At 48.0% G+C, this 208,988-nt stretch overlaps 8 protein-coding genes, 1 long non-coding RNA gene and 1 other non-coding gene across 23 annotated transcripts; 4 read left to right on the top strand and 6 right to left on the bottom strand.

Moving 5' to 3' along the window:
• The first annotated feature begins 7,230 nt into the window (after positions 1 to 7,230).
• TGOLN2 (trans-golgi network protein 2) lies at positions 7,231 to 16,488 on the top strand. 2 transcript variants are annotated; one of them, XM_049695683.1, is made up of 4 exons: positions 7,231 to 7,314; positions 7,565 to 8,232; positions 9,954 to 10,037; positions 15,621 to 16,488. In XM_049695683.1, exons 1-4 carry the CDS (start codon positions 7,269 to 7,271, stop codon positions 15,654 to 15,656), a joined length of 834 nt encoding a protein of 277 aa, XP_049551640.1. In that variant the 5' UTR covers positions 7,231 to 7,268; the 3' UTR covers positions 15,657 to 16,488. The 2 variants fall into 2 exon arrangements, with proteins under 2 accessions (XP_049551640.1, XP_004271675.2); XM_004271627.4 differs by lacking the exon at positions 15,621 to 16,488 and adding an exon at positions 11,293 to 12,686.
• RETSAT (retinol saturase) lies at positions 16,007 to 29,539 on the bottom strand. The gene is made up of 11 exons (XM_004271615.4): positions 29,274 to 29,539; positions 27,056 to 27,238; positions 26,498 to 26,739; positions 25,442 to 25,643; positions 24,660 to 24,857; positions 22,780 to 22,899; positions 19,063 to 19,201; positions 18,718 to 18,827; positions 18,476 to 18,642; positions 18,121 to 18,280; positions 16,007 to 17,852 (listed from the first exon to the last, which is right to left on the bottom strand). The coding sequence occupies exons 1-11, from the start codon at positions 29,443 to 29,445 to the stop codon at positions 17,713 to 17,715; spliced, it is 1,833 nt and encodes a 610-aa protein (XP_004271663.1). The 5' UTR covers positions 29,446 to 29,539; the 3' UTR covers positions 16,007 to 17,712.
• Positions 29,540 to 30,925: 1,386 nt separating this feature from the next.
• Positions 30,926 to 58,217, top strand: ELMOD3 (ELMO domain containing 3). 4 transcript variants are annotated; one of them, XM_004271614.4, is made up of 12 exons: positions 30,926 to 31,065; positions 32,374 to 32,647; positions 36,466 to 36,543; positions 37,046 to 37,118; positions 40,742 to 40,810; positions 41,774 to 41,865; positions 43,235 to 43,358; positions 43,592 to 43,714; positions 46,385 to 46,515; positions 56,324 to 56,400; positions 56,670 to 56,797; positions 57,262 to 58,217. In XM_004271614.4, the coding sequence occupies exons 2-12, from the start codon at positions 32,594 to 32,596 to the stop codon at positions 57,462 to 57,464; spliced, it is 1,152 nt and encodes a 383-aa protein (XP_004271662.1). In that variant the 5' UTR covers positions 30,926 to 31,065; positions 32,374 to 32,593; the 3' UTR covers positions 57,465 to 58,217. The 4 variants fall into 4 exon arrangements, with proteins under 4 accessions (XP_004271662.1, XP_012389128.1, XP_033287283.1 ...); XM_012533674.3 differs by having other exon boundaries at positions 30,937 to 31,077; XM_033431392.2 differs by lacking the exon at positions 56,670 to 56,797 and having other exon boundaries at positions 30,937 to 31,077.
• Positions 58,218 to 60,348: 2,131 nt separating this feature from the next.
• On the bottom strand, positions 60,349 to 81,328 carry CAPG (capping actin protein, gelsolin like). Of its 8 annotated transcripts, XM_049696015.1 has the most exons (11): positions 75,285 to 75,341; positions 74,391 to 74,442; positions 67,300 to 67,335; positions 66,965 to 67,137; positions 66,703 to 66,857; positions 66,345 to 66,512; positions 64,225 to 64,374; positions 63,807 to 63,899; positions 63,222 to 63,354; positions 61,119 to 61,207; positions 60,349 to 60,532 (listed from the first exon to the last, which is right to left on the bottom strand). In XM_049696015.1, exons 3-11 carry the CDS (start codon positions 67,320 to 67,322, stop codon positions 60,467 to 60,469), a joined length of 1,050 nt encoding a protein of 349 aa, XP_049551972.1. In that variant the 5' UTR covers positions 67,323 to 67,335; positions 74,391 to 74,442; positions 75,285 to 75,341; the 3' UTR covers positions 60,349 to 60,466. The 8 variants fall into 8 exon arrangements, with proteins under 8 accessions (XP_049551972.1, XP_049551974.1, XP_012389130.1 ...); XM_049696017.1 differs by lacking the exons at positions 74,391 to 74,442; positions 75,285 to 75,341 and adding an exon at positions 81,311 to 81,328; XM_012533676.3 differs by lacking the exon at positions 74,391 to 74,442 and having other exon boundaries at positions 75,289 to 75,373.
• LOC117201981 (uncharacterized) lies at positions 76,220 to 80,931 on the bottom strand. The gene is made up of 2 exons (XM_033431394.2): positions 80,150 to 80,931; positions 76,220 to 78,441 (listed from the first exon to the last, which is right to left on the bottom strand). The coding sequence occupies exons 1-2, from the start codon at positions 80,929 to 80,931 to the stop codon at positions 78,384 to 78,386; spliced, it is 840 nt and encodes a 279-aa protein (XP_033287285.1). The 3' UTR covers positions 76,220 to 78,383.
• SH2D6 (SH2 domain containing 6) lies at positions 80,657 to 98,368 on the top strand. Its single transcript, XM_049695682.1, is given in 16 exon segments — positions 80,657 to 81,274; positions 83,316 to 83,489; positions 85,801 to 85,952; positions 90,318 to 92,154; positions 92,517 to 92,970; positions 93,059 to 93,191; positions 95,530 to 95,590; positions 95,979 to 96,057; positions 96,207 to 96,237; positions 96,371 to 96,395; positions 96,561 to 96,638; positions 96,811 to 96,866; positions 97,111 to 97,194; positions 97,343 to 97,501; positions 98,131 to 98,149; positions 98,152 to 98,368. Coding segments are annotated over 12 exon segments (870 nt in total). The 5' UTR covers positions 80,657 to 81,274; positions 83,316 to 83,489; positions 85,801 to 85,952; positions 90,318 to 92,154; positions 92,517 to 92,920; the 3' UTR covers positions 98,247 to 98,368.
• TRNAE-CUC (transfer RNA glutamic acid (anticodon CUC)) lies at positions 85,180 to 85,252 on the bottom strand. Its single transcript has one exon. It is a non-coding gene; the product is annotated as a tRNA-Glu (tRNA).
• Positions 98,369 to 110,977: 12,609 nt separating the features above from the next.
• LOC117201979 (uncharacterized) lies at positions 110,978 to 183,506 on the bottom strand. 2 transcript variants are annotated; one of them, XR_004484136.2, is made up of 4 exons: positions 183,371 to 183,506; positions 156,772 to 156,830; positions 137,463 to 137,583; positions 110,978 to 114,518 (listed from the first exon to the last, which is right to left on the bottom strand). It is a non-coding gene; the product is annotated as an uncharacterized LOC117201979 (long non-coding RNA). The 2 variants fall into 2 exon arrangements; XR_007470727.1 differs by lacking the exon at positions 137,463 to 137,583.
• MAT2A (methionine adenosyltransferase 2A) lies at positions 183,337 to 190,023 on the top strand. The gene is made up of 9 exons (XM_004271610.4): positions 183,337 to 183,471; positions 185,708 to 185,785; positions 185,881 to 186,003; positions 186,297 to 186,409; positions 186,497 to 186,640; positions 186,820 to 187,038; positions 187,253 to 187,435; positions 187,587 to 187,720; positions 188,392 to 190,023. The coding sequence occupies exons 1-9, from the start codon at positions 183,381 to 183,383 to the stop codon at positions 188,492 to 188,494; spliced, it is 1,188 nt and encodes a 395-aa protein (XP_004271658.1). The 5' UTR covers positions 183,337 to 183,380; the 3' UTR covers positions 188,495 to 190,023.
• Positions 189,667 to 203,293, bottom strand: GGCX (gamma-glutamyl carboxylase). Of its 2 annotated transcripts, XM_004271608.4 has the most exons (15): positions 203,136 to 203,293; positions 202,572 to 202,742; positions 201,291 to 201,449; positions 200,799 to 200,964; positions 199,044 to 199,122; positions 198,505 to 198,611; positions 197,470 to 197,633; positions 196,855 to 197,120; positions 196,575 to 196,706; positions 196,034 to 196,185; positions 195,424 to 195,593; positions 195,080 to 195,210; positions 194,315 to 194,462; positions 193,943 to 194,138; positions 189,667 to 193,508 (listed from the first exon to the last, which is right to left on the bottom strand). In XM_004271608.4, exons 1-15 carry the CDS (start codon positions 203,176 to 203,178, stop codon positions 193,316 to 193,318), a joined length of 2,277 nt encoding a protein of 758 aa, XP_004271656.1. In that variant the 5' UTR covers positions 203,179 to 203,293; the 3' UTR covers positions 189,667 to 193,315. The 2 variants fall into 2 exon arrangements, with proteins under 2 accessions (XP_004271656.1, XP_033287281.1); XM_033431390.2 differs by lacking the exons at positions 189,667 to 193,508; positions 193,943 to 194,138; positions 194,315 to 194,462; positions 195,080 to 195,210; positions 196,034 to 196,185 and having other exon boundaries at positions 195,454 to 195,593.
• Positions 203,294 to 208,988: the final 5,695 nt, after the last annotated feature.

Raw genomic sequence — 208,988 nt, 5'->3', positions numbered from 1 at the left:
CGTGCAGCAACGAAGACCTAGCGCAGACAAAAAAAAAAAAAAACAGCACAACACATGAAGTGTACAGTGGTTTTGACTGTGTTCAAAGTTGTGTACCCATCATCACACTGGACTTCAGAACATTTTCATTGCTTCAAAAAGAATCCCGGGGCTTCCCTGGTGGCGCAGTGGTTGAGAGTCCGCCTGCCGATGCAGGGGACGCGGGTTTATGCCCCGGTCCGGGAAGATCCCACATGCCGCGGAGCGGCTGCGCCCATGGCCCGCTGAGCCTGCGCGTCCGAAGCCTATGCTCCGCGGCAGGAGAGCCACTGCAGTGAGAGGCCTGCGTACCGCAAAAAAAAAAAAAAAAAAGAATCCCCGTACCCTTTAGAACTTACCCTCCACTTCCTCCTTCTCACACCCCCATCCCCACCTCCAGCCCTAAACAACCATGAAGCTACTTTTTTTTTTTTAACATCTTTATTGGAGTGTAATTGCTTTACAATGTTGCGTTAGTTTCTGCTGTATAACAAAGTGAATCAGCTATACATATACATATATCCCCATATCTCTTCCCTCTGGCGTCTCCACCCTCCCACCCTCCCTATCCCACCCCTCTAGGTGGTCACAAAGCACCCAGCTAATCTCCCTGTGCTATGCAGCTGCTTCCCACTAGCTATCTATTTTGGTAGTGTATATGTGTCAGTGCTACTCTCTCACTTCGTCCCAGCTTACCCTTCCCCCTCCCCGTGTCCTCAAGTCCATTTTCTACGTCCATGAATCTACTTTTTATCTCTGGCTTTGTCTGTTCTGGACATTTCGTTTCAATGGAATCATACACTATGTGGTCCTTTCTCACTGACTTCTTTCAGCAGAGTATTTTCAAGATTCATCCATGTTGTAACCTGTATCGGCACATCATTCCCTTTTTTTTATTTTTTATGATGGTAAAATAGATAAATAACAAAATTCACCACTTTAACCATTTTTAGGTGTACAATTCAGTGGCTTTAATTACCTTCACAGTGTTGTGCAACCATCACCACTGTTTCCAAAACGTTTCATCACCCCAGAGTCTCTATAACCATTAAGCAATAACTCCCTCATTCCCCTCCCCTCAGCTCCTAGTAACCTCTAATCTACTTTCTCTTTCAATGAATTTGCCTATTCTCAATATTCCATATAAATGGAATCATAAAACATTTGTCCTTTTGTGCCTGGCTTATTTAACTTAGCATGTTTTCAAGGTGCATTCATGTTGTATCAGAATTTCATTTTTTGCCCCGGACGCGCAGGCTCAGTGGCCATGGCTCACGGGCCCAGCCGCTCCGCGGCATATGGTATCTTCCTGGACCGTGGCATGAACCCGTGTCCCATGCATCGGCAGGCGGACTGTCAACCACTGCGCCACCAGGGAAGTCCCTAGGATTTCATTTTTTTTAAGCCTTGTCTTCCTTTACCTTTTTTTGAGTACTTGCCAGATTTTTTTACCCTACTCAGACATACAGCTTTTTAAATTGTGGTAAATATAAAAAATATATATATTATATATATTATATATATATATAATATAATATATATATAAGTGGACAATCTAGTGGCATTAAGTACATTCACAATGTTGTGCAACCGTAACCACTAACAACTTCCAGAACCATTTCATCATCCCAAACAGAAACTCCATACCTATTAAATATTAACTCCCCATTCCTCCCTCCCCCCAGACTTTAAGAACCTGCAATCTACTTTATAGCTTTATAAATGTGCCTATTTTAGGCACCTCATATAAGTAGAATACAATACTTGTCCCTTCATGTCTGGCTTATTTCACTTAGCATAATGTTTTCAAGGTTCATCCATATTGTAGCTTGTATTGATATCAGAACTTCATTCCTTTTTATGGCTCAATAATAGTCCATTGTATGTATAAACTACATTTTGTTTATTCATCTATTGATGAACACATGGGTTGTTTCCACACTTTGGCTATTGTGAATAATGTTGCTGTGAACTTTCACATACAAATATAACGTTTGGGGCTTCCCTGGTGGCGCAGTGGTTGAGAGTCCGCCTGCCGATGCAGGGGACGCGGGTTCGTGCCCCGGTCCGGGAAGATCCCACATGCCGCGGAGAGGCTGGGCCTGTGAGCCATGGCCGCTGAGCCTGCGCGTCCGGAGCCTGTGCTCTGCAACGGGAGAGGCCACAACAATGAGAGGCCCGCGTACAGGAAAAAAAAAAAAATATATATATATATATATAAAACGTTTGAGTCCCTGTTTTCAATTCTTCGGGATTTATATGTAGAAGTGGGATTGCTGGGTCATATTGGTAATTCTATGTTTAACATTTTGAGGAATTGCCAAACTCTTTTTCATAGCAGCTGCAACATTTTACATTCCAATCAGCAAAGTTTGAGGGCTCCAATTTCTCCACATCCTCACCAACATATTATTTTCTTTTTTTTAAATACAGTTTTTAAAGGTTACACTCTATTTACAGTTATTACAAAATACTGGCTATATTCCCCATGTTGTACATTATATCTTTTAGCCTATCTTACACCCAGTAGTTTGTATACACCACCCACTCTCCCACTGGTAACCACTAGTTTGTCCTCTATATCTGTGAGTCTGTTCCTTTTCTGCTATATTCACTAGTTTGCTGTATGTTTTGGATCCCACATGTAAGTGATGTTATACAGTGTTTGTCTTTCTCTGTCTGACTTATTTCACTTAGCATAATGCCCTCCAAGTCCATCCACGTTGCTGCAAAAGACAAAATTTTGTGGGTTTTTTTATGTCTGAGCAGTTTTCCACCGAATATATACACCACATCTTCTTTACCCACTCATCTGTTGATGGGCATTCAGGTTGCTTTCATATCTTGGTAATTGTAAATAATGCTGCTATGAACATTGGGGTGCATGTATCTTTTTGAATTAGCGTTTATGTTTTTTTTCAGATATATAGCCGGGAATGGAATTGCTGGGTCAATATGGTAGTTCTATTTTTAGTTTGTGTTTTTTTTTTTTTTTTTTTTTTTTTTTGCGGTATGTGGGCCTCTCACTGTTGTGGCCTCTCCCGTTGCGGAGCACAGGCTCGGACGTGCAGGCTCAACGGCCATGGCTCACGGGCCTAGCCGCTCTGCGGCATGTGGGATCTTCCCGGACCGGGGCACGAACCCGTGTCCCTTGCATCGGCAGGCGGACTCTCAACCACTGTGCCACCAGGGAAGCCCTATTTTTAGTTTTTTGAGAAGCCTCCATACTGTTTTCCACAGTGGCCGCACAGATTTACATTCCTACCAACAGTGTACAAGGGTTCCCTTTCCTCCACAGCCTCACCAACATTTGTTATTCGTGTGTTTTTTGATGATAGCCATTATGGCAGGTGTGAGGTGATATCTCATTGTGGTTTTGATTTGCACTTCCCTGATGCATTTTCCTATTTTCTGTTTTTTTTATCACAGCCATCCTAGTAGGTGTGGAGTGTGTCTCACTGTGATTTTGATTTGCATTTACCCAACTAATACTAATGATGCTGAACAACCATTCATATGTTTATTAGCCAGTTATCCCAGCACCATTTGTTGAAAAGACTAATCTTTCCCCCGTTGAACAGTCAGCACCCTTGTCAAAAATCAACTGACCATAAATATATAGGTTTATTTCCTGACCCTCAATTCTATTCCATTCATCCATATATCTTTATGCCTGTACCACACTGTCCTAATTACTGTAATTTTGTAATAAGTTTTAAAATTGGGAAATGAGAGTCGTCTGATTTTGTTCATCTTTTTCAAACCTGTATTGGCTATTCTGGGTCTCTTTCATTTTCGTATAAATTTTAGTATCAGCTTGTCGATTTCTGCAAAGATACCACCTGGGATTTTTATAGGGATTGTGTTGGTAGATCAATTTGGGGAGCATAGACATTCTAACAATTATGTCTTCCAATCCATGAATATGGGATGTATTTCCATTTATTTAGGGCTTCTTTAGTTTTTTTTTAAATAATACTTTATTGTTTCAGAGTGTACGTTTTGCATTTCTTTTGTTAAATTTATTCTTAAATTTTATTTTATTATTTTTGATACTACTGTAAACGGAATTTTTAATTTCATTTTTAGATTGTCTGTTGCAAGTGTATAGAAATATAATTGATTTTTATATATTGATCTCACATCTTACATCCTTGCTGAACTCATCCTAATAAATTTTTAGAAAATCCTCAGGATTATCTTTATACAAAATCATGTTATCTGAAAACAGAGATAGTTTTACTTCTTCCTTTTCAATCTGGATGCTTCTTATTTTGTTTTCTTGCTGAATTGTCTTGGCTACTTACAGTAAGAAGTTGAGTAGAAGTGGTGGGAGCAGACATGGTTCCTTATCTCAGGAGGAAAGCACCTAGTCTTTTACCATTAACTATAATGTTAGTTGTGAGGTCTCTGTACATGCCCCCTTCAGGTTGAGGAAGTTCCCTTCTTTTCCAAATTTGTTGAGTATTTTTATCACGAAGAAGTACAAGGAAATTTAAGATTTATTCAAGTTGCACCCTACCATTCCCTTAAACCAAAATTGGTGTGAGTTATGAGTTAGCGCTAAAATCTGCCTTCTCTACTCCTATTCTAGGTAGCAGCACTTCCTGGAGAAAAACCACACACCTGAAATAGGTGCCACAGTAGATTTGTGCCTCACATAAGCCAGGCCTGTAGCCTATATCCAGTCTGTTGGTATTACCTCTCAAATTTATCTTGAGTCCAACCACTTCCCTCCATTCTCACTGTCCCTATGCTAGTCCTACTAGGACTATTGCAACAGCCTCCTACCTGATTAACTTCTAAATCCACTCCTCTCCCCACCACCCCAAGAGTAGATTCTTCACCCTACGACCAGACTAATCTTCAAAAATTCCCAACTCTGGGGACTTCCCTGGTGGCACAGTGGTTAAGAATCTGCCTGCCAATGCAGGGGACACGGGTTTGAGCCCTGGTCTGGGAGTATCCCACATGCCGCAAAGCAACTAAGCCCCTGCGCCACAACTACTGAGCCTGTGCTCTAGAGCCCACGAGCCACAGCTACTGAAACCCACGTGCTCTAGGGCCCACCTGCCACAACTACTGAAGCCCGCGCGCCAAGAGCCCATGCTCCACAACAAGAGAAGCCACTGCAATGAGAAGCCCGCACACCGCGACGAAGAGTAGCCCCTGCTCGCCACAACTAGAGAAAGCCCGCAGCAACAAAGACCCAACGCAGTCAAAATAAATAAATAAATAATTCCCTACTCTATCTTTTCCCTACTTAAACAGCTTTAATGGATTCTCGTTAATGTTAAGGTAAAGTATAAAACCCTGGACATAGCCCACAAACTCTGCATGATTTGGACCCTTATTTTCTCTCCTGGCTAATAATATGGACACAAGATCAGGCTTAATAATTTGCCATTCCCCTACCTACATGCACAGACACAAGCGCACACAAACACGCACACGAGTGCACCAAGCCAATATCCTTTTTTTAAAATTGAAATATGGTTCATGGACAATATTGTTAGTTTCAGGTATACTACATAGTGATTTGACATTTGCATACATTACAAAATACATCACAATAAGTCTAGTAACCATTTGTCCTAAGCCAAATCCTTTAATGCTAGTCAAGTATTTATTTAGGGGAGGTGGAGAGAATTTTAGAAACATTCATTTACCAATTCACTTCCCTAAGCCAGAGTCACAGTTCTGAACTAACTTGTAAAAGATTTCTCACTTCTCTCTGATTCTTATTCTCTCCTTAGTAATGAGGGTGTGTGTGAGAGATTTTCTTACAACAGAGAAACATTGAGAAGCATATTAAAGGGTTTTTAAAAGATTATTTTTATTTATTTTAATTTTATTATTTTTAGTTTTGGCCACGCCCCTTGGCTTGTGGAATCTTAGTTCCCCAACCAGGGATCGAACCCCAGCCACGGTAGTGAAAGCACAGAGTCCTAACCACTGGACTAAAAGGTTTTAAAATAGCAAAACAAAGTATTTTTCCTGAAAACTATATTTACATCATATACTAGTCCTTAAAATTCTTCAGAAATTCACCTGACTAGAACTGCATGCCACATAACCCAAATATTGTACTCAGACTGCAGAAGAGTGTTATATCTCCTGGCAGCTGTAATCCTTTTTGGCAGGATTACATTTCAACCTGTGTTAATGGCAACCTAGATCATTTAATACTTAATCTGGCTGGAGGCTCTGCTCCAGTCTCATCCCCCGCCATTTTCTTTTTACTTTTTATAAATTAATTTACTATTTATTTATTTTTGGCTGTGTTGGGTCTTCGTTGCTGCGCACGGTCTTTCTCTAGTTGCGGCGGGTGGGGGCTACTCTTCGTTGCGGGGCACGGGCTTCTCACTGCCGTGGCTTCTCTTATTGTGGAGCATGGCCTCTAGCTGAGCAGGCTTTAGTAGTTGCGGAACGCGGGCTCAGTAGTTGTGGCGCACGGGCTTAGTTGCTCCGCGGCATGTGAGATCATCCTTGCCCAGGGCCCGAACCCGCGTCCCCTGCATTGGCAGGTGGATTCTTAACCACTGTACCACCAAGGAAGATCCATTTCTTTAAATTTTTATTGGGTGTAATTGAAATTGATTTACAATATTGTGCCAGTTTCAGGTGTACAGCAAAGTGAATCTGCCATACAAATACATATAAAGGATGGACTTTTTAGAAAAGATCTTTGGCTACCTCGGAGGGCAGTTTCCGTGGGGTCAGGAGAGAGGGGAGCAGGGTTGCAAAGGCTCCCGCTACAGAGGTGATGGGGTGGGTTTCCGTTTCCAGATTTCCACACATTTGTGTACGGCAGGGAAAGAACCACGAGAGAGGGAGAAGGTAGAAATGTAGGCAGAAGATGGGGCGAAGAGGCGCTGGGCCACAGCGATGTCACTCCCGTGGGATCGTCCGCGGGCCAGGGAGCTCCTGCTCTGCCTGTATTGTCTCATAAGTATGAGGGCAAAGAAGAAAAGGGGAAGTAACGGTCTGTAGCGGCTGCTATGTAGCAAAGAAACCAGAAAAAGGTGGATACGCCTTCCACAGGGGACAACACGGCGCCGACACCAAAAAAAGAAGTAACATCCCGGAGAAAACAGCTGAACCACACACAGCCAGGCCTTTTCCCAAGCCCCGCCCCTCGACCGGGTATGGCTGCGGGAGACGCACGCAGGAAGGGGTGGGGCATGAGCGCTGAGCCCGCGCGCTGATCTCGCGAGAGCAGTAGAGGGCGGAAGCGCAGTCTGTGCAGGATGAGTTTACGGGTTGTGTTCGTCTTGCTGAGCTTCGCAGCGGCGGGTAAGGCCCCCCCCCCCGCCCCCGCCTCCCACAACAACTCCTCGACCCACCTCCACTAATCCCAGTCTCGCCGCCAGGCCCACCAATACTCACCGTGGCCGGTCGCCACCTGACCTCACTTCTTCCCTGCCCGACCCTCGCCACCCCTCCGCTCGCCATCAGCCCCTTCCTCTGTTTGCCCGTTGCAACGTTCTGAGGATTCCTTCCTCTCCGCCTGCCTCTCTTCAGCCAGACGGTTTCTCTGTTTCAGGCTCCACGCAGCCCGCTTCTTTGCCAGTCTACTCAGCAGTCGCTCCGAGGACAAGTCCGGCTTCTACAAGAGACTCCAAGCTCACGTTGAGCCTGCAGCCTGAGCAACAACACAGTGACAGACCCCCTCTGAATCAGAGTACCACGAAAGCCGTCCCTGGCAGTTCGGAACCCGAGCTGCAGCACACGAATGACCGCCTTGGCAATTCCTCCAGAGACCAGTCCACCAAGTCGGTCTCCAGCCCCTCTTCTGATAACAAGGAGCCCACCAAGTCCGATTTAAACACAGTAACTGACAAAGCTCTGCAGCCTTCCAGAACTGAATCTGGGGGAAAAGTATTGCTAGACTCTGACCGCTCTTCTACCCAGCAGGAGGGAGGAGGTAAGTCTTTAGAACCACCTGAAGATGAGGAGCCCAAGGAGACTGAGGAAGGGGATACAGAGCCTGAAGAGGGTGCACCGCCCAAAGACGACAAAGAAATGCCTGGCCCTGCCTCCAGTGAGAACCGTGGAAGCACAGTTTTGAATTCCCGGAGTAGGGAGAAGGGTGACCGTTATAAGGATAATCTTGGAAGTTCCAGTGCAGAGAGCAGCCACTTCTTTGCATATCTGGTGACAGCAGCCATTCTCGTTGCTGTCCTCTATATTGCCTACCACAATAAGCGGAAGGTAAGTCGAGAGTTGCTTTAAGAGGAGGAATGGGGCTTCCCTGGTGGCGCAGTGGTTGAGAGTCCGCCTGCCTATGCAGGCGACGCGGGTTCGTGCCCCGGTCCGGAAAGATCCCACGTGCCGCGGAGCGGCTGGGCCCGTGAGCCATGGCCGCTGAGCCTGCGCGTCCGGAGCCTGTGCTCCGCAGCGGGAGAGGCCACAACAGTGAGAGGCCCGCGTACTGCAAAAAAAAAAGAAAAAAAAGAGGAGGGATGGGATTTCCTCCATCCTGAAAGCTTGGAGTGTGGGTATCCATCACTCATCTGCCTGTAAGCACTAGGAATTTAAAAACAAACTTCAGTTTTTTCTGTGACCCTGCTAGGGTTCTTTATTCTTCTTTCAGAAATCATATATTTTCATGTCTGTTTCCTCTGAGTGCCTTCTGTTGTTGCGTCAGGTGCCAAGTTTAGGACGTTATTATGCTCTGACCCAAATTAGGGTCTCCTCCCGTAATCTTGGAACTTACAATCTGTCACAGCCTGGGAGGACCTGAGTACCTGACAGTCTGTAAGTAGTTAGAGCCCTTATCTTCCTGTTTCCCCTCTCAAAAAGACAGTGTTTCCTGTCTTATTATTTCTAGCTTCCTTTACCAAGCTTTTGTTTTCCATGTGCAGTGGCAGAAAGAATGGTTACATAGTCTTCAACACCAACAGCAGAGAGCCCAGGGACTATATTCTGCAGTCAGTTGAGTTTCTGATTAGAGGAAAGGCCAGAAATTGCATGGATACACTCATCTTTTACTTCAGCAGGGTTTGTTGTGTTGCTTAGTAACCACTCTAAGGACGAAATGATTGCATTCCTTTTTTTTTTTTAATTGAAGTGTAGTTGATTTACAATGTCGTGCTAGTTTCAGGTGTACAGCACAGTGATTCAGTTATATGTATATATATTCATTTTCAGATTCTTTTCCCAAAATGATTTCATTTCTTATTCAGCCCTAAGAATTTAGTAGTTTCTGTAAGCTGGTTAAAATTGAAGGATCCAATTCATGATAGCCATAAGGCCTAGGGCTGTGAGAAATGAGGGAAGACATTTAGTAAAAGTGGTAATTCCTGGGAATTCCCTGGCAGTCCAGTGCTTAAGGCGCTGCACTTTCACTGCAGGGGGCATGGGTTTGATCCCTGGTCAGGGAACTAAGATCCTGCATGCCTCACAACACGGCCACACACACACAAAAAAGTGGTACGTTCCTTATTCTACATCCAAGTGCTCCTCATGGAGAGTAACCTTAGGTATGAAATGAGAGTGGTATGGTTAAGATGAAGCAAAGTGTGGGGTGAAAGAGTACATTTGCAGATAAGATAATTATCTTATCTGCAAATTAATTATTGCTTAATATTAAAATAAAAGGAGGGTGGATGGGTCAGCCTGGAGGAGGCTAAGTTGGGGAGGAGCTGGCGGTTCTTTTCACCAAGTGCTCTTGAGTAAATCATACAGACCACCACAAGCTAGAGCCCAGAAGAGCCCTCCTGCATCTCTCATTTCCTGTTTAGCAGTATAAAGGATTCTGATGTAACTAGGCCCTGTCCTCCTTACAATTGTTAATAGGGCCTTTCTGTGGATGTCCTGCTCTTTTTACTGTCAGGGTCATTAGGGCCACCGCGTGATTACCTCTGATTTCAGAGACTGAAATATGTCATTAGAGAGTCACTTGTTAATCTCTGACTTGTTCCTTTCCCCAGATTATTGCTTTCGTCCTGGAAGGAAAAAGGTCCAAAGTTACACGGCGGCCAAAGGCCAGTGACTACCAGCGTTTGGACCAAAAGGTAAGGAAGGAAGGAGGGATATGCAGTCTCACATGGGCCCAGCAGTGGGCTTGTGTTTGGCATGGCGGCAGCAGCAGCTGATTCTGGGGTGCTGTTGCCACTGCCCCACCCTTTTCAGACCACAACATATAGACATTCATGTGAACATGTCTGTGATGTTCGAGCTAGAAGAGATTCTCAAGGCCTCTGCAACAGCTTCTTCCTTCAACAGATGAGGAAGCTCAGGCCCAGAAACATTATGATTTTTTCCCCTAAGTTCCCACTACAAGTTCCTGTGAGAAATGAGGGAAGACCTGAGGGCAACTCCCTTGGCTCCCAGCCTGTACTTTTCACACTCCATCAGCACTTCGCAAATTTTCATAGGCATGTGACTCACCCTAGGAATTGTGATTAAAAAAAAAAGCAAACTCTGTATGGGGTGAGCCTATGCTTCTTCATTTCTAGGGAGTTTCCAGGTGACACCACAGGCTGCTGGATCCACACTCCGGGTCGTAAAGCACTAGGCCACACGCCCTGGAAGCAAACAAATCCAGAAATGTAGGATCTGGGAGCTTCCAGCTCCCTAGATCAGCCCTGCAAATAGACTTCCTGAGTGCGGCCAGCCCAGGCCTCTGCCAGAAAGCAAAGCCCTCCTTCCACCCCAGAGGCAGCCTGCCTGCGTGGGGACACACTGCCTTGCTGCCGGCATGCGCCCTCCCTCCCTCTGTGCAGCCACAGCCAGGACACTGGTAAAGAGTGGTTGGTGCCCGACTTCCCACAGGGAACACAGTCCGCATACCAGTTACAAAATAAGCCGCGCAGCTCAGAATCTCTTTGTTTGCTAGCCCAGTAGGTCAGCTGCACAATATAACTCTGGCCTAGAACCTTCTCAGATAATTGACTTCAAGGATTTCTTTTCCCCTTTGTTATAATTTTTTTCTGATTAAAAAAAAAGTGCATGTAAACAATTCAAAACAATATAGGATGGTGCACAGTAGACGCCCAAGATTCCCATATGCCCTCCACCAAGTATGTATCTTTCTAGTGTTTGTTTTATTTCAAACTGACTTTTAAAATAATTTTATGTGCTATTATTTTATCAGTTGCTGTTTGTATGGTGGAGGGTCAGTTTGTCTTAATTTTGAATTTTTCTCCTGAACTTCAACTCCTATAAGATCTTCCCCCCGCCACCTCCCACCCCAAGATCATAGCAGTGAGGTATATTCCTTTGGAAAAAGATGAATGTTACCAATAGATTGTATTGCTCTTGTTCCAGATTTGATTTTTCTGTTCTTGAGAACCTTGTCCTCCCTGCTGATTTGTTTCTAAATCAAGAAAAAGGAAGAGAAAACTACTGTGACCTAAGAGACACACCCCCTCCTCTAGGGTTTGGTGGCAAGTCGGGGCTGGCAGAGGCAGGGGGGATTGCTTTGGGTTTTGCACCTGCACTTTGGCGAACTTGTCCTCCTGTGTTCCCGTTATTTATGCTGGTGTCTTCCAGCCTGTCCCCCTGAGTGTGAGTAGGGAAGCATGTGGGCGTGCCCAGCTGTGACCAAAGGGAGACCTCAGCCCTGGGCAGGTGACTGCTGCTGACTGCCCTCCCTCGGGTCTTGGCCCTGTCGTAAAGTTAGCCCTTGAAAACAGCGTTGCACTCGCCACTACTTACCTTCGCGGACCTAGGAGAAAACTACAGGCTGTGGTCCGTTTCTACCAAGGCCTCTCCCTTTGCGGGGATGTGCCCTACAAAAGATGTAGACTGTAGTGAATGCTGATGGGCAAAGGGCTCCTTTGAACACGATTCTCTTCAAAGGCTTCAGCAGCAAACCAAAACTGCAGCTGAAAAACATGCTTTACTGCCTGCGAGTCCAGCCTGCCTAGTGCAAGCTCTTCATGTTCTTCTGACATTTTCATATTATTTAAGACGAAGTGAAGCCACTTCCATTTAGTTGTACTGAGCAGAAAACTGAACTTGGGGGTTCTGGGAGGAAAGCTGTAAAGCCACTACGCCCATCACAGATGTTTTAAAAATCACAGTTACGATTATTGAAACATTGTGTTCATCCCTACTCACCATCATTACAGAAACTTTTTGAAGGAGGGTGAGTTCATGCCTTGGGGAAGAAAGCAAGGACTGTTTGGTTTGGGTCTAAAAATTTCGAAGGGCTTTTATGAAACACGTTTCCCACAAACTCTATTTTGCCTTTGTTGCCTAAAATAGACTTACATTTACAAACTGACTATACTCCCTCCTTTACCTGAATCTAGTTAATGGTCCTCTTATCTGATAAAAAATGCCAAGGCTAATTAGTAAAAATTCTCCTTCTGTCCCATGTCAGGGGTTATTAAAATTTAAGAAACTCAGGGGACTTCTCTGGTGGTCCAGTGGTTAAGACTCCGTGCTCCCAATGCAGGGGGCCCGGGTTCGATCCCTGGTTGGGGAACTAGATCCCGCATTCTGCAACTAAGACCCAGTGCAGCCAAATAAATGAATAAATATTAAAAAAAAAAAAAAAAGAAACTCAGAGAGTTCCCCTGACATAACGGAGGGTAGTGTTTTGGATCAGCTTATTGTTTTATTTAAATCTGTTCTAGTTGTGCTACCCTATTATCAAGAGCCTAAAGAGAGTTGTTTCTGGGGGAAAAAAAAAAAAAAAACAAACTGAAAGAGAATAGCTGATCTCAGGGAAATGCAAAGAATGTGGGAAGTGAGAGGAACAGGATGAATTGTAGGCCATCGAAGAAGTCTGGCGGAAGAAGGGGCCATCCTGTTTGTCATGGTATCTTCCACCTCGCTTAAAACAGCCCGTGACTTTGAGTTGAGACTTTCATTCTCTGCAGGTAACATCTGTAGAGGTAAGGAATGAGGACTCTTCTTGGCATCATCCCCTAAGACCATGGTTATTTATTCCCTTTTCTGTCTCCCCTTTCCCTGCCTTTCTTCCTCCCCTCTAATGTTTTCTCTTTCTTCCTGTCTCCACTCACCCCTTTCCTTCCGTCTTCGTGCATGCCCAGATTCCCCGATCCCATCCATCCTATTTGTGGTCCAGCTTCCATTCCCTTGCCATGTATCTTCCTCATAACCTTTACAGAGTCACTTTGGTCCTTGTCTTCCTGCTAATAATGGTTTCCCAGAGGTTCAGATCCCCAGATCCAGTGGCTTGTTCTCAAAGCTCAGTCTTGTCCCTGATAGAATTGGACACTTAGACCATCAAATCAAACTTCCCCTCTTCTGGTCTCTCTGTCCTGGCTTCTGAGAACTCCTTTGTCTTACCCTGTGCTGGTGGAGGAGAAGGCCCTCCAAGACAGGTCTTTGTCTTTTCCTTTGTCTCCCTAGAAACTCATCCATTCTTTATCCTCTGAGTGAGTGACTCCCAAGTTTTTATCCTTGGCCTAGTTCCCAAAGAACCCAGTCCTGCCGTGTGCTGAATATTTCAGCTTGGTCATCCTATTGTCACTGAAACGGAATTTCTCTCTTCTGCCCATTAAGCTGCCCCTCTCAACTGCCCAATCTCTTTAATCACCTCAACTCCAAACTGCAGACTTGTGCCGTTTTTATGTCTTGTCACGAAAGTCCTATCCATTTTTAGAGAACCATCTCCAGCTACAGTCTCCATTTTCCTTGTTTCCCTGCCCCACCCACACTGCCACCCATTCCACTTCTCTCCTAGATTTTTTTTTTTTTCCCAAGAGCCACCTTAATTGGTCTTCTGTCCATTTTTTGTGTATGCGAAGAGAGCAGAGTGATCTTTCCAGAGTACTTGCCGTGATCTGAAGCGTGTCTCATGGCTTCGAGAATCAAGTTCGTGGACTCTGGTGTTCAGGGCTCCGCAGGCCGGCACTGTCCTGCCTGTCTTTCCCTGCATCCTCGCTGGGCCAAAGGTCCCTCTTGTCGGGCCCGTCCAGGCCTCTGTGCCTTTTCGTCCTTGCTGCGTCCTCCAGTCCCTGGCTTCCGGTGGCTGTTTTCCAGTTAGGGTGCGTCCCCCCACCTTCTCTTCTTTCCCTTGCCTCCCCGAAACCTGTTTCCTCAGGGCCCAGCTCACGTTTGCCCATGCACCTTCCTGACTCCCCTGCCCCGCGTGATTGGCTCTTTCCATTTTACTGTAATAGCTCCTGGTAATGCCACTCACACATTTTGGAACTTGAGCAAAACAGGGCAGCCGGTATCTGCCATCTCTGTCTGGTCTCCCCAAGAAAATGAAGCTCCTTCAGGAGCACCCAGGGCGCCATCTGCGTATCTGCCTAACACGGGACAGTCCCCGGGGACTTGAGTTCAGTTTCTTCTTGCAAAGGAGACATGTTCTTTGTTCAGGACATCTGGCTGTGACTTAGGTCTCACACGGCTCTTTCTGGCTACTGGTTGCTGTCCCTCACTGATGGACATTGATAGTAAGGAGGAGAGCAGAAAGCAAGGTTGGTTTCAGGCCCCAAGTCGGTTGGCACCAAGTGGACGCGTAAGTATTGTTGTAGCGTCTGCAAAGCTTCACTTCTTGAGCCTCTGAGAAGTAGGGTTTCTTGTGTGAAGGAGTACAAAAGATTTAAGTTTCTCTTTAGAAAGTGCACTGAAAGAAATCTCCCACAACAAAGGAAAAGTTGTTTTCTGGGTAGTTGTCTTTTTGAAGATAGACTCTTTGAAGCACGTTTTCCTAGAGATTGTGCAGATGAGGGTGGCCTGGTGGGGGAGGGGAGGATCTCTCCAGCTGTGGGGGGGGGGGGCGCGGGGAGGCGGGCATGAGAGGTGCCCTATCCAGATGGCTCTGTGCTTCCTTTCCTGGCCCCAGTTTTTGGTGGCAGGGTGGTTTCTATTTGGAGGAATCTGTGCTTCAGAATTATTTGAAGAGTCTACCTCTGGACTCTGTGGGAGTGGAAGGCTAGTCTACCTAGAAAGGCTAAGATAACTCAGAAAGACCTGACAACTAGCTATGTACACACTGACATTTCTTTTCACATAATGGCTTTCAATGAAACTTCTGGTGACAGAACTCTAAACCTCTAAAATTCCCGATAATGATTCTCATTTTCTTCTCCCATTTCATGACATTTAATTCAAAAGCCTGCCCCTCATTTTTGCAGGGTAACTTGTTATGTAATGCTGCATGTGTGATGAAAGCTAGCACGCTTTGCACATGTTCTGAATCATTTGAACAGGGAAGACGAGTATGCCATACACCAGACCCTGTACTTCTGCCAGCTGTTTTCTAAAAACTCTCGCTAGGACAGTTGCGTTTGGCATTGTCTTGCTTAAGAAAGAATCCTGAGAAGAGATTCTCAAGTTTAATTGAACCGTACATCCAGAACCAAGGCTGAATCTCACCTCAGTTTCTTAAGTCACGTGTGAATTTCCTAAATATCCCGATCTAGAAACTCCTCTGTAAAGGCATTGGGTCTGAGCTGTATAGTGTTTCAAGCTGCCAACAAAGTCAGCTTCCTCACACTTGTCGATATCCTTTTAATTCAGAAGTCTAACATGTTCAATAAATGGTTGATTGTTGAAATTGTTTCCCTTCTTTTTTTGTTTACCCAATTAGCAGGATACTACTGTTTTGCAATGTTTTGTATTTCCACCTTGTAACTTAATGATAATCACTTAATTTTATTTCTTTAAAGCTTATTTGGGGACTTCCCTGGTGGTCCAGTGGCTAAGGCTCCACGCTCCCAATGCAGGGGGCCTGGGTTCGATCCCTGGTTAGGGAACTAGATCCCACATGCCGCAACTAAGAGTTCGCATGCCGCAACTGAAGTTCCCACATGCCACAACTAAAAAGATCCAGCATGCCACAACAAAGATCCCATACGAGGCAGTGAAGGTCCTGCATGTTGCAACTAAGACCTGGCACAGCCAAATAAATAAATAAATATTTTTTTTTAAAAAAAAAGCCTATTTGGTCTAATGACAAGTATTTTTCCACATATAATGTTTTACCTAGCTTTTATGAATGCCGTCACCACGTAGTTATGTATCTCTGCACAGAAACCAAAATAAATTTCAAATGTTAAAGCTCTAAAATCATTAAATTTAATTTTTCTCCTTATTTTTTAAAAAGCAGTCGATATACGACATTATATTAGTTTCAGGTGTACAACATAGTGATTCGATATCTGTATACATTGCAAATTGAACACAGTAAGTCTAGTAACCATCTGTCACCATACAAAGTTATTTCAGTATCGATTATATTGTACCTCTTAATCCCCCTTAATAAATTTATTAGTACTGTATTGAAATTGATTAAAATAAGGCCTAACGTAAGTGGAAGGTCATTTTTTTTTTAAACCTTTAGCCTTCACTCACCTTCCCACCCAATCCCCACGTAAGAACCAATACACCGGAAACGCATTCCCAAGCTTTGCACGTGGTCTGTAATTTTCCATGTTCTGATTGACTGCCTGCCAACCTCCTCCTCCTCACCAGGCAGCCCTTGTCCTAGGTTGGGAGTAGCTGGGCTTCTTGTCATAATACACTCGTTACCTCTTAGGGCTCGTCCTTTGCTGTACCCTTGGCTTGAAAGCTCTCTCCACCTGCATCAACCCCAGGGAAGTTGTCTTTCCAGGCCTCTGCCCTGACGGCGAACGCCCCCGTCTCGCTGTGTATTTTAGGAAGCTAAGTCTCGAGGCTCAGGCCCTGAGGTCTGGGAGGGTATCTTGATGCTGGCATGGTGAGAACCCAATTTAACCCCCATCATAAGGAAGACGAGCCTAGGCCCTGGCTGCATGCGCATTGGATGTCCTTCTGTAACATACACCTCGCTAACTGATGCGTCCTGTCAGCCCCCTGCCCCCACGTCCACATGGACCCTATCACAGGCGTTTCCCCACCCGCTGAAAGCCAGTGGAACCAGAAAAATGGGCTCTGGAGCCTCAACCTATGGAACTACAACCCAAACCGTGCTCATCAGGCACCCTCTCTCCGCTGTGTAGAACTCCCGCGGAGAGGCACTAAGGGGGAGTGGGAAGAGAAGCCTCGGGCCAGTGGGACCACCCTGCTTCAGCCGACCCACACTCAAGGGTTCTGGCCACCTGACAAAAGAATATTTGGTTTGATGGCTCTGAGTTAGGAGGTGTGGGTGCGGGATGCAGAGCGCTGCCTGATGAACCATTAAAGTCACCCAAGTCAGTAACCCACGCTGGGCCTTTCGTAGAGACAGCATGTTATAAAAGGTATGAAAGGGGCTTCCCTGGTGGCGCAGTGGTTGAGAGTCCGCCTGCCGATGCAGGGGACACGGGTTCGTGCCCCGGTCCGGGAAGATCCCACATGCCGCGGAACGGCTGGGCCCGTGAGCCATGGCCGCTGAGCCTGCGCGTCCCGAGCCTGTGCTCCGCAATGGGAGAGGCCACAACAGTGAGAGGCCCGCGTACCGCAAAAAAAAAAAAAAAAAGGTATGAAGGATCACCACCTGCCTGGCTGGAAGAGCTTCAGTTTAAGAACCACCATCTAGGGACTTGCCTGACAGTCCAGTGGTTAAGAGTCTGCACTCCCACTGCAGAGGGCACGGACTTCAATCCCTGGTCGGGGTAAGATCCCACATGCCGTGCAGCACAACCGAAAAAAAAAAAAAAGCGCCATCTATGCTACACTTCTGCGTCGGACTCTTATTCAGAAATTAAAAACGAGTACTTTACGTGATCAGAAAGACATGGGTTAAGTCAGGGGCTGTGCCGGAGCACTGGCCAAATTTCCTCTGACTCATCCCTGACCAAACTAGTTCTTCTTCTTCTGTGCCTGGACCCTTGAGCCAAGCTTCTGAAGATCTGAGTACAGGTTCCGCTTCAGGATGGCACTGCTGCACAGCAGGGCCCCTTGCAGGGCTCCCATCAACCCACAGGTGAAGACATCCTGGCCTAGGAGACAAAAGCAGAGGCCCGTGTGCACTGCTGCCCCCCCCCACCCCAAGTGGGGGACAGGGATGGACAAGGGCCCCTGGGCCAGGGCCACCCAGAGATGGCTTCAGACCAGGACCAGGACCAGGGTCCACAGCTGCCAAGGCAGCCCAGCTCAGGGTGTGGGAGGCTGCAGGGGGCAGCAGGATCTGAGGACAAGAATGGAGGACTCTGGGTGACAGGGAAGCCCAGGGTCTCAGGTCCTGGCAAAATGCAGCAGTCAGTGTACCTGTCAGGTAGAGGTTGGGGATGGGGCTCTGGGCCCTCATGGAGGCCATCGCACCAGGATGCAGGCGGCCCAGGTCGTGGTCAGCCCCGTAGCAGGCCCCCCGGGGAGCTGCCAGGTAGAACTGATTTGTCAACGGGGACCCTCCAGTCACACTGTCCACCTGAGGAGGCAAAAGAGGCAGCCGAAGAGTGGGAGTGGGACCTTGTGAGACCCTCACCTCCTTTCCTGCCCCTGCACGAGCTGCCTGCCGGCACGGGCTCCCTATCCTTTCCTGGAGCTCAGTCAGCCCAGGCCTGGTTCCCCTGCCCCAAAGAAAGGGTAGAGATGCACCAGCCACAGAAGTCTGTCCTCCTACCTTCCCCTCCAGCTGTGGGAAGAGCTTCAGGACGACCGACAGAGCGGCTTCAACAAAGGAGCTCTTGAGGGTCTCGTAGCCGCTGCTCCGCTTTCCCTGGGGCTCGTCCCGCCACTCCTCGAACCACTCATAGGAGGTGGGCACCAGCACGACCCCTGTGGAGCGGCCTGGGGATGCAGGGCGGGGTCACTACTGCTGCCCCTGCCCCGCCCAAGCCCCCGCCCCAGAACCTCAAGCCCCACCTGAAAACCGGTCCTCCCACGACGGGTCCTTGGCTGACGGGAAAGTAATGAAGAGAACGGGCATGTGCTCTACAGCCTTGTCCGCAGGCAGAGAGAGGTAGTGCTCCATCCTGGGGGAGGAGAGGGGCTGTCGGTCCCGGCCTTGTTCCCTGCAGCCAACAGCACCACCCCAAGGGTAGGTCACCCCCAGGGACCCCCGAAGGGATGAGGCCAAGGCACAGCCTAGGTAGGGAAAAGCCCTTTGGGAGTAGATTCTTGCCCATTTCCTCCCATCCTGCATCCTGCTGCTTCTCCCCCAGCATCAGCGGAGGGCACCCTCCCCACACACGCACACCCACGCCTTACGCCATGTCCATGTCTGTATCAAAATAAACGTAGTAGTTGGTAGACGGCAGCCCCAGGTCCTTCTTGGTGCCTCGGAGGCAGATGAAGACAGAGAACATGCTCAAGCCGGGCCGCACCATCCCCAGCTGCCGCTTCACACCTGCAGAGGCGGCAGGGCCGCGTGAACAAGGCCACCAACTGCTGCCCCTGCCCCGGGAGCCTGCGGACGCCCGCTCACCTCATCTGCAGCCTCAGACGTTTGGACAACTCGACCTGGCAGGGGCCTGCTCTTTGGTCTCCTGCCTGTGGAGGCCACGGCCTCAGACTTCTGCTCTGAGCGCCTTGAGGAGCAGTGAGTGACGCCTGGCTCTCTGAGCCGCTCACTGCCTCCCATCGTCCCCTTAATGTCTCAGCTATGAGCGGATGACGGGCTCTGCACTACAAAGACCACGGCTAGGAACAGTATTTGGTTGTAAGCCTTGGCTTCGGTATTAAGTTGAATACAAACCATCTAATGACTGAATATGCATAATTCCTCCTGTGCTGAACAGTCAGCACAAGGCCTTAAAATGGTAAGTGATGCAGATGAACAGATGCAAATGGCATCACTGGCACTTGGCATTTCAGGGTTCATCTGGGGAGGAGGGAAGAACAGCACTGAGGAGGAAGGCAACAGGCACCGTGGGAGCCTCTGGTCCCCGGGACCGAAGCCACTGGGCATTCCCACCTCTCAACAGCTGAGCCCAGACCAGTTTTCTGGAAGTTGCTCCCACAGAGTCTTATCTTTTTTTTTTTTTTTTTTTTTTTTTGGCGGTACGCGGGCCTCTCACTGCTGTGGCCTCTCCCGTTGCGGAGCACAGGCTCCGGACGCGCAGGCTCAGCGGCCATGGCTCACGGGCCCAGCCACTCCGCGGCATGTGGGATCTTCCCGGACCGGGGCAGGAACCCGTGTCCCCTGCATCGGCAGGCAGACTCTCAACCACTGCACCACCAGGAAAGCCCCGGAGTCTTATCCTTTGTTCCCATTCCCAGGACCATTTCCAGCCTCTGCCTGAGGGATAAGTTGCCACTGGCTGCTCTGCTTAATTCATGTAACAAATATTTGTTGAGGACCTGAAATGCGCTGGATCCTCTGCGAGGCCTTGGGGACACTGCAAGGAATCGGATGTGATGCCTGTCCACTGTCCACTTTCCTGAAGAAGCTGGCTCTCCTATCAGAGGCTGCGAAGACCTGAGTGCTACGGGGAGGGTGACCATAAAACTTATCATCCAGAACAGGCCACTTCTGAGAGTCAAGGGGGCGTTGTAACAATTACAGTAGGACAACGGGCATAAGACTTCCAGACACCCAGCCGCCCAGCTGTGGGAGCGCCGAGGCGGGGCAGGGGATGTGGTGAGTAGTAGTAATTGCCCTGGAAAGTCAGGAGCACCTTCTCCCCTGGGTCCCAGCATCGTCGGGGAACCACAGCTGTGGGCACCCCCTTTCCAGGTGGGGCAGGGTGGGCACAGAGAGAACCAGGGGCCCAGGAGTGATACCCCCAGGTCTTCAGAAGCCCCTTAGCACAGCCATCACCTCCACCCAGCCCCTCCTGTCCCTTTCCCCAGCTAGAAGGAAGGGGTCCAGGAGCCACCCACCTGGCAGAAAAACAGAACCTTGGGTCTCAAATCAGGCACACGACGATGAGACCAAGCCCTGCTTCTCCACACCAGCCTTGGCTCCCCTACTGATTTTGTCAAACTAGTCTTCCCTACTCAAAACACCTCCTCTCCAAACTACCCTCCTCAAAGCCCAGCCGTGGAATTTAAGAAAGGCGCTCCTATTCACAAAGGCTCCCCCTGCCTGACCACCCCACCTCCCCCCCGACCCCAACTAGCACTGCCTGTCCCCAAGGCCACCAGATATCCCGTTCCCATCTCTGAGAGGGAGACAGAACTGTGAGAATCTCTACCCCCAAACAGCTGGAAACGTAGGAATCCCAGCACCTGGGGTCTCTGAGTTAAGCATCACTGCTGCCACTGTCTGAAATGCTCTCAAACTGGGATTCATGCAGCTCCCTCTCGAGAGAGGCAGCTGGTCCTTCAGGCAGGTAGGGGCTGGCACATGAGACTGTCTTCAGGGCTGGGATACGTAAGAGCAGTGGAAGCTGCTTCCGCCAGTGAAGGGAGGCAAGCTCGGCAGCTAAGTCTGTGGCATGGCTGCCTGGAGAGAAGGCGGGCCTGGGGGAACACTGGGCCCGTCAGGGGACAGTGTCAGGGTTCAGAGGTCCTGGGAGAGAGGGAGGCACGAAGTACCAAAGGCCACCGGGCGGTCTCTGCCCCACCCCACTCAGCTTACCCGGCCTGAGAGAGGGGAGGCCCCTGCTGGCAGCAGGTGTCGGCCGAGGCCCAGCTAAGTGAGGCAGAGGACTGAGGAGGCCAGTTCCCGGGAGCACATGGCCTGTACCTCAGAGACAATCATGACAGCCACCCACCCTCTCCCCCACCAGGAAATCCAAGGCCTCACTTTTCTACTGAACCCACATCCCTGGGCCCGCCCTCTGGGGCGGAGTGCTCTTTCCACAGCGCTCCTCCCCGGGCACCAGTGAAGTCCGGGGTTTCCACCCCAAACTCATCGTGAGTGGCTCCCTACTCCCCACCTCCCACCCCAGCCAGAGGCCTTTACACAGATGCCTCTCCCTCACCCTCCAGGATCGCCAGTCCCCTCCCAGCCAGCGGCCTCCTCCCCTCAATCACATGGGGAGCTGCCAGCTACATTTCCAAATGGTGACGTCCCAGCTAACCTTAGCTCAGCCACGCTGTTCCTTGTGGGCCGACCTGCTCTCCTGCCCCTTCAAGTGAGGCCTTCGCTCTGGAAGCCCCATGCTTCCCAGCCCAGAGCAGGCCAGCAGCCCAGGCTTAGGAGTCAGACACACCAGCCTTCTCCGCTCAGCTTGGCCACCTCCAGCTGGGTGGCCTTGGGCAGTTATTCACCTGTGTGCCTCTGTTTCCCCAGCCATCACCATTAGGATGACGAGCCCTCTACCCAGCGGCCGAGGATCAAGGCAAGAACAAAAACAGGCTTTTAGTTCTGGACGCGGCGTATCAGTGGAGATGACTAGACTGAGGCTTATTTTGAGTTCAGGGCTCACGGAGCAGAGGATACTCCTGCAGCCTCGGCACCAATACAGAGCTGCTTCCTGAAGAGGCAGGCCCACAACAATATTATCAAGGCCTTCTTCTCCACGCCAGCCTTGGCTCCCCTTACCAACAATGTCAGGTCAGGCTTCCCCACTCAAAATAAGTGAGAAATTAAGGAAGGAAGCAGGATTCATGGGGCAAACTCAGTGAAAATCCAAGAAACGTTCCTTTAGGGCCCAACCCACCGTCATGGACTAGCAGAGAGATGATCTAAGATCTAGGGAAACTGGAAATGGGCAACTAGGACTGGAGACTTGAAAGAGGAAAGGGAAACATGGTTGAGGTGATAAGGGGAAAGGGAGTAAATATGCCAAGAATGAAATGAGAGATAAGGACCAAAGGGTCTTTGGGGAGGATGTGATACAAAGGAAGTTGATGCCACCCCCTAAACAGAGGCCTTCTGGGAACGGATGTTAGAAACCGGTGTGCTCGCCTTTTCTGCCTATGGAGGGTCAAAGGGCAGTGCTAATGCTGGGGGAAGCATCAGCCAGGCTGAGCCAGCTGGTTGCAGAGGGCAGGCCTGGGGCACCTGGAGGACAGTGACGCAGCCCAGTCGTTTACCTGGCAGACAGCGGGCCTTCTCTGGCAACAGGTACTCATAGGTGTTGAATACTCCTGCGTTGGAGATCACGACGGGGCAATAGATGCTCACCAGCTCCTGACCCTTCTTCACAGTGACACCTGCAGGCAAAAGAGCTTGGCTGAGGTTCTGTAAGCTCCAGGAGGACGAGAAAGGTCCCTATTCCCCACCCCCAGATCTCTCCCACATTGACCCCGAGCGGGCAGGCCCCAGGCCAAACTGCAAAGTGAGGGAACCATCCTGAAGCGCTGCCCTCTTGGCTCACGGTCCCCGCCCTGGCTTCCTACCTCTCTCCCCACCCTGCGTGGGTGCGCTTCTCTTGAGCAACCCACCAACCTTCACACGAACCCTGAAAGAGCCCATGGGCTGAAGGCCTTCACTGGAATCCTAGACCCTTCTTCACAGCTGCCAGACTTCCCGTCCCAACTTGCTCTTTTCAAAATCCTCCAAAGACACCTCAACCTCTACTTAAACTCCAAGGTCTTGTCTCAGCCTTCCCTGATGTGGTCCCTTTCGTGCGTCCAGCCTCATCTCTGGCCATTCTCACTAAACTATTAGGTAGGACTGTATGAAATAGCTGACAGTCAACCGTTTTTTTAACCTATAAATGTGGCAGTCTCTTATGATTCAACCTAACATTTTCAGATGCCTAAAAATACTCAGCTCTTTCATACCTCTGTGCCTCTGCACATTCTGTTCCCCCTGCCTGGAATAACCACCCCTCCCCTCTGGCTAGCTTCCTCTCCCCCTTCATGACCTCCCTCTGAGGGCTTCCCTGTTCCACCACCCTCTGTGTCACCTCCATCCTTGGTGCCTGCCTCTATGTGGCACTTTAATTATAGCGCAGTCATCTTCCCTGTGAGACTGGAAACTTCTTGAGTTACAGATTAGGATTTACTTATCTGTTATCACCTAGCACGTGAAAAACACAAATAAATATATCCGCCACTGAATTTAATTGAACTGATAAACCCACCTTGGTCCACAGACCCCCTGACGGCTGGAAGCACTTGCTCATGAACATGAGAGAAAGTCTCACACATCGGACAGCCACCCCCCTCTCACCACCGGGAACTTCCCAGTCTCCTCTACACACATGCCCTTGGAGACCGCTGACGGCCTTTTCTCCCCTGATTTTTGCGTGCCCTGGGCTACCCACTCACCACCTCCTCCTTGAAAGGTTCCTCTGGTGAATTTACTGTCACACCAGCTCCGTTTTCCCCAGGCCTCTCTCTGCCCCCTTAGCTGATGCTTCTGAAGCACCCGCAGCCTGGATGGCCTGTTCTGTCTACCAGAGTCCTTCCTTGCATAGAGCCTCTCCTCACAGAGTTCATCCACGGTGGGATTTTGACGCTCTGTGCAGGTGATAGCAAACACCTGAGCCAGGGTAGAGTCTGGGTCCCACTCTGCCATTTACAGATTGAAGGCAGGGCATCCTGCCGGCCTCCACACCACCCTACAAGCACCCAGGTTACGTACTCACTCCATCAGTCACTGAACAAACAGTTACTGGGCTCTATTATGTGCTAAAGTCTATAGACATAAAGATTAAAAAGACACAGCCCCTACACTCAGGAGGTCCTAGATTACCAGATAACTATTTTTATCTATTGAATAAATGATGAAATACTGTTCTCTGGGAACCATGCCACCCTTTAACCTTCCCGTGTCCTTTTTGCTTCCAGGCCAATCGCTATCCCCGGGCAGCCCCAGACTGGGACAGATTCCAGGCTTTAACCCCCGACTTGGAGGTCAGTTCTTCTACACCTTCTGCCCTCAGTGCTTTCTTTGCTCTGCACCCAGAGACCCCAGGTCTCTCGCACCCCGGCCAGGGACTGTGAAGACAATGCAGGGCTCTTACCGCAGGCTTTCCCAGCTGAGTCCAGCAAGATGCTCTGCACAGGGGCCCTCGTCAAGACAGCACCCCCGGCCCGCTGAATCACAGGGATGGTGTGGAAAGCGATTTCACTGGAACCCCCTCGGGGATAAAAGGCCCCTTTTATGTAGTGGTCAACCAGCAGAGCATGCATGGCAAAGGTGGTGAGGCTGGCGGTCACGCCTACAGAAGGAAGGAAGGGGTGATGAGGCAGGAGGGGCAGCGGTACCTTCGTTCAGAAAGGAATATGGGTTCCCATCAGAAAACACGCAGCCTTTGGGAATTCCCTGGCGGTCCAGTGGATTAGGACTCGGTGCTTTCACTGCCAGGGGCCCGGGTTCAATCCCTGGTTGGGGAACTAGGATCCCGCAAGCCGTGAGGCATGGCCAAAAAAAAAAGGAAAACACGCAGTCTGAGGGTATGCGTCCCAGGATCCAAGTGATCCCCGGGGCTCAGGGCAGCCAGAGGGCCTGTTTCCATCCAAATGTGGGGAACGGGGAACCTTACAGGTCTTGGGGCCACTGGGAATGTCCTCCCTGCAAACTGTCATGCTGCCAGGGAGGACAGTTTTGGTTGGAAAGGAAAGTCATCCAGGGTGTGGGTGAAGGGAATTTTTATCAGTGTGTCCAGTAGGGAGGCGGACAGACATCTCCTCCATGAGCTCCAGAGGGCCTGGGGTGTGTGCTCTTCCATTTCAGTCAGCCAAGCAGGCTCAGGAAGAAAGACTGAGAGCCAGGAGCTGCCTGGGGCCCAAGGCCAGTACCCACCATAAGTGGGAAAGATGTAGCTGAGCACGGCCTGGAGCTCCGGGGAGGCTGGCAGCTCCCGCAGGACCTCGGCCAGGCTCTGGGTGGATGCATGGAGGAACGAAGAGAAATGGGTGAGCAGCCCATACTTGTTGAGGACCTGAACCATGAGCAGCGGGAGGATCTTCAACAAGATGGCATGACTGACTCCTCTGGATACCACCTGGGGAAGGGAATGAGCAGGGGGGAACAGATCTCATCTCCTGACTCGCCTTTCCAACAGCCTGCATAGCCCGAGGGCCAGCAACACTTAGCCCCCGCTGAACCTGGCTGAATTTGGATTTTAAAACTCTGTACTTGGGACTTCCCTGGTGGCAAAGTGGTTAAGAATCCACCTGCCAGTGCAGGGAACATGGGTTCGATCCCTGGTCCGGGAAGATCCCACATGCCACGGAGCAACTAAGCCCGGGAGCCACAACTACTGAGCCCGCATGCCACAACTACTGAAGCCCACTTGCGTAGAGCCCGTGCTCCGCAATGAGAGAAGCCACTGCAATGAGAAGCCCGCGCACCGCAATGAGTAGCCCCAACTCGCTGCAACTAGAGAAAGCCCGCGCGCAGCAATGAAGACCCAAAGCAGCCAAATATAAAAAAGTAAATAAATTTATAAACAAAAAAACAAAAAACCCCATACTCTGTGAATTTTTCCCATTCTACCCTCAGGTGAGTCCTTTTTTGCTTCTCCGTTTCCAGCCCAAATTCCTTTTGAATAATCCCAATCAGATGAAGTGAAAAAGTGGTGATACGACCACAGGGAGGCCAGCGTGGTCAGGGAGGCCAGCGTGGTCAGGGAGGAGAGCTGAGCGCCCCCCAGAGGCCAGAGTGAGAGTGGCAGCTGCGGAGCCCAGGCTCCAGAGACAGAGGGCCCCCGGGGCACAGAGGCCGACTCCAGCGGAGGCTGAGCTCCAGACAGACAGGCCTGTTCCTCCTTCCTGCCTCCCTTACCCATCACTCCGCTAATGAGGAAGGTCAGCCTTGCTGGGAATAAGCAGGGGGTCCTCAGCATGTCCGTATTACCTTAACCAGCCTTATATACTTGTCGATGGCAGCTTCCTCCTGGGGAAACTTCTCCTTGAGGCCCTGTACGTAGGCTTTCTCCCCACTGTACATGGGAAACTCCTTTTGGCCATTGGGCCCTTCTAGTACCATGATGTCAAAGGGAGAGGCCGTGGGAGCCCAGTCCAACTGCCCCTCAGTGATCTGGTCCAAGATAAAACGGCCAAAGCTGCCCTCCTGCATGCGCCCGATATAATGGATTCCTGTTGGGAGACAGAAAAACAAAGTGTCATAGGGATATGGGGATCGAGCCCTGGAAAAGCTCCAACAAGGAAGCAAGGTGAAAGAGGTTGTCCTGCAGGGCTGAGTCAGGGGTACCCACCCTTTCTGTAGAGGGGGGTTGCAGCAGAAACCACCAAATCCCTGCCCAGTTCGGCTGCCGGCGGGTACAGCTGTCAGACAAGGAAAGCGGTGCCCAGGGAGAAGACGGGGCCTCCAAAATCACAGAAATGCCCAGGATCGTCCCACCATGGCTGCTCCAAACCACCAGCTCCCAGCCCTTTTCCACAGAAGCCTTACCCGTGTCAAATTCAAGGCCATTCTGTCCGAACGTATGACAACAGCCTCCCGCCTTGGTATGTTGTTCCAGCACCAGAACTCGCTTGCCAGCTTTGGTTAGGATCGCCGCTGCCGCCAGGCCCCCAAAGCCACTGCCTATGACCACCACATCCAGCTTCTCTGGCACTCGGCTGGCTGAGAAAGCTGCAGCAGATGGAGGAGATGGAGGTGGGGGCTTCTTGGGGGGCAGTGAAAGAGCAGTGATGTGGAAACCAAGGCAGAATTCTCTAGCTTGTACAATGCCAGAAAACTCTAGAGCAGTTTGGCAAGGAGCTCCTGACTAAAATGTCTCAAACATTTTACCTGGGAAATATTCAGGACCAGCCAGGCGGGTTAAACAAAGTGATTTGGTTTGATCTGAACTGATTTAAGGAAAGCCACTATGTAGCTGGGGATTTTTCCTACTTGCAAAGAAAGTAAAAAATCCACAAACTATCATAGGAACAAAACAATGCTGCAATACAGGCTGAGAAACCTAAGTGCAGACAGAGAGCGAGCTAGGGAAGAAAGAAAACAAGGAGGGGGACGGGGGCCAGTGCAGGCTGCTGGCTCATGGACTGGTCCATTCACAAGCAGGTTATCTTTGGAAAATGCAGGGTCTGCAGTTAGCAGTGGAGCAGCCCAGTCGGATGATGGTTCTTCAACATCCTGATGCAGAGGCAGGACAGAGCTGCTCTGAGAAATCGTGGAGGTGGGGTTGAGGAGGAAGCACCTAAACAAGAAAAAACTGGACAGCCCATGGTGCTGTATGGGCACTTCCTACACAAGATCTGTTCTCTCAAGATCACTCCTAAAGGGACTTCCCTGGTGGCGCTAGGGGTTAAGAATCCACCTGCCAATTCAGGGGACACGGGTTCAAGCCCTGGTCCGGGAAGGTCCCACACGCTGCGGAGCAACCAAGCCTGTGCACCACAAGTACTGAGCCTGTGCTCTAGAGCCCACAAGCCACAACTACTGAGCCCACGTGCCACAACTACTGAAGCCCACACATCTAGAGGCTGTGCTCCACAAGAGAAGCCACCACAATGAGAAGCCCATGCACCACAACGAAGACCTAACATAGCCATAAATAAATAAATAAATATATTTTTAAAAAAAAGATCACTCCTGAAGAACTGAGATTTGGAATTTTTCAAGCTGCTAGGGAACTCAGTAAACTTTCAACTTTTCAAATGTTTTTTAAAAGACCTATAGTGAAAAATATATTTCATATTCACATCCCAGAACATATGTTAGTATATAATATAAATACCTGAAACAGAAGTTTCACAATACTTACCAGAACCATGTATTATGCACTCTGATATTTTCCATTCTACTGTCATTTAAAATGTTAGTTGCAACAGTTAAACTAGTCATCTCATTTTTAGACCAATCCAGATAAATGGAGTGACTTGCTAATGTTTTCGCAGCAAATTAGTGACAGAGTCCAATTAAAACTCTGATCTCAGAAGTTCAAACTAATAGCCCTTCCACTTAGAACAATACTGTCTCCAACTGTGTAGCAAGACTTGTTGCACAGAATACTAAAATTTACAAGTGAACAGGTGAGAGAGATCTCAGATATCAACATATTATTCTCTTTACAGGTTATTCTTTTTTCTTTTTTCTTTTTTAAGCAGTAGAACTCTTTCTTTAAAACCTTAGAGGAAATTCGCAAATACTTTTTAAAGATGACAGTGCAGGTCAATGGAAGAGCAGCTCTGAGCCTGAGTCACCCTGTTGAGTCTCGTTTCAACAAGAGATGGGAGCAGGCATAACCAGTCAAATCACTTGATGGGCCAAATGCAATTTCCTATAAAGGTTTCTGTGCAGCTCTCCCAAGTCCCTGAACCCATGGGGAAGATAAGTGAAAACGTTAAGGTCTTAAAGCAAAGTAGGGGAAGGGTCTCTTGTTTATCCGGTTAGCCACCTCTTGTTTATCCGGTTAGCCACCGCTATACTAAGTGGCAGGGCCTGAGCGTGGCTATGCCAAAAACTTGGCTCGCCGAGGACGATGCCCGCGCCCGTGTGGCCACGATTCCCCGGGCCTGCGGGGACCAAGGCTCTCGCCAGTGGCGGACTCTAAAGCGGGTGCCTCCACGTGCAAAGAAGCCCTCCCATCACTCTGCATCTGGGGAACGCTAACCCGCGAGGATGTCCAGGCGCAGCCTCAGACCCCGGGGTCCCTCCCGCTCACCTTGCTTGAGAACCTTCTTCCTGGCCTCGTTGTCGGTCACCAGGGGCGCGGGTGGCCGCTTGACATCCTCGGAGAAGGGGTTCGGGGAGCTGCTGGAGAACAACCCCTTGCAAACTTTGCCGAGGACGGCCAGCAGCAGCAGCGCAGCCAGCGGCAGCAGCAACAGCCACATCGCGCCGGCGTCGGAACCTGTCCGCTCCGACTGCGCCCGGGCTCTGCGGCCGCGGCTCCGCCCAGTTAGCTTATCCTCGCACCCGGAAGGCACTGCCAACTTTGGGCACTGCTCAGCCAGACCCTTTTTGGCCAGAAGCCAAGTCTCCGGCGGAGATTGACCATTGCGGCTCTTCGTACTCACGTCTCTGGAGGCGCGGAGGGCCGTGCGCATGCGCGGAGGAGGCCCGTGCGCATGCGCGGAGGAGGCCCGGAGGGGCTGAGGCACCCCAATCGCGAAAGCTCTGGGAACTCGGGGGCTCAGTGGGCGAGACCCGGGGGTCCAACGAGAAGGAATGTGGGGCGGAAATGGTCGCTCTGGGGCGAGACAAGGCTGAGAGTTGCAGAACAGAGAGAGACTCCTTACTGGCAGACCGGAGACATCGGTTTTGGTCTCGCTGGATGACCTGAGGCAAGTTGCTTTCCTGTTTTCCCCACCGAGAAAGTTGCTGTCCGGAGTCCCACCCTCTCTGGCTGGGTGTCTCGATGGACTGAGATCTCTGTTAACATACGCGTATCCCAGCCGGCGAGCACCGGGATTTGTGACCCCAAATTGGCCAGTAGTTTTGGCTGCGGCGCCCCCCTGGGATGGTGATGCCTGCGGCGGAGGCCTGGTCGGGGCTGGAAGGGCCGGGGAGGCCCCAGCGACAAGGCCGATGAAGGAAGTGGCACACCTGTGTGCGCATTTTTATTTAAGGTGTGGACCCAATTTCTAGATTAAATACCTATTCAGAGAGTTTAAGCTCCAGCAAGCTTAAACTTAAAATCATTGCCCTTAATGTAGCTCATTGCCTAAAGTGGGTGCACCATAAAAATAAACAAGGACCTACTGTATAGCACAGGGAACTATATTCAATATCTTGTAATAACCTATAATGGAAAGCTATTCGAAAAAGAATATCTGTATTCAGATATATATTATATATATAATTGAATCACTGTGCTGTACATCTGAAACTAACATGACATTGAAAATCAACTCTACTTCAATTTAAAAAAATTTTTTTTAATTAAAAAAGTAAAGTGGGTGGGCTTCCCTGGTGGCGCAATGGTTGAGAGTCCGCCTGTCGATGCAGGGGACACGGGTTCGTGCCCCGGTCCGGGAAGATCCCACATTCCGTGGAGCGGCTGGGCCCGTGAGCCATGGCCGCTGAGCCTGCCCGTCCGGAGCCTGTGCTCCGCAACGGGAGAGGCCACAGCGGTGAGGGCCGCGTACCGCAAAAAAAGAAAAAAAAAAAAAAAAGTAAAGTGGGTGCACCATGAATACTGAATTTGGAAAGGATCCATCTTTATAGGATGGCCATTTCTTCAGGCCCAGCCGTGAGGAACTCGCCTAATATTGGTAGGAGTGACTTTGTGATTTCCAGTACTTGCTTGTTTGACGGTTTCTGCTCTTTTCTTTCTCTCTTACAGAGAGTAACTGTCCCTATTGAAGCCCCCAGCAGGGCGGCAGCCAGAACTGAGGCGCCAGCAGGCGTGTAAAGTTGGTCATGCATCTCTGCTGCTTGATACATTTCGAGCCCAGTAACAGAAGAGCCTTCCTGAGATTGCCGTCACCATACTTGCCTGTCACCTTCGCAAGGTTGGCCAGTGTGTGAGTGTTTGGTCATATGCTGTCATGGAGGTCAAGGAGGAGGGAAAGGAAAGGGAGGCAGATGCTGAGACCCCAGAGAGAGCTAGTTCCTGAGGAGCACTGCCCTCCCCCTCAATTACAGTGAGCCAAATGTCTAGCCCTAGAGTCGGGAGGTGTTCCCGCTCTTGGTGTTAGGAATCAGTCAGTGCGTCCTGCCCCCTGACAAAGAGTCCATCTTGTTACTGGCAGCCAGTTTGTAGGGAACCCAGATCATATTCTCTGGAGGGCTGACCTCAGGGCAGTGCCACCCTCCGTCCTTAGTCAGCCAAGTCTGGGGAATTCCCTGGTGGTCCAGTGGTTAGGACTTCACGCTTTCACTGCCAAGGGCCTGGGTTCAACCCCTGGTCAGGGAACTAAGATCCTGCAAGCCGTGCAGCGTGCCAAAAAAAAAAAGTCAACCAAGTTTGTGAGGTACGACTGCCAGTCATCTGCATACTTATCCACATTCTTGTTGTGACAGACATCCATGGTGTCCACTTCCCCCATGATGAGGTGTGGGCCTGTCCAGCCCTCTTCCTAGGGTGGACTCATGGGAGGAAGGGCTTAGAGCTAGCCACACTGGCTAGGCAGCTGCCACATGTACAATGTTGGTGCTAACTGAGGAAGGGTAGGCACAGTGTTGCATTTTGAGTTTCTACCGTCGTAGGAACCGAATCTGGTATTAGGCCCAACCTGCGTCTGAGACCTAAGCAAAGCCTGAGCACTTAAGCTAAGACCATGCAGCCTCACCCCTTTGAGATGCTGCCCCAGATCTCAGTAACTTCATCGTCAGAAACAGATCCCCACCACTTACACTGGTGCTGCCTCCTGGGTACTGATGGTCCAGCTCTCGGACTCCTGCAGGGACCCCTTCTTTCCATCCAGTGACATGGATAGTAAGAGGCAGGCATTTGGCTAATGAAGCCTGTTTATTCAGAATATGTTTACAGCTGCTTGAAGATTTTTAAAGTCAGTTCTTTTTTTTTTTGTTTGTTTGTTTTGTTTTTGCGGTACGCGGGCCTCTCACTGTTGTGGCCTCTCCCGCTGCGGAGCACAGGCTCCGGACGCGCAGGCTCAGCGGCCATGGCTCACGGGCCCAGCCGCTCCGCGGCATGTGGGATCTTCCCGGACCGGGGCACGAACCCGTGTCCCCTGCATCGGCAGGCGGACTCTCAACCACTGCGCCACCAGGGAAGCCCTCAAGTCAGTTCTTAACAGAGGCATAATTGAATGATGAAACCAGTTTTATTCTTTAATTTTTTTTTTTTTTTTTTTCAGGGCTGATGCTCCGGAAACCTCAGGGACTCACAGAAACCTGCACCCTGGTGATGGCACACAGGGACTGTTTTCTTGTTCTTAGTCTAAGTGGTTGCCAAGAAGGAAGGCAAAGGTAGAACAGTCGGATCTAGGGCTCTCCCCAGAGCTTCTAATCTCAGACCTTATTAAACTCCTTTCTGAGCCCAAGGACAGAGTTCACTTGAACAAATGATTTTGAGTCATGAATGAAAACTCTTGCTCTTTCCATGATGAGAAAGAATTAAGAGAGGGACAGGTAAGCAAGCACCTCTGTTTGGGAAAGAAGGTGTTGGTTTGGGTTATGTTGTTAATAGTAATAAGATAGAGCATACATCAAGAGGATGTGGAGCTTTAGAAATGTGTAGGAAGAATCCTCACTCTAGTTCTCTTTGTTCTACTAGAAGAAGCTTCTAGTCACTTCTGGGTCAATTGCCTTTCCTGACAGCTTATTTTCTAAGTGGGCTATGGGATTTTGGTCTGGATTTGCTTGGGTGGGAAGAGAATTTCAGGCAGAATCCCCCAAGAAATGTGTATTTCATCAATTTGGGTTGTTTACCTTACTGGCCCTTTCTGTCTCCAGTGCGTGTTTTGGCCTGGTTATTGTCAGGACTCCTGAATCAATGTGCTATGTCTTTTTTTTTTTTCTTTTCGGCTGCACTGGGTCTTAGTTGCAGCATGCAGGATCTAGTTCCCTGACCAGGGATCGAACCCAGGCCCCCTGCATTGGGAGCACAGAGTCTTACCCACCAGACCACCAGGGAAGTCCCCCAATGTGCTATGTCTTCGTGTTAGCCTGGTGGCTTACCCTGCATTCCTTACCTTTTTCACTACCTTGCCCAGAAATAGTCTTAAATGGAGCCTGTGGGATTCAGTGGCCAGAATGGGAACAAAGCCTGTGCTTTGGGAGTCCAGGGAGGTTTTTGTCACTGTTCTAAGATAGATGAACTGTTCTTCCAGAGAACATCCATCTTTGGACACTAGAGAGGACTGAATCGGAGAGGGAAAGGAAGGATGCGATGAGTCCTGAGCACACAGACTTCTCCAGGGAGCTGTTCAGCACGATGAATTACCAGATATTTTTGAGAATGTATCTCGAGCCTAGTGCTGTGCAAATGGTCTAAGAAATATAAAACAAGTATACGAGAAGGTCCCTGCACTCAAAGCGGCAGTCTGACTGGGGAGACGGGTCTTTTGCAGAGGCCCTTGTGCCGCATACAGAGGGGCTATAGGACTTAGAGACGTGAGGGACCATTGTAGCCCCAGTTGGTAAGGTCGGCCTCCCCGAGGAGGTGGAACTGATCTTGAAGGGACCAGAAAACACTGAGAAGGTGGAGGTGGGGGCGGATTCTGGAGGAAAATCACATGACCCAGGGGTTGGAGGTGAGAGGAACTGCAGCACATATGTTCATTGGATCAAATTGGGAGACAATAGTGCTTAGGCATCGTGAGGCCAGTTATGGAGGAGTTAGCTCAGCTGTGGTGTGTTTAGTGTCCATTCTTGTGTTCCAGGCAAAAAGAAATCAAAAAAATCAAAGCTGTGTTTAAGGAGTGTTAGTTGGCAAAAATATGTGGAAGGGATTAGAGTAACAGGACAATCTGGGATTCTCGGGCCTTGACATAAGCAATAATTCCGTTAATTATTATTTTTTCTTTTATTTATTTTAGAGAAAATAATTCTGCAGATGGTTCAAAATCCAAAAGTACAGAGGATGTACATATAGTGAAAAAACTACCTTCCACCCTTGTCCCCCAGCTACCCAATTTTCCTGATGGAGGCAAAGTTACTACTTCCTTGGATATAATTCTGGAAATAGTCTCTGTAAAGACAAGCAAATATATTTATGTGTTTTTTAGAAATTCAAATGGCAAAATAGTGTATATACTCTGCCCTTTGTGTTTTCACTTAATATATCATGAAGATTGTTCCAAATTGTCCATAAAGTACTTTCTTACTCTTTTTTATGGCTGTATAGGATCTCATTGAGTGGATATGCTTTAATTTTTTTAAAATTAGTCCATTAGTGACAACTAGATTTATCATGGTGATCATTTTGAAATGTATAGAAATATCAAATCACTGTATTGTGCACCAGGAACTAACAATGTGTTGTAGGTCAATTATACTCCAAAAACAAACAAATAGGGACTTCTCTGGTGGCACAGTGGTTAAGAATCCGCCTGCCAATGCAGGCGACACGGGTTCAATCCCTGGCCCAGGAAGATCCCACATGCCGCGTGCACCACAACTACTGAGCCTGTGCTCTAGAGCCAGCGAGCCACAACTACCGAAGCCTGCGTGCCTAGAGACCGTGCTCTGCAGCGAGGAGCCACCACAGTGAGAAGCCCGCACACTGCAACGAAGAGCAGCCCTCGCTCGCCACAATTAGAGAAATACCACGTGCAGCAACAAAGACCAACGCAGCCAAAAATAAAAAAATCAAAAACAGACAAAGGAACTCATAGAAAAAGAGATCAGATTTGTGGCTACTAGAGGTGGGGGTGGAATTGGATGAAGGTGGTCAGAAGGTACAAACTTCCAGTTATAAGAAAATAAGTACTAGGAATGTAATGTACAACATGATAAAGGTAACACTGCTGTATATTATAAATGAAAGTTATTAAGAGTAAATCCTAAGAGTTCTCATCACAAGGAAAAAAAATTTTTTTCTATTTGTTGATGTATCTATAGGAGATGATGGATGTTCACTAAACCTATTGTAGTCATCATTTCATGATGTATATAAGTCAGATCGTTATGCTGTACACCTTAAACTCATACAGTGCTGTATGTCAGTTATATCTCAGTAAAACTGGGGGGAAAATATAAAGTATAATAAAATAAAATTAAAAGTCCATTAGTGGACAGTCAGGGTTTTTCTAGCTTTTTATAAACAGTACTACCATGAATGACACTGTCAGCATGTCATTTGTACATGGATGACTATATGTGTTAGATAAATTCCTAGAATGAAATTGCAGGCCCCAAATGTGCACAGCATATGTGATTTCGCCAGGTATTGTCAAGCCAGAGAGGTGGTGCCAATTCACTCTCCAGTGTCTTATAACTCTTGGTCGTCTAGCCAGCACAGTGTTAACACACTTCTTGATCTTTGATAATAGGATAAGTGAAAAACATTATCTCAGAGTAGTTTTATTTGACATTTCTCTTGTGATGAGTAAGGTTGAGCATTTCTTCACGTTTAAGAACTATTTGTGCTTCCTTTTATGTAAATCATATCCTTGCCAGTTTTTCTACTGGGTTGTTTCTTTTCCTTACTGATTTGTAGGATCTTTTTTTTTTTTTAACATATTAGGAAAATTAGCCCTGTATTGGTGATATGAGTTGCAAAAAGTTGGTCAGATGGTTTTTTAAGCTCCAGTAGGGGGAAGGTTTGGCTGAGCAGAAAGGCCAAAAGTGAGGAAAGTGCTACACTCAACTTCACTTACTCAGAGCCTTGGGACCTTGAACGGAGCAAGGAAATCTGTATAATATTATATTAACATTGGGCTTCCCTGGTGGCGCAGCGGTTAAGAATCCGCCTGCCAATGCAGGGGACACGGGTTCGATCCCTGGTCCTGGAAGACCCCACATGCTGCGGAGCAACTAAGCGCATGCGCCACAACTACTGAGCCTGCGCTCTAGAGCCCGTGAGCCACAACTGCTGAGCCCACGTGCCACAACTGCTGAAGCCTGCGCACCTAGAGCCCGTGCTCCGCAACAAGAGAAGCCACCGCAACGAGAAGCCCGCACAACACAACGAAGAGTAGACCCCGCTCGCCACAAGTAGAGAAAGCCCGCACACAGCAGTGAAGACCCAACACAGCCAAAAATAAATAAATAAAATATATTTAAAAAAAATTTTTTTAAAGATTATATTAACATTAAGCTTTTCGTGGTTTTTCTTAAGACCGATTAAACAGGAGTTTTCCCTTACAGTATTCCTTGTAGTTGACTTCTCAGGAGTTCATCCATTTTGTGTGTGTGTGTGTTATTGGAAAAAGGTGTGATGTTTAAGCTGTCATCTTTGAGGGACTACTACGTGCCCAGGAGACTGACTTTGGTTTGTCTTGCAGGTTGAAGGTGTGTCTGCTGGGTACCCTCCACCATGTGACAAGGAAAACAGTGCTCTTCTGGCTTTCAGGGGAATTCCTGTACGTATCACCCACACCTCAGTGCTTCCTGGCAGCAGAAGCTTGTGTTACTTGCTGCTATGTGGTGCCAGGCACCGGGACACAGGATGGCACAGACCCTGCCCTCCAGTAGCTCACACTTTGGATGGGGGTGTGGGGAGGGCACAGGCATGCAAAACAACCTCTATCTGATAAGATACTTGTTATAATGAGGCAGAACATAGAGTGCAGCGGGAATACCGCAAGCACACCTCTGTCTCAGTTGAGTTGAGTGGATTTTTGTCTGTTTGCTCTCCAAGGAGGGCATATATTCATACCTGTCCTCACGTCACTCAACTGCTCCGTCATAGTTGGCATTTTCCGGGTGCTTCTCTTTAAGATTGGTTTTAACCAACCCATGTGGGAAGACTAGATTCTTCTGGCCTCCAGTTTCGAGGACACTCAGTACAGCGGGTGGGACTTGTTTGTGTGGGTGGGGGGACGTGGACTCTGCCCTCGCACTAAGGGTCAGCTGCCCCTACAGATCTCAGAGTTGAAGAACCATGGCATCCTCCGGGCCCTGACGGCAGAAGCGAATAATGGCTGGGAGCCGGCTGGTAAGTCCCCCTCGGAGCCTGGGTGGGACTCAAGGCGGAGCTCCCTGTGGGTCTGCTTTTCCTCATTTGAATTTCTCTCACTACTTTTCCTGTAGAATTTTATATATATATATATATATATATGTACATTTATTTATTTATTTTTGGCTGCGTTGGGTCATCATTGCTGCGCGTGGGCTTTCTCTAGTAGCAGTGAGCGGGGTCCACTCTTCGTTGCGGTACGCGGGCTTCTCATTGCGGTGGCTTCTCTTGTTGCAGAGCACGGGCTCTAGGCGCGCGGGCTTCAGTAGTGGCATGCGGGCTCAGTAGTTGTGGCTCGCGGGCTCTAGAGTGCAGCCTCAGTAGTTGTGGCACACAGGCTCAGCTGCTCCGCGGCATGTGGGATCTTTCCGGACCAGGACTCGAACTCGTGTCCCCTGCATTGGCGGGCAGATTCTTAACCACTGTGCCACCAGGGACGCCCCTCCTGTAGCACTTCATAGAGTTATCATCCTTCAAGGGAAGTTAGAGACCTGAGTTCTAATTTGGCCCCACAAGCCCTGCTGGTAGCTTACTGTGCGCCTTTGGGCAAATTATATAATCTCTGTGTCTACAGTGGAAATATTAGTACCTCCTTTGTCCTCAAAGGGATGTTGTGATAATGAAATGAGACAGAGTGGGTGAAAAGCCTTTGAAAAGTTATCCTGTTTTATCTGCTTGACATGGCTCTTCCCATACTATATTTAAAGCTCATTCCACTTGCTAATTTATTACACAGAAAAGCACACTCACCAATTCAGAAGAACCAGTTCTGGAGCCAGATATCTCTGGCTTAAGTCCTGCCTCTTTCACCCATCAGCCCTATGACCTTGAGCAAGTAACTTAATCTTTCTGACTCTCACTTTCCTCATCTATAAAACAGGGATTATATCAGAACCTGTATGATAGGAGTTGTGTAAGGATTAAATGAGGTAGTGTAAAGTGCTTAGCACACAGAATGTAAATCATAGTGAGCGCTCATTGGTGTGCATTGTTGTCTTTAAATTCTGTAAACTGAAAATGTAATCTCTAAGAATATGGGGTCTGTTAAAAATATTCCAATGTAGAAAAACTATATGGAGGTCTGTAAAGTATCTTTTAATTGAATTTTGTCTTTACCATGTGGTGACAAACCTAACATTTATTAGAGATGTTGCCTTAAATGCTAAAGTATTTTCTATTTCAGTGCAACTGGCATTTATGTGCCAGATATTCCTTTTTTTTTTTGTGGTGCACGGGCCTCTCACTGTTGTGGCCTCTCCCATTGCGGAGCGCAGGCTCAGCAGTCACGGCTCACGGGCCCAGCCGCTCTGCGGCATGTGGGATCTTCCCGGACCGGGGCACGAACCCGTGTCCCCTGCATCGGCAGGCGGACTCTCAACCACTGCACCACCAGGGAAGCCCCAGATATTCTTAATCATACTAAATAACTACAATTTTTTCCCCAGATTGCTCTCAGCAAATTTAAACTAATAGGCCGACTAGATCAGCTGTGCCGTTTACTATGCGAATAAGTAGAAGAGGGCCTAAATAAAGGAGGCAGTTGACAAAAGGAAAAACGATAAAGAGCCGTACTAACGGGACCTGGGTTTGTTGTCCTGGAGATTCGTGCTGTGGCTCCTCGTTCTTCTGTCAGTTTAGGGGAAAACTAGTATTTATGTCAGGATCATCTTCAGAGGTGGGAGTCCTAAAGGAACCAGGAAAGGAGAGAGATGCTCTTACACGGGTTGGATGTTTGTCTCCAGTTTGGGCACCAGATTGCGTTGCTGCTTGAGACCTCGGACTTTCTCTTGACTACCTTGCTGTCACAGTAAGCTCCCACACCCTTGCCTGTGAGGTTTGTGCTCCTGGCTCACAACCTTTGATCAACCCGTTTTGCAGGTGAAGGTGTGGGGGGTGAAAGATGGATCGAGTTGCTCATAATGATCTGAAGTCATGAAGTCAGTGAAGCTGGATGTGGATGAGGGGTGAAGGGTGGGGAGCTTCTCAGCGTCGTGATGAGATCCATGGCTGCTCCACTCTTCTTGTTTAGCCACTTTGTCCCTCTTTTTCATCTCCCAAGGGTTCAGCATGCTGGAAGTAAGTTTTGTTTTCTTCACTGTCCCAGGTTGAGTGTTCTGTATTCTGTTGAAGTTACCTAGTTTGGAAGCCCTGGTGTAGTCTGCTACCCCGGGCTGGGGCTGGCAAGATTGAATGTCCTAGAAGTCCAGGATTCAGGACCCCGGACCCATCTCATCTGCTCCCACCGTCCACATCCCTGCCAGACCCGAGCCCACAACTGCGTCAGTGATACTAGCTGATGTTTATTGAGCGAGTGGCCTTTGGGCCACGCACTCCCCTAGAATCTGAAGAGTTACGTCCTCCTCACAATAGTTGGAAGAGTGATTACCAATGGTTAAGTGACCTGCCCGAAGAAGCGCAGCTCGTGAGGGACAGAGATGGAAAGTTGACAAGCTGTTTGGCTCTGCGCTGTGCTTTGCCAGCTGTGCCCTCCGGCTCCCCAGCAGCCTCCTTGTCCTCGTTATCCTTTAGTGTTTTGATTTTGGGGTAGCTTCTTCTTTAATTTGCAAGTATACTTACAAAACAGTTCACTGTCACGTGAACGTCCTCAGCCCGGATTGCCAGGCAGAGGGGAGCTGTCCTAACCTGCTCTCACCACCCAGGCCAGAAGGCTCACGAGTTTGGGTGTCAAACAGAGGTCTCTCCATCCTGCCCACTGTCGGCCAGTGTCCTCCGTAGCAAATGGGAAAAGCCAGTGATGGGCCATGCTGCCAGCAGTTTGGCCCAGAGAGTGGCAGCTGTGGTGTGGAGAAGAGGGCTGTGTGGTGGTTATAGAGCGCCTGTCCTGCTGCTTTTTTCTTCTGTTTCCCTCGCTTTTGTTGTGCTTTCATTCATTCATCACACATTCATTGTGGGGACTTCCCTGGCAGTCTAGTGATTAGGACTCTGCACTTCCACTGCAGGGGGCACGGGTTTGATCCCTGGTTGGGGAGCTAAGATCCTGCATGCTGCGAGGTACGGCCAGAAACAAAACAAACAAACAAACAACAACAAAAACATTCATTGTGCACCTGTCACGTGTCAGGCGCTCAGAACCCTACCTTCCTGTGGCGCCCAGTGCAGTGGGCAAGACAGTTTGCAACATGGTGGTAAGCATGGGGTGTCGGGGTCTCTCATGGAGCAGCTCCTAACGCAGATTACAGAGGCTAAAGAAGGCACCCAGGTGAGGGTGATACCGGAATTGGCTGAAGGATGAGATGGAACTGCGCTAGAAGGGGCTGGAACTGAAGGTGGGGGAGCGGGGTGTGCAGAGGCACCCAAGGGGGGTGTTGAGAGACTTCAGGTACTTCTGGATGCCCTAGGACAGAGCCAGAGAGGTAAGGAGTCTCCTGATTGTGAAGAGTTGGGGTTTCATCTTGAGAATTACGGAGACTCCCTGGAGGGTTCTGAGCAGCAGGCTGCCGTCAGATCTGCCTTTTTGAAAGCTCACTCTGGCATGTCAGAGGGTAGCAACAAGGCCCAAGGCAGGCAGGGAAGGCCAGGGGCTACGACAGCAATCCGGACACACCTAGATCTCAGAGGGTCTCCTTTTCTCACTACTGCAGTTATGAATACAGAGGTGCTCCGAGCCCAAGAAGAATGGGAAGCTGTGGACAGTATCCAGCCAGAGACAGGTAACTGCAGGGACGGTGCTGCCTCCTCACAGCCCGCTGCTGCTAAGCACACGAGCCACCCGTGCGGCTAATGTTCTGTGCCTCTGGGATCAGGATACAGAATTCCTGGGTCTTCTCGTTTTCAATACGTGACATAGGATAAAACCTCTTTTCCCAATTCAGAGGTGATGCCATCGACCTCTGGAGGGAATGGGGATGAATGCCTTGGGGAGAGGGCTGCCAGCCGTGAGAGAAGACAGGGAGGACCTTCGTCAGGGTCAACGTCTGCAGGGTGATGAGGTCAGGCAGAGGATGGAGGCAGGCAGCCAGGACCCCTGTGTCAGGTCGAGCAGGCTGTTCACTATACAAGGAAGTCCCTGGAACTGGGGGCTGAAGCCATCTGCTGGAAGCCTCTGTCTCTCGTGCCTTTCAGGAGGTTTGGATGGAGCTGCGGGAGGGGAGAACTGGGACCCAAATCTAGCCTGAACCCCACTTGAGCTCCTGAAGAGATGTTAGAGTGGACTGTATCAGCCATCACCTGTATTGCGGACTGATGAGTCAGTACCCTGTGACGAAGGCTGGATAGGGGATCATTCGTATCCAGGGCGTGAGAAGGGGCAAAGTAGAAGATAGGAAAGGCCCCTAAACAAACCTGTAGCATGCTCCTGCGTGGGTACCTCCTCCAGGCAGTGACTTGCCCCCGCTCACAGATGAGTGGACATTAGGGGCCCCTGCAGATCTATCTCCACTCACTTCAGGGCTTAGCCTAGTCAGCCTCTGCACAGCCGGGTCCGAAAGGGAGTCAGCCCAGCAGATAACGCCACCCCCTTGACAGAGGAGGCTTGGTTGTAACTGTAGGTGTCTGACGTTTACAGCTGAAAGTCAGCGCTGGGCTTAGAGGTGACAACCGGCGGCCCTCAGTAAATGTCTGCTGATAGAATGACTACTGTTACAAGTGCCAGAGTGTCTTCCCTTTTGCCACAGGGAGCCGGGCCAGCTCAGACCAGCCTGGGCAGCTAATCTCTTTCATTGAGGCCCTCCAGCATTTCCAGACCGTGGACCTCTCTTCCTTCAAGGTATGACAGTAGGGAGGTTTGGGGGTCTCAAGCAAAGCACTTTCTTCCCAGGAGCCAGGTTTCTTCCCCACCAGGATAGGGCACTGGGCAAGCAAGATGGAACTTTCCAGGCGAGGGCTCTGTCTCGACTAAGAAATCTCGGGGTGCAGGATCACAAGTGGCCAAGGACCCACATGTCATGTGGGCCCCGGCGGCCTTTCAGGGACTGTGCCCCCAGAACTCTAGTGGCCCTGTCTTATAGGGGCCCGTGGAGCTGCTCCCTGCTTTCCCCTCCTAGGGATGGGGAGGTCTGCAATCAGATGCTAGGGAGTTCCTTGGGGAAGCAGGGCAGCCTGTCCAGAGAGCTGAGTAATTCACTGCCACCGCAGGAAAATCTTCCATCCCCTAGAGGAACAAGAAGTTATTTGGGAATTTAAAAAATATGTGGGGTTGGAAAAAGAAAGAATATGAAGGAGAGTAAAAGCTGATAAGCTTTCTGGGGAATCTTGGTGACCAGTAGTAAGTTTAGAGAACTGTGATCTCAGATCTTCAACCTAAAGCCTGGCTCAAGGAGCGAGGCTAAAAAGATAGGAATCAGACTGGCTTGTAGGACCCAGAGATCCAGAGGCTGCCGAAATCAGAGTATCCTAAGCCCTGCGGCAATGGCTGTGAACAAGGAGAAGTCGGCAGGAGCTGGTTTAGGCACTGCTGCTGTGGTGTGGACAGAAGGCGCCAGCTCCCCTCAGGGGTATCCTGCTCCAAAAAAGTGCCCACTGCCTGTTTTTTTGTTTGTTGGTTTGGCCGTGCCACATGGCATGCGGGATCTTAGTTCCCTGACCAGGGATTGAACGAGCGCCCCTTGCATTGCAAGCGTGCAATCCTAACCACTGGACTGCCAGAGAAATCCCCCCCCCCCCACTGACTGTCTTATCTTGGAAGCTGAGAGAGCTGTTAGACTTTATATTTATGTCCTTTACAGAGAGAGACAGAGACAGACTTACAAAGGGTAGAAGCAGCCCTGCTGGGAAACTTGGCCTGGCATCTGTGAGATGCCAGCCCCCATAGCCAGCCACCTCTAGCTTCCTCGGTAGTCAGTGACATAGCTATTTCTGGAAAAGCCCAGAGGACCAAATGTAGACAACCGGATGATAACACCTATGCTTGGGGACATCTCTCTCTACTTACAAAGAGCCTACGAGCTGGAAGAGCCTGTCTCCAGAGATTCACAGATGCTTCACAGCTTCTGCCCCATTTCCCTGGCCCAGAGGCCAGCCAGTTAGTGGGAGAACCACTCCTTTCTGCAAGACCGGTCCTGTACTGAGCCTGATGGTAAGTTAATTAAAGCAAATGATCACAACACTCTGCCTATTGCCTGCACCTTCCTCCCCAGAAAAGAATCCAGCCCACGATCCGCAGGACCGGGCTTGCTGCCCTCCGGCACTGCCTCTTCGGGCCTCCCAAGCTCCACCAGGGCCTCCGTGAAGAAAGGGACTTGGTCCTGACCATCGCTCAGTGTGAGTGCACGGGTGCTGCCCCAAGGCAGGCGCCGCATGAGCGGTCCGGCAGAGAGCACAGTTTGCTACCCGGTTGCTGAGACTAAGCCCGGGCTCCTGCATTTACCACGTTGGGGGGAGAGCAGAGTGTCTGGAGCACCGGCCAGCTCTGTCTGGGCTGTACCGTTCTCTGGGAAGCACTCAGTCCTCCTGTGAGGGCCAATCCAACAGAGCATGGGTGTGTTTTGGGGCAGGTGGCCTGGACAGCCAAGACCCAATGCATGGCCGAGTCCTCCAGACCATCTATAAGAAGCTGACCGGCTCCAAGTTTGACTGTGCCCTCCACGGAGACCACTGGGAAGATCTGGGCTTTCAGGGTAAGAGAGAGGAATGGTTCATCTTCTCCCTGACTCCTTATTCCAGGACTAGCATGAGAACCCAGACAGTCCTCTTCCTGTCATGTCAGCACCATGAGACAGGATATCTGGGGCAGAGCATTTCAGGAAGAGGGTACAGCAAATGCAAAGGCCCTGAGGTGAAATGTGTGTACCTCTTTCTGAGAAATAGCAAGGAGTGTGGCTGAAGTGGAGAAGGAGAATAGTTCGCTCGGGGCCTTGCAGGCCAGTGTAAAATATTTCCTCTAAGTGAGATAGAAAGCATGGGAGTGATAGGATTTAGAATCCAGTGTTTTCTTTTTATTCTTTTCTTTTACTATCGATGACAATTTTTTTTTATATTATTTCATTTTTTTGAGTGAAACAAAATGATTTCACCTGTTTTGGGACTGTACTATTTTTTCAAAATCGTATCAAATTACATTTGTATAGAATAGGAAAATATCTTAATTTAAAAAGGAAACTTTATATACTCATAATTAATTGGTGCTCTGTTGGTACTGACAATGTGTTTAAGTCCCTTTACCTTCCTTCATCTATAATATAATTGTCCTAAATATTCCCTCTGTGTACATTGAGAATGACATCAGTGTTATGATTTTTGTTTCAACCATTAATTAAAATAACTTAAGAGGAGAAGCAAGGTCTGTTGTATTTACCCATATATTTACTCTCTCCATTGTTCTTTCTTCTGATATTCTAAGGTTCCTTCTTTTATCACTTCCTTTCTGTTTCAGGAACTTCCTTTAGCCATTTTCTAAAGTAGGTCTGCTGGCAATAGATTCTTTAGCTTTCCCTCATCTGAGAATGTCTTGATTTCCCCTTCACTCCTGAAGGATAATTTCTCTGAATGTAGAATTCCAGGTTGACAGGTCTTTTCTTTCAGCGCTTGAAAATAAATGTGCTACTTCCTTTTGGCCTCCATGGTTTCTGATGAGAAATCTGCTGTCACTTGAATTATTCCTCCTTGTTAGATAAGAAGTTGTTTCTCTCTCAGCTTTCAAGATCTCTTTTGTTTGTTTTTTTTCTTTTGTTTGCAGGAGTTTGACTCTGATATGTCTTAGTGGGGATTTCTTTGGGCTTATCTTATTAAGGGTTTGCTCAGCTTCTTGAATCTGTAGGTTTATGTCTTTGGCAAATTTGGTAAAATTTCACCCGTTATTACTTTGAGTACTTTTTTCAGCCCTGCTCTTTCTCCTCCCTTGTACAACTCTGATGACACAGATGCTAGATCTTCTGTTACTGTTCCACAGGTCCCAGAGGCTCTGTTCATTTTAGGGGGATCTCTGTATAGCTCAGAGGTCTTCAAGGCTCTGTTTATTTTGTTTTGTTTTTTCTCTCTATTGATCAGATTGGGCAGTTTATATTGTTCCATCTTCAAGTTCACTGGTTCTTTCCTCTTTGGTCTCTTTTCTGCTGTTGAGCCCATCCAGTGAGTTTTTAATTTTAGGTATTATATTTTTCTGAAGTTTCTGTTTGGTTCTTTACATCTGCTATTTCTTTACTGAGACTTTCTGTTTTTTCATTTTTTTCAAATGTTTGTACTTGCTTATCAAAGGCATTTTTATGATAGCTGCTATAGTAGTTTCCCATTGTTGCTGCAGAAAATTACCACAAATTTAGTGGCTTCAATCAACACAGATTTATTATCTTCTAGTTCTGTAGTTCAGAAGTCTGACACAGTCTCACTGGGGCAAGATCAAGGTGGCAGCAGGGCTGCATTCCTTTTTGGAGGCTCTGGGAGGAAATCTATTTCTGTGCCTTTTCCACCTTCTAGAGTCCACCCACGTGCCTCCTCCTTCAGAGCCAGGAACGCAGCATCTCTCTGAGCTGATTCTGTCCTCACGTCTCTCTTTCTGACTCTGTGCTTCTACCTCCCTCTCTCACTTTTAAGGATTCTTCTGACTACATTGGGCCCAGCCAGATAATCCAGGATAATCTCCCTGTCCTGATTAGCAACCTCCGTTCTAACTGCAACCTTGATTCCCCCTTGCTGTGCAACAGAACGTACTTGTAGGTTCTGGGGATTAGGACGTGGCTATCGCTGGAAGTGCCAGTTATTCTGCCTAGGACAGCTGCTATAAATTCCTTCCTTATCAGGTAATTCCAACATGTGTGTGATCTCAGTGTTGCTATCTGTTGATTGTCTTTTCTTATTCAAATTGAGGTTTTCCTGGTTCTTGGTGTAATGAGTGATTTTTTATTGTGTCCTGGATATTGTGGGTATTATGTAATGACAGTGTTGATCATCTTTAAATCTTCTATTTTAGCAGGACTCCTCTGACACTGGGCGGTGGGGGAAGGGTGATGTCACCTCATTACTGCCAGGTGGGGATAGAAATCCAGGTATCCCACCTGACCTCCACTAATACCACTGGCTGGGTGGGGCAGGGGTGCCTCATTGCTGTTGCCATGTAGCCTCCACTGATGTCACGAAGGGTGTGGTGGGCTCCTTAGCACTAGAGAAGGATAAAAGTCCCAGCTCCCCGCTTCTTTGACTGCCTTGGCAGAGCTGGGGGGCACCTTGTTACAGTCAGGCAGGGGAAGTCTAGGCTCTCCACTTGGGCAGTGATCAAGGTAACCAAGTCATTGAATCTCACAGAGCAGGGATTTCATTAAGCACCCTGAATTTCCTCTTGGTTTTTGTTTTAGGAACAAATCCAGCCACAGACTTGAGAGGAGCAGGCTTCCTTGCCCTCCTGCATCTCCTGTACCTGGTGATGGACTCAAAGACCTTGCTGATGGCCCAGGAGATCTTCCGCCTGTCTCGTCACCATATCCAGGTGGGGCTTTGGTGGGAAGCCAGCAGAGAGGGCTGTAGGGGCTAGGACCTGGGCACAGGGCTCTCCTGAGTAACCGTGACAGCTTCACAGGTAGATCTCCAATTGCTGAGGGCCCTCAGGACAGCTGAGGCAAACCGGGCGTGGGCATCCCTGTCACCCTGACCTGGCTGGAATCTGAGCTCCAGCACTCATTAGTGTGTGTCTCGAGCAAGTGCCTCAACTCTTCAGGGCCTTGGTTTCCTCATCCATAAAGGGGAAATCTTGGAAACGTCAGCTGGAGAGTTGGGAAAATTAAATGAGGTAATGTACAAAAGCACTAGACACAACTGTGGTACCAGCGTCTCAGCTCACTGCCCTCCCAGTATTGGCAGGTTCTCCTGACCCTGGAGGAGGGGGGTCAGCCTTTATTTGCCCAGAGAAGAAGGTTTGCCTCGAAGTGTCAGGTAACACATGGACTTGCTGAAAGGCCAGAAGTGGCTCCCGTAGCCCTCAGGTTCTGTCCAGGCCTGCTCTCCAGGGTTGGTTTGATGGTTTTCCCCTGTAGTAAAAGGTGGTGGTCCCCCCATTTAGAAAACATACTCGACCTGTTTCCTGCCACTCATCTATCCCAGATTCATGGGGCCTGGAATTCCTTCATGTACTAAACACGTATTTATTTAGGATTCCCTGTGCTAGTTATTGTTCTTGGTGTTTGGGCAACATCAGTGAGCAAAACAGACAAAGATCCTTCTAGCAGAGAGGACAAGACAGTCAGCCTAATACATAAATAAATTATAGAGTATGTTAAAGGTGGTAAGTGCTAAGTAGGCAAGGTTAGGAGAATGTGGGAGGATTACAGCTTTATGGGGTATTAGGGTAGCTCTCACGAGAGGGTGAGACTTAAACCAAGCCTTGAAGGAGGTGAGGATGTTAGCCAAGCTTGTATTTGGAGGAAGAGCATTCCGTACAGAGCGGGCAGCTAGAGCAAACGTCCCAAAGGAGGTGTATGTCTGGCATGTGCAGGAATGGCAGGGAGGCCAGCTGGAGCAGAAGGGGCAGGGAGGGCAGTAGGAAGGAGGTGATGGGGTAACGGGCACCAGACGGTGTCGGGCCCGGTAGGCTATGATGAGGATGTTTGCTTTTACTCTGAGTCAAATGAGGGTTTTGAACAGCCTGGAGTGACACGATCCAACTTACATTCTTAAATGGATCCTGCCAGCCGTTGGGTTGAGAGTAGTCTCTGGTGAGGGCTTTTGTAATCAAGTTAGAGATGATGGTGATCTGGACCAGGGTATTTTCAGAGGAGGCGTTGTGAAGTGATCCGATTCTGGATGTAGAATCTTGAGCGTATGGGCTGTAGAGAATAGAGCCAGCATATTTTTCGAATGGATTGGGTACAGGTGTAAGAAAAAGAGGCATCAATGGTGATTTTTAGCCTGAGCAGCTGGAAAGACAGAGTGGCCACCAACTGAAATGGAAAAGAAAGAGCAAGGGTGGGGGTGGTTCCATCTGCCATATAAATTTCAGACTGAGGTTATGCGTTTGTTTGTTTCATAAATTTACTTATTTATTTATTTTTGGCTGCATCAGGTCTTCGTTGCTGCACGCAGGCTTTCGCTAGTAGCAGCGAGTGAGGGCTACTCTTCCTTGTGGTGCGCGGGCTTCTCATTGCAGTGGCTTCACTTGTTGTGGAACACGGGCTCTAGGCGCACAGGCTTCAGTAGTTGTGACACGTAGGCTCAGCAGTTGTGGCGCATGGGCTCTAGAGCACAGGCTCAGTAGCTGTGGTGCATGGGCTTAGTTGCTCCGCAGCATGTGGGATCTTCCTGGACCAGGGCTTGAACCCGTGTCCCCTGCAGGCGATTCTTAACCACCGTGCCACCAGGGAAGCCCCAGGTTATGCGTTTTTGACAACTACGGAAGTGATGTACCTCATGTCAGGAGCACCCATGTCAACATGTCTTATTACTGGTGAAGTTAACCTTGGGCACATGGTTAAGGAGATATCAGCCAGGTTTCTACGCTGTAAAGTTACTATTTTCCCCTTTGTAATTAATCACTGTCTTGGAGGAAGATACTTTGAAGCTATGCAAATATCCTGTTTTTCCTCAAACTTGATTCTAATAGTGATTTTGTTTCCCTCATTCCTCCTACATTTATTAATTTTTAAATTTATTAATTGGAATTCTTCTGTAAGAAAGAATTGTCTTTGCTATTTATTGATTCTGGTACTTTTTATATCCACAGGGACTCAGATTTTTATTTTATTCTATGGGATATAACCCAACACTTTTATTATTTATTTTGTTGCTAGAATTGTTCCCATGTCGACCATTTTTTTTGTTTTACATCTTTATTGGAGTATAATTGCTTTACAATGGTGTGTTAGTTTCTGCTTTATAACAAAGTGAATCAGTTATACATATACATATGTTCCCATATCTCTTCCCTCTTGCGTCTCCCTCCCTCTCACCCTCCCTATCCCACCCCTCTAGGTCCCATGTCTACCATTTTAAGAGCTCTTTCAAAAAAAAAAAAGCTCTTTCAGGTGGTACCTGTGCCCTTTCACCATGCCCTGTCCTTTTTTGAGCACTTTTCTACTTTCTGGACCCTAAAGATGCTCTAGGCTCTTGTATTTTCCCTGAATGATTCCCAGCCCTGAGATCAACCACTTCTCCAAAGAGCTCTTGTTCTTTAGTTGGAGAATGATATTTGGAAACCAAGATCTGAGTGCTGGGTGTTCTCACTGGTATTAGGATCTCACTGCTTCTAGGCCCTCTCAGTGTCCAGAGCTTGGAAGATATGTATGTGTCACTGATTCCCTCCTGACTCCGAAAGGAGTGGTCTCCAGTGGTGAGCAAACCTGCCCAGGCCCCAGCAGCACTTCACAGAGAACAGGAAGGGGGGTGTGATGCTGCCTGAGGGAGAGGAGCTGAGAATGAGTGGCTGAAGGTCAGACCTGCAGCATTTTCTTCAGATCATTTTGTCTTCAAGCTGGAGTCAGGCCGGCCTGCACTGCAAAAACAGACTGTTCCAGTAACTGTGTTGTTGGTCATATTAGTTAATTCTCAGAACCTCAGCTTCTTCCTTTGTAACATGAGAAAATAATCCCAACTCCGTAGACTTATTCTGAGTTGCAGAAAAACCGTGTAAAGTGCTAAGCACGTTGGTCATTCAAGGAGTGTTAGTTATCAAAGTAACTTTTGATTTCTGTGAGCAAAAATACATTTTATATACATCTTATAGATAATACATGCATACGTAACTATATGTGGTGTTTTCAAAATCATATCTGCGCTCGCGCCTGCACACACACAGACACAACACATACATCCACACATATACACACAGCCGTTGTAAGGTAAGATAGATCCATTTTGAATCTAAAACTTCTTGACTACAAAACACATAGTCACACAGTTCCTTCCACCTGGGCAGTTTTTCATTTCGTTCACTGCATATCTCTGTTACATTTTGAGGAAAAGTACCCATTAAACCTGACGGTTTCACATACGCCCATCTCTTCCAGGAGACACTGGAGGAGGCAAGAGGGGACCTCGTGAGGATCTGGTCTTGAGGTATATCAGGACCCATGAGTTGAGAATGTGGGCGTATTCTGTGCTCTTCACGATGCGGGGAGGTGATGTCTGGGTCAGGTTTGAGAACCGGACCAGTTAGCCTGTGAAACAGTGCGGTCTCTTGTAGCGATGCTGCTTTGTTATAGGAGGCCCAGAGGTTGAGGCATATCTTAGCAGTCACTGGGCCAGCCCCTTGTTGTAGAGACAGTGAAGACCCAGACAGGGGAAATGGCTTGCCCAAGGTCCCCCAGCTAATGAGTATTTCCTAGAAATCATCTCTGACCTCAGTGCCTCCCTTTCTTGTGGTTTTTGAAGGCTCTCTTGTAAGATCTTCCTGCAGAAATATGGAAGCCAGGGTAGAGGGTTAGTGCCAGTTCAGCATCCCTCATTCGTTTTCAAGGACAGGCTTGACTGAGGTGAGGGGGTAGGTCATTGGATATCTGAGGGAGGAATGTCCCAGGCAGAGGGAAGAGCAAGACGAGAGAGGAAGCCCTGGGTACTTGATCTGGGTCCAGACCAGCCTGACCACTTTGACCAATCTGTTTCTCATCCCTTCACCTGCTGGCCTCTGTGGAATTTATTGTGGATTTATACTTACTCCACAACATGCCTGTCAGACAATAAGAAGGAATAGCAGCTTAAAATAATAAAATAAGAGGGCTGGTGTAGGTGTCAGGAAGCTAGATCCTAGTTCCATCTGCAGTATCATTACTTAGCTATGATTTGAGGCAAGTCACCTAGCCTCTCTGGGCCTCCCTTTGCTGTTTTATGAAATAAGAGATTTGGCCTAAAAGATTCTAAGGTCCCTTCCGGCTTTGTGATTCCTTGAACTCTTAAGTAACTCCAAAGTTTAAAGGAAAACTTCACCTCAAGCCCTTATGGATCTTGAAAATACAGTTTTCCAGGAGGCACGTAGGAGACCAGAGTAACAGTTGGGGGACTCAGACCTGCCAGAAGCCAGTCCTGTCTCTTTTCTAAGGAGAGAGCTGAGGTCTCAGGTACCTGTGGTACATCCTACTAAAGGGGAACTGGCCAGAAAGTACAGATGCTGGGGGAACCCAGGACTCCATGAAAGTGCATGGCCCACGCTGTCCTGAGGAGGAGGAGTGCTACAGTTCAGATGCCGAGACGCAGGCCGCATCTGGCTGATTGCTGGAAGGAAGGGAAGCCCCTCGCAACAGTAGTTACAAACAGACAACAATTTGTATAGCTTTCCTTGCAATTTCCGTCTGTTATTTCATCCCATCAACATGACAAGCCTGCGTAAAGGTAGGGCAGAGATGATCCTTGTAAGTCTTCATTTCCTGGCGAAGGAACATGAAGATATTACAGACCAATATCGCTGATGAATATAGATGAAAAGATCCTCAACAAAATACTAGCAAACAGAATCCAACAACACATTAGAAGGATCCTACACCATGATCAAGTGGGATTTATCCCAGGGATGCAAGGATTCTTCAATATATGTAAATCAATCAGTGTGATACACCATATTAACAAATTGAAGGAGAAAAACCATGTGATCATCTCAGTAGATGCAGAAAAAGCTTTTGACAAAATTCAACACCCCTCTATGATAAAAGCTCTCCAGAAAGTGGGCATACAGGGAACCTACCTCAACATAATAAAGGGCATATACAACAAACCCACAGCAAACATCATTCTCAATGGTGAAAACCTGAAAGCATTTCCTCTAAGATCAGGAACAAGACAAGGATGTCCACTCTCGCCACTATTATTCAAAATAGTTTTGGAAGTCCTAGCCACGGCAATCAGAGAAGAAAAAGAAATAAAAGGAATACAAATTGGAAAAGAAGAAGTAAAACTGTCACTGTTTGCAGATGACATGACACTCTACATAGAGAATCCTAAAGATGCCACCAGAAAACTACTAAAGCTAATCAATGAATTTGGTAAAGTTGCAGGGTGCAAAATTAATGCACAGAAATCTCTTGCATTCCTATACACTAATGATGAGAAATCTGAAAGAGAAATTAAGGAGACACTCCCATTTACCATTGTAACAAAAAGAATAAAATACCTAGGAATAAACCTACCTAGGGAGACAAAAAGACCTGTATGCAGAAAACTATAAGACACTGATGAAAGAAATTAAAGATGATACTAACAGATGGAGAGATATACCATGTTCTAGGATTGGAATAATCGCTATTGTGAAAATGACTATGCTACCCAAAGCAATCTACAGATTCAGTGCAATCCCTATCAAATTACCAATGGCATTTTTTACAGAACTAGAACAAAAAAATCTTAAAATTTGTATGAAGACACAAAAGACCCTGAATAGCCAAAGCAGTCTTGAGAGAAATAAACAGAGCTGGAGGAATCAGACTCCCTGACTTCAGACTATACTACAAAGCTATAATAATCAAGACAATATGGAATGGGCACAAAAACAGAAATATAGATCAGTGGAACAGGATAGAAAGCCCAGAGATAAACGCACGCACCTATGGTCAAGTAATCTATGATAAAGGAGGCAAGGATATACAATGGAGAATAGACAGTCTCTTCAGTAAGTGGTGCTGGGAAAACTGGACAGCTACATGTAAAAGAATGAAATTAGAACACACCCTAACACCATACACAAAAAGAAACTCAAAATGGATTAGAGACCTAAATGTAAGACTGGACACTATAAAACTCTTAGAGGAAAACATAGGAAGAACACTCTCTGACATAAATCACAGCAAGATCTTTTTCGATCCACCTCCTAGAGTAATGGAAATAAAAACAAAAGTAAACAAATGGGACCTAATGAAACTTAACAGCTTTTGCCAAGCAAAGGAAACTACAAACAAAATGAAAAGACAACCTTCAGAATGGGAGAAAATATTTGCAAACGAATCAATGAACAAAGGATTAATCTCCAAAATATATAAACAGCTCATGCAGCTCAATATTAAAAAAACAACCCAATCAAAAAATGGGCAGAAGACCTAAATAGCCATGTCTCCAAAGAAGACATACAGATGGCCAAGAGGCACACGAAGAGCTGCTCAGCATCACCAGTTATTAGAGAAATGCAAATCAAAACTACACTGAGGTATCACCTCACACCAGTTAGAATGGGCATCATGAGAAAATCTACAAACAACGAATGCTGGAGAGGGTGTGGAGAAAAAGGAACCCTCTTGCCCTGTTGGTGGGAATGTAAATTGATACAGCCACTGTGGAGAACAGTATGGAGGTTCCTTAAAAAACTAAAAATAGAATTACCGTATGACCCAGCAATCTCACTCCTGGGCATATACAAAACTGGGCAGCTACTAAGTGGTGAAGCTGGGGCGAGGACCCCCATCACCTGACAGCTCGCCCAGCCGTGGGCTCCTTACAGCCAGCAGCCCGCCTCAGAGTCACCTGGGGGGATGAAGGAAAGGAGATATTTCTATCTGAATTCCAGTTTTCACTGCTTTTTAGTAAGTAGGCTTTTATAAAAATATTCCTGAGAATGAATGAACACTAAGTTCGGATCCTCTGTTAATTATGTTGCTACCATGTTCTTGTTTCCATATTTATTTTTAGACTGAAAGGAAGCAAGGGAAGGGATGATATTATACAAATATTATAATTAAATAGGCAATACCCGAAGGTAGAGATGCATTGCTGCTGACCTCAGCTACCCACTGAGGTGCAGATAATAATTATGAACGTTTGTTAGCACCTCCTCAGGCCAGTGCTGCACTTAGCATTTTGCACATGTGATCTAAATTACTCCTTAGAGCAGCTCTGTGAGGTAGGTTGTGGGATAATAGAAAATGTAGACTGTGGATAATAAAAGCTACCCTGGTGGCGCAGTGGTTGAGAGTCCGCCTGCCGATACAGGGGACATGGGTTTGTGCCCCGGTCCGGGAAGATCCCACATGCCGCGGAGCGGCTGGGCCTGTGAGCCATGGCCGCTGAGCCTGCGCGTCCGGAGCCTGTGCTCCGCAGCGGGAGAGGCCACAACTGTGAGAGGCCCGCGTACCGCAAAAAAAAGAATAAAAAATAAAAAAATAAAATAAAAGCTACCCTGGAGAGTTTTTGTAAGGATTAGCAAATTGACTCCACTGAGCATGGCCCTTGTGTGGGGGTCCCCAGGACCACTGGGAGGACTCCCAGGATTTGGTGTATAGTTGTACTCTCAGCTGTGATTTACTGCAGCAAAAGCAAGATCAGCAAAGGGAAGAAGTGCATGGACAACATCCATAGGAAACCAGGTGCGGGCTTCCAGGAGTCCTCTCCCAGTAGAGTCACACGGGACGCGCTTAATTCCAACAGCATCGAATTGTGTAACACGTGGAATGTTACCAACCAGGGGGCTCATCAGAGATTCAGTATCCGAGGTTTTTACTGGGGGCTGGTCACGCAGCACCATCTGTCTAGCACGTACCAAAATTCCAGAATCAGAGCGAAGGCAGGTGTTCAGCATAAACCGTATGGTTTGCACAGTTTGGGTACAATAGTCAGCCTGAGGGGATGGTGGGAACCCTCTCAAAATCCAAGTTCCCAGATGCCAGCCTTATAAGCAGGCCTTTCTAAGGATGGCAATCTCAGGCCTGTGTTCACTTTTTTTTTTTTAACATCTTTATTGGAGTATAATTGCTTTACAATGGTGTGTTAGTTTCTGCTTTATAACAAGGTGAATCAGCTATACATATACATATATCCCCATATCTCCTCCCTCTTGCATCTCCCTCCCACCCTCCCTATCCCACCCCTCTGGTCACAAAGCACCGAGCTGATCTCCCTGTGCTATGCGGCTGCTTCCCACTAGCTATTTTACATGTGGTAGTGTACATACGTCCATGCCACTCTCTCACTTCGTCCCACCTTACCCTTCCGCCTCCCCGTGTCCTCAAGTCCATTCTCTATGTCAGCATCTTTATTCCTGTCCTGCCCCTAGGTTCTTCAGACGTGTTCACTCTTTTCTGCACAGCACTTAAAATTTATTTCCTTTTTGGTTTTGAGAGACGGGAGAGCCGAGTCTCACAGAGTTCGGGTGGCCTTCCTAAGTATACACAGCTGGCAGGTGGCCAGGCCACGACCTGGAATCCAGGTGTCATGGAAGGCCCTGAGAAAAATCCCCGTGGAGCCAGAAGACCTTCTACAGTTCAGTGCTGGCCACTAGAACTTTTTGCAGTGAAGGAAATGTTCTCTATCTGCACTGTCCAGCGTAGCAGCTCTTAAGCAAGAGTGGCTATAGAGCACAGGAAATACGGCTGGTATGACTAAGGAGTTGAATTTCTAATTTTACTGAATTTTCAATTAATTAAAATTTAAATAGCTACACCTGGCTAGTTGCTAGAGTACTGGACAGCACAGTTCTACATCACGATGTAACGGATTTTTCTTCTCAAGGGAGGCAGATGGGATAAATAGACTTTGGCTCTTGTTCTAAGCTAAGGAACGCACTGGTCTATGTGTCCCTCTCAGCCGATGTCCTTGTGTGGGTTCAAGGGCGGAAACTAACATGCAGTATTTGCAGATCCCCTGGGGAAAGCCTCTTTTCATTTGCTTGGGTTTTTGTTGTTAAAGAATAGGAAGGAACTGGCCTCTCCAAAAAGAAAGCATTCAGGTGGATGCTATAGGGAATTTGGAGGCTCTTCCTAGTAAAGCAGCCGTGCTGGACCCAGTCTGCCCCGCTCGGGAGGGGGACCTGCACAGCCCATTCTCAGGCTTCTGTGTTACTAAGAGATGGGGTGCGCCCTAAGTCAATGCTGACTTTCTACCTACTTGTACCTTCTCTGTCTGCTTTTGGGTGAAGAGCTTATGAGCAAATAACCAGAAGCCCAGAGAAGGGGAGAAGAGATTTTAAGAACCTATAGAATTGGTTAGATAACTGAGCCTCACTCCTCTTGTGTCTATCCAACCCCAGGGGGTGATGTGGTCCACAGGCAGCACACGGGGCGGGCCCGGTGAAGGCCAGGGAGAGCTGATGCATCGGATGTTGAAGAGACTGGAGAACTAGCACAGGGGTTTGTGCACCAGCTTCGGAGTGAATCGACCTCAGTAGGAGTCTTGGTTCCAACACCTTAGGAAAGTTATTTAAGGTCACTGACCCTCAGTTTCCTCCTCTGTAAAATGGGAAGATTACTGTGAACATTAAATGTAAGCATCAGTAATACCAGCTGCTTGCCTCTGGCTGTGACTGTTATCTCCTGCGGGCCAGGTCGGGTTGTGGGTGACGGGAAGCACAGAAGGTGAGAGCCTAGATTGCCACTGACCCAGTACCCACTCCATTCCAGCAATTCCCCTTCTGTTTGATGTCCGTGAACATCACCCGCATCACCATCCAGGCCTTAAGGGAGGGATGTCTCTCCAGGTGAGTCCCCACGCTGGTCACCCTGCCCTCCCCGGCCAGCAGAGCCTGGTTCCCTCCCACCCCCCACCCTCGCGTGCCTCATCCTCCCAGCTCTCCCTCACCTGCTGGTTCTGGGGTACCTGGAGAGATCCCCATGCACCAGCCTCGCAGCCCATCTCTCCTCCCCAACCCTGACCTCAGATGTGAAGGCTCCTTGGGGACAGGGCGGGAGGGCCCCCAGGTGTCAGCCTCTGTCCACTGCTGAGCAGGTGACCTCCCTCGTCCTGCAGGGAGTGTAACCGGCAGCAGAAGGTGGTCCCGGTGGTGAACAGCTTCTACGCCGCCACTTTCCTCCGCCTCGCGCACGTCTGGAGGACGCAGCACAAGACCATCTCTGACTCGGGCTTTGTCCTCAGAGGTGTGCTCCCTCTTCTGGGGAGGCCTAGCTCCTGCACTCCTGGCGTCCCCGGGTTCAGGGACCCCAGGGTGGTTGCTGGACTGGTTTGGGGTGCCTTCCTTTCCCCCCGCCCCCCATTCATGGCTTCTCAAGTTCCAGCTTCCCCGGGCCTCCAATCCCACCCTCAAGAGCCTGCCACTCTCCTTCCTCTGCCGCCACTCTTCTCCCTTCCTGGCCCTGTACATCCGGTGACTATATTTTCTGAATCAAAAGCTGGGCCCAACGGTTGGACTGGCTATTCGAAGTTGAGACTGTCCCGGACAGGGTAGAGCATGTGGTCCCTGTGGCCGGATTTGTTTCCTGGGTCTCCCTCTCTGGTGAGCTCTCCATCTTAGACGACTCGTTCACCCTCCTCTCCAGAGCCTCTGGGTTGTGCATTCCACAGCCCCCACAAGCCTTCTGCTCCCCAATCCTCTCTGTTCCAGACTTGGAGGTGTTGGCCAAGAAGAGCCCCAGACGGCTGCTCAAGACCCTGGAGATCTACTTGGCTGGAGTGTCAAAGGGACAGGCCTCCCTGTTGGGGGCGCGGAAGTGTGCTGGGCCACAAGCCCCTCCCTCCAAGGATCTCACTTTCACAGGAGTGTGTGACCTGCCACCACACTCCTCTGAAGGCACATGGCTGATCTGACCAACCCCAGTGAGCGGCCCCCGGATCAAAAGCCTTGAAGGGGCTTTCGGAGGGTGTACCCTGGCGCCATTCTGCCCCTTGCGGTCCTAGCAGAAGGGATGTAGGAAGCCTGTTTGGGGAGCCAAGGACCCTCACCTGCATGAGACATTAGGGGCTGTTAAATTTGACCCACTCCCCGCAGACCTGCCTCCAGAGCAAGGAAAACTTTGCCACAATCTTAGTTGGGCTACAGCTTCCAGAGTTGGGTTCCAGGTAATTTCAGTGACAGATCATGAGGTGGGAGACCCCGTCTGGGTGTTCCACACAGCCCTACATCAAAGGTATTCCCGAGGAGAGGTGCCGGAGTTCTGACTCCTGGCAGCGGGGCTTTCAGGCCTCGGGTCCACGGGACAGGGACCAGACATGGGCTGAGTAGTTAGAATGTGAAGGGAGATGGTAGCGGTGGCAGCAGCTGACAGGGGGCAGCATGAACCAGAGAGTGCACACGGGCCTGCCTTCCTCTCCATCCCCTGGGGTCTCTGGCCTTGCACTTATCCCACCCTCACCTCTCCCCATCCCTCCTCCCCACTGCTTGTGACACAGAGCCAGGCACTGGGCTAGGTGTCTGCTGCCGCCCATCCTAACCGCCCACCAGCTGGGCTCCCCCCGTGGAGGCTGTGCAGGTCCCATCAGGGATGGTTCTCTGGCCTGGGCGAGGGAAGGAGGAAATTCACGTACCAGCAGTTTTTAAATAAAAGAATTCTTCTGGGTTAAGAGTCTCAAGTGTTTTCCTTCCAGACAAGCTTTGTGCCTTCCTGTGGCCCTGTTATCCCAGGGTCCCCTTTAGAGCCAGGCACTCGGCCGGGTGACGTCCTGGTTGTCTCTGGTGCTGGTCACGGGCCCAGGAGAGGCTGCTGTGCCCTGGCCACACTCCCGCCAAGTTCATACACTGTCCAGCCTCACCCTGCTGCACTTACAGACCCGGAGTCTCTGCACGCTCTAACCAGTGGGCAAGGCGGCCCTGGCTCTTGTTGAAGTTGGCTGGTGTTTGTCCTCTATTTACCTCTGGGGTAGCTAGCTGTTGTCGCTTCACTCACAAAAGGGCCTCCAGGGCTTTGGCGCTGGGGAACAGGGGGCAGGTGAGAGCCCCACTAGGCTGCTCTCCCGTCCTCTGACCTCCCTCAAGTGGAGTCACGGAAGACAACTGTCCAGCCCCGCAGGCCTCTCCAAGTCTGCCCCATGCAGGGGGAGGCCCATCACAGAGGTGGAGACGACAGATGGCCACCCAAGTATGCAAGGGACTCCTGTCAGCAGGCTGCCTCAAGGGCGGGGCTGGTAATGGACCCTGCTGCTTGCCTTGTGTCGCCTTTGACCTAAACTAATCCTCTACCTCCTTCGTCCTGACGAGGCGCTTAGCTGACCAGCAGAGATGGCAGCAAGATTACTGGGCCTGGTGGGGTTAGAACGCAGCCCAGCCTCCACTTCAGAATGTCAAGTTCAACGGTTCCTTTCCTGCAGATTCCTTTCCCTCGCTCAGACCTTGAGGCCAGCTCAGCAGACCTCGACCGTGAGTGCTCAGCCCACAGCACAGTCGGGACCAGCATTCGTGGGCCTCTAGCTGGAGGGGAGGCCAATGGCCTCTGCAGAAGCCTGTCCCACATCACTCTTGGTGGGATGCTCTCCGGACAACTTCGGACCTGGGAACATTTGCAATAACATTCCAGGGATTAAGTTGCAGTTCAGTTGATGGATTGGCTGGGGGGGACGTCTAAATGCTCTGAAAGTAGATGCAAAAATCTTAATCTATGCATTTTTCTTGGGAAAGGCCTTCCAAGGCCTTTCATGAGAGACTTAAAATGCTTCACAACCCTAAAAAGGTCAGAACCATGGATTTGGTACAACCCTTACTCTTTCCCCTTTAAAAAGTCATCCCTGGCACACGCTCTTTGCAGAGGCTGTCCAGTGGACTCCCGGGATATCTCTGTGTGGAGAAAACAGCAGGGGGATGCACAGGGAGCTGATTTCTCTATGCTTCTCAGCACAAAAATCACTGAGATGAACTTGATCAGAATTTCTGTTTGGGACGGAAGATCCAGCATGTCAGAGCTCAGAAGCCATTTAGCCTGGAGGGCCCGGGGTGAGAGTGGGTCAGGACGGCTGCAACCCTGCCAGGCCTCGTGGACTCCGGTCCTTCTGGTCTGGGCTTACGCAGCTCCCGCCTTGCTCATACCACGCCCCCCACCCCGGCCAGGTCATGTCCCCCAGGGTGGGACGGCTTTGGGGCTACTCCATTCTCTGCCCATTTAGCTACCTAGCCTCTCTGCTTTTCCAGCCACTACCCCGTTACACAAGAGAATGAACTAGGGCCCAGAGGAGGAAAAGCAACTTGCCCAGGCTCAAACAGAGGCAGGTGAGAACCAGACCCCATGACCCTCGGACACTAGTCGGGTGCTTTTCCCACGGCCCCACGTGGCCCTGAGCTCATCAGCCGAATACCCGACGCAACGACGTGACACGCCAGCCTCCCGCACAGAGGTGCAGAGCTGTGCTCTTGCTTGGTGAGCACACATCCTTTGGAAGCTGCCTTGCAGCGGATTATTGGGGCCCCTGAGGAAATACTGGCTTGAATGGAGATGAATCCCATACCCACCGCCACAACTTTCTCCCGGTCGGGAATGTGAGACTGAACCGAACCTCGGGCTGAAAGTGATCCTGAGCCCTGGCCCTGTGCCACCTCCCTATTGGGTTCACAGCAGTGCCTGCCAGGCCCACTGGGACTCCTGGCCCCTCTGCCTCATCACGCAAAGCCAGCTCTGGCCTCTCACGGGTGGTGGAATTGTCCCCTGGGTCCTACTCCGCCCAGCATGACTAGGTGGAGCGGGAAGAATTAGCCCAAGGCAGGCAGTGCAGGCAGAGGGCACTGGTCTCCTTTATTGATCATCCGCGGGGGGCACCTCGGCACTGACCGGGAAGCTGGAGGAGAAGCAAGCGGGCAGCAGGTGGGGGCAGGGAGACGCCCGCCCTCATTTCCAGTCCTTGAAGAATTGCTTGAAGATGGGACTCTCGCGGCCCTGAGGCAGAATCTCCACCTGTGGGATCAGCAGGGGAGGAGTCGGGCTCACAAGGTTGCCACCTCTGCCTCTGCCGGGGAGGGCCGGAGCCAGGGAGGAGGGTGATGGGCACCAGGCCCAAGTCCATATGCCATGCAGGCCAGGGAAGCTTCCCCAGATAAGCCAGGAGACGAGAAAGATTACAGGGACGCGGGCTGAGAAAACAGATTGCTTCGAGGACTCAGGTGCGGTTTCACAGAGGCACCAATTATACATGAGCCTTATCAGGTCCCATCAGGTTGACCTGTGGTGTCGCCGAGCTGGGATGAGCAGGGGCAGAACCAGCTAGGGACCTCGGCCCAGAGGAGATGCACAAGCCCCAGAGGTGCACCCGACTTGCTGGGCTCCCGGGGGAGCACTGCCCAAACACCCTCTTAGAAAATATCATGTATTGTAAAACTTGGAAGGATTGAGAAGGGCTTTCCCGCTGGGTGGGTCTGGGAGGGAGGCCTGACTGCTTCCGACTGTGCCCCAGGCTTTCCCGCCCTTCTTGTCCAGTCTGAGAGGCAGGAGGCCAGGGAAGAGCCCCAGGAGGAGGGTGCTGGGGGGAAGGGAGGCTCCTCACCTGAGTGTTTGGGGCATACCGCATGCGGGCGATGAAGTCCTCAGCCACTTGCAGGGCCGCCTGCCGTTCCTTCTCGTTAGCTTTGCGCCCTGGATCGTAGGGAGGAGACCTTTTTTTAATTTCTTGGCCGCTCCGCGAGGCTTGCAGGATCTTAAGTTCCCCGGCCAGGGATCGAACTAGGGCCCCCAGCAGTGAAAGCCCAGAATCCTAACCACGGGACCACCAGTGAATTCCCAGGAGGAGATTTTGTAAAAGAGAAGCCCACACCCCACTTCTCTCAAGGAGACTTAAGGGAGTTCAGAGAATAGCTGGCTCCTTTTAAAATAAATGGACCAGGAGGCACTAAGAACACTCAGGGGGCTCTTTGGAGGGGGGAGGTTAGCCCCTCCCAACCTGGCAGCCCCAGATGAAAACTGCCCTCTGCCCGCTCCAATCATCAAAGCCTTCTGCTAGGGCCAGGGCCCTAGGGATATTCAGGGAGAACTAATGTTTCCCTGGCATCAGACTCTCAGGCCCCTCTCTCCCACTCCAGGGCCCCTCGCCTTTTGAGTCTGTCAACTGCACTGTTATCAACTGTTGTTTTGCAAAATGCAACTGGACAAAAAAAAGGATGTGATTGACTGTAATCTTACTCCCACAAAGCCAGATGCCAACATCGGCCTAATAGTTATGCCAACTAAGAGCCGATAAAAAGGGAGAGCAGCGTCCTCCCTTCCTGCCTGCAGGCAGTCCCTTTAACCAAACTGCGCTCCAGCTGGAGGTGCTTTTCCAGAGAGACAATGTTGTGAACTGTGGCTGGCTCTCCAGCCAGGCTATGAAAATCTAGTTAGCGACAACGTGTCTGAAATTAATGTGCTGCATCCTTCCTTTGTGATTACGAAATACTTCTCTTCCTTGCTCCCAAGTTTCCTGTTTCTCCACTGGTTTCTCGGTTCTTTTTTTTTTTTTTTAAATATGCATTTGTTTGGCTGGATATCTTCGTTGCTGCGTGCGGGCTCTGTAGTTGCGCGTGCGGGATCTAGCTCCCTGCCCCAGGAGCGAACCTGGGTCCCCTGCATTGGGAGCGCGGAGTCTTAGCCACCGGACCACCAGGGAAGTCCCAGTGTCTTGGTTCTTTGCTTGGGGTTAAATACACTTCCGTGGGCATCTGGGAGCACCACGCCCACCCCATTGGGTCTGTGGGAAGGTACCCAGAGGCAGGAGGGAAAAGTCAGCCCCAGAAGCACAATGCTCCCCCACCCGACCGCCTTACTTCTTAGAAAACTGCCCTACTGCTTGCCACTCCTGGCCCTTCCCTGAGGCAAGAGTGTTCCTGCCTAGTAACTGCCAAGTTAGAACACCTAACGTTTCTCCATCCTCCTGGCTGGGAACTTCTCTTGGCCTTGGTTGACCCCACAAATATTTCTTGAGCACATGCTATCTCGTCAGGACACTAGAGACCATATGGTTCCTGCTTTCAAGAGCTTTATAATGTGGGCAGGGAGGTGAGACACGTTCAAGAAAAAAGACAAGCACAGAGAAGTGAGGAGGTTCCCAGTACCGCTCAGAGACTCAGAGGTTTGTTACATTTTCAGAGTTGGATCTAGCAAACAGGCTTCCACACAACAGTATTTCATTCCCAGCCAACCCAATCTCTTGGAAAAACAAGTTCTACCAGTTCTCTACCCACTGCAAAAGGTGGGATTTCATATCTAAAATCGATCTCTCACACCCCAAGGCAGAATGGCAGAATCAGAGGTCCTAGCAGCCAAAGGCCTAGGAGAACTCTGTGACAGTGGCCCTCAACACGCAGTCCCTGGACCAGCAGCAAGGCCTGGGAGCTGGTTAGATGTGCGAATTCTCAGGCTCTGGTACAGACCTCGTGCATCAGAATCTCAGGGGTGGCTTCCAGCTATGGGTGTTAACAGGCCCTCGGGTGATTCGGAGGCAGGCTAAAAGTGCAGAACCCTTGCCTGGGCTGGGCGCAGGAAACCCTGAGAAAACCCACAGCCGCGGAGGCTCCCTGAGTCAGCCGTCTCTGGGTCGGCTGAGCCCTCCCGCGGGAAGCCTTGCCCGGTCAGCGGCTGCAGGGGTCTCAGGCTGGGCTGCAGAAGCCACACGTACCCTTCCAGATGTAGATCTTGCTGCAGAGCCCGTTGTCCAGCACAAAGCAGTCATCGGGTATCAGCATCTCGAGGGCAAAGGGGCTGGAGTCGGCCACCTTGGTCAGGCTCATCTGTCCAGTGGCATCAGAGACCTGGGGGAGGATGGGCAGTGCCGTGTCACCTCCTCCCCGCTGCGGCTCCACCCACCGCCCCAGGCCACGCAGCAGACCGGAGGTGGAGGAAACAGGACAGGCAAATCCTGGGCGACCCCCAGCCCTACTTCAGGCGCAACCACCGCCTCACAGTGCCCCAGAATTCATGGAAGTTAAGTAGACTCCCAATTACGAGTGAAGGTAAAGAATCCCACAAAGTAAAGCTCAGCGTGGGCTTGTTTCAAACCTCCTTCTCCAAGAACGGGCCGGAAGCGAAGTGGCATTCATCTCCTCCAGCACCCGTTCACTTCCCATCCTACCCTCGCTCCAAGCCCTGGATAAACCACCCTGGTGCCTGGCCCAGCCTCCCACTGCTTTCTCCCCTCCTTTCAGCCCCACAAGCACCCAGGCTCGTACCCCGCCTGGTCCTAGGGCAGGCCCGGGGCGCCCACCTTATACAGAGCCGCAGCCTGGGCGTTTGTCTGGTCAGCTGTGAGGTCTTCCTCAGGGTTGCCCTCCTTCAGAGCGGGCTTGGGGCCCAGGACCTGCAGGGGTCAGGGCAGGCCACGTTTCCAGGGATTCCTGGGCACTCAGCCTGGACCTTCCCAACCCATCACAGCCAGGGCCACCGCCCCAGTGGGACAAACTCTGTCTGCACAAGGGCGCCGGGCAGAGGTGGGGAGGGCTAGGTCCTCCTGCCCGGCCACCAGTCCCTCCATCCCGAGGGGTACTTGACTCTGAATCCCACCAAGCCCTGAGCAGCACCGCAGATGCCCTCACAGCCCTCCACCCATCACCCTCGTGCCCCCAGCTGATCACTGCCCCTCTCGGTGGCTTCCAAGCAGAGCTACCCTCCCCACATCTCTCAACCTGGATCATGTCGACAGGCTCCTCTCCATCGGTGACGATCTCCACCTGGGCCTTGCCCTGCCGCTCGCTGTCCCGAATGGCCAGCGCCAGGTCCCGTGCCTTGTTACGCTCCAGGATGTTGGACTTTGCACCACACCAGGTGAAGATGTTCTGGAGGGAAGTGGGGAGGCACGGGTTAGAGCCAACTGCCTGCATCCTGCCCTTCACAGGGTCCGCAGAACTGCCCTCTGAGGCAAGACGATCGAAGACAATCAAGAAGGCAGAGGGGGGGCTTCCCTGGTGGCGCAGTGGTTGAGAGTCCGCCTGCCAATGCAGGGGACACGGGTTCGTGCCCCGGTCCGGGAAGATCCCACATGCCGCGGAGCGGCTGGGCCTGCGCGTCCGGAGCCTGTGCTCCGCAACGGGAGAGGCCACAACGGTGAGAGGTCCGCGTACCATAAAAAAAAAAAAAAGGAAGGCAGAGGGGAACCAAGGCCTCTCTGGGCACGGGAATGACAGTCTTTGGCAAGAGCGATTCTCTGCCCCGCATCTTTCTCCACATTACTTGGGTCATATATTGAAACATCTTTATCTTGTTTATAATCTATCTTCCTGACTAGAAAGTAAGCCTCCTTAGGGCATGAGTGTTTTGTTTTGTTTGGCTTGGCCCACTGCTGTATGCCCAGTGCCAAAACAGAAATGGGCACATCTTTAGGCCTACAATAAACACTTATTGAATGAATGAATGGGTGAATGACATCCCTGGGCCCAGTATCTCACACACCTCTGCACCCCCGCCAGGCACGGCCCTCATCACCCCTCCTGAGCGGGTCCCCTGCCTCTATATCTCACTGCTTCCAGTCCTCCTTCCAAAGAGCATCTGGGTTGCTCTTCCTGTCCCAAATCTTTAGCACGACAGATGCGGTCCAGACCCTCAGAGAATCAATCTCCTCCCGCCCTGGATCTCAGCTCCTTAGCAATTTCCACTCCCGCCGCTCCTGTTCCCACCCTGGGTCCCGGTCAGGCTACATCTTTCCCTGCTGTCCACATGCATGTCTGCACCCTTATCTGTCTCAGTGCCTAGGCTTACCCATCATCTTCGCCTGGAAGGGCATTTCCCCTCCGTGAGGGTCCAGTCAAATGGCGCCTCCCTGGGACAACGGCTTGGGCTTGGGCTAGAAGGCCTCTCCCTGCCCCCAGCTCCCCCAGCACAGGCCACTGCCCCTAAGAGGGCCCTCATCATCTCCTGCCATGGGTTACAGCCAGTGACAGGCCCGTCTTGGCTGCCTGCCCTGGGTGAGCAATTTGTGGTCCCCAGAGCAGACACATAGATTCACGGAGGGAAGGGATGAGCGAAGTGATTAACGCATGGGCTGGGAGGTGGCTTAACTCGGAGCTACAAAGGCTCCAGGAGTAGGAGAGAGTAGGCTCCAGTGTTAGAGGCGATGGCCAGACAGCAGAGGGAGGTTTCTGTCCTAAGAAATACAGGGATGTCTTGTAATGGCTGCAGTGACCCCACTTGGAATGGGCTTATAGCTTCTCAGCCCCTCTCCCTTTGCCCTGGCCTCCTGGTCCCTGACCTTTTAAAACACAATGCTGGGGCTTCCCTGGTGGCACAGTGGTTGAGAATCTGCCTGCCAGTACAGGGAACACGGGTTCAAGCCCTGGTCTGGGAGGATCCCACATGCAGTGCAGCAGCTAGGCCCGTGAGCCACAACTACTGAGCCTGCACGTCTGGAGCCTGTGCTCCACAACAAGAGAGGCCATGACAGTGAGAGGCCCGTGCACGGCGATGAAGAATGGCCCTCACTCGCCGCAACTAGAGAAAGCCCTCGCACAGAAACGAAGACCCAACACAGCCATAAATAAATAAATAAATAAATTTAAATCATATGGGCTTCTAAGAAGACCTCTGCCTAAAAAAAAAACCCCACAATGCCAGGGAGTTCCCTGGGGGTCCAGTGGTTAAGACTCAGCGCTTTCACTGCTGTGGCCCCAGGTTCAATCCTGGTTGGGGAACTAAGATCCCAGAAGCCTCAAGACACGGCCAAAACACACACACGCGCACACACACACACCCACACACACATACACACACACTGCCAACACAGGTGGGTGCTCAGTCAACCCTGCCTACCCACCTGGCCCAGGTCCAGGATGAAGCAGTCCCCTGTGTTGAAGCTGTCCCAGCTCAGTGCCCGCTCGGTGGCACGGATGTTCTTCTTGCCCTTCACCTGGTAGAGTTTCCTGATGGCAGCTGGGGTGGCCCCTGGCGACGTCTTGTGAAATGCTGACTCCACGCCGCCTTCCTGCAGCCCAGATGGCCAGCCTGAATGGAGGCCCGAGCACTCCACACCCCATCCCACTGGGAGGCAGGCAGAAAGGTGGGGAGGACCCAGCCCCGTGTGGGTCTGGGACTTTTGCAGGGTAAGGGCCAGCTGGAAGGGGTCCCGACTCTGAGAGCAGCCGCAGGTTGGGGTACGGGAGGTGGGCTCTAACCTGGTACTTAAGGCCACGTGGGAAGTAGCTCATGAAGAGGTCGGACTCATTGCCCTGTACCTCTCGGTGCTGCACAGGCCGCTCCCCAAGCAGGGTGTTGAGGTGCACGGCCAGCACGGCGCAGGCCCCCTGCTCATCCCGGGACGACTGCTGGCCTGGGGCGAGTGGGAAGTGGCAGGGCACAGCCCGTGAGACCCTTGCCAGTCCCAACCCCTGCCCGGGCCAGTCCTCCCACCAGTCCCCCCAGCCCTCTCTTACTTACCTATCCACAGGTGCAGGTGGGAGAGCTCTTCCGGGCCATTGTGCAGCACTAGGTAGGAGTCTCCCGAGAAGAAGATGCCCTGGTTCTCAGGGGCCACGGGAACCGGCTTCAGCTTCTCCACCCGCCATACGTGCAGGCCGGGATCCTGCACCGAGGCTGGGAACGGAGAGCCACTGCGGGAGGGGGGAGGGTTGGTGGTGGCCGAGGCCCACAGGTGGTGGAGGAGATGAGCAGAGAGACCTGGGCAGGCCTGGGGACTGCGGTGTGGGGGTGAGGAGGGGCAGCCCTCGGAAGAGAAGAGGGGAGGGGTGAGGGGAACGGGGTGCATAGCCTACCTCTGGGGGATGGGTGAGTACATGCTGTCTCCGGATCTGGAAAGACAGAAGAAGCCATTATTATTACAAATGTCAAGACAACCAGCCTTTCTTTTTTTTTTTTTTGCGGTACACGGGCCTCTCACTGTTGTGGCCTCTCCCGTTGGCAGAGCACAGGCTCCGGATGCGCAGGCTCAGCGGCCATGGCTCACGGGCCCAGCTGCTCTGCAGCATGTGGGATCTTCCCGGACCGGGGCACGAACCCGTGTCCCCTGCATCGGCAGGCGGACTCTCAACCACTGTGCCACCAGGGAAGCCCCATGACAACCAGCCTTCACACTGGTCTGGGGAGGTCCTTCCGGGTGGCCAAGTGCTTTCATACTCAACTAATTCGTCTCCAACAGCTCAAGAGGAGATTATCCCTGGCTCCATTATGCGGGCAAAGAAACTCAGGCTCAGAGAGTCTAAGTCCCAAATCACGCAGTGACTAGTAAAAAGCACTAGGAGTCTCTGGCCCTGGGCCAGTGTCTTCCCCTTGCTGTGACCTCTCCTGCTTCCAGACTCCTAACTCTGGGCATTGCATGAGGCTGGGATACATCTCTCTAAGCAATAACTGCTTATATTTGAAAAGTCTAAAGTCAATGACTTAAAATCAATAAACCAAAAACCAAAACAATAGAGAAAATCAGTGAAGCTGGTTTTTGGACAAATCAATAAAATTGATGACCCTTTAGACAAACTGATTAAGAAAAGATGCAAATTTCCAACACAGAAACAAAAGAGATGACCATCTAATATCTATTAAAGAAATTGAAATTGTACTTAAAAACTCCCCCGCCTCCAAACAATTCCAAGTCCAGATAAATTCTACCAAAAACTTAAGGAAGGCATAATACCAATTCTACACAAACTCTTCTAGAAAACAAGAGAGCACTTCCCAACTCATCCCATGCTGCCACCATTTTCCTGATATAACAAAACCAGATAAATATATTATAGAAAAGAAAATTAGACCAAGATCCCTCATGAACACAGAAAAAAAATATTAACAAAATTTTAGCATATGGAGTTCAGAAATATATAAAAAGATAAAACATCATGACTAAACAGGGTTTACTCCAGGAATGCAAAGTAGGTTTAACATCTGAAAATCAATGTAATCCACCCTATTATCAAGCCATATGAACAAACATAAAATCATCTCAGTAGATACAGAAAAATTATTTAGAAAAATTCTATATCCATTTTTGATTAAAAAAAAAAAAAGCTTTTAGCAAACTAGGAATAGAAGGGAACTTCCTTAACCTGATAAAAGGCATCTACCAAAAGCAAACAAAAAAATCTCAGAAAAACAAAAAAAGCTACAGCTATCATTAGACTTAGTGCCTTCTCTAATACTAAACTCCCTCCCTAGGGAATTTCCACCCCCGCCCCCCGTTCCCAGGCATCAGCTATCACTTCTTTTTTTTTTTTTTTTTTTTGATTAATTCGTACTGGCATATAGTTGCTTTACAATGTTGTGTTAGTAACTACTGTACAGCAAAGTGAAATCAGGTATTCGTATACACATATCCCCTCTTTCTTGGATTTCCTTCCCATTTACGTTACCACAGAGCATTGAGTAGAGTTCCCTGTGCTATACAGTAGGTTCTCATTAGTTATCTATTTTACACATAGTATCAATAGTGTATATACGTCCATCCCAATCTCCCAATTCATCTCACCGCCCCTTCCCCCTTGGTGTCCCTACGTTTGTTCTCTACGTCTGTGCCTCAGGTATCACTTCTGTATGCCCAGCTCCCCTCAAATGCCAGGATGATGAATATCATCTTTATTCTGTAGGTCAGTAAGAGCAACCTTTTTTGGACAGAAGTTATTCAGGGAAAAAACAAAGTGCTAAAGGCAAGCATTTTTAAAAAATAGTATCTTTTAAAAAATTTCACAAGTGTAGTAGCCATGGCTTCACTCACTCTTTCCTACGTTCCCATGACTAGAGGGTTTCTTTCTTTGGCTGCAAATGCAGAGCCCACACCAGCAAGCACTGCCACCCAGTTCATGCTGTGCCGCTAACAGAGAGCCCCAGTGGTGCAAGGGAAGGACCTGGGGAACTTCAGGGTTAAAAGGCACCATTAGGAGACTCTTGGGGCCTGGGGAAGCAGGAAGGGCAAAGGGCAATCTTTGGGGGATGGACGGGAGAGCAGAGGATGTTGAGTCTGAGTAGGAAACAGATGGGGAAACAGGAGCAGTGGCCATGGGTGTAAAATACCAGGTGAAACTGACTTTCCTTTTCCTTCCTAACTTAAAACATAGCTGAACAACACTTCCCCAAGGTAGAGGGGAGGCAGCGAGGGGGAGGCTTGGAGGAGGGAACCTTTAATGGTTCTCCATCCCACATAGGGTCACATGTTGTGCCCACATCCCCTGTAACGGACAGCTCAGCCTGCGACTCAGGCCTGAAGTGGTGACGTGGCCACCCCCAAGACCAAGCCAGGGAGGAGAGCTCGTGGACAGAGATGGCGTGAACAAGTGGGCCAACTGTCAGCTGTCTACCGTTTTTTTTTTTTTTTGCCGTGTCACACGGCATGCAGGATCTTAGTTCCCCATCCACCGATCGAACCGCGCCCCTGCAGTGGAAGCGTGGCGTCCTAACCACTGGACTGCCAGAGAATTCCCATATTTTTTTGTTCTGTGTCCCGACCTGAGAGCTCAGGCCATAACTCAAAAGCAGGCAGCCCACTTGCGGGGCTACAGGCCTCCAAGAACCAGTGCAATGTTTAGGTGAGAGGGGTTGGCGGCCTGACCCTCATCACTTTGGCTTTCCAGCCCGGCCGCCGGTTAGAATTACCTTGGGATCTTATAAAAACATCGAGGCCCAAGCCTGAAGATTTTGATTCCACGGGTCTGGAGTGAGGATGGGCATCTGCATTTTGAACTATGTTCTAGGTGGTTCTTATGCTGCCAGTTAACTCTGTCCAGACCAGCATCTCACACCTGTCTGCATATCAGAGTCATCTGGGGGCTTTAAAAAAATCCCAATGCCAAGGCCAGTTAAAACCAGACTCTCGGGGCTTCCCTGGTGGCGCAGTGGTTAAGAATCCGCCTGCCAATGCAGGGGACACGGGTTTGAGCCCTGGTCCGGGAAGATCCCACAGGCCGTGGAGCAACTAAGCCCGTGCGCCACAACTACTGAGACCGCGTGCCTCAACTACTGAAGCCCACGTGCCTAGAGCCCGTGCTCCGCAACAAGAGAAGCCACCGCAGTGAGAAGCCCGCGCACCGCAACAAAGAGCGGCCCCCGCTCGCCGCAACTAGAGAAAAGCCCGCGCGCAGCAACGAAGACCCAACGCAGCCAGAAATAAATAAGTAAATAAAATTGATTCTTTAAAAATAAAAACCAGACTCTCCAGGGTGGAGCCCGGATGTCAGTGCTGGAGAAGTTCCAGATGACTGTAAAGATGCCCACCAGCCTTCTGCTCACAGTTCTGCCCCGCAAGCGCCCACTGCCATCGGCCTGTCACTCCTCTCCCTCCAGCTCCTCTGCCCAAGCCCACAGCTCCTCAGCTTCCTCAGTGTGAAGCTCCACCTCACATCCATCCAAGCCCCACCACCCCTCTGGGCCCATTTCAAGCCGCAGCCATCTGAGGAGGCTTCTAGGACACTGGGTGGCCTCGGCCTTCTCTGGGAGTTCTCCCAGCCCTCTCACCTAGGAGCACACCCTTCATTTCCTGCTTACAGGCTGTCTTGGAGCATGACCTGACCGCTCAACCAGAGCAGGGGACATGCCCGGTACTCCTGCATTCCTTAAGCAGCCCACAACAGGGTCTATTCAATTCCATTCAGGGTCTATATTGGGAGCTTGGCACTGGGCAAAATGAGGGCGGAAGGGCACAGAAATAAAGAACAGCCCATGCGAGTCTCAAGGTCTAGCTGATGGGGGTGGAGAAGCAGGAAGCCATCACATGCAAGGGACCGCAGCCAACCTACCCTACGTGGGGAATGTCACAGAATCACAGATGCTGGCATTAGAAGGAGGCTTAGTACCTAGTTAATCCTCTTCCACATCTGCCTCCCAACCCCTACATCCCTCACCATCCTCTTCTCCACCACTTCCAGTGATGGGGAACTCACCACCTCAAAAGGCAGCTGCTTCTGTCCCTCTTACGTTAAAGCCTTTACGCTTTCCCACTCTGCCACAGTGTGCTGGGTTATGGGCCTGGCCATCTCCCCAACTAGACTATAAAGGCCTTTTGAGGAGGAGGCATATTTTGCCCTTTTGGATCGAGCTGGAACCTTACACTGTGCCTGGAACCCTGCAGGTGCTCAGAGAATGTATTCGATTAACTGGACTTTCTCCAGTTATTAGACCAGATGGAGCCTAAGAGGTAGCACAGGAGGGCTTCGCTGGTGGCGCAGTGGTTAAGAATCCACCTGCCAGTGCAGGGGACACGGGTTCGAGCCCTGGCCCAGGAAGATCCCACATGCTGTGGAGCCGCTAAGCCAGTGCACCACAATTACTGAGCCTGAGCTCTAGAGCCTGCGAGCCACAACTACTGAGCCCACATGCCACAACTTCTGAAGCCTGCGCGCCTAGAGCCCGTGCTCCGCAACAAGAGAAGCCACCGCAATGAGAAGCCTGCCCACCGCAACGAAGCGTAGCCCTGCTCACCGCAACTAGAGAAAGCCTGCGTGCTGCAACGAGGACCCAATGCAGCCAAGAAAATAATAAATATAAATAAATAAATTAAAAAAAAAAAAAGAGATAGCACAGGAAAATCAACAGGCAGGAGCAGCCCTAGAGGCAGAAAGCAGAGGCTAGGGGTAGGGGCAGGATGTTTGCCCTGCTGGCTGTCCCAAGGTCCTGACTCAGGAAGGAGCCGGGCTTTGAGGACACACTGTGAAGTGGGGGGGTCAGTTATGCAGACCTTTGCGGCAGTGCTTGCCAGCTGTCAGAATGACAGGTCCTCCCCGCTATCTGTGCCTTCCTCAGATGCCAAGTCCACTGATTCCCAACAGGTCCCTTCACCGCACAGTCCCGGTTTGCCCTTAGGTGTGAAATGCAACAACCCCTACCCTTCTCCCCTAGAAAGAGAAAGGGGTGAGTGTCAGCACTTGAAATGACACCAGCTCCTCCCAGCCTGGAACCTGGACATCTGCAGGAGCTGCTGGGTCCAGAGGCCTTGCCTGGAAGCTCTTCGGCCAGTGTTCTCTCCCTTGACACCAAGCAGGACTCCTACCCTTTCCTGGCTCCACCTTCGCTCCCGCACCCACCCCTACCCTACCCCAGGCAGCTGGCTGGACCGTGGGCTGGGGTCTTCTTGAATTTGCAAAATAATGGACCGTGCCACCAGTGGTTAAGACTCCACGCTTCCACTGCACAGGGCACGGCTTCGATCCTGGTCAGAAAAAAAAAAACGGACCGTGCCACACAGTTTAAATTCAAATGTGAGACCTGCCCACCCCCACCCCAGCCATTCCAGCCCACCTATCTACCATCACGCCACCATCCTGTCTTAGGAACAAGTATCCTCAAATCTGAATGCACCTCCAGGCTGGCTGAGGACCTTCAGGTGTCCGGTCACTCAGTGCGGTGGCCTCTGTCAGGAGGTTGGGCACCACAAGCCAGGACAAGCCCCGGCCCAGGAGTTCCTTGTCCGTATGCGGAGCCCAATCCACCCGTTGCCCGGGCAGTTGAGGCTCCAGTGACTGGAAAGGACGGCAGGTGGGGTACACCAGTCCTGGACAAAGCGGCTTCCAGAAACGTGAGCCTCTGTTTCTGCCCTCGCCTGCCCACCTAAGAGAGTCCCGGCCAGCCCATCCCCCGCCGAGCCTCCCTCCACTTTCACCTCTCCACGCAGCTCTGCTTCCTCCCACTTCTGCTTTTCAGGCTCTGCTTCCTTCCAGCCAGCCCCCCCCCACACACACACACACACCACAGCCTCTCCCTTCCCTCTGCTATCTCCTGATATTCCCACCCATCGACCCCACCCCTGGCCTCCTTCCCCAGCTGGTGCCGAGGGCAGGAAAGGGTAGACTGTGCTGGGCGGGCAGGCAGTCCCTGACGGAGGAGATCGACATAGGGGACTAGCAGGGAGTGCGGCCAGGCTGGCTCCTCAGACACCCCCATTGGGAGGTGGAGGCGACGCCAGCTTGGAGTCCCATCACAGTGGGCTCCACCGGCTGCAAGCCAGGGCTGGCAGCTCTGAGTCTGGGACCTGCGAGGGAAACCACAGGAAAGCCAAGACTGCCTACGTTCCCCGCTCACTGGCCTGAGGCAGGCACGTCTGCCTGGCCCCAGCCTCTGGTGGGTTAGTCACATTTCCTGGGTAGGGTCACTGGCTCTGAACCACTTTTTCCTCCTTCTCGACTTGCCTTCCTCCTCGCCTGAATGCATACATTTGATCTTTTTTGTTGCCGTTGTTAAATCTCTGTTCCCGGGGAGTGGCTGAGGCCGGGAAAACATTCTTTGCTGTGTCCCGCATGCTGGATGCCTCTCAGATCTACCCTTGCTCAGCTTCTCACTCACCAGATGTTGACTGTCACACAGTCTCGGCCCAGGGTGCTCTGAGGGACAGCAATAAAAATAAGCCTGGTTCTGGCTCAACCCAGGGGCCATCTTGCCTCCATCACATCGTAAGGCCCTGGAGCTAGTCTGGTCCAACTCGTTTGTCCGCTTTCCAGAGGAGAATATGGAGGCCTTGAGAGCACAAGTGACTTGCCTGTGATTACACAGGGAGCACGAGACAGAGCACGGGAAGCTTCCATGCCCTGTGGAATCCGTGCAAGAGGATGCAGCGGAGTCCAGAAATCTGTCCCACCTGTGCTGGACACAGGCCAGGCCTGGCCCAGGGTTGATCAACAGGCTAGTTAGAGACAAGGCTCAGCCTTCAGGGTCAGGCCCCACCCAGGGGGCAGCAGTGGAACCGAATCAATGCATGTGTTAGAACTTCTGGACCAGAACGAGATAAGTTGAATGTCTTCTTCAAAGAACACAAACGCTAGCTGGCACCTGAGTGTCTCCATGGCCTTAAAAAGAGGGTCTTGTCCTCACGAGAGCCATTGGTTGGGCAGATAACGTGGCAGAATGGAAAGAGTTGGACAGTTTGGCTACTTACTGGCTCTGCTTCCTCCTGCAAGTGACTTAACTTCCTGGAGCCTCCCTGTGCCCTAACTGTAAAAGGGGCATGAAGACAAAAGTGAAGATTAAATGAAATGGTATAATTAATGAGCAAATTATAGACGCTCAATAAACCTACATGGATTTCTCTTGCCAACACTGAATTTACCATGGGACCCCAGCACCTCCCGAAGCAATGCCTGAATTCCCTCTCCCTTCATGGTTTAGCAGAGGGAAGGGATGGAAAGTTAAACCCCAGATCATCTCTCCGCGCCCCGCCCTCGCCCTCGCCCTGCCCCACCCCGCCCCAGCGAGGTTCGTCGATTCTGGTCTGCACTGGGGCAAAACCCGGGTGGCTCTAGGACTCTGGACTCCGCAGGGCACAAGCATGAATGGGAGTCACTGCTCTCTCTCCACACTGGAGCCTCACCTGGCTAAAAAGGTGTCCCCATCACCAAGGGGGGGGTACGGGGGGGCGGGGGAGACGTTTGCAAACTAACAGCGAAACAGAAGAGCAGGTCAGTTAAATGAGTCTAGGACTTTCTAGCGCCTTGGAACTCTAACAATAACTAACGTTATTAATCACATTATCTGGTAACCAGACTCTAAAAGCTGTTTTTTAACAGGCTCATTTTTCCTCCCTCTCCGGTCTCCCCAGCAGGTACGCTCAATTTATCCCAAATGTAGGAAGATAAAGCATCTCTTTAGCACTGACTCACCCCCTCCCGCCCCTCCTTACGGGAAACGAGGAGACCTGACTAGACACGCGGCTGCGCCCCTAAGAGAAGAAGGGGGAGCCGGGCGCGCAGACGAGGGGGCCCGCGACCAGCTGAGCCCCTCCGACCCCTACAGGGGGAGCCCAGGCGCCGAGTGGTCAGACCCCAAGCGCTACTTGCCTGCCTGCGCCCTGCTGACTTGCTCCGGCCACTGTCTCTGCCGCCCTGCCCTGCCCTGCCTCCCCTCCCCGCTCCCGCCCCCGACGTGAGCGGCTAAAAAAGCCGCCCAGAGTGAATCAGAGGGAGGGGCCCGAGCTGGCTGGGGCCGCTGCTGAGCCCGCCCCTCGCAATAGTCGTCTCCCCCTCCCCCCACCACCCCAGCCATGGGGGAGACTCGGCTCTGAAACGAACCTAGAAGTGGGGCGGGTATTCGGGAAACTAACAACAGTACTCTGCAGAAAACTTGGCGAGAGCAAGGCAGCATTCACAACCCACTCAACTGTTAAGATTTTTGGCCTGGATTAAGCTGTAACAGCTACTCTTCCTTAAGTGCTTACTATGTACTCAGTGCTGTAAACGTGACTTCGTTCAGTCTTCACAACTATTTGTCATTATGCCGCTTAATAGATGAAGTCTCCCGGAGGCTCAGAGAGGGTAGGTAACTTGTCCAGGGTCACACTGCTAGTTCAGTAGCAGAACCAGGATTCTAATCTAGGCTGGTCTGGCCTCAAAGCCGGTGCTAGAACTGGAACTCCTCACCCTTCTCGGTTTTTTTATTATTATTCTTTATTTTTAATTTTTTTTGGCTGCATTGGGTCTTCGTTGCTGCACACCGGCTTTCTCTAGTTGTGGTGAGCAGTAGCTGTGGCGAGCAGGGGCTACTCTTCCTTGCAGTGCACATGCTTCTCACTGCAGTGGCTTCTCTTGTTGCGGAGTACGGGCTCCAGGCGTGCGGGCTTCAGTAGTTGTGGCGCACGGGCTTAGTTGCTCCGCGGCATGTGGGATCTTCCCAGACCAGGGATCAAACCTATGTCCCCTTCATTGGCAGGCGGATTCTTAACCACTGCACCACCAAGGAAGTCCCACCCTTCTTGTCTTTATTCAGAGGAAAACAGGCCAGCCAGTGTCTCCGCCCAGAGGCTAGGCCTTCCGGAAGTGAGGACAGCAAGTGGTCCACACTTCCATTTTTGCTTCTGAATGGAGAGAGCCCTGCACAGGAGGCAAACCCCGGCAAATGTCAGCTGACAAGAGGCATCAGGATTAGGACGTGGCCCCTTGATGCAGTGGTAAGAGGACTTTTCCTTTCTTGGGAAGCAGCTTGGAAAATTCCAACCAGCATGACTTTCTCCAAGGCCCACTGATGGGGCCTGGGGTAAGGGAAGCAATTTAAAGCCTGGTTCTACTCCTTTCCACCTGGACAACACTGAGCGACTACACTCCATTCCTGAGTAATGCTTAGAAACCGCCCCACGTGTCCACCCTCCTCTGACCAACTGGTCACCTACAGACTCAGCCTAAATATCCCTCCTCGAAATGTGCAGTAATCCCTGACCTCCTCCTTAGTCCTCCCTGGGTGCTCTGGGCATCAGGCCACTGGGCCATCTGAGTCTTCAGACTCCGTGGGAAAACTTTTCAGCCATACCCTGGGAGCAAAGATGGAATTATATCCATGGGCCACCTAGTCAACCCCTGGCCCGCTTCTGGACAGCTGAGCCCCACCAGGACCCTACTAGGCATAGTGTATGCTATGCTATGCTATGCTAGGCAGAGCATTTCCACTTTCTGCATTTTTAAGGTAAAATTTACAGTGAAAATCACAAATCGTAAGTGTGCGTTTGAATGCGTCTTCACATATGCAAACACCCATGCAACCCACATCCCTACCGAGATATAAAACACTTCTACCACCCCAGAAAGTCCCCTCACCACCCCTTTCTCTCATCTGCCACGTGTGCCTTCCCCATCACACTGTTAGCTCCTCCAGCCCAGGGACCATATCAGGTCATCCTTGTGACCCCACCACCCAGCAGAGCATTCAGCAGGTAAGAGACACTCCAAAAAAAAATTTTTTTTTTTTTTTTTACTGAATTAACAGAGAGCAAACTCCTCAAATTCTAGCAGTGCCCTAACCTCTGTCACCTTGGGAAAGTCACTTAAACCTTCTGAACCACAGGTTCCTCACGTGTGAAGCAAGGACAATTACCCCAGCCCTCCTACCTTGAGGGCTTGTGGGGATCCAATGAGATGACCTATGGGAGACTCTTTGAAAAGAATAAAGGCCTAGACACGTGCAGCCTGCCATTATGATTAATAAACTCCTACTTCTAAAACAAACATCTGGCTAAAATAAACCAGGAGAGGAAGGCATCGGAGACTGACTTCCAGGCTTTGGCTACTTGGGCTCTGGCCAAGGTCTGCAGCCGCCCAAGATGGCCAGCTTTCTGGTTCTGTGCCCATAGACCCAGGCTATGGACTGATTTCCGGGGCTAAGAATTTCCTGAAATTGCAAAGGATTCTCCCTAAGTGAGTTCCCAACCTGGCTTCTCTAACTACCCTGCCATATGGCCCTCTCTGAGCCTGCTTCCCATCTGTAAAATGCAGCACTAGACGAGGAGTCCCTTCTGGCTCCTCTGACTCCAATCCAGAGGGGCAGATCAGGCTGACCTGTTGCATTTCCTCAGCCTGGGCGGGGCGGGGCAGTGGCGGGATGGCAGGGATCTGTTGCAATACCTGAAAATTCCAATATCACAGCTCCCCCAGAATATTCCTTTGAAGGCACTAACTCAGGATGCTGCGAGTCTTTTATTTTTTTTTAATGAATTTATTTTATTTTATTTCATTTACTCTTGGCTCCATTGGGTCTTCGTAGCTGTGCGCAGGCTTTCTCTAGTTGTGGCGAGCAGGGGCTGCTCTTTGTTGCAGTGCAAGGGCTTCTCATTGCGGTGGCTTCTCTTGTTGTGGAGCACGGGCTCTAGGTGTGCGGGCTTCAGTAGTCGTGGCTCGCGGGCTCCAGAGCGCAGGCTCAGTAATTGTGGCGCACCGGCTCAGTTGCTCTGCGGCATGTGGGATCTTCCCAGACCACGGCTTGAACCCATGTCCCCTGCATTAGCAGGCCGATTCTTAACCACTGCTCCACCAGGAGAGCCCACTGCTAGGCTTTAAGTTTGATCTGCAGTGAATTTTTCTAAATCATTTCAGCTTCTCTGAGGAAGAGCTGGGGGTCTGGATGGCCATATTTTCTGAATAAAGCTCATGATTAGAAAGTTTCTTTTCAATCACTGCTGGGTGCTCAGAGGCGTCCTGGATGGTGACACCCCAGAATTCCTTGGTGACCTGTTGGGAAAATAGGACTGTCCAGTACAGCATGAATGAGCGGGCCAGGAGAAGCTCTGGTGGAGTATTGTGGTGGCGGGGAGGGTACCGAGTGACTGGGGCAGGAGGGACTGGTCCCCAGGGAGGACACGAGAGGACAGGTTTACCCCCTCAAGGCCAGGGTCACATTGGGTCCTCACGCCATTGTAAGTTCATGATAAGAGCTAACACTCTTGAGTGTTGGCACTGTATGCCAGGCACTGTCCTTCATATGATTTTCTCATTTAATCCTCCCATTTGCCCTCTTATTATCCTCATTTTACAGATGAGAAAATGGAGGCCAAGTGGGGTCAAAATAACGTGCTCCGGGACTCCCTTAGTAAATGCAGAGCGAGGTGGTAGAACCCCCGGCCTCCCCTCCCAACTATCACTGTACATCACTGCTCTCCCGCCTCCTCTCCTAAGGCCCATCCTGCTCTCGGCGTTGAATGCTAGTGCCAGCTCTGAGTCCTTCACACATAAGGGGCTACCCCTGCTCATCCTCTAGATACTGGGATTTAAAATTTTTAAAAAAGTTTTATTTATAAAAATAGTACAGGGCTTCCCTGGTGGCGCAGTGGTTGAGAGTCCGCCTGCCGATGCAGGGGACACGGGTTCGTGCCCCGGTCCGGGAAGATCCCACAATGCCGCGGAGCGGCTGGGCCCGTGAGCCGTGGCCGCTGAGCCTGCGCGTCCGGAGCCTGTGCTCCGCAACGGGAGAGGCCACGGCGGTGAGAGGCCCGCGTACCGCAAAAAAAAAAAAAAAAAAGTAGTACAGGGTACTGATACATGCTACAACCTGAATTTTTAAACTACCATGCTAAGTGAAAGAAGCCACACACAAAAGACCACATATATGATTTCATTTATGTGAAATGTCCAGAATAGGCAAACCTGTAGAAACAGGACGTAGATCAGTGGTTGCCTAGGGTCCGAGGGGATGCGGACTTTAGGGGGTGACTGCTAATCAGTACAGGTTTCTTTTAGGGGTGATGAAAATGTTCTCAAATTAGTTTGTGGTGACAATTGCATAACTGAGAATATATTTAAAAACACTGAATTGCACATTCAATAAGGCTGTCAACAAATGAAAGGGCTCTGTAACCTATAAATGGTTAAGTCCTGGCTCGGCCCATTTGCACCCCACTTAAAAAAATTGTATAGAGAGGTTCCACGTACCTACGACCCAGCTTCTCCTAATGGGACATCTTACTTAACTACAGTAAGTGTAACTTCTCCTTTAAAGTGTGGCTCCTGAAGGCCCAGCACCTTTGCTCCAGTGCTTCAGAGTTCAGATAACACCTCACCCATGCCCGGGGCTTTACAGTTTACAAAACACCCCCTCCACACACAGCCCCTACCCCCAACTTGATCCTCAAAGCAAACCCGTGGGCCAGTGTCGCTCCATTTCTTGGTTTTCGTGGTCAAAAGAGTCCTTTTCCCTCCCTGGCCTCCTTCTGTAGGGTTGCTAAATTTGACAAAAATGTTATCTGTCAGCTCTATAGGGTAATCACCTCTAATGTGTCCAGCCAGTCCTGGGCGGGTCTGGTCATCATTTTGAGACACCATTGATCGCAGACTCTTAAGAACTGAAAGGGCCCTGGACTGTCGCCTAGTCCAGCCTTGCCCAGCAGGCCTGGGCTGGGCCTCCCAGGCCAAGTCCTCACTCTGGCTTTCCCTACCTTCCTACCCGGCCAGAGCGCGCCCATCTTCGTGCCTCAGTTTAGCATCTAGCGTCTTGTCCTCCAGGCGCCGGCATATACATCGCGGGGGCGGCGGACCGGGAGAAGGGCCAGGGGGAGCTCGGCTGGAGTTGCGACACCGCGCCATGTCTACTGTCCAGATCCAGGGCACGCGGGAAAAAGCAGGAATAAGGATGGTACCACGCCGGGCCCAGGTGGGACTCCCGACCTGCGGCCCCACCCAGGCGCGAACTACAAATCCCAGCAAGCGTGGGCCGCGGGGCGGGACCTCGGGAGCGGTGGCCTGCGATCCCTGCGCCAAGCCCGGGACCAGTGGGTCCTCGGGGGAGAGATTAGGAGGACAGAGACGCCACAGCGGACCTCGAAACACACTCACAGACACACAAACACACAGACACAAACGCGCGCACCGGCCGCGTTGGTCCCTCACCCACGAACTACAGATCCCAGCAGGCAGTGGGTGCGGGGCGGGGCTTCGGGGAGGGTGGTGCTCACGACCGGAAGTCAGCGTCTGGCGAGGTGGGCTTACCGGTGCGGGGTGTGGGCTCCCCTGCTGTGGGGAAGAGGGCCCTTCTTTCCCCGCAGGCTGGCTCCCGGCCCCCGCACACACTGCTCCACCGTGGGGTCGCCGGCCCGAGCACTTCTCAGCGATCCAGAGCCCCGCCCTCCCTTCCAGGCTGGGACTGCCGGGGAAGGGGATGGCCGGTGGACGCTTGGGCCAGCTGCCTTGGAGGGACGCAGAGTCTGCCTCCTTGACCCTCTCCTCCATCGCCTGGAGCGAACTCCCTTTTCCTGGAGCGAGGAGCAGCCCGGACCTTGAGGCAGGACTAAGCCTGTTGGGGTCTCTGTGTGGCCTGCAGGTCTCCTGGAGAAGCCCAGGGAAGGCCAGGGTCCTTCGAGTTCTGGGGTATAGGTCAGGATGTTCGGTCCACGCTGTGTGACCGCTCTCAGCGCCCTGCGCCCAGGCGTCAGCTTTATATGGCAGAGCCAGGTAACAGTGAGGCGCCGACCGGAAGTAATAACCAGGGCACTCTCATTCAGTATGCTGGCTCTCAAAGTGCTCACACCTCAGCGTCAAGCGCCAGGACTCTTGTCCTAACTTCCCGGGTCGCGTAAGTATCCACTGAGACACTACAGCAGGGACTTACCCAAGCCCTTCAGTGCCAGTCAGGAGCTCAAGGGTCCAGCCTGTCTGGTGGGATGAGCAGTGCTGAGGCCCCACTTCACCCACCTTCCGGGGCCAGGGCAGTCTCTCTCCTGAAGCCTCTTCTCAGCTGATTTCTGGCTCCCAAGTGAGGATTCAGGTTACACCTGTATCAGGAGCAGTGACACCACAGTGGCCAGCAACACATTGGCCTTTCCGTCTCCAGCCCCATTTTCAGAGTTTACACTTTCTGATCTGGCCATATACTGCTGTGACCCTGATCATCAAGGTAGATAGGAAAATACTTAGTTTATGACGGTATAGCCACGACCCTGTAATGTCAGTGAGAGTTTATTCTTCTGTAGTTGGGTGGAGACCAGCTGCTTCCTAGATATATTCCTAAATTTAATCTTGGAAAAATTAGAAACAACTCTAGAAAGGATATTCAAAGTAGAACGCCCAGATTCCCTTTGGTAACTGGAGTAGGGGTCATATGTACTGGTTAGGTGGTCTCTAAGCATGTCCATTGCTGCCTGGGAAGTTCTCAGAGGCTTGGTTTTCCAAGTATTTCTGTTAAGACTGAAAACAGTGGGGAAGGGTGGTTGGGAGGACAGATTGGGAGATTGGGATTGACATGTACACACTGGTATAGACTGGGAGATTGGGATTGACATGTACACACTGGTCTATATAAAATAGATAACCAACAAGGACCTACTGTAGAGCACAGGGAACTCTGCTCTATAGTCTGTAATAATCTAAATAGGAGAAGAATTTGAAAAGGAACAGATACATGTATATGTATAACTGAATCACTTTGCTGTACCTGAAATTAATACAACATTGTTAATCAACTATACTCCAATATTAAATTAAAATTTTAAAAAAAAAGACTGAAAGCATTTTTGCCCCTTTCCTGTTTGCCCATTTCTGTTCCTTAAAAGAACCTAATTACAGGAGTGAGTTCACTAGGCAATTGAAACTAACTCCTGACTTATGCTCTAACCTGTTGAGTCTTTTCCTAGATAAGAAGAATAAAAAATTAAGCAGTTAAAAAATGACTAGCTCTCTCTCCACAATTGCCCCCTTAGCAATCCTGCAGGCAGATCACACAGGCAAGATCACACCTGAAGAGTCAGCCAGTCTGCACTCAATGGAGAATGATGCAGAACCCAACCTCCTGCCTCGATGATTCACTGAGATTCTTCCCCCTCATTTTTCCCTTTAAAAACTGTCATGACTGAGCAGAATCTTTGGAGTTGGTCTCTGGACACGAGTCTACTTTCTCCCCAGATTGCCCACTCTTCTGGTTAAAGCACCTTTCCTTTCTACTGACACTTGCCTCTCAAATTATTGGCTTCTGAATAGGGAGCAGCCAAACCTGGGTTCAGTAACCAGACAACCAGCTTTTTGTTAAGTAGCCCCTCTGCCCCTAGAGACGAGAGATAGTTACCATAGAAACTTGGAGACAGCCCTTGCCCCATCAGTGCAGTCTTTATAAGAGCCCATTCTCTCCTGCATTCCAGGACTTAGCACCAGACTCTTGAATCAGTAAGAGCCTGTGTGACTTGCCCAAGGATATGCCAAAGCCATTTAATGCCTATCCCTGCTTCCTGAAGATCCAGCCAGCAGGGTGCAGTTAAAGTAACAGGGCAGTGTTATGAAGTCATGACGGAAAATGTGTCTAAGGGTAAGGTGCCCCAAAAGTTGGGTTCTTTCCCCCTCAGGGCCTTGGGAGCGACTCAGGAACATATATATTCTATACTTGAAAGTACCTGCACCTATACTGGTTACACATCCTGAGGCAACAGCAAGATTCCCATTTGGGGAGAGATAGCCTTAGCGCACGAATGCTTTCAATAAAAGTTTGTTTAAACTGGCATTTAAAAACCATAAACAAATTCATTGTTTTAGTAACACCTTCCACCTATAGTGGAATTATAGTTGAAGTTATCTTTAAGGTTTTGAATACTGTTTGTACATATTTTTCTAATCTTTCATTTGCGTAGGACTTCACAGATTTCTGCTGATTTTTTCTTGCACCGACAACTGGATGAAGCCCTTGCCGGTGGTCCTGCAGGCCACACCCTTTCCTCTGGCAGCCAGTCTAGGGGGTGAGGGACAGGCCACCACGCTTCTTCTCACCACCAGGGGCCGCCCTTTGCGATGGAACAACCGCTCAGGTCCGTAGAGCCGCCGGGACGACGGGGTGGGACGCACTGAGGGCTTTGGTCTTGTGTACATAATTAGATGGCTCTGGCCCAAGGCCCAGCATCCACCTCCACTCTGGTCTCAGCTCTTCCGTTGGTAAAGGTGGGGAGGGTGATCTCAGGGCTCTCCACACCTATCAAGGAAGGATGTGCAGATGAAGACACATCCGTGAGTGGCAGCGCCAGGTCTCTCCTAGGGGGAGGGTAGAAGGCAGGGCTGTTGTCCATACTCTTTCTGCTCATCAGTCCTGAGAGAAAGGAACAAGGAAGCAATGGCAACAGGGGATGCCTGGCTCTCCGGATATGAGCTGAAGAAGGAAGAAGCCTAAGCAGGGCCATACTACATCTGGCCAAGGCGGGGGCGCGGTGGGGTGGGGTGGAGTGCAGGGAGAGTGGGGGGGAAGAATAGATGCCCCCCACTCCACTCATTAAGGTAAATAGAGGAAAGGATCCAGTAGAGTGAGGGCAGGGTCAAAGGTACCCAGAGGAGAGTCCTTGGTAACCATTTGCATTTAGAGAAGCAGATAAACAGGGAAAGGGCCTCAGGACACTGCTCAGCCTAGGCGCGGGGGTTAGGAGCAAGCCATGGGACTTTCAGAGGAGAGAGACGGAGGCTGTTTGGCGGGAGGTGGGGTCTTTGAGCAGGCGGTGAAGAATGAGTAAGGTTTGAATGTGCAGCTACAGCAAATATTTTTTGAGAGCCTGTTCTGTGCCAAGCTGTGGGCCGGGCACTTGGGATTTGGCAGTGAACTGGACAGACACAGTTGCTACCCATTGAGAGCTCTTACAGCTGAGTGGGAGTCCACAGTCTAGCCCTGAAATGTACCCATAGATTTAATTACGGTGGGAGCCCAGAGAGTGTGTGGGGACAGACTGCAGTGGTCTGGGACCCCTGCTGAGGGTGACTTCAGCTGTGGCCTGAAGGAAGAGGGAGGCAAGGGGCGGGAGTGTTCCTGCAGAAGAAAGGCAAGTGCACAGCCCCCAGGTAAGGAGACTGTTTGAGACTAGAAAGAGATGAACAGAGCCAGGAACTATCATAAGTGTTTGCAGCCATCCTGCCCCCATCTTACCCAGGCTTCCTGCTACTGGGACATCTGTTGGGTTCTCCCAAGGGCAGAATCTCAGCAGTGGGCTGATGCATCACATTTAAAGACACCTAAAGGAGCTCTGGTGATCTGCAAGATAAGGAGTTGAGGTGGAGGGAGAGGGCTGGGGTCTGGGGGGGACAAGGTGCTTGCACCATCTGTGAAGATTGCCAGTTGCAGAGTCGATGAGAGTGGACTTTGTGGGGCTTGGTTAAAATTCTTAAAGTAGGGCTTCCCTGGTGGCGCAGTGGTTGAGAGTCCGCCTGCCGATGCAGGGAACACGGGTTTGTGCCCCGGTCCGGGAGGATCCCACATGCTGTGGAGCAGCTGGGCCCGTGAGCCATGGCCACTGAGCCTGCGCGTCCGGAGCCTGTGCTCCGCAACGGGAGAGGCCACGGCAGTGAGAGGCCCGCGTACCGCCAAAAAAAAAAAAAAATCTTAAAGTATAACATACCTATAAGAGAGTCCTTTTTTCTTTCTTTTCTTCTCTCTCTCTTTTTTTTTTTTTTTTTTTTTACTGTGTTTTGCTATACTTTTCTCTTTTTTTTGGCTGTACCACGTGGCTTGTAGGATTTTAGTTCCCCGACCAGGGATTGAACCCAGGCCCTCAGCAGTGAGAGTGCAGAGTCCTAACCACTGGACCACCAGGGAATTTCCGTGTTTTGCTATACTTAAGAGTGCTTTCTCTCTGTCATATTCTGTAAGGACAATAAATATCTAAATTCCTTCCACCTGAAATTTCCTTAAGTCAACAGAGTGCAGAATGGGCCAACTGGGCCTAGTCATGGTGGAACCACAGAGAGAAGGTGAGTGTGAGTGAGTCTGTGGGGAGAAAATGGAAGGGCTGGGGCTGGAGAGGTAGGTAGGGCTGATCTTACCAGGCAACAAGAAGCCTTTGTCTCCATTCAAGGAGCCATGGTGGGGAGGGCCACGCAAGGATTCCAGGCAGAGCTACATCTTGAACAAACCTGTTGTGAGCAAGTTCCCGAACAGGGAAGGGCAGGGTGTGTGGGACAGAGACGGAGCACCCCAGCAGGGGCAGAGGGGACCAGGGCAGTGCCGGCTTGTGCACTGTACCCTAGAGGCCAGGGAAAACCAGCCTCAGCCCCGACCCTAACCCTTGGCGAATCTGTAGAAATCTCGTGCACTGCCCCCCAGAAAAACACAAACCACACACCGAGTTTTGTATCTACTTTCAGAGAGATGGAAGGAGAGTCTGTCACAAACCTCTGAAGCTGCAGCAATCCATGATCGTGCACTGGGGGGGACAGGGGCCAGAGACCCCTCTTAGGAGGCTGGTCTGTGTTGTCCATGCCTCAGCCCTCTGTCGCGTGTCACAGCTGCCACCGGAGTAAGCTGAGTCAGCAGGCCTGCGAGGGCAGCAGCGGCGGGGAGGAGGAGGGACCTCTGCCAGCTTGTGGTAAAGCAGCTCCAACATTGCCCTCCGCTTCTCAGCACTGGAGGGCCCCTTCTCTCCCTCCTCTCCACCACCTTCCTTCAAGATGGTCCCCGACGTTAAATTTAACCCAGCCACAGACAGTTCAGTTGGCCTCAGGCCCCTCCCGAGGAGCTTCTTGGGCCTCTAACTTGACTGCTTGCTCAGGTCAAAATAGCCTGAGGACTCATTCATTCTCCCTCACCCCTCACAGGACCTGCTCTCCCCTCCCCATCCTCTGAGGCCCGAACTCATGGTCAGAAAGTTCTCCTTCCCTCTTTCGACCCCACCCCTGCCACTTGCCCCGATGGATTCCCATTCTCCCCGGAGAAGAATCCTTGTCTTAACAGCATGCTTCTTTTTTTTTTTCCCCCACTCTTCCCCCTACTTCCCTGGCTTAGGGGACCTGGCTGTCCTGTGGTGGCCCCAGCCCACACCCCGGAACTCCCCCTGGCCCTGACCCCCACTCCCAGGGCCCTACCTTCTCCTAGGCTGTCCTTCTCTTGGTGCTTCCTCGTGGTTGAAATCCAGGTCATCCCTCCTTCTTTCTCTTCTTTCCTTCTTCTTTTTATCTTTTAATCGGTACTGACCGATATTTTTAAATTATAAAATTAATTAATGCTTGTCATATAAAAGGCCCAAGAGTATAGAAATGTAAAGCTATGATACTCATTTCTACCTGATCCCACTTTCCCATGAGACACCTGTACCTGGCCTCACAGTTTGGGCTTCTTGGTATCCATGTGGTGATCCCACTGATGCTGTGTCCCTAAGTTAGATTTCTTCACTGGAAGTAAGAGAAACCAACCTTAGCTAGTTTAGGCTGGAAAATAATTTATTAAAAATATTCTGTAGCTCGCCACATCTCCAGGAGAACCAGAGAACCAGCCAGGAACAACGTCTCAAAGGCCACAGCCAAGCTGGCCTAGTGGAGGCACCTCTGGGCCAACACTATTGATCCTGGCCCTGGGTGGTACCACTTGGGATCTCAGCCTCCCTGGCCTCTGGAAACAGGATATAGCTGTCACCTCTTCCCTAGGGTGGATGCCTCTTTCTTTTTTTTTTTTTATAAGAGACAGAGTCTCTTCATCTTTTTTTAAAAATAAATGTATTTATTTTATTTTATTTATTTAATTTTTGGCTGCTTTGGTTCTTCATTGCTACGCACGGGCTTTCTCTAGTTGCGGCGAATGGGGGCCACTCTTTGTTGTGGTGCATGGGCTTCTCATTGCGGTGGCTTCCCTTGTTGCGGAGCACGGGCTCTAGGCGCGTGGGCTTCAGTAGTTGTGGCATGCAGGCTCAGTAGTTGTGGCGCACGGGCTTATTTGCTCTGCGGCATGTGGGATCTTCCCGGACCAGGGATCGAACCGTGTTCCCTGCATTGGTAGGCGGATTCTTAACCACTGCGCCATGAGGGAAGTCCCGGATGGATGCCTCTTGGTGCCTGCTTTGGATACAAAGCCCAGCATGGGGGCATCTGACTGGCAGAATGCCTGCACCCCAGCCGTAAGAGAGGCTGGGAAGGCCTCATCTGGCTTCTGTGAATGGAGGCAAGGATTCATACGGTGGAAGTGGCCCCAAACACAGGAAGTGATCCACAGCCAGTGGGAATGGCAGACCTTCAGCCTCTAGGGGTCCAGCCACCACACCTCAGCATCCCCTGCTCCGCAGCCTGCACTCTCCCACCTCTGAGACCTCTGGCCACAGCCTGCTTACCTGTCCTCCATCAGGTCCTCAGAAATCACCCCCTCCTGTTCACAATGCTTCCCACGTCGCTCACACCGGGGACCCCCGCCAGCCTTGGCCACCTTCCCTGTCTGCTGGCAACAACTCCGTGGACCGTGGTACCACCTACTCAGGAAGAGCTGATATTTACCGCACATGTGCTGTGTGTTTCACGTGTTTCATCTCATTCAACAGAAGCGCCTCCACCGCAAGGAGTGCCTTGTTCCCACCCCCACTTACACAGGGGGAGACGCAGCACAGAGAGATTGAATGTCTCCTGGGGCCTCTCCATCACTCGGAGGGTCCCCTGGAGGGTAGGGTCTGTGTCATGTTTCTTCTCTGCTGGCCACCCCCATGTTCCCCATGAGCTAAAGACTGAGTGTGATTCTAAAGATGTCCTAGGAGTCGCATCTTCTCAGAACGTTTCCCTTAGAGCCGCGTTTCTCAAACTTGACTGATCATAAGATTGATCTAGGATGCTTGTTTAAAGTAATATAGATTCCCACTTCCCTCCTGGAACATCCCATTCTTAAGCTCTCAGGGAGGGTCTGGGAGTCTAAGACTTTTAACAAGCCCTCCAGTTGATTCTTGTGATCATGCAAGTGGGGGAACACTGCTCTAGAGAGCTGTTTGTTTTCTTAGGGTGGGTTTAGACTGTGTTGGGCCTGAAAACGATGGCCTGTTCTTACTGGAGATCAGCAGCTGAGATCTGGAAAATGTGGAGAATCACTGTGCTATGGAAGGACCATAAAACTGGCACTCAGGTGCTGCCAGACAGTGGGGCAATGGAACCTTTGAAATGTGAGTTTCCAGTAATTCCATTTCTAGGAATTCATCCCGAGGGAATAGCTATGATTGTACAGAAAACAGTCCTGTGCCAAAGATGGAGAAAGAGGTTGTCCAAATCTGCCTGTGCCATCAGCAGGAAGCACGGTGCTACAGGGCTGGCTGCGGTGACACAAAGCTGTGAGGAAGCCTCCTTCCATCCCCTTCTCCCTGATCTGCCCAGGTCAGTGCCCCCACCCAGAAGGCATGGATTCCACCCTCTGCCTGGGGCTCTTTCCCTCACCCAGGCCCTGGCATTTACCTATGCAAAGCCCTGAACAGAAGGAGGAGGTGGCTGTGGCAAGGGCAGTCTGGACTGGGAAACCCACTCAGTTTGGAGTTTGCAGTGGGGTGGTGTCTAGAGCGTCTTGCTGACTTTGACAGCAGGTCCCCTTGGTGAGGGAAGTTGCCCCCTGCCTTATGGCCCAAATGTGGAACAAAGGTCAGCTGGGGAGTGGAGGTCGGGAGGAGATTCTTGTCCCTGACGCCAAGCCTGGATTCTTTGTTTTTCTTTGTACAGTTTTTCCCATGACACCAAATGGGCCCCCTTAAGCCACCCCAATGACTTTTCATAGCTTCTTTTTTTTTTAAAATAAATTTGTTTATTTATTTTTGGCTGTTTTGGGTCTTTGTTGCTGTGCGCGGTCTTTCTCTAGTTGCTGTGAGTGGGGGCTACTCTTCGTTGCGGTGCGCAGGCTTCTCATTGCAGTGGCTTCTCTTGTTGCGGAGCATGGGCTCTAGGCGCGCGGGCTTCAGTAGTTGTGACACGCGGGCTCAGTAGCTGTGGCGCACAGGTTTAGTTGCTCCGTGGCATGTGGGATCTTCCCGGACCAGGGCTCGAACCTGTGTTCCCTGCATTGGCAGGTGGATTCTTAACCACTTTGCCACCAGAGAAGTCCCCATAGCTTCTTTTTTATTGAAAAATAGTTGATTTACAATATTGTGTTAGTTTCAGGTGTACAGCAAAGTGATTTGGTCATATATATGTGTGTGCATGTATGTATATATAGTTTTTAGGGGATTCTTTTCCATTATAGTTTATTACAAGATATCGAATATAGTTCCTTGTGCTATACAGTAAATTCTTGTTGTTTCTCTTATATATGGTAGTGTGTATATGTTAATCCCATACTCCCAATTTATCCCTCTCCCCTCTTTCCCTTTTGGTAATCATAAGTTTGTTTTCTATGTCTATGACTCTGTTTCTGTTTTGTAAATAAGTTCACTTGTAGTCTCACTGTTGTAGCCTCTCCCGTTGCAGAGCACAGGCTCCGGACGCGCAGGCTCAGTGGCCATGGCTCACGGGCCCAGCTGCTCCACAGCATGTGGGATCTTCCCGGACCAGGGCACAAACCCACGTCCCCTGCATTGGCAGGCGGATTCCCAACCACTGCGCCACCAGGGAAGCCCCATTTATACTATTTTTAAGTTTTATTTATTTATTTAAAGATTTTTTTCTGTTTCTGTTTTTGGCCATGCCACGATTGAACCCAGGCCACAGCAGTGAAAGCCCGGAATCCTAACCACTAGGCCGCCAGGGAACTCCCAATTTGTACTATTTTTTAGATTCCACATATAAATGACATTATATGATATTTGTCTTTCTCTGTCTGACTTACTTCACTTAATATGATAATCTTTAGGTCCATCTTCGTTGCTGTAAATGACATTCTTTCTTTTTTTTTTTTTATGGCTGAGTTCATAGCTTCTTAAGTGTCCGTTTGCCTGCAGGTCTCAGGAATCATGTGGCCTTTGAAGACTGTGGCCAGCTCCAACCCTGGACCCTGTCCCCAGTTCCCCCAGCCCCATGGTCTCCAAAGATGCAAGTTCATGGCCTTCATTCTTCCTTTGTGCCAACAGCCAGGACATCACCAAAATGATAACCACAGGAAAGTTACAGTGTCCTAGAAGGATCTTATATTCATGATCCTCTTCTGTGTTCCCTCATTCCCTGGTCTAAACAGAGTCAGACACCAGGCCCTGCCCTTTCTTTTTGCCTCAACACTTCTCAGAAGTCAGAGTTCCAAAATTCACTCGGGTAACAGAGCACCGGGAAGTTATGGGCTCCCTAAGGAAACCAGTGATTACTGATGTTTCTAATTCCATCACAGGAAAGGGGGGTCAGGACCCAATCCTAGATGAGGTACAGGCAGCTCAGTGGTTAGTGCACAGGCTGTGGGTTGTGCAAACCTTGGATTGAATTCCACCTCCAACACTTACTAATTGTATGACCTTGGGAAAGTCACTCCATTTCTCAGAGTCTCAGTGCTCTGGACTGAATTGTGTCTCCCTCCAAATTCATATGTTGAAGCCCTAGCCCCCAGTGTGACTATATTTGGAGATGGGGCCTTTAAGAAGGTAATTAAGGTTAAATGAAGTCATAAGGGTGGGGCCCTGATTCAATAGGACTGGTATCCTTATTAGAAGAGATCAGAAATCTCTCTCTGTCCAGAATTCTCTCTCTCCCTGCATGCACAGAAGAAAGGCCATATGAGGACACAGCAAGGAGCTGACCATCTGCAGGCCAGGAAGAGAGCTCTCGCCAGAAACCAGCCCTGACAGCACCTTGATTTTGGACTTCTAGCCTCCAGAGCAGTGAGAAAATAAATTTCTGTTAAGCCACCCAGCCTGTGGTACTCTGTGATGGCAGCCCGAGCTGACTAATACATTCATTCTCCTCGTCTGCAAAGCAGGGATAAAATTAGGACCTGCATCATGAAGCTATTGTGAGAATCCAGTGAGGAAATTCATGTGTAATGCCTGCCTGTTTAACTTTCCTACAGCACCTTCGGCACCTGGAACAGTGCCTGGTGTATAGTGGATGTTCCATAACTACCTACTGAAGGAATAACTACATCCACCAAGAAAGGAAGCTGTCAGACTCAATATAAGTGTGTATTTCTGAGCTTTTCACTCACCTCCATCTCCTTGATCATTGATCATCACTCACCAGCAAATGACAGCAGGCACAAAGGATTTAAGAAAAGTGTCTGCAGGGATGGTCTCCTGTTTTTAATTGGATCTGCCATTAATACCCTGTCTTCTGCGAACTGGGAAAGGGCTTGGTCTGGCTCATCCTGAGTAGAGTCTGAGTCTCTGAGAAGAGGCGACATTGACCAGGAAGCTTTTGGGCCCTTGGTCCAGCCTTGCGGGCCTGGGCATTGAGGAGGGAGCTCTTCCTCCCGTGGGGCAGGGGGCAGGAGCTGCAGCTGTGGGATGCAGTGGTGGGGGAGCTAGGGCTGGGCCCTGGGAGTGGCATGGACGAAGTTGGTCTGGGGCTGGAGGCCACAGCAGGCCCACCTTCCTGGTGCTTGCACGAAGCAAATGATGGGAACAATAGGGCCCCTGTCCCCAGGCCATTTGTGGCAGAACCTGGACCCTGGGGAGGCATAGCTCCTTTACCTTGGCCATGGTGAGACTTGGTTCTGGGGGCAGCCCCAGGTGCACAGACCTGCCCACCCCTGGGGCCCAGGACTCCGGGCAGGGAGAGACATCCCACCTGAACTGACCACCCCCTTATTTTCCTCCCTGACTCTTTCCAGGACAAGCTCAGCAGGAGCAAGGCCAGGTGAGTCCTTGGGCTCCTCTCTTTCCTCTGCCCTCCTCTCTCGTTTCCACCTCGCTGTCCCTTTCCTGGGCACAAGCATCCTTAGAGCGGTGCTGGTTCTGCCTGGGCCCTCCATGCCCAGTGAGACTATTCATGCACCTCCACCCCCTGGAAACACTAGGGCTCCCCCACTGCCAGCTTCCCACAGGCACTAGCTCTGCCCCCAGACTCTTCCTCTGCTGCCCTGGTCCCAGGCTGCCGTCACACAACTCCAGGGGACGCCATTCATACCGTCATGGATGTGAATGTCCCAGGGTTGTGCGTGGTCTGGCTGGCACAAACGCAGGGCCCCTTGGGCAGAGCTGACTGGAGTCTGATTGCAGGTTGGGGCCACACCTTCCACCCCCAAGATGCGTAGGAGCCCCTGCAAGTCGAGTCTCCCCTGAGGACTCTGGACACCTCCTGCCCATTATAGTCCGGTGCTGCTAAGTCACTGGGCCCTAGCTCTTCCACCTGTCTCGGTCAGAATTAGGGATGCATGGGGTAGGGGACTGGCTTAGGTGGAACAGGCTGTGAGACCCCCCTGTCTCCAAAACGCCTCACTGGTCTTGCTGCAGTGTTGGAAAGGCCCACCATGAATGGTTCCTTTGAGGCCACTGTAAGAGTGCAGATGGTTTATTATATTTTGGAGAGAGAGTAAGTCATTGTGCTAGAGAGGGACTGGGCCACGAGGAAATGAGGACAGTCTCACCAGTCTCCCATCCAGACTCCCCTGCTTGGAGAAAAGATGACCCCTGCCCATCTCCTCTGTCTGCCTCAGGGACCTGGAGACGCAGGGTAAGTTCAGCTGCGGAGCCGGGGTGGGGGTGGGGGGAGGCAGCGGCCACCACGGCTCCTGCATCTCTTCCGTCCTCCCTGTGCTCAGCATCCCTTCCCAGAAGCCCAGGAGGAGGAGGAAGAAGAGGAGGATAAATATGAGCTGCTCCCCTGTGAGGCTCTGCTCCGCCACCCAGCCCCCGCCCACCTTCCTGGCACTCAGGAGGACTCTTTGTACTTGGGTGAGGGCTGGGAAGTTGAGGCAGGGAGGTCAGGTGGCCAGGCAGGATGGGAGGGTCCCCACAAGGGAAGAGGGCCCAGGCCTTGCCTCGTCTCCCTCTGTCTGGCCTGGGGCAGCGAGGGGAGGCCTCAGCTGGCAGTCACTGAGGCCTCTTGGCTGGGCAGAGAGAGAGGGATGGAGGAAGGGAGGGAGGGAGGGAGGGAGGGGAGAAGGGAAGGAGGATGAGTGGGAAGGGGAGAGGAGCCTGGAGGGGCAGTGTAACCAAGGCAACAATGGGAAAGCAGGAGGCCTGACAGGGTCCCTGGGGCCTGGCGTTCCCCCTCTGAGATCCTAGCACAACTCGGAGCAAGGGTAGGGATGCCAGGAGAGCCCCGGCTGCTGCTGGCATCCCACCCCGACAGCTCCCAGGCTCGGCCAGGTGGGGGCAGGGAAGCTGGCCGCCTCCAGTTGCCATGGAGACGGGGCTGTCGGGAAGCCAGAGAGCACAGAGGGGAGTGAGGGAGGGAGGAGGGAACAGAGGCTGGGTGGGGGGCAGGAGGAAATTTGGAACCTACGTGGGAGGAGCCCACCGGGTCACAATGCTCAGGGGTCTTTTCCAGATCACTCTGGCCCCCTGGGCCCTCCCATGTCACCACCACCACCGCCACCACCGCCACCGCAGCCCCAGCCCGAGATGATGAACAGCCTCCCCACCTGCCCCACCCCAGGCTACCATTTCCCAGTGAGTAAATCTAAGAGGCATCTCATTTGCAAGATTCCCCCACGTCTGCATTCAGGAGGCCCCTGAAAAATTAGCTGCGTCAGAAGCCAGAGCCCTGTTAACAGTCGCTCCTCCCACCTGCCTGGCCTGGTCCTTGCACCCTCCCCATCAGCATCACCAAAGACTCACCCTTCTCGCCTGAGCCGGGAGAGGGGAGCGGGGGTGGGGTGGGGGTGAGGGGGGGTTGAAGCTCCGCTGCCCCTCCCGGACCCTAAAGCCTGTGCAGCCCTCCCTGCCTACAGAGGGGAGAAATCCCTCACTCGGCTGCCAGCCGCTGCCAGCGCTCACCCCCGCCAGGATCCCGTTCGTGGGCTTTGAGAGCTACCACTTTCATCGTATATTTTATTGGAATAAAAAGTAAAACTGGGAGAGATTCACACCAAAGAAAGAGCCACAGAATAGAGGCAAAGAGGAGAGTCGCCTCCTTTGCACATTAACGCTTGTGTTGTAGTGTTTTTCAAGCTACACAGATATACGTAGTCCCTTTGCCTCCCACCCCGGCCAGCCTTGCCCTCCCAATGCCGCAGCTCCCCTCCATAACCCCCCACCCGATTTTCCCTCACGCCACCGCATTGTGCCCACAGCCCAAGGCAGCATGGAGCCCGCCGGAGGCCACAAAGCAGAGCTGGCCCTTTGGGAGGCGAGGTAATGAGGATGTCCTCTCTCCTTCCGAGGCCCACCTACTCCCCACCCCGAGAAGGGGAATCCTGACCTCCATGAGGTCGGGGCTGGGGGAAAGTTGAGCTGGCCTTACATTGATCTCATGCTTTGTCCGGTCGCTGCATCCGCCACAGCTGTTCCTCATTTTTACCTGCCAATCCCCCCCGCCCCCCACCGCCAGGCAAGCAGTTGGGGAGGAGACTGAGGCCCCGAGACACGTAATGCTTTGCCTGAGGTCACAGAGTCCCTGACTCCGGGGCCCCTGCTGCACCTGCTGAGGTCTCTGGGTCAGGCGGGGGGCACCCCGGGGGTGTGAAGTAAGGCGATCGGGGGTGAGGATGGCTTTCTCCTGGGACTTCACAGCTGGCTCTGAGGATCCCCTCAGAGAAGTTACAAGGATACACCACTCTTCCAGCCTAAGTTTCACTGAGTTTCTTTCTCCCTGCTGCTGCTGGCTGGTGGGTCTCTCCTTCTCCTCCCAGAGCTGGGTGCACCAGACCGGGCAGTGAGTGGCCCCCCACTCTAGGATTCTGGCTAGGAAGTTGGTGGTGGTGGTGGTGGTGGTGGTGGGTGAGCTGGGAGGGCCAGGAAATATCCCTAAATCCAGGGAAAAGGCCCGAAGCCGAGCCTCTCCCCCTCTGCCACAGGCCCCGGCAGGGCGTCCGCCAGTGTCCTTCTGGGGAGGGCCTCGCTCAGAGCTCCCCTTGGGTGCTCGCTCACTCTGAGCACAGGACGGGGGAGGTGCTCATGGGCGCCCCATTCCGGGCAAAGGAGCATTTTCAATCATTCCAGGTCCACCTTGTGGGCGGCGCGGAGGGGGTGGGGGGTGAGGTGCCAGTAGCTCCCCCAAGTGATGGCTTCGTCCTCCCTCCCACTCACTGGTCAAACCCTGGGTCTCATACGCCCCTTCCTACCCTAGGTGCCGGGCCCAGCAAAGAAGCCCGAGGAGGACATTTACCTAGATTGTGAGCCCAGTCCAGGTGAACCCCTCCCTCCCTCCGTCCACCCCGCCCCGTCCCGCCCTGAGGCCCTCTGCTGCCCACAGGCAGCACGATGCAGTCTCCTGGCTCCATCTCCTGCCCTTGTCCTCTCTCAGCACCTCTACCATCACACATCTGCTTTCAGACACCCACATGGACGCCTCTGGTCCGGGCTGCCCCACACAGTGCCTGACAAGGAGGGGACCCCCTTAGAGCAAGGGCTTGGTCGGTGGGGGTGCGCTTCCCAGCTGTTGCAGCCAGGACAGTGCTCTGCCTGGTTGGAAGGGCTCCCCAAAAGTCAGGCTGCAGAGAAGCTGTCCCCTGCCCCGCCCCGGTCACCCGGATTTCCCCGCTTGGTGCTCAGCTCAGCCTGCCCTCTCTGTTTTAGTCCCGGCCTTGCCTCAGACTCTGAGCTCCCAAGTCCTGAGGCCCCCAGTCCCTCTACCAAGGACATCAGTGGGGCCCAGGTGAGTGCCGCAGGTGTGTGCTGGGGGCCTGAAGGGCCTACCCAGGCTTCCCAGCCCTGACCCTGGGATCTCCAGGATCGGGTCACTGGACTTTTTCTTTTGAAGGAGGTAAAGCCCCTGAGCTCTGTTCCCCAATTCGCTCCCCACAGGCCCACCACAGCCCCCCAGGAAGCTCGGAATGTAAGAGGCTGGGGGTTTGGGCTGGTGGTGGGCTGAGCAGGGAGGGAGAGAGGGAGGCTCAGGGTAGGACTTCCAGCCCAAAGGAGCAGGGCTGCAGGGCCAAGCTCTTCTGACCCAGCATCCTGTGTGCCAGGGAGCGTCGAATGCCACCTCTAAAGGTGAGTACCGCCATTGTCAGCATGAACCCAAGCCCTCTGGCAGGGCCTCCCCTGCAGGCTTCAGACTGCCTCCCAGCCCCTCGCACCCCGCTTCACTGAGGGGGTCCCTGCAGCTCTGACTCCAGCGGAGAGCAGGTCTCAGAGGACCCCCTGGGCATTCTCCAGGATCTGCACCAAATCAGGAAGCTCCCAACCTGTACCTTAAAATCACTCCTCACTTGGAGGTCACACGTGGCCTAGCCGGTGGGTCCTACCAGAGCCCTGGGGCGGGGGGAGTGAAGCACTGGGTGTCCCGCTTTGGGCTTCAGGCCTTTGCACGCCCTCTGTGACCTCCCCAACCTTCGCAGCTGGGCCCCAAGCCTCCTTGGCCTAATCCCCTCTCAGCCCCAGGGCTATAATCTGCTTCTTCCGGCAGGAAGGATAGCCTCTCTTTGCTCTGTAGCTGCCACCCAGAATGCCTCAGCTGCCGAGGTGAGGAGGGGCTGGGAGAGGGCTGGTGGGGGAGGCCCATGGGAGCAGAGCCCGAGTCCTACCCAGAAGCCCTCTCGGGTGGGTGTCCACCACTGAACACGTGTGTGCAGCTCCAGGCGCGGACACATCCTTGTTCTGCTCGAGTGGCCATGAGCACGAATAACTGCAACCCGGGGGTTCTCTGCTTCCCACCCCCGATCCGGTGCCCTGGCACATCGCTGAGCCGCTGTGTGTGTATGTACAGGAAGGCGATCTGCTGGGCCAGCCTTGGTACTCAGGGAACTGTGACCGCCATGCTGTTGAGAGTGCCCTGCTCCGACGCCAAAAGGTGGGGCACCTCAGGCCCCCTGCGCCTTCTTGGGAAACCGTTTCTGCCCAAGGACTGAGGCTGGCTGAGCCGGCAGGAGCAGCCGGACAGGGGTCGGAGTCAGGGCTATAGCTGGAAGGTGAGGTTGACGATGGGCTCTCCGCCCCAGGACGGGTCCTACACCGTGCGCCCCAGCTCAGGCCCTCGTGGTTCTCAGCCCTTCACCCTGGCAGTACTTCTCCACGGCCGGGTCTTCAACATTCCCATCCGCCGGCTGGATGGCGGGCGCCACTACGCCCTGGGCCAGGAAGGCAGGAACCACGAGGAGGTGGGTACTGCAAGAGGTAGGGGCTGAAGGGCAAGACACAGCAGAGCAGCCCTTGGGCCCAGCCGGGAACACTGCCCTGGGGAAGACCCCCCTTTTTTGCCTTTTTCTGGAGTGGGTGGAAATCTCAGTGGCCAGCGCCCAGAACTCCTTCCCAGAAGCCGGCACTTTGAGAAGAGGCCCAGTCTGCTCTGGGGGAGACCCCCTCGTGAAGAGCCCGGTCTGCATGGGGCCCAGGTGGGGGCATTTGTATGAACCCAGCTGGGAGGAGGGCAGGGCCCAGGTAGTCCAGATTCGTGTCTGTACCAAGGACTCAACTTTGCACCCAGCACTTGCTAGGCTGCAAACTAGAGACAGTCACCACTCAGCTCCCCACACGGAAGGACCCGGGCAGAGGCCTCAAAGTTATTTCATCTGGCCTGGGAAATAGGAGTCCGGCCAACAACATGCGCACGGGCGCCATCCCAGGAAAGGCCTGGAATTGGGCAACAAAATGCAGTGGGGCTTCATGGGGCAAACAGGAAGGAAAATATTTAGAAAAATGTCAACAAGCTCCCTTGCCAGAGCCCCCCAGCTCCCTCAGGAAGTTTCTCCCTGCATGAGGCTCACGGATGCCCTGCTTCCCCGTCCAGCTCTTCTCCTCCGTGGCCGCCTCGTCCAGCACTACCTGCAGCACCCCCTACCACTCGTGGACAGACACAGCGGCAGCCGGCAGCTCACCTGCCTGCTCTTCCCCACCAAGCCCTGACGCCACAGCGCACGTGCACCCCGGCCTCCGGTTCCACAGTTTGCTCCTCGGGCTGTCTCCCTCTCCTCTCCCAGGTCTCCACCCCGCCAGCGCCCGCTCCCCCATCCCGTGCCCCAGTCCCTGCAGGCCTCTCTGAGAGGCATTGGGAAGGGTCGCCCAGAGACAGAAAGGGTCCCTAAGATCCCACCCCATGCTCACCCAGAGCCTGGCACTGCCACTCCCTGCTGCACCTCCAAGACTGGGAAGCACGGGACAGGCAGGGCCTCCATTCCCGGCCCCCAGGCATGGCCTCCCGAGCTGCTCTGAATGAAGGCCTCCTCTGGGAAGCTGAGCCTCAGGGGGGTAGTAAGGGCACTGCTGCTACACAAAGGGAATCCTCTCACATTCTGGAGGAGGCTGAACACGGGGCTGGCATCCGGAAGGAACTTGGTCGCCCTGAACATAAGTTTGCTTTCAATAAGTATCTGTTGAATGAATTCTTGAATTCCGTTGAGTGAAGCAGAGATGGCCTCCATGAGGCGCCAAGGTTCGCAAGTGCCCCAGGGCACAGCCTGGGCCCGGGAGCGCCGGAGCAGTGGTGGCCAGGCCAGGACAGAGGAGCCAGCCCCATTTCTGCCCCTGACTGGGGCCTTGGCCCTTAGATGGTCTGTTGTGGCCGCCCCGGGTGGCTCAGTTTTGTTTCCTTCTGTTTGTGGGAATCGGGGTGGGGGAGGAGAGAGGCTTGGTGTTGCACGGCCACCCCATGAAACGACAAGAATGGAGTTCGGTACTTGACCACCACTCATTTACCGCACAGCGATCCATCGGGGAGAGAGGCGCCTGATTTTGCGCCCTTGGTGTCTGGAGTAGGGGAGACGGGCGGACCCCCGTTAATATCTGGGTATTGAACGCGCCAGGCCGCTATGGAAGGCTCCACGCGGAGTTCAGAGAAGACGAGAGGCCATCGGAGCACAGCTGCGCGACCGGCGCGGCCGGGGAGGGAGGCTTCAGGGCTGGGGGCTCGGAGATAGGCCGCTGGCCCGCGGGCGGGCGGGGCGGGCGGGGCAGGCGGGAGAGCGGAGGAGGGCGGCCCCGCGCGGGCTGGGCCGAGGGGCGGGGGCGTCCCCGGGCCCTGGCGCGGCGCCCGGAACACCCCGTGCCGGAAGCGCATGTGACCGTGACTCCGCAGAAGTCGCGAAACAAAGGGCGGCTCAGCGGCTGCCGCCGCTCGGGCTGGCACGGAGGGTTCCGACTCCTGCCCCTGGCCGGGGTCCCGGCTCTGACCCGACAGATCCTGCGCGCACAGGCCGGGCGGGGAGGCTCCCGATCCCCCTGAGGCCCTGGGCGCCGGGGTGGGAGCAAGGGAGCCCCGGGGAGGTGGTGAGGGAGGGTGGCCCCGCGGGCAAGCGGTGAAATGCAAACACGAGGCTGGGTGGACGCTATGGGGTCCAGGCTAGGGTGAGAGCGTTGATGGTTGCCTTCACCACTGCCGGCTCTGGCAAATTACCCTCTCCCGACCTTAATTCCTGTAATAGAGGTGAAGATAATTGTCCCTACGAGTTATCCTATGGTTGGGAAGCTTGAGTGAAGCCGTCCATGTGGAAGGGGAGGACAGTGCAGGGCCTAATGGGCTGCACTCTGGTCCTTCTTTCCCAAGTGAACATGCATGTGAATTCCAGTCAACGAACTGCCGCTTTCAGTGTTCACACAGCAGGGCACCAGGAAGAAGAGCAGGGTGGGCACTGCTGTGCACCGTATGTGGGGATGGGGCCCCAAGACAGCCTCCCTCTGCTCGGTTAGCCAGCCCTGGCTCCCTCTAGGCGGTGGATGGGAGTGACCACTCTACACTTTCCCCAGGCTGACTCAGGTAGGAACTCAGGGCTGGAGAATGTGGGGGGCCACCTTGGGGAGGGCCTCAGGGTACATATGGAATTGATTAGAACCCTGCAGTTCTCCCCGCACGCAACCCAGGACTAAACCAAGCAGTTAATGATTACGACAACAGTGTCATAGACTCAGTGTTGGATGCACATTCCTGAGTTGTTTTACAGATACTGTAACTGCCACCAGAGGAAGAATGCTAACTGTATGATGACCATACTGTAGCCATGACATAAGCTGCTCCGTCTTGAGCAGTACTGAATCTATGGCTAGTACAATTCCAAGAACTGGCCTGAAGAGAACAGGATTAACATTATTGCTCATAATGTTCTATATCTTTGTGGGCGTCAAAATGATTGTAGCTTGCTCTGCCCGTATATGTAAGCGGGCAAGTAAAACTGTCAGCAAAGAGATGCTACAGACCCAGGCTGACATCTTCCATTTTGAGAATACTGTGCCCTCTGTCAGCGTGAAGAAGTTACAGAAGATGGACCGTCGCCCGTAGTCCCGTAGAAATGGAATGATATTTGACAGTGGGGAATTGAAAGTAGCTCTTTCGTCCCTTTCCTGTTTGCCCATTTCTGTTCCCCTCTAACCTTAAAAGAACCTAATTATAGGAATGAGATCACTAAGCAGTTGAAACGAACTTCTGATCTCTCCTGAATGCACACCATGCCTTGTCTAACTTGTTGATTCTTTTTCTAAACTAAAAGAAGTAAGAATAAAGAATTAAGCAGTTAAAAAATGACTGTCTATCCGCAATTGCCCCCTTAGCAATCCTGCAGGCAGATCACACAGGCAAGATCACACCTGAAGAGCCAGCCAGTCTGCACTCAACGGAGAATGATGCAGAACCCAACCTCCTGCCTCGATGATTCACTGAGATTCTTCCCCCTCATTTTTCCCGTTAAAAAATGTCATGGCTGAGCGGAATCTTTAGAGTTGGTCTCTGGACATGAATCCACCTTCTCCCCAGATTGCCGGCTTTTCTAATTAAAGTAACTTTCCTTTCTACTGACGCCTGCCTCTCAAATTATTGGCGCAGAACCTGAGTTTGGTAATGCAGACAGTCAGACTCCTGCATCCCCCACCAGACGTCGAGGTTTGACTCCTCTGGAGGAGCCCTCCACCCTAGAGCCTGTTTTTACCGAGTACTGAATTTATGTAGCGCTGAAGCCACGTGGCCTGTGGGAGGTGAAGTAGAGGCCACAGCGCAGAGCGCGGGAGTTAGTGGCTCAACAGGGACTCTGCTTAGTCCCAGCTGGGGCACTGACTTTAAGGGGACTAGTCTCATTCCTTCCCTCCCTGGCGAAAAAGGAGAGGAGTAGTCCAGGCAGTGGGGACAGTCTGTGATAAGGGACCCAGAGGGCCAAAAAGAACATGGTCTGGAGAGCAACTCAGCCTCACTAGTGCCTCCTCAGACTGCAGGTCTGTGCTTACATGTCCCCTTCTCCAGGAAACCTTCCCGACTGCCCCAGCCTGGGCTCAGGCACTTAACACATCTGAGAGCAGTTGCTTTTTCACTCCAAAGGACCAACTGCTACAACTGCCCACTATTGTGTATCCAGGGCCTGGAATAGAGTAGGTGCCAATATTTCTTGGAAGAGTCACTGAATAGGTCAAGTCTACCCTGGATCCCTCTAAAACGCATAGCGTTCCTTGATCAGGGCTTCCTTTGTAAGAGAAAAATCTAACCCAGTGCGTCCCAATAGAACGTTCTGTGATGATAGGAACGTTCTGTATCTGCATCGTTCAGTACAGTAGCCATTAGCCCCAAGGGCACTTGAAATGTGACTAGTGTGACCAAGGAACTGAATTTTTAACAATAATGTCATCAATTTTCAATTAATTTAAATTCAAATAGCCACATACAGGCACGGCTGTACTGTTGTTGTCTCTTGCCTTCCTGAGTGTGAGGGACAGCGGTAAGAGAGAAGTCTGGAGAAGTTGGTGGAGGGGCGCTGGGTCCGGATGACACCAGGAGGCCTCCGTTATGAGGGTGAGCCACCAGGGAGGCCCTTGAAGTGCTTTTAATCTCAGTTGTCCCAGATGTTTCCTTACTGTGCAAATCTAGTTAAGGGGAGAGAGGGGCGTTGGGAGCAGAAGGATTTCAGGGACGTAGAGTCTGGTCTTCAGACAGCCATGGACCACAATGCGGATGTCACCCGTCGGTGACACAAAAGGAGAAAAACACCACCTGAGAAGTGAGCTCTTCCTGAAGCAAAATGATTCCATTTAATGGGCCATCCTTTAAAGAGAAACCAAGTTCCTCCTTCTTTGGGGGATTAAATTATATTTTCTTTCAGTTCACTAGATTTTGCTGGGCCTCATCTTTAAAATGGGGTGGGAGGGCTTCCCTGGTGATGCAGTGGTTGAGAGTCCGCCTGCCGATGCAAGGTATGCGGGTTCGTGCCCCGGTCTGGGAGGATCCCGCATGCCGCGGAGCGGCTAGGCCCGTGAGCCATGGCCGCTGAGCCTGCGCGTCCAGAGCCTGTGCTCCGCGACGGGGGAGGCCACAACAGTGAGAGGCTCGCGTACTGCAAAAATAAATAAAATAAATAAAATGGGGTGGGAGAAACAGGGTGGTTGGCCTAGGTAACCTCCCAGGGCTTGTCCAGTCACCCGAGCTCTCCAGGGCCCAGGGCCATGTACACACTGCCTGGGATCGTGTCTCTGTCACCACCTGGGCTGCCTCCCCACTCCTCTCTATCTCCCCCCGCGCAGCTCCCCGCCAGCCCCTCCCTGCTCAGCCCCACAAGGTTCGCCGTCCCGCTGAGCTCTCCTTGTGCCCCTTGGGGAGAAGTGCCCAGGCTGCAGTGCACTCGACTAAATGATAACCCAGGAGATACAATTTATAAAAGGCAAACGTGGGTCTCGAAGAGCCAAACGTTTGTCCCGAGATAATGAGGGGATCAAGCCCAGCCTCCAAGCAGACCTGGAAGCTAGAAGGACAGAAGGTCATTGCTGAGGAGCAAAAACTCAAGAACAAGCACCGATGCAGGGGCTGAGCAGGGGGAAAACACGAAAGCAGACCAAGTTCTGGCTGAAGGCTGATGTCATAGACTCCTAGGACCCCTGAGCTGGGGAGCCATCTTGTCCTGTGTCCTCATGCTGTAGATGAGATTAAGGCCCAGGGAGGGGAGAGGGGTCTGTGATTGGGGGGACGGAGGGTGGCAGGGGCAGGCATGTACATTTTTTTCTCTAGCACCACCTCAGCTGGGGATAAGGCCTGGAGATGGAAAGGCACTGAGGGAGAGAGACTTAGAAACCAAGTCCACAGGAGGCCAGAAGCGCTAAGTTAGGGCTGATCCAGGTCCCCCACAAGCCCTTATGTTCCTGCTCTGGTCTGTCACTCTGCTCTGGCCCCCTTCACAAGTCACCTTTCCTTTGTCCACAGCCCTCAGCTCAGCTCTCTGGACACCCCAGACATCAGCCCCAGATGGGCTAGGAGCAGGAGGCTAGTAGGAGAGCTGGAGAGCTGATGAAGACCCTCAGGAGGACCCCTAAACTCCACAGGCCCTTATTGAGAAGCTCTGGGAATCGGGGAGATGAAGTGGAGCTGTCATTGCACTTACATTTAGAACAGACTCCTGGGACTTCCCTGGCGGTCCAGTGGGTAGGACTCTGTGCTTTCACTGCAGGGAGTACAGGTTCAATCCCTGGTCGGGGGAACTAAGATCCCACAAGCCAGGTGGTGTGGCCAAAAAAATAAAAAAAAAACCAGACTCCGCCCCCCCATCCCCCAGTACACTTTTGCACCCCAAGAGAATCCAGGGACAGAAGAGGTGTCAGCAGCTGTCAGGGATGCTTTAAATCCCAAACACTGTGGCTGGGCCTGGGGAGAACAACAGAACCAGGAGTCCCTCTGTGAAATTCCTGTCTCATTCAACCTGAGATGAATCATTAACAGATCAAGCGCGAGGTGGAAGGCCACACTGAAATACACATATCCTGACCTTGTCTGTAGCACCTGCTGCTGTTGGTAGAGGGTCATTTTTAACGTGGTGATGTCAGAGGCCAGAGAGGAACCAGCCCCAAAGTCCCCAGATCTACTTGGGAGATGCCACCAACTCTAGGAAGCCTTCCAGCAAGGAGACCTTGGGCAGGCAGGGAGAGCCCCTAGGGCCCTGAACTGTGCCCGCCCTTGATCACATGGGCCGTTCTTGGCCCGGGAAGCTGGGAGCTGGGGCAGCTGGGTGACCTGGAAGCGGAGGGCCTGAGGAGACCCAGGCTGCCTGTTCCTCCTTGTCACCCTCTCCCTGAGAGCAAAAGGCAAGGCCAGGAGGCTCCTGGGAGCCTCCTGCCTAATTCCCAGGGCCTGGCTGCCAGCTCTGCAGCTGATGCAAGGCCAGGGGTGAGTGAGCTCAGCCTGTTCCTGGCACGTGGAGCTTCCTGTGCCCCACCCCTCCCTAGAAAACACACCCGTTCGTTTCCCCCTGCTCTAGCCCTCCTAGGTCTCCAGCTCCCTTCTTCTGCCAGCAGAGCAGGGCCACCTAAGGATCTGGGAGCAGGCCCTGCCCGGGGCTAGGGTAGCGCTAAGCATTTCTGAGTCAGCCCTGCTCCCCTGCACGGGCGACCTGTGAACAGCGCTGGGACCCGGAGCCCCGCCTCCCATGGAGCTGCCCAGTGGGAAGAGAGGGCCTGGGCACCCCTTGGTCCTCAGGTTCTGTCCATGCCAGCCCACTTTGTCTCCAGACCTCCTGATCCCTTTATGGGTTTTGGGGTTTTTTTGGTTTTCTTTGTGGCCGCACCACGTGGCATGCGGAACTTCCCCTACCAGGGATCGAACCCCTGTCACCTGTAGTGGAAGCGTGGAGTCTTAACCAGTGGACCGCCAGGGAAGTCCCTTATCCCTTTAGAAGGGTGGACTTTCCCCTTCCTGCTGTCATCTCTCACTTTCAGTGCCCAGGCCCACGGGAGGAACGCCAGGGCCCTGCCACCCTCTCAGGGACCCTCGAGGCATCATCAGCTCAGGATGAGGCTTCATTCAGCGTCCATTTAGGATGAGCACCCATTTGCTACGAGCGTGGTGACAATCACCTGATGTGTGATAACCTAGCGTGTAATAACGGATGACATGCAGGCCTCGTTTTACAAAGTGCTTTCAGGATGAATTAGTGCCTCAAGGGATCCTGGTGACGATGCTGTGACGTAGGAAGGCCTGAATTGAAGAAGCTGAGGCCTAGAGAGTTATGTGGCAGAGCCAGGAGCCACGCCCACAGGGTCTCCCCACATCCTCGTGCTGCCTTGGTCCTGTCACCCGGGCGTGCCCCCGATCAGGAAGCAGGCTTGCTTGTCACTGGAGACCCAGTTTAGACAGAGGGACTATTTTCAGGTAAAGGAAGAGCAGATGGGGAGGCTGGGAGAACAGGGCTTGTGGGTCTGGGGTAGAGGCACGCTGGGGCCAGGCTTGCCTGGGAAGGGCCTGGAGACCTCCCTCTGCAGGGAGGGCAACATGGGAGTTGCAGTTCCTGTGCCTCAGCGGCTCACTCAGACCGAGGCTCACCGGCCACGCTGGCCTCGGGCACCTGCTGGGCTGGGGATGCTGGACCAGGCCCTCCAGGTTTGGCCCAGGAGCAGTGGCAGTGGCCATCTCCAGCTTCCCTGTTGATGCCAGGGTTGAATGAAGCTGTCTTTGTCATCTGCCCCCTCCTACCTTGGCCTGCGCTCTCCCCTCAGCCATGCCTGACCTCCCTGGGTGGCCACACACACACACAGCTTCATGACCCTCCCCACCCTCCTGGTAGCTCTTGCTGCTGACAGAACTTCTGAGGCCGGTGCACTCAGGCTGCGCAGTTGGCGGGCGGTGAGCACAGAGTGTCCTGTGCTGGAGGACAGCCTGTGCCAACCGCACCTGTCTCTCCTGGACTCAGATCTGTGATGAAGCCGGAGGGGAAGAGGGAGAATGTGTGCCCTTCTTGGTGGAAGGCTTCAGCGATGAGACACCCGGTTCCAGGGGCCACCTGAGACCTGGCCTGCAGGGCTCTCCATTTGTCTGCTGTCCCATCCCTTCACCCACCCCTCGTGGGCAGAGAAGGGGGAGCTAAAGGAGAAAACCACACGCAAAGCCAGCTCCTGGTTCTGCCCCAACCTCGAACCAATTCCTGGAACCGCGACAATCACTTTCAAGTCTGAAGTATATTTATCTTTTATTAGATATTACAATCACTTGGTATTACATGAAAACAGCATAGAGGGGTATAATCCAGAGAAAAACAAGGTCCTCCCACCCCTTTTACTCAGCTGCCTTGTTCTCCCCAGAAGAAAAAGCAGTGTTACCAGTTCTTTATGTATCTTTCTGGAGATAGGCTAGATTACCCATTGGATATTTGATTATCGGAGCTCACCCTGCAAGGTCACATCTTGCTGAACTTTTCTACTTAGGATGAGGAAGGATCAATTTCCCGGCTTTTTTTTTTTTAATTAATTTTTATTGGAGTATAGTTGTTGTATACAATGTTGTGTTAGTTTCTGCTGTACGGCAAAGTGAATCAGTTATACATATATCTACTCCTTTTTATTTTTATTTTATTTATATTTTTGGCTTGTGGGATCTTAGTTCCCTGACCAGGGATTGAACCTGGGCCATGGCAGTGAAAGCATCGAGTCCTAACCACTGGACCACCAGGGAATTCCCCTCCACTGTTTTTTTAGATTCTGTTCCCAGATAGGTCATTACAGAGTATGTCAATTCCTCTGCTTTGAACAGTCCTTGAGAACAAGACAGGAGGTGACCAGAGAGAAACTTCCACAGGGACTCACATTCCAGCTGTCTCCCCTTCTCCACCCTCCACCCGTACCTCGTGGATGCCCAAGACAGAGGTGAAGAAGGGCAGACGGGCTTGGCCTTGTTTCTTAGAGAGGGAAGCTGAAGGGCCCAGATGCTCAGGAGACTCAAGGTCATGCAGCAAATCCGGGGCACCCCAGTTTTCCTCTACCATCACCCCACCTCCCTAACATCTTCCCTTTGTCTTGCAAGCAACCCTGAGTGCCTGAATATCTCATTGTCACAACTAGACCATGGACGTCACGAGGGCAGGGGCGAAGACTCTTCTTCTTCTGCCCTCCAAGCTGGACTCCGAGCTGGGCCCTGCGTGCTCTCAGCAGCTACCAACAATGTCACCTGAATCAAGTGAGAGAGGCAGAGGGTGTGGTGTTCCTGCAGGGGCCCCCCAAGGCCATGAAGTCTGTACCTGGACACACACACATCCCTGCCCGCCACTCTCCCTGCCCCACAGGCCCCGGGCCTCCTGACTTTTCTCTTACACAGTTGGCTCAGTTAATGCCCCTGCTCACAAGGCCAAGGCCGTGGGCTGGCTCCCCAGGGGTGGAATCATCCTGAGACAAAATATTCTGTTCCCTGCCCATGAACTGTACAGAGTGTTACAGATTACAACTGGAGGACAAAAAGAGACTGTCCCTCCGTGAAATGCAGCGCACGTTTCTCCTGCCGGAGACAGGTGACTTCCTTTGTGATCATCTCTCCTGATTCCTCCTCACGCCACCCCTGTGATCCTTGGGCTTTCTCTGGGATGAGCCCTGGTCCATCCTCCCGTCTGTCTTTCATGTAAAGGCTCACTTTGGTAAAGCAGGTCTCTCTCTGAAGGTCACAGAGTGCCCAGAGGGATTCAGTGCTCAGAAAGAAGGGTAAAAGAAGGGACAGTGGCTTCAGAAGGTATGAGCTGTGCCTGTTTAGTGATGCAGCAGGAACAAGGGGAGACTTTATTTATTTCAGAGAACAGACAGTATCTGCCACGGCTATTCTGTGAACTCAGGCTCAGCTCTAGGGTGGATGTGAGGACGCCAGCGGAGTGAGGGACTCCTGGGAGGCGGGGTGGCAGAGAGGCCCGTGGACCAGAGGGGCTGCTGACTTAAAAGGATTGGAAGGCCGTGCTGCTGGAGGGAGATAGACAGGTGGAGGTAAGGGGGCTGGAATCAGAGAGGGGATTCCTAATCATGGGCGAGGAAATGGTGAATCCAAGGTATGGCAGGTCAGGGGTCACAGAGAAGGAATCTGGAGGCTCCACCTAAAAATCAATGTACTCACAAAAGGACTCATCTGCTCCGAGAACTGCCTCCCCTTCCTGCTTCCTCATTCTGGCTCGAGGCGTCACCATCCTGATGGGCCAGGGTACTTGGTCTGGGCCCAGATCTCACCTGATTCTCACCAGGCTCCCCAGGGACCAAAGCTCTATCGTGGGATCTCAGGTCCTAGCTGCCTTCCTGGAATTCCAACCATGGCCTCCCGCCAAGTCTACCACCCTCCAGTGCCTCCCTTTCTCTGGATTTCCATCACAATGGCTGTGGGAGGTCTGGGGGAACCTGGCTGGGAGTAAGGGATGACTGCTGAATTAAATGGAATGGAATTGGTGTGTTCAACCACTGACCATTAAAAATGGTGGCCTTTCTTTCATCTAGCCATAATGACACCACTCCTCCGAGAAACTGTTACAAGGTGCTAGTAGAATCACCCACGTATATAGTAGGCCTTTGTCAATAGTATGAGCAACAGGGGCTTCCCTGGTGGCGCAGTGGTTGAGAGTCCCCCTGCCGATGCAGGGGACACGGGTTCGTGCCCCGGTCCGGGAAGATCCCACATGCCGCGGAGTGGCTGGGCCCGTGAGCCATGGCCACTGAGCCTGCGCATCTGGAGCCTGTAGTCCGCAGTGGGAGAGGCCACAAGAGTGAGAGGCCTGCGTACCGCAAAAAAAAAATATATATATATATGAGCAATTACATCACAAGGGTTCACAGCTAGTGAACATGCTCTCACTTGGCCTCTGGGCCTTCACTCTTTCATGGTTTCCCATTTGTATCACTGGCCCCTCCTTCTCTGTATATTTTTCTGGTTCCTGTTCACCTTCCTGACATCTAAACATTGGAGGGCCCAGTACTCAGTTCTTCTACCCATCTCTGTCCTTATTCACACCCAGATGACCTCATCCAGAGATTTAAGGTTCATCTCTCTATGCTGACAGCTCCTAAATTTATATCTTTAGCCCTGGCCTCTCCCTTGAACTCTAGGCTTGAACACCCAACGGCCTACTCAAGACCTTGACCTGGATGTCATAGCCATGACCATGACAGACGTGGCCAATATAATCTCCAAAAACAAACTTCTATTCGCCACTGAACCTGCTCCTGCCGCAGCCTTCTCTAGCTCAGAAAACGGCTACATGGCACCTTCATTCTTCTTGTGCTCAGACCAAAACCAGTTTAAGACTTGATGTGTTTCTTTTTTTAAAAAAATAAATTTATTTATTTATTTTTTGGCTGTGTTGGGTCTTCGTTTCTGTGCGAGGGCTTTCTCCAGTTGCGGCGAGCGGGGCCCCTCTTGATTATGGTGCGCAGGCCTCTCACTGTCGCGGCCTCTCCTGTTGCGGAGCACAGGCTCCAGATGCGCAGGCTCAGTAGTTGTGGCGCATGGGCTTAGCCGCTCCGCGGCATGTGGGATCTTCCCAGACCAGGGCTCGAACCAGTGTCCCCTGCGTTGGCAGGCAGATTCTTAACCACTGCGCCACCAGGGAAGCCCCCTTGATGTGTTTCTTTTACTCACACTCCACAGTCAATATGTCAGTAAATCCCCCTGGCTGTACCTCCAAAATACATCCACTTGCCCCTGCTGCCATATTCCTACCCACTGATGTCTTGACCACGGCCTACCAGGCTCCACGTCATCTGGCTCACTGCCACCTCCCTGCTTTCGCCTCCTGCCCCTCCCCCTCTCTGCCCGCGCCACGCTGGCCTTCTTGCTGCTCCTCAGACACCCCAGCCTGCTCCTGCCCTGAGGCCTGTGCACTGCTGTCCTTTTGGCCTGGAATTCTCTCGCCGCAGCACTCACGGAGCTGGCTCTCTCATTTCCTTCTGGTCTCCGCTCAGATGTCACCTCCTCAGTGAGCCCTCCCAGACCACCTGAATTAAGATGGCCAACTCTCCCACAGTCCACATTTTAGATCCCTCCTTTTTGTATATTTTTTAAAATTAATTAATTTATTTTTTCTGTGTTCGGTCTTCGTTTCTGTGGGAGGGCTTTCTCTAGTTGTGGCAAGCGAGGGCCACTCTTCATCGCGGTGCGCGGGCCTCTCACTATCGCGGCCTCTCTTGTTGCAGAGCACAGGCTCCAGACGCGCAGGCTCAGTAGTTGTGGCACACGGGCCTAGCTGCTCCGCGGCATGTGGGCTCTTCCCAGACCAGGGCTCGAACCCATGTCCCCTGCATTAGCAGGCAGATTCTCAACCACTGTGCCACCAGGGAAGCCCCTGTATTTTTTTTTTTTTATAGCACTTATCACCACCTGGCATATCGTGTGTGTGTGTGTGTGTGTGTGTACACATATAAAAATAAAATATTACATATTTCTTGGTTGTTTATTACCCGCCTCTCTCCTCTAGAATATAAAACTCCATGAAGGAGGAGAATTTGAACTGTGTACTGCGACTCCAGCATCTAGAACAGTGCCTGGCACAAGAGTTCCACAGTTATTAAAGTTGTTGAATGAATCAGGCTTAGAGAGGGTAAATTAGTTGCCCAAGGTCAACGAGCAAATGTAGAGACTCAGAGGGTTAAATAATTTGCCCAAGGTCACAGAGTAGGGGTTGGGGCAAGGCTGGGTCTGGAGTCCAAGTCTGAATTAACCACAAATGTAACTACTGAACTTTCTACCAAAGCCAATCACCCGGATTCGTCCAACCACCACCTTCCTGAACCGTATCCTGCCCTTCAGCCTTTCCCTAGCTTCAATCCATTCTTTCGAAAACGTAATAAAGTTTATGTTCTTTGTATAATTATAGCATAATACATGCCCAGCCTAGAAAATATTTTTTAAAAGTAGAAAATAAAAGGTACCAATTGTCCAGAATCCAGAGACCATGTGGTTGCTATGTTGTTACTTTATTCCAGTCTCTTCTAGGACATTTGTGCATAACAGAAATCATCATGAACATTGGGGCAACTCATCACAAATCCCTGGTTCTAAGCCCAACATAAAAGAAGTGAAGGCATGTAATAGGCATAGAAAGAGAGGCAGGCTTTGGATAGAAGACGCAAAGACAGGAGGTCTCCCCAGGCCGGTGACTGTCTCAACAGGAACCCTGGGGAAAGTGAGAGGTAGAGTCAGGTGGGAGGAAGGTGTGGAGAGCTATGAACAATAGCTGAGGCTGCAGAATTTGGGCTCATCAAAGGAAACCTCCAAGACTCCTGTGTGTGGAGTGGGGATACTGGAGGTAAGGAAACCCTTTACGGATAAAGGGTTCTTTTTTTTTTTTAAACATCTTTATTGGCGTATAATTGCTTTACAATGTTGTGTTAGTTGCTGCTATATAACAAAGTGAATCAGCTATACGTATACATATATCCCTATATCCCCTCCCTCTTGCGTCTCCCTCCCACCCTCCCTATCCCACCCCTCGAGGTGGACACAAAGCACAGAGCTGATCTCCTGTGCTATGCAGCTGTTTCCCACTAGCTATCTATTTTACATTTGGTAGTGTATATAGGTCCATGCCACTCTCTCACTTATCCCATCTTACCCTTCCCTCTCCCCGTGTCCTCAAGTCCTTTCCCTATGCCTGCGTCTTTATTCCTGTCCTGCCCCTAGGTTCATCAGAACCTTTTTTTTTTTTTTAGATTCCATATATATGTGTTAGCATACGGTATTTGTTTTTCTCTTTCTGACTTACTTCACTCTGTATGACAGACTCTAGGTCCATCCACCTCACTACAAATAACTCAATTTCGTTTCTTTTTATGGCTGAGTAATATTCCATTGTATATATGTGTCACATCTTCTTGGATAAAGGGTTCTTATCAGAGATAATTCAGAGCAGAGGCAATCGAACTGAATGTGGACGTCATAAGAAAGGGAGGAGTCAGGGATCACTCCCAAGGTGAGTGGCTGAGTGACTGGGTAACAAGTGGTGGTCTTCTCAAGACTCAGAAAGAGGGAAGGGGACCTGGTGGATGTAAATTCGGATGCTGAGAATTGGCAGGGAGCAGTTCTACCAGCTGCAAGGTCCTAAGAGGGATGGTAAACACAGAAGTTTCCCTGAGAAGGGGAGACTGGTGAGGGTAACAAAAGGTACAGAAGTGAGTAAGACACTCTCAGGCCAAGACCCTCCAAAGACACTGCCCACCAGACCGAACTTGCACTCCCTCACCTGGTCTGAAGGGCCCACCACACTCCAGGCCTACTTGCCTCCTCCTGCCTTCCTTCTGCCTCTGCTCAGGAAGACCCTCCACTCCCGATGGACCGGCCCTTTCTCCAGCACTAACCGTGCGGCCGCACCACTTAGCTCACCCCTGTGTGCTGGGTTGCAATCTGCTCTGATGGGCTCCTGTGTCTCGCTCCCCAGCTGCACTCAGCTCCGGGGCCTCCTCGCCATGTGTGCCTGGAACCATAGCCACGGGCACCCAGCAAAACCTCCACAAACGCCCCTCAGCTTGACATCCCTCTTCCCCTCTTCTCCCACCATCCAATCCCCGACTTGGTCAATTTCACTCCCAGCCGGTGGCCAAGCTTGACCCAGAGAGTTGCATGTAACCTTCGGGTATTTGTGTCAAACATTGTGGACTGGAGTGGACTTAGCCGTGTAAGGCTGGTTTCTCCTCCAACAACTGCTCAGGCCAGCGAATCCCTGGCGGGTCGGGCGGGGAAGGCTCCTGTTAAAATGCTGATTCTGGTTTTGTGGCCTGGGTGGGCCCAAGATCCTGTGTTTCTAACAAGCCCCCAGGTGATACTGATGGACTATACTTTGAGTAACAAGGACCTGGGTGCCTTTGGGTGGTCAGTTTAATCCCTCTGGCTCCAGTTTTCTCATCCACCAAATAGGGCTCTGACCACTTCACTGGGTTGCCACAGGGTCAAATGAGTTCGTGTTTGTGAAAATAAAACACAAACCAGAGGTAGGGAACAAATGTCAGATGTCACCATCATGTCTTGCTGCCGGGATGAATGTGATAAAATACACAAAAGGCCTCAGCGGGTGTGCAGTGGATGTTGGTTGCTCCTTCTCCAGAGGCTGCAATGCATAATGGTCTGATGCCAGGCAGAGAGACCAGATCGTTCCCAACTTTCAGGCAAGTAAGGAATCCCTCTGGGCTGGGGTGTGGTCAGGAGGATGGAAAGGAGGGAATTGATAGGTGTACATGGTTCCACGAGCCCAGGGCCACAACACAGCTGAGAAAATGCAGGCCTGGGCCTCTCCAAGGGGAACCCACCTCTGACCCCCCAAAGCAAACTCCATCCCTATAAACCAGTGAGAGCTCCCATGCTCTGTCCTATGAGCCCCGTCAACTCAGCTCCCAGGTCTGCTCCTGGCTCACGACGTCAATTCTTATGCTTGCCCTGCTTGTTGACCCCTCTTACCCTGGTGATCTGACATAGACCTTGACCATATCTCTGCCTCCTCCCATCTCCCCTGCCCTCACCCCCTTGTCCCCCGCACGGTCACACACCACTTTTATTTATTTATTATTATTTTTTGGCTGCGTTGGGTCTTCGTTGCTGCGCACAGGCTTTCTCTAGTTGTGGCGAGCGGGGGCTACTTTTCGTTGCGGTGCATGGACTTCTCATTGCGGTGGCTTCTCTTGGTGCAGAGCACGGTTCTAGGCGCACGGGCTCCAGCAGTTGTGGCTCGTGGGCTCTAGAGCGCAGGCTCAGTAGTTGTGGTGCATGGGCTTAGTTGCTCCGCGGCATGTGGGATCTTCCCGGACCAGGGATCGAACCCGTGTCCCCTGCATTGGCAGGCAGGTTCTTAACCACTGCGCCACCAGGGAAGCACCACACACCATTTTTTTTTTTTTTTTTTTTTTTTTTTTTTTTTTGCGGTACGCGGACCTCTCACCGTTGCGGCCTCTCCCATCGCGGAGCACAGGCTCCAGACACGCAGGCCCAGCGGCCATGGCCCACGGGCCCAGCCGCTCCGCGGCACGTGGGATCCTCCCGGACCGGGGCACGAACCCGTGTCCCCTACATCGGCAGGCGGACTCTCAACCACTGCGCCACGAGGGAAGCCCCACACACCACTTTTGATGTTTATAATGGACTTCTATACTGACGCCAGCCTCTTCCAGGTGGGGACCCATTCTGCCTGGTCTGTGTGACAGGTCACATACCCACTGCGTCTCACAGCTATTTACAATGTGACGAGTGTGAAAGCCACTAGCAGCAGCGGGTGACTCCGCTGTGGGGATTAACTGTGCCAAGGGAGAGGCAGGAGTGGAAAATAGATCCTAGGTTTCAAGCCTGGAAGAACGATGAGGTCAGTTTGGAGCGTTGAACTCTGGGGCCAGCATTGGTCTGACAGCAACGTGGAACTTTCCCTCAAGCAGGTGGATGTGTGGGTCTAGAGTCACCAGAAAGGTCAGGCGGGGCGGGGGGCTTTGGAGGCAACCACATAGATGGAATGGCTGAATCTGTGTAGAGAGAAAAGAGCAGAAGACTGAGGATTAGACATCTGGAAACATCTCTGTCCACCCATGAAGCAAAAATAATTCTCAGGAGGGAATTCCCTGGCGGTCCAGTGGTTAGGATTCCATGCTCCCAGTATAGCGGGCATGGATTCGCTCCCTGGTCAGGGAACTAAGATCCCACACGCCTCGTGGCATGGCCAAATAATAATTTCCAGGAGAAGGAATCACTCTAGCCAGATCCTCAGATCCCCAGTGGCTTCCCTGCTGGCCTATCATGGGGTGGGGTATAGGGCGCCCGGCCAGGAGGGCAGCTAGTCTGGGCCTCACTTTCATAATGGGTCTCAAATTTAGACTCTTGATGTTATTTCCAAATAGGATTATATATACAGTCACAGAGAGGCCCTGAGAGAAATGAAAAAAAAGACATTTATCAGATTTAAATGTGTGGCTTACTGACTGGACTTGCTGCACAATGGAGTCATATTTCATTAAAATTCTGTGAATCACACAATTATATTTTATTGTATCTCTTATGTTAAAGTACTAGTTACAGGTGAACATTTAAAATATACCATAATTTGGTCATTCTAACCTGGCATGCTTTATTGTGTGATAAAGGATCTCCCTAATTCGAAGCAGGCAGGACTGTCTTTGCTGCTGTTTCTAACCCGAAGAGCCAGAAATCCAGCTCCTGGCCTGCAGGGGCTTTACTGTCCAGCCTGAGTTACCAGCTGATGTCTTCAGCTGCTTCTCAAGTCAATCTGTCTTAGAGTCCGGATTCACCCGGACTCAGAATATTTTTCCTTTAACTCCACTTCCCACCTCAACCTTAAATTACCCTTAAATTAAAAAAAAATTATTCAAAAGAGCTTTACTTTTTAAAATTTAGCTTACTAACTGTGCTTGTGCTCTGTCCTTCAACACTTCCCCAATTTTCTGCTCCTCGGTAAGGAAAGCACGCTTGATCCTGTCAGACTTGAAACCACTGTAAGCCCTGCTGACATACTTTTTCATTTTAGGCAACCTCAAAAGAAGTTTAGGTCTCAGAGCACGAACTTCTCGAAGTCAGCCTGGGCACATGTCACTGGCAGATCTGGTGCTTTCCTAACCTTTTTGGTATAAAGGTAAACAATTCTATTACCAGGAGTAATAGTTTTGTAGGATAGCCTATATGTCAAATGCCAGACCCTTCTAAATGCCTCTAGACACTGTCTCCAGAAAAAAAAATTTATTTTTAATTGTGGTGAAATACATGTAACGTAAAATTTACCATCTTAGCCGTTTTTAAAGTGTACACTTCCGTAGTGTTAAGTGCATTCACATTGTTATGCAACTAATTTCCAGAACTCTTTTCATCTTGCAAAACTGAAATTCAGTACCCGTTGAACAACAGCTCCCCTTTCTCCCCTCCCCCCAGTCCCTGGCAACCACCATTCTTCTCTGTCTCTATGAAGTTGACTACTCCAGGAACCTCATATAAATGGAATCATACATTTGTGTAACAGGCTTATAACACTTAGCATAATGTCTTCAGGATTCATCCATGTTGTAGCATGTGTCAGAATTTCCTTCCATTGTAACGCTGAGTAATATTCCATTGCAGGCATGAACACATCATATTTTGTTTATCCATCAGCGGACACTTGGGTTGCTTCCATCTTTTGACTCTTGTGAACAATGCTGCTATGAACATGGATGCACAGATATCTTTTCAAGACTCTGCTTTCAATTCTTTTGGATATACACCCAGAAGTGGAATTGCTGTATCATATGCTAATTCTATTTTAAATAATTTGAGGAACCACATACTGCTTTTTATAGTGGATGCACTATTTTATATTCCCATCAACAGCGTACAGGGATTCCAATTTCTCCACACCCTCAACGACACTTACTTTGTTTTGTTTTATTTCATTTTAATATTTATTTATTTATTTATTTTTGGCCATACTGCGAGGCATGTGGGATCTTAGTTCCCTGACCAGAGATCAAACGTGGGATCTTGGCAGTGAAAGTGCGGAGCCCTAACCACTGGACCACCAGGGAATTCCTGTTTTGTTTTGTTTTAATAGTAGCCATCCTAATGGCTATGAAGTGGTATCTCACTGTGATTTTGGTCTGCATTTCCCTAATCACATCCCCAGTGATACTGAGCATCTTTTCATGTGTTTATTAGTCATTTGTATATCGCCTTTGAAAAAATGGTTTATTCAAGTCCTAGGTCCATTTTTTAATGGAGTTGTTGGTTCTATTTTTTTGTCAAATTGTAGTTCTTTATTTAAATTTTTGAATTGAATTTTATTTATTTTTTTATACAGCAGGTTCTTATTAGTCATCAATTTTATACACATCAGAGTATACATGTCAATCCCAGTCTCCCAATTCATCACACCACCCCCCCACCCCCCGCCGCTTTCCCCGCTTGGTGTCCATACGTTTGTTCTCTACATCTGTGTCTCATTTTCAGCCCTGCAAACTGGTTCATCTGTACCATTTTTCTAGGTTCCACATATATGCGTTAATAAATGATATTTGTTTTTCTCTTTCTGACTTACTTCACTCTGTATGACAGTCTCCAGATCCATCCACGTCTCTACAAACGACCCAATTTTGTTCCTTTTTATGACTACTATTCCCTTGTACATATGTACCACAACTTCTTTATCCATTCGTCTGTCGATGGGCATTTAGGTTACTTCCATGACCCGGCTATTGTAAATAGTGCTGCAATGAACATTGGGGTGCATGTGTCTTTTTGAATTATGGTTTTCTCTGGGTATATGCCCAGTAGTGGGATTGCTGGATCATATGGCAATTCTATTTTTAGTTTTTTAAGGAACCTCCATACTGTTCTCCATAGTGGTTGTATCAATTTACATTCCCACCAACAGTGAAAGAGGGTTCCCTTTTCTCCACACCCTGTCCAGCATTTGTTGTGTGTAGATTTTCTGATTATGCCCTTTCTAACTGGTGTGAGGTGATATCTCATTGTAGTTTTGATTTGCATTTCTCTAATAATTAGTGATGTTGAGCAGCTTTTCATGTGCTTCTTGGCCATCTATGTGTCTTCTTTGGAGAAATATCTATTTGGGTCTTCTGCCCATTTTTGGATTGGGTTGTTTGTTTTTTTAATATTGAGCTGCATGAGCTGTTTATATATTTTGGAGATTAATCCTTTGTCCATTGATTCATTTGCAAATGTTTTCTCCCATACTGAGGGTTGTCTTTTCGTCTTGTTTATGGTTTCCTTTGCTGTGCAAAAGCTTTGAAGTTTCATTAGGCCCCATTTGTTTATTTTTGTTTTTATTTCCATTACTCTAGGAGGTGGATCGAAAAAGATCTTGCTGTGATATATGTCGTAGAGTGTTCTTCCTATGTTTTCCTCTAAGAGTTTTATAGTGTCCAGTCTTACATTTAGGTCTCTAATCCATTTTGAGTTTCTTTTTGTGTATGGTGTTAGGGAGTGTTCTAATTTCATTCTTTTACATGTAGCTGTCCAGTTTTCCCAGCACCACTTATTGAAGAGACTGTCTATTCTCCATTGTATATCCTTGCCTCCTTTGTCATAGATTACTTGACCATACGTGCGTGGGCTTATTTCTGGGCTTTCTATCTTGTTCCATTGATCTATGTTTCTGTTTTTGTGCCAGTACCATATTGTCTTGATTACTGTAGCTTTATAGTATAGCCTGAAGTCAGGGAGTCTGATTCCTCCAGCTCTGTTTTTCTCCCTCAAGACTGCTTTGGCTATTTGGGGTCTTTTGTGTCTCCATACAAATTTTAAGATTTTTTGGTTCTAGTTCTGTAAAAAATGCCATTGGTAATTTGATAGGGATTGCACTGAATCTGTAGATTGCTTTGGGTAGCATAGTCATTTTCACAATAGCGATTCTTCCAATCCTAGAACATGGTATATCTCTCCATCTGTTGGTATTATCTTTAATTTCTTTCATCAGTGTCTTATAGTTTTCTGCATGCAGGTCTTTTTGTCTCCCTAGGTAGGTTTATTCCTAGGTATTTTATTCTTTTTGTTGCAATGGTAAATGGGGTGTTTCCTTAATTTCTCTTTCAGATTTCTCATCATTAGTGTATAAGAATGCAAGAGATTTCTGTACATTAATTTTGTATCCTGCAACTTTACCAGATTCATTGATTAGCTCTAGTAGTTTTTTGGTGGCATCTTTAGGATTCTCTATGTATAGTATCATGTCATCTGCAAACAATGACAGTTTTACTTCTTTTTTTCCAATTTGTATTCCTTTCCTTTCTTTTTCTTCTCTGATTGCCGTGGCTAGGACTTCCAAAACTATGTTGAATAATAGTGGCGAGAGTGGACATCCTTGTCTTGTTCCTGATCTTAGAGGAAATGCTTTCAGTTTTTCACCATTGAGAATGATGCTTGCTGTGGGTTTGTCATATATGACAAACCTTCATTATGTTGAGGTAGGTTCCCTCTATGCCCACTTTCTGGAGAGTTTTTATCATAAATGGGTGTTGAATTTTGTCCAAAGCTTTTTCTGCATCTATTGAGATGATCATATGGTTTTTCTTCTTCTATTTGTTAATATGGTGTATCACATTGACTGATTTGCATATATTGAAGAATCCTTGCATCCCTCGGATAAATCCCACTTGATCATGGTGTATGATCCTTTTAATGTGTTGTTGGATTCTGTTTGCTGGTATTTTGTTGAGGATTTTTGCATCTATATTCATCAGTGAGATTGGTCTGTAGTTTTCTTTTTTTGTAGTGTCTTTGGCTTTGGTATCAGGGTGATGGTGGTCTCATAGAATGAGTTTGGAAGTGTGCCTTCCTCCACAATTTTTTGGAAGAGTTTGAGAAGGATAGGTGTTAGCTCTTATCTAAATGTTTGATAGAATTCACCTGTGAAGCCATCTGGTCCTGGACTTTTGTTTGTTGGAAGTTGTTTTTTTTTTTTTTTTTTGCAGTACGCAGGCCTCTCACTGTTGTGGCCTCTCCCGTTGCGGAGCACAGGCTCCGGATGCACAGGCTCAGCAGCCATGGCTCACGGGCCCAGCCGCTCCACGGCACATGGGATCTTCCCAGACTGGGGCACGAACCCGTGTCCCCTGCATTGGCAGACGGACTCTCAACCATGTGCCACCAGGGAAGCCCTTGTTGGAAGATTTTTAATCACAGTTTCAATTTCATTACCTGTGATTGGTCTGTTCATATTTTCTATTTCTTCCTGGTTCAGACTTGGAAGGTTATACCTTTGTAAGAATTTGTCCATTTCTTCCACGTTGTCCATTTTATTGGCATAGAGTTGGTTGTAGTAGTCTCTTAGGATGCTTTGTATTTCTGCAGTGTCTGTTGTAACTTCTTTTTCATTTCTAATTTTATTGATTTGAGTCCTCTCCCTCTTTTTCTTGATGAGTCTGGCTAATGGTTTATCAATTTTGTTTATCTTCTCAAAGAACCTTCTTTTAGTTTTATTGATCTTTGCCATTGTTTTCTTTGTTTCTATTTCATTTATTTCTGCTCTGATCTTTATGATTTCTTTCCTTCTGCTAACTTTGGGTTTTGTTTGTTCTTCTTTCTCTAGTTCCTTTAGGTGTAAGGTTAGATTGTTTACTTGAGGTTTTTCTTGTTTCTTGAGGTAGGCTTGTATAGCTATGAACTTCCCTCTTAGAACTGCTTTTGTTGCATCCCATAGGTTTTGGATCATCGTGTTTTCATTGTCATTTGTCTCTAGGTAGTTTTTGATTTCCTCTTTGATTTCTTCAGTGATTTCTTGGTTACTTAGTAACGTATTGTTTAGCCTCCATGTGTTTGTGTTTTTTACGTTTTTTCCCTGTAATTCATTTCTAATCTCATAGCCTTGCGGTCAGAAAAGATGCTTGATACGATTTCAATTTTCTTAAATTTACTGAGGCTTGATTTGTGACCCAAGATGTGATTTATCCTGCAGAATGTTCCGTGCGCACTTGAGAAGAAAGTGTAGTCTGCTGTTTTTGGATGGAATGTCCTATATATATCAATTAAATCTATCTGGTCTATTGTGTCATTTAAAGCTTCTGTTTCCTTATTTATTTTCATTTTGGATGATCTGTCCATTGGTGTAAGTGAGGTGTTAAAGTCCCCCACTATTATTGTGTTACTGTCGATTTCCTCTTTTATAGCTGTTAGCAGTTGCCTTATGTATTGAGGTGCTCCTATGTTGGGTGCATATATATTTATAATTGTTCTAGCTTCTTCTTGGATTGATCCCCTGATCATTATGTAGTGTCCTTCCTTGTCTCTTGTAACATTCTTTATTTTAAAGTCTATTTTATCTGCTATGAGTATTGTAACTCCAGCTTTCTTTTGATTTCCATTTGCATGGAATATCTTTTGCCATTCCCTCACTTTCAGTCTGAATGTGTCCCTAGGTCTGAAGTGGGTCTCTTGTAGACAGCATATATATGGGTCTTGTTTTTGTATCCATTCAGCAAGCCTGTGTCTTTTGGTTGGAGCATTTAATCCATTCACGTTTAGGGTAATTATCGGTATGTATGTTCCTATGATCATTTTCTTAATTGTTTGGGGTTTGTTTTCGTAGGTCCTTTTCTTCTCTTGTGTTTCCCACTTAGAGAAGTCCCTTTAGCATTTGTTGTAGAGCTGGTTTGGTGGTGCTGTATTCTCTTAGCTTTTGCCTGTCTGTAAAGCTTTTGATTTCTCCATCGAATCTGAATGAGATCCTTGCTGGGTAGAGTAATCTTGGTTGCAGATTCTTCCCTTTCATCACTTTCAGTATATCATGCCATTCACTTCTGGCTTGTAGAGTTTCTGCTGAGAAATCAGCTGTTACCCTTATGGGAGTTCCCTTGTATGCTCTTTGTTGTTTTTCCCTTGCTGCTTTTCATAATTTTTCTTTGTCTTTAATTTTTGCCAATTTGATTACAACATGTCTTGGCGTGTTTCTCCTTGGGTTTATCCTGTATGCGACTCTCTGTGTTTCCTGGACTTGGATGGCTATTTCCTTCCCATGTTAGGGAAGTTTTCAACCATAATCTCTTCAAATATTTTCTCAGGTCCTTTCTCTCTCTCTTCTCCTTCTGGGACCCCTATAATGCAAATGTTGTTGCATTTAATGTTGTCCCAGAGGTCTCTTAGGCTGTCTTCATTCTTTTTTTTTTTTTTTTTTTTTGCGGTACACAGGCCTCTCACTGCTGTGGCCTCTCCCGCTGCAGAGCACAGGCTCCGGATGCACAGGCCCAGCGGCCATGGCTCGTGGGTCCAACCACTCCGCAGCATGTGGGATCCTCCCAGACCGGGGCATGAACCCATGTACCCTGAATCGGCAGGTGAACTCTCAACCACTGCGCCACCAGGGAAGCCCTGTCTTCATTCTTTTCATTCTTTTTTCTTTTTCTGTTCCACAGCAGTGAATTCCTTCCAGGTCATTTATCTGTTATTCTGCCTCAGTTATTCTGCTATTGATTCCTTCTAGTGTAGTTTTCATTTCAGTTATTGTATTGTTCATCTCTGTTTGTTTGTTCTTTAATTTTTCTAGGTCTTTGTTAAACATTTCTTGCATCTTCTTGATCTTTGCCTCCATTCTTTTTCCGAGGTCTTGGATCATCTTCACTATCATTATTCTGAATTCTTTTTCTGGAAGGTTGCCTATCTCCACTTCATTTAGTTGTTTTTCTGGGGTTTTATCTTGTTCCTTCATGTGGTACGTAGCCCTCTGCCTTTTCATCTTGTCTATCTTTCTGTGAATGTGGTTTTTGTTCCACAGACTGCAAGATTGTCATTCTTCTTGCTTCTCTGTAGTTCTTTATATACTGGATACCAACCCTTTATCAGATACCTGATTCGCAAATATTTTCTCCCATTCCATGGGTTGCTTTTTCATTCTGTTGACTGTGTCTTTAATAAACAGAAATTTTAAATTTTGGTGTAGTCTAATTTATATATATTTTACTTTTGTTGTCTGTGTATTTGCTGTTACATCTAAGCAATCATTATCAAATCCAACATCATGAAGTTTTACCCTCTGTTTTCTTCTAAGAGTCTTATAGTTTCAGCTTTTACATTTAGGTCTTTCATCCATTTTCAGTTAATTTTTTTAATATCATATAAGGTAAGGCTCTTTTGTTTTAAAAGCAAACTTTTTTTTCCTGATTATAAACTTCATGTTCATTGTAGAAAACTTAGAAAAGCATAAGCAAAATAAAAAACATCCCTAGTCAGTGATGTGCTGATAAAACTGCTTGATTTACAGTGTTTGCCAATTTTTGTGGTATAAATACTCCCACCATGGTCAATTTCAACCAACTTCAAAATGCAGAGTAGGAAAGAGATGTGCACAACTGGCTGTCACACCACTGCCACTAATCCACCACCTGGCCATAGCCATAGCTCAAGTACATGGGAGTCACTCATAGCTATACAGTGGCCTTACCCACTTTCATTGCAGCTGGGAGTTCATGTGACCTAATGACTTAGTGCTGGCCAATGAGATTGAGAGGAAGCCTTTTTAGGGGAATTTGGGAAAAATTCTCTGATAAATTTAAGAAGCATGCTAATGAGGCCCTTCTCTGCCTCCCCTTTGTTCCCTTGTTTCCTGCCTTTGGATATGATATCTTATGTGATGCTTGGAGCTAATGGAGCCACGTTGCGACTATGAGGAGAAGACCATGACAATTTTAGAGATACCAACTCAGCACCTGGACTTTGTGGAACTACTGAAGTAAATCTTGGAAATGTCCATGTTCAGATTTCTTGTATAAATAACAGATATTTTTTCTGGTTAAGCCAGGAATAAGCATCCTCTTTGAGGGCCAGATAATAAATATTTTAAGCTTTGCAGCCCATACATTGTCTCTCACAACAACTCAACTTGACTGTTATAGCATGAACACAGTGATAGACAACGTGTAAAGGAATGAGCATGGATGTGTTCCAATAAGACTTTATTAGGGACACTGAAATTTGGATTTCATAAAATCTTAACATGTCACAAAGTCTTACTCTTCTTTTGACTTTTGCTCAATAATTCAAAAGTTTAAAAACCATTCTTAGCTCTTGCACTCTACAAAAACAGGTGAAGTCTAGATTTGGCCTGCAGACCATAGTTTGCTCACCCCTGGGTTAAGCCCCACTAGTTGGGTATTCTGTTACTGCAACTAAAAGCAGTCCTAGTCCTAGTTTTTTTTTTTTTTAATTTATTTTTGGCTGTGTTGGGTTTTCATCGCTGCCCACGGGCTTTCTCTAGTTGCGGCGAGCGGGGGCTACTCTTCGTTGCGGTGTGTGGGCTTCTCATTGCGGTGGCTTCTCTTATTGTGGAGCATGGGCTCCGGTAGCTGTGGCTCAAGGGTTCTAGAGTGCAGGCTCAGTAGTTGTGGTGCACGGGCTTAGTTGCTCCTCGGCATGTGGGATCTTCCCAGACCAAGGCTTGACCCCGTGTCCCCTGCATTGGCTGTCGGATTCTTAACCACTGCACCACCAGGGAAGCCCCCTAGTCCTAGTTTTTAAAGGACTGTCCTTAAACACACACGTAGTGAGCCTCATCCACTTTTAATCACAGAGGAGTCAGAGATGCGGAGCTTGTTTCCCCCTTAGTTGGTTTTCCCTAACGTTAATCAACACACACCAAAAACACATTGAACATGTTGAGACCGGGATAACATAATTTGGAGCATAAACTGGGACTGGGATATGCATGAGTGTCTCTGGCAGCTCATTTGCCTGAGTGATTGAGCAGACTTCTGGGAAAACTCTCATCCCTAAATACCACTAAGTTACTAACTCATGACCATCTTGGCCCACTAAAAAAAAACTCTGGTCAAGGGAGGAGAGGGGCACAGTGTGTCTCAGACTAGAAATAAAAAAATAGAAAAAACTTTTTATTTTTCAAATTTGTGTGGCCATAAGTAGCTTTAGGGCCCTCCAGTGAACATCACACAGTAGGGATGAACTAGGTTTTTCCTCATCCTGCAATAGAACATTCTGCTGTGTTAGCATCACAAAGTGCCAGCATCTCCCAGAGCCTAGTGGTCCCAGAAGATACCTGGTGGGGGACTCAGAACAGTCCTCATGCCAGAGAGGAGCCCGTGGATTCCCAAGTCTTTGTGAGCCACCCGGAAAGACTTCCGGAAAGTCTTGACGACCACTTTGCAGGGACTGGTGTTGCACAGCTAGTGTGTAAGAGAGAACCAGGTTCAGGCACAAGGGGTGGGCCTTGGCCTTCTTACTCAAGTCAGTGTTTCTCCCTTGGCCTTCCTTTTCAGTGCCCTCTCAGAGACCTCCCCAGTGTCCCTCTGCCTGCCCCAGGTTGTGTGCATAAACTAACTTCTCCCTCATCGAATCCAGCAGCAGCAGAGAATCACAAGTTTCCTGTGGACACTCAGCTCCTACCTCAGGAGATGTGAGGGGATTTTTCTCTCCTGTCCTCTCCCTCTGACTTCTGCCTTCATGACTGACCAACAAGATGGGGGAAATAGAAAGATCCCCAGATTTCAACCTGTTATTTTCTATCTGTAAGTAGATCCTAAAGAACTATGGGTCTCGAGCCCCTTTCTTAGGGACTCTCCTTGCCCATCTCCATAACTACGGGAGTTGCCATGTTACTAAAACATGACTCCGCCTCCTGCCACATTATTGGTCCTGGTTGGGACAAGGGTCTACTCCCAGGCCAATCGTGGTGCTCTGCTCTCCTTGGCAAAATTAGTTGGTCTAGAAGGGGCACCTGACGGATGCTTAGTTCCCCAGGGTTTTTGAGATAAGGTTTGAGAGAATCAAATGTATTTCTTTACATAAATTTAAAACAACCAAAAGTCGGCAGAAATCAATTAATATTTCCCTCCTGAAATCCACTAAAACGGCAGTGGAGGAATTTGTAAAATGGTATAAAGGAACAAGGACACAGGGAACATGAGAGGAGACATAGCAACAGAATTTTGGAAGCTGGAGAGCAGATGGTTGAATGATAACTGAATCAGAAGACCTGAGAAAGCTGAGTCCCAAACTGGCTGTGGGAAAAGCCAAGAGACAATCCCCAAAAAGCCTGAGATTGGAGGCGCCAGGTACCACTCACTCAAAGTAAGGTGGTCTTAAAAACGGGAGGACTGATTAAATGTCTATTGAAGAAGCAATCAGACCACCAACCCTCCCCCAGCAGTCCTTAGTGAGTTCCCGTCCCTCCTCCTACCCCAGCAGAAGATACTAAGACTTCCACTAGGAAAGGGTAAAACAGGTTTTCTGGACTGCGACACCTCAGTCACCGTTGAGGGCATAGGTGTCCTATGGGAGACAGGAGGTTTAAGGAGGGACATTCTACATACTAAATGAGGAGACCATCTGTCTTCCACCATTTTTCTTTTTTCTTTTGGCCTGGCCATGCAGCATGTGGGATCTTAGTTCCCTGACCAGGATAGAACCCACGTCCCCTGCAGTGGAAGCGCAGAGTCTTAACCACTGGACCGCCAGGGAAGCCCCTCTCCCCAATTTTGCAACGAGAGCTGGCAGTCAGACTTATTCCCTCTGGGCAAGAGACTGGGAGAAACTTTTCTGGGAAATTTGACCAAGCCAAGAAAGACCTATGGGTACTGTGAGAGGTTTCCCAATGAATAGGCCTCACCAGATCACTCTACAGTGAAGTCGCCAGTTGACCTGCCCCCCCTATTACGCACATGAGGCTTCCAGTTAGCTGCTCTGTGCCCCACTCTTAAATATGTGTGCAAGCAAGACGTCCCCAGGATGATGGCCGAGTGAGGCCCCAAGACCATCCTATACAGCGGGCTGAAAGAGCAGCCAGCCCATACAGACTGGATCAACTCAAAGGCACTAGGAGAAATTTCTTCAAGAGGATGAAACTGATGGAACACGCATTACATATGGACACACTGGGAGATTTATACCACTCTGGTAGGAGTCGGGAGTTTGGGATTGAATTAGCAATAACTACACTGAAAACCAAGCAAATGAAAAACAAGGCATTTAGTAACTCTGGGGATAATAGAATTGTGCAGTAAAGGGAACCTATTCTATTGGGATGATTGAGAGGGTAGGGTGAAGGGGGGAAGGATGGCAGTCAGTTCTCACCCTCTGTAGTAAGAAGTCAATACACAGTGCCTAGAACTCTTTCATGGGTTCCAAGAGCAACACCAATCGATTCTATTGAATTCTCTGCTTTTGCTTAAGGTCGTCAGAGTTCTCTTCTATTGCTTGAAACTGAAAAAATCATAGCTAAACTGTTAGCCATGTGACCTCTGGCTAGTCACTTCCCGTCATTGGGTCTCAAGCTCCCCATTCCTATAACAAGCTCCTTTTTCTTGGATTTGTACACCTTTTAACAGTCAACTTTAGGGACTTCCCTGGTGGTCCAGTGGGTAAGACTCTGAGCTCCCAATGCAAGGGGCCCGGGCTCGATCCCTGGTCAGGGAACTAGATCCTGCATGCATGCCACAACCAAGAAGCCCGCATGCCGCAACTAAAAGGTCTCGTGTGCCACAGCAAAGATCCTGTGTGCCACAACTAAGACTCGGAGCAACCTAAATAAATGAATAAATATTAAAAACAAACAAACAGTCAACTTCCTTCACGTTCTCTCTCCCCTGCTCAGCCTTCCTACCAGTATCTGTCACACCCATTTACCAAAACTAAATTTCCTTTGGGGGTGAGTGCCCTAGTCTATATTGTATCACAGTGAAAGATGTTGGGAAACAATGAATGGAGGGAACCTGCCAGGAAATTCCTGGGGGAGGGGCTGGGGGAGAAAGGAACTTGGAGTTTCTTGTATTTAGGTGTGATTCTACTGCTCCCTGATCTTGTTTTTTGTTTGTTTGTTTTGTTTTGGTGGCTCCACATGCCTAGCGGGATCTTAGTTCCCCGACCAGGGATTGAACCCAGGCCACGGCAGTGAAAGCGAGGAGTCCTAACCACTGGACCGCCAGGGAATTCCCCTGCTCCCCCATCTTGGACTTTCAGCTTGAATTGTCCACACTTCAAATTGCAAGTTGATTTATTTATGTTTTATCTCACCTACATCTTAAACAAATTGGAATCAAATTTACAAAATTAATAAAATATAGGCAAAGACAATTAAAAACTACAGACCAAAACTCAAGTAAAAAGGTCAGAGAAATGACTGTTTCAAAGGACCTGTGATGATGGGAGGAGCTTCAAGATGGCGGAAGAGTAAGACGCGGAGATCACCTTCCTCCGCACAGATACATCAGAAATACAAAGGACCTGTGATGATAAATTGATGGAATGAAGTGCTAAATTTTGTTCCAAGTTTGTTGGGACAAAATAGAAATCACATAATTTTGGAGTTACTCCATATTCGAAAAATATTTATTCACTACTGATCATTCTGGATTATATTTGGCTGCATATAACAGAAAAAAAGCTAATAACAGTAATTTTTTTTTTTTTTTTGAGGGTAAAGGAAGTCTGAAGTTGGGAAACCAGGGTTAGTCTGGCGCCTTTCTGGTCATCAAGGGCCCAAGATCCCTTATTGTTCAATACGGCCGTTCAAGCTACAGCTACCGCATTCCAGGTAGAAGTAAAGATGAAAAGAAGGGTATTTCCTTTCTATTTTAAGGAGACTTCCAGGAAACTTCATATAATACTTCCACTTACATTTTAATGTGCTGAACTTAATGACGTGAACACACCCAGCTACAAAGGAATATGGGAAAGTGTTTCAGCTGGATCGTGAAGGAATGCTGAGGTAGGCACCTTGCAATTTCTGCTACAAACACTCATTATGTGGAAGGTGCTTCCGGCCCAAAGAACTAAAGAGGAAGACAATGCAGTCCTTGTCCTTAAGGAACTCACAGATTTGGGGAAGACCCTAATAATCAACTGGATTATTATACCATTAGAAAAGAACATTTTCTAAAGATGTAAACAAAGAAATGCGGGAAGAGAAATGAGGTAGCAATGAGCTCTGTCTAGAGAGACAGGGAAGATTCATAGAGAAGGTAACAGTTGAGCTGGCCCTTAAACAGAACAGAAATACAGAGCAAAGAGAAAGCATTCCGTGTGCAGGAAGGAGCATGCACAAAGAGAAACATTAAAACAGATGGATTCTCTGGGGGGTAATTTGGATTCTTCTTGTATGTCTTTAAAATAGGGTTGTCAGAGTCCTGATAGAAGATTAGGCCAAAATAAGGTGAAAACAGGTCCCCCAAACTCCATAGAATGAAGGTTGGTCATTCTGGAGGGAATAGGAAGCCCTGGAGGTTTATAAGCAGGGATATCACGGGATCAGATCCTATGTTCAAAAAAGAACAATGGAATGAGAGAAATAATGAACCAAAAGTGGTGTGTGTGGGGGACATGGGAAGCAAAGTGACCGACTAAGGGGCAAGCTAATTGTTCAAGTGATCTGCATTAAGGGCCTGAACTAGTCAGGAGAGCACATGGGGATGAGAAGGAGGGAATGGTTTAGAGAGACCAAAGTTGACTTATCGCAGGTTGGATGTGGAGAATGAGGAAAAAGCAGAGACAACCAGAGGAGTCTCAGGTGTCTAGTTAACCCCTCAGGAGCTTCTGATTCTCAGTCTCTTCTACCTTCCTTAAAAAACAAGGTGCCACCACATGCCTGGTACTCTTCTCTGTGCTGGGAATTCACAGGTGGGCAAGACTTCCTGCCCTCATGGAACTCATGTCTTGCAGGGAGGGGTACAAATTAACCGAGCAATTTAAATACAGTGTGGGGTTAGGAACAAACATGCATCATGAGGAGGCAACTTTAAGAAGCAGAGTCTAGAGAAAATCATTGATGGATGGCAAACAAACATGGGAATCAGGGTTAGACCTGTCCATTACAGGGTAGTCACCTGGACGCTGGGCGGCACCGAGGGTTCTTTAGAAGGTCCAATGCCCACCCCCACCCCCATGCCCGGCAGCCAGTCTCTAGGGGCATATATAATAATCTACATCTTTAGTTAGTGCGGACGTTTCCTCCAAGCACCTGAGAGGAAAGTTCAAAGTTCATCTGGCCTGGAATAACTTTCTGTGATAGTGAGGGTGTGGGGAGGGAAAACTTTCTTTCGGAACTGTAGGTGGGAATGTGTAACTAGCTAGGCCTTTCTGGACGGCAACTTGGCAATAAATATAAAACACCTTGGGAATATACATTCCCTTGACCCACTGATTCTTCTAGAAATCTAACTCAAAGAAATAACTTAGGATGTAAGCAAACTGTTTATATTAGCAAAAAATTAGAAATGAACTTCTTGTCTTACCATAGAGAATTTGCCAAGCAAGTTCATCCGGTTGAATTCCATTCAGCCATTAATAGCCAATTATATTTATAATTGAACTAGAATGTACTATTTTAGTATATGGGTTACTTAAATCATGATATGCTTAAGGCAAAGAACAGATTAATGAAGTACATTACAAATATATTTGTGAAATGATACCTTGGAATAGCAACAGACTGACACCCAGAAAACCTCATAATCCGGAAGATCTAATAACTGACATTTTCTAAGTCTGATCTATGCTTGATTATTGAACTTTTACCGTATTATAAAAATTCGAAGCATGCAAAACTTGCAAGAAGAAGAGTAAAACCAAAAAACATTTGATCCCAATTCCATCACTCAGAGACAATTTGCTACTGACAGTTAGGGACCATCCTTCCAGATGTTTCTGTATACAAACATACGGATAAGAATGAGAATGAAAGCAAGTGTGTGTTTGTTCTTTTGTGTGTAGGTGAGAAACAGAAATAGTTATACGGAGAATGGAAATACCCACGATAGCATCACAAAAAATGGGATCACATTTTTCTTTTAAACAAAGTCTAATGTTTATCAGGAGAAAAAACTTGAAGGAATTCTTGAACTTCAGAAAATATTTCTTGACACCAAGATATACAGCTTCCTAAAAATAGTCCTTTTTCTTAAAAAAGGACAACATTAAGATTTTTGAGTCATTTTTAAAAACAACATTTCAATTTTAGACAATATTGATTGACTTCCAGCCAAGACCACATGAGGAAATCAACACACGTATTTTCTCCCATTTCCTCTCCCCTTGCCTCCTCCTTTTAATTTTTTTGGTTGTATCATTTTCACATAGGAAAGATTAATGATATTTACATCCCATCCTTTTACCACAATTCCCAAAGCTGTCTGATCGGTTCTGTATTTAAGTGGATCTGGTCCTTCTTATTGTTCTTTTACCATGACTTTTCCATTTCTATTTTTGGAGTCAACCCTTCATTTTGTCATCAAGTAGTCTTTTTTTCATATCCGTCTCATGGATTCTTGCATGCTTCAAAGGGCCTGTGTCTTTATACTTAAAGGGCAAATTGGGTAAAAATTCTTGTGTCATTCTTTCCCTCACATCTTTCGAGACATTGCTCCTTTGTCTTCTGACTTTGAGTGTTGCTTTAGGGGAAGCCTAAGGATACTGATCTTACTCTTTGTACATGACTTGCTTCTTCTACTTGGACACTCTTAAGATACTTTATCTCTGAAATTCAGCAACTTCATCAATATATACCTTAATCAGTGTATTATTTAGGATATAAATTCAGACAGAAACCCAAAATAACAGTGGCTTTAAGACAGACTGTACTTGTTTCTCATTTAATGATATAAACTGATACAGCAGCAATGCTTTAATGAAACTGCCAGGAATTCAGGCTCTTTCTGTTTTGGTGCTCTACCATTCCTAGAGTGTTGTCCTTTCCTTGCCCACATACACCAAGATGAATATTCTAGCCAACAGAAAGGGAAAAAGAGATAAGGGAATATCATTTCCTTTAAGGATATACCCAGAAGTGCAAATATTAATCTTTTGCTCACATCCCATCGGACAGAACTTGGTCATATGACCTGATCTAACTGCAAGGAATACTGGGAAATATAGTCTTAATTCTCGATGACCATTCTACAATTATGGAAGAAGGGAGAATGAATACTGGAGGAAAAACGAGCAATCCTTGTTATGATCCATCTGACTCAGTTTTTTCCTAGGATATGGTCTGTCCTTTTAATCTGTAGATTCAAATCTTTATTTCAGAAAATTTTTCTTCTATAACATCTGTGAATACCTATTCTATTCTATTTATTGTGTTTTCTACCTTAGGAATGTGTGTCTTTTTAATTTTAACCTTTGTATCTATATTTGACTTCTTTGTACATGTCTTCCATTTTAATAATCTTTCCTCTAAATATTTTTACAAGGCTTTTCTCTGTTTCATTTTGTTTTCATTTGTGTTCTCAATTGTATTCATTCAGAAAACCATTTTCAGTTCTATTTATTCCAGTTTATATTGCTCCTAATATATAGTTATCCCTGTGATGTTGCTGGGTTTTTTTTTTTCTTCTTCTTCCTTTCTTTCAAAACTAGGCCAGCCTGCTTTGCATCTCCTTCTGTCTCCTTAGAATCTCTTCCTTGCACTCTTGCATCTTTCCTTGAGCTCTCTTTTCAAACAGAAACTATTTCATCTCCCATTCTTTGAGGTCATGGAGACTTATTCGTTGGACTCTGTCTCCTGAAGTAATCTCCCTTTTTTCCTTTTTTAAAATGTATTTATTTTTAATTGAAGTATAGCTGATTTACAATGTTGTGTTAATTTCCACTGTACAGCAAAGTGACTCAGTTATACACATATATACATTCTTTTTGATATTCTTTCCCATTATGGTTTATCCCAGGATATTGAATATAGTTCCCTGTGTGATACAGTAAGACCTTGTTTTTTTATCCATTCTATATATAATAGTTTGCATCTATTGTACTAACCCCAAACTCCCAAGTCCATCCCTTCCCCATCCCTCCTCCCCTTTGGCAAGCACAAGTCTGTTTCCTATGTCTGTGAGTCTGTTTCTATATCATAGATAGGTTCATTTGTGTCATTTTAGATTCCACATATAAGTTATACCATATGGTATTTGTATTTCTCTTTCTGACTTATAAGTAATCCCCTTCTGATGTATGTTTTTCGTCTGCTTTTTGCTTACGTGTCTCTCCTTTGAGGGGATGTGAGGGCCACTTAAGACCTATGAGCAGAGTAAGGGAAGGGGACTGGAGAGGTTCCACCATTCAGGAGACACACTTGATTTTTTTTTTTGGCCCCATTTTTAACATTGTGATATTTATACTGCCAGACAGATTCATGCACAATTTTTCCTTACAAAATGAGATGACAATATACATACAATTCTGCAATCTGTGTTCTTCATGTCATATATCACAAAAATGTTTTTATGGCATTAAATATATTTCTCCCACATTATTTAAGTAGTTACATTGCATTCTACTGGCATGATATATCATATTTTTTAACCCAACCTCTATTGGTGGACATTTCTATTGTTTCGAGTAATTTACTATTGTAATCAAACTGATGCATAAGTTAAAATCTTTTATTTTGACTCTCTAGATTTAAAGCTAAAGTTGTGGAGGATTTTATAGGTTCCCACTCTCTCTTTTTTATTAAGATATAATTCACTTGTCATTAAATCTACCCTTTAAAAGTATAACTCTGTACTTCAAGACTGTATAACTCAGTGGTTTTTAGTATATTCACGGAGTTGTGCAACCATCACTATCTATTTTCAGCACCCCAAAAAGAAACCCCATATCAATTAGCAGTCACCCGCATACCTCTGTCCTCCTAGCTCCTGGCAACCTCTAATCTACTTTGTCTCTATAGATATGCCTATTCTGGACATTTCATATAAGGGAATTATATAATAAGTAGTCCTTTGTAACTGGCTACTTTCACTTAGCATAATGTTTTCAAACTTCCCCCACATTGTAGCATATATCCTTTTATGGCCAAATAATATTTCATTGTATTAATATACCACATTTAGCTTATCCATTCATCGGCTGATGGACATTTGGGTTGTTTCCACCATCTCAGTATTATGAAAACATTGCTATGAACATTTGTGTACAAGTTTTGAGTGGACATATGTTTTATTTTTTAATTTTTATTAGAGTACAGTTGATTTACAATGTTGTGTTAGTTTCTGTTGTACAGCAAAGTGTATCAGTTATACATATAGCCACTCTTTTTTATTTTATTTTATTTCCATTTTTTGGCCACGCCTTGCAGAATGCGGTATCTTAGTTCCCCAACCAGGGATCGAACCTGCGCCCTCTGCAGTGGAAGCATGGATTCATAACCACTGGACCACCAGGGAAGTCCTTATACACTCTTTTTGAGATTCTTTTCCCATATAGGTCATTACAGAGTACTGAGAAGAGTTCCCTGTGCTATACCGTAGGTCCTTATTAGTTACCTATTTTATATATAGTAGCGTGTATTTGTCAATCCCAGTCTCCCAATTCATCCCTTCCTTCCCCTGGACATATGTTTTTAATTCTCTTGGGTATACACCCAGTACTGGAATTGCTGGATCATACAATAAGGCTGACTTATTCTTTTTTTTATTTTTGGCTGTGTTGGGTCTTCGTTGCTGCATGTGGGCTTTCTCTAGTTGCAGCGAGCGCGGGCTACTCTTCGTTGTGGTGTGTGGGCTTCTCATTGCAGTGGCTTCTCTTGTTGCGGAGCACGGGCTCTAGGCGTGCAGGCTTCAGTAGTTGTGGCTCACAGGCTCAGTAGTTGTAGTGCACAGGCTCAGTTGCTCCACGGCATGTGGGATCCTCCCAGACCAGGAATCGAATCCGTGTCCCCTGCATTGGCAGGCGGACTCCCAACCACTGAGCCACCGGGGAAGCCTGGCTGACTTATTCTTAATCCCCTTGTTTCTAATTCTACATGACATCAGCAACACCTTTCAGATTTAGTTTCTGTAGACTGAATCTACAATTTCCTGCTTGGTCTGGTAGTCACCTTGCTTTAAGAGGTGGAGGAAGGGGCCTTTGATATAACATTCAACTGTTTTCACCCTATGCCTCAGGCCCACTTTACACAGTATCTGATGCCTTCATGGGGTCAGCATACACTTTAAACAATGTTTTCCTCCAGGTTGCTAATTTAGTTGCCTCTCACTACTCCATCTCTGTCTTTCAAAAACTTGTTGAAATCTCTCCTCTCCTGATGTCTCCTGACTCCTGTGGAGGTTAGGCCTTTTTACATTCCTTTACTATCATTTTAGTAGGGTTTTGGGTAGGGAGGCTATAAACACACCTGTTTAACTGGAAATTGCTTTAATTATGCATGTCTTTCTGGTCATTGCTCATCTTTTTTTTTTTTTTTTTTTTTTTTGCGGTACGCGGGCCTCTCACTGTTGTGGCCTCTCCCGTTGCGGAGCACAGGCTCCAGACACGCAGGCTCAGCGGCCATGGCTTATGGGCCCAGCTGCTCTGCGGCATGTGGGATCTTCCCGGACCAGGGCACGAACCTGTGTCCCCTGCATCGGCAGGCGGACTCTCAACCACTGCGCCACCAGGGAAGCCCAATTGCTCATCTTTGAAAGAGACCAGCTATTCGTTAAAAATTAGTTTAGAGAAAGATGAGGCAAGTGATCTGGACAGACCAGTTTTAAACTGACTGTTTTTCTTTGAACACTTTATCACCAAATCTGCTTTCTCCTCTGTCTGGTGTCATATCTTCCCAGTTTTCAAGATAAACGGAGTCAGTGTGGTAACATTCCCTAAGACAGGCTTTGTCTTAGTCCATCTGGGCTAAAAAAAAAATATATATATATATATATATATATATATATATCATAGGATGGGTGGCTTAACCAACAAACACTTATTTCTCACAGTTTTGGAAGCTGAGAAGTCCAAAATCAAGGCGCCAGCAGATTTGGTGTCTGGTGAGAGCCTGCTGTCTGGTTCGTAGACTGCTCTCCTCTCACTATGTCCACACAGGGCAGAAGTGGTGGGGGACCTCTGGGGGGGTCTCCTTTATAAGGGCACTAATCTCATTCATGAGGGCTCCACCCTTGTGACCTAATCACCTCCTAAAGCTCCCACCTCCAAATACCATCACACTGGGGATTGCGTTTCAACACATGAATTTTGAGGAGACACAAACATTCAGTGTACAACAGACTTTCTGAAACTTACTGTTCCCTCATTCCCCATCCCCCATCTCCCCTCACCCCCAGCAGGTTCCCTCAGCTAGGAGGTGGGGACATATATAATTAATATGGTGGCTTCTCCATTACCTCCACCTCCCTATTCCCTATGTCCTGCAGGGTGGAGTTACTTCTCTGGAGTCTTTCCAGCCACTCGCCTTATGGTTCTACACAATGGATCATTAAGATATGAACCTTCCAGGACTTCCCTGGTGGCACAGTGCTTAAGAATCCGCCTGCCAATGCAGGGGACATGGGTTCGATCCCTGGTCTAAGAAGATCCCACATGCCACAGAGCAAATTAGCCCGTGCGCCACAACTACTGAGCCTGCATGCCACAACTACTGAAGCCCACGTGCCTAGAGCCTGTGCTCTGCAACAAGAGAAGCCACTGCAATGAGAAGCCCGCACACCACAACGAAGAGTAGCCCCCACTCGCCGCAATTAGAGAAAGCCTGCGCGCAGCAACTAAGACCCAACGCGGCCAAAATTTAATTAATTAATTAATTAATTAGGAAAAAAGTGCCGTCTCTCAAACCACTAAAAAAAAGAAAGTTTAAGATGAGCCTTCCAGAACAGTGCCCTTGGCTTTATTTGGCAGTATATGGCTTCCTTGTGTCATTGAAGCTGGAGACAGGTAGAAGAATGTTTAGCACTGTCTGTAATAACAAAAAGCTGGAAACATACAAATGACCACTAGCAGGAGAAGGGTAAATACAGTGCCACATATTCATACAATGGAACATAATTTTTTTAAAAAATAAATTTATTTATTTATTTTTATTTTTGGCTGTATTGGGTCTTTGTTGCTGTGCACGGGCTTTCTCTAGTTGCAGTGAGTGGGGGCTACTCTTCGTTGCAGTGCACGGGCTTCTCATTGCAGTGGCCTCTCTTGTTGCAGAGCACAGGCTCTAGGCACGTGGGCTTCAGTAGTTGCGGCACATGGGCTTCAGTAGTTGTGGCTTGCGGGCTCTAGAGCGCAGGCTCAGTAGTTGGGGTGCACGGGCTTAGTTGCTCCGCAGCATGTGGGATCTTCCCTGACCAGGGCTTGAACCCGTGTCCCTTGCATTGGCAGGCAGATTCTTAACCACTGTGTCACCAGGGAAGCCCTGGAACACGATTTATCAATAAAAATGAGTGAACTGTAGGTGTGCACAGCAACATAGATGGGTCTCAGAAACATACACTTGAGTGAAAGAAAGTAAGTCACAGAAGAATATATACTCTGTGATTTCAATAAAATGCAAAAACTCCCCCAAATTAAAATACATTGTATGGGAAATACACATGAAAAGTACCACATAGGGAATACAGTCAATAGTTTATAATAACTATAAGTGAAGTATAACCTTTAAAAATTGTGAATCACCATATCATACACCAGTAACTTATATAATATTGTAAAACAACTATACTTCAATTAAAAAAAATAAAAAGACAGGGACTTCCCTGGTGGACCAGTCGTTAAGACTCTGCACTTCCACTGCAGGGGGCATCGGTTCACCCTTGGTCAGGGAACCAAGATCCCGTGTGCCACGTGGCATGGCCAAAAAAAAGAAAAAAGAGAGATAAAAGAGAGTAAACCTCTATCCTCCTCTAAAATCCTATTTTTATGTGTATGTTAAAAAATAAGGCTTATGACTAATTTCCTATATTTTTAGTTATTTATGTACTGGTATAATTTATTCTGAAAACTTGTAAACTTTCTAAAGACAGAGGCTCCACAAACTATGGCACAAAGTCTTGATATTAGTAAGAATGAATCAAAGCTTGTTGAATAAATGAATGCATAAATCACTCTTGTTCTCTTTTACACTCACGTAGAGATCTGAAGGATTGTTAGGAATAACTATATCTAAATAGCTATATGACTATTACTATAATTTTAGATAAAATATAAATATCAAGTCCTTCAATGTTAAGAATTTTTAAAAGAGGTCCAGAGATACTGGCACCATGGCTTACCTTTCAGCTCACATATTCGTGGAGGAAATAGCGCACATTAGGGTCAGTTACCCAAAGATGTCATAGCTGGTAGTAGGGTTGTGGTATTACATTTACACTTTCATACCGTATAATATGGTACCTATAGAAATAAAAGAACTGTATTTGTACCCTTGTTTTAGGACTCCCTAATATAATTAAAAATATGTGCCTCATAATATTAGTCTTTTGATACATTCTGTGAAAAAAGGATATTTTGTTCAAATATGTTTGAGAAACTATGCAAATTATACTTCCCTCTTGGCAATTAGTAATATACAGTGACATATTAAAGGTTTCCAGAAATCAGATAGCTTTTAACAAGATTGTTTAACCTTCATTAACCTTGTCTCCCAATTATAATTGTCCTTGGAATGGTCAAGTTTCATCTAACAACTATAAATATCCCAAGGAAAAAGTCTTCTATGGAAAATGTTTTAGAAAAACTGTTCTAAGATATTACTTGGATTGCAAAGTGCAAAAGATGTGGTCTAAATCCACCTTTAGGGTGAGGTATTTACAATCCTTTCTTTTTGATCTGGAAATGATCAATTTGCCTATGAGGGAAAGCGTCAGGGTGCAGGTGAGGGTGGGCGTACCTGTGTACGCAGGTACACAGCAGGAGGGCGGGAGTATGGAAGCATCCCATACATGCCAGCTGCTGGCAACAGTGGAAGCGGATTCCAAGTATGCACTTATTAGACCTCAAAAGCTGCTGCCTTCTTTCCCCTGATTGTATCTGCTTTGTCCTTCCATCCTTTCTTGTGAAGCTGCTCTGGCTCAGAGGTACCCCACTTATTTTGTTATGATGATTTATGACTTTATCTAAATCCTCCAACTATACTTATAATTAATTACATAATTCCATTTCCATAATGTTATATAACACACTGTCTTATCCTACCCCACATCCTGGGGAACGATATTAAAACAATAAAATAATTATGGCTGAAATTCATTGGTATCCTAGTTAGAACATTTAGTTCCAACTATCACAGAATAACCAAATGTTTGATAAAACTTACAAGAATAAATCTATGGGTGTGAAATTTATTTGTACTCTTATGTTAAACTGTGCCACAGAGTTAGGATATAATCAAGTATGCAATAAAAGTTTGTTGAATAAATCAATGCATAAGTCACTTGTGTTCTCTTTTACATTCACATGGAGGATCACTGGGGGTGACAATGTCTGTATATTTGTATATTTGCATATGTATGAATCCATATGTATGTATCTATATAAGTTTATAGACATATATGTAATATGTAATTTCAAAATGTGATTGTAATAAAATTTTAACTAATGTGAAAAAAAAAAGAGTAGGGCTTCCCTGGTGGCGCAGTGGTTGAGAGTCCGCCTGCCGATGCAGGGGACACGGGTTCGTGCCCCGGTCCGGGAAGATCCCACATGCTGCGGAGCGGCTGGGCCCGTGAGCCATGGCCGTTGAGCCTGCGCGTCCGGAGCCTGTGCTCCTTAACGGGAGAGGCCACAACAGTGAGAGGCCCACGTACCGCTAAAAAAAAAAAAAAAAAAAAGTAAACCTCTAAAGAAAAAGAAGGGAATGATTAAGTCAAAATTCAGCATAATCGATACAGCCTGGAAGGAGAAAAAGGGGTGTGACTGGGATAGTCCACACAGGACCTTCTAAGGTACTAGTTAAATTGGATTTTTAAAACTAATTAGTAGGTACATGTGTTCATTTTACTGTTATTAGTTAAACTGTACATATATGTTAAGTACATTCTTTAGTTATTCATAATAAAAGGTGGAGTGATTGATTTCTCTTTGTTTCATCTTTTAAAAGATGGAGTTGTTTCTCTTCTTCATCCTTTGGAGGGTTTTTTTTTTTTTTTCTTTTTTCTTTTTTAGCGGTACGCGGGCCTCTCACGGCTGTGGCCTCTTCCGCTGTGGAGCACAGGCTCCGGACGCGCAGGCTCAGCGGCCATGGCTCACGGGCCCAGCCGCCCCGCGGCATGTGGGATCTTCCCGGACCGGGGCACGAACCCGTGTCCCCTGCATCGGCAGGCGGACTCTCAACCACTGCGCCACCAGGGAAGCCCTGGAAGGTTTTAAGAGTGGAGAGAGGAGTAAAATATGCTCCCCCCGCCCCATTTTTTATCAGTGACTCTCTCTCCAGGGATTTGAATAATTCACATGCACAGAGTGTGAAGGCACAGGGCATTATGGAGCTTGGGTTTCCATGTAAACATTGAAGAGAAAGTTCATGGAAAATTGACATCAAGAAGTTTTGTGACTTCCAAAATTGTGTATTTTTGAAACCCTTGAAAGGAAAATGGCTTTAATTGGAAAATGGCTTGGGTACTTGTTTGGAGGACTGGTGCAACAGTATGGAGGAAGAAGCTAAGAGGACCTCACCTCCAACTGGGCCTTGTTGACTCCCAGAGAGAGTGGAACAGGAGTCCGGGAGGAGAGATGGTCTAGGGGAGTACTGACTGGCCCAATGTGAGGCCTGCTTGACCCAGTGCCCGAGTGGACCCATAGCCACCTCAAATGGCATGATGCCTGTAGGAAAGGCCAATATCTTTCCCAACTCAGGAGCTGTATCTATTCATGCCAGAAGAAGTGTTGAGTTGAGCCCCGAAGGCTCTAAGCCATGGCCCAGAACAGCCTTCATGTCGGAGCTTGGTGAATAGACAGGGGTGGGGGTGGAGCAGTTGCCAAGAGAGGTCAGCAGGACCTTGCAGTGCTGGGGAGGGAATGTGGACTTTACCCTGAGCAATGAGGAGCTGTTAAAGGGTTTAAGCCAGGAAGAGGAAGGAGAAGATTTGATTGAGAAAATATGTAATAAAAAATGCTGGTAAGACCAGTAATTCATTTAAAGGAATCTATATTGCATGAATCGCATCAGCATCTACAATTATAGTAATGTCCATATGTGGCCCAAATATGTTTTCATTCTATGGACAATGCCTGGTGCGAATCAGGATTCAGAGACCTTTCGCAAAATTCTGTGCCCACACCCTCCACTCCCAGGGTTAGGCTGTGGGTCTAGTTAATGTTAATACTAAAACTCTTCTTCCTGACAGCAATTTGCAGCAAGTTCGGCTTCTTTCCCTAAGTGGGGAAGACCATGTCCCCAACACTAGGAGGAATGTTTGCCTTTCCATTTGCTCTAAGGGACACACACCTAAGTCACGTGAGGCTCTTACTTCTAACCACTTAAATTTCCGCCCACAACAAGAGAGGAACTAATACCCAACACATATTTACACTAATTAGGATTGTTAGCAAAACTAATAACTAGTATTATGACACCAGTCTTGAATTTGCCTTACTCTTTTATTTATTTTTATAGGTAAGAAGTGGATTTATTTAGAGAGAAACACACTCCACAGACAGAGTGTGGGCCACCTCAGAAGGTGAGAAAGGCCTGCCTTACTCTTTTAATCCTCACAACATCTGCTGAGGTAGTTGCTATCATCGCCATTGGAATGAACCACTTAATTATATAATCTTTTGTTCAGTATCCACATCCCGTGATAAGGTCAAGGAGAGCACGGAGCATATCTGCCATGTTTCCCCTTGGATCCCTGGTGCCTAGAACAGTGCCTGACCCGTGGTCATCATTCAAAATGTGTTTGTTGAATCAATGTTGAGTCCCCCTTTTACAAGTGAGGACACCAAGGCTTAGAGATGTTAAATAGCTTACCAACTATTAGGTCAGCAGCTAATCCCAAACCACATCTGTTAGACTTCATCTTCTTACTGGCTCCCAAATCGTCTAAGGTTTTATAAGGATCACATAGCTCGGTCAAGTTTCTAGCAGTTAAACAGAAATCTACTGAAAGATTAATTAACACCTTCTAAAAAACCTTAACCATTTTGAGAACATAACACAGAATTCAGAGGTGAGCAGTAGGACAATGGCTGTGTTTAAACTTGCCGTGTTTCATAAAGATCTTACACTGAGAAATTCACACCTGGCATTTGAGAACACAGGCTGGCATAGAACTTGGAGGAAGTATTGTTAGGAACTTTCCCAGCTAAATTCCTCCCAAGCTTATTATCAGTAAAGAGAGTGTTTTCATTAAGATAGAGATCATTATGGTTTTATAGCTTTCTCCTCAACTGCTACCTTTACCGGGCTAAGGCTCCAGTTTTCATGGGCCACCTGGCATTCCTCATTTTTACCTTATTTGCCTGAAATAGTTGGCCAAGGAAGCCTGGGTCCTGATTCCAGCCCCTTCCCCACATCCAGCTTGGCCTGGGCACAAATTCCCTTATAAATACTCGATAGTCAAAGGCCTCTGGAAGAAGCATAGAAAAATAACATTATCTTTACCCATAGAAAGGGTATTGAAGCAACTTGTACAAGCTACCTGTGGTGAGAGAGGCAAGTTAAGTCTCTGAGAAAGGGCTCCATTGGGAGTTAAGTAACAAGTCCTGTCCTATTCCCACTCCATCTATTTCTAGGAAGGAGTCTCGCCAAGCTTCCAGGCAAACCCTCAGCCAGACAATGCAAGAGCAACTGATGTACGAACGGCAGGTGTTACCCCAATCAAGAGAGAGTCCAGACCCTCTCCCGGATCTGTCATCCATGCCTAGGCGGGGAACTGCAAAACACCAGTCTAAGGGGGCACACATTCTCTCCTCACCACAACAGGGGTAGAGGTCAGGGTGCAAAGGTTTCAGAAAACTCGAATTCTCTGTAGTTTTAGTAACTAACATTGTATAGCTTTTGATGATCTCTGAGCCATTTCTGATGTGCAAAGTGTTTTCACATGCACCTCCTATTGAGGTAGATGGGCCAATATTATTATTCACAAATTAGAGATGAACAGAGAGATTGTTATTTGTCTAAAGCCATGTCATTCTCCCCAAAACCAGCCTCCTGGCATACTGCTGCTCAGTCATGGTGTTTGGCTTTTCTCCCTCTTCAAGTCAATCATCTGCTGCTTTTACATCACAAATTCTCAACCTTTGGTGTACCATCACTTAGAAAACCTAATCTATGCACTGACACACACAAGCATGTGTGCACACACACAGACACAATTGAGTATTAACTCTCATGACTCTCAGAGCTACCCTGAAGACCATGGACAGAGGCTGAGAATCCTTTTAGAAGTAACATGTGTGAGACCAAAGGGACATAATAACCAAATGTAATATATGAACTGTATTTTCTGGTTCCAAAATTCAGTTACAGAATACATCTTAGGAACCACCAGAGAAATCTGAATATGGAATATATATATTAAATTTTATTAAGGAATTTTCTTAAGTGATATTAGGTTAATTTTCTTTGATGTGATAATGGTGTTTATTTTTATTATTTATTTATTTTTGGCTGCGTTGGGTCTTCGTTGCTGTGCGTGGGCTTTCTCTAATTGCGGCGAGCGGGGGCTACCCTTTGTTGCAGTGCGCAGGCTTCTTACTGCGGTGGCTTCTCTGGTTGCGGAGCACGGGCTCTAGGCGGGTGGGCTTCAGTAGTTGTGGCTCATGGGCTCTAGAGCGCAGGCTCAGTAGTTGTGGCGCACGGGCTTAGTTGCTCCGCGGCATGTGGGACCTTCCCAGACCAGGGCTCAAACCCCAGTCCCCTAAATCGGCAGGCAGATTCTTAACCACTGCACCACCAGGAAGTCCCAATAATGGTGTTTATTTATGGGGGAGAATATACTGATTTTTAGGAGATGCTTAAGTACTGAGAGGTGAAATATCATGAAGTCTGCAACATGTTTTCAAATGGTTCAGAAAAATATAGAACAATATAAGATCGAACAATATGACATTTGCCAATATTACATCATTTTTAACCTATGAAAACAGCAATTGCAGGATTTAACCTAATTTATAAAGAAAATACAGCAAACTATTAACAGTTTAGCCTAGGTGGTGATATATGCATGTTTATTGAAAAGTTCTTTCAACTTTTCTGTACATTGGAAAATTTTCATAATAAATACATTTTCCTGATGTATTTATTATGAGGGCGTCTGGGCTCTCTCTTGATTGGGGTAAGACCTGCCGTTCATACATCAGTTGCTCTTGCATTGTTGGGGAAAAAAGAAGTTTCTGTTTGTGATACCTCTCAAATCTGCTCCTCTATTAGTTATCTATTGCTATGTAAGAAATTACCCCAAAATTTAGTGGCTTAAAACAGCAAACATTTCTAGGTAAATACTTGAAAGAACTGAAAGCACAGATTGAAAGAGATATCCGTACATCCATGTTCACAGCAGCATTAATCACAATAGCTAAAAAGTGGATGCAACTTAAGTGTCCATCAGTGGATGAATGGGTAAACGAGATGTGGTCTATACATACAATGGAATATTATTCAGCCTTAAAAAGGAAGGAAATTCTGACACATGTTACAACATGAATGAAACTTGAAGACACTATGCTAAGTGAAATAAGTCACAAAAGGACAAAGAGTGTATGATTTCACATAAATGAGAGCGCTAGAGTAGTCAAATTCATAGAGACAGAAAGTAGAATGGTGGTTGCCAGGGGCTGGATGAGAGAATGAGGAGTTAGTATTTGATGGGTCTGGAGTTTCAGTTTGGGAAGATGAAAAAAGTTCTGAATATGCATGATGCTGTTGATTGCACAACAATATGAATGTACTTAATGTCAATGAACTGCACACTTAAAAAGGGTTAAAATGGTAAATTTTATGTCATGTATATTGTATCCCCCTCCCCCCACACACACAAAAACATTCATTATCTCACAGTGATATGCCAATATTCTGTTCACTAGAATCAAGACACGAGGTCCAGGGCTTCCCTAGTGGCGCAGTGTTTAAGAATCCACCTACCAATGCAGGGGACACGGGTTCGAGCCCTGGTCCAGGAAGATCCCACATGCCGTGGAGCAACTAAGCCCGTGCACCACAACTACTGAGCCTGCGCTCTAGAGCCCATGAGCCACAACTACTGAAGCCTGCGTGCCACAACTACTGAAGCCCACACGCCTAGAGCCCGTGCTCCACAACAAGAGAAGCCACTGCAATGAGAAGCCTGGGCACTGCAACAAAGAGTAGCCCCTGCTCACCACAACTAGAAAAAGCCCGTGTGCAGCAACGAAGGCCCAATGCAGCCAAAAGTAAATTTAAAAATAATGATAATAAATAAATAAATAAGAAAAGAAAAAAAATTTTTAAACAAAACAAAACAAAAAAGCAAACAAACGAAAAAAGGCACTAGGTCCACTCAAGGGGAAAGGTTACACAGAGCATGAAAACCAGAAGGTCGGGGTCTTTGAGAACCTTCTTAGAAGCTGCCTACCACAGTCTGCCCTCTGAACCCAATGACTCACATCCCCTCTCATGTGTAAAATACATTCACTCCCTCAGGAGGTCCTCAAAAGTCACATCCCATTACAGCAACAGTTCAAAATCCAAAATGTCATCACTTAAATGAGGACCAGGTGTGGATCAGGCTCCAGGTATAGTTCCTTGAATGTACTTCCTCTCAATCTGTGCACCTGTGAAACTAGACACGATATCTACCTCAGCACGAATATACACACTAGTGGAACAGGCATAGGATAAACACTGTAGACATGTCTCTTCAAAAATGGGGAAAACGGGGCTTCCCTGGTGGCGCAGTGGTTGAGAGTCTGCCTGCCGATGAAGGGAACATGGGTTCGTGCCCCGGTCCAGGAAGATCCCACAGGCCGCGGAGCGGCTGGGCCCGTGAGCCATGGCCGCTGAGCCTGCGCGTCTGGAGCCTGTGCTCCGCAACGGGAGAGGCCACAACAGTGAGAGGCCCACATACTGAAAAAAAATAGTCACACGAAAGGTCATAGCAATTCCAAAATCCAGCAGGCAAATGGTGGAACTTACTCAACTAGGTCTCAAGGACTAGGAATAATTCTCTGCGGTTCTTGGCTATGCCCTCTGAGTTCTTGGTTCTGTTCTCTGAGCCTTTCTTTTCATGAAGGGTAGCCCATGGGTTTGCAGCTAAGTAGTTTCTTAGCCTTTTTCTGCCAGCAGAATTTTGGGGTCCAATGGCCTTTTTTCAGTTTGTATAATCTCCTTGTCCCTTTCGGTCTAAGTTGGCAGTGTTTTCACTGATATCATTCTCACAAAAACTTTGTGAGTCTCCTGTGATTCTCATTGGGGTTCTCTGCATTAGACAAAAGCTGCACCCACAAATCTCTGCAAGATAAGTCCTTCTCCTTGGCCTCCTGCTGAGACAGCAAAGGAACAATGATGCCCTTAAGCTTTCCAGAGTCTCTGCTGTTTGAGAGAATCTGTGAAGCATACATGTTTCAAAAAGCTCTTTGTGTGTCTGAATGGTATTCTGAGGTACTATCCTAGTTCCTTCCGCGGTCTTAACAGAAGACTTACAGTCACATCTTTTGCTCCATCTCTAGACCTCTGTTGGAACATCCCCTTGGACTTAAGCTTTCCTCAGAAGCCATTTCTTAATTTTAGCATCTTTTACCTCTTGAGAGGCTGAGAATTTGTAAAGCCATCAAGTCCTAGCTCCTTTTTGTTTAACAGTCCCTCCCGCAGTTTATCTCCCTCCTCTTGCGTTTTACTGGAAGCAGCAAGAAGAAAACAGGCATCCACTTAAACACTTTGCCTGGAAATCTCTGGAGCTAGAAGCTCCTGCCACAGTCCCTTCCTCTGCATTCCCACTGCCCACTACTCTCTCTGGGTGAGTGGTACTCAAAGTCTGGGGAGGTCAGGACCCCTTTACACTCTTAAAAATTACTGAGGACCCCAAAGAGTTTTGTTTATGTGGGTTATATCTATCAATATTTACTGTATTAGAAATTAAATCTGGGAAATTTTTAAAATATTTATTAATTCATTAAAAAGTACCCTATCGGGCTTCCCTGGTGGCGCAGTGGTTGAGAGTCCGCCTGCCGATGCAGGGGACACGGGTTCGTGCCCCGGTCCGGGAAGATCCCACATGCCGCGGAGCGGCTGGGCCCGTGAGCCATGGCCGCTGAGCCTGCGCGTCCGGAGCCTGTGCTCCGCAACGGGAGAGGCCGCAACAGTGAGAGGCCTGCGTACCGCAAAAAAAAAAAAGAAAAAAAAAAGAAAGAAAGAAAATAAATAAATAAAAAATACCCTATCACATGTTAACATCAGAGTGATGACGCCATCACACATCATGCAGCCTGTGGAAAACTCCACTGCACAGTCATGAGAGCATGAGAGTAAGGAAGGTAAATAATATTTTAGTATTGTTGTGACAGTAATTTTGAACTCACAGTGCCCCTGGAAGGGACTTGAGGTCTCCTAGGGGTCCCCAAACCACACTTTGGGAACTTCCATCTAGATCATTCTCCTCAGAGCGCCGGATCAAGTCTCAGTCCCTCGCCCGCCCACACCTGCTTTCTTCCCACCTCGCCACTCACCCCTAGGACTTGGCTGCCCAAGCCCTCCAGCCCAGCAGTTGTCCCAAGCATCCCCACTCTGTCTTAAGGACTTTGCTGTTCTTTCCCCTCATCCTCTCCTTGCCTAGAAGGTCCTCTCCTCCTTTTCCACCTGCCCCATGGCTCGGTGGTCACTCCCACAACCAGACTCCTGAGATGCTGTTCTCAACCGTCCTCACTCAGCAACTGTGGGCTCTTCTTGGCAGGTGTGCGTGCTGTCTTCTCCATGACCAGGTGAGCCTGGGGTCAGAGGCAGCCTGGATTTAAATCCTGACTCTGTGTCTCATTAGCCTTGTTTACATTTTTTTCATTGGAATAAAAAATTACACAGTAGCATATGCTTCTAGAAGAAAAAAGAATACAGAAATGCATAAGGTAAAAGGTAAACCTCTTCTCCTTACCCTCTTCATTCTCTACTCCCCAGGTGGTACCAACTGTGGGCGGCGTCCTTTCAGACCCTTTCATAGACATATATACATATGTCACCTATAAGTTTCTTTTTGTTTTTCTATTTTTTACAAAGAAGAGAACATACCTATACCTATGTCTAGAACTTGCTTTTTTTTGTGTGAAAGCATCATGGATATTCTTTGGATAGATCTACAATATTATTTTTCAATATTTTCCAACAAAAACAAATCTTATTATTTGAAAGCTTTCATTAAATAAATCCCACGAGGGTAACAAACCTTAGAACAAATCACATTTGGACAAAAAGTCCAGTGTTCTGAGTCAGGGTAAAATGTCCAATTAACAGTTGAACCAGAAACTTCTACTATTTGAACTTATGTTACTTGTTGCTGTATGTACTTAAATAATATAAAGAAAAACTCCAATTCAGAAAAAAATAATGTGGAAAATGATAAACTAGAAACAAAATAATTTAAACCATTTAGAGACCCAGTTTACACCACAGGAAGAAAATAAAGTTTTCTGTACGAAGAAAAGCATCACACTTTTTAATATAAACTAACTAAGAATTAAGTGCTCCGTTTAGCTGTCCTCCTGCTTTAGGTGATGTCTCCTCGCCCATCTGCTTTGGATGCCCACTTATCAGTTATTCAGAACCTTCTCTGTTCTGTCCCCCTAGCCCTCTCCCAGACACTCATGAGCAAATAAGTAGGCCACGTGGATAACTTTCTTTAAAAAGAGTACAGAATTTCTGCCCTCTTCATCTCCACTTTCCAAATACCTTTGGCTTGAGCTTATCTCTTTTTTTGCAGTTTAAGGACTCAATGAAAGTTGCCCATGAGGGAGCAGGCAGGATCTCCCCCACCTTTGTGAGGTGGCTCCTTGTGTCTCGAGCTGGCTGAAGTGCTAGATAGAAATGTACAATTCCTCCCATTCAAGAACAGGAAGAGCACCCAAGAAATCGAGTCCCAGCTTCCCTTCCCATTTTCAGAGCATTTCGGAGATTCCAAACAAAGCCAGTTAGGCAAGAACTTATTTAAAGCCTTGAGTTCTTTTCCACACCAAAATTTTATATTTTAAACTGTTATATAAATTGTAAGCCTGTCAGCTTTATCCTTTTATGGTTTTTGTATTTTCAGTCTTGTTTGGGAAGAGCTTTCCTAATCTCAAGATTAAAAAAAAAAAAAAGTTCTCCTGTATTTATTTCTAGTAATTTCATATGGTTTAGCTCCTCAATCCATCTGGAATTTATTTGGGGGTCTTTTCTCAAATTTATGGGTGAATTAATCCCTCCAGCAGCATTTCCTTATTTATTTGAAATGTCTCCTTTAACAAGTAAAATATTCTTTTTTTCCCATAGCTGTTTCTGGATTGTATTCTGTCCCAATGTTTTGTTCCACTGATTCTATGTCTGCACACATTGTTTTTATTACTATAGCTTCAAGGTATGTTTTGATATCTAAAAGGACAGCCTCTTATTTTCTTTCTTTTCCCAACTTTTCTTGGGTCTTTTTTTTATAGTTCATTGGTTTTACAACCTGAAGTAAGTCTGAGTCGGTTTTCTCATCTGAAAAGATTAAGACTATGGACTCTACAGTCATTTTTTCTGGATATCAGCAAGGTCCACCCAGGCAAATGCAAAGTCTTCTAGGTCTTTTAAGCAGAGGGGATTTAATGCAGGGAATTGGTGACATGATATGGAAGGACTAAGTAGCTTAATGCAAAAATAAGAAGCTATTCTACTGGGGGTGCAACAGGAGGAGGATGTACTATTGCTAAAGCGTAGAGTGGGAGCCATGTGATGGAATCTAGAACCCCATAAGGTTGCCTGATGGGAGTTGGGACCATGGAGCAAGGGCCTGTGGAGCAGATACAGGAGCCACGGGAGACACAGCTGTTGCCAGAGACACCACAGGAAGCAGAGAGAGGGATAGGGAAAAATACTCTGGCTTCTCTCCTCCTCCCTTTCTCCAAGCTTCCATTAGTGCTTGCCATTGGCTGAATCAACCTGGAAACTGGAGAGCAAGGGAGCCTGGGAAATGTAGTTCCCTGTGATATAGCACAGAGATTAGGAAAGGCAAGGGAGTAATCAGCAAGAAAAGGCAGTTGGGCACAACCACATACCAGTTGTGTGACCTTGGAAAAGTTACTTAACCTCAGTTTGTCTCAGTTTCCTCCTCCAAAAAGTGGGGATAAAGAATAATTGTGGTTACCTCACAAGGCTCTCATGGGGATTAAGTGCATTAATACGTGTTAAACACTTTGTAAGCATTTAATAATAGTATTTATTATTATTATTCCATAAAATGAAGATAGCAATACCTATCTTGCAGAGCTATGGTCAACAATGAAGTGAGATAATGATTGCAAAATGTTTGCATGGTGTTGTACATCTGGTACTGGGTACTTCCTAAATGTTAGTTCTCGTAGCCTCAGCGTCTCACCCTTAGTATGTACTCAATAATGGCTGTATGGGCTTCCCTGGTGGCGCAGTGGTTGGGAGCCCGCCTGCCGATGCAGGGGACGCGGGTTCGTGCCCCGGTCTGGGAAGATCCCACGTGCCGCGGAGCGGCTGGGCCCGTGAGCCATGGCCGATGGGCCTGCGCGTCTGGAGCCTGTGCTCCACAACGGGAGAGGCCACAACAGAGAGAGGCCTGTGTACTGCAAAAAAAAAAAAATAATAATAATAATAATAATAATAATAATGGCTGTAGCTGATGATAATGATGGCTTCGACCTGGGGAGGATGCAGCCTCCTCAGACTGAGGAGGAACATTCTTGCTCTGCTAGAGAGCTAGGGGGACTCTGGAGGGCTGGGCCTTCAAGGGTTTGGGCAACACACAGCCTTACATCAACCAATATGCCCACATACGGAGATGGATTTGGAATGACATCCTGCATCTTTCTCAGGTTTCTTCTCCTGCTACCGTTGGTGCCCCTTCTTTGATTTTAGCCTATTCTTTTTGGCTCATGCAGATAACTGTGCATTTCTGTGTTCACGTACACACTATGAACGTTCATGAGTACACAATCCTGTGTGTGTGTTGAGTACTTTCCCACTTATGAGCATTGCCCCTCTGGTCCTCCCAGCAAGCCCGCTAACGCAGACAGGGCAAGCTTCATTATTATCCCTGCTGAACAGCAATGGAATCCAAGACTTCAAGAAGACGAGTGGTACACCCAAGGCCCCCGGGGACTTGGGACAAAGCCATCTCACTCAAGTTCAGGATTCTTCCTACTAATATCTCAGGCAGCCTCCCACATGCATGTGTGAGTTAATGTGCATATACACACATGTGTGTACTCCACACATACACAGTAGATTCAAATCTCTGAAGGGAAGGTTCATGCCTTATCGATCTTAATATTCCCTGCCCCACATAAAATGCCTGGCAGCTGGAAAAGAAAAAACATTGTGGAATTGAGTTGGCCTTGACTCTTGAACAGGACCCTCCTGGGGGAGGGGTGGGGAACACAGATGAGAATTATAGCCAGAGCCAGGGTTCAAGACCAGCTTGACTGAACTCTACAGTGCTCTGACCCTGGATTCCAGCTCTACCCAGACCTTTCTCAGGTCATCACAGAGCAGAGGACCCGGTCACCAGGAGGGAGTGAGATGCTCAGGGAGACAGATGTGCCCACCTGGCTCTGCCCTGGGGTGTGTAACAGCTTCTTCTGGGCGGTGGGATCCTTGGCAGGCAGGAGTTTGCTCTAAACCTACTGTGCTAATCAACCAACTGCCTCAGCTGCCCACCCGGGGCCTGGCACCCACACTGGTCCCTGGCAAACCCGTTGAAGCAGGAGCCTCATTCATGTGGGCACGGAGCACTGACACGAACCATGGGACACTAGAGATGAGAAGCCCGAGCTAATAAAATGGTTGCCATTGGGCACCAGTGTTTGCCAGGCACGTCTACATCAATACTTGTTCTATTCTTCACTCCGCCAAGGCATGGGCGCTGCTGGGGTCTGACTCAGCCCTCTGCACTGGCTTCAGCTATGAACTCATTCCCCTCCGACATTTTATTTATTTATTTTTAATCTTTATTTATTTATTTGGCTGCCCTGGGTCTTAGTTGCTGCATGCGGGATCTTTAGTTGCAGCACGTGGGCTCTTAGTTGCAGCATGAGGAATCTAGTTCCCTGACCAGGGATCGAACCTGGGCCCCCTGCCTTGGGAGCTCAGAGTCTTAACCACTGGACCGCCAGGAAGTCCCACCCTTCTCCGATATTTTAAAGATTCTACGTACTCAATTGATTTGGCTTTGCTTTGCATCTGTGCTCTTTCTCCCTATCCTGAAATGGGATGTCACTCTGTCCTGTCGGCTGGAAAGACTTCTGGAGCAGGAACGCGGAGGCGGGCTCAGCACAGGTGGCCCAGGCAGCTGCCCACGCCACTGCCATGTGCTTTCAAGAGCCCTGTTGGCTGCCCCATTCTCCCCTCTGCCCACAGACATCCCAGCGCCCCTGAGCGTCAACAGGAAAAGGTCGGGTCATGAATTAGACAATGGGCAGTGAGTGGGAAGAATAAAAGCCAAAGGCCTCACATGGGGACTCTGAGACCGCATGCACCCCGCCCCCGTTACCCCTCAGGCCTCATTTCCTCTTACTCTCCCCTCACATCCCTCTTCACTGTTCCTGGAACATGCCAGGCCCACTGCTACCACAGGGCCTTTGCACTACTCTTCACCCAGACGGCCCCACGCTCCCTCCTGCTTTCTGTTCAGTGCTTTGCTCTGATGTCATTTTCTTGCCGAGGCCTTCCTTGACCACCTCCCTACAATTGCAAGCCCCATCCCCCACCCCCTTGCTTTTGCCCTGGCTCCTCTCACCGTCCACCTTAGTTATCTGGTTGATGATTGTTCTCCCCACCTCCGCAGTTTTGTCTGTTTGCTCACTGCTGTTTCTCCAGCACCGAAGCAGCGCCTGACACGTAGCACATGCTCAGTGACATTTATTAGATTTTTGCGTGGATGAGGCTGGCCTGTGAGCTGATTCCAGACAGCCCTGGGTTTGAATCAGCCCCACTCCCTTCTGGGCCTGACTCAGTTCATCTGTCTGATGACAGGGGCGCATGTGCCGCTGGGTAAGCTGCCTTCCAGTGGTAATCATTGGTGAGTCTGTGCAATATCCTCTTCCCACCCAAGAAAGGCCCGAACAGAAGGCAACGAGGGAAGGGAGGCAGGAAGCAGCTGCCAGGATGACTAACTGGGACCTTAAGTCACTGTCCCCCAGTGCCAATCGTTACAGGCCTCAGCAAGGCTCAGGATTAGTGAGACTCATGTGGCTTCCCGGCCTGACCCGGCCCAAAAGGGCCATGAGGCGCACTTGGAAAAATAACTCCATCATAGCGAGCTGACACTGAGGCCTGGAGGAGGAATTGAGATGTGCTGGACTTTGTACAGAAATTTTGCAAAACTAGACTTGATTCAGCTCTCATTCAACAAATAGTGTACTTATAAGGACTCCCTCAGTGCCAGGCACTGCTCTAGGCAGGAAGAGAGCAATAAACCAGAGGAGAGAGGTCCTGCTTTGACCTGTGTGTTTACTTGTGAGTCCTGGCGTGCCATCCCTCCCCAAGGCCCAGGGCCTGCTTTCCTTCCACCTCCTGCTCCCCAGTATTTTAAATCTCCCCAGATCTACTGGCTGCATCTAGATAGATAGATGCCATGTATCTCAAAACCAAAACGACAGCAGCAGCAAGAACCTGCGCTCCCGCTAGACCACTGAGACAACAACACTGAATCCCCCGTATCCCTCTCCGTCATCCCAGTCACATCGACTTTGTGTTCTGTCTCCCTTTCGGGAAGCTCCAGCTCTCTTTCTCATTCTCAGCATCTTCGTGTCTTTGGTCCTACCATTCCCCAACAAAGTCACCTTCTGTACCTGTGGGGTTAATTGCTCCAGTGGTTCCCAAACTAACTGTATGTCCCCGTATTCAGCCCCTTCGAACATTCATCCTTATCTGAACTGTATGTCCCCTGTATTCAGCCCCTTCGAGCTGTATTATCTGAACCGTATGTCCCCCGTATTCAGCCCCTTCGAGCTGTATTATCTGAACTGTATGTCCCCTGTATTCAGCCCCTTCGAGCTGTATTATCTGAACTGTATGTCCCCTGTATTCAGCCCCTTCGAGCTGTATTATCTGAACTGTATGTCCCCTGTATTCAGCCCCTTCGGAGCGTTTATCCTTATCTGAACCCTCCCCTCCCTTCCCTCTGCCTCTTCAGAACTGCTCATCACATCACCCTCTCACCTTCAAGGGGAGGCAGGCTTCTCTCAGTTCCCCAACCCTTGAGAAACTCTCCACCACACAGAACACCTGCTTACCATGAGTGCATTGTCATCTGTACTGCGCACACACCTTTCCATGTAACTACCGACTGTCCGAGATTGTTTCCTGTATGCATGTCTTATCTCTCCGTGAGACTGTAAACTCCTTGAGGGCAGGGACAATTTCTATCTTTCTGTATCCTATACAGCCCAGTAACCACTCACTCGGCAATCAATCAGTGACAGATCTGACCTGGATTTACCAAATGGTAATATTTAAGAATAATACACTTGTCTACAGATGTTAAAAGGAAAATGTAGCATGCAAGGCGGTATTATACGGTCTGATGACCACGGTGTAAACTATGTGCTCATAAGGGTAAAACTGGAAGGTAATCGGTAAAAATAAAAAGCATTTTGTCAGGGTTGTTGGACTATGAGTGATTTGTTTAATAATCTGTAACTATTGTTAGTGCATTGTTTATGCATTTGAAAAGAGTTTTTTTTAAATACGTGGAGGGCTTTAAGTGTCATCGAAACATTCCGCTCTTGGGTACAAACTCATTAAGTCTTTCTTACGAAATAAGAGGGAGTGGGAGCGGGGTAGGCAGGACTGGCAGTCCTTTCGAGATTTTACTCAAGTCGTATTTATACACAAATAGCTAAGCAAAGGGGGGAAGACGCCAAAGTCCAAGTTTTGCCTGCAAATGTTTATTCCCTGAGGATGGGACAGAAAAAAATAAACAGCTTAAAATAACCAATGAAATCACGTGAGCTGTAAAGATTTTTTTTTCTCTCCACCAGAATGGGAAGTGTGTGCATTCTCCTTGAGTTTCCCGGTGTTTTGTGCTCTGAAGCCCCAGTGAGCGGGGAGTATGACTGGGAGAGGGAGAGGCTGGGTACACCGTCCATCCAGGCACGGACAGCTCTGGGCACAGGCTTCCTTTGAGTCCTTAACCTCTTCTGACATATTTATTTTATTCATATCAGACTGGGGGCTCTCAAAGATGAGGACCATGCTCTTTCTGTCAAAGACATGGCTCCACAGCACACCTAATATCTAAGAGGAACCCAAGAAGTCATCGGTCCAATGCCCTCATCAGACCCAGGAGGGCCAGGCTCAGAGGCGTGTGCAGAGGCCACATAGCCTGGGATTCTTGGGGGGGCTCTGGAGTGCCCAAGCCCAGCCCCCAGTGTCACTCAGGTATTCAGAACATCCCTCTAACGAGTGTGGGTTGAGCATAGATTCCCTGGGCCAGAGAGATGGCAGAAGAACGACAATAAACAAAGCATGCTCCCTAACATTAAGGAGCTTAGGATTCGGAGGGAGAGATGGGGCAAGTTCACCGATAACCAGAATACAAAGCAGAAAGGAAGAAGCGTTGCAAGGGGCACGCGCAGAGGAGGCGGGGAGCCTCTGAGGAGGTGCGCTGAGAACGGCTCCAACGGCATGAAGCTGGCATTAAGGGGTTCAGGATGATGCAAATGAGGTCAGAGGCACCGAAACAGTTGCATTCATTAAACAAATACTGGCTGATCACCCACTACCAGGTGCCAAGCAAGGTTCTAGGCACTTGGGGAGCAAATCTCTCCCCTTGTGAAATTTACATTCAAGTAAGAGAAGGGACTTGCCTGGTGGTCCTGTGGGTAAGGGCCCGGGTTCCATCCCTGGTTGGGGAACTAGATCCCGCATGCCGCAACTAAGAGTGCGCGTGCCACAACTAAGAAGTACGGATGTTGCAACTAAAGATCCTGCATGCCGCAACAAAGACCCAGCACAGCCTAAATAAAAGTAAATAAATATTAAAAAAAAAAAAGAGAGTAGGGACACTACACAAGATATATAAGTAAAAGTAGGTTAGGTGGGCTGGTGAAAATGTAAAGTTGTGCAGCCACTGTGGAAAATAGTAGGGCAACTCCTCAAAAAATTAAACATAGAATTATCATTTGATCCAGCAATTCTACTTCTGTGTATATTCTCACCCCATGAAGAAATCTGGGGTAAGAGTAGTCCAGAAAGAGGGATCAGCAAGTGCAAAAGCCCTGAGGCAGAAACGGCCAGGAGACCATTGTGCCAAAGCCATTGCCATGAGAATCCATGGGTTTACCTTGGTGCCTCTTTGGTTGATTCCAATGGTACTAGGGAAACTGCTAAATAGTGGCACTGGGAAAAATATTCCTCAGTCCTGGGGGACAATGAAAGAGCATAGGTTCTTCTTTGGGTGAGAGCTGGGAGGAGTGAATTGGCTTTATTGAACTCAGAGCAAAGTCACTATAGGCTCTAGCAGTTACACTTCTTTGGGGAAGTGTATGATCACTCAGACCATAGAGCTGCATGGAACCATAACTTCATTTCTCTGGAAACAATTCTGCTAGGACAGGAACTGAGAATTCTTTCTCCATGACTTGTGGGTGAGTGTGTGTTCTATGAGAACACTGGGTTTTGCATTTCTCATTACACTGCTCTCATAGCTCCTGGGTTTGGAAGAGGTCACTGTCATTAAATTCTTTTATGACTTTCGCCCCCATCAAACCAAGGATAAAGGTGAATAATGAACTCATCCAAAGCAGAGTGCTCCAATGCCCCAAGATAATTTCTCTTCATAAAACCTGGAGTTTCATGCCAGGGGCATTACATAAAAATAAAGCCAGAGTAACCAAGCGCAAATTATATTGTTATAGACAAGGCTGTGAGATGAAATCTTTCTTTCAAGATATTTTAGTTGCCAGATGCCAAAGATAGTAGACTCTCTTCTTGTTGAGACTTTGCCAGCCTTGTAGCTAATGCCCACTGTAGCTGCATTAAAGGCTCTGGGGCACCTCTGCCAAGACGTGATGGCCAAGAACCAGTGATGACTTCAGCGTAGGCTTTCTCCACCTGCCAGCCCTGCCGCCATCTTGGTCTGGCCTGCACACCAGCTTCCTGACTCTGTCTGATTTGCAGGTCCCATTGGATTGTTTGTTCTCACAGTAAAGTTTTTAGGAAGCTAGCTTAAAGTTGAACGCTGAGGGATGCTGTGGCCCTAAGGGTGGTCTCTGGAGGGATCGTCTCTGGAATTCTCTGCTAAGACCCAGTGTGTCTAAGCCACGGTGTTATGGAAAGAGCATAGGAAGAAATAGGAGACAGGAAGTCTGAGGCTTAACCATGATTCAGCTCTGTGCTGGTGACCATCTGCTTGCTTAACCCACCCTAGAGCCACGCCCTACTGGACTCTGCCCTGCCCTGTGCCCCAGGAGACTGACCTGTATAGACATCAGCAGGCTCCGTTGTCTTCTGGCCTAAGTAAGGCCAACGGGGATCTCTAGGAGGAGAGAGAGGTTGGTTGTTAGTTACCCCGACTCCTTCCTAGGTCGCCGCAGGCTGCCGTCTCTTCCCCCGAAGGTGTCTCTCTCCAGGTTCTGGTGATTGCGCCCTCCTCTCTCTTTCACAGGCCTAGGTAGCTCCCCAAAACTCCACAATGTCCCTTGCATTTTTCCCGCTTTTGTAAAGAGTTCCTTTATTGAATTCTGCTGAAAAGATCCAGTTTAAGTGTGTCCTCTTCCTCCTGCCGGGACCCTGACTGATGTGGTCATGAATGAGCTGGGTGGCCCTGGTCACACCAACCTAGGTCTTGGTTTCATCATCTTTAAAATGGAGATAGGATTTCCCTGGTGGCGCAGGGGTTAAGAATCTGCCTGCCAATTCAGGGGACACGGGTTTGAGCCCAGGTCCGGGAAGATTCCACATGTCGCGGAGCAACTAAGCCCGTGCACCACAGCTACTGAGCCTGCACTCTAGAGCCCACGAGCCACAACTACTGAAGCCCGTGCGCCCAGAGCCCATGCTCCGCCATGAAGAGAAGCCCCCACTCGCTGCAACTAGAGAAAGCCCGTGCGCAGCAACGAAAACCCAACACAGCCAAAATATAAATAAGTAAATAAATAAATTTATTTTAAAAAATAAAAATAAAATAAAATGGAGATTAAAATGCCAGTTCTTACACACTCATTCCAGAGTTTTCATTAGGTTTATAATGCATATAAAGTACTAAATAAACACATTTTAAAAATAAATATGCTATCTAAGTTTCACAATTCCAGGAATGCCTAAAAATAACATGTTATCTTTTATATGTCAATATACTGCTACCAATATATGACACTTTGGGTAGTTTTTCTAAAATACACATGGGATTTTATTAAATACCCAAAAAGTTAACTGGTTTTCACTGTGATAAACATAAACACATTAGATGGCCAGTAATAATCCTAAAATCCCAAATTCAGGAAGACAGATAAGACAAAAACACTTTCCATATTTTGTACCCTTCAAGGTAGTAATAATTAGAATTTACCCTTCAAGGTAGTAATAACTAGGAAAAAAATCTGAACATACATATTGACATATCTTTCCTTTTTCATAAATAAAAATAGCTTTATTATCACCATTAGCTACCAAGAGTCAACCTGGTATAGGAAAAAGGACATTGACAGACTTAAAAGACACATCCCGAATTTATTTTTTATTTTTAAAAACTGTAATTTAATTTTTATTTTATATTGGAGTTTAAATTATTTACAATGTTGTGTTAGTTTCAGGTGTACAGCAAAGTGATTTACTTATACATATATCCATTCTTTTTCAGATTCTTTTCCCATATAGGTTATTACAGAATATTGAGTAGAGTTCCCTGTGCTATACAGTAGGTCCTTGTTGGTTATCTATTTTAAATATAGTAGCGTGTGTATGTTAATCCCAAACTCCTAATGTATCCCTCTCTGCCACCTTTCCCCTTTGGTAACCATAAGTTTGTTTTCGAAGTCTGTGAGCCCGTTTCTGTTTTGTAAAACATGTCCTGACTTTAAATGCCACTTCTGACACATCCTACATGTGTGACCTCAGACAGAGCATTTAATCCCTCTGTTTTCATCAGATCTGTAAATGGGGGTTACAGTTGTCTCCTCTACTTCTGTATGAGATAACAGTGAAAGTCCCTTGTAAATGAAATTGAGCTATTGGTAATTGCTCGCCCAAGGCTTCTTTAAATACGTCATCTCTGATTATTCTCATCTGATTAAGATAAGTGGGGGCACTAGGGCTGCCCTGATTTGAGACTCAGAGGGGGATGGTGTAGGTCTTGGGGGAAGGAAGTGAGGGGACAAGACTAACTAGCACGGAAGAGCCACCCTGGGCTGGCTGTAGTCCAGACATAGAAGTTGGGCTTAGCGGCGGAAAAGACTGGTCCTTGCCCTCGAGGACTTTACCCTTTAACTAGGGAACTAAGTGTAACCCGCAGAAAATCTTTCCTGTGTGCTTCACAGGAAGCTCCAAGCTCACTGAGCACTGGAACATCTCCATTAGGTTGCAAGGAGGAGCTGGGCCTCCAGTGGAACGCAGGCGCAGGGGTGAAGCATGGGCACCCAGCAGGGAGGAGGCTGGCTGTGGGGAGGGGAAAACAGTTTTAGGAAGGGGACAGACTGCCGGGACCTCAGGGCCAGGCATGATAATAATTACATTCATGCATTAGGAAACAGAAAGCCACCACACAGTTGTGAGCAAAGAGTCCCAAGGTGAAAGTGGATTTTTGAGAAAGATGGGTTTGGCAGAGATGGGCAGGATGAAGTGATGGAAAGACTGCAGAAAAAAGATTTTTTTCCCACTCCTTTAAAGAAACCTAAATATTTGCAGTATAACTCGTGACTTAGGATAAGTGGTTCTACCTCCTAACAAAGACAGGCCCCTCCCAGAATATTTGTTTTCCCTTTAAATGAAGTTTATTTACCCTTCAAAACAAGACGCTTACACTACTGTGAGGTGACTGTCACAGCTCTGAAAGTCCCAAATCAGATGGTGGGTCTCCACTCAAGACCCTGTGGATTTACAACCACACTTCTCGTGCTTGTCACACTCTAGTTACCAGAGTATGTGGGCGTTTAAAAAAAAACGACAACAAAAAACTCTTCCCACACAATATTAACCCTTTGGTATTTCAGAGATGAACAGTGAGGTTCAATTTGGCCCTCTTTTTGGTTTTTGTGAGCTGCGTTCCCTTATTGTCAACTCACCCTGCAGACCCAGCTCAGCAGTGAAGGCTTATTCACTATCCCACCCAGGCTTTGGCTCAGCTTAGACCCAGAAGCACCTGGATTAGCTCCCTCAGTAGCCAACAACATTTTGTCTCGGGTCCAAGTTGTTTATTTATCTTTCCTAGGCTATTTGAGTCATTGAAAGAAATGTATTTGCTTTTTCAACTTCTCTATTCCCTAGAATGTTGCTTCCTTTTTTTAAATACATGACATGATAAAGAAGTTATGCTGAGTGTTTTTTTAGCAGATTTTGAAGGAGGGGGAGGGAGGGTCTAATTTGAAATAGAGAAAGAGGGAATTAGCCTTTTATTTGGTTTTAATTTTTCCCCTGCATTGTCATCTTCACCATCTATGTTGAAATGCAACATATATTGGCACAGAACACACGAAAGGCACTGGTGTACATAAATGTCATAACTCCTGCCCACTGGGAGCTTCCAATCCAGTTGGGTGGTCTGTATGGAATCAGCTATAGGTTCTGGGTCAGGACAGAAGTCTAGAGGAGGGGGCGGTGGTCAAATGAAGGGAGTCAGGGAAGATTTGGAGGAGGTGGGGCCCCAAAGGATGGGTGGGACCTGGGAGACCCAAGCTGAGGGATGGGTTCTGGGCAGGGAGAAGCCCCAGGAGAGGCTGCAGAGGCTGACACAGGCTGGCTGTGTCTGATAAACTTGGTGTGCGGGGTGCACTGGAGAAGCGGGTGGGGCAGAGGGAACGACAACTCCGAAGGTAGGGCCGTCATGGAGCAGGGGCTCAGAACCCCCGGTCTGTGGCTGTCTTCAGGGGTCCTGAGCCCTGAAGCTGTGCTGCTTTGGGGGTATGTTTGTGCAGGCTTCAGCAGCGATGGCCACGGAGGCCCAAGGAGTTTGGGGAGAGCTTTGCATGCCTTGGCTGAAGGGTCTGGATTTTACTCCATGGAAGCCAATGAGTTTGGAGGCCAAAATGCAAGGTATCATGGGGAAAACAGTTGTTGTGTATGGGTTTTGTTGCTGTCGCTTGGTTTTTATTTTTTAAAGATTAATCCAGAGGTGGTGGGTTAGATGAGGAGGAACTCAAGTAGGGAGATGATTTCAGTCTCTTATGGTTCAGGCATGAGGTGAAAAAGGACCAAACACGATGATGGGAGGGGCAGGAGAAACATTATAAAAGACAAATTGGCAAGAGTTTGTGACCACATGTGACGGGAGAAAAAGAATGTATTAGTGAATCAAAGTGACCAGTCAGCCCAAGCTAGGTATAACTAGGTTTATATGCAATACTGGCTTATTTCTGTAGCTTCTTGCTTTTAACAACAGATTTTGCTTACAAACTGCCCCAAGGATCATTTTCTTGAAGGATCAACATGCCTTCTCAAAAGGGGGTGTGAGTGACCAACAAACTTGGAGCTCCTCTGTAGACAGAGAAGTTGGGCCGGGGCACCCTGTTGAGCTGACAGTGGCCAAACACGTAAGTTTCCAGGAGAAAGTAACAACAGGCCTTAGGAATTCATCAGGTTTCCTTGTTACATCTTTCTTTTAACTTATTATTAAACAGGCAACATAAAATCATTGAAGAGAGTTGCAGAAAACAGGAAAGAGCATTTCCATTTTTGGCTTTGGCAGCTAGATGCCGGAATAATCCTGCTGACCAAGGCAGCGAATGCCCCAAATAAAAGTCCATATTTGTTGAGAACCCACTACACTCAAGACACTTCGGAATTTTAAAACAATGAATTCAAAGGTAAGCTGTAACAAGGAAATTAATGTTTTTTAATACCACTTTCACTTAATCAAAGAAATATTAAAACTTTTGTTATCTTGAAAAGAAATGGATTAGCCAGAATATTGTTTCCAGACATTTGTTTGATTTTCACTGGACTTTTTGCCTTTGGGTCAACAGAGTTTGCTCCTGTCTGTGCAGCTCTGAGTGGTGCTTGTGAGCCAGACCCCACCCAAGCCACAGGGGGAGATTTTCCAGGTTGTTCAGGCAAGGTTGTCACCTCCTGTGCCCGGAAGTGGGGGTCACTGCAGTGCAAGCTGACAGGCTTCTCTCTGGCCCTGTCTCAAAGCCCCTTTCCAACAGGTCTGCTAGAACCTGAGGATGAACAGAGCAGGGACTGAGGCCTGGGACCAGATGGGAAGCTGGAATCCCTCTGGAAAATCAATTTAGCACTATCTAGACAAGTCGAAAATGTATAAACCTTAAGTCCCAGAAATAACCCCAGAGAAACTCTTGATGGTGGGCCCCAGGAGTCACATGCAAGAATGTTCACAGCAGCACTGCCAGCAACAGCAAAGAAGTTGCAAACAATCCAAACATCCATTGAGAGGCAAATGGAGAAAAAAATGGCAGAGCGTTCACATAGCAGAGTATTATACAGCTATAGGCCACGGCATACAGGAATGTCACAAATATCATGTGGAGTGGTGAGAAAAGCAGATCAAAGAATACGCACTGTATAATTTCGTTTATATAAAGTTCAAAAGTGTGAAAAACCAGCAGATGGTTCAAGGATGAGTATTTTAGGGTAAAATTACAAAGAAATGCAAGAGGATAAGCAACAAAAATTTAGGAGGGGGCTGGGATGGGAAGAAGTACACAAGGGGGGCTTCAATGGTGTGGGTTGTAACATATCTTAAACTGGGTTGTAGGTAGTTGGGTGTTCATGTTTTACACTTTCTCATATGATCTATTATATGCATTTAATATTGAATTGGATTTTGAAAAACAAGATAGGAGCAGAAGTCTCCTTCAAAAGACGTGATTACAAAGCCTTATCCTCATATTCCCGGAACTCAAAACTCATCAACTCTATCTTTGTTTAACAGTCAGACAAACAAAATGAAGAGGCCAAGTACGTATATGTAGCAAATGTAGATGGAGAAAAATGACCCAAGAGCCCCAAGTTTCTCTGTCTTCTGGATCATATTTGTGTTTTAGCATTTCTTCTTTTTTATTTTTCATTTCTTATTGTAGTGGGAGGCACAAACTACTGGGTGTAAGACAGGCTCAAGGATGTATTGTACAACACGGGGAGTATAGCCAATATTTTGTAATAACTGTAAATGGAAAGTAACCGTTAAAAACTGTACTGAATTTTTTTTTAATTTTTTAAAGAAAAAAATAATAATGCAGATAGTAAAGTCTATGGTAAGAAGATATATTTTGCATGAGAGTTTAAACTAGCCAGTTTGATAAGAGGTAGACAGTATGATGAACAGTGGAAAGCAGCTTTATGTATGGATGAAATTGTTATTGTCAAAATACAAATAAATAAAAAGGATTCAGGGGCTTCCCTGGTGGCACAGTGGTTGAGAGTCCGCCTGCCGATGCAGGGGACACGGGTTCGTGCCCCGGTACAGGAAGATCCCACATGCCACGGAGCGGCTGGGCCCGTGAACCATGGCCGCTGGGCCTGCGTGTCCGGAGCCTGTGCTCCGCAACGGGAGAGGCCACAACAGTGAGAGGCCCACATACCGAAAAAAAAAAAGGATTCAGTGTTGAAATTGTGAAATCGTAAAGAAAAAATGAGCTATAGAATAACAAAAAAAAAAACCCAACACATTTCTTGAGTATGTCATAAGTTAGGCAGGGTTTAGGTTATGAGGACTGGCCAGTGGCAAGACATGCTTCCTGCCCTCGTGGAGAAGACAGATAATTAAGCAATAGCGGTAAGAGTGCTGCACGGAAGTACAGGAGCGGGGGGAGACAGGGCAGCGGCAGGCAGCTGAGCCTGGGGAGATGTGCTTTGCAGGGTAATAAAAGCAGATGCTATTTCATACTAGGCCACGCTCTAGGCACTTTACATATTCTATACACCATATACGAACTCACTGAGTCCTCACAACAACCTAGTGAGGTAGGTGCTATCATTAGCCCCGTTTTTTTGCAGATGAGGAAACTGAGTCGCAGAAGGGTTAAGTGACCAGCCCAAGGTCACACAGCTAGCAAGTGCTGAGCCAGGGTTTAACCCCCCCTGCACACTGGTGTTCTTAACCACCGCCCTCTGCTGCCCCTCATGCTTCCTGAGAAAGTGACATTCTGGCTGAGGCCGGAGAGAGGAAAAGCAGTCCGGCAGAAACAGAGGAGGGGGTGGTGAGAATTCTGGGCAGGGCCCGTGTATGTATCACTTGAAGGTGATACAAGGAGCTAAAATAAGTATTTAGCCACAAAAAGTGTGAAAGACCCTTCCAGCTGAGAGCAGTCCTCTTTCATCTCTTTTTTTTCGTGACTTGGCCTAGAAGAAGCAGTGCCGGAATGAGATGAGGTCCAGGGGAGGTGGTCTGCGCTCCGACAGTTTCCCTGGGTGAGACACAGCCCTTGGTGCCAGGGCTCCAAGGGTTTCCAAAGGCCCATGGCAACAACTGCCAGGGCTCCTGGGAACGTCCCCAGGCATCCAGGATCCTGCCGCCTTGCCAGTCTCTCTGTCCCCTCTTGGCCTTATTTCCCAGATGGACCCAACATCAATCAAGGATGAGACCTAAGGCACGACCTAGCAAACAGCTGGCAAACTATTTTTAAAATCCAATTTAAAATTGTGTATGTGTAAGCCCCAGTGTATTTCTCTGGGGGATTCTATCTTTCAAGTGGAAATTTTTTTAAGTCAAATAAGGTAATCTCTATTTTGATTCCCATCAAACCCAAGTGCAGGGCCCTGCGGCCTAGGGTAAGTGCTAATCCACTTTAAGCACAGGCAAGTCGGAGCTTGGGAGCCAGGGCGACTCCAGGACCCAGAGAGAAAGGTCAGGACTGCTGATATTTATCGTGTTAACACTGTTAGTGTGTGTTTGGCTTTGTCTGGTAGAAGAGAAGAAATAGAAGATATGAGTTATGGCTGTGGACGTGGGGGAGAGCGAGGCTTCGGGGATCTGCCCGAATGTTGTTCAGCTTCCTAAATCTTGGACTCTTGCTAGCCCCTTTCCAAGAAAAAAAAAAAATCAAGCATTCGGAAGAAATAGGAGTGAGGAGAGAGGAGGGTGCCCGGGCAGGGAACAGAGCAGAGAAAGCGAGAGGGAGGGCAGAGAGGGGTGGGGACTCAGCTCGCCAGCACTTCACAAGGCCTGCTTGTCTAACTCAGGCCACTGTCTTTTTGGTGATTCTGCAGTTGCCTAGCCTCAGCCTCAGGCGCCACTGGTGAGATAAAGCATCTTGTCCCAGGGCCAGCCGCATAGCTTATCCTGCGAGGATGACAGCATTTTGCTTCCCCTGACAAACACCTTTTGCATTCAGCCAATCAGATTTATTTGTCTGCGCTTTTCTTCTTTCTGAGGCCTAAACTGGATGGATACATCTAGAAAAAGGATTTCCGCAGCTTTTTTTCCCCCCCAGGTACTTTCTAAATTTCATTGCTCCTACCTCACTCTTTTTGTCTCAAACAAATAAACAAACAAACTTTAGGATAACCCAAAATGACCCTTGGCTGCCTGAAGGGTCAGGCCTGTTGTGGCCACAGCCCTGGCCAGAGTCATCATCCAAGCAGGTGAAAAGTTCTTTGTTTTTTTAAAATTAATTTATTTAATTTATTTACTTTTGGCTGCATTGGGTCTTCATTGCTGTGTGCGGGCTTTAGTTGTGGCGAGCGGGGGCTATTCTTCATTGCAGTGAGTGGGCTTCTCATTGTGGTGGCTTCCCTTGTTGCGGAGCATGGGCTCTAGGTGCTCAGGCTTCAGCAGTTGTGGCATGCAGGCTCAGTAGCTGTGGCTTGTGGGCTCTAGAGTGCAGGCTTAGCAGTTGTGGTGCACGGGCCCAGTTGCTCCACAGCATGTGGGATCTTCCCGGACCAGGGCTCGAACCTGTGTCTCCTACATTGGCAGGCGGATTCTTAACCACTGTGCCACCAGGGAAGCCCCCAGGTGAAAGTTCTGAGTCATTGGAAGGAGACATATCCTGGCGTGGAAAGGAGATGGTCCCAGCCAGGCGAGGTGGGCCTGGAGTGGAAGGAAGCTCCAGACAGAGACACCTAATAATTTGTTTGCTGTAATGGGACCCAGGGTGGTGCTGCAGGAGGCTGCTCTCAGAAAGGACAGTTCTAGGAAGAAGGAAGGGAATAAGGCAGGGAGCCAAGTCAGAGGAGGGCTTTTCAGATAAACCACGAGCCTATAAATATAACTTCCCAGGGCTCAGCAATTGCTAGTGTCTGCAGCCATGAAGTGATCACAGTTTCACCAGGCAGCTCATGCTCAAGTCTCATCCTTTAAAAAGCCCTTTTTTTTTTAAAGTTTATCTTTTGGATAACTTTAAAAAAAAATTAATTTATTTATTTTTGGCTGCATTAGGTCTTCATTGCTGCGCGTGCGCTTTCTCTAGTTGCAGTGAGCGGGGGCTACTCTTCGTTGCGGTGCATAGGCTTCTCATTGTGGTGGCTTCTCTTGTTGAGGAGCACGGGCTCTAGGCATGCGGGCTTCAGCAGTTGTGGCACATGGGCTCAGTAGTTGTGGCATGTGGGCTCAGTAGTTGTGGCTCGCGGGCTCTAGAGCACAGGCTCAGTAGTTGTGGCGCACAGGATTAGTTGCTCCACAGCATGTGGGATCTTCCCGGACCAGGGCTCGAACCCATGTCCCCTGAATTGGCAGGCGGATTCTTAACCACTGTGCCACCAGGGAAGCCCTGAAAAGCCATTCTTGTATAGAACTAATGGATAGCAAACCCTCAGCACGTGTCAGGCCCTGATATATGGTAACTGCTCTCTAAATACAAGCCAATATCATGATTATTATTGAGCAGAAAGCTGCCTTTCCCAAATATTTAGCCACTGGCCCAGTGCTGTCTTTAAAAGCAACCAGGGGACTTCTCTGGTGGCACAGTGCTTAAGAATCCGCCTGCCAATGCAGGGGACATGGGTTTGAGCCCTGGTCCGGGAAGATCCGACATGACGTGGAGCAACTAAGCTTGTGCACCATAACTAATGAGCCTGCGCTCTAGAGACCACGAGCCACAACTACTGAGCCTGCGCGCCACAACTACTGAAGCCCGCGTGCCTAGAGCCTGTGCTCCACAAAAGGAGAAGCCACCACAATGAGAAGCCCGCACACTGCAACGAAGAGTAGCCGCCGCTCACCACAACTAGAGAAAGCCCGCACACAGCAATGAAGACCCAATGCAGCCAAAAATAAATAAATAAATTTTAAAAATAATAATGCTGTAAAGAATAAATAAAAAATAAAATAAAAGCAACCAGGTCCATGTCTGATCCTCTTTGTTCTCTTTCCACAATAAACATCTTCAGTTCCTTCCAGCAGATCTGATACAGCATGGCTTCCAGACACACCACCATGGTTGCCCTCAATAGACAATTAGAATTATCAGTGGCCCCTTAAAACATTTTAAACATGGTACCCAGGCTTGAATCTAATATCTCAGTTATTATCTGACCATACAAGAATATAGTGGAAAAGTACTCCTTAAATTCTCTTACCTGTTCATACACAAATCATTATGCTAAGCATGCGTGAAATGCTGGAGATTCGAAAATAAATACAACATAGTGCCTGCTATTTGCAATTGCCCCAAATGGGGCTACTTATCATCATACTTGAATGGATCAATAAATCATGGTCTAGTCACACAATAGAATATTACATGGCAATGAAAATGAACTATCTACAACTGCATGCAACAATATGGATGACTCTCACAGATGCGATGATCAAGCATGCCAGACACAGGGGCTTCCCTGGTGGCGCAGTGGTTGAGAGTCCGCCTGCCGATGCAGGGGACACGGGTTCGTGCCCCGGTCTGGGAGGATCCCACATGCCGCGTTGCGGCTGGGCCCGTAAGCCATGGCCACTGAGCCTGCGCGTCCGGAGCCTGTGCTCCGCAACGGGAGAGGCCACAACAGTGAGAGGCCCGCGTACCGCAAAAAAAAAAAAAAAAAAAAAAAAGCCAGACACAAAAGAGTAAATACTATTTTTGATTTATTTTTTTTAATTTACAAAAACAGCTGAAGCTATTCTATGCTGTTAAAAGACTGGACAGTGGTTCCCCTGAGGAGGGAGATGGAGCGCGTAAGAGAACACATTATTACTATAATGCTTAGTTTCTGTATCTGGGGGCTAAGCACATGAACATATTCAGTTTGTGAAAACTCTGTGAGCTATACATTTACAATATGTGCATTTTTTCTGCTTGACTGTTACATATTAATAAGAGGTTAATGGGGGGAAATCTCATGCATAGGATCAAGTTAATTGGAGGAGACAGAGAGTGAGATAACTTTGGTTCCACAAGGTAAATGTGGTGATAGAGAAATATACAATGTGTGTTACAGCCATACAGACAGAAGAAGGAGCAAGCAGCTGAGGCTCAGGGATGGACTAGGGTCAGTGAGATCTCCTGGAGGGACTCTAGAACTAAACAGGAGCTGAACATCATTCTCTGAGACTGAATACTAGGAAAGAAAGTAAATCTTGTTTTAGATACACTTATAGAGAGAGGGCTGAGATGTTAAAGGCACTCACCCCTGAGGGCCTCGTTTGTTCCCTGAAGTAGAAAGGCAAGATAGGCCACAAAGATGAGAGTGGAAGTGAAAGGTGAGAAATGAACATGGTGACAGTTTAGAATAACTGGGGAATGAGAGCCAGAGCCAACCAAGGATAAGTAGAAATAATTTGATGGGTGGTACAGGGGGAGCCCAGCAGAGCTACAGACCGTGAACTTGGAGTGGGGCCATTCTCACTGGTGGGTGGCCTTTTCAAGAGCATAAACAGAAAGTCCAGGGTAGCTTAAAAATTCAGCCATTGTGTCCGGCCAGGAACAGAGAACATCAGTTGTGTGTGACCCCACTCCCTCCTGTTTTCCTCTCACAGCTCTGATCGTTCCTCAGCCTCACTGAGGGTTCCTCTTTCTCTACCCAACACTTAAGGATAGGTGATCTCTAGAGTCCAACTTTGAACCTGGCCTTTTTTTTGGTCTACCCAAATCCTAAGTTTCAACTATTACTGGTTGTCGATCTGATGTGTTCCATCTCCAACTCAGAATTCTCTGAGCTCCATCCCTATATGCCTACTCAACATGATCAAATTCAACATGTTCATCAACTCAGCATGTTCACAACTGAACTCATTATTTTCTTTCCCACCCTCTTCCATCTCTATCCCTCTCCTTCCTTCTGAGTGTTTCCTTGGACAGCATCACCATCCACTCACTTGCCCAAAGCAGATGCCTCGGCCCCCTCATCCTCCTTATCCAATCAGGCATCAAGACCATCCGTCTCCAGGACTTCCCTGGTGGCCCAGTGGGTAAAACTCCACGCTCCCAATGCAGGGGCCTAGGTTCAATCCCTGGCCAGAGAACTAGATCCTGCGTGCATGCCACAACGAAAAAATTTGCATGCCGCAACTAAGAGTCCACATGCCGCGACTAAGAAACCCGCATACTGCAACTAAAGTCCTTAGTGCTGCAACTAAGACCCAGTGCAGCCAAAATAAATAAATATTTTTTAAAAAAAGACCATCAGTCTCCCTTTTTAATAAGTCTCCTGTCTGAGGCAGTGTCTCCACCCCCGCCATCACTTTCTCAGTTTGGGCCCCGCTCTGTTGCAAAAGCCTTTGGCCAGTCCCCCTGACTCTAGTCTCATATCTCCTCTCCATCCTCCAGCCCGCTGCCCTGGTGACCTTCCTAAAACCCAAACGATCGGTCACAATGCTTTCATTAATGCAGCTAAAACAAGACAGTCCTGTGTCAGGACAAACCATAATCTCCCAACTAAGGGATCCCTCTTCTCCTTCTTCTTTATCCCTCCACGTTCCTTGTCCGTTTCTAAAATATTTATTATTTTAAAAGTCTTGTATTCACATAGTATTAAAAAAAATCAAATAGTATAGAAAAGCATCAAATAAAAGGCAGGGGGCTTCCCTGGTGGCGCAGTGGTTGGGAGTCCGCCTGCCGATGCAGGGGACGCGGGTTCGTGCCCTGGTCCGGGAGGATCCCACATGCCGTGGAGCGGCTGGGCTCCTGAGCCATGGCTGCTGAGCCTGCGCGTCCGGAGCCTGTGCTCCGCAACGGGAGAGGCCGCAGCAGTGGGAGGCCCGCGTACCGCAAAAAAAAAAAAAAAAAAAAAAATCTTAAATAAAAGGCAGAAGTTATCTTTTCCTCCTGCCAACCCCAAAAGTTACCACCACTTCTTATGTACCCTTCCTGAAAGAAAAAGTCTGCATATATCTATTTTTTAATTTAACACAAATAAGATCGTATTGCTGTGCACACTGGTTTATTTTTTTTAAACAAAACACATCTAGAAGATCTTTCCATGCCAGTATATACAGGTCTACCTCATGTTTTAATTATTGCATACTTTTCCATTACGTGGGTGTATTTAACTTATCCCCTGCTGATGGATGTCTAGGTGCTTTCCAGTTTTTTTGTTATTACCGACAATGTTGCAGTGAACATCCTTGTACATAATTTTGGCATAATTTTGCCAGTATATTCCTAGGGCAAATTTCTAGCAGTAGAATTTCTAAGTCACTGAGAATAGGCATTCAAAATGTAGACAGACATTGCTGAATTGCCCTCCAGGAGAGCTGAATCTGTTTATGCTCCCAGGAATAGTGTATGAGGGTGCCTATTTCCCCATAATCTTGTGAACACTGGGCATTACCAAACTTTTGTTTACCAATCTGACCGATGACAAATGGAATCTCATTGTTTTGCGATGCATTTCTTTTAACTACAAGTGAGGTTGAATACATGTCTATTACATGTCTATTCGCTATTTGTGTTTCTTGTAGATTGTTCACATCCTCTGCCTATTTGGTGGTTAGTTTGAGTCTGGGTGTGTGAACTGTTGTCTCTCCCAGGGAAGTTAATAGATTGATAGAACTCCATGAATTTCAACTTTGCCCAAATAGGAGCCTCAAACAATCAAAGATTGAGTGGTCCCTGAAAGCTTAAGTAAGGATCTACTCCTGGAGTCTTCTGTCCAGTGATGCTTGGCCCAGTCAGCTGACCACACCTTACTTCTTATGCAAGCATCACCCCAAAAAGAAGCCACATATCTATTAGCAAATCATTTTCATTCCCTTTTCCTCAGGTCCTGGACACCATTAATCTACTTTCTGACTCTATAGATTTTCCTATTCTGAATATTTCATATAAATAAAATCATAATATGTGGTCCTTTGTGACTGGGTTCTTTCACTTAGCATAATGTTTTCAAGGTTTGTCCACACTGAAGTATGTATCAGTATTTCATTCTTTTTTATGGCCAAATAATATTCTACTGCATGGATATACCACATTCTGTTTATGATTGATAGACGTTTGGTTTGTTTCCACCTTTTAGCTATTATGAAAAAACTGCTATGAACATTCATATACTAGTTTTTGTGTGAACATATGTTTCAGCTCTCTTGGGTATATATCTAGGAGTGGAATTGCTGGGTCATACGATCATCCTATGTTTAACTTTTTGAGAAACTACCAACCTGTGTTCCATAGTATCTGCACCATTTTACAGTTTCACCAGCAATATATGAGTGTTCCAATTTCTCCACATCATTCTCAACACTTGTTATTATGTCTCTTTTATTATAGCCATGCTAGTGGGCATGAAGTGGTATCTCACTGTTTTGATTTGCATTTGATTTGCATTTCTCTAATGACTAATGATTTAGACCATATTTTCATGTGCATATTGGACATTTGTGATCTTCTTTGGAGAAATGTTTATTCAAATCCTTCGCCTATTTAAAAGTTAGATTTCTTGTTTTTTTATTGTTGAGGTGTAAGAGTTCTTTGTATATCCCGGATACTAGACCCTTGTCAGATATATAATTTGTAAATATTTTCTCCCACTCTGTGGGTTGTCTTTTCACTTTGTTGACAGTTTCCTTTAATGCAGAAAGGTTTTTAATTTTGATGAACTCTAACTTATCTATTTTTACTTTGGTTGCTTGTGTTTTTGGTGTCGTATATAAGAAACCATCGCCTAGGGACTTCCCTGGTGGTGCAATGGTTAAGAACCCACCTGCCAATGCAAGGGACACAGGTTCAAGCCCTGGTCCGGGAAGATCCCACATGCCACGGAGCAACTAGGCCCGTGTGCCACAACTACTGAGCCTGCGCTCTAGAGCCTGTGAGCCACAACTACTGAGCCCATGTGCCACAATTACTGAAGCCCACGTGCCTAGAGCCCGTGCTCCACAACAAGAGAAGCCACCACAATGAGAAGCCCATGCACCACAACAAAGAGAGACCCCACTCGCTGCAACTAGAAAAAGCCCCGGTGCAGCAACGAAGACCCAACACAGCCAAAAATAAACAAATAAATAAATAAATTAAAAAAAAAAAAGAAACCATTGTCTAATACAAGACAATGTAGATTTACTCCTATGTTTTCTTTTAGGAGTTGTGTAGATTTAACTCTTACATATATATCTTTGATCCATTTTGGGTTAATTTTTCTATAGGGTGTGAGGTAGGGGCCCAGTTTCATTCATTTGCACGTGGCTATCCAGTTGTCCCAGCACCATTTGTTGAAAAGACTATTCTTTCCCCCTTGAATGATCTTGGCACCTTTTTGAAAATCAATTGACCATATGGGGACTTCCACGGTGGCCCAGTAGATAAGACTCCATGCTCCCAATACAGCGGGCCCGCATTTGATCCCTGGTCAAGGAACTAGATCCCACATGCACGCCACAACTAAGAGCTCACATGCTGCAACTAAGGAGCTGGTGAGCTGCAACTAAGGAGCCCGCGAGCCACAACTAAGGAGCCCACCGGCCGCTACTAAGACCCCATGCAACCAAATAGATAAATAAATATTTTAAAAAAAGAAAGTCAACTGACCATAGATGTATGGGGTTTATTTCTGGACTCTCATTCCTATTCCTCCAAACTTTCCTTAATGTGCTTCGTTACTTTTATACATATATATATATTTTTTATACATATTTTTTTAAAAAATAAATAAGCCTAAAAAATAACTGTAAAGAGGAAGGGATAGCTGTATTCATGCTCAGCTCCCAAGAGGAACACCTACATGGGGTCCACTTACTATTAGACACTGTCTTTTGTGATTCGGTTGCTTAGAACAAGAGCAAAAGCTGAGAGTTATACAAGTCTTCAACACCGACTCCCTCCAGTTTATGTGCTCCCAAGTGTGTCTGAGGGAACGTCAGGAGGGAAGCATGGCAGGAGGCCAAGGGGAGAGGGTCAGAGCCTGGCAGTGTCATTGGTGGCAGCAGTGGGCCAGAGTCCAAAAAGAGGGCAGAGTCTGTACACACCAGGCCACATCTAGAAGGCGTGGTTTGTGAGAAATGGTTCTCAAGGCCCAGCCAGAGTCCAGAAACCATGAATTTAGTCCAATCTCCAATTCTCAATCCAAAGGAATGCCTAGGGCAATATCTCTGGAATAGATACTGTGGAATAGGATATATCAGAACACTGTAACTTAGGCTGGGACTGTGGGCAGTATCCAGGGTGTGTGGGGGGGGGCGGGGTTAGGGGGGAGGGATCGAGGGGGAGAGAGGGAGAGAGAATGAAAGAGAGCAGTCTATTTTGTAAAGTTTGTATATTTAAAAAAATTAAAATTCGGTGGTCCCCCTAGGGACAAATGACTTCAAAGGACCAATTAATGGAGCATGGTGGGGGGCTGTCCTTTTCAAAGAGGGCTCTGCAGTGGTGCTGACACCTCAGAAGCAGGTTGTCTGGTATTTGGGACCTTCCCATGAGACCTGTGCCATAGAAAATGCCTACTCTACCTGGGGAGGCTAGGCTGACTGGACTGAAGCAGTTTCCTCCACCACACTCCACACCCTAGAGATAACTCACTTTTGTTGTTGCTGTTAATATTATTTTTAACTTACAGAAATAAGTGTTGCAAATTTTTACAATTTTAAATAACACAGGAGTGAATACAGGAAAAGCATAAATCTCACCCCACAGAAGTAGCTGCTATAAAGTTTGGTGCTTAGACTCTTAGTATTTATTCTATGGACCCAAACATATTTTATATATCTATATAAATGTGTATATATACACACACACACACACACACACATACACACACATTTGTACTTACACATATGCAATAATTTTTACAAAGATGAAAATTGTTTCAATTTTTTTTATACAGAAGAACATCACAGACGTATTTTCAATCCATACATATAATTGTACCTCATTCTTTTTATTTTTAAATTTTATTTATTTTTTATTTATTTATTTTTTACTTATTTTTATTTTTGGCTGCGTTGGATCTTCATTGCTGTCAGTGGGCTTTCTCTAGTTGTGGCGAGTGGGGGCCACTCTTCGTTGCAGTGCGCAGGTTTCTCACTGCGGCGGCTTCTCACGTTGCGGAGCATGGGCTCCAGGCGCGCAGGCTCTGTAGTTGTGGTGCATGGGCTTAGTTGCTCCGCAGCATGTGGGATCTTCCCAGACCAGGGCTTGAACCCGTGTCCCCTGCATTGGTAGCTGGATTCTTAACCACTGTGCCACCAGGGAAGCTCCTCATTCTTTTTAATAGCTGCATAGTATTCCATTGTGAATGAATGAATGAACAATTTTTCAATTTCCCTGCTAGTATCCATTTAAGCTCTTTCCATATTTTTGCTATTACAAAAAATGCTGATATAAACACACACAACATATTTACACATCAAATGCTAATATTTCTTTAGAATAGGTTGATAATAAAAACAAAAATAAACAAATGGGACCTAATGAAGCTTAAAAGCTTTTGCACAGCAAAAGAAAACATAAACAAGACAAAAAGACAACCCTCAGAATGGGAGAAAATATTTTCAAATGAAGCAACTGACAAAAGATTAATCTCCAAAATTCACAAGCATCTCATGCAGCTCAATATCAAAAAAACAAACAACCCAATCCAAAAATGGGCAGAAGACCTAAACAGACATTTTTCCAAAGAAGATATACAGATTGCCAACAAACACATAAAAGGATGCTCAACATCACTAATCATTAGAGAAATGCAAATCAAAACTACAATGAGGTTATCACCTCACACCAGTCAGAATGGCCATCATCAAAAAATCTACAAACAATTAATGCTGGAGAGGGTGTGGAGAAAAGTGAACCCTCTTGCACTGTTGGTGGAAATGTAAATTGATACAGCCACTATGGAAAACAGTATGGAGGTTCCTTAAAAAACTAAAAATAGAACTACCATACGACCCAGCAATCCCACTACTGGGCATATACCCTGAGAAAACCATAATTCAAAAAGAGTCATGTACCACAATGTTCATTGCAGCTCTATTTACAATAGCCAGGACACGGAAGCAATCTAAATGTCCATTGGCATATGAATGGATAAAGAAGATGTGGCACATATATACAATGGAATGTTACTCAGCCATAAAAAGAAACGAAATTGAGTTATTTGTAGTGAGGTGGATGGACCTAGAGTCTGTCATACAGAGTGAAGTAAGTCAGAAAGAGAAAAACAAATACCGTACGCTAACACATATATATGGAATCTTAAAAAAAAAGGTTCTGAAGAACATAGGGGCAGGACAGGAATAAAGACGCAGATGTAGAGAATGGACTTGAAGACACAGGGAGGGGGAAGGGTAAGCTGGGACGAAGTGAGAGAATGACATGGACATATACACACTACCAAATGTAAAATAGATAGCTAATGGGAAGCAGCTGCATAGCACAGGGAGATCAGCTCGGTGCTTTGTGTCCACCTAGAGGGATGGGATAGGGAGGATGGGAGGGAGACGCAAGAGGGAGGGGATATGGGGATATATGTGTATGTATAGCTGATTCACTTTGTTATAAAGCAGAAAATAACACACCATTGTAAAGCAATTATACTCCAATAAAGATGTTAAAAAAATAAAATAAACAAAAAAAACTCAAAAAAATAAAAACAATAGGTTGCTAGAGGTGGGACTGCAGGTTACTAGGGAATGTAAATTTAAATTCATGAGATACTATAAAGGATTCTTAACTTGTAGTATATGGTTGAGCTTCAGAAATTACATATTCAATTATGTGTGTGTGAGTATATGTGCTGCGTATTTCTAGGGAGAGATCCCCAGCTTTCTGCAGACCTACAAAAAGGGTTATGAACCACTGTGCTGCAGGGAGCTGGCATTTCCCTGTGGCTCTGGACCACAAGCACTGAATTTGCAGGTTTTGAGCAATTTAACTGAGCAGGAACTTGTCCAGCAAGGGCCACTTCCTGTCCAGGTCCAGTGTCACCCGCAAGGAGAGCAAATAGTGGCATCCACCAAAATGTCCTGCCCCTAGAGTAAAGGTGAAGCGCCACAGACACATAGTCCTGTGTTCCTGGATGGTGCTTAGGCTCAATTGGATGAGATATGTCTGGTCAGCTGGTGTTCTTGGATCTCAGGTTGGGAGGCCCTCTCCATACTATGGCTTCATCTCTAGGAAGTGAGGGCAGTGGCCAGCCTCCAATCTGCTTCACCACCCCTCCTCCCCTGTGTTGCTTCCACATCCAGGGTCCAAAAGCCCAGCCAAGTGGGACTATTCCCTGTCAGGCTATTCCCAGAGACTCAGGTCTATAGTAGTCCACACACAGCGGGCTTACACCCTGCAGGGCTGTGGGCTTCATCAGGGAAGGCTTTTAGGGACTTACAAGTTCATCCCAATCCTCAGAGACTGAAAGCAAGGCTGCCTTCCAGACAGGGCACAACTTGGACCCTGACTTTTGAACTGCAGCGTTAACTATAACTTTGCAATGTTTCCAATAGCTTAGTGGTTCTCAACTGGGGAGCCCATTTTCAGTTGTCATAACCTGTGGGGGTGGGTTGCTACTGGCATCTAGTGGGTAGAGGCCAGGGATACTGCTACACATCCTATAGTGCACAGAATAGTGCCCTACAACGAAAAATTATCCAGCACAAAATGTCACTGCCACCAAGGTTGGAGAAACCCTGCAAAATATCTGATTATGGGCTTCCCTGGTGGCGCAGTGGTTGAGAGTCCGCCTGCCGATGCAGGGGACACGGGTTCGTGCCCCGGTCCGGGAAGATCCCACATGCCGCGGAGCGGCTGGGCCCGTGAGCCATGGCCGCTGAGCCTGCGCGTCCGGAGCCTGTGCTCCGCAACGGGAGAGGCCACAACAGTGAGAGGCCCGCGTACCGCAAAAAAAAAAAAAATCTGATTAATAGCATCTACACACTATTTTGGACTGGAGAGTTATTACAGTATTGATATTTCACATGCTACCTGGACTTGGCTCACAAGAAGTTTCTGCTTTTGCAATCACTTTTACATAAACTTAGAGAAATCTATATCTTTCTTTTCTTTTTTTTTAATTGAAGTATAGTTGATTTACAATGTTGTGGAGAAATCTATTTCTAAACAATCTGAGGATGAATCCTTGGAATACCCTTTCTTCTCAAATGGATCTAGGTAGACGTTCTTCAAATTTCTATGGCTTTTTAACTCCAAAAATAATTTTTTAAAATTATATGCTATAAGCATATTTTTAAGTAGACAGCTAAAGTTTTTCACCATTAAGAAATGGTTGAAAGGTTGTATCTTTCAACACATTGTAAATATTGGCATTTAAAATATACTAAGCCATCACTCTTAAGTAGATCCAGTGGAATCTAAATATCATAGAGTTAATACCCACTATCATTCATTTAAAAATAATGAACAATATGGGACTCCCTGGCAGTCCAGTGGTTAGGACTCTGCACTTTCACTGCTGAGGATCTGGGTTCGACCCCTGGTCAGGAAACTAAGACCCCACAAGCTGTGTGGTGTGGCCAAAAAAAAATTAAAAATAGACATAATGAACAATAAATAAATAAAAATTAAAAGTACATGAACAGGGCTTCCCTGGTGGCGCAGTGGTTAAGAATCCGCCTGCCAATGCAGGGGACACAGGTTCGAGCCCTGGTCCGCGGGAAGATCCCACATGACTTGGAGCAACTAAGCCCGTGCGCCGCAACTACTGAGCCTGCACTCTAGAGCCCGCAAGCCACAACTACTGAGCTTGCGTGCTGCAATTACTGAAGACTGCATGTCTAGAGCTCATGCTCTGCAACAAGAGAAGCCACCGCAATGAGAAGCCTGCGCACCGCAACAAAGAGTGGCCCCCGCTTGCCTCAACTACAGAGAAAGCCTGCACGCAGCAATGAAAACCCATCACAGACAAAAATAAATAAAATAAATTCATTTAAAAAAAACAAAGTACATGAAAAATTCTTCTTTAATAGTGCAAAAATTTGTATTATTTCTTTTTCTCTGTGAACTCCAATCTACTTCCCCAGCAGAATTTTATACTAGTGTAATATATTTTATATTTTATCTTCCAAGTCTTTTATTGATCACCCTATCACCTATTCTGGACCAAAATATGCATATAAATTGAAATACATATATCAGAAAATGTTTATTATAACTATAAGTCTCTAAGAGTTAGCAAAATTTCCTTTGGCTTGACTTACTAATAATCAGTAAATGACTGATCAAAATAAATATATTCTAATTTTTTATAATTATCAATCAAAAAAGGAAAAACATATAAACACATGTGTGTGTATGTATACTAGTTTAAAATCCATGAAAGAATATTACTTATTGCTAGAAAGAGACAGGGTTCGTTACTGATCTATTTTTCATTTTTATAGGTATAAGCACTGAGCAACCTTGTTTATATAAATAAGTAAATAGTTAGGGAAGGGACTTTGTTAGAGCAATTTTACTAAATGTCTTTAACTCTTTCTGAGTTAAATGCCCCAAAACAACAAAGAATCAAAAGCCACATAAGGATCAATCATCAGAAAAACGAAAGCTCCACTAAAGGCCAAACTAATGGGGGAGCTAGAGACGGAGCTTCCTGTTCTTTAGATTCCTCCTTCTACCCTCCCCTCCTCCACACGTCTTGTTTTTCCCAAACTCACTATACAAATTAATTAATGCATTTCCCTGTCAATGAGGTTAAGTATCATTTCGTACGTTTGCATTTCCTCCTGGGTGAATTACTCACTTATACTCTTTTTCCTAGTTTTCATGGGCTGTTTGTCATTTTCCCATCAATTGGTACTAAGCCTTTGTCTGTCATATGTATTGCAAATGTTTTCTACTATTGTTTGTCTTTTACTTGCACAGTATTTTTTCATTTTTATGTAGTTAAGTCCATCAGTCTTTTTTTTCCTTTGTGGTTTCTAGATATTCTCCTACCCTTCTCATACTTCTCACGGGAAGTTTTGACAGCCATTGGAAAGTAATCTGACTGTAACTACTAACGTAAAAATGTACATATCCTTTGTCTCAGCAATCCCACTTTGAGACATCTCTTCCACAAAAATAAAAACACTGCTTCACAAAAGTATATGTACAAAGATGTTACTTTCATCAGCATTGTGTGTATGGCAAAAATGAGAAACAACTTGAATACCAACCATTAAGCCAACAGTTGAATGAACTGTATGGAGTCACAATATAGTATGTTTTACTGTTATTAAAAAGAATGATTTTGCAGAACAATGTGAATGTTCTTAATGTCACAGAACTTTAAAATGGTAAATGTTATGTTTATTTTATCAGAATTTTTTTAAAAGAGAAAAAAAATAGAATGATTTCTATCTCTATATAGTGTCCTGGAGAAATGGCCATGAAAATTGTTAAGAGAAAAATCCATGTTTCAGGTAAATGTGTGTGTGTGTGCGTGCGCGTGCATGTTTATAGAAAAAGGTATGGAAGGATACAAACCAAATTTTATGGTTAATTACCTCAGGGAGTGTGAAGTATCTATCCTATGACTTGTAGCAAGGAACATGAATTTAGAGCTCAGATCCAATTTCAAGTCCACTACTGATTTGGTGTGTGACCTGGGAGAATTACATGTTAGTTCCTTCATGTATAAAATAGGAAGAGAAATAATATATGCCTCACTGGAATTGTTGTGAGGCACAGATATTAGAAAAGTGCCTGTCACGATAAATTATAGATGTCATCATCATTATATTATTGTCTCCTTCAGTGTCTTCTTCATTGTACCCTATGCATTCTTCCATCCCTCTCTACCTACTGGGATTGTTAAAAGGTCTGATTATCAGGAGAGAAAAACAGAGAAACAAAAACAGATTACAAGAAGCCTAACACTGAGGGGATTCACATAGTACTTGTTTCAGAACTCACTAGAGCTAGTTTGCTTCTGAGGCCATGTCTGAGCTTTGGCCCTAAAGAACTGGCACAATTTTGGAGACGTCTGGCCTAGATTTCTTTCTTCTTGTCCTGTCATCACATAGAAGGCAGTCTGGAAAGCTTAGGAGCTCTCTTCTCAACATCTCCACACTCTACTATTGCTTTTTGATATACCTAGTGTCATCTCCCTCTGTTTTCCTGTCAAATCAACAGCTTCTTGCACTGCACATGCTTTCTCTTACTTACTGGTACTCTCTCCTTAACTGGCAGATGGATAAGACCTGGAGTCATCATATTTGCTGAGTCCCACACACCAGTTTATCCAATACCAACCTTGCCTCTTTCATGGAACTACTGCCACATTAACGTTCTTTGGTTTGAGATCCGGAGGCTTTAGGCGATTCGATTTTTTCTATGTGTTTTGCAACATTTCACATTCAACAAATCTCATTCATGTTAAATATGAAATAAACCAATAACTCCTCCTAGTTTATTTCAGCCTTAGGGCACTAATGTATGGAATCAGATACCTCATTCCTCTCAGAACAGGATGACGATGAGCTTCCTTGTTAGGAAAGAGCTCGCAGGGTTATAAATTATAACGCTGGTGACTAAAACAACGCGGTGGCTCTTTTCATTGATTTTCCATGATCCCCAGGGTTTCTCATTTCTCCACTTCTTTGTGCCATCCCTTATATTTACTCATCCTTTCCTTGTGTCTCTTTCCCTTTCTCCCTCTCTTCTCTCTCCCTCTCCTCCAACAAACATTCTTAAGCACCTTCTGTGTGTCAGGCTCTCAGCAACAAAGCCTGAGCAAAACGGACCACCTTCCTATTGTCATGGAGCTTACAAATCTAACTGGGAGTTGAGACATTCATCAAATAATCACCAAATCTGTATTTCAAAGAGCACTGAGTGCCATGTAGAAAAACACAGGACCCTGTGAGAAATCTGTGTAGGTGAAGATTTCATCCAGAAAGAGGCAGCTGAAGGCTACATCCAGGAAGTGGCAGCTGAGCTGGGTGGGAAGGATGGGGAGGAATTAGCCAGGCATCTCCCCTCATTTAGAGCTATGGGTGGGCAGAGACCAAGACTGTCATGGCACCAATACTGGGTCTGCTTGACAGAAACGCTTGTAAATATTTGTGGGAGGAAGGGACAATGCGAAACATATAAATCAATGAAAATGTGCTTTGTTTTGAGCATAATCAAGTAAGAAATTTAACTGTTAATAGTTAAAAGAATGCAAAGTAGAAGACAAAAAGGAGAGAGTGGCACAAGATGAGGTTAAAGAAGTAGCAGCCAAATCACACTGAGGCCTTTAAGGGTACGTAGGGATTTTGGTCTTTATTCTAACAGCAATTGGAAGCCACCGAAGGGTTATTTTTTACAGCTAACTATTATGTGCTAGATACTGTGCTAAAGACTTTGCTTGCATGATTTTGTTTAATTCTTGATGCAGTCCTATGAGAGTATGATTATTACCCCAATTTTACAGACTGAGGACCCTGAGGAGTAGAGAGGGTTAGCTGTTTGCTCAACACTGTTAATAAGTGGCAGAGGCTTGACTCCAAAACCCCTACCCTTAACCATTAAATTACGTATGCTAAGAACAAGAATGAGTAGGTAAGCAAGTATGAACAGCTGATTCTAATCTCCTTGGCAGGAACAACCCCATGTGGAGTTGTTAGCATAGGGGTATCAGGGTTTAATGACCTAATCATTGAATTTAATCTCCTTGCTCTGACTCCGTATTAATCAAATAACTTTACATTCTAGCTTCCCCTATAGATTTTTCTGCTGGAAGATAACGCACTGAGCAGCCTACACATGCAATTTGTTTCAGTTGGGAATTTTATTCCACATTGTAAGTTAACAAATTGGCATTCTGCTTAAAAAAAAAAAAAAGCCAACTACTCTAAAACAAACAAGAAATGATTAACGTCTTACACAGTTATTTTTCCATAAGTTAGTTTGAAAAACAGAAACAAATATAAACATCTATATTGTCTCTTTTGTGATTTAGCCTTTTCTTGTTCCCTGCTTTGAAGGACCATGGATGTGGTCATAAAGTCTAGAGATGGGCCCTTTTATAACGTTCTTTGTGAAAGCCCCAAGCACAGCCCAAGTGCTTCCATTGTTTCCCAATCAGCAAACCCACCTTTCCTCCCGCAAGCCGCGGAGAGGATTGTTCTTCCGAATTCACCTACTTCTCTGAGCGGTAGGCAGCTGGACGCTGCTGCGAGGGGTCTTATTCGTCTCCCCAGGGTAACGTGCATCCTATCCTAGGAGCAGGCGGTCTCCTAATAACATCATTAAACCCGAAGTTCATGCGCTCGGGGCCACCGCGACAGCAGCAGCCCCCGGCCCCGGCCCTGCACCAAGTCCGAAGCCCCTGTGCGGGACGGAAGTGACACCGGCCCACCCGCCACTTGTGGGCTCCTTCCAAACGGAGAGCCATGAAATCGGTCCCCGACTCCCGGCTCCTCGTTGGCTCAAGTTTGGTTTTGTTCTTTTCCCTTCTCTCCCTATAATTCCTTTAAATGGGCAAACCTGGCACAAACGCAGGTGGACATTTTAAAGTGAAAGCTTCAGGAAACAGACCATCACCTTGTCAAGAGATCTGCTGAATCACATACAAGGGCGTAAACGGGGCTCCCCCCACCCCAATATTCAACAGTCTCTTGAACAGAAGACTGAAATCATACTCTAAACATCGACTTTTTTCCTCCTCCAAGGTAGTAAAGTCAGCAAATGCAAGGTGAGCCTGTGAGCTGCCTCCTTTCTTGGGGAAAAGGCTGGAGCCGAGGGGCCGAGCGCGGCCTCCACCGTAGGGTCCACAAAGAGTGAGGGCCTCTCTCAGAAACTGTAGCGCTGGGGGCGGAAGGGGGACGGCAATCGTTGAAATCGATGACAGAACTCTCTTTATTCCGCTTTTCGGCCATTTTCACCACAGAACCATTAACCAAGAAATTGCCAGCAACTAGACGGCCCCCCGCAGGGCTGCCAGCCGCCGGCTGCGCTCAGGGCGAGGATGCACAAGGCCGTGCGAAGGATCGTACGCTGACCAGCCAAGATGGCCACTTTCACGTGGCTGTGGGCCACTGGCTCCCTGTCACCCGGGCATCCCCAGGCAGGGCAGCCGGAAAGACCCTCGGGGAGAGCCAGAGGACAAAACCCCCGACGATTCCCGCTGCCCCCGCTGGGGGACGCGACCTAGCGGCCAGGTAGCCCGGCCAACGGTCGGAAGGGAGGTGCCATTGTCACAGCACAGGGGAGCAGGCCCATAAAGCCCTTGTCTCTCTTCCTCCCACGTCGAACACGGAAGCATACAACGACCCAGTATATTGCCTTTCCCCTCACTCCTTATTAGTGCTTAAGATGGCGAATATTCGCGAGAAGGGCGCGTTACCTCCGCTCCCTTCCCCCTGCCTGGCAGAATGGTTCGGTCGAACTCCCCTCGGTGCACCGCCCCTTCCCCTCCCCCGTCCCCGCGCGAGTGGCGCATTGGCGCGCGGCGCCGAGGGGCGGGGCCCGAGCCGGGCGCGCGCGGGCGCCGTGTATAAATAGTAGGCCGCGCTGCCCGCCGCCTCGTTTGCTCCGCGCCGCCCGCTCGAGCTGACAAGAACGCGGTCTTTTGCTAGCGCGTTTCGCACTTGTCGGCTCGTCGCTTTTTCTCCTCAACGCCACTTTCACTCACCGCCATCACCATGAACGGGCAGCTCAACGGCTTCCACGACGCGTTCATCGAGGAGGGCACGTTCCTCTTCACCTCCGAGTCTGTGGGGGAAGGCCACCCAGGTGAGGTGACGGGGCCTGGAGCGAAGCGAGGGGCGGGGCGCGGGGTCGGGACTGGCCGGCAGAATCCGCCGGCCGCGGTGCCCAAGCCGGTGGCCCTCTCCCGGCTGCTGGTGGAAAGAGCGGCGGCCGCGCGCCTTCCTCGTGGCGCTGCCGCTGCCGAGCGCGTGGCCGCCGCCCCCCCTTCCTCTCTCCTCCCCTCCCATCCGGCCGCGCGCCCCGGCATGCGGAAGATTCCAGAAAACGAGAAGGGCGGGGGCCGTGGCCGCTCGTGTTCTAGCCGGGGAGGGCACTAGTTCCTTCTCCCCGCCCTGCGGTCCGAGCCACCTCGAGTGGGCGGCCCGCCTCGCGTGCTCGCGTCCGGCCCGCGAGAGCGCGCGCCCCGCATTGCAGCCTCAACCACGTGTTTGCCGCATGTGGCTTCTGGGCGAGGGAGCCGGCTGGTTTGCAGAGCGTGGCCCGGACCACCGGGCCTCCGCTCTTCCCGTTAATTCTTTGGCTACACTGAAGAATACGACGTGTCCTTAGCCGGTATATGGCCTCGCGTCAAGGTGACAGCCTCCAACTAAATATAGTGCTTGTCGGAGGAGGCATTCCTTATTTGGATTGTGCGTGAAAAGGATAGGAAGCATGAATTAAGTGTATGGCGCCATTGCGTTGGGGCTGACTGTTAGGCAAGGTTTTTACTCCATATATCATCCTCCGGGCTTTGTCCACCGGTCCGCCATTATGGCGATCAATTTACACGTGAACCAATGAGGCTATTTCAAGGAACTTTCGATCCCAGCCTGAAAACCTCACTTAGTGAAGATCGTTATTCTAATAGACGGGTCCAGCCCTTTCTTGGGATGACCACAATGACAGATGCCTCGTCTGTTGGTTTAAGGATCCATTTCCCTCTAGCAAGCTTACTGTGCCTATGATGAAATCCCACGAGCAACCTAGTGGTAGAGGAGAGGACAAACCCCGAGATCCTGATGAGTGAAGGTCAGGTGTGGTGTGGGTGGTTTTGTTTGTTTTCCCCCAGCGCTGAGAACTGCACTGTGTATTTGAACCGCCTTTTATTAACTTAAAGCTGCAGGCATTTGTAAATGTTTAGATTGTCCTGGGCCTCTGACTGGACTGCGGTACACATTTTGCTTAAGTTTTTTTTAGATGGTTATAGAAAATTTAGGAAAGTGATATTCGGGGTTTTTTTCTGTTCTCCTGATTTTTAATAGAGGGCAGTACAGTGAGGGGAAGATCAGCAAGGATTCAGAATACATTTGGGGATTTTCCAGTCTATTCGGCTCTTGTTCCTGGATTACTCTTAACACAAAATCAAATGCCGTTTTATTCCCTTTGTTCATGAAGTGTCGTTGCTTTCCTCATTTAACTCTGACTTTATTTCTCACTGCCCTAATTGGCGTTCCTTAGAATCAGGGAGAGATTGATAAACGGTTCACCTTTCTGGTTGGTTAGATTTATAATGAAAAATTTAAATTCGGGGGATAAGATGTAAGTACCATTGTCTTTGAAAATTAATGCTGTGAAGGTAAATGTTCCTTGCTTTGCTTTTGAATGGAAGATAAAACACTTTCTACTTACTTCCATTTAATCAATCTCCATTATGTGGCTATCCTGTTTAACAATAGAAATTGTTTTTGCCTAGGAACTTAATTTTTCAAAATGTCTGATATACTTTAAAGATGGGACTGAAGTCCTTGTAAAGGTGTAAAGTGCATAGACTGCAATGAGCTTAAATGTATTAAACATGCTGGGTGTTCTGCTGGCTTATCTGAATTGGTGATCTGTGGTACAGCTATATGAAGAACAAGGTGTCAAGTTAGGAAACATGTAGCACTATATCCAGCATTTATTCTTCAGGGAAATGGTTTCTGTGAAAGCAGTATAGCAGTTAAGATCTCCATACTTGGAATGTCGCTGAAAATGTACACTTGAAAATGGTTAAATTGGTAAATTTTATGCTGTATAGGTTTTGCCACAATTTTGGTGGGGGGAGGGTGCCCTGCCAAGCGGCCTTCAGGATCTTAGTTCCCTGACCAAGGATTGAACCCATGCCCCCTGCAGTGGAAGCACGAAGTCCTAACCACTGGACTGCCAGGGAATTCCTGCCACAGTTTTTTTAAAAGAAAACACAGAGATCTTCCCAGCTGTAGTTATAGGGGAAGGGGGCATGACATACATGACATTATCAGTGAATTAAAGAAATTAAGCCAGGAATTTTTTTCTTCCCCAGATAAGATTTGTGACCAGATTAGTGATGCTGTTCTTGATGCCCACCTTCAGCAGGACCCCGATGCCAAAGTGGCTTGTGGTAGGTTCAGAACACTGCTTTATCACCTGATGAAAAGGTAGCATGAAAATTACTTCATAAAAGTGATGTTTGACTGTGAACCTCTCTTTTACTAGAAACTGTTGCTAAAACTGGAATGATCCTTCTTGCTGGGGAAATTACGTCCAGAGCTGCTGTTGACTACCAGAAAGTGGTTCGTGAAACCATTAAACACATTGGATATGATGATTCTTCCAAAGGTGTGTTTTAATGAGTGGGCTTTCTAACCTCATTTTTCCAGGTATTTTTTTTCAGTCCTCTCTAGCTGTATCTTCTAGAGTGTTCCTGGGAATATTTAATTCTACTTGTATATTTTTAGTGTTTTTGTTCCAGCCCTATTCTTTAAAAGTACTAAGTTTTAGGTATATTTGATTTCTCTAGCAGCATTTAGAATTCCAGATAATTTTAAAATGACAAATTTACTTTGTCGTAAATACAAAGTATTGCTATGGCCCTTTAAAAACAAACCAAAAAAACATCGTTTTGTTTATAGGGTTTGACTACAAGACTTGTAACGTGCTAGTGGCCTTGGAGCAACAGTCACCAGATATTGCTCAAGGTGTTCATCTTGATCGGAATGAGGAAGACATTGGTGCAGGAGACCAGGTATCTTGGTAGACATCTGTTTGCATCTCTTCTAACATTAAATTCTAAAGCTTGGATTGATTGCATTGGTAACTTTTCCTTTTTTAGGGTTTGATGTTTGGTTATGCCACTGATGAAACAGAGGAATGTATGCCATTAACCATTGTCTTAGCACACAAGCTCAATGCCAAACTGGCTGAACTACGCCGGAATGGCACTTTGCCTTGGTTACGCCCAGATTCTAAAACTCAAGTAAGTGACGAGTGTCAAAACTACACACATTACATTGGCACAGGACTTCAGTAAGGTGTTTTGATTAAAGCTAAGAGAAGAATATGGTTTGTTCTCCGTATTGTAATGTAGGGTAGAGAATCAGGAACAAAGCTATTGTTTAATAGATTGATGTTCTGATGATCTGTTTCACTTTCAAGGTGACTGTGCAGTATATGCAGGACCGAGGTGCTGTGCTTCCCATCAGAGTCCACACAATTGTTATATCTGTTCAGCATGATGAAGAAGTTTGTCTAGATGAGATGAGGGATGCCCTAAAGGAGAAAGTCATCAAAGCCGTTGTACCTGCAAAGTATCTTGATGAGGATACAATCTATCATCTACAGCCAAGTGGCAGATTTGTTATTGGTGGGCCTCAGGTAAGGTCTTACAATGTCAATTCAGTTGCTTTTTTGGGTCTTCTGTTACTTGCTAAAATTTGGCTACTTCCACCTTTTTCCTAGGGTTTTTGAAGCCTACCTGTGCCTCTTCTGAGGATATTTGCCAAGTGATATTGAATAACCATTTAACAAGCCTGATCTAGAACCACTGGAAAGGATTAGGCATAAAGTAACTTAAATCCTATAATTTCAGGGTGATGCTGGTTTGACTGGCCGGAAAATCATTGTGGACACTTACGGTGGTTGGGGAGCTCATGGAGGAGGTGCCTTTTCAGGAAAGGATTATACCAAGGTGGACCGTTCAGCTGCTTATGCTGCTCGTTGGGTGGCAAAATCCCTTGTTAAAGGAGGTCTGTGCAGAAGGGTTCTTGTTCAGGTATATACTTCTATATAACTGGGTTGACTAAAAGGCATGTAAGCGGGAGGGCATTTAGCAGTTATCTACTTGTCTTTTTTTGATACCAGTGTATTACACAAGTATGTGGGTCTTTTGATCACTGACTCTTACGACATTTAAATTCTTTTAGGTCTCTTATGCTATTGGAGTATCTCATCCATTGTCTATCTCCATTTTCCATTATGGCACCTCTCAGAAGAGTGAGAGAGAGCTATTAGAGATTGTGAAGAAGAATTTTGACCTCCGCCCTGGGGTCATTGTCAGGTAAAGATGGTAAAGACTATTGCTAGTGAAAAACATTGAGGGTGTGGGTGTGTATGTATATATACTTGATATATTCAAATCTGAGAAAGTGAAGGTGTGAAGGAAGACTGGAGTGGGGAAACATGGTAATTCCTAGAACGTGTTGATGTCATTTTTAAATTGCCGTCAGTAAAGGCTTAAATTATTAGGAAAACTCTAAAATTACAGTGCTGCATGGCTTAGACTAACCACCCTAGAAAGTCCTCCACATTTGATATAGGCTTTGTGCTCCTGTTACCTAAGGGATGTTTACTTAAAAGAAATTTTAGTACAGATGAATGGGCATGGCTGTTACAAAGAAAATAACCATGGTAGGGTGTGGGCATGGGACCTCGGTAAGTATTCCATGATTTTAGATGAGCTTTTGACACTTGCAATGTCTCAGAATAATGACAAGTTTTCATATTTGTTGAGCCAGGGACGGAAAAACAAGAACTATAGTTACTAATAAGGACTGTGCAAGGAGTTTGGACACCAGGGAAGTAACAAACACTTTTGCCACAAACTTCTTTCCTAGCATACCCCAGAGAACTGAACTCATTTGCCAGAAGTCTTGAAAATGAGTCTTGCTGATTGTTTTGCTTTAATTTAATTGAATGCTACATATTAAGTTACGGACTTGTATATTCCAGGGATCTGGATCTGAAGAAGCCAATTTATCAGAGGACTGCAGCCTATGGCCACTTTGGTAGGGACAGCTTCCCATGGGAAGTGCCCAAAAAGCTTAAATATTGAAAGTGTTAGCCTTTTTTCCCCAGACTTGTTGGCGTAGGCTACAGAGAAGCCTTCAAGCTCTGAGGGAAAGGGCCCTTCTTCCTAAATTTTCCTGTCCTCTTTCAGCTCCTGATCAGTTGCAGTCACTCTAGTCAATGACATGAATTTTAGCTTGTGTGGGGACTGTAAGTTGGGCTTGCTATTCTGTCCCTAGGTGTTTTGTTCACCATTATAATGAATTTAGTGAGCATAGGTGATCCATGTAACTGCCTAGAAACAAACCAACAGCACTGTAGTAAACAATGCTTTGAAATTGAACCTTTGTGCCCTATCACCCAACCTTCTAAAATCCTAATTGCATTGACTTTCCCACCAAATGCTGAAAATGTCCTTGTAACGTGCACGTAAAGTACTTGTAGTTCCATTATAGCCTCTGTCTGGCAATGCCACAGCCCTGTCAGCATGAATTTGTAATGTCTTGAGCTCTATTATGAATGTGAAGCCTTCCCTTATCCTCCCTTTAACTTGATCCATTTCTAATTATGTAGCTCTTTGTCAGGGAGTGTTCTCTATCCAATCATTCTTGCATGTAACGCAAGTTCCAGTTGGAGCTCTAGCCTGACATGAGAAAGGAAAAAAAAAAAAGGCAGTTACCATTAAACCATCTCCCTGGTGCTTATGCTCTTAATTGCCATCTCTTAAACAGCACCAAATCAAAATCTCTCCACTTTTCAGCTGTCTTTTGGAGGACGTACGTAATAAGGTTTTTATTTAGTAAATCAATCCTATGCATGGTTTCAGCACTAGCCAAACCACCAACTCCTAGCTCTAGAAAAACAGGCACTTGGCACCCTTGTGATGTCATACAAAGAAGTCACAGGGCTGTACCTGAGGGTCTGTAGGTTGCACACTTTGGTACCAGATAACTTTTTTTTTCTTTATAAGAAAGACTGAGCACTCCACACTGCACAATAAGTCCTCCCAGGGTTTTAACTTTGTTTTGTTTTCAAAACCAGGTCCAATGAGCTTTCTGAACAGCTGGTGTAGCTACAGAGAAACCAGCTTCCTTCAGAGAGCAGTGCTTTTGGCGGGGAGGAGGAAATCCCTTCATACTTGAACATTTTCTAATTGCTTATTTATTGTATTCTGGGGTATGGCGTAAGTACAGAGAAGCCATCACCTCAGATGGCAGCTTTTAAATTTTTTTTTTTTTTTTTTTTTTTTCCTCAACACCATGATTCCTTTAACATGTTTCCAGCATTCCCAGGTAGGCCAAGGTGTCCTACAGAAAAACCTTGGGTTAGACCTACAGGGGTTCTGGCTGGTGTTAACAGAAGGGAGGGCAGAGCTGGTGCAGCTGGCCATGGAGAAAGCTGACTTGGCTGGTGTGGTACAGAGAAGCCAGCTTGTTTACATGCTTATTCCATGACTGCTTGCCCTAAGCAGAAAGTGCCTTTCAGCATCTATTTTTGGAGGTTTATTACGTATGTCTGGTTCTCAATTCCAACAGTTTAATGAAGATCTAAATAAAATGCTAGGTTCTACCTTAACCTGTGTCCATTATTCTTTTAAAGTGTTTTGGTATGAATATGAATTGAACATACTTTTTAACCCTGAGTAATCGTAATCCCACCCATGGTTTAGGGAAATCACTTCAATCCTGACTGCAAGCAGTTTGTAAATCATATCCCTTGCACTAAGGAAGTTCAAGGTTTGGTCTCAGTTTGTCTAGCACTGCCTTTTTTGGCCAATACACTGGGCAAAATTCACAGCTCCTTATTACAGCAGCCAGTTCTATACCATCAGCAGTGTTTTAAATTATCTAAGGTTAGGGGCATAAAAACCATTAACGTGAGTGTAATGTGGAAGGAGTGATAATGTTCACTTCAGAAAATTTAAGCCAATTTTCATCTTTTTGAAAATGTAGAAAGTTTATTTAATGCCTTAAGTTTCCCGTCTATATAAACAGGTGTTAAAGGCTGCAAGTTACATGTTCAGTACATACTACAGTTTGAAAAGGGTTTTTAAACAGTGGTGAGAGAAAAGCTTATTCTAAAATTGTAGAAGGTTCATCAGCCAGAGCTTGGACCATCCTTCCTTAAGCCTAGCAGCCACTTGGCACATGTTCATACCAGCACGTATGAGATCAAGTGGTTCAAACACTTCACTGTGCTCTGCTGTTGCAGACGTGAGGCCCAAGGAATGCTTATACCTGGTTGCCTGGAGGCTTAGAAGTTTAGAAACATTTGGGAGGGAAGGCAAGGTTAAATCTTCTGACCTGCTCTGAAACTTGAGAAGTTCAACTTTGCATGACATTGAAAAACTCCAGAAAAAGTTTCAAGAAGCCTTTAGATCACTGCATTGCTATCTGAAGATAAGTTAACCATCTTGACCAAATGGGATGAGGATGAGTACATGCCTGTAGGCTGGTGAAGTGATACCAGAGAGAGAACTGCTTTGAGGTTCGGTTCAATATTTATTTACTAGGATGACCCCTGCTTTCAAGGAGTTTGCAGACTAAAGAGAGTGACCTTCAAGGTGGCTTGTCCTCTACCTAGCCGCGGGGTGGAGGTGGGGATTAACCAGCTGAGGGAGGAGAGTAGAAGCAAAGGCATGAAACAGCAAGGGGTGAAGTAATTACAGCTGAGAATCAAAAGCATAAAGTGTTAATAGAAGAAAATGTCGTATTTCATGTTTAAGTTGAAAATCATACTTTTCTACAGAGTTTCAAGGGGGATGACACTGGTCAGGGATAGAAGATCTAAATGCAAATGCTCGGGGTAGGATGCAAAGCCTTCTGGCGAAAAGGACATTAATTACCAGGGCCTGAATACTGAAATCTGAATAACCCAGATTTTCACCAGTGAACAGCTTTTCTTAACCAGTATTAGACTAGCACCTTTCTTCATCCCACCCCAACATTTTCATTTGGAAAACGGGACAGGTTGGAGGAAAGCAGCATCCTTGCCTGTATTAAGAAAGATACTTTTTGCAGGAGTTTCCTTCTGAAGTGAAGAGTTGTTTTTTTTAACCAAGTAAAAAGGAGGGTGTGGGCAGCAGTTGCGGGAAAGGACATGGTGCCAAGGTGTATCGTGTCGCTGAGATCTGCAAAAGGACTGAAAACCAGTGTTTCCCCCACATCGGTGCAAGATGCCCTGTGGCACAGCCATCACTGACCCACAAAATGCCTTGTATGAATCAGAGGGACTTACTGCCAGGCCCCACTTGGCCTCAGCTGGGTGCCCTTATTCAGCCCCAACCTGCACAACTACATGGCAGCCCTGCTCTGGTCTATCCCTAACTGGATTCCAGTATAAAGGCTGAAAGAACAGAGGTGGTAGAGATGAATTCAATAGGTCCAAGAAGTAGGAGGCAGAATTAATGGGACTTGAAATCTCAAGAAATGTGAGGAAAAGAAGAGTCAAGGCTGACGACTCACAGATGGCTTGGTTAAAAAAAAAAACAGTTGCCATTCACTAATAAAGGAGACGCAAGTCTGAGTTGGGGATGAATGCAAGTTCTGTTTATGACAGAGTTTGAAAGCTCTGTAGGATATCCAGCTGGAGCTAGCTAGATATACAGGTCTAGGGCACAGGAAAGAAACCTAAGCAGCAGCATCACTGGAAACCATGGAGTAGACATAATCATCCCAAGTGTGTACAGTGAAAAGGCAGCTGCCTAGGAAAGAACCCTGAGACTGGGTGGAGTGGAGCACGCGAAGAGAAGCCTGAAAACAGATGCGATCCTTTATCAAAGTTACTGGGACTGCCAGTCTACTGACGTCTCTGCCCGGAAGACCATGAGCTCCCAAGCAGGGCCTGTTTTTTAGTTTGTTTGTCTTTTTCTTTTTAATTACTCTACGCATTCTAACTTCCTAGCCCAGGGCCAGGCCTTTGAATTTTCACAGAATTGAGGATCCTCCTAAATCACATCCAAACTTTCTACATCCAAAGTCTACAAAGCGACTGTCAACATTCCCTAATCCCTCACCACTGTTCGGTTAAAATCTTACTTTACATCACCTCCTGCTCATTAAAGGCTAGAATAATGCTAAATACTAAGCTTATTTGTAGATAAATACCACTACTAATCACCTAAATTTCGTTATTTGTTTAACTCTTGCTATTCTAACTATGCTCGTGACTGCTACTGAAAAACTGGCTGTATAAATAATAGGAGCAAAGAAGGAACCAAAATCGCAGTGAAGAGAAAATTATTCTCTGTGCATTTGAAACCTGATCACCATCCTAATCATACTTTATAATTGGACAAGTTTTAAGCTACATTATTGTCAAGGATTCTGAAAACTACAAGCAGCAGGGTGCAGGACCTTTAAGTCAAACAGACTTGAGGTTCAAACCATCAGTCCACCCCTTATTAGGTATATGTCTTATGAGCAAATTGTATTACCTCTCAGCCTCAGTTTCCCCAACCATAAAATAGGGCTTATGGCCGTTAAGGACTAAATGTAATAATGCTGGAACAGTGCTTCACACAGTGCCTAGCATATGGCAAGCACTTGAGAACAGCCAGCTATTATTTTCATCATGGAACATTAAATCTCTTTCACCAAGGAGCCAGTCACTTTAAACCTGATCCTTACCCTTTCATCCTAGAAAGACATTTTCACGTTTTTTAACTCCCCAGGCCCCTCAACCTTGGATTGATAAATCTTATCCTTGCTTTACTTCCTTGGTTCCTCTAATCTATCATCTCTGAATTTATCAGAGCTATGGATAAGGAAGAAAAATGTAAAAAAAATCTGAATTTTTCAGATGTCCACTGCATAGGTAATGGTCTTGTAACGCTGCTCCTATATCTGTACCCAACATCTGGCCTCCCTCAGAACTCTGAGTGGACAGTGTCAGCATTTGGCTCAGAAGGATTAGGATTTGAAGAATCTGTGTTTGAAGGACTCGGCTCCCCAGCTGGCTCAAAGGGTCGCAAGTTCGCATAAGTCACCTCTTGGGCCAGCTGCTCCAGGGAAGGGCGGCCTAATACCAGATTTCGAAGTGAGATACAAGTCATCAGAAAGCTGAAAAAGAGGGAAAAAGCCAGCAATCCAAACTCCTGTTTCAACATAGGCATTCTGGCCAAAGCCCTTAGGGGACACCTGGTCCTACCCCCTCACCCAGGCATAAATGAGACTCTCCCCTCAAGCACCCCAACATCCCAGTTGGAAAGGCACCCCACTCCTTATACAGTCTGGTAGAGGACTCCAGGGTGGGGTAGGAATAACCCACAGGGAGGCTGGAGAAAACTTGAGGCAGAACAAGAGGTGGCCATCAGACACCACTTACTCTCCCATTCAATCAGGGAGAGGAGAATGGAGAGGACAAAAGGGAGGAATTTAGCACTGGATTGTCCTTTCCTGGGAAACAGTCCCTACTGTTACCCTCACCAGAGAAAAGTTACTCAGCCTGCAAACATCTAATGGCAAAGACACGTACTGCTGTGGGTAAAACTTACCTGCGGCGAAAGACATAGAGCTTTCGCAGCAAGAAGCGGAGGAGTCGCTCGTGGAAACGGGCATTTCGCCGGCGTTCGATCTCCTGGAGCCTTTGCTGGCGTCTAAGAAAGGTCTGAACCAGCGGTGTTGGCTCAGGGCCCCCTTTGACTTCCCCTTCCAGCAGAGGTTGCAGCTCTGGAGGCAGAGGCTCTGTTTCTGCCCGAAAGAGGGCAAAAAGAGGAATCACTGAGAGAGAGAGAGCATTCTCTCTCCTAGAACTCCCCTTTCCCCAGCTAGACGCTTCAAGTTCATTCTTTAATGGCTAGATCCTCACTCACAACACTGACTTCTTGTAAAGCGGGCTATCTCAGCCCAAATCTTCATATACTCACCACTTCCATTCTCCACCTTCTCCTTCAATTCTTGCAGGTATGCCAGGTCTTGCTCCAGTGCAAGCTCTGTAGTGTTGACATAGATGTACATGTAGCAGGAAGGACTGGGCGACATTGTATACACCTTATGGTACTCACCAGCAGGCAACTGAAAAGAGGGAAGAAACAGATCTCTTTCACCCTCTAGTCTTTCCCTAGCCAGCCTATGGCCTCCCTACACTGTACACCGTCGCAGACATCTTTTTTCTTGTGTGTTAGAGTCCAAAGGAACTGACCTCTAGAACCCTGAATGAGGCTATTCACAGCCCCCCTGGGGCCCTTGCTTTTTGAGCTCCCACTGCATTATTGTTATGTTAAAGTATTTTGAGTCTGTAATAAAAAAACTCTACTAGTCTAAACTTTTCTACCATTGTTTTATTCTGTCGTTTTTGTTTTGTTTTTCTAATATTTATTTATTTATTTGGCTGCATCGGGTCTTAGTTGCAGCAAGCGGGACCTTCATTGTGGCACGCAGGCTTCTCTCTAGTTGTGGCGCACGGGCTCCAGGGCGCATGGGCTCAGTAGTTGCAGCACGCGGGCTCTCTAGTTGTGGCGTGGGCTCAGTAGTTGTGGCGCGGGCGGGCTTAGTTGCCCCAACAGCATGTGGGATCTTAGTTCCCCAACCAGGGATGTACCCACGTCCCCTGCATTGGAAGGTGGGTTCTTAACCACTGGACCACCAGGGAAGTGGTGGTCCCTCTACCATTGTTAATTCAAGCAAAATACCTGCATTTTTTCTCCCTCCTGAAGAGTCTGGTTCTTCTGTTCTGCCACCAGCTCCACAGTTACCTCTCCCTGCAGCAGCTGGATGCTAGTGTTGCCCAGGTCTTCGCTCACAAAGTTCTCCAGGTGCAGCCCTGTTGGGCAAGAGTTCCCCAACCCACCCCATGGTGGAGTGAACTCAGCCCCAGCCGGAACAGAGAAATCACACCTTCACCAACACCCCCCACCTCGGGTTTCAAAAACCTTCCTCCCACCAGGAGAGGCCCCTCCCCACTCCATCACACGCCATATCCCTGGCCAACAAAGCCAAGAGGGAGACAGCAAAGCCTCCTTGCTCTCCTCCGTACCAGGGAAATCCGCGATGAAGACCACCTCGGTGTGGTTGTCCAGGCTGCTCTTGATTTCCTGTAGTTTGGTTCTCCAGGGAGACAGGTCCATCAGTAGCGGCTGCAGCCAAGGTGTACGCTGGAAGGGGGACCAGGTAGCCTGCACGATGTCCACACGAGGGTCAAAAATCCTTAGGAAAGAAAACCATGTTCTAAGGAGGCCACAGCCACCTATGCACTGGCATTTCCGGTTCTGTTCTTTTCATCACTGTTCCCAGATAGAAGAAACAGGTTTTTCAGAAAGAAGAAATGGCCTACGTCAGCATGTTATTGCCAGTTTGGGACAGAGAAAGGAGGGGAAAGAGATTCTGCAGCACTGGGAAGAGTGGGAGTTAGTGGCCACCTGACAAGAGCTGTGATAACAGCTTCGAAAAGAATAAGTGCATTACCTTTTCTTCAGGATGATGGTGCCCCCTGCTGGAAGCAATCAGCTATGCCCACAACCAGGTCAACAGGGACATGCACCCGAGGACAGCCTTTCAAGCAAGACAACACTGGGGAGCATGGGCTATTCATCTTGGCAGAAAGAGCTGGACTTCATTTCTCCCCCTTCTCTGCTCCCCTTGCCCACCTCTGCTGGAAGCGGTCATTGATGGAGACCCAAATATCAAAGTAGATCTGGGGCTCAGTGACATTGTACTTGGGAAGTAGGCGGCTCAGGCAAGTGGCATATTGCTTCAGCATGTCCGCATGATCCTTCCAACGCCGGCTCTGTGTGAATACCTGCCCCAAACCCCCACGTTAGTCCCACCTCATTGTTATGGAGCCTCTGGATAGGTCATGCAATGCCAACGGCACAGAGAGACCCCTGCCTGCTGCCAGTTCTGACAGAGAAACAGCAACAACAACAAAACCACACAAAACTCGCTGGAAGAATTTCTCATTGCTGGGCTAGCGGTACTCACCTTTCCTAAATCTCATCTCAGTTCAGGGAAGTGAACGACATCACCCTATTTCAACCCCCACCAAAGAAGCGCTCCACAGGGCTCCAGAGAAAGGGCAGAGTGGGCCCAAATGTGTTTTATTTCATAATTGTGTTTACGACCAAACCAGACCCCAAAGCTCAAGGGGGCCTCTGAAGGCCAGTAAATCATCAGCATCAGACATCTCACCCCAGGGTTGAGGTAGCCCAGCTCGCCGGTGCGGCCATCACGGTAGGTGATCTTCACGTGCTGGTGGGAGCGGGAGTGCACCATCATGTCCCAGGAATAGCCGTACAGCCCGTTTGTCCAGTTGTTATAGCCCTGAGGAGGCAGGGCAGCGGCAATCAGCTCGACGGTCCTCACGCTGACACCATCCTCCACCAAGAGAGGTCTGCAAGACCAGCCCTGTTCTCTCCCGGTTGCCGTCGCCTCCACCGCTGCCCAAGGTTAACCCCCAGCCCACACGTACCTGGGTGAGGAAATGGGAATAGGGCAGGAAGAGCTGCTCCAGGAGGTAGAGCAGGGTGAAGGCGGCGCCCAGCCGATGGCGCAGCCCTGGCTTCTGACCACCTTTGGCCCGGCTCCTCTTATACACGCAGGAAGCACTGGGCTGGGGGGCAGTCCTGAGGGGCAGCAGTTCTTGCAGCCTTTTCGGGCAGTGAGCCACCAGCTTCCGAGGCCACTCGGGAGAGCAGAAGAGAGGGCTGCTGGCCAGCATGACGTAGGGGAACATACCTAGAAAAGCAGGGAGAAAACCAGCACGTCAGGAGTTTGGCCGGAGGAAAACGTGGGTAATCGCCTCAACCCCCTTCCCCTAGGCAGCCTTTCCCAGGTACTCCACTGATGATGAAAGAAGTTCTCAACTCCAGTCTATTTCTCCCCGGAGAAACTTACTACACAACATACTTGCTGAGCCCGGAAGCCACCAGCCGCCTCCCTGTTTGTTTCCATCTCACAGAGACCGTATCCGGCTCAGCTTGGCGCCCGTCCCTGTCACCACCTCCCACTGCCACACGTGCCGCTGGCTCGTCCCTCCCCTTCACACCTGTGGTTTCCTATTTCCCACCAGAGTACAGGAACTGACCAATGCTGAAGAGCTGGGAATTCATGCAGTGGAAGTAGGACACGAAGAGGAGGCCAATGGATCTTGAGGCATCAAAGAAGAGCAGGAAACCGGCAGAGAGGTCGAGCAGCAGTCCGCACCAGTGCACCACCAGCAGACTAGTCATCTCCTCAGACAATACAAATCTGCGGACACCAGGGTCAAAGGTCAGGCACCAGCACTCACAGCACACTCACAGCAGATGTACCTCTGCTACGCTGTCCTTGCTGCAGGATCCACCCCAGCAGGTGGGTGGAAGAACTCTGCACAAAGACATCCTCTGGTAGGGTTTTCCAACCCCTCTTCATTTCCACATACTTTAGGTGGCCATCTTTTTTCAACATACCCTATGTAATAAGCAAGAGTGCATCTCTGAGGGCACAATTTGATTGAGCAGTGTGTGTTGTGGCGGGCAGGTTCTTCGTGGAGGTTATACATTGAGAAGAAACTGTAATAGGGGAACGCTTGGCTAACATCATCATGGTGTCAAACTTTAGGAACTGGGAGATGACAGGAAAGAGGGAAAAGAACAAAGTAAAACAAGAGGAAAGAAGAAATGGGAGGAAGAGTAATGTCAGAGAGGAGCAGCTCTGTTTTGGAAAGAGTTGGCAACAATGGTATTGTCGGGGTAAGGGGCGCCGACTGCCCATCTGCTCCGCACGCCGACCAAGGAGTCCCGGCGAGAGGCTGGGGTGGCCACCCGAGGACAGAGGCACCACCACAGCAACTGCTGGGGCCACTGCCTCACTTACCAAGCCACCTAGCCCTGGCGCTTTCCTTTCCTTTACTGCTTTTCCCTTTGTTTCCGCCCACACTGTAAGTCTCCCAGGGGCAGCTAGGCCTAGATCTTTTGATACCATCAACTCTGCCTTCTGCTGAACAGGGAGATGAGTGGACAGAGGGAAACACGTGCAAATTCAGGCAAAGTGGGAAGAGCAGCCGTGACTGCAGACCTGAGGGAGTCAAGCCCCCCACTCTGCACCTGGGCCACATGAGGCCTCTTGCCCTGCCGCTCACTTGAAGGGACTGAAGAGCCAGTGCCGGGACAGGTATTCCATGGAGTAGCCTTCCACCCAGTCTGCGTCCAGCTTTTTCACGCCCGCAATGAAGTACACAATGAAGATCTGCAAACACAAAACGAATGTTCAAACAAAGTCAGAACCTTGTCCCCTACAGACAGTCACAAATCAGTTCTGATGCCAGTTCACGGCCCAAGGGAGACTAGATCCATTCTTCTATTCACTCATCTCATATATTCACTCACCCAACATCCTACAGATGCCAGGCACAGTACTAGGCACCAAGGAAAGTCATAATGTTACTCTTTCCTCATGAGGATTCTAATCCAGTGGGAACAAAGCTCGACTCTTTCTATGACAAGGTGAGAGACCCCAGAGATTAGGGGGTTGAAAACAAGGGGAAGGCCAGCCCAGCTTTCCAGCAAGAGGGGGAAAAGAGAAGATCCAGGGAGGCAGAGCAGAGCCTAGTCTGGCAGTGGAACAGCCGTGCTGACAATGGCTGCTGAGAACACCTCCCCCTCTCCTGAAATCCTGTACCTGGCCACGCAGCACAGCATAGTTCCAAAGGGGCACGTGGGCGTTCCGCTTCTGGGCATTCAGCAGGCCGTCCACAGACCTGCAGCGAGGGGGAGAAGGATAGAGGACAGCTTCTTAGTCCAGTCCCATTTCTACCTTGGGACTGGTAGAAATGCTTTTTAAGTGTAATGCTCTCTCTATCCCAGGATGTCTCCCACACCTTCTCTGGTCCTCTGGGCTATTCTGAGGTCCTTTAGAATTATATGAGCATACTGCAACAACGACTATTTTAAGTCACAACAGAAATATTACTAGTGAGTTATAACAACGGAAAGTTCAGTGTTTACCATTCGTTTAGTTAGCAAATTAGTTTCTCCTAAAGAAATAGATTGGGAACAAGACTAAAATGCTAGAATATGGCTGAATATGAAAAAGAACGAATTTGAGGCAACGTTTGAAAAGCTAAAGGTGTATGAAAATATATATAGTGCATTTAAAAACAAGTTTCAATTTCTAAGACAAACTGACACTTCATAGACCTGGATGCTAGGATCTAGTGCCAGAGGGTACCTGCTAACAGCTTACCTAGGCTAAGAACTGATAAAACCAGGCTCCTAAGATTAGATGTATTCTGGGGAGGCAGAAGCAAAGTACGTTTTCAAGAAGACACAGAATGAGCAGAGAAGCCAGGAAAGGAGCAGCTTACACTTGTGGTCAAGAGCATGGGAGCCTGTAGTTAAGGAGACCTGGAGTCTCACTTACGCCTCTTACATGCTATGTGACCCTAGGCAAGTCCTTTACTTCTCTAAGCCTTAGTTTCTTCATCTATAAAATGGGAACAGCACTATGGACCTCATGGGGTTATAATGTGGAAAAATTAAAAGCGTTTAGCATAGTGCCTGGCACGTGGAAAGCCTTCAGTAAGTGATGGATATTTTTTCAAACTGTGTAAAAGTCATAAAAATGAGACTTTTCAGGGGTATTCTGTCAAAAGTGCCTCTTTGTGATGACAGCTGGCCACTCTGAATGAATGTAAAGGTTTACAAAAGGAGCATCTGCATGTGTGTGTTGATGAAAGAAGTTTAATTAATGACTGATAAATCACCAACAAATCCAATGTCTGAGATTTTTTTCCCCCTATACTCATGTTACTGACAGCTCATACTCGCTTTTCACTTAATAATGGGAGAACCCGTAAAGGTCATCTGCCCTGCCACCCTGCCTCCAAATCCCTTCTCCATCTCCCCTGAGAGATGGTCACCTGAGCCAGAGGTCGAGGAGGGTTACCTCCTCCCGGGACAGCACTGCTCAGCAGCCCTGGTGGGCCCTCTCCTTCTGACATGACTCTGCCCCACAGCAACTTCTACTCTTGGCTCTAACTCTGCCCCTCTGGGCTCACACAGAGAAAGTCTGCTCCCTCTTCCACATGACCACCCTTGTAGTATCTGAAAACAGCTATGTCTGGCTTTAGTCTTCTCTTCTTCTCTCTAAGAGGATTACAGGAAGTGGATAGATCAAGGCATCTGGGGAGATAGGGAAAGAGTGAAGGGGTGGGAATGGAGCCATTTTGCTTTTTTGTCACCCCAAGAGCCCCAACCTCACGGACCCTTCCCTCTCCCAAATCCATCCAAATCAAAGTGTCACCCTGTAACCACACTCTGCAACGCATGGCTGAAAATACATTTGCTGGGACAAATTCTAGGACCTCACCGGGCCCCTATCTCTGGTAACCATCCTGACGCAGCCAACCCCTGCCTCTTTTCCCCAGACTCATACCAGTAGCGGTTTGCATCCATGAACGTCAGCTGAAAGGCCAACAAACCATACAGATAGGAGTGGTTGTTCCACGATGTCTTGTCCAGAAGAAACACATACCAGTATGGCAGCAGGAATAACACACAGCTTATCCGGTAGCGCAGGCCCAGCATCATGCCCAGTGCCCCTGGGATTTGTGGGGGAGAGGATTAAGAGGTCAGAGGGGTACTACAGGCCCAGCTCCCCTGGGACAGGCTGTGGGTAGGATTAGGAAAGGTCATCAGACATTTTATAACCAAGTGAAAATAAATTTCAATTAAATGTTATTTCAACATTTTAAACAGAGTTACGGGGTCACAGCTCAGATGACACACAGGTCAGCAGGATGAAATTATAAGTCACGGAGGAAGTGAAATAAGAAACCCAAGACCTTGGTCATTCACCAGCATGCTTTGTATTTCAGGGTTTGGGGTAGGCCAGTCAATACTCCCATCTCTCCTCAGTTTCCCTCACCCAGAAACATGATGGTGTAGACCAGATACATCCAGTCAAGTGGCAGTGGCTGCAGGGCGTCCAGCAACGGGAAGCGGCACACCTCCAGCCCATCCAGGTATCTTCGGTCCAGGGAGCTGAGCCCCCGCTCCTGGGGAATGTCCAGCACCATCATCAGCCCTGAGAAGGCAGAGGGGGAGGGGGCCGCTAGGCCTTAGCAAAGCGAGCCGTGGAACACGCTGGAATACAGTCGAGCACGCCCAGCTCCAGGGTCAGACTTCTTTCCAAACCCCGGAAAGAATTCATTCAACAATAACCACAGAGCGCCTACTCTGTGCTAGGCATTATGCCAGTTGTGTGATCTCAGACAGCCACTGCACCTCACCGAGCCAATTCCCCATTTGTGAAAGGGGGCTCATAATATTTTGCAGGGTTTCAGAGAAGATTAAATGAAAGAAGTGTACAAAATGCGATCAAAGCTGTTCACATTTGATAGTAATATTTGTAAAGGTCTGCCCTGCTGGCTAGAGAAAGTGCTCTGGGGTGGTGCTCCTCAACCTCTTTTACTTTCTGGCACACCTGGCAGAGCAGTGTCTGGCCAGCACACTGGGGCAAAGAGAAGGGGTACTCAGGCCAGGAAGGCATCTCCAGTTAAGGCAAGATTTCTCAACCCCAGGACTATTCAGTTTGGCCTGGTTAATTATTTGCTGGGAGGGCTACCGTGTGGTTCATAGGTCATGCAGCAGCATCCCTGGCTTCTGTGTAGATGCCAGTAACCACCTATTCCCCTTCCCTCCCACCCCCAAGATGTGACAAATACAAATGTCTACAGACATTGCCAAATGTCCCCTGGAGAGCAAACTCACTCCCCGTTGAGAAGCACAGGGAGTAATATCTCAGCATATCTGTAACCCATTCCAAACATACACGCTCTGGCCTATGAGTTAGAAAGATCTGGATTAGGGAGTCACGGCCTAAATGTCTGCCCTGTCACCTCTGCCATTTCTCTAAAGTCTAGTCCTTAGCATACTTACTGGGCAACTTCATGCCACAAATAAAATGGGTTCCTGTTCCTCTACCTCTATATTTCCTATAGCCTCAGACCAAAGCATTTCTGGTCTCCAAACCCTAATCGGAGACAAAACTGGGTCACAACGACCTCTTCCAGGATATCAGTAACTTCAGCTCTTAGGAAAAGGAAGGTAAGTCCACTAAGCAAGTAAGTATCCAAGAAATGGACAAGGGACGATTGTCATTTTCCCATCCCCAACCACGCTGGCCCCTCCCAGAAACTGGACTTACCAAAGAGAAAACGGAAGACTGCCAGGCTTGCAGGATCTGTTGGTCTATTCAGCAGGGTCACCAGCTTCCCCCAGCTGGACACATCTGTCCACTCAAAACCCAAGAGCTTCCCCATTCGGCTGCCCTGACTGCGCCCTGAGGTCTGTCCAGCCTTATCTTTCTGTACTTTATCTGCAACCGATAAATGGAGAAAGTTGTGGGTGCGCGTATGGGAATGGAGATGCTTTAAAACAGGCTCCTCCTCAAATCACAGAAATCACAGGCCCAGGTCTTCTGCCTACCTGGATTCTTCCACTGATCTCTGACTACCCGAAACATCCCTGCAGTGCAGCCCCTCCTCCAGGATCCCCCAATGCCCCAGAACCTTTCTCAGACAGCAGCCCTCTAGCCGCAAAGCGTCCTGAATGTCATCACTACTCCGAAGCCGAAGACTGCAATCTCTCTCTACGGCTCCTTCTCATCGGAGGCTCCCTTCCCCAGGTCCCACAGGGAAGCCCTCCGGCCCCCACCCTTCTGAAACCCGCGCCCCTCTCTATCCGCCACAAGGCGGGGCTCTGACCCTACCTGAGTCGGGCGGGGACAGCGCAGACCGAGCAGACACCGCCATGTCCTCGGGGAGGTAGGTCGGCCAAGAGACTGCGTCCGAGTAGCTGCGTCGCGAGGGAAAACTCCCCTAAGTCCCGCCTCCCCGACACAACAGCACCCGCGAGGCCGGCCGGAAAGTGCCGGGACTGTCGTGAAGAGCCCTAGTCGGCCGCGCCGGGCTCCCTGCTTGGCGGCAGAGGGCGGAGCGAGGAGCCTTGGGGCGGGGCGAAGCGGCCGCGAAGGGGCGTGGTCAGGCCCCGGCCTCCCCGGTGACCCAGGAGGAGCGAAGGTGTCACCGGGCCTGCCTCTCTTCCACCGAATGACCAGTCTCTTCCCTGAGGCCTCCCGATCCCTCTCCGCGCTTTCAACCTAAGAAGACTCCGAGATCCCGCAGCTTCCCTGGGTCACTCCCCGCACCCATTAGGCCTCTCCAGACGTGAGCAGCGAGGGCGCAAATGTCAGACTCTTCCCAGAGAGGTTCCCGCCGAATTAGGACGCACCTGGAAGGGCTGCCCCGGTCTAGAGACTGTATGCAAGTTTCTTTATTCTCTCTTCCAGTACCTGCCATGAACCAGAGGTTTGAAAGCAGCAGGGGAAACCGGAACAACATAGCTGCAGAGGGTATGCAGAGTAGGGGCAATGAATAGAGTGGTCGATCAAGGAAAGTCTTAAGAGAGGTGAGTCTTGAACAGCATTGTAACATCTAATTCTCTGCACTGGGATTGACCAGCAGGATCAGAGGAAGGCATCTTAGACCAGGGGTTCTCACATTTTTTAGTCTCAGAACCCCTCTACACTGATACACACGTTATGGAGAACCCTAAAGAGCTTTTGTTTATAATGGGCTATATTTTCCCATATTTACCGTATTGGAAATTTACACTGAGAAATGTTTAAAATATGTATTGATTCACTAAAAGAAAAAAGTAATAAACCCATTACATGTTTATATAAATAACCTTTTTAAGAGAAAAAGTATATTTTCCATACCAAGAATATACATGAGAATAGTATTATTTTACTTGCAAATCTCTTTGATGTTTGGCTTCATTGAAGAAAGCTGGATTCTCGTATCTGCTTCTGCATTCCATCTGTTGTGAAATGGTGTTGATTGAAGTATGTGAAGGAAACCTGGCCTTACCGATACTTAGTTGGAAAAAAGAGAAGCATTTTATTATTATTATTTTTTTTTTTTTTTTTGTGGTACGCGGGCCTCTCACAGTTGTGGCCTCTCCCGTCGCGGAGCACAGGCTCTGGACGCGCAGGCTCAGTGGCCATGGCTCACGGGCCCAGCCGCTCCGCGGCACGCGGGATCTTCCCGGACCGGGGCACGAACCCACGTCCTCTGTATCGGCAGGCGGACTCTCAACCACTGCGCCACCAGGGAAGACCAAGAGAAGCATTTTAATAGCCTGTTTAGATAACTGGATATTCTTTTGTACCACACCAAAACTTACAAGTAGTCGTTTTTTAAAGGTTAGTCAGATGTGAAATTGAAAATCATATAATGAACTTTATGCTCTATTACATTAAAATCATTAGTATATCTTGCACTTTGAATGGACCTTTTACTCACGCATGATTTTGTAAAATATGCATGGTCATTTGGAAAACATTGCTTCACTGAGTTACACAGCTCTTTTAAATGCAGAGCCTCTTAACGTGGAGCAACAGGAACTCTGCTTCCATTACTCGTGGGACTGCAAAATGGTACAGCCACATTGGAAGACAGTTTTGGCATTTTCTTACAAGACTCCACATACTCTTACCATATGATCCAGCAATTGTGCTCCTTGGTTATTTACCCAAATGAGTTGAAAACTGATGCCCACACAAAACCTGCACGTGAATGTACAGCAGCATTATTTATAATTGCCCAAACTTGAAAGCAACCAAAATGTCCTTCAATAGGTGAATGGGTAAAATAAACTAGCACATCCATATGATGGAATATTCAGTGATAAAATGAAATGAGCTATTAAGCCACAAAAAGACATGAAGGAAGTTTAAGTGCATATTGCTAACTGAAAGAAACCAATCTGAAATGGCTACATACTGTGTGATAACCTGGAAAAGGCAAAACTATGGAGGTAGCAAAAAGATTGGTGGTTGCCAGGCATTGGGGGGGAGGAAGGGAGAGAAGAATGTAGTGCAGAGGATTTTTAGAAGGGTGAAACTATTCTGTATGATGCTCTAAGGGTGTCGTGGTGAGTTCATGTCATTATATATTTGTCAAAACCCATAGAATGTATAATATAAAGAATGAACCCTAATGTAAACCATGATTATAGTTATAATATATAGTTATTAATATAACTATATAGTTAATAGTTATAATATCACTATTAGCTTATCAGTTGTAACAAATATACTGCACTAATACAAGATGTTAGTAATAGGAGAAACAGGGAGAGCATGAGGGGTGTATGGGAACTGTCCGTACTACTCAAAAAAATAAAGTCTATTAATTTGAAAACAAACAAAGGTGATTTGAGCTCACAGTTTAATTGCACAAGTGCTTTTTCTTAGAAACTATGAAACATCGTATTTGGGTATGCAGAAGCATTGTATGCATATTTCCCATTTCTTCACACAAAATAGTAAAAAGATCTGTATTCCAGTGTCAAGAGTTTATAAAATTATTAATTTGTACTTCTTCATTAAGGATGTTCTTAATTGACACTGGCATTTTATTTTCTATTTTTACTTTCTTTTTAGGCTGCACACTGGCATTTTTTTTAAATTGCAAACGCATGGCAGGAAGGAATGCAATGACTACTACTGCAATTTGGTGCCACCGTCTCACTCCTGCTAAGTTGCCAGCAGTTTTGCCACCATTGCTTTTTGCATCATCAGTGCAAATGTCAACACAGTTAAAAAGGCAAATAACATCTCAGTATTATTATAGTAGTTTTGTCCCTAAGGACTCCAGGGGTTCATGGACCATGTGCCGACAACCACTATCCTAAAGGGAAAAGGCGGCAGGGGTAGATGTAAAAGTAGAGGTTATTGGGCACAGTTGTGTTTGGCAGGTGGAATTACTGGGCTAACAAGTGTTCCTGCTGTTGAGGGTCTGGCCCACTTCTAGGTCATCCTAATAGGCAAGGGGGTCCAAGTCACTTTGGAAGCCATAGATCTATTTAGGGGATGGATCTCTTAATCCACTGTCAAATCCCAGTCCAAATGAATACAGTGTGGGTTGGGAAGTTTGGGCTAGATCTTCCAGGATCACTCAAAATTAGATGGTTCCATTAAGTTCAGTGTTGATGGTCTGTTACGTGCCAAGAACTGGACAAGTTACAGAGGAGGAAACAGAAATGATTAAGTTGTGGCCTCTGTCCTATAGAAGTATAATAATAAAAATATATAGAAATAATAAAATAATAATAGAATGTAGGAAGTCATAAGTATTAAGTGAGGTTCAAAGTGCTACGGGAGCACTGAGGAAGAAATGAATTATGACTGGAGAAATCAGGAAAGTTTTTTTGAAAACTTGGGCCTTAAAAGATGAGTAAAATTTTGAGAGGAGAGAGGGAAATCAAAAGTTCTCAATAGTCTTGGGTGAACTGAGAGCATTCTGTGTAAGAGAACTACAGCTAGTAAATGAGCTGTGCTAACTCTTCACCTTTCCATCCCATGATTTTAACTTGTTTTTGTTCAAGGCGTTGATTTCCAGTTTATCCTTTCAGGACCAATATACAGAGACTCATGGCATCAGACATTCATTTATCCATAAAATAGTCCAAAATTTACAAAAGGAATTTCTTCATGGTTCTTTTCTAATAAAAATTCTCTTTCTGTCTGCACTGTGGAGAAAGAAGCCCTCTTTCAGATCTCTCAATTCAATACCCTAAACATTTAGTGACTGCCTACTACGTGCAGGATATATGTTATTTTCTACGAGGGGTACCAAAGTAAAAACACAGCCCCTGCCTTCACAGAGCTTAGAGTCTCAGAGGAGTCAAATGTGTACGTAGTTAATGGCAAAGCATATTATAGGCTCTGTAAAAGATACAGTGTGATGGCAATCAGAAGAGGAAGACTTTAACTTCAGTGGGGAAATCTGGAAGACTTCATGGAAGCAATGTCTCAAATATGAATAGACTTGCCATAGGCAGTGATGAATGAAGGAGGATAGTCACTCATCATGAGACAAGTCCACTCGAGCAAAGGTATAAAAGGGAATGATGTGTTATGGGAAGGGCAGGTAATTTAGTATGACTGGGGGGCTGGGAGGTGAGTCTCATGAGAGATAAGCTTCAAAAAGCAGGTTGACAGCAATCTTGGAATGCTAAGGAGTTTGGGCTCTACTCTGGAGGTGCAGCATACTCGAGTCAGTGTTTTGGGAAGATAACAAGTAACCCCAGGAGGAATGGATGGGAAAAGAAAGGTCAGTTTGGAGGTGGCTGGAATTGTTCAGAGAAGAGATAATGCCCGGCATTACCTAGGAAGCACAAGCTGATATGGAAAGGAGGGGGTGGATTTGAGAGACATGACCAAGACTTAGTGATGTCCCGTTGTGTGTGTAGGATGGCTTAGCGGTTCCTAACTTGGGACACTGATAGAATGGGAGTACTATCCAGGAGGAGGAACATGGGGAAAAAATAAAGGGTTTGGGCTGGCTGTCGGATGTGTCTGTGGACTGACCAGGGTATTGGAGAGGAAGCCGTGGCAATTGACAGAGATGTAGAGATTTGGGGATCATCCATAAATGGCTGTTGAAACCGTAAAGGCATTGATTGCACTTCCAGAGGGAGGGCGGGGTTTCTCAACCTTGGCAGCATTGACATTTGGTCTGCATATTCTTTGTCGTTGGGGGGGGATGGGTGAGGTGGGGGGAGGGGCTGTTCTTGGCATTGTAGGAAGTTTAGCATCTTTGGCCTCTACCCACTAGATGCCAGTAGCACACCTCCGCCACCAGTTGTGTCAAACAAGAATATCTCCAGACATTGTCAGATATCCCCTGGAGGGCAAAATCAACCCCACAGAGAACCGATTGCTCTAGGAGAGAGTGCGGAGTCAAAAGATGGCCAAGGGCAGAACCTTTGGGTTCTAAGGTCACGGTAAGAAAGGAAGAGCACACTGGGAAAGATGGGGGTGACTGTGTCACAGATGGGATGGCCAGTGGTGTAACAGTCTATAAAGAGGGTTTTGGAGACAAAAGAGGCCTAGGCAGTGGGGAGAGCTTTATGATCTTTCAAGGAGCAATTCCAACTGAGCCTCCCGAACGTGCTTTCTTCTTGTTCGCTAGCCTTTTCCCTGAGAGGTACAGGAGTCAACTGCCCCCTTGGGCCATAAATGAGACTGGGATATATGCCAGTGTACCACAAAGTTTGCCTGGTTGCTTTGCAGGATGTTCATATTCCTTTTCCCCTATTTTCTCATTCCATTTGTTCTATTAGTCTCCTTTTTCATTTGTAATGTGCTTTAGCAGAAATATATACCCATACCATTTAATCCTGATAATAACCCCGCAAAATAGCTTTCATTCTTATTCCCGTTTTGCAGATGAGGAAACCAAAACTCCCAGAGGGAACCTTGCCTAAGACAGCACAACCAGGGAGCCATAGAGCTGATGCCCAAATCTTCTGATCACGCAGGGACTGAGAACACTCTTCATCACACCCCAATTGCTTCTTTGGTTGCAACTCCTACCATGTAGCATCTTTTCCTTACAAAGTGACTGACACTCCCCTTCTCCTGGGATAGAGCCTTCCTTGACTGTAAAGGAATCAGTGACTTTTGTTCTCTTGTTCCCTGACCACAGCACCATTTCTGCTCATAGAGTATTGTTTGGTGCCTTACTGAATGTCTCACCTTGTGAGGGTGTTA

The sequence above is a fragment of the Orcinus orca genome, chromosome 13 (genome assembly GCF_937001465.1).
Source record: "Orcinus orca chromosome 13, mOrcOrc1.1, whole genome shotgun sequence".
In the NCBI taxonomy this organism is placed as follows: domain Eukaryota; kingdom Metazoa; phylum Chordata; class Mammalia; order Artiodactyla; family Delphinidae; genus Orcinus; species Orcinus orca.
The sequence above is the reverse complement of the archived record's forward strand: the minus strand, read 5'-3'. Positions and strand labels throughout refer to the sequence as shown.

What these genes read in the sequence shown, in the direction of transcription:
- TGOLN2 (XM_049695683.1), top strand. Translation starts at nt 7,269, where the DNA reads ATGAGTTTACGGGTTGTGTTCGTCTTGCTGAGCTTCGCAGCGGCGG. An exon ending in GCTGAGCTTCGCAGCGGCGG is followed by an intron (nt 7,315 to 7,564) that starts GTAAGGCCCCCC and finishes TCTCTGTTTCAG; the next exon opens with GCTCCACGCAGCCCGCTTCT. An exon ending in CCTACCACAATAAGCGGAAG is followed by an intron (nt 8,233 to 9,953) that starts GTAAGTCGAGAG and finishes TCCTTTCCCCAG; the next exon opens with ATTATTGCTTTCGTCCTGGA.
- RETSAT (XM_004271615.4), bottom strand. Translation starts at nt 29,445, where the DNA reads ATGTGGCTGTTGCTGCTGCCGCTGGCTGCGCTGCTGCTGCTGGCCGTC. An exon ending in GAAGAAGGTTCTCAAGCAAG is followed by an intron (nt 27,239 to 29,273) that starts GTGAGCGGGAGG and finishes CATCTGCTGCAG; the next exon opens with CTTTCTCAGCCAGCCGAGTG. An exon ending in GAAGGCCCGCTGTCTGCCAG is followed by an intron (nt 19,202 to 22,779) that starts GTAAACGACTGG and finishes CCGCCTCTGCAG; the next exon opens with GTGTGAAGCGGCAGCTGGGG.
- ELMOD3 (XM_004271614.4), top strand. Translation starts at nt 32,594, where the DNA reads ATGAATGAAAACTCTTGCTCTTTCCATGATGAGAAAGAATTAAGAGAG. An exon ending in TGGCTTTCAGGGGAATTCCT is followed by an intron (nt 36,544 to 37,045) that starts GTACGTATCACC and finishes CTGCCCCTACAG; the next exon opens with ATCTCAGAGTTGAAGAACCA. An exon ending in GGAAGATCTGGGCTTTCAGG is followed by an intron (nt 43,715 to 46,384) that starts GTAAGAGAGAGG and finishes TTTTTGTTTTAG; the next exon opens with GAACAAATCCAGCCACAGAC.
- CAPG (XM_049696014.1), bottom strand. An exon ending in CCACCTGCACCTGTGGATAG is followed by an intron (nt 66,858 to 66,964) that starts GTAAGTAAGAGA and finishes CACTCGCCCCAG; the next exon opens with GCCAGCAGTCGTCCCGGGAT. An exon ending in TCATCCTGGACCTGGGCCAG is followed by an intron (nt 64,375 to 66,344) that starts GTGGGTAGGCAG and finishes ACTTCCCTCCAG; the next exon opens with AACATCTTCACCTGGTGTGG.
- LOC117201981 (XM_033431394.2), bottom strand. Translation starts at nt 80,931, where the DNA reads ATGGAGGAGAGGGTCAAGGAGGCAGACTCTGCGTCCCTCCAAGGCAGC. An exon ending in GATGGGCGCGCTCTGGCCGG is followed by an intron (nt 78,442 to 80,149) that starts GTAGGAAGGTAG and finishes TTTTCCCAACAG; the next exon opens with GTCACCAAGGAATTCTGGGG.
- MAT2A (XM_004271610.4), top strand. Translation starts at nt 183,381, where the DNA reads ATGAACGGGCAGCTCAACGGCTTCCACGACGCGTTCATCGAGGAGGGC. An exon ending in CGATGCCAAAGTGGCTTGTG is followed by an intron (nt 185,786 to 185,880) that starts GTAGGTTCAGAA and finishes CTCTTTTACTAG; the next exon opens with AAACTGTTGCTAAAACTGGA. An exon ending in GCAGAAGGGTTCTTGTTCAG is followed by an intron (nt 187,436 to 187,586) that starts GTATATACTTCT and finishes AAATTCTTTTAG; the next exon opens with GTCTCTTATGCTATTGGAGT.
- GGCX (XM_004271608.4), bottom strand. Translation starts at nt 203,178, where the DNA reads ATGGCGGTGTCTGCTCGGTCTGCGCTGTCCCCGCCCGACTCAG. An exon ending in TGGGCTACCTCAACCCTGGG is followed by an intron (nt 196,186 to 196,574) that starts GTGAGATGTCTG and finishes GGTTTGGGGCAG; the next exon opens with GTATTCACACAGAGCCGGCG. An exon ending in CTTCATCGCGGATTTCCCTG is followed by an intron (nt 195,211 to 195,423) that starts GTACGGAGGAGA and finishes CTTGCCCAACAG; the next exon opens with GGCTGCACCTGGAGAACTTT.